This window comes from Molossus molossus, unplaced genomic scaffold (assembly GCF_014108415.1).
Source record: "Molossus molossus isolate mMolMol1 unplaced genomic scaffold, mMolMol1.p scaffold_m16_p_3, whole genome shotgun sequence".
Classification (NCBI taxonomy): Eukaryota; Metazoa; Chordata; class Mammalia; order Chiroptera; family Molossidae; genus Molossus; species Molossus molossus.
The window spans coordinates 118,258,325-118,494,964 of NW_023425366.1; the positions used below are offsets into that span (position 1 = coordinate 118,258,325).

At 44.2% G+C, this 236,640-nt stretch overlaps 5 protein-coding genes, 1 long non-coding RNA gene and 1 pseudogene across 14 annotated transcripts; 4 read left to right on the forward strand and 3 right to left on the reverse strand.

Annotated features, from left to right (window-relative positions):
- The first annotated feature begins 23,699 nt into the window (after positions 1-23,699).
- On the forward strand, positions 23,700-24,107 carry LOC118642730 (annotated as a pseudogene).
- Positions 24,108-48,333: 24,226 nt separating this feature from the next.
- On the forward strand, positions 48,334-71,630 carry SLX4 (SLX4 structure-specific endonuclease subunit). 2 transcript variants are annotated; one of them, XM_036280387.1, is made up of 15 exons: positions 48,334-48,394; positions 50,434-51,155; positions 52,514-52,735; positions 54,863-55,052; positions 55,969-56,187; positions 58,793-59,001; positions 59,134-59,453; positions 60,029-60,242; positions 60,698-60,786; positions 61,970-62,116; positions 63,437-63,606; positions 64,595-66,840; positions 69,016-69,115; positions 69,683-70,093; positions 70,560-71,630. In XM_036280387.1, exons 2-15 carry the CDS (start codon positions 50,810-50,812, stop codon positions 70,951-70,953), a joined length of 5,277 nt encoding a protein of 1,758 aa, XP_036136280.1. In that variant the 5' UTR covers positions 48,334-48,394; positions 50,434-50,809; the 3' UTR covers positions 70,954-71,630. The 2 variants fall into 2 exon arrangements, with proteins under 2 accessions (XP_036136280.1, XP_036136281.1); XM_036280388.1 differs by having other exon boundaries at positions 52,514-52,729.
- Positions 71,631-76,963: 5,333 nt separating this feature from the next.
- Positions 76,964-115,980, forward strand: NLRC3 (NLR family CARD domain containing 3). 3 transcript variants are annotated; one of them, XM_036280550.1, is made up of 21 exons: positions 76,964-77,202; positions 93,515-93,606; positions 93,770-93,832; positions 94,420-94,478; positions 94,759-94,960; positions 95,124-96,873; positions 97,899-97,985; positions 101,653-101,736; positions 102,106-102,189; positions 103,953-104,036; positions 106,131-106,214; positions 106,801-106,884; positions 107,605-107,688; positions 108,374-108,457; positions 109,316-109,399; positions 110,114-110,197; positions 112,243-112,326; positions 112,771-112,854; positions 113,521-113,604; positions 114,025-114,108; positions 114,409-115,980. In XM_036280550.1, the coding sequence occupies exons 5-21, from the start codon at positions 94,783-94,785 to the stop codon at positions 114,497-114,499; spliced, it is 3,198 nt and encodes a 1,065-aa protein (XP_036136443.1). In that variant the 5' UTR covers positions 76,964-77,202; positions 93,515-93,606; positions 93,770-93,832; positions 94,420-94,478; positions 94,759-94,782; the 3' UTR covers positions 114,500-115,980. The 3 variants fall into 3 exon arrangements, with proteins under 3 accessions (XP_036136443.1, XP_036136441.1, XP_036136444.1); XM_036280548.1 differs by having other exon boundaries at positions 93,773-93,832; XM_036280551.1 differs by lacking the exons at positions 112,243-112,326; positions 112,771-112,854; positions 113,521-113,604; positions 114,025-114,108; positions 114,409-115,980 and adding an exon at positions 112,051-112,164 and having other exon boundaries at positions 93,773-93,832.
- LOC118642648 lies at positions 98,034-104,143 on the reverse strand. Its single transcript, XR_004961774.1, has 3 exons — positions 103,945-104,143; positions 101,467-101,582; positions 98,034-98,178 (listed from the first exon to the last, which is right to left on the reverse strand). It is a non-coding gene; the product is annotated as an uncharacterized LOC118642648 (long non-coding RNA).
- Positions 115,981-123,716: 7,736 nt separating the features above from the next.
- CLUAP1 (clusterin associated protein 1) lies at positions 123,717-207,517 on the reverse strand. 5 transcript variants are annotated; one of them, XM_036278989.1, is made up of 13 exons: positions 186,948-186,996; positions 181,089-181,200; positions 179,375-179,459; positions 178,116-178,295; positions 177,052-177,147; positions 173,551-173,634; positions 154,148-154,281; positions 147,316-147,457; positions 143,011-143,083; positions 130,037-130,144; positions 127,777-127,832; positions 127,441-127,497; positions 123,717-124,189 (listed from the first exon to the last, which is right to left on the reverse strand). In XM_036278989.1, exons 1-13 carry the CDS (start codon positions 186,967-186,969, stop codon positions 124,043-124,045), a joined length of 1,296 nt encoding a protein of 431 aa, XP_036134882.1. In that variant the 5' UTR covers positions 186,970-186,996; the 3' UTR covers positions 123,717-124,042. The 5 variants fall into 5 exon arrangements, with proteins under 5 accessions (XP_036134882.1, XP_036134880.1, XP_036134879.1 ...); XM_036278987.1 differs by lacking the exons at positions 127,441-127,497; positions 186,948-186,996 and adding exons at positions 206,535-206,595; positions 207,414-207,517 and having other exon boundaries at positions 123,718-124,189; XM_036278986.1 differs by lacking the exon at positions 127,441-127,497 and adding an exon at positions 142,098-142,175 and having other exon boundaries at positions 123,718-124,189.
- Positions 200,858-202,253, forward strand: CUNH16orf90 (chromosome unknown C16orf90 homolog). Of its 2 annotated transcripts, none has more exons than XM_036278991.1 (3): positions 200,858-200,903; positions 201,366-201,719; positions 202,096-202,253. In XM_036278991.1, the coding sequence occupies exons 1-3, from the start codon at positions 200,858-200,860 to the stop codon at positions 202,251-202,253; spliced, it is 558 nt and encodes a 185-aa protein (XP_036134884.1). The 2 variants fall into 2 exon arrangements, with proteins under 2 accessions (XP_036134884.1, XP_036134885.1); XM_036278992.1 differs by having other exon boundaries at positions 200,858-200,873.
- NAA60 (N-alpha-acetyltransferase 60, NatF catalytic subunit) lies at positions 207,438-235,681 on the reverse strand. The gene is made up of 6 exons (XM_036278990.1): positions 235,544-235,681; positions 215,280-215,395; positions 213,306-213,435; positions 210,154-210,250; positions 208,866-209,100; positions 207,438-207,756 (listed from the first exon to the last, which is right to left on the reverse strand). Exons 2-6 carry the CDS (start codon positions 215,387-215,389, stop codon positions 207,600-207,602), a joined length of 729 nt encoding a protein of 242 aa, XP_036134883.1. The 5' UTR covers positions 215,390-215,395; positions 235,544-235,681; the 3' UTR covers positions 207,438-207,599.
- Between the last annotated feature and the right edge of the window lie 959 nt (positions 235,682-236,640).

Here is a 236,640-nt window from a genome sequence, read left to right on the forward strand (position 1 = left end):
CAAAGTTACAGTTCCTAACAGGAGGGGAGGAAGGCTCTCCATGGACTAAGGAGCCTTCAAAGCTATATTCAAGTAAGGCCTGCCCAGAAAGCAGAGCTCAGACACTCTGCTCTGTCATGGAGGTCCCAGGGGACCCCAGAGTGGAGTGGCATGGGCTTATCACTATGGAAAGAAAGGGAGTGCTCATGCCCAAGCACAGCAGAACCTTCATATGGGCAAACGGCTCTAGGAACTGATACAGTGCCACCCCACAACACAGTAGCCACCACAGCTCTCACCACAGAGCCTTGTGCCTGAGTCCCAAAAGTGGGCATTTTTCCAACTCTGCCCACTCCTTTCTGGATGAATCAGCTGGGGAGGGCTGGTCCCACTGTATTCCCCACATCCCTTGGTCACCATGTGCACTATTCCCCACTGTCTGCTCACTTTCCATGCTCTGAGTATCCTTGTACCTCTGCAGGACAGAGGTGATGTGACCTAGCAGTGGGGAGGGCATTACAATACTCAAGCTCTCCTGAATGCTTCTCCCTGAACCACCATGGGAAGCCATGAGCTGTAATATTCCTATAGCTAAATTCTTCTCTTGGGAGAAGGGACATGTGTAGTGAGAGTCTGTGGGAGGCTCGGGTATGTGAAGGGAAAGGCTCCTACTGAACCATCTCCCAGTGCCTCAGCCTTCCCCTTAACCGCCCTCAAGAACAGTCGCCTTGTCAGGCCTGCCATCAGCAAAGGATGTTGTCCTTGTCCTGCCCCAGCTGAGGGGGCTCCCCACAGTGTCTGCCTATGCTGGGCCCTTGGTGGGCAGACACAGGGCCCTGCTTCCAACCTCTACTCAGAGGTCTGGGCACTGCCCCAGGGAGGGGGCGTCGCAGCTGTGGAAACAAGAAAATGCCCCCAGGAGGAGACCAGGAAAGGCAGTTACAGACTTTGGCCTCCTTGGGAATTGTAGGCTCTGGGGAGCAGTATTGGTTCTCACCCCACCTCAACACTCTACTCACCTTGTAAGACTGACTTTCCAGATTCCAGGAAGCCCACATGGAAGCACAGCTGCCAGTCAGGGATCAGTGCCCCTCCCCAGGTGTGCAGGTATAGCAGGGCAGCACTGGCCACTACCAGCCGCTTCAACGCAGCTGCAGCTGTGGACAGAGCCTCAGACAGAAGCAGCAATGACCACAGGAGGCCAGGGATGAGTCCAGCACAGTGCCTTCCAACCTGGTCCTCTGGCCAAGGCCAGAATGGCTAGAGATAGGGGGCCTTGTTGGTCCAGCTCCCCATCATCCAAAGACTGCTGGAGTCATGGTGGGCCATGGAGGCAGGGGTGGGGGGTTCTGCCTGTGCCAGTTCATGGGTGACTGCTCCTTTCCTCATTTGGGCTCCTCACAGGTGCCTCCGCCCACTGATGATAGCCATCGAAGCTGGTAAAACATGAGCTTGCTGTGGGGTCCAACACCAAGCTGCCACCAAAGCTTTTGCCATCTTGCTGTCCCATTCATACGGTGACTGGTTAATAAAACAAAAAAGGGAGTGTTCATAATGTCAGTCATCTTAGCCAGAAGGCAATACCTGTTCTGAAACATCATCAAACTCCTGACAGACTGTTCTGTTTTTTTGGTCATTTGTTCATGAACTCATTTTAGAGAAAAAGGAGCCCATGGACAATGAGAAAACTGGACAATAAGTGGTGTGGTGGTTTTTAGTCCCTGGACACTAGTGCAGAACAGTGATTCACCAAGAAGGGATACCGAGAGACTGAGCCCTGAGACTGTATCAGCTGAGGTGGTTTCCAGGCTAGGGTGCAAGAAGGGGAAACTCAGAGAGACCCAGCCAACTCCTGGAAAGAGACAGAGTTAGGAGATCAGGGAGGCCTAGGCAGCTAGACTATATGGGTCAGAGTTTTGGGGGATAGGGCTGCACAGACAGCAGAGCTCCAGGATCTGCAGAGGATCCCTTGTCTTCAGCTGAGGACAGGTCTGTACCTGTGTGACAGAAACTATGTGAGGAGGCCAGGGCATGATCTCTAAATAATCTTGAGAGCTCACACAGGGATGGGACTACATCAAACTTAAAAGCTTCTGCACAGCAAAAGAAACAACCATCAAAATGGAAAGGCAACCCACTGTATGGGACAGTATCATTGCCAATCATACATCAGATAAGGGGTTAATTTACAAAATATATAGAGTACTCATACAACTCAACAAAAGGAAGGCAAAGAACCCAATTAAAAAATGGGCAGAGGAGCTGAATAGACACCTCTCCAAACAGGACATACAAATGGCCAAGAGACATATGAAGAAATGCTCAACATCACTAATCATCAGAAAGATGCAAATTAAAACAATTATGAGGTATCACCTCACACCTGTGAGAATGGCCGCCATCAACAAATCATCAAACAAGTGTTGGCGAGGGTGTGGAGAAAAGGGGACTCTAGTGCACTGCTGGTGGGAATGCAGACTGGTGCAGCCACTATGGAAAACACTATGGTGTTACCTCAAAAAATTAAAAATTGAATTGCCATTTGACCCAGTGATCCCACTTCTAGGAATATACCCTAAGAAGCCTGAAACACCAATCAGAAAGAATATATATACCCCCATGTTCGTAGCAGCACTATTTACAATAGCTAAGATCTGGAAACAGCCCAAGTGTCCATCAGCAGACGAATGGATAAAAAAGCAGTGGTACAGCCCTGGCCAGTTTGGCTCAGCGGTTAGAGCATCGGCCTGCGGTCCTGAATGGAGTACTATGCAGCTGTAAGAAAGAAAGATCTCTTATCCTTTGAGGCGACATGGAGGGACCTAGAAAGTATTATCCTAAGTGAAACAAGCCAAGCAGAAAAAGACAAATACCACATGATCTCACTTATATACAGAATATAATGAATGTAACAGTCTGAGGAATATGGTAGATCCAAAGACGTGGAAGTAGGGTACACACTGATAACCCTCAGAAGAGGGGGTGGTGGGGGTGGGAAGAGATAAACCACAGAACTTATATGCATGTACGCATAACCAATGGACATGGACAACAAAGCCGGGGACAGGGCGGGGGGTATGGGGAGGAGGGTGCCAATGGGGTAAAAAAAAGAGAAACATCTGTAACAAAAATAAAATTAAAAACAAACAAACAAACAAAAACAAAACAAAAACAAAACTCAACTGGGAAGAGTCAGAAAACCTGAACAGATCAATAACAACTAAGGAAATTGAAGCAGTAATCAAACTCCCAGTAAACAAATGCTTGGGTCCGGATGGCTTTATGGAATATTTTTAGGGAACACTCAAAGAACTAACACCTATTCTCCTCACATTATTCCAAAAAATACAAGAGGAAGGAAAATTTCCAAGCTCTTTTTATGAGGCCAGTATAATCCTAATTCCAAAACCAGATAAAGAAGAAAATTATAGGCCAATTCCCTGAGGAACATAGACGCCAAAATCCTCAACAAAATATTACCAAACCAGATCCAGCAATATATTAACAAAATTATTCACCACAACCAAGCAGGATTTATCCCAGAGATGCAAGGCTGGTACAATATTTACAAATCAATAAATGTGATACACCACGTAAACAAAATGAAAGATAAAAGTATGATCATATCCGTGTCTCTCTCATGTGGATGTTTCTGTCTTTATCTCTCTCTCTTCCTCCCTCTCTCCTTCCTGCTCTATGTGAAGATGGGTGCAAAAATGACCTTGGGTAAGGATATATATATATATTCCTATCAATAGATGCTGAAAAAGCATTTGACAAAATCCAGCACCTATTTCTGATAAAAACACTCAGCAGCCCTGGCCGGTTTGGCTCAGTGGTTAGAGCATCGGCCTGTGGTCCAGAGAGTCCCGGGTTCGGTTTCCGCTAAGGGCATGTACCTCGGTTGCAGTTTGTCCCCGGCCCTGGTTGGTCATGCGAGTGACAGCTACTCGATGTGTCCCTTTTGTGTTGATGTTTCTCTCTCTCTCTTCCTTTCTCTCTCCATCCCACTCTACATGGAAAAAAAAAAAACAAAAAACAGAAAAATGTCCTTGGGTGAGGATAAAAAAAAAAAACAAAACACTCAGCAAAGCGGGAATACAGGGATCATATTTCAACATAATAAAGGGCATATATGAAATACATACAGCCACCTGGTTGATGTGGCTCAGTGGTTGAGCATCAACCCATGCACCAAGAGGTTGCTGGTTCGATTCCTGTTCACAGCATATGCCCAGGTTGTAGGCCCATCCCCTGTGGGGGCATGCAGGAGGCAGCCAACTGATGTTCTCTCTCATTGATGTTTCTATCTTTCTCCCCCTCTCCTTTCCTCTCCCTCTAAAACCAATAAAGAAAAAATATTTTAAAAAAAAGAAAAACAACAACATACAGCCAATATCATACTCAATAGGCAAAAACTAAAAGCATTTCCCTTAACAACAGGAAAAAGACAGGCATGTTCACTTTCATCACTCTTATTCAACACAATAGTGGAAGTCTTAGCCACAGCTATCAGATGAGAGGAGAAAATAAAAGGCGTCCAGACTGGAAAGGAGGAAGTGAAACTGTCATTATTCACAGATGACTTGATATTATACATAGAAAACCCTAAAGACTCCATCAAAAACTACTAGATTTAATAAATGAAGTTGGCAAAATAGCAGGATACAAAATTAACATCCAGAAATCAATGGCATTCTTATACACCAATAACGAACACTAAGAGAAAACTAAAAAAAAAAAAAATCCCATTTACCATTGCAGCAAAAAAAAATTAAGATATCTAGGAATAAACTTAACCAAGGAAGTAAAAGAGCTGTACTCAGAAAATTACAGGACATTGAAAAAAAGAAATAGAACATAAAAAAGTGAAAACGAATACCATGTTCATGGATTGGAAGAATCAACATCATTAAAATGTCCATACTACTCAAAGCAAGCTATAGATTCAATATAATCCCTATTAAAGTACCAATGGCATATTTCTCAGATTTAGAATACTCCAAAAGTTTATATGGAACATCCCAAATAGCCACAGGAATTTTGAAAAAGAAGAACAGAGGATTCCAAAATGGCAGCAGAGTGAATGGAAGCTACACAGACCATCTCCCAGGACCAAACTGGAATTACAACTAAAATAAAGACAAATAGTCCGGGAAAAGCAACAGAAAAGCAGTTTGGAGGACCATCTAACCAGAAACACTGACTCGATCCCAGTAGGATTGTGGAGGCACAAGAGGTGTGCTGGAAGCCCATAGACAGCAGCGGTCTTATTGTGAGCAGCGCCCTCAGGTTAAACTCCCAAGCGGCTCTACAGCACAGAGGGCCAGGACAGAGTGCTGAAATAGCCACAGCCACTCACCTGGGGTCTGGCAGAGGAAGGGCAGACTGAACTGGAACTGTGTGAGGACACTTGGGATTTGGAGGGAGCGCAGAGCTTTTGCTGAGTTGCGGCCACAAAGGACGGTGGTCATCTTACTCCTTCCCAGGGCTCTGGGGAGAGGTGGTGGCCCTCCATCGGAGATTCAACTCTACCCCGTGGGCCACTGAAATGCAAATTGAGGTTCATTAACAACCAGCATCTGCCCCACCCTTGGGAAATCCCTTTATGCAGAACACCTGAGGGAGTTTTTCATTGAACTGAGAAACCAAGGTTCTTCAAGTAACCTCGACTTAATAGCCTGTAGGCAAAAAGCTAGAGAATAACTGAACCATTCCTGGGCTTGCAACTCTACCCAGGAAAGTAAGACTTGACAGTGGTGTTTAACGTGGGTCCTCCCACGCTCATCCAAACCCAGTAGAGGGAGCCACAAACAGCAGAACACCAACACCCACAGGGAAAATTTGGCAGGCTCCAAAGCCCACTGAGATAGCCAAAATGGTGAAACAAAGAAACAAATGCCAAATGAAAGAACAAGAGACCTCTACCGAAGAGGAGATAAATGAGGTGCAGTTAAGCAAGTTAACAGAGCTAGAATTCAGAGCCATGATCCTGAGGAAGCTCAACAGCATGAGTAAGGACACCAACACCATGAGTAAAGACATAGAAACATTGAAAATCAACCAATTGGAAATTAAAAACCACCAAGAAGTAATCAAGAATGACATAGCAGAAATGAAGAACACACTGGAAAGACTAAACATCAGAGTAGAGGAAGCTGAGGACCAGATCGGTGAATTAGAAGACAGAGTAGAAAAAATCAACCAATCAGAAAACCAAAAGAAAAAAACAATTAAAAAACAGGAAGACAGCTTAAGAGAACTGTGGGACAACTTGAAACATAATAACATTCGCATCATAGGAGTCCCCGAAGAGGAAGAAAATGGGCAAGGGTTAGAGAATATATTTGAAGAAATAGTGACAGAAAACTTTCCTAACTTGGTGAAGGAAGAAGGCATTCAAGTTCAAGAAGCACAGAGAGAACTTCTGGTCAAGATGGTGCCATAGGTAAATGCGGTATCAGGTCCTCCCACAACCACATCAAAGTTACAACTAAACTACAGAACAACCATCATTCAAAACAGCCTGAAATCAAGCTGAATGGAAGTCCTACAACTACGGAATTAAAGCAGCAGCCACATCCAGACTGGTAGGAAGGGCAGGGGCAGGGGCAGAGGCAGCGGCGAGATGGGCTAGTCCCACACCCCCGTGTGGCGGATAAAAATCAGGAGGATACCTCGGCTGGGAAGATCCTTCCTGAGGACTGAGGGGTCCCCGTCCCACACCAGGTGCCCGACTCAGGGTTCCAGTGCCAGGAAGAGAAGTCTCCATAACTTCAGGCTGGAAAAACCAGCAGGAACTGAGGCTCAGGGAAGCTGAAGCGGCTGGAGCCCCAGGCAGCTCCTTAAAGGGCCTGCGCATGAATTTATCGGACTCTCTCCCTCTAACCTTGGAGGGGAGGCAGCTCGAGGGGCACCAGAGACATACAGGGAAGAAGTGAGCTGTTTGGCACTGGAGCAAGGGCTGGAGAGGGGGCTTTCTCCAGGACAAACGTGCTGTCAGAGGCCTTTGTTCCTTTGGTGAGCCCTTCCCTGGGGCGGCAGACAGCTGCCATATCTGGGACTCCAGCAACCTGGCTCACACTGGTAACCCCGCCCCGGTGACTCCCTAAGGCCCCGCCCTGCCCCATCCAACTTTCAGGCCCACCCAAGCTGTTGCCACTTGCTTAACCATAGGATTGGCCTGTCTTGGATCCTGCCTCAGGTTTTTCCTAAATTCTTTCAAACAAGCAGCATCTGGTCTCAGCTAGCCCCATACTGCTCGTTAAGTAATACACAAAAACAAACACAGGGAGGCAGCCAAAAAGAGGAGACAAAGAAAGGTCCCAAATGAAAGAACAGAACAAAACCCCAAGAAAAGAACTAAGTGAAATGGAGATAAGCAACCTAACAGATGCTGAGTTCAAAATACTGCTTATAAGGATGCTCAATGAACTCAGTGAGAACCTCAGTGAACTTAGTGAGGGCCTCAAGAGCATAAAAAAGGACCAGTCAGAAATGATGGATGCACAGTCAGAATTGAAGGAGGCATTAACTGAAATAAAGAATAATTTACACAGATTCAATAGTAGAGTACGTAAATCCAAGAAGCAAACCATCGATTTGGAATATAAGGAAGCAAAAAACACCCAATCACAACAGCAAAAAGAGAAAAGAATCCAAAAAAATGAGGATAGTGTAAGGAGCCTCTGGGACAACTTCAAGAGTGCCAACATTTGCATCTTGGGGGTGACAGAAGGAGAAGAGCGAGAACAAGAAATCGAAAACCTGTTTGAAACAATAATGGCAGAAAACTTTCCTAACTTGGTGAAGGAAATAGACATACAAGTCCAGGAAGCACAGAGAGTCCCAAACAAGATGAACTCCAAGAGGCCCACACCAAGACACACCATCATCAAAATTCAAATGGTTCAAGACAAAGAGAGAATCTTAAAAGCAGCAAGAGAAAGGCAGCTAGTTACCTACAAGGGAGTTCCCATAAGGCTGTCAGCTGATTTCTTTTTTTTTTTTTTTTTAATCCTCACCCGAGGACATTTCTCCATTTTTTGTACAGATAGAGTGGGAGGGAGAGAGAGGAACAGAGAGAGAGAGAATCATCGATGTGAAAGGGACACATCGAGTGGCTGCCACCCGCACAACCAAACAGGGCCGGGGACAAACTGCAACCGAAGTACGTGCCCTTAGCGGGAACCGAACCCGGGTCTCTCCGGACCGCAGGCCGATGCTCTAACCGCTGAGCCAAACCGGCCAGGGCATGTCAGCTGATTTCTCAAAAGAAACTTTGCAGGCCAGAAGGGAGTGGCAAGAAATATTCAGAGTGATGAAAAGCAAGAACCTACAACCAAGATTACTGTTTCCTGCAAAGCTGCCATTTAGAATTGATGGCCATATAAAGAGTTTCCAAGACAAGAAAAAGTTAAAGAAGTTCATCACCACCAAACCGTTATTATATGAAATGATGAAGGGTCTTTCTGAAGAAAAAGATAAAATATATGAACAAACAAAATGGCAATGAATAAATATCTATCGAAAATGGAATCTGCAAATGAATAGGCAGAACAGAAACATTCTCATAGATACAGAGAACATTTTGTTGGTTGCCAGATGGGAGGGGCATTGAGGGAAGGGGTAAAAAAGGTGAAGGGATTAAGAAGTACAAATTCATTGCTAGACTGACAAACCTCAAAGGGAAAGGAGTTGGCGGGGTGGGGGGTGAGAAATAAACGAAAGAACTTATATACATAACCAATGGGCACAGACAATAGTGTGGGAAAAGGCAGGAGGGGGTCACGAGTGGGGAGGAGGGGGTCAATGGGGAAAAAATGTGGAACATCTGTAATACATTCTACATTCAACAATAAAGATTAAAAAAAAAAAAAAAAAGCAGCACAGAGAGCCCCAAGTAAGAAGAACCCAAACAGGCCCACACCAAGACACACAGTAATTAAAATATCAAAAATTAAAGACAGAGAATCCTAAAGGAATCAAGAGATAAGCAACAGGTTACCTACAAAGGCAAACCCATAAGGCTCTCAGCTGACTTCTCAACAGAAACACTATAGGCCAGAAGAGAAAGCATGAAGTAATCAAGGTCATGAAAAACAAAGATCTGAATCCAAGACTACTCTACCCAGCAAGCTTATCATTCAAAATAGAAGGTCAAATAAAGAGCTTCCCAGACAAAAAAAAAAAAGGCTAAGGGAATAAATTAGCACCAAACCAGCACTGCAAGAAATGTTAAAAGGACTGCTGTAATTAGAAGAAGCAGGAAGAAAAATATAACCACACTAAACAAAAATGGAAATAAATAAGTACATAACAATAATCACTTTAAATGTAAATGGACTGAATGCTCCGATAAAAAGACACAGAGTCACTAATTGGATAAGAAAGCATGACTCATTCATATGTTGCTTACAAGAGACCCACCTCAGAACAAAAGACTCACATAGGTTGAAAGTAAAGGGATTAAAAAAAAATCTTCCAAGCAAAAGGAAAAAAAAAAAAAGCTGGGGTACTAATACTCATATCTGATAAAATAGATTTCAAAATGAAGGCCATAACTAGAGACAAAGACGGCCACTACATAATATTTAAAGGATCTATCCAACAGGAAGATATAACCTTGATAAACATATATGCACCCAATATAGGAGCAGCAAAATATATTAAAAATCTTCTGGAGGACTTCCAAGGAGAAATCGACAGCAATACAATCATAGCAGGGGACTTCAACACCCCGCTGACATCACTGGATAGATCCTCTAGACAAAGATTTAGCAAGGAAACTGACTCTAAATGAAGCACTAGACCAAATGGATTTAATAGATATCTACAGAGAATCACACCACAAAACTACAGAATTCACATTCTTCTCAAGTGTACATGGAACATTTTCAAAGACAGACCACATGTTAGGACACAAACTAAGTCTCAACAAGTTCAAGAAGATTGAAATCCTATCAAGCAATTCTCAGATCACAATAGCATGAAACTAGAAATCAATTGCAACAAGAACATGCAAAAACATTTGAACACGTGGAGGCTTAATAGCATGTTATTAAACAATGAATGGGTTAACTGAGGAAATCAAGGAAGAGATTAAAAACTTCCTGGAAAGCAATGAAAATAAATACACAACAATACAAAATCTATGGGATGCAGTGAAAGCAGTTCTCAGAGGGAAATTCATAGCACTACAGGCCTACCTCAGGAAACAAGAAAAATTTCTAATAGACTATCTAACCTCACAACTTAAACTAGAAAGCAAACGAAAAGAAAATCCCAGAGCAAGTAGAAGGAAGGAAATAGTAAAGATCAGAGCATATATAAATGACATAGAGACCAAAAAAACAATTCAAAGGATCAAGGAAACAAAGAGCTGTTTTTTTGAAAAGATAAACAAGATTGATGGACACTTAGCTAGACCCACCAAGAAACAGAGAGAACCCAAATACACAAAATCAGAAATGAAAAAAGAGAAGTAACAACTGACAACACAGAAATACAGAAGATCGTTAACAACTACTATGAACAATTATATGGCAACAACTCTGACAATCTAAGCAAAATGGACAAATTTCTAGAAACACATAGTCTCCCAAAACTGGACTGGGAAAAGATAGGAAACTTGAACAGACCAATAACAACTAAGGAAATTAAAGAGGTAATCAAGACTCTCCTAGCAAACAAAAGCCCAGGCCCGGATGGCTTCACGGGGGAGTTTTACCGAACATTCAAAGAAGAACTAACACCCACTGTCCTCAAACTATTTCAAAACATTCAAGAACAAGGAAGACTTCCAAACTCATTTTATGAGGCCAGCATAATTCTAATTCCAAAACCAGAAAAAGACACTACAAAGAAAGAAAACTACAGGCCAATATCCCTGATGAACATAGATGCCAAAATCCTGAACAAAATACTAGCAAATCGGATCCAGCAATACATAAAAGAAATTATTCACCATGACCAAGTGGCATTCATCCCAGGGATGCAAGGCTGGTACAATATTCACAAATCATAAATGTGATACACCACATAAACAAAATAAAGAATAAAAACCACATATCATATCAATAGACGCTGAAAAAGCATTCAACAAAATCCAGCTCCCATTTCTGATAAAAACGCTCACCAATGTGGGAATAGAGGGATCATATCTCGACATAATAAAGGCCATATTTGATACAGCCAACATCATACTCAATGGGCAAAAACTAAAAGCATTTCCCTTAAGAACGGGAACAAGACAGGGATGCCCACTTTCGCCACTCTTATTTAACATAGTACTGGAAGTCTTAGCCACAGCAATCAGACATGAAGTAAAAATAAAAGCGATCAAAATTGGAAAGGAGCAAGTGAAACTGTCATTATCTGCAGATGACATGATATTATACATAGAAAACCCTAAAGACTCCATCAAAAATCTACTAGACTTAATAAATGAATTTGGCAAAGTAGCAGGATACAAAATTAACATCAAGAAATTAATGGCATTCCTATACACCAATGATGAACTCACAGAAAGAGAAACTGAAAAAACAATCCCATTTACCATCACCGCAAAAAAAATTAAGATACCTAGGAATAAACTTAACCAAAGAAGTAAAGGACCTATTTGCAGAAAACTACAGGACATTGAAAAAAGAAATAGAGGAAGATATAAAAAGTGGAAGCACATACCTTGTTCATGGATTGGAAAAATTAACATCATTAATATGTCCATATTACCCAAAGCAATCTATAGATTCAATGTAATCCCCATCAAAATACCAATGACATATTTCACATAACTAGAACAAATACTTCAAAAGTTGAAGTGGGACCGAAAAAGACCCGGAATAGTCACAGCAATCCTGAAAAAGAAGGACAAAGTAGGTGGGATCACAATACCAGATATCAGGTTAAAGCGACTGTAATGAAAACAGCCTGGTACTGGCACAAGAACAGGCATATAGACCAGTGGAACAGAATAGAGAACTCAGAAATGGACCCAAGACATTATGCTCTATTAATATTTGACAAAGGAGGCAAGAGCATACAATGGAGCAAAGACAGTCTCTTGAATAAAGGGTGTTGAGAAAATTAGAGAGCTACATGCAAAAAAATTTAAACTAGACCACCAACTTACACCATCCACAAGAATAAACTCAAAATGGACAAAAGACTTAAATGTGACCCATGAATCCATTAAAATCCTAGAAGAAAATGTAGGCAACAAAATTTCGGACATCGTACGTAGCAGAATTTTCACTGATACATCACCTAAGGCTACAGAAACAAAGGAAAAAATGAACACATGGGACTACATCAAACTAAAAACTTCTGCACAGCAAAGAAACAACCATCACAATAGAAAGGGAACCCACTGTATGGGAGAGCATCATTGCCAATGATACATTAGATAAGGGGCTAATTTCCAATATATATAGAGTGCTCATACAACTCAAGATAAGGAAGACAAAGAACCCAATTGAAAAATGGGCAGAGGGCCCTGGCCAGTTTGGCTCAGCAGTTAGAGCGTTGGCCTGCGGTCCCGAGAGACCCGGGTTCAGTTCCCGCTAAGGGCATGTACCTCGGTTGCAGTTTGTCCCCGGCCCTGGTTGGTCGTGCGGGTGGCAGCCACTCGATGTGTCCCTTTCACATCGTTGTTTCTCTCTCTCTTTCTCTCTCTTCTTCTCTCTCCCTCCCACTCTATCTGTACAAAAAAATGGAAAAATGTCCTCGGGTGAGGATAAAAAAAAAAAAATTAAAAAATGGGCAGAGGAACTAAATAGACACCTCTCCCAACAGGACATACAAATGGCCAAGAGACATATGAAGAAATGCTCAACATCACTAATCATCAGAGAGATGCAAATTAAAACAACTATGAGGTATCACCTCATACCTGTCAGAATGGCCGGCATCAACAAATCATCAAACAAGTGCTAGTGAGGGTGTGGAGAAAAGGTGACTCTAGTACACTGCTGGTGGGAATGTGGAATGCATACTGATGCAGCCACTATGGAAAACACTATGGTGTTACCTCAAAAAATTAAAAATTGAATTTCCATTTGACCCAGTGATCCCACTTCTAGGAATATACCCTAAGAAGCCTGAAACACCAATCAGAAAGAATATATGTACCCCCATGTTCATAGAAGCACTATTTACAATAGCTAAGATCTGGAAACAGCCCAAGTGTCCATCAGCAGACGAATGGATAAAAAAGCAGTGGTACATATACACAACGGAGTACTATGCAGCTGTAAGAAAGAAAGACCTCTTATCCTTTGAGACAACATGGAGGGATCTGGAAAGTATTATCCTAAGCGAAACAAGCCAAGCAGAAAAAGACAAATACCACATGAACTCACTTATTTGTGGAATATAATGAACATAACAGTCTGAGGAATAGGATAGACCCAGAGACGTGGAAGTAGGGTACAGACTGACAACCCTCAGAAGAGGAGGTGGTGGGGGGAGGGAAGAGATAAACCACAGAACTTATATGCATGTACGCATAACCAATGGACACGGACAACAAAGCTGGGGACGGGGTGGGGGGATGGGGAGGAGGGTGTCAATGGGGAAAAAAAGGAGAAACATCTGTAACAAAAATAATAAAAAATAATAAAAAGAAAAAGAAGAACAAAGGCCCTGGCTGGTTTTGCTCTGTGGTTAGAGCATAGGCCTGCAGACCAATGAGTCACGGGTTCAATTCTAGTCAAGGTCACGTACCTTGGTTGCGGTTTGTCCCTAGCCCTGGTCAGGGTCGTGTGGGAGGCAACCAGTCAATGTGTCTCTCTCACATCAATCTCTCTCTCTCTCTCCCCCTTCCTCTCACTCTATCTGAAGATATATAGAACAAAAAATATATCCTCAGGCGAGGATTTTAAAAAAAAGAAGCAGTCCTTGCCCATTTGGCTCAGCAGTTGGAGTTTGGCCCGTGGAACACATGGTCTTGGGTTTGATTCCAGTCAAGGGCACATACCTCAGTTGCAGTTTGTCCCCAGCCCTGGTCAGGGTCGTGCAGGAGGCAGCCAGTTGATGTGTCCATCTCACATCGATGTTTCTCTCTCTGTTCCCCTCTCCCTCCCTCCCTCACACTCTATGTGAAGATAAATAGACAAATACACTCACGTGAGGATTAAAAAAAAAAGTTGTGGTACACTTACAGAATGGAATACTATGCAGCTGTAAGAAAGATTTCTTACTCTTTGAGATGGCATGGAGGGACCTGGAGAGTATTATGCTAAGCGAAATAAGCCAGTCAGGGAAAGACAAGTACCACATGATCTCTTTTTTATGGAATATAATGAACAAAAATAAAGTTACGATCATAATAGATCCAGAGACATGGAAATAGGGAACATACTAACAAACCTCAGAGAGAAGGGGAATTGGGGAGTGGGGAAGAGATAAACCAAAGAACTTACATGCATATATGCGTAACCAATGGACACAGACAATAGTGTGGGGAAGGCACAAGGGGGATGGGAGAAGAGAGGAGGGGGTCAATGGGGAGAAAATGGGGGAACATCTTTAATACTTTCAATAAAGATAAAAAAATAAACAAACAAAATAAAATTGTTTTTATTGATGTAAATAAAAAAGAAAGACACATCACTGTGAGAGAGAAAAATCAATCGGCTGCCTCCTGCACACTTCCTACTGGGGATCAAGCCCACAGCCTGGGTATGTGCCCTTACTGAGAATTGAACCAGTGACCTTATGGTGCATGGGATGATGCACAACCAACTGAGCCACACCAGCCAGAGCAAATAAAGACTTTCTTAGACAAACAAAAATTAAGACAATTTGTCACTAGTAGACTTGCCTTGTAAAAAATGTTAAAAGCTCTTCAGAAAAAAGGAAAATATTATAGGTCAGAAACATAGACCTATACAAAGAAGAGTGTTGGAGAAGGAATAAATGAAGTAAAATATTTTTAAATACTTACTTGACCTAATAAGTTTGTTCAAAACAATAAGGGCAATGTGGGGCTGGGTGCAAAAGGTGAGGAGATTAAGCAAAAACAAACAAACAAAAAACAAAACAAAAAAACAATAATGGCAACAAAGTATGTGGTGACTGTAGCTTCTGTATAAGTGACATGAAGGACCGCAATGTTATAAGGGATGGGAAGGAAGAACTGGGAAGACTGTCATAAGGTACCTGCACCACCCATAAAGTGGTATAGTGTTCGTTGAAAGTGGACTTGGGAGTGAATTTTGGATAAGAATCAGAAAGAAAAAGGAACAAAAAGAACTAAACAGAGCCTAAGAGATTTGTGAGACACAATTAAGTACACCAATGTACAGCTTATGAAGTAAATGTAGATTGCAAATTCAAAGGCAAAACTTTCTAAGATTTTATTTTTGGGGGGTACGTGCCCCTAGTGGGAACCGAACCTGGGACTCTCTGGTACGCAGGCCAACACTCCAACCGCTGAGTCAAACCAGCCAGGGCTACGATTTTTTTTTTATAAGTATAATGATATGCTAAGAAAGTAGAAAAATGTTGTTATGAAAATGTTCAATTAAAGCCAAAAAAAGAGTGAAGGACAAGGCATGGACGATTTAGCTCAGTGGTTAGAACATCAGCCCACGGACCAAAGGGTCTCTGGTTCAATTCCCAGTCAAGGGCATGTACCTGGGTTGCAGGTTTGATCCGGCCTGGTCAGGGCATATGCGGTAGGTATCCAATCAATGTGTCTCTCTCACATCAATGTTCCTTTCACTATTTCTCTCTCTCTCTATCCCTCTCTCTCCCCCTCACTCCCTCCTTCCACTCATACAAGCAGAAACAGATCATCTGAGTAGGTCTTATCTACTGAAGAAACTGAATCAACTATAACCTTTCAACACAGAAAGCACTATGACCAGATGGGTTCACTGGTGAATTCTACCAAAAAAAACCCTTTTTCTTTTAATTTTTGTTTTTTCTTTATTGATTTTAGAGAGAGGGGGAGAGGAAGAGAGAGAGAGAGTGAAACATCAATGAGAGCCCAGCCAGTGCGGCTCAGTGGTTGAGCATTGACCCATGCACCAAGAGATTGCCAGTTCGATTCCTGGTCAGGGCACATGCCCAGGTTGTGGGCCAAACCTCCAAAGGTGGCCAAGGGGAAGGCGGCCAATCGATGTTCTCTCTCATCGATGTTTCTCTCTCTCTCTCTCTCCCTCTCTCTTCCTCTCTCTCTAAAAATCAATAAAAAAAACATTGATGAGAGAGAACATCAACTGGCTGCCTCCTGCATGCCCCCCACTGGGGATTGGGCCCACAAATTGGGCATGTGCCCTGACCGGGAACCAAACCAGTCACCTCTTTGTGCATGGGTCGATGCTCAACCACTGAGCCATACCAGCCAGGCTCTATCAAAAATTTAAGATGATGTTATACCAATTCTCTACATTCTCTTTCAGAAGAGAGAAGCAGAGAGAATACTTCCTAACTCATTCTGGTCTGCATTACCTTAATACCCAAACCAAACAAAGACATTACAAAAAGGAAAACAGATTAGTATCTTCCATTAGTATATATACAAAAATCTTCAACAAAATATAAACAATTTGAATCCAAACAATGTATAAAAAATAATAATATATCATGACCAAGTGGAATTTATCCCAGGCTGGTTCAAAATTAAAAAATCATAAAACAATTCACTACATTAACAAGCCAGAGAAGAAAAACCATATTATTTTAATAGATTACAGAAAAAGCACTTCACAAAATTTAACACCCATTTAATATTTTTTTAAAACATCAACTCAGTATACTAGGAATAGGGAGGAACTTCCTCAACATGATAATAGACCATCTACAGAAAACCTACAGTAAAGGAGTGACATCAGCAAACTGGATGACTAGGAGACAACAATAACAAGTAACCCAAACCAGCTGAATTAACCTTTCAGGAGATCTGAAAAACAGTCAAATGTCTATAGCAGCCAAGTGAATGCACAGTTAATGCCAACCTCCCTGGCATGGTACTGTCTTGGTCTAGAGAAGGCAGTAGCCTAGTTCCTTCCCTCAAACAAGAAGGAGTAGAGCAGACCTTATTCGCAATGTTCTAACCCATCTTGGGCTGTCTGAAGGACTGACCTCTGTCTTGCCTAACTTGGATCTCAGTCAGAGAAATGCAGCAGGCATTAATCATGAAAGCTATGGTAGAACAAAGACTCTCAGCCACCTGGAACAAAGTTTATAAGTGGAAACATATAATAGACAATGTAAGGCCATAAAAAGAAGCTGGAGAAGAGATTCTTTGGGAAGTTAAGACTTTCAAAAACAGCCATTGTAAAAGTCACATGTAGACCCAGGCAAACATATCCTCAGAAAAGACCAGAGAAGACCTTAACCTTTCTCCTAACACTAGTTTGTAGGCTCAGAGCACGTCCAGCAAATCAGTGACGGACTTTTCAGGCACAGCATCAGTTTGCAAGGACATGGAGAAGTAGCTGTATTTTCAAATACCTAATTTTCAACAACAACAAAAGAAATATAAAGAAACAAGAAAACATGACCCACTCAAAGGAACAATATAAATTGGCAAAAACCATCCCTGAGGAAGCACAAACATTGACAAAGCCTGATTACTAAACAAAGACTTTAAAACAGCTGTCTTAAATATGCTCAAAGAGCTAAAGAAAAACACGGACAAAGAATAAAAACAAATCAGGAAAATGACATATGAACAAAATGAGAATATTAACAAAAAGAAAAATTATAAAGAGGAACCAAACAGAACTCTTAAGCTAAAAAATACAATGATTGAATTGGAAAATTCATCAGAGAGGTTCAACAGCAGATTTGAGCAGGCAGAAGAAAAATATCAGGTAACTTGAAGACATCTGAAATCACCAAGTCTAAGGATCAGAAAGGAAAAGGAACAAAGAAAAGTGAACAGAGCCTAAGAGATTTGTGGGAGACCATTAAGTAAATCAAATGTATAGCTTATGATAGTCACAAAAAGAGAGAAAAAAATAGAGGAGAGTATTTGAAGAAATAATTGCTGAAATCTTCCCAAATATGAAAGACACAAATCTACAAATCCAAGAAGCTCAATAAACCATTAGTAGGATAAACTGAGACCCACACTAAGACAAAATGTTGAAAGATAAGGACAGAATCTTGAAAGCAACAATAGAGAAGTGACTCATCACATACAAGGGATCCTCAGCAAGATAATCAACAGAAAACCTCTGAGGCCAGAAGAGAGTGATGATAGATTTAAAGTGCTGAAAGAAAGAAAAAAGCCTGACAACTTAGAATTCTATATCAGGCAAAACTGTCCTTCAAAAATGAGGAAGAAATTAAGACATTCCCAAATAAGCAAAAGTTGAAAGAATCTGTTACACTAGACCTACCTTGAAAGAAATACCAAAGGAAGTCCTTCAGGTTGAAAGTACGTTAGACAATAACTTGCAGCTATATGAAGATAAAAGATAAAAGGCAACAGGAAAAGAGGAAGAACAAATATGAAATGGATTTCCTCCATAAAAGAAGTCATAGGCATAAGTCTACAGGAGCTGAGCAGGATTGCTGAGGAAAGGACATTGTGGACATCACTCATTCCTAGGGTCACCAGGAGTCAGAGCCAACTCAATGGCATTTTACACACACATATAAAGATACAGCTAAAAGTAAAGATAAATACATGGACAAACATAAACACCAATATTATTGCAGTTTTGGTTTGTAACTTGACTTCTTTTTTTCTACAGGATTTAATAGACAAATGCATAAAATAATTATAAATCTATGCTAATGGGTACACAATGTGTAAGTATGTAATTTTTGACATCAATAACATAAAGTGGGGAGGAGGACAGAGCTATATAGAAGCAGAATTTTTGCAGGCTATTGAAGTTGAGTTGATATCAATACAGTTTAGATTGTTAAGCTTTGGAAAGTTATCTGTAATTTCCCTGGTAACCACAAAGAAAGTATAGAGAATATACACAAAAGGAAGTGAGAAAGTAATCAGAATGTCACCACCAAAAATCAACTAGATACAAAAAAGGTAGTAATGGAGGAATTAAGAAACAAAAAAGTTATAAGACATCCAGAAAACAAATAACAAAATGAAAAAGTAAGTCCTTATTGATAATTATGTTAAATATAAGTATATTAATTTCCTCACTCAAAAGGCACAGACTGACAGAATGGATTAAAACCATATTCCAAGTATATGCTGTTAACAACAAACATACTTTATTTGTTTATTTTTTGTTAATCCTCACCTAAGGATATTTTTCCATTGATTTTTTTTAAGATAGACTGGAAGGGAAGGAGAGTAGGGGAGAGAGAAAGAAAGATCAATGTGAGAGAGACACAATGATTGGCTGCCTTCCCATGACCCTGACCAGAGCCAGGGATCGAACCTGCAGCCCAGGTATGTGCCCTTGACCAGGAATTGAACTCATTGGTCCAAGAGCCAATGCTCTAACCTCTGAGCCAAACCAGTCAGGGCAACAAACACACTTTAGATCTAAAGTCACAAATAGGTTGAAAGTGAAATGACAGAAAAAGATATTCCATGCAAAGAGTAACTAAAAAAGAGCTGGAGTGTTATATACTAGTATCAGACAGAATGGCTTTAAATAAAAAACTGTTACGAGTCTGGCTCAGTAGTTGAGTGTCGACCCATGTACCAAGAGGTTGCCAGTTAGATTCCCAGTCAGGACACAAGCCCAGGTTGTGGGCCCAATCCCCAGTGGGTCCACAGGAGGCGGCCAATCGATGTTCTCGCTCATTGATGTTTCTATCTCTTTCTCCCTCTCCCTTCCTAAAATCAATGAAGGAAGAAAAAAAAAAAAACTGTTACAAGACATGAAGAAGGACATGAAAAAAAGTGATGATAAATGGGGTCACTTTATCAAGAAGATATAACAATATTATAAATGTATATGTAGCAAATATCAGAGCTCCTAAATATATGAAGCCAACATTGAGAAAACTGAAAGCAAAACCACCCAGCTCTAGAATAATAGTAAAAGATTACCCTGCTTTTAATAATGGCCAGAACAACCAGAAAGAAGCTCAATAAGGAAACAGAGTACTAGAACTGGACCTAACAGGCATATACAGAACACTCCACCCAATGACAGTAGAATACACATTTTTCTCAAGTGCACATGGAACATTCTCCAGGACATACGGTATGTTTAGAACAGAGAAATCTTAATAAATATAAAAAAGATTGAAATACAGCTATGTGCTGTATAACAACATTTTGGTCAACAATAGTGGTCCCATGAGATTATAATGAAACTAAAAAATTCCTATTTCTTAGTGGCATCGTAGGCATCATAAGGTTGTAATGCAAGAGTATTCACCTATTTGTGGTGATGCTGATGTAAAACAAACCCACTGCACTGACAGTTGTATAAAAGTATAGCACATACAATTATGTACAGTACATAATACTTGATAATAAGTGACTATGTTATTGGTTTATGTATTTAATATACTGTACTTTTCATCATTATTTTAGAGTGTACTCTTTCTACTTATTTAAAAAAAAGTTCTGCAAAACAGCATGCCATGTTACGCCAGCAATGGCCTCATACATCTCAGTCTTACCATGTCTCTATCTTGCATCATTTTCTCTTGTGCTTGATTTAATCTCATACTGTTTTGTAACATGCTATACAGGTTTATAGCCAAGAAGGAATAGACTATATCACTAGATAGCCTAGGTGTGCAGCAGGCTACACCATCTAGGTTTGGGTAAGTACACTCTTTGAGGTTCACACTATGTTGAAATTGCCTAATGACACATTTCTCATAACACATCCCCACTGTTAAGTGGCAAATGACTAAAATAGAAAGTATCTTTTCTGATAACAATGGAATGAAACTAGAAATCAAAGACAGAAGAAAACTGGAAAACCCACAAATATAAAATTAAACAGCATGCACTCAAATAACCAATGGGTCAATGAAGAAATCAGGAAAGTAAGAAAATACCTTGAGGTAAATAAAAATGAAAACACAACATACCAAAACTTTGGAATGCAGCAAAAACAATGCTGAGAGAAATTTATAGCTGTAAATGTTTACATTAAAAAAGAAGAAAAAGCCTGGCCGGTGTGGTTCAGTGGTTGAGCATCAACCCATGTACCAAGAGGTCGCCGGTTCGATTCCCGGTTAGGGCACACGCCCAAGTTGTGGGCCAAATCCCTAGTGGGGGGCATGCAGGAGGTGGCCAATCGGTGTTCTCTCTCATTGATGTTTCTATCTTTCTCTCCCTCTCCTGTCCTCTCCCTCTAAAATCAATTTTTAAAAATTAAAAAAAAAAAAAAGATCTCAAATTGGTAGCCTAACTTTACACCTTAAGGGAAAAAAGGAAGAAAAGCAAACTAAACTAAAGCTAGCAGGGAAAAGGAAATAATAAAGAGTACAGATAAATAGAGGATAGAAAAACAATAGAGGACCAGTTGCCTTTCTATATACTAACAATGAATCCTAAAAGAAAATGAAAACCATTTCATTTACAACATCAGAAAGATTAAAATACTTGGGAATAAACTTAACCAAGAAGGTGAAAGACAAACACCGAACAGTATAAATCATTGCTGAAAGGTATTAAAGACATAAATAAACTGTAACACATCCTACATTCACTGGAAGAATATTATTAAAATGTTACTATTACCCAAAGCTATCTACAATTCATGTAATTCCTACCAAAATCTCAATAATCTTTTTACAGAAATAGAAAAACTTATCTTAAAATTCTTATGAAATCTCAAGGGAACCCCAAGTATCAAAAACAATCTTGAGCCCTGGCCGGTTTGGCTCAGCGGTTGGAGCGTCAGCCTGCGGTACAGAGAGACCCGGGTTCGGTTCCCGCTAAGGGCATGTACCTCGGTTGCAGTTTGTCCCCGGCCCTGGTTGGTCGTGCGGGAGGCAGCCACTCGATGTGTCCCTTCACATCGATGTTTCTTTCTCTCTCTCTTCCTCCCACTCTATCCGAACAAAAAATGGAAAAATGTCCTCGGGTGAGCATTAAAAAAAAAACAATCTTGAAAAAGGAGCACAAAGTTGGAGGTCTCACACTTCTTGATTTCAAAATGTAATACAGGCCTGGCTGGTTTGGCTCAGCAGTTAGAGCGTCAGCCTGCAGTCCAGAGAGACCTGGGTTCGGTTCCCGCTAAGGGCATGTATCTCAGTTGCAGTTTGTCCCTGGCCCTGGTTGGGTCGTGAGGGTGGCAGCCACTTGGTGTGTACCTTTCACGTTGATGTTTCTCTCTCTCTCTTCCTTTCTCTCCCTCCTACTCTATCTGAACAAAACATAAAAAAATGTCCTTGGGTGAGGATAAAAAAAAAGTAATACAAAGCTAGAGTAATCAAAACAGTGTGATACATAAAGACAGATATATAAATACAGTAAAAAATAATGTGATAACTTTGCTCGATAACAGATGGTTAATAGACTTAGTTTACTGACCACATCGTAAGATATATAAATGCTGAATCACTATATTGTACATCTGAAACTAATATTATATTGTATGCTAACTATACTTTAATAAAAATTAAAGAAAAACTGAGTTACTTAGATCATAAAATTTAAACTCTGGAAAGTACCCCAGAGCCTATTATCCAAATTTTATGAAAAAGATTATCACAAGCATTTTTATTACAAAAATAATACAATCATTGCATAAAACTGAAAAAACAAAACAGAGAAACAAGCAGACAACAACAAAAAAATCCTCATATTCCCAATTCCACAACTACTGAATGATAGCTATTGATTAACATGTTGCTGTGTATCTATTTCTTTTTCTTTTCTTCCTCCCTCTCTCCCTTTTCTCATATCTTTATGTGATTGTACATATATGTACATACATGTGAACTAGCCTTTTTTATTTTTTTATTTTTTGTTCAGGTAGAGTGGGAGGGAGGGAGAGGAACAGAGAGAGAGAGAGAAACATCGATGTGAAAGGAACACATCGAGTGGCTGCCACCCGCACAACCGACCAGAGCCGGGGACAAACTGCAACCGAGGTACATGCCCTTAGTGGGAACCGAACCCGGGTCTCTCAGGACCACAGGCCGACGCTCTAACCGCTGAGCCAAACCGGCCAGGGCTGAACTAGCCTTTTTTAAAAATAAAAATAACATAATACAATTCTGCAACCTCTCCCCCCCACAGATATATAGACCAATGGAATATGAACCCAGAAATAAACTCTTGCATATATGGTCAAATGATTTTCAACAATAGTGCCAAGGCTATCCAATGGGGAAAATACAGTCTTTTCAACAAATGGTATTGAGAAAACTAGATATCCACACGCAAAAGAATAAAGTTAAACCCTTGCCACGTTCTATAAAACTGAACATAAAAGATGAACTATAAAACTCTTAGAATCAAATATAGGGTAAAAGCTGCACAACATTGGATTTGTCAATGATTTCTGGGATATGAAATAAAAATAATAGAAAAAGAAAATATAGATAAATTGGACTTCAAAATGAAAAACTCTTGTGTATCAAAGAATACTGTCAAGAAAGTGAAAAGGAAACCCATACAGTGAGAGAAAATATTTGAAAATCATTTATCTGATTAGGGTCTGGTATTCAGAATATATAAAGAACTCCTACAACTCAACAACAACAAAAACAAACAGCCCAATTTAAAAACAGGGTTTAACTCTCAGGTGGAGTCTTCCACAGCTGGTGCTGCAGTCCTCAGGACCATTCTCCTGTCCTCAGTCATGGCTTATGGTCTGGTTGCCAGCAACCTGAATCTCAAACCTGGGGAGTGCCTCTAAGTGCAGGGCAAGTTAGCCCCCGACACCAAAAGCTTCACGCTGAACCTGGGCAAAGAGGACAACAATGTGTGCTTGCACTTCAACCCTCACTTCGATATACATGGAGACATCAACACCACTGTGTGTAACAGCAAGGATGGCGGGGTCTGGGGGGCCGAGCAGTGGGAGTCTGCCTTCACCTCCCAGCCTGGAAGTGTCACAGAGGTGTGCATATCCTTCGACCAGGCAGACCTGACCATCAAGCTGCCAGATGGATACACATTCAAGTTCCCCAACTGCCTTAACCCGGAGGCCGTCAACTACCTGTCAGCAGAAGGTGACTTCAAGATCAAGTGTATGGCCTTTGAGTGAAGCCAGCCAACCCATGGCCCCCAATGAAGGCAGCTGCCTCTGTTCTCATTTAAAAACAAACAAACAAAAAGGGTTTAAAAACAAAGAAAAACACCTTTTCTTTAAATTATTTGTTACAAAAAATGTCCTCAATGAACGAACAACTAAACACAACTGGCAAATACTCTAAATATTTTGATTGTTCAGTTACCCTCTGCCCTAATGGACAGCTTGAGACTACAAGCACAATTGGGATCCTTAGCCAAACCAAAGTGACAGCTCTGGTGAAAGAGCCTTCTTTGATCTACGAGCACTGTAATTAGCTTGCTGACAACTTCTCACCTGGTATATTCAGTTAAAGGGCATGTTTATCCTTATTGCCATTTAATGGAGCAAATGCATAGGTGTTTCAGATGAAGAGTAGCACATCCGGAATTGCTTTTTGTGACTCAGGTACCACCAAGGGATAGACAAAGCCACACTGATGGTGGCACTCAACTACTCCTAAATCACACCTCTTTGGGGGACTCCTTTGTTCCCTTCTCATCTGCTCTTTCCCTCTTTCTGTCTTCTGTATTTCACTTAATAGGGGCCCAATTTACCTAACTGGTGTCATAAAAATAACCACTACCACCTGCTGTACAGTCTTATAGGGGACACATAGCCATAGCCCCCAATGACAGATGACTCTATTCTATGACCACAGCTCCAGGCACCTTTGGGAGAATGTTGCACAAGACATCAGTGGTAAAAATCCAGAATACTGGGATACAGGGAGACACATTTCTTCTCGGCAGGACCAATTAACCAGGTGCTGGGGAGAAGGATGACAGAGGAGATTCTTGATCTCTACCTCTGGGTATCAGAAGGTATGAGGAGTTGACAACACTAAAATCTCTCCAAATTCAAGTAAACTGCATTGATAGGCCCTGACTTAGTTGTCACTAGGCTATCAGAGATAACCAATGCCTCAGAGGCAGGACAGTGCTCACATTCACACTTCCACATTTTTTTTTAATCAATATTTTTTATCAATGTTTTGGAGAGAAAGGAAAAAGAGAGAGATAGAAACATTGATGTGAGAGAGAAACATCGATCGGATGCCTACTGCATGCCCCCTACTGGGGATTGAGCCTGAAACCGGGCATGTGACCTGACTGGGAATCAAACAGGGACTTCTCAGTCCACGGGACAACACTCAGTCCACTGAGTCACACTGGCCGAGCTCACGCTTCCACTTTTGAATATATATCACTCACCACCAGGTCCCTTTCAAGAAGCAAGAAGAGAAGCCTCCTGAGTTCTCCAACTCTGCTCTCTGAGCAAGGGGTAATAGTGCATGCAGGGGTAACAATTCCACTGGCCCACATGAGCAAGGAGGCAGATGTAAGGATGTTCACTGTAGTGTTGTTCATAATTAAAGGAAAAATACATACTTAAGTGCACCTACACAGACTGAGTGTAGATCTGAGGCCTGGAACTACCTTGGGCCCATATCCAGGCAGCCCAGGCACACAGCTACTCATCACAATCACAGAGTGGTGCAGCAGGAGGCTCTGCTTGATGACTACAGTGCAGGTCGGTAGGTAACTATTCCCTCACCTGCTGCCACCCTCCCTCCCATCACTCCATATCATCACCCTGAGATATTTATGAAACAATAAACTGTGGATAATGCTACGCTCTGTACAAAGCAAGTTCTCTCCCACCAGACATAGTTAGGAAAATAAAAGCATTAAAAAGTAATTTCTATTACATAAGTCAAAGCTAAAATTATTTGGTGGTAAGGCAAAAACAGTTAAATGTGGTGAATGCAAAGGGAACTAATGATGAGAATCCTATGAGAAGATTGCATAGAGTAAAGAGAACCAGATTTCATTATGGAGGATGAGGGAGCATTATTAGAGAATCTGAATGTGGAGAGGGAGTCCAATTATTGGCAGGTGGAGGTGAATGCCAAATGCCTCAAGAAGATTTAGAAAGGCTAAACAGACCAATTACTATAAATGAAATGAAAAAAGTAGTTAAATATCTACCCTAAAGAGGCATCAAACTGGGATGGTTTTAATGAGAGAGTTCTATGAAATCTTCAAGGAACAAATACTTCTCACATTATATAATGACAATCCAGAGTATAGAAATGATAAAAAACATACAAATAATTCTACAAAGTTACTATAACACTGATATCAACTGTTAACAGCACAAAATAAAAAGTGATAGACCAAACTCAGTGAACATAATGCAAAACATATTTTAAACATAACCTGTGCAACTTGAATCAGCAGGGTATTTAAAGATCAATACATGGGCCTTGGCTACTGTGGCTCAGTTGATTGTCATTCTATGCACTGAAAGGTTGCCAGCTGAATTCCTGGTCAGGACACATACCCAGGTTGTGGATTTGATCCCCGTCGGGGTGAGCACAGGAAGCAACTGACTGATGTTTCTCTCTCACACCAATGTTTCTCTCTCTCCCTAAAATCAATAAAAACATATTTTAAAAAATAATTCAGCCCTGGCTGGTTTGGCTCAGTGGTTAGAGCGTCGGCCTGCGGTCCAGAGAAATCCGGGTTTGGTTCCCGCTAAGGGCACATACCTTGGTTGCGGTTTGTCCTTGGCCCTGGTTGGTCGTGCGGGTGGCAACCACCCGATGTGTCCCTTTCACATCGATGTTTCTCTCTCTCTCTTCCTCTCTCTCTCTCCCACTCTGTCTAAACAAAAAATGGAAAAATGTCCTCAGGTGAGGATAAAAAAAAAATTCAATATATGGGCTTTGAAGATGGTTGTAGTGGAAGCATAAATCTGGATCTCCCCAAATCCTCACATAAGAGCAACTAGATTTAAAAAAACAAATGCTCATGAAATAACATTTATAAAACTAGATGACAAAATATCTGTAAGACCCCAAAAGACCCAAGAATACAGGTACATTTATTTTGTATACCTACAATATGTGGACAATGTAGATTAAGTATATACCCATAACACTGGTGTGTTATCAGTGCCTATGTGAGAGAATGTAGAGGAAAGAACAGGGTGTCTTGATAACCTTCAGATGAAAATCTTAAATAATCAATGGGTATTCATTTGAAAGCACTTGAGCCATTTTTAGGACAGCTGCTGAAACTGAGAAGGGTTCTGTCTACCCCAATAGCAAGTATGTACAAGGGGCCAGGTGAAAGACCTAGAGGGATCTAGCCTCTATGGAACATCAAATTTGACCCAACAGAGCATCTGTACAAAAAGGGCCCACCACTGAGAAGAAACTGCTGGTAATAGAATAAAATTGAGCAGGAAACAACAAAGATGAAGAAAAAAGAGAGTCTAGATAAAAGTAGAAGAGGAAGAGCCAGAAAATTTCAGGAAGCAAGTCATCACATTTTTATAGTTTTCGTTTCAGGTGTACACTCCAGTGATTAGACATTATAAAACTTATTAAATGGTCATCACCCCAAAAATCTTATACCCATCTGACACCAAAACTAGTTATTAGAATATTATTGACTATATTTCCTATGCTGTGCTTTACACTTCCATGACTATACTCTAACTTCTAATTTATACTTCTAAATTCCTTCACCTTTTTCACCCATTCCCCAATTCCCTACCCATCTAGCAACCATTAAAATGTCCCCTGTATCTATGAGTCTGTTTTTGTTCTGCTTGTTCATTTTGATTTTTATATTCAATTGTTGACAGATATGTATTTATTGCCACTTTATTGTTCATGCTTTTTATCTTTTTCTTCAAGACTCTTTAACATTTTTTTTTTTAATACCGGTTTGGTAGTGATGAACTCAAGCTTTTTCTTGACCTGGAAACTCTTTCTATGTCCATAGATTCTAAATGATAGCTTTATTGGGTAAAGTAATCTTGATTGTAGGTCCCTGCTTTTCATCACTTTAAATATTTCTTACCATTCACTTCTGGCCTGCAAAGTTTCTGTTGAGAAATCAGCTGACAGTCATATGGGAGCTCCCCTGTAGGTGTCTGTTTTTCTCTTGCTGCTTTTAAGATTCTTTTTGTCTTATAACCTTTGTAATTTTAATTATGATGTGTCTTGGTGTGGGCCTCTTTGAATTCATCTTGTTTGAGACTCTATGCTTCCTGGACTTGTAGGTCTATTTCTTTAATCAGGTAAGGAAACTTTTCTGTCATTTTTTCAAATAGGTTTTCAATTCCTTGCTCCCTCTTTTCTCTTCTGGCACCCCCATGATGCAAATGTTGGTACACTTGAAATTGTCCCAAAGGCTTCTTATACTATCGTCATATTTCTGGATTCTTTGTTCTTTTTGCTGTTCTGATTATTATTTTTCTGCTTCCTCATATTCCAAATTGCTGATTTGATTCTCGGTGACCTCAACTCTACTGTTGATTCCCTGTAAGTTACTCTTTATTTTAATTAGTGTATCCTTCAATTCTGGTAGGTTCTTTTTTATGGTTCCTATGTCCTTTTTCATGCTGTTGAAGCTCTAAGTTTCTTGAAATTCTCATTAAGTTTCTTGAGCATCCTTATAACCATTGTTTTTGAATTCTGTTTCTGGTAATTTGCTTGCTTCCATTTCATTTAGTTCTTTTTCTGGAGATTTCTCCTGTTCCTTCATTTGCAACATGTTTTGTCTGCATTTTGGCTGCTTCTCTGTGGTTATTTCTATATACTGGGTAGAGATGCTATGTCTCCTGGACTTGGTAGAATGACCTTGTGTAGATATCCTGTAAGGCCCACTTGTGCAGCCTCCCAGTCATCTGAGCTGGGTGCTCCAGGTATGCCTATGTGGGTTGTATGCACTGTCCTGTTGTAATTGAGCCTTGATTGCTGTTGGTGTCACTGGGAAGGATTGATCTCAAGGCCAATCAGTTGTGAGGACCAGCTGAGACTACAGCAAAAGAGCTGCTGTGCAAGTGTCAACCCTACAGAGCAGGACTTGCTTCAGTGGGGGTTTTGGTGCTCACCAAGTCTGCCCCTTGAGTGTGTCACTCATGGAGGTGGTAGGGTTGTAATTTAGCATGGTCTGAAGCTGTCCACTGGGTGCACTGCTTCTAGGGCCTCCTCAGAGATGCAAATTCAGTCACTGCCCTGCCTGGGGCCTTCTGGCAGGAGCTACTGAGCAATCTGTCGACGACTGCTACTTGAGATGGGCTTGGAGGTGCCCAGGAGAAACCAAGCTGTGAACCAAGGCAGGCTGCTGCTAGTGCAGGTCTAGGGCCACTTAACGAGAGATACAGAGCAAACTAAGGTGAGCTGCCTCCTGTTTTGAGAGATTCTTGGAAAGTCCAAAGCATAAGGCAAGAGGCGAGCTCTATGGAAAAGCCACTGGAAACTGCTTGGATGAGCCCACAAGTTGGGTGCGGTGGGGTCTCAGGGAATCACCAGGGCAGGGCGAACAATGTGAGGCAGGTTGGTAGAGGCTCAGATATGGCACCCACCTGTCGGTGCTGTGGTGGGGAGGGCTCAGCAAAAACAATGGCCTCTGCCAGCACTTCTGTCTGGGAGAAAGCTGCCCTCCCCCCCACCCTCCAGCTCTTGCCCTGATGCCAGAGAAATTCTTACCCGTATGTCCCTGGTTCCTTGCAAGCTTCTGCCTCAACAATGGAGCTCAGAGAGAGCGAGTCCAAGTAAGTCTGTGCACAGGCCCTTCAGAAGGAACTGACTGGCACTCCAGTAGCCTCCATCTTTTTCATCCTCAATCTCCTAGTTTTTAGAGCCCAAAGTTATGGGGACTTCTCTTCTCACCATTGGTACCCTGGGCTGAATGGTGTGGTGTGGTGGTGGGACCCCTTGCTTCTCAGAGGGGAATTCCACAGCCTAGATATCCTTCCTGATTCAAAAACACCACACATGGGTGTGGGAACAGCCTGTCTGCACCTCCGCCCCTCCTACCAGTCTCGATGTGGCTTCTTCTTTAATTTCCTAGTTGTAGGACTTCCATTCAGCTAGATTTCAGGTCATTCTGAATGATTGTTGTTCTGAAGATTAGTTGTATTTCTGATGTGGTTGTGGGAGGATGAGAGTACCACATTTACCAATGCTGCCATCTAGACTGGAAGCCTCAGTCACCATATTTTTTTTTAACACTACATGAACACAAGAGGGAGCTCTGAAAAGAGAGGAAAGCTATCCGAACCAAGCTTCCTTCTAAGAGTTCAGGAAAACTAAATTTACATTAAAAAACGAGCAACAGAAATGTATCATTAGGTGAAATATCATATAATATTACTAAGAAAATAAAGAGCAAAATAACACTCCTACAAACAAAAGCACCCCAGGAAGACATGCTCAAAAAATAGATCAAAACTGCCTAGTCAGAAGAATTTCCCAAATGGTGGCAGAGTGAATGGAAGCTACACAGACCGTCTCCTAGGACCAAACTGGAATTACAACTAAAACACAGACAAATCAATGGGGAAAAGCAACAGAAAAGCAGCTTGCGAGGACCATAACCAGCGACACTGACTCGATCCTGGTAGGCTTGCAAAGGCGCAAGATGGGGGCTGGGAGCCCATGGTCGGCAGCGCAGCAGTGGCCTTAGCTGTGAGCAGCGCCCTCGGGTTACACTCCCAAGCGGCTCCGCTGTGCAGAGCCAGGACAGAGGCTAAAATAGCCACAGCCACTCACCTTGGGCTCCGGCACAGGGAGGGCAGACTGGACTGGAACTGTGTGGGGACACTCGGGATTTGGAGGGCACTCAGAGGTTTTGCTGAGTTGCAGTCACTCAGGACGGAGGCCATATTGCTCCTTCCCAGGGCTCTGGGGAGAGGCAAAAGCCCCTCCCTCGGAGATTCAACCCCACTCAGTGGGCCATTGAAATGCAAATTGAGACTCATTAACAACCAGCATCTGCCCCACTCTCGGGAAAACCCCTTATGCTGAGCACCTGAAGGAGTTTTTCAATCGACTCACAGCCTAAAACCTTTCAAGTAACCTGGACTGCTAGCCTCCAGGCAAAAAGCTAGAGGATAACAGTACCATTCCTGGGCGAGCAACTCTAACCAGGGAAGTAAGACTGGACAGTGGTGTTTAACGTGCGTCCTCCCTCGCTCATCTAAACCCAGGAGAGGGAGCCACAAACAGGAGAACACCAATATCCACAGGGAAAACTTAGCAGGCTCCAAAGCCCACTGTGATAGCCAAAATGGTGAAACACAGAAACAAAAGCCAAATAAAAGAACAAGAGACCTCCACCGAAGATGATATCAATGTGCAGCAGTTAGGCATGTTAACAGAGCTAGAATTCAGAGCCATGATCTTGAATCAACAGCATGAGTAAGGACATAGAGATGCTAAAAATAAACCAATTAGAAATTAAAAACCACCAGGAAGAGATCAAGAGTGACATATCACAAATAAAGAACACATTGGAAGGTCTAAACAGCAGAGTAGAGGAAGCTGAGGACCGGATCAGCGAATTAGTGGACAGGGTAAAAAAAAATCAACCAATCAGAAAATCAAAAGGAGAAAAACGATTAAAAAACAAGAAGACAGCTTAAGAGAACTGTGGGACAACTGGAAACGTAGTAATATTCACATCATAGGAGTCCCCGAAGAAGAAGAAAATGAGCAAGGGTTAGAGAATATATTCAAAGAAATAGTGAGAGAAAACTTCCCTAATTTGGTGAAGGAAGAAGTCATTCAAGTTCAAGAAACACAGAGAGCCCAAGTAAGAAGAACCTAAACAGGCCCACACCAAGACACACAGTAATTAAAAAGCCAAAAATTAAAGACAAAGAGAGAATCCTAAAAGCGGCAAGAGATAAGCAACAGGTAACCTACAAAGGAAACCCCATAAGGCTCTCAGCTGACTTCTCACAAGAAATACGATAGGCCAGAAGGGAAGGGCATGAAGTAATCAAGGTCATGAAAAACAAGGATCTGAATCCAGGACTACTCTACCCAGCAAGGCTGTCATTCCAAATAGAAGGTCAAATAAAGAGCTTCCCAGACAAAAAAAGGCTAGGGGAATACATTAGCACCAAACCAGCACTACAAGAAATGTTAAAAGGACTGCTGTAATTAGTAGAAGAAATAGGCAAAAAAATATAACCACACTAAACAAAAATGGCAATAAATAAGTACATATCAATAATCACCTTAAATGTAAATGGACTGAATGCTCCGATAAAAAGACACAGAGTAGCTGATTGGATAAGAAAGCATGACTCATCCATATGTTGCTTACAAGAGACCCACCTCACAACAAAAGACACATAGGTTGAAAGTAAAGGGATGGAAAAAAATTTTCCAAGCAAAAACAAACTGGGGTAGCAATACTTATATCTGATAAAATAGATTTCAAAATGGAGACCATAACTAGAGACAAAGTAGGCCACTACATAATATTTAAGGGATCTATCCAACAGGAAGATATAACCTTGATAAACATATATGCACCCATTAGAGGAGCACCAATATATATTAAAAATCTTTTGGAGGACTTCAAAGAAGAAATCGACAACAATACAATCATAGCAGGGGACTTCAACACCCGTTGACACCACTGGATAGATCCTCTAGACAAAAAATTAGCAAGGAAACAGAGACTCTAAATGAAGCACTAGACCAAATGGATTTAATAGATATCTACAGAGAATTGCACCCCAAAACTAAAGAATTCACATTCTTCTCAATTGCACATGGGACATTCTCAAAGATAGATCACAAGATAGGCCACAAACTAAATCTCTACAAGTTCAGGAAGACTGAAATCATATCAAGCATCTTCTCAGATCACAATGGTATGAAACTAGAAATCAATTGCAACAAAAACATGCGAAGACATTTCAACACATGGAGGCTAAATAGCATGTGATTAAACAATGAATGGGTTACCAAGGAGATCAAGGAAGAAATTAAAAACTTCCTGGAAACCAATGAAAATGAACACACAACAACACAAAATCTGTGGGATGCAGCAAAAGCAGTTCTGAGAGGGAAGTTCTTAGCACTACAGGCCTACCCCAGGAAACAAGAAAAATTTCTAATAGACTGTCTAACCTCACAACTTAAAGAATTAGAAAGCAAACAAAAAGAAAACCCCAGAAGAAGTAGAAGGAAGGAAATAGTAAAGATCAGAGCAGAAATAAATGACATAGAAATCAAAAAAACAATGCAAAGGATCAATGAAACAAAGAGCTGGTTTTTCGAAAAGATAAACAAGATTGATGGACCCTTAGCTAGACTCACCAAGAAACAAAGAGAGAGAACCCAAATGCACAAAATCAGAAATGAAAGAGGAGAAGTAACAACTGACACCACAGAAATACAAAAGATCGTTAACAGCTACTATGAACAATTATATGGCAACAAATTCCACAAATTTCTAGAAACACACAGTCTCCCAAAACTGGACCGGGAAGAGATAGAAAACTTGAACAGACCAATAACAACTAAGGAAATTGAAGAGGTAATCAAGATCCTCCCAGCAAACAAAAGCCCAGTCCCAGATGACTTCACGGGGGAGTTTTACCGAACATTCAAAGAAGAACTAACACCATTCTCCTCAAAATATTTCAAAAAATTCAAGAAGAAGGAAGACTTCCAAACTCGTTTTATGAGGCCAGCATAATTCTAATTCCAAACCCAGAAAAAGACACTACAAAGAAAGAAAACTACAGGCCAATATCCCTGATAAACATAGACACCAAAATTCTGAAGAAAATACTAGCAAATCGGATCCAGCAATACATCAAAAAAATTATTCACCATGACCAAGTGAAATTCATTCCAGGGATGCATGGCTGGTACAATATTTGCAAATCAATAAATGTGATACACCACATAAACAAAATGAAGAATAGAAACCACATGATCATATCAATAGACGCTGAAAAAGCATTCGACGAAATCCAGCATCCATTTCTGATAAAAATGCTCAGCAATGTGGGAATAGAGGGATTATATCTCGACATAATAAAGGCCATATATGAAAGACCTACAGCTAACATCATACTCAATGGGCAGAAACTATAAGCATTTCCCTTAAGAACAGGAACAAGATAGTGATGTCCACTTTCACCACTCTTATTTAACATTGTACTGGAAGTCTTAGCCACAGCAATCAGACAGGAAGAAAAAATAAAAGGGATCCAAATTGGAAAGGAGGAAGTGAAACTGTTATTATTTGCAGATGACATGATATTATATATAAAAACCCTAAAGACTCCATCAAAAATCTACTAGACTTAATAAATGAATTTGGCAAAGTCAAGAAATCGACGGCATTCTTTTTTTTTTTTTTTTTTTTTTTTTTTAATCCTCACCCGAGGATATTTTTCCATTTTTTGTACAGATAGAGTGGGAGGGAGGGAGAGGAAGGGAGGGACAGACAGAAACATCGACGTGAAGGGACACATCGAGTGGCTGCCACCCGCACGACCAACCAGGGCCGGGGACAAACTGCAACCGAAGTACGTGCCCTTAGCGGGAACCAAACCCGGGTCTCTCCAGACCGCAGGCCGACGCTCTAACCGCTGAGCCAAACTGGCCAGGGCTCGACGGCATTCTTATACACCAATAATGAACTCACAAAAAGAGAAACTGAAAAAACAATCCCATTTACCATCACGGCAAAAAATTAAGATACCTAGGAATAAAAGTAAAGAACCTATTTGCAGAAAACTACAGGACATTGAAAAAAGAAATAGAGGAAGATATAAAAAGTGAAAGCACAGCCCTGGCTGGTTTGGCTCAGCGGTTAAAGAGTCAGCCTTCGGTCCAGAGAGACCAGGGTTCGGTTCCCGCTAAGGGCATGTATCTCGGTTGCAGTTTGTCCCCGGCCCTGGTTGGTCGTGCGGGTGGCAGCCACTCGATGTGTTCCTTTCACGTTGATGTCTCTCTCTCTCTCTCTCTCCCTCTCCCTCTCTCCCGCTCTCCCTCCCACTCTATCTGAGCAAAAAATGAAAAAATGTCCTCGGTTGAGGATTAAAAAAAAAAAAAGTGGAAGCACATACCTTGTTCATGGACTGGAAAAGTTAACATCATTACAATGTCCATATTACCCATAGCAATCCATAGATTCAATGCAATCCCCATCAAAATACCAACAACATATTTCACAGAACTAGAATAAATATTTCAAAAGTTCATATGGAACCAAAAAAGACCCCGAATAGCCACAGCAATTTTGAAAAAGGACAAAGTAGGTGGGATCACAATACCAGATATCAGGTTATACTACAAATCGACTGTAATGAAAACAGCCTGGTACTGGCACAAGAACAGGCATATAGACCAGTGGAACAGAATAGAGAACCCAGAAATGGACCCAAGGCAATATGCTCAATTAATATTTGACAAAGGTGGCAAGAGCATACAGTGGAGTAAAGACAGCCTCTTTAATATGTGGCGTTGGGAAAATTGGACAGGTACATGCAAAAAAATGAAGCTAGACCATCAACTTACACCATATACAAAAATACACTCAAAATGGATAAAAGACTTAAATGTGACCCATGAATCCATAAAAATTCTAGAATAAAATGTAGGCAACAAAATATCGGACATCACACACAGCAGAATTTTCACTGCTGCGTCACCTAAGGCAACAGAAACAAAGGAAAAAATGAACACATGGGACCACATCAAACTAAAAAGCTTCTGCACAGCAAAAGAAACAACCATCAAAATGAAAAGACAACCCACTGTATGGGAGAACATCATTGCCAATGATACATCAGATAAGGGGCTAATTTCCAATATATATAGAGTACTCATACAACTCAACAAAAGGAAGACAAAGAACCCAATTAAAAAATGGGCAGAGGAGCTGAACAGACACCTCTCCAAACAAGACATACAAATGGCCAAGAGACATATGAAGAAATGCTCAACATCACTAATCATCAGAGAGATGCAAATTAAAACAACAATGAGGTATCACCTCACACCTGTCAGAATGGTCGCCATCAACAAATCATCAAACAAGTGTTGGCGAGGGTGTGGAGAAAAGGGGACTCTAGTGCACTGCTGGTGGGAATGCAGACTGGTGCAGCCACTATGGAAAACAATATGGTGTTACCTCAAAAAATTAAAAATTAAACTTCCATTTGACCCAGTGATCCCACTTCTAGGAATATACCCTAAGAAGCCTGAAACACCAATCAGAAAGAATATATGTACCCCCATGTTCATAGAAGCACTATTTACAATAGCTAAGATCTGGAAACAGCCCAAGTGTCCATCAGTAGACGAATGGATAAAAAAGCAGTGGTACATATACACAATGGAGTACTATGCAGCTCTAAGAAAGAAAGATCTCTTATCCTTTGAGACAACATGGAGGGACCTGGAAAGTATTATCCTAAGTGAAACAAGCCAAGCAGAAAAAGACAAATACCACATGATCTCACTTATAATGGAATATAATGAATATAACAGTATGAGGAATAGGGTAGACCCAGAAACACGGAAGTAGGGTACAGACTGACAACCCTCAGAACAGTGGGTGGTGGGGGGTGGGAAGAGATAAAGCACAGAACTTACATGCATGTATGCATAACCAATGGACATGGACAAGAAAGCTGGGGATGGGGTGAGGGTACATGGGGAGGAGAGTGTCAATGGCGTAAAAAAAGAGAAACATCTGTTAGAAAAATAAAATTAAATAAATAAATAAAAACAAACAAAAAAACTGCCTAGTTAGGTGGCTTGATTGGTTAGAGCATTATCCCATACACCAAAAAGGGCTGAGATTTCAATTCTCAGTTAGGACACATGCCTGGGTTGAGGTTTGATTCCCCAAACAAGGCACAAAGGGGAGGCAGCCGATCAATGTTTCTCTCTCATATGAATGCCGCCCCCCTTCCTCTCTCTCTAAAATCAATAAATATATCCGTGGGTAAGGATTTTTTTAAATTACAAAAAGTATCAAAACTGTAATGCACTATTTTAAAACAACTTTAAAAACATTCGGAACTATACAAGACATGAAAGAACATTGTAACTTAGAATTTTAAAAATGCAGAAATTTAACAATTAGAAATAAAACATTTCAGAAATGAACACTAAAGTAGAAGAACCACAAGAGCAAATAAATATTTAATAGTATAAGAGAACTATCAGGTAAAAATAGACTTTAATGAGCCGGGCTGGTGTGGCTCAGTTGGTTGAGCGTCCTTCTATGGACTAGAAGGATGTAGGTTTAATTCCTGGTCAGGGCACATACCCAGGTTGCGGCTCAATTCCCAGTGCGGGTATGCAGGAAGCAGCTGATCAATGTTTCTCTCTCATTGATGTTTCTACCTCTCTCTTCCTCTCCCTTCCTCTCTGAAATCAATAAAGATATTTTAAAAAACAGACTTTAATGAGAAGCAAAAATAATAAAGATGAAAGTGACCAATAATGAAGATAGACAAAAAAAATACAACATCAGAGATAATGGAGTACCTGGAGAAGAAAACCAAAGCTAGAACTAGAATAAATGCTAAAAAGTAAAAATGAGTATGTGATTCAAAAGGAAAAGAAAATTATATATGTATGTATATTTTTTTAAGTAATTAATTTTCAATACTTTTTTTTTTTTTTATCCTCACCCGAGGACATTTTTCCATTTTTTGTACAGATAGAGTGGGAGGGAGAGAGAGGAAGGGAGAGAGAGACAGAAACATCAATGTGAAGGGACACATCGAGTGGCTGCCACCCGCATGACCAACCAGGGCCGGGGACAAACTGCAACCGAGGTACGTGCCCTTAGCGGGAACCGAACCCGGGTCTCTCTGTACCACAGGCCGACGCTCTAACCGCTGAGCCAAACCGGCCAGGGCAATTTTCAATACTTTTTTTTTTAATCCTCACCCGAGGATATTTTCCCATTTATCTTTAGACAGATTAGGAGGGAGGGAGAGAGAGAAACATTGATGTGAGAGAGACAGTGACTGGTTGCCTCCCACGCGACCATAACCAGGGCCAGGGACGAACCACAACCAAGGTACATGCCCTTGGCCGGAATTGAACCCGGGTCTCACTGGTCAGGCTGATGCTCTAACCGCTGAGCCAAACCATCCAGGTCTCAACAGACTTTTTGACAGTGACACTTGTGCCAGAAGAAAATGGGAGTCATAGATTTAAAATATTCAAGAAAAAAATGTATTTCAAGAATTTTCTATCCAGCAATACTGATGACCTTCACGTATATATGGCACCAACTGTTACCAACATGCAAGAACTCAGGGAATATTGTTTTCATGAGTGCTAAATAATGTACTAGTCCTGGCCGGTTTCTCAGTGGTTAGAGCATCGGCCTGCAGTGCAGAGAGACCCGGATTCGGTTCCCACTAAGGGCACGTACCTCGGTTGCAGTTTGTCCCCAGCCCTGGTTGGGTTGTTCGGGTGGCAACCACTCTATGTGTCTCTTTCATGTCGATGTTTATCTCTCTCTCTTTCCCTCCCACTCTATCCGAACAAAAATGCAAGAATGTCTTCGGGTGAGGATAAAAAAAAAGAATGTACTAGAGAATGACCTAGAGTGACTAGAAGACATCAACATAAGAAACTGATGATGAGTTAAATATAGTTACTTGTAGAACTAAGACTAGATGAGGTTTAAAAGAGATATTATGTCATTGCTACATGATCTGACAATGTAGACACAGTACATTGTAAAAAAAAAGTGAAATTAGAAATAGCATATGCAAAAATTTTTTTTAATGTTTTTAATAACCATAACCAGTTGTGACAGCATTTTATATATAGACTGCTGTATGTAATATGGGATAAAATAAATGAGTAATTCTGGAATATTTTCTTTTATTTCTGTCCTCTTGTGTCCTTGAAAATCAGGATTCTTAATATGGAATAAAGGAGATACATATATCATATAAAAGTCATTAAGTAAAAACCCTGAACTTAAATAGAAACAGTATGAACTCACAAGGATATATATATATATATATATATATATATATATATATATAAGCTCTGATCACTGAAAAGGCCTGGAAACAATGTACAAACTGGTACCAATGAGTATTCCTAGCACCAAAATTGTGGTTTTTGTTCAAATCCTCACTCAAGGATATTTTTCCATTTTTCTTCAGCTAGAGTGGGAGGGAGGGAGGGAGAGGGAGAGGGAGAGGGAGAGGGAGAGAGAGAGAGAGAGAGAGAGAGAGAGAGAGAGAGAGAGAAACATTGACGTGACAGAGACACATCAACCAGTTGCCTCCCGCATGACCCCGACCAGGGCTGGGGACGAACAACAACCGAGGTATGTGCCTTCGACTGGAATTGAACCTGCAACTCTTTGGTCTGTGGGCCAATGCTCTGTTGAGCCAAATGGCCAGGGCTCCTGTTGATCTGGTCTTTCATCAATTTAATTCGCAGGCCCAGACAAAAATAACCCCAAGTGGGTAAAGGTAAAAAGTATGCCTCCTCTACTCCAGATATCAGGGAAGCAATCAATGACTATTAGGACTGTGTCAAAAAGACTCAGGAGTCAAGTTAAAGAGGCTCCTGCTGGCCAAAGATGGGGCAATGTGAGCTTCAATAATGATAGTAACTTCAATGAAATGAAATGACCAATTTAAACCCATGAATTGATAATGATGTGGGTTTTTTTTTTCCAATTATAAGAGGAAGTTTATTTAGAAAGTTACAGAGGTAGTGGAAGTGAGCCAGCTGGGCTGCGCAGGCACAGAAAACAAGTTACATAAGCAGAAGAAAGGCTTGTTGGAGCTTAGGAGAAAGGCAAAGGTAATGGGTCTGGAGGGAAGAAGGGGAAGAGAAACGTGCAGGCATGCTCCTGAGAAAGAGAGCATGACAATAATGACATTTTTTTTTTCTTTATTGATTTTAGAGGGAGAGAGACAGAAACATCGATGAGAGAGAACATTGATTGGCCGCCTCCTGCATGCCTCCTACTGGGGATCAGGCCCACAAGCTGGGTATGTACCAACCGGAAATCGAGCCAGTGAGTGACCTCTTGGTGCATAGGTCAACGCTCAACTACAAAGTTACATCGGCCGGGCGATAATGACATTTTAAGAAGAAAACTAACTGATCACCTGAGGATGGCAGAGAACCAATTCATTATTTTGAAAACTGGACAAAGGAGCCTTAGCCAATGTGGATCAGTGGTTGGAGCATCAGCACAGGTTTCATTGATTCCCAATCAAGGGCACCTACCTGGGTTGTAGGTTCGATCTTAGGCCTCAGTTGGGGCGCGTGCAGGAGGCAACCAATTGATATGCCTCTCTCACACTGATGTCTCTCGTTCTCTCTCTCCCCCTTCCCTTCCACTCTCTCTAAAAATCAACGGAAAAATGTCCTCAAGTGAGGATTAACAAAACAAAAACAAAAAAAGAACACTGGACAAAGGAAAGAATAAAAGATTTATCCGGCCTCTCCTATATGAACTATACAACAGAGTAACTTAATAGTAGATAAGGGGAAGATTGGCCTTATAAAATTATTCCAGCTAATATTTGGAAACAAAATTATAATTAGAATCTCACTATCATGCAATCTCCAATGAAGTAATTGATCTAGGCACTGAGTATCAATAATCAATGGCTATTATATAAAAAAAAAAGATTAAAAAAACAGATATCAGCCCTGGCCGGTTTGGCTTAGCATTTAGAGCATCGGCATGCAGACCAGAGAGTCCTGGGTTCAATTCCCACTAAGGGCACATACCTCAGTTGCAGTTTGTCCCCACCCTGGTTGGGGTTGTGTGGGTGGCAACCAGTCGATGTGTCTCTCTCACATCACTGTTTCTCTCTCTCTCTCTCCCCCTCTCTCCCTCCCGCTCTATCTGAAGATAAATGCAAAAATGTCCTTAGGTGAGGATTAAAAAAAACAAACAAAAAAAACCCAGACATCATATGCCTCCTGATAAATAAATACACCATTATCTATATAGTCTTGCCAAAGGAATTAAATCCTGGTCTGATAAATCCTCTGGGTTCAGCTGTAAATTTGCAGGAATTATAGAGGACAGAAGAACACATCAAATTGTACTACAAATATGGTAATGAACAAAATCCAAACTATGGAAAACTCTACAAATTAACCTGCTAATGTCCTTCAGCAGATACATTATAAGAAAAATAAAGAGATTGAGGGGAAGCATGTAGATTAAAAGACTTAAAAAAGGGCCCCAGTGCCCTGGCCGGTTTGGCTCAGCGGTTAGAGCGTCAGCCTGCGGTCCACAGAGACCCGGGTTCGGTTCCCGCTAAGGACATGTACCTTGGCTGCAGTTTGTCCCTGGCCCTGGTTGGGTCGTGTGGGTGGCGGCCACTCGATGTGTCCCTTTCACATCGATGTTTCTTTCTCTTCCTCTCTCTCCTTCCCGCTCTATCTGAGTAAAAAATGGAAAAATGTCCTCTGGTGAGGATTAAAAAAAAGGGCCCCAACTGATTTTTCTCAGTGGTTAGAGCATCGGCTCGTGGACCAGAGTCCTGGGTTCGATTCCCGCTAAGGGCACATACCTCAGTTGCAGTTTGTCCCTGGCCCCATGGTGTTGTATGGGTGGCAACTAGTCGATGTGTCTCTCTCACATCAATGTTTCTCTCTCTCTTCCTCCCTTTGTCCCTCCTGCTCTATCTGAAGATAAATGCAAAAATGTCCTCAGGTGAGGATAAAAATAAAAAAAGACTTAAAAAGGCATATTAATTTTTTTAATGGACAAGACTAAACATAGAAGGCTAAGATAGGGTACTGGTAAGAATATTACAGGCATGATGGCCCACAAGCTGCATAAGGATGTGGAGAAGAGAAGGCTAAAAGGTCAATAGACTAGAAGTGCCTATTAAGGTTAAAAAAAAGATGTAGTAGTAACCAATCCCCAAAATGTAAATGCCCGATTCCCTGGGATTTGGGGAAGGAAGATAATTTGGTGAGGCAATCAATTTGTATTTAGAGAGATCAGGGCTCTGCTTTATTAGTTTTGTGACCTTGCCAAATATTTACCCTGAGCCAATTTCCTCATTTATAAATGAGTACAATAATATTTATCTCATAAGGCTTTTCAGAGGATTAAAGGAGATAATGGATGGAAAAGGCCAAAGAAAGTGCCTAGGACACAACTCATAAATGTCCTTTTCTTTCTAGAGGTAAAAATCAGTATTTGGGGCCAGTTCAGTTTCAAAACTAAAATGTTCTTTTACTATCTATATGGAGCTTTTCAATCTCTGGAAATGTTTGTTACACAATCAAATGAATGTGACTAAATGATGTGATAAAAGATATGACTAAATGAATGTGACCTAAGTATGAAATGTGAAATTTTTGAAAGGAAAGCCATCACCATAAATTTTCCTTATATCACTCTGCTGACCCAATGAAATACTTAGGGAGACAGTAAATGGAACCTGGCAAACTTTAAAAAATAAAAGACCCATTAGTATAATCATTAAAAATAAGCAAACATATATTGCAACATGTTTTCCATTGTATATACCACGTTCTGTTTATCCATTCATCCACTGATAGGCATTTGGAATATTTTTCCTTCTGGCTATTGTGAGCAGGAGTACAAGTTTTTTTTGAACTCCTTTTTTTCCCCCAATTATTTTGGGCAAATACCTAGGAATAGAATTACTGCGTCATATAGTAATTCTATGTTGAAGAACCACCAAACTGTTTTCCATAGCCGCTACACTATTATGAACCTCTAGCAATGTATGAGGGTTCCAATTTTTCCACATCCTTGCCAACACTTATTTTCCGTTTCGTTTTTTTGTTTGTTTCTAATATATATATATATACACTAATATATATATATATATATATATATATATATATACTAATATATATATATATTTTTTTAAATCCTCACCCGAGGACATTTTTTCCATTTTTTATTCAGATAGAGTGGGAAGGAGGGAGAGAGAGAAAGAGAGAAAGATCAATGTGAAAGGGACACATCAAGTAGCTGCCACCCGCACGACCAACCAGGGCCAGGGACAAACTGCAACCGAGGTACGTGCCCTTAGCGGGAACCAAACCCGGGTCTCTCTGGACCACAGGCTGATGCTCTAACCGCTGAGCCAAACTGGCCAGGGCTCTAATATGTTTTTATTGATTTTTTTAGAGAGAGAAGAAGGGAGAGATAGAAACATGGATGTGAAAGAGAAACATCAAATGGCTGCCTTCTGCACAACCCCTACTGGGGATCCAGCCCACATGTGCCCTAACTGGGAATGGAACCTGGACCTCTCAGTCCATAGAAAGCAGCTCAATCCACCAAGCCACACCAGCCTGTGGATTTTTATATTTTATATTTTTATTTTTTGGTACGTGCTTCTAGTGGAAATCGAACCCAGGACTCTCTGGTCCTCAGGCCGACGTTCCAACTGCTGAGCCAAACTGGCCAGGGCTGGATTTTTATTTATTTATTTTTATTTTTTTAAAAGGCTGTCCTAGTGGGTGTGAAGTGGTATCTCATTGTGGTTTTGATTTGCATTTTTCTAATGACTAAAGATGTTGAGCATCTCTTTGGGGTCTTGTAAGCATTTGTGTACATTCTTTGGAGAAATGTCTTCAAGTACTTTGCCCATTTTCTAACTGGGTTGTTTGTCTTTTTGTTGTTGAATTGTAAGAGTTCTTTGTATGCTGTACATGCTAGCCCCTTATTAGATATATGACTTTCAAATATTTTCTCCCATCTTGTGGACTGTCTTTCCCCTCTTTTTTTTTTTTTAATCCTCACCTGAGGACACTTTTGCATTTATCTTCAGATAAAGCAGTAGGGAGAGAGGGAGGAAGAGAGAGAGAGAGAAACATTGACATGAGAGAGATACATCGAGTGACTGCCACTCACACAACCCCAACCCGGGCCGGGACAAACTGCAACTGAGGTACGTGCCTTAGGGGAACCGAACCCAGGACTCTCTGGTCCATGGGCCAACAATCTAACCTCTGAGCCAAACTGGCCTGAGCTCCTTCTCTTTCTTGATAGTATCCTTTGATGTACAAAAGTTTTAAATTCTGATGAAGTCCAATTTATCTATTTTGTTGTTGTTATTTTTCTGTGCTTTTGGTGTCACACCTAGAGTCCATTATCAAATCTAAGGTCACCCCAGCCCCATTCATTCAAAAGATTATTCTTTCCCCATTAAATGGTCTTGGCATTCTTGTCAAAAATCAATTGTCCATGAACGTATGGGTTTATTTCTGGACTCTGAATTCTATTCCATATCTATATGTCTAGTTTTATGTCAGTAACACAGTCTTAACTACTGTGGCTTTGTAGTAAGTTTTCAAATCAGAAGTGTGCATCCTCCAACCTTGTTCTTTTCTAAGACTGTTCTGGCTATTTACGGTACCTTGCAATTCCATATGAATTTTAAAATCAGTTTTTCCATTTCTGTAAAAAAAAAAAAAAAGGCTATTGGAATTTTGACAGGGATACTCAATCTAGAGATCACTTAGGGGAGTACTGCCATCTTAACAATATTAAGTGCAAGATGACTTAATTTTAACATCAAAATTATAAGCACCATTATTAACTTTATTAGGGAAAATGTTGCTTTGAAGTTGAGGCCAACATATCTGCATAGACTCTCCTCTTAAACATATCTAGCAATATTAACAGAATTATGTGACACAAAAGGTAGCAGTGGTAGACAGAGAAATGCGGCATAACCTAGAATGACTTCTGTCCACTTTGATATATAAAACAGTTATCTCTTCTCCTGATTTTAACAATTTTGCCAGTCTAGGGAACAGGATTATACAACAGTAAATTAAAGTTTATATGACCAAAACACTGGGAAGACAGACAACTCTTCCCTTGTTCAATCTGCCCTCTCCCCAACACTTGCCAAAATAAATGAGAGGAAGCTGGGCAGGTTTTGGTTTTGTGATTTATAACCAAACCACAGAACTGGGACAAGGGACTTTCACTTCTTCCACAGAACTGTTTAAAACATTAACTCAGTGGAAGGTGCCAAAAAGTTTCCAAAAAGGAAATATTCCAGGAGGGTAAGGAAGTGATAATCATAGAATATTCAACCTTTGCCTATTTCCACTGTACCCAAAAATAATCTACTCCTATTGGCTTGGAAAATAGAGCCTCTACTTAGAATACATGGTATCTTAATTTTTCCACACACTTTTGCACCCATTTTCTCTTTCTGATAAATCTTGAAAGGTTAATCAAACATAAAGGCAATCCTGACCTTTTAATATATTAAATATTCCTTCATGTTCCTGGCTTATGTGTTTTGGCAGTGCAGTTCTGCCACAAATGCTGGCAGGGAACATGTAGTATTCTCATTGAAATAATATGGACCTACTAACATTGTTTCTGGACACTGTCCTTCAACACAGTCACATTAGGTGACTTCTTCCTAATTCTAGTGGAAGAGTGTGAACCTCAGAGCTTAGGCTGGAGATAAATCACAATAGGATCCAGGTCAAGGGGGCCCTCATGATTCATCTTGGACAAAAGAGAAAGCTGCCCGAGAACCTTATTCCTTGAAGGGAGGAATCATGTATAACTCTAAATCACAATTACCCCTCACCCAGTTTTTTGGCATCTCCTTTACACTTAGCCTACTGAATTTGCTCAGTAGGTATTGGTTAAATGTAATGACCAATTGGTCTCTAATCTAGAGGCCATCAAAATCATCTGTAAAACTTTCAAAAGACACTGATTAGAAACTCTGCCCAAGATTTATTCAGCATGTATAAGGATGGTGTCCAAGCATTTCCAGTTTAAAATATTCCATAGGTGCCCTGGCCGGTTTGGCTCAGTGGTTAGAGCATTGGCCTGTGGTCTGGAGAGACCCGGGTTTGGTTCCCACTAGGGGCGTGTGCCTCGGTTGCGGTTTGTCCCAGGGCCTGGTTGCGTCATGTGGGTGGCAACCACTCGATGTGTCCCTTTCCCGTCGACGTTTCTCTCTCTCTCTCTCTTCCTCCCACTCTATCTGAACAAAAAATGGAAAAATGTCCTTGTGTGAGGATTAAAAAAAAAAGAAAAAACAAAATAAAATAAAATATTCCATAGGTAATTCAGTTGAGAATTTAAAGTTTAAGTAACACTCCCTTCTCTACACTTTAGCTAACTCATTTTGCTTAAAAGAATAATACTGTATGGCCAGATTGGGGGAGGGGAGAAGGTTTTCTTCCCTGGGTCTTTAAGAGATTTAAGTCCTAAATTAAACTCAGGCCCTTCATTTACAATTTGACTAGAAAAAAATAAGTGCCACCTTTACAACTGTTCTTCACACCAACCCAGGCATGTCCCTGTGCATTAATCATATTTAAATATTTTTTCTGTATCTTATGTTTTGTTATTTTAAAAATCTTGTTGGTGGGGAGACTGCCCCTTCCAGGGCTAGCTAATTCCTCAAGACATTAATCAACTTACTTGGCAGCAGCCTCTTATGTGCAAGGCAATCAACTCCTTTAACTCTCACAGACAAAACCAACATTGCCCCTGCCCTAAATCATCCCAGGGCTAGGTACCAAGCAACTAGAGGCCATTGCTACTGCCCAAAGCCTACCAAAATTATTCAAACTAGCCAGTCATTAAAGGCTTACCCTGTCCTGCCTTGCCTTTCTCATGGTACAAAGGTTCTGACCTAAGCTTTCCCTTCACTCCTGCTTCTGCCTCCAGGCCAAAATCTTCCTGCAGTGAGGCAATGCCTCTTCTCTCCAGAAATCTAATACATTTCTTCTTTCAACGGCGTTGGCCTCTCCATATTGTCACCCAATCACCTCTATAAATTAAAATCCCACCAGTACAAATGAGACACACCACCTCACCCATTCCTCTGTGCTGTCTACCACTCTTGTGCTGTCTGCTTAACTGATCCAATTGGAAATCATACTACAGACTAACATAGATTTCTAAAACCAAGTAACTCCTAAATTCCTTCATACAGAAAAGCTCTTGGAATTTCTATTAGCATTTGACACTCAGCACTCAGAACCAAAATGTAGTATGACCCAGCAGTTACTCTCCTAGATATATTTACAGCAGCATTATTTATAATAGCCAAAAAGCAGAAACAGCCCAAATGTCCATCAACTGGTAATAAACAAAATTTGATATATCCATACAAGGGAATATTATCCAGCCATTAAAAGAAATGAATCGATTCATGCTACAACATAAACCTTAAAAACAGTATGTTAAGTAAAAGCCAGAGAAAAGGCCACATGTTGTATGAATCCATTTGTATAAAATGTACAGAACAGGCAAATCCATAGAAACAGAAAGTACACAAGTGATTGCCAGGGGATGGAGAAAGGGGGAATGAGGAATGACTGCTAATGGTACAAAGATTTCTATTTGGGATTATAAAATGCTCTGGAATTAGACAGTGATGACAGTTGCAAAACCTCATGAATGTTCTAAAAACACTTTAAAGGGGTGAATTTAATATGTGATATATATATACACACACACATTTTAAACTTCTGTGTGTTATTCTCTTCCCTCCAAACCTACTCTTCCCTGTAGTCCATTATTTCAGTGCTCGAGCCAGAAACCTACAAATTGTTACAAAGAATCAGCTCATGACAATTCAAACGCCTCCATTCTCTCCACTCCAAATGCGAATTCAGGCAACCCTCATTTCTCATCTAGATTAGCAGCTTTCTAATGGGCCTCCAGTCTTGCCATTCCAAATCCATCTTTATGCTGCAACTAGAACGTCCGTTCAAAACAAAATCTTCAATGGCTTCCAATAACCCCAGGTTAAAGTTCAAACCCTTAATGTGATTTATAAACTCCCTCAAATTTCGGCCCGTGACAAACCGCTCCTGCCTGGCTGGGTGTGTCACCTCAGCCTCAGTTCGCACGGCGTGTCTCTCCAGCTAACGCCTCGCGACCTCCAGGCCTCCACCTGTTCGCTACCATCTCTGGGGAGGAAGCTCTCCCGCCCCATTAGGCCGCATTTAGCACGTCTCCAAATTCCCCGTCCTCCGTTTAATCGTTGGCTCCTCTGGCAGGTGCGCTCCGAGGGCCGCCATTCAATGGGCAAATAGTTCCTGTGTGAACAGTGGTAGGCCCAAACTTCAATTTAAAACTGCGGCGGTGTTCTAAACTCACCCCGACTTTTCCTCAACATTTAATAGACCTTGCCGGGTACCAATGTACCGGCAGCTACTGCCACCGTCCAGCCCTGCGGCGACAGGGCCCTGGGACACCACGCCCCACCGTGCGCCGCCGCGCCCTGCCTCACTACGCCTCACGCCCTCCGGAACCGCTCTTTGCTGCGCGCTCAGGCCGCAGAGGAAGATGGGAAGCAAGCCTCCCGGACCGCTCTGCGCCTGCGCATACGCAATTCTCCGCGGGGGAGGCGGGTGGCGCATGTGCAGGCTCCAGGCTTTACGTTGAGAGGTTGCCGCCGCGGCGCCGGAGGTAGGAGGGGCTGGGCTTTGGGGTTACGAGTCTGCACCGGGAGAAGGAGGTCCAGCTATCTCGGGCCTTTTTCGCTCTTCGGAGGGAGAAGACCCTTTCTCGCCCTCTTCCAGCCGCGGTGTAGAGGCAGGAGCCGCGCTTGGGTGGAGGAGGCCGGGCCTGCCAGAAGGGAGGAGGGGGGGGGATCTGGATACCCACGGAGTCACTGCCCGGGGGTCAGCCTGGCGATCATAATTTGCCGTCAGGGTCCGTGGCAGCACTTACCCAGGTTGAGTCCCCATTGCGTTTCCAGTGTGTTACCGGGTTGAAGGGAACGGGGTGGGGTAGGGGGTTCCGCCCCTCACCTGTCCATTCATTCCGTCCGCATCTGCTGTGAGTCCAGGCGCCGGCGCCGTGGTATGTACAACGCTGAGTAAGCAGCACAAGTTGCCGGCCCTCTGGAAACTTGTGGTCTAGGAACCGCTACTTCCTTCAGCATATACTGATTGAGTATATAGGAGATGGACAGTTTTAATAACAGACATGTGTACACAGAGCAGTGTGGAGGGTGGCATTTACTTTAGCTCTCCACATCTAACAGGATAAAATTCAATTTGGTTAGCCTGACGTTCCAAGCGCTAGGACACTGATCTCTGCTTCTCACTGAAGCCTTCTGTCCCACCCCACTATCTCTTCGCTCCAATTGTACCAAACTCTCTGCATTTAATTAATTCAACAAATAATTGTCGATCACTTTTTCCAAGTCAGGTGCCTATCAGCCAAAGAGAATACGAAGTGAAGTAGATGAATCTGTGCCCTCCTCAAGTTTTGAGCTTAGTGAGATGAAGATAATAATGAATAAAAATATAAGAGCTGATGCCTTGGACCCACTGCTTGGATTTGATCCCAGTCCTGCCACTTCAAAAGCTGTGTAAACTTGAGCCAGTTCGTCATTATTGTGCTTTGATTCCTTGCTGTAAAGAAGGGATGACAGCAGATTCTACCGAATAGGACTGTTGTAAGGATTAAATGAATTAGACTTGTAAAGCAATTGTACTGTTGCTTGGCATACAGTAAGCATTCAATAAATGTTATCTATTGCATGTGATTATAATTTGTGATAAATGCTATTGTGAAAATTGTGACAAAAGAAAATAATAGGAGTGGAGAGGGTATACTTAGATAAAGGATGAGGGGAAGCTTCTCTGAGGAGGTGTCATGGAAGATGTGAATGAACCAGCTATGCTAAATAGATTCTAGGTCTGTGTGTCTGCCCACCCCTGGAAAACTAGATGATTAGTCTTATTACTTGTACAATGGAGATTGATTGTATTATTGAATTTGAAATTAACTTTCTGCCACTGAGTCATTCAGTTTTGATTTTCGAACCCTACTAAACTGTGCTGATGTAAATAATCATGCCCATAAGGCCCAACCTGTGCATGCGGGCTGTATTCCAGTCATCTGAGTTGGGAGAGCTTTGCTAGGGTGAAAGGATGGAGAAAGTGGCCTTTTTTTTTTTTAACTTGAAAATTGGTTTTATCAATGAAGGATGAGTCTCCTGTGTTCCTGTCTCCTGAGTTTTCAAGAGCACATGTGCGCGCTCTCGTGTGCGCACGCGCGCTCTCTCTCTCTCTCTCTCTCTCCCTCTCCCTCTCCATCTCTCCATTGCCTGCTGATAGAGTCTCTGATAGCTGGAGGCCTTGGACCAGCATCAAACTAAGAGAATTTTTCTGGATTTGGGAATCATCATGTTTTGTGGTGACTGCCCTTCATGAAATTCCCTAGATTTCAACAAAAACAATACTCTTCTAAGATGCCCAAGTTTTTCTGTCTGTGAAAGAATAAGCTTTGGTAAATTTCTAGACACACACCCCTCCACCCTGGTTGTGCTGTGATGTCCTATAGGATGATGGTTCTTTGTTAAATAGGCTGTACCTGAGTATTGACAGGGGCATTGTTACTCCTGTACTCCACATGCTCTTATACTTTCTTGGAAGAAATGGCATAAAATTACATTATCTGTCTAATTACACTTAAATGCTTTTGGTTTTCCACAGATGTGATATTAAGTGAACCAAATGTGTTTTATCACCATGGAGATCTTGAAGAATCACCTGAGCACCAAGTTCATATGCATTCTATCTTAGGGGCATCTATTGGACAACAAAACCTCTCACATGTGGGCTCTAACAGAGGGAAGCTTTAAATATGCCATTTAACACAGGCTCAATTTGAAGAAAGACTTTTAAAATCATGGAGAGAAAAATAGTACTTTTTGCTCAATTGTGCAAACTCTTCAAGTATCTCTGAGAATTAGAGAGGAACCCTAATGAAGCCGTGATTCTGAATGAGGCCCAGCTAGGTTCATTCTTGGGCCCTCAGATTGACCCTCACATCTCTGAAAACAAGCTCGAAAGCCTTAAAACTGGTCAGATGATGGATGAGTCAGATGATGACTTTAAGGAACTCTGTGCCAGTTTTTTCCAAAGGGTGAAAAAGAATGGCACCAAGGAAGTGTCAGGGGAAAGGAAGACAAAAAAGGTCTCAAATATCACTCAGATAACAAGCAAACTGGAAAGGACCAAACCAACTGCTACCAAGAGCAAAACTTGTCAAGGCCCCAGGGAGAGAAAAACTCGATCTGGTAGCAAGGCCACAAGGACGAAAAAGCAAGGGGTACCCAAGTGGCAGAAGAGTGAACCAGCTCTCTCTGAGAATGGGGAGGGAAGTGTGCTTGCTTCTGCTGTGCTCATGGAGGATGCATGGCGCACCCAGACAGGTAACCTAGCCAGAAACATTGCCAGAACTTCCAGAGAGGAAACCAGAGGCGATTTGTACTATTTTAAACCAGGAGTCGGAAATTTTTCTGTAAAGAGCCACGTAGTAAATTTTTGGGGGCTTTGCAGGTCATACAGTCTCTGTTACAACTCTTCAACTCCTTAGACAATATGTAAGTGAATGAGCTATGTTCCAACAAAACTTTTTACTAAAACAGCCAGCCAGCCTGAGAACCATAGTTTGCCGACTCCTGTTTTAAATAATAGTCATAAAAAATATAACCCCTTTGTGAATTTTCCACATGATTATGTTTGGGGCCCTCTTTCAGTTTCCTATTAATGTTTACATTTAATAGTTGACATGAGTTACATGAACATGAAAATAATGCTGCTTCTCCCATTTTCTTGAATTCATTTCATAGTGGGTACCATATGGGTTTAAGTTCCAGGAGGATCTTCAAGTCCTTCCTTTCTCCTCCAAATAACTGCCCCCCCCTTTTTTGGGGGGGGGGTTGTTTGTTTAAAGCAGCTATCTTACTCTGCTGTCCTTGATGTACTAAACCATATTCTTAGCATATATTCTTCATGCAGAGCTGAAAACCAGCCTTGCATATATAATACAGCACAAGATCTTTGGGCACCTGAATAGTGTTTCTAAATTTTTTTCACCTTCACTTCCTGATCTTAATGTGTTTTTACCCACTGTGGTCAGCATAACCTCTCAGTGGAGTGGTGGTAAAGATTTAGCTCAAAGAGACTCTTGTAAGGCTTCAGTAATGTTGTTGAAATGTTGTTGGCACTTCATGCTCCCTTTGAGAGTCTAGTGAAAAGTATACATGATTTCCCCCAGAAAACTGCACCACCCCATACCTGCAAAATTGACATATAACTTCAGGGGCTTCATGAATTCCCACTGGAGGCCTCTGCAAATACCAAGTTAAAGAACAACTTCTGACCTAGAAAGGTATAAATGTTTGTCATTAATGTTTCTTTAATAATAGCTTTATAGAGATACTCATATTCTGTAAAATTCACTCTTTTAAAGTGTACAGTTCAATGGTTTTAGTATATTATAGAGTTTTGCAACCATCACTACCTAATTTTAGAACATTTTCATCACCCCAAAATAAACCCTGTGCTCATTAACAGTCATTCTCCATTCCCTCTCCTGTCATAGATCTTTATGACAGGTACATTTATATTACCACAATGAGGTTACCAAAAAACAATCAGTCCTAGTGACACTTGTTAGACCTAAACTAGTTGGTAAAGGACCCCTTTGAAACTTCGGTCTAACTTGTATTTGGAGGAAGTTTTTTTTCTCCAGCTGGAACAGACATGTGAATATTTTTCTCCTCAGAGGCTGCTCCTAATGGCGACTCCCAGGGCCCTTCCTCTCTGACTTTGAAGGCGCCAAGTCCCTCCAAACCCCGGGCAGCCGAGGTGGTCCTACAGCGAATGCAGCAGTTCAAGAGAGCAGACCCCAAGCGTTTGAATCATGCTTCAGAAGGGTGCTCCCTCCAGGATACACTTGAAGAAAATGTTCCAAAGGGCCCTCAAGAGGCGATGATGGCGGGTAATGGTATGACAGGAGTTTTCTATCTTCCCAGTAGGAATAAGTTCTAACTCTGGAGGAAGGGGAGCAGGAAGGAACCAACCTTCATTGTGCTTCTGCTGAGGGTGGGCTCTGCCTGGTATTCTACCTTTGCCACTTCATATGGTCTAGCCAGAGAATGAAGGGTTCCTTGGGTCAATTCTCACTTAGTTTCTTTGACAAGATCTCTTCCTCTTGTTTTAATTTTGAATTTTTATTTTGAATTTTTTTCCCATACAGAAAAGTAAAAAAATATATTACAACAAACCCTTTATACCCTTAGCCTAAATTTAACATTTGTTAACATTTTGTCGTATATTTTTTGTCTCTATAAATATACATGCTTCTGTTCTATATGAAAGTAAGTTAAAGACATCATGATGCTTTACCCCTCGATTCTCCTTCATAATCATAATACCGTTGTCACACCTAATTCCATAATATTGCCTGGTATCCAGTTCACATTCAGATTTCCCAAGTTGTCCCAAGGATAGCTTTTGTAGCTGGTTTCCGAGGATTTGTCAGAACTAGAAGCGCACACTACATATGGCTGTAGCCAGTAGTCCCTTAAGGTCTGAACAGTCCCTTTGTCTTGTTTGTTTTCTTTATTGCTTTTTATTTAATGATACATTTTTAAAAGTCCAGGATAATTGTCTTTTAAAATTTATCACTTTCTTGATTGTTTCTTCGTGATGTCATTTAACCCCTTCCTGCAGTCCCTGTGTTACATTACACTCAGTAAGCTTGAGGTATTAGCTCCAGGTTAAATAGTTTGGCAACAGTGCTGTGCAGGTGCTGTGCAATGCATATTACACCACCCCAAGAAGCACATAATGTTCAGTGGTTCCATTCTTTTTTTTTTTTTTCTTTCTTGATTTGACAGAGAGAGAGATAGAAACATCGATGAGAGAGAACATCAATTAGCCGCCTCCTGCATGCCCCCCACTGGGGATTGGGCCCACAGCCTGGGCATTCTGATCAAGAATCGAACCAGCGACCTCTTGGTGCATGGGTCGATGCTCAACCGAGCCACACTGGCCGGGCAGTGGTTCGATTCTTTATCACCTAAACAACATGAATCCTCATCTCTGATGAAAATATGCAAAAGGAAAGGAAATAGAAAGAAACTGTATTGACATACCTACTGCTAATGAGCATGTAGTCTCTTGGTATTGCATTTGTAGATTTCACCTTAGGAGCACTGAGGATTCTCAGGCTATCCCAAAGGTCCACACAGATAGCAAGGTGACATCTGCCATGGCATCAGTCCTCGAGCACCTATAGGGTGCAGAAGAGTTGCCCAGCCAGTGTGTGAGCCTAGTACCTCCCCTACATGTGACTCAGCTGCTTCCATATATCTTCACATCATACCCAATAATGCTCAGGAGAGAGAAACCACTGCTTTGCTTTTAAAAAAGGCACCAAAATAAACCATAATGCATTTCTGGCTTTGGTGAAAGGAGTGATAAGCCATTAGTAGTATTCAACAATTGTAGGTTTATGAAGTTTTCAGGGCATATCCCTCATGAACACCAAAGGTCTGCTTTGGCAATATCACATGTGACAGAGGACTGCAGAGGTGGGCACAGCTACCTTGGGAGCCATCTCTAGGCATTTCATTCAGACCTGGTTCTTCCAGGATGTGCAAGAAAGGTTATAGCAATAGGAAAGGTTGAAATTTGAAGAGAAAACTTAGATTTGTTGGAATAGGAGCCTTATAAAGCTGGCATGTTCAAAGCAGCTAATTTTAGCAGAAAAGGGAAAAATGAAAGGAAAGTTCTCCAGGACCTGATACTGAAAGAGTGGTCATAGACCACCTATATCAGTCTTGCCTGGAAGTTGTTAAAAATGCAAGACCTCAGGCTTCACCTAGACCTTTCATACTGTGAACCTTCAATTTAGCAAGGTCCCCAGGTGATTTTTATACACTTTAAAGTTTGAAAAGTACTGTTTTCGGAGCCCCATTTGTGCCGTTTCACTGGATGGTGCCTGGCATGAGGCAGAGTAGTGCAGGGTCTAGTTTCTACACCCAGTGTCCATGCTCTGCGAGATCTGACAGATGTGCAGAGGTCTGAGGATGAGCTCATCATCATGGATCTTTGTGCCTCTCCACAGAGCCTGGGCCCTGGCTCCCTGCCACAGAAAGCGACACTGCAGTGGCCTTGGCGCTGCAGCAGGAGTTTGGGCAGGAACAAGCTTCGGCACGTGACAATAGCCTGGAGGAGAAGGGGTTATTCTTCTGCCAGATCTGTCAAAAGAACCTCTCAGCTATGAATGTGACACGAAGGGAGCAGCATGTGAACCGGTAGGAGCAGCTCAGCTATCACCTTTCCTGTGTGTGTGACCAGTCAGGAGTCCCTGTGGCTGTAGTGGGAATCAGATGGTTTACTGTGACAATAGCCCCTCAGTGTTGGTGTCAACCTGCTCTTGCTTTTTATTTTTTAACAGCTTTATTGAGATAATTCACATACCATACAATTCACCCATTTAGAGTGAATAATTCAATGGCTTTTATTTAGTAATATTAACAGAGTTATGTAATCATCACCAAATCAATTTTAGAATATTTTCATCACCCCAAAAAGAAAACCTGTACCCGTTAGCACTTGCTCCCCATTCCTCCTCCCCCCAACCCCTGGCAACCACTAATCTGCTCTCTGTCTCTGTCAATTTGCCTATCCTGGACATAAGTGGAATCAAACACTTTGTGGCCTTCTGTGTCTGCCTTTCTTCACTCAGCATAGTGTTTTCAAGGTTCACCCATGTTAGAGCATGTATCAGCGCTTTATTCTTTTTTTTTTTTATAGCTGAATAACATTCCATTGTATGGATACACTACATCTTGTTTATCTACTCATTCATTGATGGACATTTGGGTTGTTTCCACCATTTGAGTATTGTGAATAGAGCTGCTATGAACATGCATTTCATGTGTTTGTTTAAGTATCTGTTTTCAGTTCTTTTGGGTATATGCTTAGGAGAGGAATTGCTGGATCGTATGGTGACTCTATGTTTATGTTTTATCTGTCCTTTCTTCGGTCACCTTTGTGAACAGATGCCTAAATTCTGTGTCTGGAAGCTGACTACAGACTGTGTGGAGGCACTGACTTTGGGGGAACAAGGTTTGGCCCACAGCATGTCCATGTGGATGTGGATCCATGTTTGCTTCGATCCACGTTACCAGGGGATGTTGTTCTCCTGTGTTTACTGTCTTCCTTCAGGTGCTTGGATGAGGCTGAAAAGGCACTGAGACCTTCCACACCTCAGATCCCTGAATGCCCAATTTGTGGCAAGCCATTTCTCACCCCAAAGAGCAGAATCAGTCACTTGAAACAGTGTGCAGTGAAGATGGAGGTTGGCCCCCAGCTCCTGCTCCAGGCTGTGCGGATGCAGACAACTCTGCCTGAGGGGACCTGCAGCACACTGGCACAGGCATCAAGGTGAGTCAAATGAAAAGGAAGAAAATCAAAGAAGTACTCTGATTTGTTTTAAAAATAAAATAAGGCCTTATACCAGTGGTTCTCAACCTTCCTAATGCCACAACCCTTTAATACAGTTCCTCATGTGGTGACCCCCAACCATAAAATTATTTTCGTTACTACTTCATAACTGTAATATTGCTATTGTTATGAATCGCCATCGTGTTTTCTAATGGTCTTAGGTGACCCCTGTGAAAGGGTTGTTCGACCCCCAAAGGGGTTATGACCCACAGGTTGAGAACCGCTGCCTTATATAGTGTTATAGGACAATAGAGCTGTCTTTGATTCTGGAAAGGAAACATAAGAGGAAGAAATCAGTCACGGTCTCCACGGGAATTGAGTAGGGGACAAATTCTGCATCCCGATGGCTTTTAAATGGTCTGTGTGGGTGTGAGTGTGGAATGTTCTGTGGAAATGACTGGTTGGACTGGTTTCCTTGAGGTCCTTTCTCCCGAGTTTTCCATTTCCAGGACCCTGCCATCAGTGCCCTCTGGAGCAGCTAAGAATTCGGTAATTCACATCTATTTCATGTGTGGTACAACCTTGCTTCTATCTCAATGTAGCCTGATTTTCATACTATTAATATAAGATTATTATATTATAAGATTACTCAGCATAGTTTAAAGAGTTAGTGAGAGAACCATAGGCCTTTTAAAAGTAATTGCATGGCCCTGGCCGGTTTGGCTCAGCGGTTAGAGTGTCGGCCTGCGGTCCTGAGAGACCCGGGTTCGGTTCCCGCTAAGGGCGCGTACCTCGGTTGCAGTTTGTCCCCGGCCCTGGTCGGTTGTGCGGGTGGCAGCCACTCGATGTGTTCCTTTCACATCAATGTTTCTCTCTCTCTCTCTGTTCCTCCCCCCCCCCCCCCACTCTACCTGAACAAAAAATGGAAAAATGTCCTCGGGTGAGGATAAAAAAAAAAAAAAAAGTAATTGCATGAATTAAATGCTTATGTGTTAAAATAGGAGTCCCTGCTGATGACACAAGTCTTCAGCGTGCAAACCACAGGCACACAAGTGGTGGATAGTCACCTTTGTGCTGCATTGCCTCTGCGGCGATGGATGCCAGAGTAGACCCTAATGTTATAGGGGACACAGTCAGCGTCGGCCCTGGACTGCTGTAGATTTAGGACTTCTTTCCTTGGACAGCTGTCAAGAGCAAAGGGAATGGCAAGGGCGGTTTGTTTGTCCTGGTCACCGCCTTGCACACAGGTTCTGGCCATGTGAGCTGGGTCAGTGCAGAGATAGGGAGGGCAGAGGCTGAGTGTTCGCTGATGAGTCTGTCTGCATTTGAGCACATCAGCACTAGCATCGTAGACTCAAAAGGCTCAAGACTGAGAATAGACACAACCTAAGCCATTGCTTGCCTTTTGTCAGGTCCACACTGAAACTACCTACTCAGATAAAATATATCTGCTTTTAAAATACCTCTGAGAAGCAACACAAGATGTGTAAGGGTCCTTCTAGAAGGTTGTTGGAGTAGAAAGCCACAAATGGACCCCCCTCACTGAGACTGTGAGCCTCCCCTGCCCTAAGACCAAGCCTGGGATGTTTGGAACTCTAGGGTAATCAGCATTCCCTGGCCCAGGGAACATATGCTGGTCAGAGAACTCCTCACCTGTTTTCATCCAGGCCCAGGCCATACCTGTTGGGTCCAGAGGTACAGCCTACATGGTGGCAGAGTCCTGGGATGTTAGAGTGACTCCTTTCCCTCTTGGAGGCTGTGGTTATTGTGCAGGGTTCCCAGGGAATTAGGACTGAATTAGGGCTCCTTTAGATCTTCTGAGATGATACCTGAGATTCTGTGGCGAGCACGAGTTTTTGTGAAAGCCAGAGGTGCTTCCAGAATGCTCTACAGCTGCAGGGAAGGTGACCTTGGGGTTGCCCTTAGTTTCTTTCTCACCTTTCCCTTTCTACTTCTTGCCCAGCCTGTTGAGAGGCAGCGGGCAGTCTAGATTCTCTCCAGCCAGAAAGTCTTTCAGTAAATCTCCTCTGAGCCAAATGAGTTACTGCACATTGGCCTCTGAGCCTGCTAACCACGTTGGTGGCCCAAACTGAGAGGCCTTTCCTTTAGACTTTGGGCAGAGGCACTGCCCTGCAGCCCCTGTGGGAGGGAAGGGATCCTTTCATGGCCTATGTATCCAGGACCCCCTAAGGGGCATCCGAAGTATCGATGGGCAGAGGTTAGTAGAATCCAGGATGCTGACTTGGAGCCAGCAAGTGCTGACTGCACCGGAAGGGTATGGCCACATCTAGGGTATGCAGGTACCGCTGCTGGCATATGTGTACCAAGAACCTGGTTAGGATCACACAGAAGGACCCAGATGTTCCTATCTGGACTGCACTGAACTTTTGGCCTAGGATTGTGTGAGCTTATGTGAGGCACAGAATGAGCACAATGAACTCCCAGAGCACTTGATGCTTCTGCCTGATGGGTCCACATTTTTCCTTTTTCTCTTCCCACTACAGAGGAGGTCCACCCCTCTTTGGTCCAGTGGGGACCACCTCAGAACAGGAAGTGCTCACAACCTCTGGCTATCACTAACCTTTCTGTTTGGCTGTCTTTTAAGTTTCAGCAATCACTTTGGAGGTCTGAAGCGGAAGGGAGCCCCCAGCAAGAAGGAGCCACAGAAGAGGCAGAAGGTCAATGAGCCTGAGGTGCTGTCTGAGGACCTCCTAGTGGCCATGGCTCTATCCCGGTCCGAGATGGAACAGAAGGCTGTGCCTGCGATGCTCACACTGGGAACTGCTTTTTCTGAGAGGACAAGACTGTCAACAGGTATGTGTGACCATGAGTGGTGGCTCCAGGGTGAGCCTCGCTGTCTTGCCTCTGCCTGAAGGTTACCACTGGGCCTAAGGCTGTATGGATGACTCTTAACTTCTGTTGACTGTTACTTCTGTTTCTCTCTAGAGAAGAAGAGTCGCAAGAAGAAAGCACCCCTTTCCCCACCCCAGTTATTAGTCCAGGACTCAGAGACCACAGGGAGACAGATTGAGGATCGCGTGGCCCAGCTCTTTGCAGAGGAGGAAGTAGAATTGTCCAGCACGCCACCACTTCCTGCAAGTAGACTTTTAAAGGAAGAGCTGGAAAAGGCCAGCAGGAGTCTGCAACCACCTGAAGGGAAGCAGAACTTTCTGTGGGAGGGCAGTTCCTTGACCAGGGCCTGGACTCTGGAGTCTTTCTATACAGCAAGCCTGGTGCCTCCCATGGTGCCCCAGCGGTCCACCAAGGTGCGCCCTCCCCTCCAAACACATGTGGGTGGGCTCTGGAGAGGGATTGGCATTTCCAGGATTATGGCACTGGGAATCAACAGCTAGGGGGCAGAAAGTTATAGAAGGAGCGGGGAGAGGAAGAGAAGGAGCCTAGAGGTGTCAGCCATAGCGTGTTTGCAGCAACTAGATGGCTCTCCTGGTAAGGACCACTGGTTCCCAAATGTATTGTGTTCCTGGAGAGTTTGTTTAAAATGCAGAGTCCTAGGCCCCGCCCTCAGGGGGCTGACAAAATCTGCCTGTGATGGGGCCCAGGAACCAGACAAGTCTAATGCAGGTGGTCCTAGAGTCAGCACTCACTCGCTTGAGGCCATTTAGATTACTTTAGGAAGATGGGGGTCCCCAGGGATCTTTCTGTAGATGTGGATGCCACAGCCATGGCCTTTGTTGTGCCAGAGAGACCTGCTGACAGATGGTATTGAAGAAAAGCTGCCCAAGGTTGCATTGGGCTGTGGCTGGCACCTGCAGGGACCTTCTGAGTGATCAGTAGCCACCTGATCACTCTGGCTTCCAACTTCTTTCATGTTCTCACACAGGAGCCTCCGTTGCCACCAGTGTTGCTTGACCAGCCACAGCAGGGTGTGTGCTTGCCACCTGCCCTCCACAGTGCCTGTCCCAGGAATCAGTCACCCTCTGCCAGCCAAAGGGAGTACCAGGCCCTGCAGGACCTCATGGACCTGGCAAGAGAGGGGCTGTGTGCTAGTCCATTGCCCTGCAGTGAGGCCCCTGCTGACTCAGGGGGGACCGCAGGTGAGACACAGGATGGGACACCTGGGCCAACCCCGTCCTCTGGGCCCTCGTCTCCCTGAGACCAAGACCATGAAAGCAGCTGAGATTTGATGTTCCCTGGCTCGTCCCTCTACAATGAGGAGAAAGGGCAGTCTCTGTAGGTGCTTTCATTTTTTTCTCAAAGGTGGTGACACAGGTAAGTCTATCACCATATCCTTAAACTTTAACCAAGGACAGAGCTGTTTGTCCAATGCGAGTAATCGGTGAACTAATTCTATTTCACTGCTCGTGTCTCTCTCTGTTGGAAGGGGGTAGTAGTAAAAGTGGTTTGTGGGCATCACTTTCACTGAAGAAGTCCCAGATAATAACTTTCAAGGCGCCTCTTGGGTTGGCTCAATCCACAGTTGATTCTCTTTCCCTGGAGGCTGACATTGCCAGGAGGTGATGTTCTTTTAACCTGCAAATCCTTCTCTCAGGGATGGATCTATGGCCCGGTGGCCTTCCACTGACTGGGTTTGTCCTGCCACCTGAGGAGCAGAACTTGGAAGTGGGCAGTCAGGCTTCGGTAAGGACCTCTCCATGGGGCCTGGCCCTGCTCTGGCTCTGTAGTCTTGGCTGCTGGTGCTCGTTACATGTTCAATATGATCAGCTCAGTGCCAGCCTTCAGACCCTTGCACAAGTCCCCTGGTCCCCTTGACAGTATTTGAGCTGAGCTAGGCAAAAGACCACAGGAGCCTCCTGCCCCTGTGTTGGGGCTCTGCCATGAGGCTTTGTCCCTTTTGCCACTGAACTACCAGGAGCAGTTCATTTGCCAAGCCCTGGGAGCCTGCTCTGACTGGGAGCCCCGAGGGACCATCATTACTCTGTGAGATCACCTCATTCAGCCGACTGCTCTGTGCACTCCTTTCTCAATGTTTCATTCATTCATTCATTCATTCAGGACTCACCATGTCCCTCTGATGTGCTGGTCTTGGGCTGGCCTCCCCCTAACAGTTCATGTTCTGTGTTGGTGATGAATTGGGTGAGAAGTTAGTTTCCCTTAGAGTGGATGTCACACCATTAGTATATCAGTATCACACCAAGTTCTCTTGGTGACCATGGAGCTCCTCTCAGCCAGGACCCTGAACCGTGTGGACTGCGGTCCTCATGTGTTACACTAGGCTGGTAAATTTCTTTTTTTCCTCACCTGAGGACATTTTTGCACTTGTCTTCAGATAGAGCCGGAGGGGGAGAGAGAGAAAACATTGATGTGAGAGAGACACATCGAGTGGTTGCCACCCACATGACCCCAACCAGGGCCAGGAACAAACTGCAACCGAGGTCCATGCCCTTACTGGGAACTGAACCCCGGTCTCTCTGGTCCATGGGCTAATGCTCTAACTGCTGAGCCAAACCGGCCAGGGCTGGGCTGGTAAATTTCTTTACAGGGCCACACAGCAGTGTTTGTGAAGCACTAGGTCTGCACACAGTGCTCAGCAGCTGCCACTGCTGCAGCTCCGTCTTGATTAGAACAGCCACGCTCTCCACTTGCTGGTTCCTCCCATTTTAGGCCAGGGAACTCAGTGTAATAGAGAATTTGAGGAAGAAATTAGTGTTTTGCTGTTCCACGTCACTGAGTGACTTAAGGTACTTTAAAGGTGGAACCCTATTGAGAGGAGTGCAAGGGTCCCGCCTGGCCACCCTACATCATCTCAGTTGGGGACCTTGCACAATTAGAGAGGCATGTGACAGCTCTCCTCCTGTTTCAGCTCTCCCTCGGTTTGCTGGTTGCTGACTTTAGTGCCATGGTAAATAACCCACACCTGAGTGATGTCCAGTTTCAGATGGACAGCGGGGAAGTGCTATATGCCCACAAGTTTGTGCTTTATGCCAGATGCCCACTTCTCATTCAGTATGTAAGTACGGGGTGAACAAGCTATTTCTCTGTGCAGCCCCCTCCATCCTGCTCAAACTTCTGTCTTTCTCTCCCTCCCTCTCCCTCTGCCTCTCCTCGCTCTCTGCCTCTCTGCTCCTTGTCCCTGTTTGCTCTGGCTCTCTCCATCTTCCTATCCCCCTACCTCCCCGCTGCTGAGCCACTTCCCTTCAGCTCCCTCCATGCTCTCCCCACCTCCCTGCTCTCCCCATACTATCCTAAACATTCTTTCCCTTTTTGTTGCCATAAGGTTACAGTTCTGTGGAGAAGACGTTTGAGGTTGGGAAGTGGTATGGGGAAATTACCTCAGGATTGGCAAAAATCAGATTTCTTGTCCCATTTAATAAAAATCCTTTCTCGCCCTGGCTGGTTTGGCTCAGCAGTTAGAGCATTGGCCCGTGGACCAGAGAGTCCTGGGTTTGGTTCCCACTATGGGCACATGCCTTGGTTGCAGTTTGTCCCCAGCCCTGGTTGGGGTTGTGTGGGCGGCAACCACTTGATGTCTCTCTCTCATGTTGATGTTTTCCTTTTCCTCTTCTTCCCTCTCTCCCTCCCGCTCTATCTGAAGATGAATGCAAAAATGTCCTCGGGTGAGGATTAAAAAAAAAATCCTTTCCCCTTCACCCAGAATTGTTTCTTTAGTCTCTATTTGCATAATTGTGAAGACTTATACTTGACCTCTTTAAAGATGAGCTGCTGACACATTTCTATGTTGACGTATTTGACTTGAATATTGTGTTGTTGGAATCCAAGAAACCGCTGTCAGTCACTCAGAAAGTTCTAGTGCCTTTGATATGTCTGTCAAGAGGGAACCAACTGGATTCTTGAGCATCTATCCCTGATTTGATTTTGAAAACAGAGAATTTTTTTTGTTTTTCTTTCTTTTTTTAATGATCTACTACCTTTCTTTTTTTTCTTTTAATGTTTTTATTGATTTTTTAGAGAGAGAGGAAGGGAAAAATAGAAACATCAATGTGAGAGAAAAACATCCATCAGCTGCCTCCTGCACAATTCCACTGGGAATCAAGCACCAGGCATGTGCCCTGACCGGGAATTGAACTGGAACCTCTCAGTCCAAGGAAGGACACTCAATCCACTGAGCCATACCAGCCGGGTGAAAACAGAAGTTTTATGGCTTAAACTGCAGAATTTCTGGTTAACAAAATGGAGCGACACTGGCTAACGTTTGTCCCCAGGCTGAGGCTGTAAAATTAGAGACTCACAGGATCCCCACAGACCATCTGCTTCGTCCCAAGTCATGACCGTCCAGTCAGTAAACCTTTATACTTTATTTCACCATCAGGTAAACAGAGAAGGATTCTTTGCTGTAGAAGATGGCGACCTAAGAACCCAGCGCGTCCTTCTGAGTGACGTGAGCACTGAGGCTACCCATGCATTCCTGCATTATCTCTATACTGCGGACACTAGCCTGCCTCCCCAGCTGGCCCCTGACCTGAGTTCTCTGGCCTGCAGGTCCGCATTGTTCTTTCCGTTTGCTTCATGGCTTTTGACATTAACTGACTAGGATTAGCAGGTTGATGGCTCATGGGAGGATCAGAGCTGAGTCCTTTCTATACTTTTTTATCCCAAGTTTATGCCTATTGGTGACCTTGAACAAGGTATATTGATTGGAAGTCTGGCCAGAAATGGTCTCTTGCAGGAGAGCCAAGGCTGCCTGAAGAGTCCTCTGCCTAGTCATGTGGCTTTTAGCTCCCTGGTGTGATGAGAGGGTGGTCCTCAGCCTTAGTTCTCCCCAAACACTGCCGTTCCTTGATTATTCTACCTCTAAGGTCGAACAACAGCAGTCCTTTTCCAAGTCCCAGAAAATAGAAACTGGATGGAAAGTTTAGTCCAGCTCTCATGAATTTGCATCTACCCAGTTTGTCCACACTGGTGTCTCAAGAGAGGTGGCAGGTAGCTCAGCAAAACAAGGTTTTCTACCTCCTGACAAGGTTGAGAGTGTCTGTGATAAAAAAATCTTGTTCGTCCAGGGCTATGTGATTCCCTCAGACGCATTCTTAGGAAAGGATTAGCTCAGCATCTAGGGTTTTAAATGTACTGATTAGACCACAGAACTTTCAAGCAGGTGGCAGGCTGATGCATATATTGGCCTGGGCTGACCCATGACAGGTTTAGTTTGCTTTGGTTTGCATCAGTCACAGTGCTCTGAGTGCCTTTCAAGGCAGCGCGTGCTCCCCAGTTTTGCAGCACCACCAATTGCTGTTATCTTCAGCTCAGCCTGATGTACTGCTTCATGTTTGTGTAGTAGAGTAGTGAGCTCTGCCTTGAAGTCTCATGAATCTCTGTTTCTAGAACTGAGTGGCCTGGGGTGTTGCACATGCCCCCTAGTCACAGAGCAGGGAGAAGGCCAGGACTTCACCTCTAATCCTTGCTTGTGCCGTGGCACCCAGCTGCAGCCTCTGTGCATGATGGTGATGATGCATGGCATTTCCTATTGCAGGTTTGGTGTTAGTGAACTTGTTCACCTGTGCAAACAAGCATCTGTTGTGATGGATGCGGAGGGCAGACAATGGAAGGAGAAGGAAGATGAGGATTGTGAAAGCAGAGCAGAGAATTTCCAAGAACTCTTGAGGTCAATGTGGGCAGGTGAAGAGGAGGAAGCAGAAGCCTTGTTGAAATCCGAGGGCCTTGAAGAAGACAGAGAAAAGGTCAATGAAGCAGAAATGGAAGAAATTTATGAATTTGCAGCTACTCAGCGAAAGCTACTCCAGGGGGAAGGAGCTCCAGAGATCAAGGAGGAAACTAACCAGCTTGGGGAGGATGGTCCAGGTTCTGGGCAAATCCTAGCAAGCATCCAGGTTAAAGAACAGTCAGAAAATGCAGAACAGATGGAGTCATCTGGGCAGGGAAGAGATGAAGCCCCAGCCAAAAGGAAAGATGTGAGTCAGTCCATGTTCCTGCCACTCGAGGGCCAGTGTTCAGATGGGAAGGAGGAAGCAGGGGCCCCAAAGGAAGCGCTGGATCATACCAGCTCCTCTAGCCCCTCTCCAGGCTGCTGGGCAAAGAAAAAGGAAGGACCTTTTTTGTACTCAGTTGATGATGATGACAATGAACAGCCCTTTCCATCAACTCCAGGAGGATACCCTGAACCATCCCAAATAACAAGTGGTCACGAGACAGGCAACGGCATTATCAGAGAAAGGGAAGGGCAGAGCTCCCATCCCTCCACTCCAAGGCAGGCACCTCCATCGCACCCATGTTTCTTCTCATCGCAGCCCCCTCTGGGCAGGAGTCCCCAACAATCACAGCCTCACCCTCATCTCACAAGTGACTCATCCCCACCAACGCCCCAATCGCAGGGCAGAGTTTCCAGGGTATCCTCCCAGGACCCACCATCAAAGCAGAAGAGGGGCCGGAGCCTTCTCACACTACTTAACCATTCAGACTGCCAGAAAGGTGAAGAACATGGTTCTGCGTTGGAATGCAGAAATAAAGGGATCCTGACCTCATCAGAAAAGTCTCCATCCATTGACCTAACTCAGGCAAAACCTGGCCATGGGAGCTCCAGATCTCAGAATTTTCCATCCAGCATGAACAGAGAAGATGAGATTATCCTTTTATTGGATTCAGATGAAGAGCTAGAGCTAGAACAAACAAAATTAAAGTCAGTTTTTAATGGTTCCCTGGAAGAAGGGAAAGTTCTAGAAGTTAGCCCCAAGTTGTCTGACCTGTTCTCCATAATTGATGTTGATGCAGATCAGGAAGCTTCGCAAAGCCCACCAAGGAGAGAGGCCACAGTGCAGCAGGAGGAGGGGCAGCCATCAAAGAACCATGGCAGTGTGAGTGGCAGAGGGACGCCCCAGCTGTTCTGTAACCCCGAGAGCAGCCCTGATGAGGACAGCACCACAGACACCTCGTGGCTGGTGCCTGCCACCCCACTTGGCAATAGAAGCCATGACTGCTCATCACAGACGCGAGTCATGGGCCTCAGGTCCAGGACTTCAGCATATGAAATGGCTCAGCTCAAGCCCAGGACCCCATTAGAAAGCAGGGATGGACCCAAAGCCTCTAGTAAGTTTTCAGTAATTGTGCCCCAGACATCATCATCCTGCCTGGTCCCTGTCAATCCTAGAAGCCCTTCCAGTCCCCATCCCAGGCGCCACAGGGACTTTTCTCTGCTGGCTCCCTGTCCACCCTCAGGAAGCATCACTGATTTCAGTGGGCAGTTCCAGAAGCGCTCACTGCCTAGGCCAAGCCTGCCGAATCAGACCACAGCGAGTGAAGTGGTTGAGGTGGAAGACAGTGAAGATGAACAGGAGGTAGCCCCCCATCAGTCGAGTAGCAGCCCCCTGCTGAACAGCGCCCCCCCCATTCCAACTGATGACTGCTGTTGGCATGTTGAGCCCCTCTCACCAATTCCGATTGATAATTTGAACCTTGAGCGGACTGGCCCCCTGAGCACCAGTAGCCCAGGCTGTAGGGCTGGGGAGGCCCCAAACAGTGGTGACTGCCACTCCCCTGCACCCCTGGGTATCACCCCTATTCGAGGAAGCTGCACTGGCCAAAGGAAGTCTCGAGAGAAATCCCCTCTGGCCAGCTCCCCTGGGAGCAGCAGGCTGAGCTTCTTGAATTCAGCTCTGTGGGACGATTGGAATGGAGAAGAACAGAAGTCTCCAGAGGATCTTTCTCTGGTCCAGACACCGAGTGCTGATCAAGCTCAAAAATCAGAAGGGTTAGAGAAGCCAAGTGAGTAGTGGAGAGAGTTGTTTATCTTTAACATTCTTTTACACTAAGGGCCCAGGAGGAAATCAGTAATGACAACATGGGTGGCAATACTGAAGGGCCTGCTGACCTGAGACAAGTCTCTTCCTTGCCTTCCACACCCCTGTCCACACTTGAGGGAGAATAGGCTTGCTATCAAACATACTTCTTAGCTACTAAGTCAGGGCTTTCTAAACGTGCCTGGACCCTACAGCTCACCTGGGCACTTGTGAAAAATCTCTGCCTGTGGACCCCAGTCCAGAATACTGAACCAGCACCTCTGAGAGTCCAAGGTGCTCGTGTCAGGTGTGCCTGGAAATTGGGCAAGTGCAGTTCCTCAAAACATTAAACATAGAATTGCCATTGTGATCCAGCAATTCCACTCCTACGAGTACATTCAGAAGAATTAAAATCAAGACTCAAACAGATCCATGTACACAAATGTTCACAGCAGCTGTATTCACATTAGCTAAAAGGTAGAAACAACCCAAAGTCCCTCAACTGATTGAGTAAGTATATAAAATATTGTCTACAAAAAATAAAATATTCATCCATAAAAAGGAATGAAGCACTGACACATGCCACAACACAGGTGAACCTTGAAAACATTGTTATGTAAAAGAAGCTAGTCACAAAAGACCACATATTGTATGATTCCATTTATATGAAATATCCAGAACAGTCAAATCCATAAAGAAAGAAAGCAGATTAGTGGTTGCCAAAAACAGAGGGGAGAATGGGTGACTGTTAGGTATGGAATTTTCTCTGGGGAGATTAAGACGTTTAGCAACTAGACAGAAGTGGTCATTGCACAATGCTGTGAACATACCAAATGCCTCTGAATTACTTAATTTTATTATGTGAATTTTATCTCAAAAACAACAGGTGGGGCTGTGAAAGAGGCCTGATATGGGGCCTCAGTGGAGAATGCCACTTCCCAGCTCTTTTCAGTCATAGAGGAGAATCAAAGCACCTAGTGTAGGCCTATCACGGTGCTGCCCCCTTTCCCAGCTGGGCACATCCAGGGAGAGTCAGGAAGGGCAGGGTGGCACTGAGCAGTGACTGGTAACAGGAAAGCAGAGCTTATGGACAGAGCATCTACCTGGAACCTGGTGTTTCATTTCCTCTTAAAATCCTAGACCAGCTGGGCATCATTGACCAGCACTTTCAGCCTTGAGTGGGCATCAGAATTGCCTGGAGAACTTAAAACACATGTGGCCAGGCCCCACCCCAGAGTTTCTGCTTCAAGAGATCTGGAGTGTGACCCAGAATTTGCATTTCTAACCAGTTCCCAGGTGATGCCATGAGAACCACTGCAGGAGATTTTAGACCAGGATCCTTAATCTGAATTGTGTGTGTGTGTGACTACTTTCCCAGGGACATTTTTCTATTGAATTTTAGAGAGAGGAAGAGAGGGAGGGAGGGAGGGAGAGAGACATTGATGTGAGAGAGAAAACATCGACCAGTTGCCTCTCACAGGATCCCGACCAGGGCCAGGGATTGAACCTGCAACCCAGGTACGTGCCCTTGACCTGAATTGAACCTGAGACCCTTCCATCAGAGGGCCAATGCTCTAACCGCTGAGCCAAAATGGCCAGGGCTAGTCTGAATTTGAGGTGGGCTTTAAGAGGTGACAAACTCTGAAGTTTATATATAAAGAATGTGCAGTTTTCAGTCTGTTTTCACTGGAGTCTCAAAGGCCCCATGCTTATAAAAAGGATAAAAGCCAAGTCCATCTTTTTCTAATTGTCCCATTTATCTTTAAAATACCCATTTCTTTTTTTAAATAACAGCTTTATTGAGACATTTCCACATACTCATTGTTCTGCAACCATCACCACTAATTTCAGAACATTTTTATCACCCCAGAAATAAATCCTGTACTTATTAGTAGTCACTGCCATTGCCCTGTCACTTCTGCCCCATTCACACAGCATCAGCATTGCCCAAGGCCACCGTGGCCCTCAGTGGGTGATGCTTTCTAATAGGAAGATGATGCTAGAGTCAGACAGTCAAGGGGTGGACATAACTGCTCTCCTGGAACAAACGGGACTGGGCTTCCTTCAAGTGCATTTTTCTCTTGGTTACACCAAACAGGGTCAGAAAAGGTAAACCCAGGTTCCTCTTACTGAAACATGTTTCTTTTGTTCTACCTGGAAGGTACTAATCGGAGGAAGAACTTGCCCCCAAAAGTGCCCATAACACCAATGCCACGGTATTCCATCATGGAGACCCCGGTACTAAAGAAGGAACTGGATAGGTTGGTGGTGTTCTTGAAAGCTTGCTTATTAGTGGTCCCCTCCCTCCTGTGAGTGACCAGGCTTAGTGAGGCTGGGAGGTAAAGGACCTGCCACCAGATCCACCCTGGGCTCTGGTGTGAGGTTGCTGTGGGGAGGGGACACGTGTGCCTGCCAGCTCTCCACATGCTGTTCCCCAAATTTCCCAGGCCCCAAGAAGCTAAGAAATGAGACTCCTCCAGGTTACCCATCAGGTGACAGGTCTCCATATGTCATGTGGGTGGAGATGGGACCCTGGCCTTAACACTGAGTAAGGAGATGTGATTTTGTAAAAGAACATCAAAATGACCATATCCTGAATGCTACTCTTCACATTGGGTCAGGGGATGTCATTGCCACCACCATTGCTCAGAACATGGGGAACAGCCCTTCTGGAATAGTCTTCAGAGTAAGCTCACCTGGCACACAGGGTAGACACTAACCTCTGAATGCTCATAAAAGTCAGACTTTTGAGATTTGAGTTACACAAAGCCATTAATTTGTTGATAATTGTTTGGTCTTTGCTGAAGTTCACCTGCTTCCCCATTCAGGTTTGGGGTACGCCCTCTGCCCAAACGCCAGATGGTCCTGAAACTGAAGGAGATATTCCAGTACACTCACCAGACGCTGGAGTCAGACTCCGAGGATGAGAACCAGTCCTCACAGGTGACCCTGAAGGCTCCTTGCAGCCAGACCCATTCCACCAAGACCTCCAAGGCTTCAAGGGCAGCTGGCTGTGTCAGGTTGGAGGCCACTTCTGACCCTGTTCCCCGAAGGTTCAAGGGACCTGCTAAGACCAAGGGTACCCGACATCGAAAGCAGCAGCCTGGTGGAAGCATCCCTCGCATGTCATCAGCCGAAGAGGTGCCTCTAGGCCCTGATGGTGATGCCCAGCTTCCGGCCTCCCAGGAATCGACGGCCACCTCTGTGGATGGCAGTGACAGCTCATTAAGCTCACAGAGGTAATCAGATTGAAGGACAGGGCCAGTTGTTTCACAGGTCCTCTGCCCAGTTGGTCTGAGAGTTGGCATAAGCGAAACCTAATGGCCAAGTTCAGAAGCCCCAGTTGCCTTCTGGATTTGAACCACAGGAAATCCAGGTGGGGCTCAAGGGCAGTCCCTGTGGACCTCCTGAACAATCCTTTGGAGCGCCCACATCCTCAACCCACAGGATGCTCCCTTGAGTGGGCCAGCCCAGTGTGCCTTCTTGGTGGGGGGCCTACCACTGTTGATGGAAGTTTCTGGTTAAGGACAAGATCCTACTCAGACCAGCAACTAGAGTGCCAGGGACACAGCACTGGGGAGTCATCCGTGCCATGTGCCAGGCTCCACAGGGCACATAGAAACACTCCTTTCTCAAATAGGCTCCTGGTCTTGGGGGGCTGGAGGGAAGGAGTACCACAAAATATTAATACCTGGTTCTTTTCAGTTCTTCCTGTGAGTTTGGAGCGGCCTTTGAGTCTGCAGGAGAAGATGAGGATGAGGAGGGGGTCAGTGCTTCGCAGGCGGCTGTGCAGGCAGTGGCCACAGAGGAGGCAGTGAGGCGCTACATCCGCTCCACACCGGCACTCTACCGCAAGGTCCTGCTGTACCAGCCCTTTGAGCTGGTGGAGCTGCAGGCTGAGCTGAAGCAGCAGGGCATCCGCATGGCCACAAGGAAGCTGCTGGATTTCCTGGATGCCCACTGTATCACCTTCACCACTGCCGCGGCCCGGAAGGAAAAGTTTGAGAGGAAGAGGCGGCAGCCCATGGGCAAGAAGAAAAGGGTCAGAACTGACCGGCCCGCCCCCCACTCTCCACCCATGGCCATCAGCAGCCTGTGATGTGACCTGTAGCCCCTTCAGCAAGCTAGGCCTCTACAAGCATTTCTGGGCCTTGGGACCATATCTGCTCCCCCTGTGAAAATGATGGTGGCACTGATGTGGATCAGCTTCCTTTCCACTCCCTTTCCTGGAGTGGTATTCAGAGCATGTCACCCACTGGATTTAGGGCTCCTGGCCTCCTCCCTCTATTGGTGCCCACTGTTTGTTTCCCTTTAACCCTGTTGGGCCAGTGTGTGTTTCTGAAGGGCAGAGGGCCTCCACCAGCTGGCAAGCGTGAGGCCTGACTTGACACATCTTTTGCTCTCTATATCCATCAGTTGCAGTATGTCCATTCTTGATGTGGATGCCCAGGTCCAGTCTGCCCTGTCCGTCTCCCTTTTCAGTACTTGTGCTGTAATCCTAGCCTCTACCAGCAGACCAGGCATCCACAGACCTTCCACACTGCCATGCCCCAGGTACTCTGCTGGCCCAACCATCCTGCCCAGACACCTTTCATTGTCACCAGCAGTCTCCAAACTGGCCAGTGCAGAAGAGCCCAGCATAGCTCTCCAGTCCCCGGAACAAGCATGCTCATTGTGACCTGGTTTGGTTGATGTGTGTTAAAGCTGCCTCCAGCCTCAGGAACAGTGTGGAACACAGGTAAGGCCTGGAAAAGAAGGAGAGTTTGAGTCTGCATCTTTGTGAATGTCTTGTCTGTTTTAAATACAGTGTAGTACATTTTATATGATATGCAATAAAAAGAAAAATGCTTTATGAAACACTTCTAAATTTTCGACTCTAAAAAAATACCAAGGGAAACTGGCTATGAGCTTCACCCACAGCTCCCTGCTGTCCTCAGAGTGTGTTTGCAGAAGGCCTTTGTGCCTGTTCTTTATCTCAAGGGGTAACCCAGGCCTGCTGGCCCCTCATTTCACTTCAGTTCTGAGATAATAGATGTTCGTTCCTCCACAGAAACACTTCTAAATTTTCGACTCTAAAAAAATACCAAGGGAAACTGGCTATGAGCTTCACCCACAGCTCCCTGCTGTCCTCAGAGTGTGTTTGCAGAAGGCCTTTGTGCCTGTTCTTTATCTCAAGGGGTAACCCAGGCCTGCTGGCCCCTCATTTCACTTCAGTTCTGAGATAATAGATGTTCGTTCCTCCACACGTTTGTCTGTTCATTTACCCACATTGAGTGAGCCCTTACTAGGTAATGAGCTCTAGCCCTTGATGCTCAAAGAAGGCCCAAGGCTCCACAGCCTTACCTGGACTTTGTTACAGATGCAGGCTCAGGCCGTCAGACCCACTGAATTAGAATCTGCATCTTTTTTTTTTGGTACATGCCTCTAGCGGGAACCGAACCTGGGACTTTCTGGTTTGCAGGCCGATGCTCCAACCGCTGAGCCAAATTGACTAGGGCAGAATCTGCATCTTAATAGGACGAGTTTGTGAGGCCTGCTCTGGCCTGGGTGCAGGATCCTGGGAGGGAGGGAAACAGGTGGAGAAGACAGACAGTGGCCTGTCCTGTGCCCAGCTTGAGGGTCAGTGCTCAGGTGGCCTGAAGGGACACCTTCCTGGAGAGGGGCTTTGTGAACACATTTCAGGGAGGTGTATGGGGTTCCTTGAACATGTGTCCTGGCGTGTGACCAGGTAGAGAGGACCTGGTCCTCCCTGTACATGCTGCCCAGGGGCAAATGATCAGAGGAACACCAGGGCTCAGATCATACAGCTAATGGCAGATGCTGCTTTGATCAGACTCAAGATGGAGTCTGGCCTGTTTCAGAAGATGCCACGTGTTTCTTAGAGAAAGGGCTTGGTCTCTAGTATGGACTGTTTTAGAGAAGTGAGATGGAGTCAGGAAGGTAGGAGGCAACGGAGTCTTTGCTCAGCTTCACTGCCCCATGGTGGAGACCATGGACCCAGATGCAGTGGAGACTGCAGACTCAGACGTGGTTGATACATGCAGCTTTGGATGTGGTCCCCTGAGAGAAGCCTAGAAGCCCTCACTCCTGGGAAGTGATTCCAGACTACAGAACATTACCAACTCCAGGTTGTTAAGGAGATGTTGGGGGAGAAGTTAAAAGAGGTAAAAAGCTTAAGGCCAGGAACAAAGGGAAGGCAAAGCCTTATGGCCCAATACGCTGGCTGGTCAGGTTTGCAATGGTGTGCCCTCCAGAAGCCATCAGGGAGTCAGCAGTGGGCCTGGCCAGGGCTCCAGTCCCAGGCTTGAACCCATGTGCAAAGCAGGAAATTGGGTTAAAAACCAGCCACTGCAGTCCCGCCAGTGTGGCTCAGTGGTTGAGCATCGACCCATGCACCAAGAGGTCGCCGGTTTAATTCCCTGTCAGGGCACATGTCCAGGTTGTGGGCCCGATCCCCAGTGGGGGGCATGCCGGAGGCGGCCAGTTGATGTTCTCTCTCATTGATGTTTCTCTCTCTCTCTCTCTCTGTCTCCTTTCCTCTCTAAAATCAATAAAGGAAAAAACACACAACACAAATGAAACCAAAAAAGACCTCGAATAGCCACAGCAATCTTGAAAAGGAAGAACAAAGTTGGAGGGATCACATTACCAGATTTCAGGTTATACTACAAAGCCACTGTAATCAAAACAGCCTGGTACTGGCACAAGAACAGGCATATAGACCAGTGGAACAGAACAGAGAACCCAGAAATGGACCCAAGGCAATACGCTCAATTAATATTTGACAAAGGTGACAAGAGCATACAGTGGAGTAAGGACAGCCTCTTTAATAAATGGTGCTGGGAAAATTGGACAGCTACATTCAGAAAAATGAAACTAGACCATCAACTTACACCCTACACAAGAATAAACTCAAAATGGATAAAAGACTTAAATGTGACTCATGAATCCATAAAAATCCTAGAAGAAACTGTAGGCAACAAAATTTCAGACATCATACGCAGCAGAATTTTCACTGACACATCACCTAAGGCAATAGAAACAAAGGAGAAAATGAACACATGGGACTACATCAAACTCAAAAGCTTCTGCACAGCGAAAGATACAATCATCAAAACAGAAAGGCTACCCACTGTATGGGAGATCATAATTGCCAATGATACATCAGATAAGGGGTTAATTTCCAATATATATATATAGAGTGCTCATACAACTCCACAAGAGGAAGACAAAGAACCCAATTAAAAAATGGGCAGAGGAACTAAATAGACACCTCTCCAAACAGGACATACAAATGGCTAAGAGACATATGAAGAAATGCTCATCATCACTAATCATCAGAGAGATGCAAATTAAAACAACAATGAGGTATCACCTCACACCTGTCAGAATGGTCGCCATCAACAAATCATCAAACAAGTGTTGGCGAGGGTGTGGAGAAAAGGGGACTCTAGTGCACTGCTGGTGGGAATGCAGACTGGTGCAGCCACTATGGAAAACAATATGGTGTTACCTCAAAAAATTAAAAATTGAACTTCCATTTGACCCAGTGCTCCCACTTCTAGGAATATACCCTAAGAAGCCTGAAACACCAATCAGAAAGAATATATGTACCCCCATGTTTGTAGCAGCACTATTTACAATAGCTAAGATCTGGAAACAGCCCAAGTGTCCATCAGTAGACGAATGGATAAAAAAGCAGTGGTACATATACACAATGGAGTACTACGCAGCTGTAAGAAAGAACATGGAGGGACCTGGAAAGTATCATCTTAAGTGAAACAAGCCAAACAGAGAAAAACAAGTTTCATATGATCTCACTTATTTGTGGAATATAATGAACATAACAGTCTGAGGAATGGGGTAGTCCCAGAGACGCGGAAGTGGGGTACAGACTGACAATCCCCAGAAGAGGGGGTGGTGGGGAGAGATAAACCACAGAACTTATATGCATGTATGCATGAACAGTGGACATGGACAACAAAATGGGGACAGGGCAGGGTGGTAGGGGGAGGGGGGAATCAGTGGGGGAAAAGGAGAAACATCTGTAACAAAAATTAATAAAAACAAAAACAAAAAACCAACTACTGCAATATAGAAACCTCCACAAGCAGAGTATCAGCAGTAACCAGGGAAAGAACCTTGACCCTTCCATAGAAATTAGACCTGACTCGGGCACTGGGAACTTAAGGCCAGTTGATGGTTGAAAAGAAAAGCAGTAGAGCTGCCCTCTCTCAGTGCTTGCAGCAAGGCTGGAGGAGCCAGACCTGCGATGGGCCTCGTGGTGGATAGTGGGTGCAGGAGTTCCCTTCCAGAAGCTCTGACCTGCCATGAAGGGGACATAGTACAAGAAGAAAGCAGACTGAGTCTGAAAGAGTGAAACATTCACTACTCAGCAAAACTGTGACACCCACACTTTGCTGTGATGTGACGATCTTCTGGGCCTGTCCCACTTCCTGTGGCCCAGACACCACATGGGCATCATCACTCAAGGCTATTAAAAGAGAACCACCACCCAGCTCTAGCAGGGCCCAAGCAAGGGAGTTCCAGGGGCCTGCACAACTCGGGCAAGGCCCCGCCCCTACAGGCAGGAAGCCTCAAGCTGTCGCTGAGTTGGCAAGGGCCCAGGCTACTGCCTGTCGTTGGGCTGACCACAGCTCTGGGTGGACAGAAAGCTCCAGAGTGAGAACAACCAGGGAGACACTGCCTCACACCTACAAACACCGTCAGGAGAGTCAGGAGAAAGACCCCTAACTTCTCACAGAGGAGCCAGCAGAGGGAGCCCATGGAAGTTGGGGAGGAAAGGTGTTGGCCTGGAAGCACTGACTCTTGAATGTTCCCTGAGTTCCCCATGGAGGAGGCTGTCTCCTCGTGTACTCAGGATCCATCCACTCTGAGTTGTGAAAGGAGGAACGGAGGGGGCCTCCTGGCCTCTTTCAGGTGACAGATACCCCAGGCCCCTGCGGTTTCCAACATCCTGTGGGTGGCCTGGTTTCTGCTGCCTTCGCTGCACCTCAAGACTGAGGCTGCAGCCACCGGTCTGTGTTCTGCCTTCCTGGAGCTTCAACAGGCATCCCCAGGGCAGCCACTGTGTGTCCCCCAGCACCTGGCAAGTTTCTGGGTGTTCAGAAATCACTGATGGGAGGGAAGGGAACATAGAGTATGCCATCATAAAGAGCACTTCTTATCTGCTGCCTCAGTGTCCTCCCCTGTCCTCTATCACCCCCACACAGCTTTTGAGAAACGGCCAATACAAGCTCATACCTCCTCCCACGTCCCCTTACACACGGGTTGCTGCATGCAGCCCAAAACACTACTCTCTTGCTCTACAATCATCACTGACTCCCACTTGCTTGCTGAGAAAGACTGTCACTTGGCTCCCACCTTGTCACCTGCTTCTCTCAGTGGCTTGCTCCCTGTCACTGGAGGATGTCTGGATGTCCTGTACTTTTCCTCTATTGTAACTTTTCTCATGTTTTTCACTCTGGGCCAATTCCTCCCCCTCACACCTACCAATCAATCGTACAGCCCACGTGCTAAGGTCCAGCTCTAGGAGCCTGAGTGAACTGCCACATTCTGCTGTTTCAGGGTGCAGGTGACCTGCCTTAATCACAGGAAGACATTGTGGGGTATAGGTGGGTTGAAGGAAAGCAAGGGGATTAGAAAGGGAGATGAGAGCCACAGCGTATCAGAGCATGCTGGCCTGGAAGTGAGGGGACACAGGTCTAGCCCCAGAGAGGTCAGCTTCCCTCTGCATGGTCTTGAGCAAGTCACTGAATATCCTCACCACTCACCTGCTTTCCCTACAAACCCCCCAAAAGCAAAGGTCTGCTGATAGTGAGTCTGTTTTCCTTTGTGGCTTTGACTGGACCACTGTCTCCTGTGCATCAAGTCTGAAGGGGTGCTGGGTCCTCAAATCAAGACCCTGGTGGCACCCTCTGCCTCTCTGACTTGTGGAGCAGTCAGTAACAAAGCTAGAGAACCAGCAAGGCAGCCGTGGTTCATTGATTTGTCTGAGAGGCTGTTGGCTTTTGAAATCAGACAGGAAGGAGGGTTGAGGTGGAGCCAACACAGGAAGAGGTGAAGAGTCTAGCTGCTGTGACAACCAGTTGGCTCAGGGACTGCAGGAGCTGGTGGGCTGTATCCCTGCTACCCTGAGTGGGCTTTATTCCTGCCCTGGACGGGTCCTGAGAGCTCAGGCACCAGCCAACTGGCCACAGAGAGAACCAGAACATCCCCACCACTGCCCAGCTGTCTCCACTGGAGCAGGGATAAGCCTGGGAGCACTGGGATGGAGCACCCTCTGGCCCCTTAGTATTGGCATCCCTGAGGCAACAAAACCCAGAAGGTAAGTAGAATCCAGGCTGCTTCAGTGCAAGATGATGGAGGAAGAGGAGGCAGCTAGCAGGAAGGACCGTGACTTTTGAGGCTGAGTTGTTCTGGGGAGGGGTGGCTGGGGAAACTCCAGAAAAGTGTCCCCATGGGTGCCAGGAGCTGCTGAACAGGACTAGTTTATGGTGTGGAATAAACAAATGTGCCCAAAGACAGCAAAAGGGACAAAACCTAGCTCCCCAGGTACCAATGATGGCACAGGAGGAGCAGGAAGTAGCTGGAAAGTGCTGCAGGCAGGCAAAAGGGATGCTGAGCAATGCAGCCCACTAGTTAAACTTGGAACCAGCAGACCTGGGTACCATTCCTGCACCGCCTTCCGCTGTAACATGGAGGTGACAGTATCAGACCTACCCCAGGGTCCTGAAGGCCCAGGGAGGCAGTGAGGGTGGGGTGGGGTCTGGTACTCAGTGCCTGCTCCATAAATGCTGCCCTCCTGCTGAGTGAGCAACCCCAGGGGTCTCTCCCAGCCCCACTCTTGGTGCAGATGAGGTTCATCATGCTGAGAGGAACAGTAACCATGGAGGCCTTCTCGGAAGAGGCACTGCTGAGCCAAGCCAGGGGTGGCTGTTTGTTGTGGGGTCCTCCCCTAAGGCCAGGCTAGTGGAGCCCCAGGGTTCCTCCCACTTCCCTCAGCGGAGGCACGTTTTCCCCAAGCCCAAGGGCTCACTCTTGACCTTCAGATTCCAGGTGGGGGTACACATTGGGTATCCCCTCCTCTGTCCCAGAGGCTCTGGGCTGCCCAGCATTGAGCCTGTCCCATCTTCCTACTGGGACTACTGGGACACCTAACCATGCCATTCCCTCCTCTGGGATAGGTTGTTTGGTCTCAAGTCCGGAGAGAGGAACATCCAAGAAACTGTGGCCTGAGATATGGGCACCCCAGGTAGGAGGTCATCGCCGCGGGCTCCCAACAGTCACCCAGTGCAGGTGGGCAAAGTGGAGGCCACAGTTCATACACAGGCCAAGCAGACAGCTAGGACTGAGGCCCCGGAGAGGGAAGCATAGGACAAGATGAGACATTGTCAGAGTCAAGGAGTAAATTGGGACCTGGGTCTTCTCAGGGGTGAAGCAGAAGCCCAAGGGACAGGGTCTAAGCAACATCAACAATAGGAACACAGGTCTTTAGCTCTGCCCTGCCCCACAGATGAAGCTCTGGGGAACTGTGTGGGAATTAGGGCGCCTGGCTCCATGGAAGCGGCACTGGTCCCGCAATTATCCATCTAGCCTTGCCCTTCACCCTCCAGCTCACCCTCTTGAGACTGAAAGCCTCCGGCATTTAAATCCCCAAAGGTGACCTGAGGCCCACTCGTCCTTAGTCCTCCTCTCTTGAAGCTGCTGCTCTCACTGGAAGCTGTGTGCACTGGACAGGGTCTACCTGTTGTCCCTGGTGACGAGTGTGGCCACTGGACCTCACCCACTCAAGGGCCTGTGGTAGGTTCTACCCTGCAGGAGTGGCATCTGGAGCCAGGTAGCCGCCCCATTGAGGGAGACCCCTTGTTAGCCCCTGATGCTGGCCTTTGGAGGTCTTGGGAGTGAAGTGCTTCCTGACCCACCTGCTGGAGTCTCCTCCTGTCCTCATTGAGACAAGGTGTCCAAAGGTAAAGGCTCAGTTGGGAAGAAGGGGTCTTATCTGATTGGGGGCCTAAGTAGGAGTGCCAGGTAAAACAATGAGGTTTTAAAAAAGCGTATAAGTGTATCCCAAGTATTAAATAGGATATACTTATACTAAAAGAATTATTTGTTGTTTATCTGAAATTCAAATTTCACTAGGTGTCTTGTATCTTTGCCAAATCTGGCAACGCTAAGCCCGAGGTCAGTGGGGTAAGAAAGATGGATGTCTGCTAAAGAGGGAGTGTTGAACCCCAACACTGGGAGGCTAATGGGACCACAGAAGAAGGAGAGCTTACTCCTCCCACCCTCCCAGGCACAGACCCTGTCTTTTCCTCATCCTTCACTCCTGCCTGCTGTTGTCCCTCCTTTGTCACTTTCCCAGACTCTCTGGTACAGTGGTTTGCAACTCGGGCTGCTTATTAGAATCACCTGGGTAGCTTTAAAATATATCCACAGACCAGTTAAATCTCTGGGTGGTTGGGCAATTAAAAGCAGTGGCGTTTAAAATAGCACTCTGGCCCTGGCCGGTTTGGCTCAGCAGTTAGAGCGTCGGCCTTCGGTCCAGAGAGACCCGGGTTCAGTTCCTGCTAAGGACATGTACCTCGGTTGCAGTTTGTCCCCGGCTCTGATTGGGTCATGTGGGTCTCTCTCCCTCCCACTCTATCTGAACAAAAAATAAAAAAATGTCCTCGGGTGAGGAAAGAAAGAAAGAGAGAGAGAAAGAGAGAAAGAGAGAGAAAGAAAGAAAAAGAAAGAAAGAAAGGAAGGAAGGAAGGAAGGAAGGAAGGAAGGAAGGAAGGAAGGAAGGAAGGAAGGAAGGAGGGAAGAAAGAAAGGAAGGAAGAAAGGAAGGAAGAAAGGAAGGAAGGAAGGGCACTCTGGCCCGGCCCATGTGGCTCAGTGGTTGAGCATCAACCCATGCACCAAGCTGGGTTGCCGGTTCAATTCCTGGTCAGGGCAGATGCCCAGGTTATGGGCAAAATCCCCAATGGGGGGCATGCAGGAGGCAGCCAGTCAATGTTCTCTCTCAGAGATGCTTCTATCTCTCTCTCCCTCTCCCTTTCTCTCTCTCTAAAATCAATAAAGAAAAAAAAATTTTAAAAAATGAAATAAAATAAAAATAGTACTCCAGCTTTGGCCAGTTTGGCTCAGTGGTTAGAGCACTGGCCTGCAGACTGAAGGGTTGTGGGTTCGATTCCCAGTCAAGGGCGTGAGCCTGGATTGAAGGTTCAATCCGCAGGCCTAGTCAGGGTCATGTGGAAGGCAACCGATCGATGTGTCTCTCTCACATCAATGTTTCTTTCTCTTTCTCTCCCCTTCCCTCCCTTCCACTCTGTCTAAAAATCAATGGAAAAATATCCTTGGGTGAGGATTAAAAAAAATAGCACTCCATTTTTAACAAACTATAGAAATGATCCCTGAAAGTATAGTCTCAGCACTCCATTTTTTAAAAAGAAGGCTCGCCCTGGCCGGTTTGGCTCAGTGGTTGGAGCATCGGTCTGTGGTCCAGAGAGACCCGGGTTCGGTTCCCGCTAAGGGCGCATACCTCTGTTGCAGTTTGTCCCTGGCCCTGGATGGGTCGTGTGGGTGGCAACCACTCCATGTGGCCCTTTCACGTCGATATTTCTCTCTCTCTCTCTCCCTCCCATTCTATCTGAACAAAAATGGAAAAATGTCCTCGGGTGAGGATAAAAAAAATTTTTTTTAGAGAAAAAAAAAAAAAAAGAAGGCTCATATTATCTAGCAAGTCCATTTCTGGGTATATTAATTAATAATAATTAAAAGAAGGGTCTTAAGCCTGGCCAGTGTGTCTCAGTGGTTGATCATTGACCCATGCACCAAGAGGTCGCCAGTATGATTCCCAGTCAGGGCACATGCCCAGGTTCTGGGCCCGATCCTCAGTGGGGGGCATGCAGGAAGCGGCCAATCGATGTTCTCTCTCATCAGTGTTTCTGTCTCTCTCTTCCTCTCTCTCTAAAGTCAACAAAGAAAAATAAATTTAAAAAAAAGAAGGGTCTTATACAGATATTTGTACACCCATGTTTCTAGCTGCATCATTCACAAAAGTAAAAAAAGTGGAAACAAAACAAGTATCCATAGACAGATGAATGAATAAACAAAATGTGGTCTTTCAGTAAATAGAATATTATTTAGCCGCAAAAAGGAATGAAATTCTGAAAGTGTTACAACACAGGCGAACCTGAAAAACATCAGGCTCAGTGAAAGAGGTCAGAAGCAAAAGGACAAATACTATATGATTTCAATTATATGAGGTACCTAGAGTTGTCAAATTCATGTTGAAAGTAGAATGGTGAACCATACACGTTTTCCTTCAGTTCAGGAGTCTCAGATTCACCGAAGTCCACCCAAATGTCCCCTCTATTGTTCTCAGGGTCCCACTTCTTCCAAATCAACACCTTAAATTTTATACGAAGGCGTGTTACTGCAGCCTGCAGGATCAAATTCTGGGTTATGTTTTCAGTTTCATTCTTATGGCTACAGGATATTAAAGATATCATTTCTGGCCATCAGAAAATAAAAATTATAATAATTTTTTAAAAAAGAAAGTAGAATGGTGGGTGCCAGGGTCTGGGAAAGGGGAAATGAATGGGGAGTTCGTGTTTAATGAGCACAGATTTTATATTTGGGAACATGAAAAACTTCTAGAGGTACATGTTGGTGATGGTTACACAACACTGCAAATGTAGTTAATACCACTGAATTGTACACTTAAAAAAGGTTAAAATGGCCCTGGCCGGTTTGGCTCAGTGGTTGGAGCTTCGGCCCGCGGACCAGAGAGTCCCAGGTTCGGTTCCCGCTAAGGGCACGTACCTCGGTTGCAGTTTGTCCTCGGCCCCGGTTGGGGTCATGTGGGTGGCAGCCACTCGATGTGTCTCTCTCACATCAATGTTTCTCTCTCTCTTCCTCCCTGTCTCCCTCCTTCTCTATCTGAAGATAAATGCAAAAATGTCCTCTGGTGAGGATAAAAAAAAAAAAAAAAAGGTTAAAATGATAAATTTTATGTTATACATATTTTACTATAATAAAAAATTAAATTAAACATATAGTTGTCCAGAAAATGTCCTGCCACAACTGAGAACCACTGAGCCTGGCCCTTCTTTAACATGATCCCCTCTTCCTTCTGGCCACTGCCTTGCCCTCAGCAGTAGCATAGTTTGTCACCTGATGGGTGTACCTGGCCATGGTCCACCTCTGGGCTATCCCTGATACCACCCAGTCCAACAGCAGGACAGAGATCCTAGTTGTGCTAAGAGACTGCAATAGCATTGCTTCACTTTGGTTTATATACATTTAAATTTTTAGGTACCTGCTAGCATAACTTTTTAAAAATTGAGGTATAACTTACAGAGAGTAAAGTGAGGTCAATGGATTTTTATATGTGTATACATCTGTGTCTACACCATCCAGATCAAAATTCAGAAGTTACCAACACTCTAGAAGGCTCCCTCATGCCCCTGTCCATTCAGAATCACCCCCAAGAGTAACCCCTAGCTTGGCTTCTGTTATGTCAGATTGGTTGGGCCTTACTTTAAACTCCCCGTAAACGGGATCACAGGGTGTGTTCTCTTTAGTGTCAGCCTTCTTTCACTCAACATGTCTGCGAGAATCAGCCATATTGTTGAGTGTGTCAGTAGTTTATTCTTTTTCATTACCATGTTGAATTTGATTGTATGAACATACTAAAAAAAAATCCCATTCTATTGTTGCTGGACATTGGTTGTTTCTACTTTTTTGGACATTATGAGTAAAGTTACTATGAACATTCTAGCACTGTGTTTGGTGGACACTCATTTCTGTTGGGTGTATATATATATACCCAGAAGGGGAATTGCTGGGTCATGGAAATATGCTTATTTATCTTTATTTCTACCTAACATTTTTCTAAAGTAATTTTTATTTGCATTTCTCTGGTGACTAGTGATATTCTCTTTTTTCTGTGTCTTCAATTTTTTGGCTCTTTTTTTTTTTAAATCCTCACCCAAAAATACTTTTTCCATTGAGTTTTAGAGAGAGTGGAAAGGAGGGAAGAAGAGGAGAGAAAGAGAGAAACATTGATGTGAGAGAGACACATCGATTGGCTACCTCCCACATGTGCCCTGACCAGGACTGGGGGCGCCCTTTACTGGGAATTGAACCCGAGACCCTTTGGTCCAAGGGCTGACACTCTAACCACTGAGCCACACTGGCCAGGGCTTGGCTCCTTTTTTAATTGCGTGGTCTGTTTCTTACTAATTTTCTGAAGGTGTTTGGGACATCTCCTAATCAGTGATTTGCTTTTTCATCCTATAAACACTTTCTTTCTTTCTTCTTTTAATCTTTACTGTTGAGAGTATTACAGATGTCCCCCCTTTTTTCCTCCATTGCCCCCCTCTTCCCAGTTTCCATTCCAACCCAGGCCTTCACCACCCTGTATTCAGGGTAATACCCATGTGTTCATGGGTAATACACATATGCATGTAAGTTAAAGGCTGTCTTCTAATGACAGATATTACCAATTTTAATGAATACCAATGTATCATTCTTTCCTTTCATAGTTATTACTTTTTGTATTCCATTTAGTCTTTACCTAGCCCAACTTTATACAGATATTCTCTTGTATTTTTTCTAAAGTCTTGATTGTATTAGTATTTACATTTAGATCTATGATCTAGCTTAAGTTAATGTTTGTGTATGGTGTGAGGTATGGATCAAAGTTTACTTTTCCAATATGAATATTTCAATAGCCAGCACAATTTAATGCAAAACCATCTCTCCACTGAATTGCACTGGTGCCTTGTTATAAATCAGGTGACCATATATGTGTGGGTCTATTTCTGGATCCTCTGTTTCATTGCAATGTCCTATCTTGATATTGTTTAGTGTAAGTTCTCCAGCTTTGTTCCTTTTCAAAATTATTTTGGCTATTCCAGGGTCTTTTGCATTTACTTATATGTTTTAGAATCAGCTTGCCAATTTCCCCTCTTCCCTTCAATCAAAAACAGCCTGCCTGGATTTTTATTGGGATGTCATTCAACCTCTAGGTCAATTTGGGAAGAATTAACATCTTAATAATATGGAGTTGTCCAATCCATGAACATGGTAAATCCCACCTTTAGCTCTTCTTTAATTTCTCTTAGTATTGTTTTATAGTTTTCAGTGTAGAAGTCATGCAAACTTTTTTGCTAATTTATTCCTATATATTTGATTTTTTTTTTTTATTCTCACCCGAGGATATTTTTCCATTTTTTGTACAGATAGAGTGGGAGGGAGAGAGAGGAAGGGAGAGAGAGAGAAACATCGACGTGAAGGGACACATTGAGTGGCTGCCACCCGCACGACCAACCAGGGCCGGGGACAAACTGCAACCGAGGTACGCGCCCTTAGCGGGAACCGAACCCGGGTCTCTCCGGACCGCAGGCCGATGCTCTAACCACTGAGCCAAACTGGCCAGGGCCCTATATATTTGATTTTTAAATAGTATTTAAAATGTTTACTTTCAATTTTATTATTGCTAGTAAGAAGAAGTATAACTGACATTTGTGTTCAGAAACCTTGCTATCTACAAGAGACTAGCTTGAGATTCAAAGACACAAATAAGTTGAAAGTAAAAGGATGGAAAAAGACATTCCATGAAAAGAGTAACCAAAAGAGAACAAGGGTGGCTACACTGACACCAGAAAAAATAGACTTTAAATCAAAAGAGAGACAAATAAGGACATTATATATTAATGAAAGGTACATAATGATGAACCATCAAAACTTATGAAGCAAAAACTGACATAATGGACAGTACAATAATAGTCAGTGATTTCAATACTTCACTTACAATAATAGAAAGAACAATCAGACAAGAGACAAATAAGAAAATAGAAGATAACACAATAAGCCAACTAGATCTAACAGACACATGCAGATCACTCTACCTAACAACAATAGAATACGCATTCTTCTCAAGTGCACATGGGACATTTTCTAAGTTAGAACATATATTAGGCCACAAATTAAGTCTTAACAAATTTTAAAAGATATATATATATATATATATATATATATATATATATATATATATATCAAGTATCCTCTCCAACCACACGTGATGAAGTTAGAAATCAATAACAAAAGGAAACCTGGAAAATTAGCGAAATTTGTGGAAACTAAACAACATACTTTAAAATAACTAATGTAGCCCTGGCCGGTTTGGCTCAGCTGTTGGAGCGTCGGCCTGTGGTCCAGAGAGACCCAGGTTCAGTTCCCGCTAAGGGCATGTACCTTGGTTGCAGTTTGTCCCCAGCCCTGGTTGGGTCGTGTGGGTGGCAGCCACTTGATGTGTCCCTTTCACGTCAATGTTTCTCTCTCTCTCTCTCTCTCTCTCTCTCTCTCCCCCCCCCCTCCCTCCCTCCCACTGTATCTGAACAAAGAATGGAAAAATGTCCTCGGGTGAGGATAAAAAAAAATAAATAATAAAATAAAATAACTAATGTATTAAAGAAGAAACCACAGAGGAAATTAGAAAATACTCAGAGATTAATGAAAATGAAAACACAACATACCAAACTTATGGGACACAGTGAAAGTGGTGCTAAGGGGGAAATCAATAGCTATAAACACTTATATTAAGAAACAATAGCCCTAGCCGGTTTGGCTCAGCGGTTGGAGCGTTGGCCTGTGGACCAGAGAGTCCCGGGTTCGGTTCCCACTAGGGGCATGTACCAAAAAAAAAAAAAACAGAAAAGAAAGAAACAATTAAGATCTCAAATTAACAACCTAACTTTACAACTTAAGAAACTAGAAAAATAAGAACAAACTAAACACAAAACTAGCAATAAAAGAGGAGACAGTAAAGATTAGAGTAGATGTAAATGACATATAGAATACATAAACAATAGAGAAAAGTCAATGACACCAAAAGCTGGTTCTTCAAAAAAATCAACAAATATGACGAACTTTACGCTAGATGAACTAAGAAAAAACAGAAAATACTCAAATTACTAAAATTAGAAACAAAAGCTAAAATTAGAAACGAAAGTGGGGAAATTACTACCCATTTAACAGAAATAAAAAAGATTATAAGACTTCCGGTCAAGATGGCAGCATAGGTAAACGAAGTAGGTATCACGTCCTCCCACAACCACATCAAAGTTACAACTAAACTACAGAACAACTATTATTCAAAACCACCTGAAATCGAGCTGAATGGAAGTCCTACAACTACGGAATTAATGCAGCAGCCACATCGAGACTGGTAGGAGGGGTGGAGGCGGACAGGCTGGTCCCACACCAGGATAAAAATCAGGAGGAGCCCTGGCCAGTTTGGCTCAGCGGTTAGAGCGTCAGCCTGCGGTCCGGAGAGACCCGGGTTCGGTTCCCGCTAAGGGCATGTACCTCGGTTGCAGTTTGTCCCCGGCCCTGGTTGGTCGTGCGGGTGGCAGCCACTCGATGTGTCCCTTCACGTCGATGTTTCTCGCTCTCTCTCCCTTCCTCTCTCTCCCTCCCACTCTATCTGTACAAAAAATGGAAAAATTTCCTCGGTTGAGGATTAAAAAAAAAAAAAAAAATCAGGAGGATACCTGGCTGGGAAGGTCCTCCCTGAGGACTAAGGGGTCCCCGTCCCACACCAGGCACCCCGCTCAGGGTTCCAGTGCCAGGAAGAGAAGTCCCCATAACTTCTGGCTGGAAAAATCAGTGGGAACTGAGGCTCAGGGAGGCTGAGGTGGCTGGAGCCCCAGGCAGCTCCTTAAAGAGCTTGTGCACGAACTTATCAGACTCACTCCCTCTATGCTTGGAGGGGAGGCTGCTTGAGGGGCGCCAGAGACATACAGGGAAGAACGGAGCTGTTTGGCTTTGGAGCGAGGGCTGGAGAGGGGGCTTTCTCTGGGACAAACGTGCTGTCAGAGGCCTTTGTTCCTTTGGTGAGCCCTTCCCTGGGGCGGCAGAGAGTCTCCATATCTGAGACTCCAGCAACCTGGCTCACACTGGTAGCCCCGCCCTGGTGATTTTCTGAGGCCCCACCCCATTCAACTTTCAGGCCTACCCAAGCTCTTGCCAGTTGCTTCACCATAGGATTGGCCTGTCTTGGATCCTGCTTCAGGTTTTACTAAATTCTTTCAAACAAGCAGCATCTGGTCTCAAATAATCCCATACCGCCCTGGCCGGTTTGGCTCAGCGGTTAGAGCGTCGGCCTGCGGTCCTGAGAGACCCGGGTTCGGTTCCCGCTAAGGGCACGTACCTCGGTTGCAGTTTGTCCCCGGCCCTGGTCGGTTGTGCGGGTGGCAGCCACTCGATGTGTCCCTTTCACATCGATGTTTCTCTCTCTCTCTCCCTTCCTCTCTCTCCCTCCCACTCTACCTGAACAAAAAATGGAAAAATGTCCTCAGGTGAGGATAAAAAAAAAAAAAAAAAAAAAAAAAAAAAAAAATCAAATAATCCCATACCTCTCGTTAATACACAGAAACAAACACAGGGAGGCAGCCAAAATGAGGAGACAAAGAAACAGGTCCCAAATGAAAGAACAGAACAAAACCTCAAGAAAAGAACTAAGCGAAATGGAGATAAGCAACCTAACAGATGCTGAGTTCAAAATACTGCTTATAAAGATGCTCAGTGAACTTAGTGAGGGCCTCAAGAGCATAAAAAAGGACCAGTTAGAAATGATAGCCCTGGCCGGTTTGGCTCAGCAGTTAGAGCATCGGCCTGCGGTCTGGAGGGACCCGGGTTCGGTTCCCGCTAAGGGCATGTACCTCGGTTGCAGTTTGTCCCTGGTCCTGGTTGGTCGTGCGGGTGGCAGCCACTCGATGTGTCCCTTTCACGTCGATGTTTCTCTCTCTCTCTCTTCCTCTCCCTCCCACTCTATCTGTACAAAAAATGGAAAAGTGTCCTCGGGTGAGGATAAAAAAAAGAAAAGAAATGATGGAGGCACAGATAGAAACAAAGGAGGCTTTAACTGAAATAAAGAATAATTTACACAGATACAATAGTAGAGTATGTAAATCCAAGAAGCAAACCATTGATTTGGAATATAAGAAAGCAAAAAAACACCCAATCAGAACAGCAAAAATAGAAAAGAATCCAAAAAATTGAGGATAGTGTAAGGAGCCTCTGGGACAACTTCAAGTGTGCCAACATTCACATCTTGGGGGTGCCGGAAGGAGAAGAGAGAGAACAAGAAATTGAAAACCTGTTTGAGCCCCGGCCAGTTTGGCTCAGCGGTTAGAGTGTCGGCCTGCTGTCCTGAGAGACCCGGGTTCGGTTCCCGCTAAGGGTGCGTACCTCGGTTGCAGTTTGTCCCCGGCCCTGGTCGGTTGTGCCGGTGGCAGCCACTCGATGTGTTCCTTTCACATCGATGTTTCTCTCTCTCTCTCTGTTCCTCTCTCTCCCTCCCACTCTACCTGAACAAAAAAATGGAAAAATGTCCTCGGGTGATGATAAAAAAACAGAAAACAAAAAACAAAAAAACCTGTTTGAAACAATAATGGCAGAAAACTTTCCTAACTTGGTGAAGAAAACAGACATACAAATCCAGTAAGCACAGAGAGTCCCAAACAAGATGAATCCCAAGAGGTCCACACCAAGACACATCATCATCAAAATGCAAAAGGTTCGAGACAGAGTATCTTAAAAGCAGCAAGAGAAAAGAAGTTAGTTACCTACAAGAGAGTTCCCATAAGGCTGTCAGCTGATTTCTCAAAAGAAACTTTGCAGGCCAGAAGGGAGTGGCAAGAAATATTCAGAGTGATGAAAAGCAAGAAACTACGACCAAGATTACTCTATCCTGCAAAGCTATCATTTAGAATCGATGGCCATATAAAGAGTTTCCCAGACAAGAAAAAGTTAGAGTTCATCACCACCAAACCGTTATTATATGAAATGATGAAGAGTCTTTTTGAAGAAAAAGATAAAATATATGAACAAACAAAATGGCAATGAATACATATCTATCGACAATGGAATCTACAAACAAAATGAAGAGTCAGAACAGAAACATTCTTATAGATACAGAGAACATTTTGTTGGTTGCCAGATGGGAGGGGCATTGGGGGAATGGGTGAAACAGGTGAAAGGATTAAGAAGTACAAATTTATTGCTAGACTGACAAACCTCAAAGGCAAAGGGGTTGGGGGGTGGAAAGAAATAAAGCAAAGAACTTATATGCATAACCAATGGATACAGACAATAGTATGGGAAAAGGTGGGAGGGGGGCGGGACAGGGGAGGAGGGGGTCAATGGGGGAAAAATGAGTAACATCTGTAATACATACAACGATAAAGATTTAAAATAAAACAAACAAAAAAAGGATTATAAGAGAATATGCCAACAAACTAGATAACCCTGTTAAAATAGACAAATCCTAGGAGGTGGGTCAAGATGGCGGGAAGGTAAACACAGTATTGCCTCCTTCCACAACCACATCAAAATTACAACTAAACTACAACACAACCATCATTCAGAACCGCCTGAAATCGAGCTGAATGGAAGTCCTACAACTACGAAATTAAAGAAGCCGCCACATGGAGACTGGAAGGAGGGGCGGAGGTGGATGCGCTGGTCCCACACCCACGTGTGGTGGATAAAAATCAGGGGGACACCTCAGCTGGGAAAGTCCTCCCTGAGGAGTGAGGGGTCCCTGTCCCACACCAGGTGCCCAGCTCAGGGTCCCAGTGCCAGGAAGAGAATCCCCATAACTTCTGGCTGTAAAACCAGTGGGAACTGAGGCAGAGGGAGGCTGTGGCTGTGGAAGCCCCAGCAGTTCCTGTTAAAGGACCAGCGCACAGACTTACTCAGACCCGCTCCCTCTGAGCTCTGAGGGGAGGCAGCTTGAGGGGCACCAGAGAACAGGGAGGAACTGAACTGTTTGGCCTCCAGACGAGGGCTGGAGAGGCAGCTTTCTCCTGGACAGACGTGCTGGTGGAGGCAGTTGTCCCTTTGGTGAGCCCTTCCCCCACAGAGCAGGCAGACAGCCGCCATATCTGGGACTCCAGCAACCTGGCTCACAGTTGGCCCTGCCCTGGTGATTCCCTGAGGCCCTGTTCCACCCAACTTTCAGGCCCACTCAAGTTGTTTCCAAAGGCTTTACCATAGGATTGGCCTATCTTGGATCCTGCTTCAGAGTTTCCTAAAATCTCTCAAACAAGCAGCATCTGGTACCTGAGCCTACCAGTGCACCTGGCACCTTGTGTCAACACAGACTAGTGACAGTAGTGGAGCTAACAGCCGGGAGCCCAGCACCATCCCCTGCAGTAGCAGCCCGATCAGAGTCAAGATATATCCCCAGCAACAGAGGCTGGGGAGCAGACATCCATCCCCAGGCAATAGAAGCACAGACCAGCAGCAGAGAACCATCCCCAAAAACTACAGCAAAGGCTGAGCAGGAGCTGAGCCCCACTGGGCAGCAGCACTCCACAGCCTCTAGGGGCAGGACCTGGGGCTCCATAGGGTCCTGTTCAACACAGCTGCCGACAAGAGCAGTGAGAAGCCAGGGATCCACAGGGGCCTGTGCGATCCAGCAGCCCACAAGAGCAGTGGGAAGCCGGGAATCCAGAGGGACAAGTGCGACCCAGCAGCCCACAAGAGTGGTGCGGAGCCAGGGCTCGAGAGGGTCCAGTCTCAGCGAGCCCTATATCTCTCGTTAAGTGGCCCTAGGCCTGGCAGCTAGCCTTGTACACAAGTTGGCTTTTCCTGTAAACCTCCAAGCCCAGCACGAGAAGCAGCCATCTGCAGTTCACTTTGTAGCTTATGCCGGGTGGCCCTGGATAGAGCATAGGCAATGGCTGACCTTGCTCCAAAGCCAGTACACCTGGTGGACAGCTTCAGACCACATCAAAACACCACTACCCAACCACCTTCACAAGTGACACGCTCAATGAGTGGACTTGGTGGGTACCAGAGCCCTGCTGAAGTAATTCTTGCTCTGTGTGGTGGGCCCATACACAGCTGATCCTCCAAGGTAGTGGCTAGCGAGCACAACCAGTCCTTGCAGCTGATCAGCCCGAGTAAACCCCTCCCATTGATGTGCCAACAGCAATCAAGACTCAATTAAAAGAGAAGGGTGTACAGTCCACACTAGGGGTGCACTGTGAGGGCCCGGTTGGGGTGATGAGGGAGACTGTGCCACTGGATCCTACAGGACACCTACAACAGTAGGCCACCCTACAAAACCTAGGAGGCATAGCAACTCTGCCTAATACATAGAAACAATCACAAGGAAGCAAAGTGAGGAGACAAAGAAACATGTCCCAAATGAAAGAAAAAAACAAAACTCCAGGAAAAGGACTAAACAAAATGGAGATAAGCAATAAGCAATCTAACTGATGCAGAGTTCAGAAATAGGTTACAAGGTTGCTCAGGGAACTTGGTGACACATCCAAGGGACTTAGTGAGACCTTCAAGGAACTTAAGGAGACCTCCGAGGAACTTAGTGAGAATATCAACAACATAAAAAAGGACCAGTCAGAAATTAAGGATGCACTAACTGAAATAAAGAATAAATTACAGGGAATCAATAGTAGAGTAGGTAAAGCCAAGAAGCAAACCATTGATTTGGAAGATAAAGAAGCAGAAAACACCCAACCAGAGCAACAAAAAGAAAAAAGAATCCAAAAAAATGAGGATAGTATAAGGAGCCTCTGGGACAACTTCAAGCATGCCAACATTCACATCATAGGGGTTCCTGAAGGGGAAGAGAGAGAGCAAGAAATTGAAAAACTATTTAAAACAATAATGACAGAAAACTTCCCTAACTTGGTGAAGGAAACAAACATACAAGTCCAGGAAGCACAGAGAGTCCCAAACAAGTTGAATCCAAAGAGGTCCACACCAAGACACATCATCATCAAAATGCCAAAGGTTCAAGACAAAGAGAGAATCTTAAAAGCAGTGAGAGAAGAGCAGTCCGTGACCTACAAAGGAGCTCCCATCAGACTGTCAGCTGATTTCTCAAAAGAAATTTTGCAGGCCAGAAAGGAGTGGCAAGAGATATTCAAGGTGATGAAAAGCAATGACCTACAACCAAGATTACTCTATTCTGCAAAGCTATCACTTAGAATCGATGGACATAACAAGAGTTTCCCAGACAAGAAAAAACTAAAGGAATTCATCACCACCAAACCAGTATTATATGAAATGTTGAAGGGTCTTCTTGAAGGTGAAGAACAAAAATATGAACAATAAAATGGCAATTAATACATATCCATCAACAATTGAATCCACAAACAAAATGAGCAAGCAGACTCATAGATACAGAGAACTTTTTGTTGCTTGCCAGATGGGTGGTGCTGGGGGGATGGGTGAAAAAGATGAAGGAATTAAGAAGTACAAATTGGTTGTTAGACTAATGAACCTCAAAAGGAAAGGGGGAGGGAGGGCAGGATAAGATAAACCAAAGAAATTCTATGCATATATGCATAACCAATGGACACCGACAATAGTGTGGGGAAGGCAGGAGGGGGCAGGAATAGGGAGGAGAGGATCAATGGGGAAAAAAGGGAGAAATATCTGTAATACATTCAACAATAAAGACGAGTTTAAAAAAAATAGACAAATCCTTAGAAACACAAAGCTATCAAAACTAAATTACAAAGAAATTGAAAGTCTGAATAGACCTATTATTAGTAAGGAGACCTATAAGTAAGGAGTAACCAGTAATCAAAAAAATGTCCCAACAAAGAAAAGCCCTGGACCTGATGGCTTTACTTGTGAATTCTACTAAACATTTAAGAATAAATAAATCCAATTGTTCTCAAACTTTTCAAAATAAGTGAAGAGGAGAGAATGCTTTCTAACTTATTCTACGAGGTCAGTTTTACCCTGATAGCAAAGCCAAACAGACACTACAAAAAAAGAAAGCTACAGTCCAATATCCCTTATAAACACTGATGCAAGCCTGGCCAGTGTGGCTCAGTGGATTGAGTTGTCATCCCATGGACTGAGAGGTCCTGGTTCTATTCCTGGTCAGAGCACATGCCCAGGTTGCAGGCTCAACCCCCAGTAGGGGGCATACAGGAGGCAGCCAATCAATGTTTTTCTTTCATATTAATGTTTCTATTTCTCCCTTCCTCTCTCTAAATATAATTAATTAATTAATTATTTAAAAAGACACATGCAAACATCCTCAACAAAAAAACAAGTGGAATTTATTCCTGGAATGCAAGGATACTTCAACAGGAACATCAATCAATGTAATGTATCCCATTAATGTAACTTAAATCAAAACCTCATCTCTTTTTTTCCCTTTTAGTTCTGACATTTAGAAGAATAGCCAGAAGGATTCTGAAGAAGTTTGATTGGCCTTGCCCTGGCCTATTTCTAATGTTCCCAGATTAGTTCATTTATCTGCCTCAAATTTGTTATACTCAACTCTTCAATACCATATGAACTAAATGGCTGGAAAATGTTAATTTACTTGTTGCTAAGATTCTTTTAGCATTTCCAAGTTTAAAGGTTCATCCTGAGTTAAAATACCTGCAACCCCAATGCAAATTCAAAGTCAGGGAGTGTGTTGAGTCCTTGGGGGTATAGCCAGCAAATCCTCCTTTTAAGTGAATAACACTGAGACCCAGACAACACAGGGCTGAAAGGCATAGTTGGACCTGGTTCAACGAGCTGCCACACCCAAAGAAGTAGGTGTGACTTCTGCCCAGGCCTAAGTTCCGTTTTCTCTTCTAGACCCATGAAGAGGGATGGCTGACTCCCACCCTCTGAGTTCCTAAGTCCCTGCTGGAGGAGCTGCCATGGGCTGGACATCCTGCCTGCTGCAGGTGAGAAGAAGGGCGAGGTGGAGGTGGTTCGGGATCCTCAAGTGTTTACCTTAGCTGAGGAAGGGATACAGAGAGGGGTGGTATACACAGAGGAAAAGGAATATAAGTGGGTGGGACTCAGATATGGCTTTGTCTCTTAGCACCTCTGCATCATTGTCCCCAGCAGAAAACAGTGCTGCCCATGAGTCAGGCGCCTCTGCTCTTCCAGGAGACTCCAGGAAACAGAGTAAGAAAAGTAGCTATGCACCTGCTCTGAGAACCAACTTTCCCCGCTCTTTCAACTGCTCCATTCTTTGTTTCTTTTTTAATCACTAGATTTTAGTTATTAGGGCAGTTTTAGCTTTGGATAAAATTAAGAAAAATTGAGTACAGAGATTCCCATATACCCCCTGCCCCATACATGAACCCGCGCCCACTATGGACATCCCCCCCAGAGTGACACATTTGTTACAACTTATGAACCTACACTGACGCATCATTATCACCTTGAGTCCATAGTTTACATTAGGGTTCACCCTTGCTGGTGGATACTCTGTGTACTTGGACAAACATATAATGACATGAATCCACCACGGTAGTATATCACACAGAGTAATTTCATGCCCTAAAATTCCTCTTTGCTCCACCAATTCATCCCTTCCTCCTCACCCCGATACCCTGGCAACCACTGATCTTTTTATTGTCTCCATAATTTTGCCTTTTCCAGAATAAGATAGAGTTGAAATCATACAGTGTGTAGCCTTCCCAGATTGGCTTCTTTTAGTCTTCCCTTCTTGTGAGTGGACCTGCTCGTAACCGCATCACCATTTCCAGGTTACAAATGACACCACGGCACAAAGATCTCAGGCAGCCTGCCCAGTGTCACACAACCAGTAAGTGGCAGAGCTCAGATTTGAGCTTGGGCCTGGGTTCTTATTCATTTGGCCTCCTGCATTTGAGCAATGCTTGTGGCATCAGAACTATTCTTGGCATCCAGGAACAAACAGCCCTTCCAACCCCTTCCTGGAATCAGACTGTGGGCCACTAGCTGGGGGAGGAGAAAGTGTGGGTCCCCAAAGGGTGAGTCCCCACACATCCCTGGAGGCTCCTTACCTGTCCCAGGCCACTTGGCAGGGAGACAGCAGGCAGCAGGTTCAGGCTCTCTCTTCACAGCTCCTGGCAGAAATCCTGGACTCCATGAGGAAGCAGGAGATGCGGATGGGTGGGGAGGCTGGCCAGGGCCACGGAGCTGGCTCCCCAGCCGAGCAGGTGAAAGCCCTCATGGACCTGCTGGCCGGGAAAGGCTGTCAGAGTTCCCAGGCCCCACAGCCCTCTGACAGGACACCCGACACTCCACAGGGGCCTCATGGGAATGGTAGGCAGATGGAGGGGTGTCCCCAGGCCCTCTCCCTTCTCCTTTCACACCCCCTCCCAAATTCTATTTCCTTCCCTTCCTTTTACCTGCCTCCACAGTCCTCCCCCTTTCCCTTCTTTTCACCTGCCCTACCCAACCCTCCCCTCTGTCCTCCATTCCACAGACTCAAGGCTTCAGAGACACCGAGAGGCCCTTCTGAGCAGGGCAGGAGGCAGCCTGGAGCTGGGTGGCCCTTCGCCCAGGCTAACCAACCTCCTGCTGGTGGAGGGCCTGATGGACTTGCAGCTGAGGGAACATGATTTCACCCAGGTGGAGGCCACACGTGGGGGCTGGCGCTCTGCCAGGACCATTGCCCTGAATAAGCTCTTCCTGCCTCTGTCTCGGGTGTCCATCCCACCCCGCATCTCCATCACCATTGGGGTGGCTGGTGTGGGCAAGACCACCCTGGTGAGGGACTTTGTCTGCCTCTGGGCCCGGGGTCAGGTGGGCAAGGACTTCTCACTGGTGCTGCCTTTGACATTCCGGGACCTCAACACCCATGAAAAGCTGTCTGCAGACAGACTCATTCGATCGGTCTTTCCACATGTTGGGGAGTCTGGCCTGGAAGTGGCAGCCCTGACCAAAGTTCTCCTTATCTTGGACGGCTTGGATGAGTGTAAGACTCCTCTGGACTTCTCCAACACCGTGGCCTGCACTGACCCCAAGAAGGAGATGCAGGTGGACCACTTAATCACCAACATCATCCGGGGCAACCTCTTCCCAGAAGTTTCTGTCTGGGTCACTTCCCGACCCAGCGCAGCTGGCCAGATCCCAGGGGGCCTGGTGGACCGGATGACTGAGATCCGGGGCTTTAATGAAGAGGAGATCAAAGCATGTTTGGAGCAGATGTTCCCTGAGGACCAGGTCCTCTTGGACTGGGTCCTGAGCCAGGTGCAGGCCAACAGGTCCCTGTACCTGATGTGCACCATCCCAGCCTTCTGCCAGCTTGCAGGGTTAGCACTGGGCCACTTGTGCCGCCATAGACGAGGGCCCCAGGATGCAGAGCTGTGGCCTCCAAGGACCCTGTGTGAGCTCTACTCTTGGTACTTCAGGATGGCTCTCAGTGGGGAGGGGCAAGAGAAAGGCAAGGCGAGCCCTCGCATTGAGCAGCTAGCCCACAGTGGCCGCAAGATGGTGGGGACACTGGGCCGACTGGCCTTCCATGGGCTAGTCAAGAAGAAGTATGTGTTCTATGAGCCAGACTTGAAGGCATTTGGTGTGGACCTTGTTCTGCTGCAGAGCACTCTGTGCAGCTACTTCCTGCAGCGGGAGGAGACCCTGGCCTCCTCGGCAGCCTACTTCTTCACCCACTTGTCCCTGCAGGAGTTCATGGGGGCTGCGTACTACTGCAGTGCATCCAAGAGAGCCATCTTCGACCTCTTCACTGAGGGTGGTGTGTCCTGGCCTCGGCTGGGCTTCCTCACGCATTTCAGGAGTGCGGCCCAGCGGGCCATGCAGTCTGAGGACGGACGACTGGATGTGTTCCTTCGCTTCCTCTCTGGCCTCTTGTCTCCAAGGGTCAATGCCCTGTTGGCTGGCTCCCTGCTAGCCCAGGGCGAGCACCAGGGCTCCCGGGTGCAGGTGGCCCAGCTCCTGCTGGGCTGCCTACACCCCGACACGGTGGTCTGTGCCCGGGCAGTCAACATTCTGTACTGCCTGCATGAGCTGCAGCAGACAGAGCTGGCCTGCAGTGTGGAGGAGGCCATGGAGAGTGGGGGCCTGGCCAGGCTGACCGGCCCCCCCCACCGAGCTGCCCTGGCCTACCTTCTGCAGGTGTCAGATGCCTGTACCCAGGAGGCCAACCTGTCCCTGTGCCTCAGTCAGGGCGTCCTACAGAGCCTGTTGCCCCAGCTGCTCTACTGCCGGAGTCTGAGGTGGGCACCAGATGGGTGTGCAGGATGTGCTGGCAGAGGAGAGAGTAGAGGACCTGGAAAATGCTTCCTCTCCACCTTGACTCTCTGTATCAGGGTCCTGGGCTGCTGTAACAAAGGACCAGAAACTGGGTGGCTTAAAACAATAGAAACATATTCTCTCACAGTTCTGGAGGCCGAAGTCTAAAATCAAGGTGTTGGCAGGGCTGTGCACCCTTTGACACTTTTAGGGCAGGATCTTTCCTGCTTCTCTAGATTGTGGTGTTGCTGGCATTCTTTGGCTTATAAATACATCACTTGAACCTCTGCCTCCGTGGTCACATGGCCACCTTCCCGGTGTCTCTGTCTTCACATAGACCTTTCCTGGCTTGCAAGAACACCAGTCATATGGGATGACAGGCCCACCTCAGTCCAGTATGACCTCATCTTACCTAATTACATCAGCAATAACCCAATTTCTAAATTAGGTCACATTCTTGAGGCACCAGGAGGTTAGAATACCAACAAATCTTTGGGGGGGGGGGCACAATTCAACCTATAGCACCCTGTGAACCGTCCCAGAGCTAACAGAAGCCACACCTACTCACTCCAACCTTGGCCCATCCTTTGTCCACTGCTCTGGACCTTAGTAGAGGTTGGGGGGAAGGCACCAGGGCCAAGGCCATTCAGGACCTGAGAGCATCTTCCATGTCCTCAGAAGGAGGAGAACTAGCAGCAAGTATCCCACAGATGCACATGGTCTGTGGGGCTGCTGGGAAGACAGCCCTCTGGACAGGAACCCCAGGGCTCATGCCTCTGAGCCTCCCAGTTCACCTTTGTAGGAAAGCTGAGCATGGTGGGTGTGCTGTCCTAACTCTCTGGGCCATAGGGTGGGGGCTACACTGGAATGGAGAGAGGGAGAAGGAGAGGATTCCAGCCTGGGTGTCTGAGCTTAGTGCCCCCTCTTGTTGCCCGATGCCAGCCAGGGACTTCATCCAACCTGCCTGTGGGTGGTGGTACCACTCACTCTTGCTGTTCCTCCCGACCAGGTTAGACACCAACCAGTTCCAGGACCCCGTGATGGAGCTGCTGGGCAGTGTGCTGAGTGGAAAGGACTGTCGTATTCAGAGAATCAGGTACCGCTGACCCAGGAGACTCCATCCAGGGTACCCACCTGTCTCTCAGGGTCTGAGGGCTACTTTCCCATCCTCCTCTCTGCTAAATTGGCTAGTGGTGCTTTCAAGGAGAGGTGTCTTTGAAGCATATGTCTCAGGATGCAGCCGCTTGTTTCTGCCCATTCTAGAAAGTTCCAGAGGCTCAGGCACTCATCTGTAAGAAGAGAGAAAGGATATGGTGAGGACCAGAGGCTACTGTGGACATGGAAGCATTTCTCCAAACACTACATGTGCTGACATAGTACCAGGCCCAATTTTCTCAAAGTTTGTCCTCAAATAGTAGTCTGGGCACAGGATTATATCTTTATTCTTTTTAAAAAAAATTTATTCCTCACCTGAGGATACTTTTCTATTTATCATCAGATAGAGTGGGAGGGAAGGAGAGAGAGAGAGACAGAGGGAAACATCAATGTGATAGAGCCACACTGACTGGTTGCTTCCTGCATGACCAGACCAGGGCCAGGGACAAACCATAACCAAGGTACGTGCCCTTGACCAGACTCGAACCCATGACTCATTGGTCTACGGGCCAATGCTCTAACTGCTGAGCCAAACCGGCCAGGGCCAGGATTATATCTTAAAATAAAGTTTAAATTTTCTTTAAAATTTTAAATTAAAAAAATTTAGGCCCTAGATGAGTAGCTCAGTTGGTTAGAACATCGTCCTGATGTGCCAAGGTTGTGGGTTCGATCCCCAATCAGGGCACATACAAAAATGAACCAATGAATGCATAGAGAAATGAAACAACAACTCTATGTCTCTCTCTCTCTCCCCACTTTTTCTCTATCTCTGAAATCAATAAAACATTTTTAAACATTGCATCCTTATGTAATTAAAGTTTATATGCTGACTATAGAACAGATCTATATGCTTATAAAATCTCTCCTGTAATAATTTCCAAGTTTGAGTAACACCCTTGTTTGTAGTTGAAAGATGCCATGTCCTGAGGGTGGCTTTTGGAGAATTAGGGGGGTGAGTTTGGAGAACGGGACCCAGAGCATAATTTTTCATTCTCATACAAGGCTTTGGGTACTGAAATAATCTTTATTTGAGAAAACAAAAGTATGGAACGAGTCAGAAGCAAAACAGTCATTGAAAACAGTGGTTAGAGTGGTAGGCTCCATGTGGTCTTTGTACAGACACCTCTGTGCCGAAGGAGGGTAAAAATGGGGTTACAACAGTATCTACCTGTGAGTTCTGGGGTCCCCATGACCACCCTCAGGTTCAGTGATTCACTAGAAAGACTCACAGGACTCAGAAAAGCTGTCATATTCACAGTTATGATTCATTATACAGAAATGATACAGATTAAAATGTGCAAAGGGGCCCACGACGGTTTTGCTCAGCAGTTAGAGTGCTGGCCCGTGGACCAGAGTCGAGTGTTTGATTCCAGTCAAGGGCATGTACCTCAGTTGCAGTTCTGTCTCTGGCCCTGGTCAGGGTAGTGTGGGAGGCAGCCAGTTGATGTATCTCTCTCGCATCAATGTTTCTCTCTCTCTCTCCCTCACACTCTATCTGAAGATAAATGAAAAAATATCCTCAGGTGAGGATTTAAAAAAAAAAAATCTGCAAAGGGAAATGGTGAATGGGGCAGGATCCCAGAGAGACCAGGCATAACTTCCAGTTGTCCCCTCCCATTGGAGTCCTAGCAATGACATATGACAACACACATGAAGCATTCAAGCTCACCCAAGCCTTGGTGTCCAGAGTTTTTATTGGGGGTCAGTCATGAAGACATAGCTGGCCACCATATGCTGACCTTATCCTCCAGCTCCTCCAGAGTTCAACTTGACACTGCATGGCCCGGGTCCCCAACATAAATTGTGAGATAAACTATTCAGCAAAACCTAAGACCCCCAGGTAAGCAGATCATTCTTATCAGGCAGGATATTCCAAGGGCTTAGAGGCCACCTCTCAGGAACCAGGAGCAAGGTTAGTCCTTTGCCAAACACACCTCCTAAAGTGGTCATGAAGCTCAAAGGAGTTAATTCAAGGCAAGTGCTTAGGACAGGACAAGTACTATATAAGGACCAGCTATTATTAGCAGGACTATCTTTGTCTTGTTAGCCAGAGATATAAATGCAATTCCTTTGAAAGAAACATAATGACTACTTCTCACTATTAATATTTTTTCCTTCATTAAAATAGTCAACTTTCAGTGTTTGGCTTAAAGGAGTCTAGAGAGTGCTCAGAAATTTTTCTGAACAACATCAAACATTTCCTCTACGGCCACATGCTCTTCTTTATCTCTCTGTGGTTGGTCCTCAGTGACACATCCCTGTTTGAAATGCCCAAGGGATCTTTCACAAAACACACATGGCTCATGAAATATTACTTATAAAATATCATAAAAATCTTGGGATGAGGAGGTACACAGAGGCTCTGTAGAACCTGAGAACATTTATATAGAAGATAATCTGGATGGTCTTCAAATGTTTTTAAAGCAGAAGAGCCCCTTTAAAAAAAAAAAAAGTGGCATATCAAGCAGAATCCTAATAAGTCAAACAGACAAAAGGGGAAGCTGCTGGGATTGAAAGAAGAGGGGATAGGAGTGCAGGCACTTGGCTCCTTGTCAGACTCCTGGTGGCTCCTGAAGCTTTTCTGTGGGAACCTTGGGGATCCTTCAAACATAACTTGAAAAGCACTGGGAAATCTAGTTGTATTCCATAGGGCTTCCCCACAGTTTTAAATGTCTAAGAAACATTAAACTTCTTCAGCTACCATTTCTGAAATTGGGTACATGAAGCAACATTAGACTGATCCACTAGCATATTCCTGGAATCGTCCTTTCAAGGCAGATACAGATGTACTTTTTTTCTTTTTATCCTCACCCGAGGACATTTTTCCATTTTTGTTGAGATAGAGTGGGAGGGAGAGAGAGGAAGGGAGAGAGAATCATCGACGTGAAAGGGACGCATCGAGTGGCTGCCTCCCGCATGACCCCAACCAGGACTGGGGACAAACTGCAACCAAACCCTTAGTGGGAACTGAACCCTGGTCTCTCTGGATCGCAGGCCGATGCTCTAACCGCTGAGCCAAACCAGCCAGGGCTGTATTATTTTTCTTTAAAGTTAGTTCTGTAATAACTCTACCATTTTCCTTTCTTGCATTACAGAAAGGGCTGGGACCAGTGGTGTGCTGGAACTATGAGTTCATGAGAGCTGATTGTTACATTTTCAAAAATTTTTGCAAGCTTCGAGTACTTGAAATTGACCATGGTGGGAGTATTTACACCATAGAAATTGGCCAATGATACAAATCAGGGTTTTTGTATTTTGGTTTTTCCCGAGAGCCCGTTTTCTAGCACAACTGGCTGGGGTGGACTTGTGTGACTTCCCGCCCTCTTTCCTGTATTGTATAGTAGCCGTTGTGCTTACTTCTGGCCAAACTTCCCTGGGACCCTTTGCCAGCATGCAGGTCTGTCTGCCCACTCTAGTCCTACCTTGCTCAGTTCAGAGGCTTTCCTGGGCCTCGCATTCTGTTCCAGGGCTCACTTGATCTCTGCCTGTGTCCAGGCCTTGATGATGCTGGTGAAGCTGAGGGACTTGGATCACGAACCTGGAGTTGAGGAAGAGGTGATGACATTTATAGACTTGCCATAACTAATCCTCTCCTTCTTCTTGGGCAGCTTGGCTGAGAACCAGATCAGTAACAAAGGGGCCAAAGCTCTGGCCAGATCCCTCCTTGTCAATAGAAGTCTGACTACTCTAGAGTAAGTACATCACCAAAGGCCAATCTTTCACCATTGGGGCAGGGAGCACTTGTGACACACCATCTTGTGACGTCCCCTTGACCACACTCTCCCATGGTGGATTGAAAGAATATTCTCCTCTCTATTTTTGGCCAAGCCTACTAGTGCATCAGATCCTATTTTCTTCTTCGCATCACATGGGGCATCTTCAGAAACTCTTTCCTTGCTTGCCTACATAAAAATCTCTGTCCTACTTGCACCAAACATGAAATACTAAACCCTGGTACATTCAGTTCAAGAAGATTTGAAGGTCAGTGTAATTTCTGTCTCTCCTTCCCTCCCTGGGAACTGGATGAAAGAGAGTGGTTCTTTCTCTCTTCCTTCCACCAGCCTCCGCAGTAACTCAATTGGACCTCAAGGGGCCAAGGCACTGGCAGATGCTCTGAAGATTAACCGCACTCTGACCTTTCTGAGGTATGTGTCACCTGCTTCCCCCTGGAGAGGGACCATAAAACCTCCTCAGGTGCCACTCATGGAGTGGGAGGTGATTCCAATGTGGCCATGAGATACCAGCTCCCACCCAGTGGATACCATAGGATATTGTATCCTAAACAAGTTTCCAGGTTCCAGCTCCTCCCTGGTTATTGTGCTTGTGTTTACAGCCTGAGCAGGGGATAGAGGAGAAGAGGTTAGAGCTATGCAGAGGTGGAGGGGCAAAATAATCTATGAGGAAAACCTCTTGTCCTCCACTGAGTGAGAAATCTCCAAGACCATGGTGTCAGAATGTTCCCCCGAGGAGTTTTCCAAGACATTGAAAGCCCATCCTCCAGGAGAGTCCTGTGGTTTGCTGTGTTGAATGTGTACCACGATTTTGTTTTGTTTTATGTGTATGTATGTCTGTATGTATTTACTTTCCTGCGATTATATATTTTAAAATTAAAAATGACAAAAACTTGATTTTATCATAGAAAACATTGCTTCTAAGTTGGTGCATCACAATATGGCACATTTTCTATAAGCAGGTCTTTCCTGGAGACCAATTTCAGTGTATTTTGGTCTGTGCGAATACCTGGTATAACAGATGTTCTGAGTAACAGTTCCACATCAGAACCTATTTTTATTAGCTTAAGTGAAGATAGCATTTTGGTGGGTGTCTGGGTTGATTCAGCTGCTCTTGTTTTGACCATGGCTACATCCATGTTCTTTTCACCAGGCAACTTGATGTCTATTAGGAGAAGCTTCATTTTTATAACTTTTGAATTCTTCATTTATCTTTATTCTGGCTGCTTGACCACCTGACCCAAGTCTCTTCTCACTGTAGCGGCTACTTCTCCCTGTTTTCATTTATTTATATTGAGGTGGAATTCACACAAAATTCACTGTTTTGAAGTGTGCAGTTCAGTGCAACTATCACCTCTATCTAGTTCCAAAATATTTTCAGCACCCTCAAAGGAGACCCTGTACCCACTGGCAGTCACTTCCCATTCACCCCTCCCTTCAGCAACCACCAATCTTCTTTCTGCTCAGTGGATTTGCCTATCCTGGATATTTCATATAAAAGCAAGTATACAGTAAGACCTGTTATGTCTCTTCTTTCACTTGACATGTTTTCAAGGTTCACCCACATTTTAGCATGTATCAGTAGTTCATTCTGTTTTATGGCCGAATAATATTCCATTCATCTGTTAATGGACATTTGGGATGTTTTCACCTTTTCGCAATGTGAATAATGTTGCTGTATACATTTGTGTCCAGTATTTGAGTACCTGGTTTTAATTCTTTTTGTTAGCTGCCTTAGAGTGGAATTTGCTTGTCACATGGTAACTCTCCATTTAACCTTTTGAGGAACCACCAGTTTGTTTTCTACAGTGGCCACACTAGTTTACATTCCCACCGGCAGTAGATGAGAGTTCCAATTTCTCTACATCCTCGCCAACACTTGGGTGCTGTGACTTTTAGCTATAATTAGGATTATGGATGACCTAGCTATTGTCATCCAGATACCATGGACACCTGTCCCCAGTCAGCAGGCAAGTCCTTAGAGACCCAGAGGGAAACGTAAGGTCAGAGCAGTGGAGGGAAGGGCCAGTTCCTGTGTGGTATGTATTGAGGGCATATACTCACTGAGATCAACTGTGCCCTCCCTTGCGCACTGGGGACACTGTGGTGGGGGTTCAGGCCACCATTGGGTGCCCTTGTGTGATCCACAGTGATGTGCCTCTTCCTTACCTTCACAGCCTCCAGAGCAACAGGATCAGGGATGATGGTGCCAAGTCCATGGCTGAGGCCTTGGCAGCCAACCGGACCCTCTCGGTGATTCAGTGAGTAGATATGTTGACCATCAGAGGGCCTCCTCTGTACTCTCTCATCTCCTCCTCCAAGGGCCTCTTTGGATGGGACAAGGTCCTGAGGCTTTCTGACCTGTCTGGATGGCCCCTGCAAAATTTGATGTCCATTGTTTTTCCAGAGAACAGGTGTTGGGGGAAAAAATTAAAGCCTCCTGCCAATCCAGAAAATCCTTTCCACAAATGTGAGAAAGAACATAACAGCTTTATTATTTGAATAAATATTCAACTAGACTCTAATGCGCATCATAGACAATCCACTGATGAGATTGCAAAGACAGAGGAAATCACACTCTTTTCCATAGCCAACAGATACAACCCATTACACACATTTCCAAGAAAAACAACAACTTGTCTTCAAGTAAGAGGACTGGACAGCACTGTTTGTCACACATAGTTTATCCTAAATTAGCCTGGTAGTTGGGTAGCCACCTGTGTTTGTTAATTGCCTTTAGCCAAAGAAAAGTTAAAATCTCTATCTTCATGACAAGGAGGCATTGACAACTTGAAGCCTGTGCTATCTTCTTTAATGTGTACAAAGACATGGCTCCAAGGTCCTTACAAAAGACATTCCAAGGCTGTAAACCTGGCAAAAAGTTTGTTTATTCCTCACCAGAGGATATTTTTCTATTTATCATCAGATAGAGTGGGAGGGAGGGAGAGAGAGAGAGAGACAGAGAGAAACATCTATGTGATAGAGCCACATCGACTGGTTGCCTCCTGCACTATCTGACCAGGGCCTGGGATGAACCTCAACTGAGGTACGTGCCCTTGACCGGAATTGAGCCGAGGACTCATCGGTCGGTGGGGCCGAAGCTCTAACTGCTGAGCCAAACGGACCAGGGCTGTTTGTTTGTTTGTTTTGTTAATCCTCACCCCAGGATATTTTTTCCATCGATTTTTAGAGAGTGTGGAAAGGAGTGAGGAGGAGGAGGAAAGAGAGAGAGAAAGATCCATGTGAGAGCCCAGCTGGTGTGGCTCAGTGGTTGAGCGTCGACCCACGCACCAAGAGGTCACCGGTTTGATTCCTGGTCAGGGCACATGCCCACATTGTGGGCCAACCCTCCAGTGGGGGGCATGCAGGTGGCGGCCAACTGATGTACTCTCTCATCGATGTTTCTGTCTCTCTCTCCCTCTCCCTTCCTTTCTCTCTAAAAATAAATAAATGGAAAAATTTTTTTTTTAAGATCCATATGAGAAAGACACATGGATTGGTTGCCCCTGTATGACCCTGACAGTGGCTGGGAATCAAACCTGCAACCCAGGTACATGCCCTTGACCAGAAATTGAACCTGCAACCCTTTGGTGCAATGGTCGACCCTCTAACCACTGAGCCACATTGGCCAGGGCTAGCAAGAAGTTTTTATTTAGCTTTTTAAGATTTATATACTTTTCAAAGGGACAGGGAAAGGATTTGCAATTGCCACAAGGAAATATACTAAGAAAAGGGAGGGAAGTGTCTCTTTACCTTTGGAACCAGGGGAAATTGCCTTTTGTTTAGATTGTATTCAGCCTTACACAGAAGAGGTCCTGCCCTGCCTGTCCTTCTGGCATGACTACATGGTTTGCCTGTACCATCCCCTCCTCCAGGTTTAATATAGGAGGAAGCAGCTTTTGGAGAAGAACTTAAGTGGAAGAGGGTCTGCCCCAGGGAAGACTATAGGGTTGGGAAGCAGGCTGCTGGTTGGTCTACATGGAGGTAGACTGCTGAGTGTTGAGAGGGTTGGACAGGTAAGGGGCCAGTGGGTTCTTGTATGCAGAAGCCCCCACTGAAGAGGTTGCTGGATAGTATCAGTGTCTACTGGTCACTGCTTTTCAGTTTCTGACAAGGGCGGGCCTGGCTGCCCTTGTCTCTTAGTCTCCACGTAATAATGTCAGTCTCTTGGTATCACTTTGGCAACAATGGCAAGACCTTTCTTGGAGACCCTTCCCCCCAGGCTTTGATACATGGCGATGGCACTCAGCATGGTAATCTCTGACCTCTCACCTTGGATCAGAGTATCCTTGGCCTGGAATGGCTGTGACCAGCAAAGACCAGCTTTGCTGAAGGAACCCTCTCCTCTCCCACAGCCTGCAGAAGAACACCATTGGGCCCCCGGGAGCCCAGCAGATGGCGGATGCACTGAAGCAGAACAGGAGTCTAAAGGAGCTCATGTGAGAAACAAGAAGGGCCAAGTTGGTGACTAACACAATGCCAGTACACCATAAATATTTGTGAGCATGGGGACAGACGGACGGACGGACGGACGGATGGATGGATGGACGGACGGACCGATGGATGGGTGTGAGAGTGTATGGCTGGATGAACATGTAGGTTCAGGATAGCTGACTTTGAACTCCAAAGCACTGAACCAGGAGAATGGAGACCCAGATTCCCAGGACCAAGTGAGCCACAACTGTCTCAGGCTCACATTTACTGCCTCCTCAACTGGTAGAAGAAAACAGTATTTCCTAACCACCTTCACATAAAGTATCACAAATGTCTATCCCTAAAGAGTTGGTCCTACCTCCTGGCCCCTATCCCCTTCCAGGGAGCCAAGACAGACTTTGCTACCTTGATCTTCTACAGGAAGCAGGAAGTCACTTACAGAGACCATTAGCCAACCAGCCTCAAGCAGGAGAAACTGTGTACTAGCACCTTGAGACAACAGAGACAGTCCTTCCCTAGACCCTGATCTCTGGGCCCTACCCTGTGGAGCTGTTCCAGGAGGCTGGCTCACCCGTGTTCCAACTCTTGCAGGTTGTCCAGTAATAGCATTGGTGATGGAGGTGCCAAGGCCCTGTCTGAGGCCCTGAAGGTGAACCAGGGCCTGGAGAGCCTGGAGTGAGTCTGCCTGACTATCTTCCAGGGGTGGCTGTGGACAGAGGGTGATGCCCCCCAACCTCCTGTCCCCCTCAGTTTCCCCATTCAGTAGGTGGGTGGATCTTGGAGGAAGGCTTTCAGTCAGGGCCCCACTTCCCTACCAGAACCCTACCAACCACCAACTCTGGGCATACTATGATCTCAGTGTCTCTCCCTCAATGCCCACCCCACCTGTTCCATCCTACCACACCAACTCCATTTCCCTGGACAGTAGTGGTTGGTGCTGGTTCTGGAGTTTTCAAAGTGACAATAAGCACTGAGAGCCCTTTAGAAGTTAGTGCAGGTAGCTGAAGAGGGGTCAGCTGCAGTGGCCTTGGTGCAGGGTTGGGGAGCTCGGTACTGTCACCACACTGGGGAGACTCAACTGCGCCACTTTCTCTGGGGGCTGCAGACACAGCACATGCCTTCCCCCCCCCCCCCCCGAGGCCATTCGGAGCCACCCAAACCAAGGCAGAGTCTAAACTCTGGGGTTGGTTGTGCTATACCCACCTGTCCTGACCTAGCAGGGGCTGGAATGTGGGGAAGGGAGAGGAAAGGGGGATTATGAAAAGAACAATGTGGTGTGGCACCTGCCTCAGGGATCCCCCAACTCCCTGTTGAACTCAGTGCTTCAGCTGGACTGATGGCTCCCTCCGGGTCCTGAGACAGCCACGCCAAATGTGCCCTCTCTTCTGTCTGCAGCCTGCAGAGCAATTCCATCAGTGACGCGGGAGTGGCAGCGCTGATGGGGGCCCTCTGCACCAACCAAACCCTCCTCAGCCTCAAGTAAGTCCCGGCCTCCCTCTCCAAACAGCTATCCCTTTGGTCAGGGGGGTCTGAAGGGACTTTGGGACTTGGAAGGAAAGGCTGGCACTGGGAAGCCCACACTACCCCTGTGGGCGGGTTATGGTGAAACCTAAGGTTGGGCAGCTGGGTTCTGGAGCTGGCACCCTGCACTCTTCCTGCTCTCGGGAGGGCAGGGGTAGCTATGGTCCTCGGCTGGCCAGTTCTACTGCTCCCTGCCCATTCTTTTTTTTTTTTTTTATTTTTTTTTATTTTTTTTATCCTCACCCGAGGACATTTTTTTTTCCATTTTTTGTACAGATAGAGTGGGAGGGAGAAAGGGGAAGAGAGAGAGAGAGAGAAACATCGACGTGAAAGGGACACATCGAGTGGCTGCCACCCGCACGACCAACCTCCCTGCCCATTCTTTAGGCACCCAAGCAGGCATGCCTGTCCCATTGTCATCCTCTTCCTCCTAGACTTCCTACTGTTAAATCCTAAAGGGGAGCACTTGGCTGCCTAGCCACCAGAACCTGGGCTCACTGGAGGCTCACACCGCATCCAGATCGCTCAGGAAGGCAGGTCCCAGCTGAGGTTCCTCTGGTTCTAAAAGCCTGAACGCCTGGGCTCGTCTCCCCCAGAGGCCTCATCTGCCCAGTCAGCAGCTCAGGGTCTTCTCTTTCCTCAGCCTGCGAGAAAACTCCATCAGCCCAGAGGGAGCCCAGGATCTGGCTCAAGCTCTCTGCACCAACAGCACCCTGAAGAACCTGGAGTATGTGGGGGTGGAGGGGTGGGCAGGCTGTGCTTTCTAAGGCTCCTTTATGCCAGGGCCTCACCCATGCAGAACACAGGGGCTGATGGGCCAGGCCCTTGTCACCTTTGCTGCTATATTATTTTTTAATAAATCCTCACCCGAGGATATTTTTCCACTTATCTTCAGAGAGAGTGGGAGGGGGAGAGAGAAACATCGATGTGAAAGAGACACATTGATTGGTTGCCTCCTGCATGACCCCCGACCAGGGCTGGGGACCAAACTGCAACCAAGGTACATGCCCTTAACCGGAATTGAACCCACGACTCTATGATCTGCGGGCCGATGGCTCCAAACCAGCCCGGGCACCTTTGCCATTATAAAAGGCTGAAGAAGGACCTGGCTGGGAGGAGGTAGCTAGGAGACCTGGTCCCTGGTGGCAACCCTAACACAAGTACCCCATTCTCATGTCATAAATTACATGAGAATGAAGTTAGCGACAACTCTCTGCCTGCCCCCTTGTTCCCTATCCTCTTGATATGGACGAGCATGTGGAAGGGGCCACATCATGAGGGACAGTACAGTACATGAATCAGGAGTGAGTCCCTGGGCACCTCTGCCACCTCCTGGTGGGTGACCTGTCATGGAACCTCACTGAGCTGAGCCTGGGCCCACTTGCCATGGGGTTGTCAGAAGTCGTCAGAACAGTCCAGGACACGTGCCTGGCTCATGCAAGTGCTCCATAAGCATGAATTAGGCTACCCTAGTGGGCCCCATGCAGTCCTTGGGTTGGAGAAGAGCAGTCTGGATTCCCTGGGGAGCAGGACAGGGAACATCATGGCCGGCTTCTACTCACTTGCCCCATTCCTCCCCTCCCAGCCTTACAGCCAACCTCCTCCACGACCAAGGTGCCCAGGCCATCGCAGTGGCAGTGAGAGAAAACCACACCCTCACGTCCCTCCAGTGAGTCCTTGGGGCCCCAACCCATCCCATCCCCTGCACAGAACTGTAGGACCACAGCCAAGCCAGCTACGCAGGAGACCAAGTCTAGCTTTGGGCATCCCCCACATGGTCTCTGAGGCCTCCAGCAGGCTGCCGGTGGTCATTTGCAGAGGCCATAATCCGTCCCCTGCTCTACTTCCTGAGGTTGATTCACGGAGAGGCCAACAGATGGGAGGTGGGTAGCTATGGCTGTGCCTCCGTGTCATGTGCTCTATGCAGGGGCCACCTGGAGTCTTTTTTTAAAATATGTTTTTATTGTATTGATTTTTTTAGAGAGAGAGAGAGAGAAACATCAATCGCTGCCTTCCGCACATCCCCCAGTGGGGATCGAGCCTGCAAGCTGGGCATGTGCCCTGACCGGGAATTGAACCCGGGACCTCTCAGTCCATGATGCTCAGTCCACTGAGCTACACTGTCTGGGCAGGGGCCATCTAGAATCTTTATTTGAGCCTGTCCCTATGCCCACCCCTAACCAGAGAGTACACGCTGACTACTTGGGACTAAGGCTGGGAGGGCTGTAGGAGTTCTGCCCATCAGCGATCCTTCTAGAACCCATCCTGCAGAACTTCATCCCCTGCTGTCAGAATCTCCTGGGAGAAGCCCCCTCTTTCTGGAACCCAGGACCTCCTGGACTCTGCATTGGGCCATGCAGTCATGTGATCCGTGCATGTTTAGCTTGCAGTGGAATTTCATCCAGGCTGGCGCCGCCAAGGCCCTAGGACAAGCACTACAGTTCAACAGGAGCCTGATCAGCCTCGAGTAAGTGGGGCCTCCCTGGGGACTGCGGGGGCAGGGGAATCTGAAACCTCAGTGCCCACCAGGCACAGGGCTCATGCCTTCAGCACACAGCCGCCTCTGCCCTAAGGCCAGCAGGCATGTTTCCATCCTCATCTGCTTTAAAAAATATGTAACAGCTTTATTAAGAAATAATCTACCCATTTAAGGTGTGCAATTCACTGGTTTCCAATATATTCACAGTTGTGCAACCATCACCACAATAAAATGTAGACCATTTCTACCACCCTTAAAGAAAACCCATCAGTCACTCACTCCCCATTCTCCCCTGTCCTGGGCAACCACTATTTTACTCTCTATGGATTTACCTATTCTTGACATTTCCTATAAATGAAATCATACAATATGTGGCCTTTTGTAACTGGCAACTTTCACTTAATATAATGTTTTCAAGGTTTATCTACATTGTACCATGTGTCAGTACTTTGTTTCTTTTTATGATTGAATAATATACCACTGTATGGATAAGACCACATTCTGTTTATCATTTCATCTGTTGTTGAACATTTGGGTTGTTTCCACTTTTTGGTTATTATGAATAATGCCGCTATTAATATCCATGTACAAGTTTGTGTGTGGACGTATGCTTTCAGTTCTCTTGTGTATACACCTGGGAATGGAATTGCTGAGTCAAATGGTAACTGTTTAACCTTTTAAGTTTCATCTACTTTTGACACTGACTACTTCTCTCAGCTTCCAGGATATCCCATCTCTGGCTAGTTCTGTTTGACTCTGAACTACTGGTGTTCCTCAGGGTTCTGTTCCAGGCCATCTTCTCCTGAATGACATCTCTTCTGGAAGCTCTCCTCCTCTCCCAGCCTTTCAAGTCCTGATTGCCCCACATCTGTATCCCAAATCTCTCTCCTGAGCTCCAGACCCATGTGTCCACTCCCCCTTCCATACCTCCCCTTGGGTGTCTCACCGGGACTTCAAATTGCCCGAATGATCTCCCTCAGAAGCCTGCTTCTGGGTTCCCCATCATATGAATAGAACCAGCCAACCAACCGTGAAAAGTAGAAACATCTTCGCTCCTTTCCAAGTCCTGTTGATTCTCTTTCCAATGTCCCATCTCCATGGCCACGGTCCAGGCCACCAGCATCACTCACCTGCGTCACTGCAGCAGCTTCCACATCCAGTCAATCCTTTGCAGGTCAAGATCTTTCCAAAACGCAAATCTGTCCCTGTCCTGGTGAGATGTTTCAATGGCTGCCCAGTGCCTGCCGAGTGAAGTCCAACCTTTAGCATGGCTTCTAGGGCCCCCAAACATCTGCTTCCTTTATGCCTCCTCAGCTTCGTCTCACACTCAAGACACTTGACTCAATTTCTTTGGGTTCCTTAGATGTGCTAGGCTCTCCCCCACCTCTTATCCTTTGGATTTTGGTTTAGACCTATTTCTCTGGGAAGCCTCTGGAACCACACTGCAGTCTGCACTTAGCCTATACTGGCTGTTCATTTATTTACATTTCCTCACCCGGGTTCCAAAAAGGCGGAATTGGCCTTGCTAGTACACAATACACACTCAACTGTCTGTTAATTATTATTGTTCCACTGGTTGCCTCCCGCATGACCCTGACCAAGGCCAGGGACGAACCGCAACTGAGGTACATGCTCTCTCAATGGTCCGCGGGCTGACGCTCTAACTGGAGCCAACCCGGCCAGAGCATCCGTTAAATTATTACTGCACATGAACAAAAATGGCCCAGACACAGAGGGCTTTCAATTTTCTAGTTGGTTTGAAAAGCATATCTTTTTTGTCCCATGCCTTTGTTGACAGTACTTCCATGTGTCCCCTTTCTTGTTTGTTTCTGATGGTCTAGACTTGTGCAGACCCCAGACCCCTCTGCATGTTAATTAGGAGGCCATGGGGCTACAGTGGCCACACAGGATGACTCTGGGAGTATAATCTATGGTATGTGTGGTCTGAATTAAATAGAAGGTCCAAGCTCAGCATGTCATGCTAGAGAGCTGGCCCTGTGCTCTGTGTGCCCAGGGTCACTCTCTGTGTTCAGTTTACAGGAGAACGCCATTGGGGACGAAGGTGCCTGTGCAGTGGCCAGTGCGCTGAAGGCAAACACAGCCCTTACTGCTCTCTAGTAAGTCCTGATGTGTGCTGCAGCCTTCACCATCCTTTCATATGAAAAACCACTTGTTTCCCAGTCAAGGAAGCTGTGTTTGATTTTCCTAATAGCAACCAGACAGAAAAAGGGATATCCAGCTCATCCCTGCTCCTGCAGTTCTAACAAGATTTAGGGGTACAGGAAGTGTTCTCCTCCAAACTCTCCAGACTACCTCTACTTCCTGTATCCCTAGTATCTATATATGTCCCAGGCAGCAGACAGTGAAGGTAAAATATGAAGCATCCTTTGGACAGATCACAGCCAACAATTTTTAGTGCTATTTCACCACTTTCAGCCCTAAGTCAAGGGTGGAGAAAACAAAGGGCGACTATGAATGGAAGCTGGGCCCAGGGCAGGTATGAGGGCTGGAGAGGCCTGGCCTGTCGAGCCTGTCTGTGTTGACAGCATCTCCTCTTACAGTCTCCAGGTGGCTTCCATTGGTGCATCGGGGGCCCAGGCACTGGGGGAGGCCCTGGCTGTGAATAGAACCTTGGAGATTCTCGAGTAAGTATTCCAGCCTCCAGCTAAAGGCTCTTGCTCAAAGAAACCAAGCTGTTGATTCGAGATGAATAGATACAGAGGAGAAAAAAAAAGTCAATTCATATAAAACTCAAAAATCAATTAAATATATTCACTTAGATCAAGCATGCCCCAGCTTCCCCATTCCTACTTAACCCCTTTCCCCTGAAGTCACTGTTGGCCCTCCTTTTCTTGAGTACCTGCTCTTCTTGGTCTTGCCCAGGCTGAACATGTCCCTCGGGGTGGTCTGTGTCCACTATCTGTCTTTGGGATCCAGGAGTTTAGGGCCTCAAGCTCTGGGGGGCTTCCAGGCATGTCCAGGTCACCCCTGCTCCTGTGGTTCTGTGATGCCAAGCATACAGGGACCACTGGATGGAGTGCCTCTCCTGTCTCAGCCCAGCTCTTTCTTTGGAATGTAAACAGAGAATGAAGTCTCCAACAAACCACCTAGGTTGGGTTGGCTCACCCCATCCTGTATCCTCCTTGCTCCCCAGGGTGGAACTCCATTCTGTGCCTGGGAGTAAGGAAAGAGCAACCTAACCCCCCACGGTGGCTGAGTCCATGCTGCCTCTAACCAGTAGCCCACACTCACCTGAAGAGGTATCATTTTCAACTCTCATTGTGCCTTACATTTCCTGTCTTTTCTTACAGTTTAAGAGGAAACACCATTGGGATGGCTGGAGCCAAAGCCCTGGCAAATGCTCTGAAGGTCAACTCAAGCCTCCGAAGACTAAAGTGAGTCGTTGTAGAGCCTTATCTGCACCCTAAAGCAGATGACTTCTCTGCTGGAACCACCCCCATGGGATAAGATGCTCTTGATTTTCTCTGTAGATGTTTCCTTCTAAATAGAAATAGTTCGGACTGTTCTGGTTATTGTAGTCTATATTGTGGATGAATTTGTGCATTTTGCCTAGCTTAAGTCAGAGGTAAATCACTCAACATCAGCATTTTTGGTCTTATAATCTTCATTGCACTTGGATGGTACAACCTGGCTCCTTGTAGACTCCAGTCTCAGGAGCCATCTCGCTGTTGCTATGGCACCTGTGGACACATAAGTTCCAGAAATGACCCCCAAGATAATGCAGTGCTGCTTCCTGGGTATGTTCTTCTGCCTTAAATGGCTCACTGTGGTGTCTCCATCTTTTCTGTGCCTAGTCTTCAAGAAAATTCCTTGGGGATGGATGGGGTGATATGCATTGCCACTGCGCTGTCTGGAAACCATGGGATCCAGCATATCAAGTGAGTGGGGTTCGGCAGGCTCTCCCCTTTCCTGCCATTCTTTAGAACTGCTCCCAGGTCAGGCCCTACCATCTGCCTGATTTTCAGAGCCAGTCGACTCCCAGGCCCCTCAGCAGCTTTGGAGAAAAACTCAGTTTAAGAGAAAGCCATTCAGAGCCGTGTCCGTGGGAGGGATCCTGGAAGCACAGCCACCCAGAGTTCTGCATTTTATGTAGTGACCAGCTGTTCTCCACTAAAGAGATCCTGTAGGCCTCTAGCCTTCAGCCAATTTCTCAATTTGTCCTAATCCTTCTCTTCTAGTCTCCAGGGAAATCATATTGGGGAATCTGGTGCCAGGATGATCTCAGAGACCATCAAGACAAATGCTCCCTCGTGTACTGTTGAAATGTGAGCAAAAAGTTCCTGGTGGACCGGGCAAAAGGATGGGCAGAGACACAGCTGGAAGCCTTCAAACAAAAAGACCATTTTCCAGGGTGACTTCCTGTGATCTGGGAATGCTGCTGACCCACACTCAAGCTGGTATCCTGCAAAGAGGAGGAAAGGTGCTGCCAAACGAGGTCACAAGTTCCTCCTAGACTGACAGGGTCAGTCTAGGCAGGGGTGAGATGGACACTCTGGTATGGCACACAGAGGAAAGGGTCTTCCACTGAGGGACCCAGGACTTAGGCCTTAAAACTCGGCAAGTAAGAAGCTGGCCTGATCTTATTCATATGACCCCCAATTTTTTATTACTGCCTTTTTTCTACTTACCTGGTTAAAATCATCCCTCTCCCTCTGAAAGGAGTAACCATATTCCAGCCCACTATCAACTAAGCAATGGTGACAGAGAGGACCTTTCTTTTCTCAAGAAGAAAAAATTTTAGGAATATGATCCTTAGAGATACATGGGGAAAAAAAGGGGGATTTTAAAAAGAGAAATAAAGGCTTTAATAATAGAATTCTGTAAATAGAGCAAAAATAATTTCCCCAAGGTTTTGGCCATTTTTTATACATTACAAAATCTCTCGCATGCATGGATTACATATGACATATGTTATTTGGAGCCTGGCACACTAGTTGTCAATAGCATGTTAAATGCTGATGCCTTAATAATAGTGTTCTGTATTGGGCTTCCAAAACCACTACTCACTACAGCCTCCCTCTGAAGGCAAGGCAAGCTGAGCTTCCATGTGGCACAAATCCCCTTAGATATCTCTCTGTGTTGAAAGGGAAAAGATCCCAAATGGACACCATAGCACTCATCAACTAAATAACCAAGGAAGATGCTTATAAAGGTTATAAAGTAATTAACATCTAAAAATTTGAACATGAAGCACTGTTGTTCCAAAAGTTCCTTTAAAAATGAGTATTCGGGCAAGAATCATCAATGGATACAAAACCACGAATGAAAGCCAATTGAGGAAGAAGATACCCACGTAGTCTCAAAACATCACCCCACAAAGATACCTCACAGAAATTTTACAAATGCTGCCTCAACAAAGTGATAAATTTAATGTCACCAACAATGGGACAAGTGGACATCAGGAGCCCTGATGTTATGTGCTGAGGGGGACATATCACTGATGTAGTATTTTTGCCAAAAAGGTTGATCTGAATCTAATCATGAAGGAACAATCTGACAAAATCAGAATTGAGGAGCATTCTGCAAAAAAAAAAAAACCAACAAAAAAACATAAAATAAAAACCACAAACTTAGCCTGACCTCTTCAAAAATGTCTATGTCATGAAAAATAAGAAAGACTGGGGACTGTTTTAAATCGAAGGAGATTAAAGAGACATAATGACCTAATGCAAGATCTTCAATTGCATCCTAGACTAGAGGGAAAACAATCAGCCATAAAGAACGTTATTTGGAAATTGGGTACATTTAAACATGGGTCATGTGTAGTATTTATTGGATTACTTTTAAAAAAATATATTTCTGCCTGGCCAGTGTGGCTCAGTGGTTAAGCAATGACCCATGCATCAAGAGGTCACCGATTCGATTCCCAGTCAGGGCACATGCCCAGGTTGTGGGCCCAATCCCCAGTGGGGGGGGGGGGGGGCATGCAGGAAACAGCCAACTGATGTTCTCTCTCATCAATGTTTCTATCTCTGCTCCTTCTTCCTTCCTTTCTAAAATCAATAAAGGGAAAAAAATTTTTTTTTAATAAATAAATAAGGCATTTCTGCTGGGTATTGACAGTTTTTCCTTTCAGTACTTTCAAGATGTTGATACATATACTGTCTTCTGGTTTGCACTGTTTCTGGCTGAATTGAGAGCTCAACAGAATAAGAGTTGCATAGCTAAATGTTGAAGAAAACTGTGCCGTGCAGGAACTTAGCCCTGGAGAAAACTCAGGGGCCAAAGCAGTGGAGAAAAAGTGTGCTCTTCAGGACTTCAACAGCAAGTCACACTAGCATGGAAGGAAAACCCAAACTTTCTCCAAAATCTCTCAAGCACCCTCTACTGACAAGGCATAACCTCTTGCTGGCTGATAAAGGACAGATACTACAAATGGTGAATTTGGAGCTCAGGCAATAAACTCATAAACCAGCACAGTGGGATTAGTCTTTTTTTTTTTCATTTTGGACAGATTTTATTGCTGTGTCTTCAGGATCAGTAATATTTTCTTCTGCAGTGTGATTGCTCTTAATCCCAGTTTGCATTTTTTTTACTCTCTAGATGTTTTGTTTGAGGCTTTCTTTATATTGTCCATGTCTCTCTTCAATATGCTCATGCCTTCCTCTACCATCCGAATATTTGAAATATAGTTATAACTGTCAGAATGTCCTTTTCTACTAATTTTATCACCTATCATTTCTGGGTAATTTCTTTTTTCATTGTTGTTGTTAATCCTCACCTGAGGATATTTTTTCCTTTGATTTTCAGATAGAGTGGAAGGAAGGGAGGAAAGGAGAGAGGGAGGGAGGGAGGGAGGGAGGGAGGGAAGGAGGGAGGGAGGGAGGGAGGGAGAGAGGAAAGGAGGGAGGGAGGGAGGGAGGAAATGGAAGAGAAACATTGATGCGAGAAAGATACATCGACTGGTTACCTCCCGCACAACCTGACCAGGCCGGGGATTGAACCTGCCACCCAGGTACATGCCTTTGACCAGGAATTGAACCCGTGGCCCTTTGGTCTGTGGGCCAATGCTCTAACTGCTGACCCTAATTGGCTAGGACTCTGGATTATTTCTTGATTTTTCTCATTATGCCTGATAGTTTTTTTTTAAAGTGAAAACTTTTTATATTTAGAATTAGCCAGCTGGACTCAGTTTACATGATCTCAGTTTTGTTGGCAACATCCAAAGCATCATAACCAGCATCCAGTCAAACACATGCCATCTTCTCTCCATCAGGCCCAATCAGGTGTTGACCTTGGCCTTGTCAATGTCACAGAACTTCTTCATAGCTTGTTGGATCTGGTGCTTGCTGGCCTTGATGTCTACAACAAATATAAGTGTACTTTTGTCTTCCATCTTCTTCATGACAGACTCAGTAGTCAGGGGGATCTTGAGGATGGCATAGTGGTCAAGCTTGTTTCTCCATGGGGCGCTCTTTTGAGATTTGGGCTGCTGTCAGAGCCACAATGTCTTCATGCCCGGTAATTTTTTTTTTAAATGTGTTTTTATTGATTTTTTAGAGATAAAGGGAGAGAGAGAGAGAAACATTGATTAGTAGCCTCTTGTACACCTCTAACTGGGGATTCAGCCTAAAACCCAGGCATGTGCCCTGACCAGAAATCGAACCAGGACCTCTCAGTCCATGGGACGATGCTCAGTCCACTGAGCCATACCGGCCAAGCATGAGGTAATGTTTTTTAAAACTTCTATTTAAAAAAAACACTTTTTTTCTTTATTGAGTTTTAGAGAGAAAGGGAGAGGGAGAGAGAGAGAGAAACATGGATGAGAGAGAACATCAATTGGCAGCCTCCTGCATGCCCCCCACTGGGGATTTGGCCCACAACCTGGGCATGTGCCCTGAATGGGAATCGAACCGGCAACCTTTTGGTGCATGGGTCGATGCTCAACCACTGAGGCACACCAGCCGGGCCATGATGTAATTTTTTATTGGACACCAGACACTGGGAATTTTATCTTTCTGGTGTTATTATTATTATTATTGCTGCATTTATCTTCAGATAGAGCAGGAGAGAGGGAAGAAAACAGAGAGAGAAACATCGATGTGAGAGACACATTGACTGGTTGCCACACACATGACCCCAACTGGGGCCAGGGACAAACTGCAACTGAGGTACGTGCCCTTAGCGGGAACCAAACCTGGGTCTCTCTGGTCCGTGGGCCGATGCTCTAACCGCTGAGCCAAACGGGCCAGGGACTTTCTGGTGTTATTTTTATAGTCCTTAAAATATTTTTGTGCTTTATTCTGGTACATAATTACTTAGAAACACTTGGATTCTTTCAAAACTTGCTTTTAAGCTTTGTTAGCCAGGATCAACCATCCTTTCCTCTAGGGCTACTTTGGCCCATCTTCTGAGGAAATGTCTCAATATTCTGGGTATTCCACCTGATGCCCAAGTCAAGAAAACTATTTTTGGCCTATCTACAATTGAAACTATAAAACCCCAGGTGTAAAAAATTGTGAAATCAACCTTAGCCCTTCTTACCCCAAGTAGTACCCAACTGGTTATCTGCTATGTATGTTTTCAATATAAAGTATGAATTTAAGCTGAATGGCTCCTAATGCAGATTTTGCTGCATCAATTCTCTCACTCATTCAACCCCTCCCATTCCAGTTCCTTTTATCTACAAAACATACATACATACATACATACATACATACATACATACAATAAAAAGCCCTCTGCCCCTCCAAAATGATCTCTGACCTTGCTTTTCCCAGTTCTGTCCTGTCTTTTCACTTGTGATCATCCCCTTTCAGAACAGTCATCAATACTCTCTGTGTTGGCTTCAAATTCCAACCCCTCTTCCACTCATCACTTGCTATCTCACTTCTCCTGGCTAACGTTCTCGATTTCCTAATTGCCAAAGTGCACGACCTCTCTGACTCAACCTTATTTACAATGAGGAGCTAGCACCTGTTCACCTCTCCTTTCTTTGGAAATTCTGCCCTGCTTTCGCTTCCATAACATTACAACCTTACAATCCTCCTTTCTTCTTACCACCCTTCTTCAACATTTTGAAAAATTAAGTATCTTTCCTAATTATTAAAGTAAAATATAGTCACTCTGGACGGCTAGGGCACGTGCAGGAGGCAACCGATCAATGTGTCCTTTCTCACACTGATGCTTCTCTTTCCCCTTCCCTCCTCCCTCTTACTCTCTCTTACAAAAAAGTCAATGAACGGAAAAAATATCCTTGGGTGAGGATTTAAAAAAAAGTAAAATGTAGTCACTTTGGAAAATACTTCCCCAGGCTTTTCTAGATCGGGTCCCCTTACACACACAGGTGTTTCTCAGAATTCCCCTTAGCTCTAGTCTCATCCCACATGTTCTCCCCTGAGGAATATGCAAATGATTCTCAAACTTAAAATTCTAACATTACCCTTTTCCTGTCTGTATCTTTTTATAAATTCTCTTTCAGCACCTGGCCAGTGTGGCTCAGTGGTTGAGCGTTGTCCCATGCACCAAGAGGTCACCAGTTCAATTGTTGGTAGGGGGTGTGCAGGAGGCAGCTGATAAATGTTTCTCTCTCTCCCTCTCCCTTCCTCTCTCTCCAAAAAAATCAATAAAAATATTTTTTTAAAGAACAATTCATTTTCATCAAAGTAATATACATAGTTTTAAAAGCCAAAGAATATTACTAGGCTTATAGTGGAAAACAAGAGTTTCCTGTCCAGTTCCTCACCTTTCTGAATACCCCTAATTCCCAAAACTAAATATGCTACATACACTGTTTATTGCTTTACCATTTAGAGAGTATCTATCAACTTTCTATTATGGGAAATGTTACCTGTATATACATCACCTTATGCTCCCATTTTTTGTTTCTCCCTCCTTCCAACATAGTTAAAGTATAAGTTTGGGTTGAATCATTATTTGGTGTTTATCTTATGACTTCATTAGTAGAGATCACTGCTGAACCATTTTCTTCCTATATAATTGTTCTTTATAGAATTAATGGTTATATTATTTTTAAAACGTAGTTTTCTATGTTACTATTTCTTAATTCTTTTCTAAACTGTCCAAGAGTATAAAATCTGAATACTACTGCTCACAGACACACTGGTAATTATATCAGTTCCATTTTTCCCTGACACACCTACTTGAACCCTTTGTTTTCCTGCTCCAGTCACATCCTTATTCAAAGGACTTCTGTTCTGGGTAGGAGGTAGAACCTTTAGGTCTCTTCCAATATACCCAGTCTTGAATTCCAGCACTCAAGAGTTCCCCTGGGCCAATATGACAGCTGTGATATTTATGTCGTCAAGTTGCTAATCTATATATTTATTTATTAATTTTTATCCTCACTCGAGGACATTCTTCCATTTTTTGTTCAGACAGAGAGGGAGGGTAAGAGGAAGAGAGAGAGAGAAAAACATCGATGTGAAAGGGACACATCGAGTAGCTGCTGCCCGCACGACCAACCAGGGCCGGGGACAAACTGCAACCAAAGTACGAGCCCTTAGCGGGAACCGAACCCAGGTCTCTCTGGACTGCAGGCTGACCGCTGAGCCAAACCAGCCAGGGCATAATGTTGCTAATCTAAAGAGACACATCTTCCCTTCAGATGTTTGACACTGATATTATAGTTTAAAATTCTAATAAAAGATATCTTGCATTTATTTCTTCTTCCTGTCCCCAGCTAAAAAGGAAACAGTTCTTGCCCTGGCCAGTTTGGCTCAGTGGTTAGAATGACGGCCCATGGACTGAAGGGTCACAGGTTTGATTCTAGTCAGGGGCACGTACCTCGTTTGGGATTTGATCCCCGGCCCTGGTTGGGGTCATTTGGGAGGCAGCCAATTGATGTGTCTCTCTCATATCCATGTTTCTCTCTCTCCCCCCCTCTCCACCCCCCACCCCCTCCTACTCTGTCTGAAAATCAATGGAAAAATATCCTTGGGTGAAGATTAAAATAAATAAATAAATTAATTAAATAAAAAAGGAAAACAGTTCTTCAGATTTCCTATAAGAAGTCATAGATTTTGTTCTTAATGGCTACCACCAATAAAAATTGAAGACTTAAAAAATTCCTTTATAGCCTAGCTAGTGTGGTTCAGTGGACTGAGCGTCGTCCCATGAACTGAGACGTCCCAGTGCAATTCCCGGTCAGGGCACATGCCTGGGTTGTGGGCTCGATCCCCAGTCGGGGGACATGCAAGAGGCAGCCAACTGATGTTTCTCTCTCACATCAATGTTCCCCCTTTTTTTTTAAATCCTCACCTGAGCATATGTTTCCATTTATTTTCAGACAGAGTTGAAGGAAGAGAGAGAGAGAAACATCAATGTGAGAGAGACACATCGATTGGTTGCCTCCTGCACAACCCCAACCAAGGCTGGGAACTGAACCGCAACTGAGGTATGTACCCTTGACCAGAATTGAACCTACAACTCTTTGGTCCACAGACTGATGCTCTAACTGCTGAACCAAACAGACCAGGCTCTCACATTGATGTTTCTATTTCTCTCTCCCTTCCTCTCTCTCTAAAAAATAAAAATTCAATAAAACATATTTTTTAAAATTTCTTTATATTTTCTGTCAATACACATATTTTAAAGCATTTTAAGAGATCCTTTAATTACACAGTAGAAAACACTGTCAGCAATGACCTAAATGCTAATTCTTAATAGACCTAATCACTCAATCTTTGGGGCCTGAGTCTGCTCTGCTGCTTGGCTAAAACCAAATGATACCAGGTCATAAGGCACTTGCACATATCTGACTCCTGGATCCATCACATTGACAGGAATACATTAATAACTATGATCTAGTACTTGCAGCTCCTTTGTTGACAGAAGCTACTAAAGTAAGAAAGTGCCATACCATGGTGAGACTCTACAAAGTCAGTTAACCAAGTGATGAAGGATGACCAAGAAGCAGGTGAAAGAATGAATCATCCATTACAGCTGTTGCCTCTGTGGACATTTATCTGTAGCTTGGGTTGGACTCCCATGCTAATGCCTATTAGAAGAAAGCATTACATACAAAACACAGAAACACATTTTTATTTTTTTTTATTTTTTCCAAAATATAAGTCAGGTCAGACTCAGGGGAACCAAAGCTATAACATCCAAGAAGATGCAGTGCCTCTTTTGCACCTTAGAAGCCATGGCATCTGAGGGGGTTAGCATGGCTCCCAAAACACCTATTTCCCATTTAGCTTATTGTTTCAAAGATGGCACATCTCAATTTACTGATGAATTAACTGGTTCCTGAATGTTTAAAAGAAGGGGTAATCTTATACATAAAATTTAGGAAAAGACAGGTAAAAAATCAAAGGTGATAGCAATAATTGTCACATAGTCTCCTAAAGTTTGTATATGCCATATTAAAATGTGAATTTTTGTTGAGTATTTGTTATCGGTGCAAATAAACAAAATACTTATACTTTCAAGTAAAACTTATTTAATAATATAAAAATATGATATTAAAAACATTAAGAGAAGTAACTTCAGAAGTTTTCTGCACTTATAACTGAGAAACAAATGAAAACTGTTCTGTGCTTTCCTAAAAACAAAACAAAACAAAAAATGCTGCCCTTTTCACAACAGGGAAAAATACTTCTCTTTTCACAATTAGGAAATTCTAGTGTTACTCTACCTATATCAATTCTGTTTTTTGTGTGTTTTTTTTTATACTCACTCGAGGACTTTTTCCATTTTTTGTTCAGATAGAGTGGGAGGGAGAGAGAGGAAGAGAGAGAGAGAGAGAGAAACATTGACAGGAAAGGGACACATCAAGTGGCTGCCACCCGCACGACCAACCAGGGCCGGGAACAAACTGCAACTGAGGTACGCACCCTTAGCGGGAACCAAACCCAGGTCTCTCTGGACTGCAGGCCAATGCTCTAACCGCTGAGCCAAACCGGCCAGGGCAATTCTGGTTTATTTTTTAAGTCAGAAACACAAATGTGTACTAACAGTTTTTCCTTAATTTGCTTTCCTAAGAAGGAATGCTGCTGGCCTTCTGAGAGAAAATGGAGTATTTATAATCTGGAGCATCTCCTGTTGTCTGATTTTCAAAGAAGGTTGGTTTTCATCTTACTTAGCTAACTTTCATTCAGAAAATTTTAGTAAAATACATTTAAAGCTTGGTATTGTGAATATGCCGAAGAAAAAAAACAAGACTACAAAATGAAATAAAGGCTAGAATTAAAAACCTCTAAATTGTACAAGTGACTCAATAGTCCAACACTGATTCCTAAAATGAGTCCTTGTGCACAGTCCCAGCCTCAGGTCTGCCCCACTGACTCTTCGAGGATATATGTGACAACAACAATAATCAAAACTTACAGAAAGCCCTGGCCAGTGTGGCTCAGCAGTTAGAGCATCAGCCCACAAACCAAAGGGTTTCATGTTTGATCCCCAGCCCCAGCCGGGTCACATGCAGAAGACAACCAATCTATGTGTCTCTCTCACATCGATGTGTCTTTCTGTCTCTCTCCTCCTCCCTCCTTCCCTTCCACTCTCTAAAAATATCAATGGAAAGAATACCCTGAGGTGAGGATTAACAACAACAAAACTTACATAGAAACTTATTTCTCCTAAAGTTTTTTTCCTGTGGATGTGAATCACTAAGCACACAAGTATTTCCCACTTTTTAGGAGCTAAGGCAAAAAAATCATCTTTGGGGTTTGCTCTGGTTCTTATTTAAGCTTCATGGAGTAACCATAGGAGGCTAAAGCAAAAACAGGTAATAATTAACAATGAGTCCAACTGGCTTAGTGAACAAAATGTTTCCTTCCTAACCTTCTAAATTCCCATTTACCTACAAATCTGAGGGTTTTAATCTGCACAGGTCCCTTGGCAAGAAAGTCAGAAGTCATTGTCACTCTCTTCCAGGGGCTCTGGTTTCCGGACCCTTCGACTGGGTTTAGCTGGAGACAGAGCAATGCTCTCATCTTCCAAATCGTCATCTTCTTCGTCATCTTCCATGTCAATTTCACTGTCCTCTGAGTCTTCCTATAAGAAAAATACAGTAAATACAAGTGAGGGTCCCACCTCATCCCTAACACCTTGTCAGTAAGACCCTACCTCGTTTTTTTACTTGCAGCTCAATAACTAGCAACATCCCTAAGTGAAGGAAGAGCCGGGCAGAGCAGCAGTCAGGCTGTGGGGGCATAAAAATGGACCAACATCTAGATATTGCTGGTTGGAATACAGAGATCAATGTATCATCTAAGCAGTAACCTTCAAATACCAATATGCAATAATCCAAGGTTGGTGCTTTCCCACTGATGTCCCAGGAACACCAGACCTGCACCAAGGCTCACTGGATGCTGTTTTGCTCCTGATGACTCAGAGACCCACCAGTGGGTAGCAAGGAGGGCGGGGACTTGGAGAGAGAGAAGGAGGGTCTATTTTGGCTTTTGACAGATTGAGGATGGAAAGCCACAAAGAAAATGGGTATAAGGAGCAAAACAAAAGAAACACTGCTCCAGTTTGTCCCCGGCCCTGGTTGGTCGTGCGGATGGCAGCCACTCGATGTGTCCCTTTCACATCGATATTTCTCTCTCTCTCTCCCTCCCACTCTATCTGTACAAAAAATGGAAAAATGTCCTCGGGTGAGGATAAAAAAAAAAAAAAAAAAAAAAAAAAAAGAAACACTGCTCCACCATCTAGGTCTAGGTTGACCAAGGGAGCCAGGTCTTAAAACTGCAAGTCCTGCATCCAAGGTAAACCAGGATGATTGGTCACTCTATCTAAATCATTCCCACCACCATACACACACACTGTAATTTCCTTCTTCTTAAAAAAACAAACAAAACCTCCCCCCTCAAAACTAAATCCTACCTTCCTCTCCAGCTACTCTGCCCTGTTTCTCTATTCCCCTCATATCAAAACTCCTTGAATAAGTTTTGAACTCACTTCCTCGCTTGTTCCCTTCTCACTACCTCTTAAGCACACTCTAGTCAGGCTCCCACCCCACCAATCCCCCAAACTGCTCTTGTCAAGACTGACACATTCAGTGGGTTCAAATCCAATGGGACAACTCTCTGTCCTCCTGTTTGACCTATGAGCTCCTTCTTCCCTGGCATCCACTACTCTGTCCTTCAAGGCACCCTCTGGGCTCTCACCCCACCTCACTCCTGTGTCTTATCTTGCTTACCCAACCCTCTTCATCCCCGTGACCTCCACAATGTGGGGTTGGCTCAGGGCCTTGGGCTTCCTCTCTTGTCTTTCTTCTCTATCTCCCCAAGTAATCACATGTATCCTCATGCTTAAAGACCACCTAAATATGGATGTCTCCTCAGTTCAATCTCTAGCCCAGATCTGACTTCGAACTCCAGACCTGAATTTCAACTCAGCATCAGCATGTGGACATCTAACAGGAAACACACACTTAGAACGTCCAAAAAGCAAACTCTCAATCTGCTCTCCAAGCCTCTTCCTCAGGTCCATTCCAGCTCAAGAAATGAAAACTGTACCTTTGGCCGATTATGCCACAACCAAGGCATCCTTCATTGTCTTTAACTCTCCATGTCCAATTAACAAAACCTGATGGTTCTTACCTTAGAAACATGTTCAGAACCTGACCAATTCTCAACATCTCCACTGCTATGACCCAAGGCTAAGCCACCATCACCTCTGAACTAGACTACTGCAAACGCCTCCTCACTGGGCTCTCTTAAATGTGAGTCAGTTCTTGGCACTCCTGGGCTCAGGATTCTCTAGTACCTTCCTGTTGTACTCAGAAAAAATGCCAAGTCCTTGTCACATCCTGTAAAACTCTGCATGGCCTCTGCTGCCTCTCCTGCTGCTCCTTCCCCCAGTTCGCTCCATTCCAGTCACACCATAGCCTCTGGTCCTTGAATGCAAAAACCATATTTCCTGTGACCAGGATGCCCCTTCCCAGCACCATGTCCCTCCTTCCATTCAGGCCTCTGCCCAAATGTCACCTTATCAGAGAGACAGATCTTCCCTGATCAATCAAAGGGCATTCCTCATCCCTGTCACTCTGCTGCTGAACCTACTTTATTTTTCTTACCACTATGAACCCTGATGGATCTGCTTCACTACTATTAGACTGTAAGCTTCATAAAGGCAGGGACCTTGTTTCTCTTCACTGCTGTATTCCCCACAATCCATAATAGTGCCAGGCACAGAACAGGCACTCAAAAAATATCTGTCTAGTGACTGAGTGAACACATGAAGGAGAAACTCTCATGCCTAGGGGGTGGTGCCTGGAAACAGCCTCCCTGAAATAAACAAGCGACAACAGGCACAGAAGAGATTTAAGCTACAATAATGCATTTATTCTGAAAAGTAGAAAGCCATATAAATGATCAAGCAAATCACAAGAAAAGAGGCCAGGCAGCGCTCTCCAGGTATCACCAGCTCCCATGCCACTCTCCTTACTTCTGTCTTGGATGAGTTAGATGGAATGGATAGTAAGCTGTTTAACCATCCATCCCCTACCTTGTTAAAATTTTTGAGGTAGTTTCTCTGCTTCGCTGAAGACCATCTTCTATGTATTTAAGGCTCTATCCCTATGCATCTTGCCCAGTACACCTGAGTGACCTCTCCCACCTGTGAATTTCTGTGATAGTACACACTCCTGGTGCTAATAAATGGACCTTTTATACAAGAACATAAGGCTCATGCTGTGTCTCTGTGTAGCCAACTGGTGCCACACTCTAGTCTAGATACATGTGGCATTCAACCTGATAGGGAGATCTGTGACTGGTGTCAATCTAGTCACCCTTTGCTTCTTGGGACTCACAGTATTGCTAGGGACTGCAACAAAGAAGGCAGACCCAGAGTGATGAATGGAAGAGCTCCAATTTCCCCATTCTGGTTCATTTCTCATTCAGTTATTCACTTAATAATGTTAAAGGTGCTGCAGCCATTTGCCCAGCCTCTCTAAGGCTCTGGTCTCAGGAGAGCCTCCTTTTCATGTTCCCCCAGAATGGAGTTGGAGAGAGAGTTGGTCTTAACTACAGGCCCTCAACAGCATCCCTTCTTTTCTAGGTTATGGTTCAAGGGCCAGATGACTTCCTAACCACAACCTTTCTTGTCCTTGGCTCAGTGCTACTCCTCCTCAGCATAGGTACCTTTAGGTAATTTCACCATTCACTGTGGGATCCATTTTGAGTGGCTTTTGCCCAGGAGACAGAGGCATCACTCTTGGGGAAGGCTCTCTGCTGGCCCTGAGTGAGCACACACACACACGCGCACACACACAAATGGATGAGGTGAAAAAGAAAACCAACCTGCTTCTTGGAGCTGGAAGTCTTGCATTTACCTAACAGAGCTGGTGCTCCTTCCATCTTTGGAAAGTGAGAGCAGACAGAACATGAGAAGGAAAAAAAAAGTAGGGGAAGCAGGTTCATTCGAAAAGAAAAGAAATGAGCCATCAACAAGCAAAGGAGTGAGGCCATCTCCTTGGGAGGCTAAACTCTGCCACAAATCCAATGATGAGCTGGGCTGAGAAGCCACACCTCATGCTAAGCTGGTCAGATGTGCTTAGTTCCTGGCTAATCTAGTCACTGAGGACAGCCCGAGACCAGAAAGAACACAATTGTTAAAGGGGGCTGGTCAGGACTCACATCGTCATCGGAGTCTCCACCTTGCATTGTGCCCACGATGCGTTTGTTAGGTCTTCCTGGGGAGAACAAAAACATGAAGAAATTGCAAAAACCTTGCAAAATAAGGCATAAAATGGCATTCAAGATTTACTTTCCTTTAGAAAATTGGGGGAAAGAAAAGTCAGAAAATTTACTCCAGTAGCATCCAACTAATCAGAACTGTCAACAAATGGCAATGGATTTCCTGCATTTCTATACTGAAACAAGGAAAAGGGTAGTAAAATGTAAGCATGAATCATAAATCAGAAAAATAAAGATGCATCCTATAAGTATGTTAGGGGAAAATCACTTAATCCCATTATTAGTTTATACACAGTGGGACAGGTATGCTATCTGTTGAAAAAAGAAATATATTCTCTCTTTATGGACCCACATCACTTCTACTTGGATCTGTCTGCGTGTCAAAAAGAAAAAAGTTTAAGTATCATAATTAGTTTATCTTCCAAAACATCAACATTATTTGAGTGATTCTCCATTTCTCCTTTGGAAGTCAATGTTGTCTAGACTTCCGCAAAAACTTAGGAGGCATCCTTCACTGGGTGGAGATAGAGAGCTGCTCTCATAGCTGAAGGCTGAGAAACAAGCACCCATGACCCCAGGTCCAAGTCTTGGGAGAAAGGCAGTGAGGGCAGCTTAGAGGGGAGCTCACTCAGGATAGGCCTGGATGTGACCACCAAGAACTTTTCCTTGGGACAGATAAAATACAGCTCTTGTGTTGTTTCACTTCTGCAGTGAGTGGTCAGCAGCAGAATTTAGGAGCACCAATACTTTTACTACTATGTTCTACAGAACTAATCACATACCTCTTCAGAGCCTTGGCTCCCATATGTAGAATGGGAGTCATAACCTCTAACTTCTATTGATGTCATGAAGCTATTAAAAAATAAAAGGAAGAAAAAGGAAATCAGAGCATCTAACTATCCTATGAAAAAAGCAAAATGTAGTGAGTAAAGACAGGTGGACCTAGAATAACAGTTAACAACAAAAGTTAATATGAAATGATGCCATGAAGATGATTTACCACTTAAATTTATTATGTATATAAAAATGCAATTGTGGCCTGGCTGGTGTGGCTCAGTGGATTGAGCGTCGTCCCAGGGACTGTGAGGTCCTGGTTTGATTCCTGGTCAGGACACACGCCTGGGTTGCAGGCTTGATCCCCATAGGAGGCATGCAGGAGGCAGCTGACTGATGTTTCTCTCTCATATTGATGTTTCTATCTCTCTCTCCCTTCCTAAAAAAAATAAAACATATTTAAAAAACAGAAATGCAATTGTGCTCCAAATTTCAAGAAATGGTAGATAAGAAATGTTATTAAAAGCAGATATGATAATTTAGTAGTATCTATCAGAATTTAAACTTACATAACCCTTGACCTAAGAATTCCACTTTTAATGATACTGCCTAAATAAACACTTGTGATATGCAGAAAAAATGTATCTACAAGGAAAAGAATAGAATATGGAAATGCCCAAGTAAATTAAAGGTACAGTCATACTATGCAGCTATCAAAAAGAAAGAAACAGATCTACATTTTACCAACATAGGAAGAGTTCAATATATTTAAAATTTTTAAAAAGCAGATTGCAGAACCATACACAAAGTCTTCTGGTTCCATTCAGGTTAAAAGCATTTCAGATGATCTTTGTGTCCATGCTTCAGTATGTGTGTGTGTGTAAAGGCAATTTGGAAGGACACACCCTTCAGTTACTGGCTTAAGGTGGGGAGTGAAACATGAGGAAGACCCCACACCCAGATTTGCTCCACAATTTTATTGCTTGAATTTGTTGCAGTGAGCAAGTAGAAATGAGAAGAACATTTTTAAAAGGCAGAGATGCTTGTGTAAGTCCCTTCTTTATAAATTGATTCTCTGACCATAAGGTATGTATGTAATTGCACTGAGAGCAGTTTGGACCCAAAAAGGACAGAATATAGCTCAGTGGCAGAAGCCGTGTGTTCCTGCGAACTCTGTGAGAAACATCAGGCCACAAATAAGAATCGGCCATTCTTTGGACTACAGGTAAGAGCATTAGTGGCAAAGATGACCACTGAACAGTTCAAGAGCCAAATCCTGATAAACTACAGGGCAGGATAAACCCTGGAGCAGGGCCGCTCACAGTGTTGCTTACGGGTCTTAATACCAAACAGCTCTGACCCAGTTCTGGCTGTGCTGTTCTGTGACAGGCACCAGGAGGAGGCAAGTTGAAAGAAGTCATGGTACCTTGCATGAGCACCTCAATGGCTGTCCGTGGCTTGGATAGCCGTCTCTCTTCCAGTTCACTGTCGGATTCATCATCCTCCTGGATATCAATGTCTGAGTCATCATTACCTGGCAGGAACACAAGTAAGGCAAAAAAAAGAAGGGGGGGGGTGTCCCATCATTACTTCTAAAACAGCCTCTTGTCCAGTAAGGCTCTTGTGCAGGTCATCTGCACTTCTCAGTCTTACTTTTGATGCATTATATTTTATGAGACTCTCAGGATTTTCTGGTTGATACTTACTGAAGAGTTAATGCAGACAATAGGCTAGTTTATGTTTTTTTTAAACAATTTTCCAAAGTAGAAAAATGTGGGTCAGATATATTAGAAGCACTATTTCAGTATGTGAAACTAAACAACTGAACAGCCAGTTGTCAAGGTAGCTGGGAGTTGCTGGTTAGTTGGAGGTGAAAAAAAATTCTTTGTTCAATCTTAGACTGTGTTACCAAAACTCAAACTCCTTGAGGATAACAAAGATGAAGAACACCCCACTGAAAAGGCCAGCAACTGTACCAAACAAGGTGGGAGGCAAGAAGGATACCAGGCTAGGAATGGCCTGAGTAGGGCTGGTATAAGAAAAATGGTGACCTAGTGAGTAGCAATGAAGACTGATGCTCACTGATAGTCTTTACTGGAGAAAATTCCATGATAAAGATATAGAAAGAAAGGTCATGCTAGCCCTGGTCAGTTTGGCTCAATGGTTAGAGTGTCAGGCCGTGGACCGAAGGGTCACAGGTTTGATTGATGGTCAAGGGCACGTACCTTGGTTGTAGGTTTGATCCCTGACCCCCATGTGTCTCTCTCACATTAATGTTTCTCTCTCTCTCCCTCCCTCCCTTCCTTCTACTCTCTCTCAAAAAAAAAAAAAAAAAAATCAATAGAAAAATATCCTTGGGTAAAGATTAACCAAAAAAAAAAAAAAAAGAAGGAAGGTCATTCGTAATACCAAGGCTTTTTACATTAATTTCTTAATACTCTTCTAGAGTTTTATATATGTTGAATATTTCCTAATGGAAATCTATAGAACAAGAGTTTCCACAGTGGAAAGAAAAAGCTTTCACTGCCCAGCACCTGATTATTCTGCACCCAGGGAGAGACACAGGTCTTAAGGACGTAACTGGAGAAGTTTGCAATTGCTGCTCTGATCATTGACTTATAAGTCAATTTGGAAGTATAGTAAGTGTTCATCTACAAAAAGGTTTTGCTTAGGCCCTGATCTAAGAAGGTAATAAAATGGTGGTTGTGTCTAGCTGGGCACTGAGTGAAAGTTTTCTGCTTTCTTTAGCCATGGGCAGAAGAGCTGTGCTATAGAGCACAGAGGTGCAAACCAGAGAGGGTCAATAATAGCTTCCTGCAAGACTTCAACATAATCAATCTGAAAACTAACATCTTACAAAAGCCCTTACAGAGAATATAACTGAATATTAACACAATTGACTATAAAATTAAATCACTGTTCAGCTTAGTTTACTTTTTACTTCATCTAGGAAAATTATGACATTAAACTAGTACTCAATGCAACATAAATCAAATGATATCATGAATTTTAAAACATTAATACAGATATGTCAGGCTCAACATGATTTCTTCTAACAACTCAAAGCAAAACCCTGAGGACTAAGCAGGTAAAAACTAAAGCTAATACATGCTGACACTGAAATTACCGAGTTGTCAGTGACTTTTAAAATTAAGTACAGCACACAATGGTACTGGTATAATCTAACAGGGAAAGAATAGTCTTCCCAACAAATGGTGCTAGGACAACTGGATAGCCACATACAAAAGAAATAATTTCATATCATACACAAAAATGAACTAAAACGGGATCAGAGACCTAATATAAGAGTTAAAACTATAAAAATCCTAGAAGAAAATACAAGAGTCAATCTTGGTGACCTTGAATTAGACCGGGATTTCTTAGATATGACACTAAAAGCACAAGCAACAAAAGAAGAAATTAACAAATTGGACTTCATTAGAACTTTGTACAGCAAAGGACTTAACCAAAAAAGTGAAAATGAGAAATTATTTGCAAATCACAAATCACTAAAATCATTTATAAAATACTTTATATATTCCAGAGTATATAAAGAGCTTTAGTAACTCAATAATAAAAAGATAAAAATAGCCCTGGCCTATTTGGCTCAGCGGTTAGAGTATCAGCCTGCGGTCTAGAGAGACCCAGGCTCAGTTCCTGCTAGGGGCACGTACCTTGGTTGCAGTTTGTCCCCAGCCCTGGTTGGGTCCCGCGGGAGGAAGCCACTCAATGTGTCCCTTTCACGTCAATGTTTCTCTTTCTCTCTCTCTCCCTCCCACTCTATCTGAACAAAAAAAAGGAAAAATGCCCTCGGGTAAGAAAAAAAAAAGATAAATAAGCCAATTAAAAATGTGCAAAGAACTTGGATATCTCTCCAGAGAAGATATACAAACAACCAATAAGCACATGAAAAGATGCTTGCTCCATTTCATTAGCTATAAAAGGAATTCAAATCAAAACCACAATGAGATACCACTTCATACCCACTTAAACTATAAGCAGTTTCTTTGTAAGTTTCTCCTTTTAGATCAGCACTGTCCAATAGAAATATAATGCCAGCCACAGAGGTAAGTTTAAATTTTCTAGTAACTACATTAAAGTAAAAAGAAACTAGTAAGCCCTGGCCGGGTTGCTAAGTGGTTAGTGCGTCAGCCTGCGGACCAAAGAGTCGCAGGTTCAATTCTGGTCAAGGGCATGTACCTCGGTTGTGGTTGGGTCCCCGGCCCTGGTTGGGGTTGTGCGGGAGGCAACCAATGGATGTGTCTCTCTCACATCGATGTTTCTCTCTCTCTCTCCTTCCCACTCTGTCTGAAAAAAACATATAAAAATAACCTCACGTGAGGATTAAAAAAAAGAAAAGAAACTGATGAGTTAATTTTAATATTTTACTTAACTCAATATACCTAAAATGTCATTTCAATAAGTAACCAATGTAAAATATTATTAATGAGTAATTTTACTTTTCTTTCATACTAAGTCTTCAAAATCGGGTATATATATTCTCTATAAACAGCACACTTCGTTTTGGACTAGCCACATCTCAAGTGCTTAAGACCCCACGTGGCTCGTGGCTAGGTAGTGGATAGTGCAGTTGTAGAGTTGGAGATCTCTGAGGGCCTCATCCATCACTGTAGGCTGGCACAATGCTTGATACACAGTAGTCATGCAGTAAACACAGGACAGGGCAAAAAGTTTACAGTTGTGAGTACTCAAAACACATTTATTCTTGTATTATAATTTATTATTGTATTATTTTCCATACAAACTGTAAACCTACTTTTGCCCCACCCTGTATGTGTTAAATGCATAAACATTTGCTCTCCACTACACCATAAAAACAGAATCACAGCAAGGTTACTGTGACTTATAATAAGAAATATATATTTGGTCTTCCTCCCTGTTTCTGGCAGAGAGCTACCAAATCCCAAGGACTTTTTTAAATGATGAGAGTAACAATGGTGTCTCTTATTACGTAACTGAGGTGACTTGGATCTCACTCAAGGATAGGGCCTGGTTGCCAGGAGGAGTCAACCACGTGATTAGAGAACTGGAACTGTGTCCTGATTTCTGGAGAAGGGAGAGGGGCTTGAAGTTGAATCAATCACCAGTGCCAATGCCTTCTTAGTCAATCATGACTATGTAATGAAGCCTCTATAAAAACCCAAAAGGGATTATCTTGTTGGCCTTTTTCAGAGAGCTTTCATGTGCCACCCAAGCTCCACAAGGACAGAACCTCCTGTTCGAAACTTTGCCCTGTGTATCTGTTCAACTGGCTGTTGATTTGTATCCTTTATAATGCATCAATAATTTAGTGAATAAATAGATTTTTCCTGTAACAGGGTTGTAGGAACTTCTGATTTATAGTCAGTCAGAAGTACAGCTAACAACCTGGCACCTGAAGTGGAGGGCAATCTTGTGGGACTAAGCCCTTTATATGCGGAATCTGATTCCATCTCCAGGTAGCTAGCATCAGAATTGAGTTGAATACTTGGATACCTTGATGGCATCCAAAAATTGCTTGGTGTGTGTAAGCCTAAACACACACACACACACACACACACACACACACACACTGTGTGCGCACGTACTGGAAGTGGGTCCGTAAACCCCATTCAGTTATTCAAATGCTTTCCAGAAATTTCTGGGTAATTTTATAATTCAGAAGACTCTTTAAGTTCCTAATGCTACAGTGAAGAATCCTACTGAGGATACAATTATAAATTTACCACCAGCAATGAGGTATGGTGGGAAAATGAAAAGCTGGAAAAAAAATGTTTAAAAAAATATCCTCATGTGAGGTTTATAAAAAATAAAAAAATAAGTGAAAAGCTGCCCTTGACTTCTATTACAGGGTATCTAAACAAAATACTTTGCCCTTTTAATTTCTGGGGCTCCTATGGCATTTTCCCATCTCGAATCACTCAAAATTTCTTTTCCTAAAGTCCCTTACTCTACACCACCAAAACCAAATCCAAGATGACTTCAGAGCAGTAGCACCAGCTTGGGAGTCCAACGCATTTCCCCACAGCAGCAGTGACTGAGCAGGATTGGAGTCCCACCCCCAATAGCAGCTGAGGCTCAGAACCGAGACACACCCATAGCAGGAGAGACTCATGAGCGGACATCTATGCCCAGGCAGCAGCAGCACAGATCGGCAGCTGAGACCCATCAGGAGCGGTGCCCCAGCCCAACCAGCAGCAAGGCTCAAGAAGCTGAGACCTGCCCCTGACAACTGCAGCAGCTGATTTGGAGTGGAGCCCCTCTCCCAGCAGCAGCAAAGTCCCAGGAGCTGGGCATCCTCAGCCCCCAACAGCAGCAGAGGATTGGGAACTGAGAGTACCCCCTGGTAACAGCAACAGCACTAGCAGCGCATACTGGAAGCTGACACTTGCCTCCAGCAGCATTAGCAGCAACTGGTCATGAACTGAGCCCCACCAGGCATCAGCACACCCCAGCAGGGCACCAGCTAAACCCACACACCCCAGAAGAGTACCAGCTGGACCCACGCACTCCAGAAGCACACCAGCAGGACCCATGCACCCCAGCAATGCCTACCATGAAAGACCAATACCAGCTGCTAGTCGTCAATCCTCCAGAAACCACAGCAGGCAAGAAGCACCACACACCAAAACAGCCTAGGAGGCACAGCAGCCTTATTTGATACACACCAACCTGACTACACATCCCAACATCCCTCACCAGGCCTAGAATTACCAGACTGCTAAGATGGTGAGACAAAGAAATAACACCCAATTGAAAGAAAAGGAGGAATCACCAGAAAAGGAACTACATGAAACGAAAGCAAGCACTTTGTCAGATAAAGAATTCAAAGCAATTTTTTAAGTGTGCTAACAATTTAGTGAAAACTACAAGCAACTTAATGAAAATTATAAAGAGCTCAGTGGGAACTACATCAGCATAAAAAAAAAGGTAGAAGCTGTGAATAAAAATCAAGTAAAACTAAATAATGACACAGCTGATATGAAAAATACCTTAGAAGGTCTTAATAGTAGATCAGAAGAAGCTGCAGACCGAATCAGTGAGTTAGAAGACAAGGTAGAAAAAAAACACCTAAACAGAGCAACATATGGGGAAAAAAATTAAAAAGCAGGAGAGTTTAAGGAGCTTTGGGACAACACGAAACATAATAATATTCGCATCATAGGGGTACCAGAAAGTGAAGGATCAGAGAAAGGAATAGAGAACCTGTTTGAAGAAATAATGACAGAAAACTTCCCTATTCTGGTGAAGGAAAAAGTCACGCAAGTCCAGGAAACACAGAGTGCACCAAGCAAGATGAACCCCAAAAGATCCATAGATAGACACATTATAATTAAAATGGCAAACATTAAAGACAAAGAAAGAATCTTAAAGGAAGCAAGAGAAAGACAGTTACCTTCAAGGGAGCTCCCATTAGACTGTCAGCTAATTTCTCAATAGAAACACTGCAGGCCAGAAGGGAATGGCATGAAGTATACAAAGTAATGCAAAGCAAGGGTCTGAATCCAAGACTACTCTATCCAGCAAAGCTATCATTCAAAATTAAAGGTGAAATAAAGAGCTTCACCGACCAAAAAAAGCTAAAGGAATTTACCACCACCAGACCAGCATTGCAAGAAATGCTAAAGGAACTGTTATAAGAAGAAGGGGGGGGGGGGGGACACAGGGGGGAGACACAGGCATAAAATAAAAATGGCAACTAGTAAGTATCTATCAATAATAATCATAAATGTAAATGGCTTAAATGCTCTAATCAAAAGACACAGGGCAGCTGATTGGATAAGAAAACACGACCCATATATATGCTGTCTACAAGAGACCTGCCTCGCAACAAAAGACTCACACAGGATGAAAATGAAGGGATGGAAAAAAATTTTCCAGGCAAATGGAAATGAAAACAAAAGCTGATGTAGCAATACTCATATCTGATAAGACAGACTTCAAATTGAGGGCCAAATAAGAGGCAAGGAAGGTCACTACATAATATTAAAAGGATCAATCCAACAAGAGGACATAACTCTGGTAAACATTTATGTACCAACTATAGGAGCACCAAAATATATTTAAAAAACTTTTGGAGAACTTCAAGGGAGAGATCAATAGCAATACAATCATAGTGGATGACACCCCACTGACACCACTGGAGAGATCTTCTGGACAAAAAATTAACAGGAAACAGAGTCCTTAAATGATGAACAAGATCAGTTGGAGTTAACTGATATTTACAGAACATTTCACCCCAAAGCTGCAGAATATCCACTCTTCTCAAGTGCACATAGGACATTCTTGAAGATAGACCACATGTTAGGACACAAAGTAAACCTCTACAAATTCAAGAAGATTGAAATCACATTAAGCATCTTCTCAGATCACAATGGCATGAAACTAGAAATCAATTACAATAAAAACACTCAAAAACATTCAAACACATGGAGGCTAAATAGCATGTTATTAAAAAATTAATGGGTTACCAATGTGATCAAGAAAGAAATAAAAAATTTCCTGGAAACTAATGAAAATGAACACACCACAATACAAAATCTATGGGACAGAGCAAAAGCAGTCCTGAGAGGGAAGCTCAGAGCAATACAGTCCTACCTCAAGAAAGAAGAAAAACTTCTGATAAACTATCTAACCCAACAACTTAAAGATTTAGAAAGAGAACCAAAATAAAAACCCAGAGTTAGTAGAAGGAAGCAAATAATAAAAATCAGAGGAAATGTAAATTATATAGAGACTAAAAAAGCAATACAAAAGATCAATGAAACCAAGAGCTGGTTCTTTGAAAAAATAAACAAGATTGATCAACCTTTAGCCAGACTCACCAAGAAACAAAGAGAGAGAACACAAATTAATAAAATCAGAAAGGAAAGAGGTGAAGTAACAACAGACACCATAGAAATACAAAGGATTGTAAGAAACTACTATGAACAACTATATGCCAACAAATTTGACAACCTAGGTGAAATCATATACATACTATTCCAAAACTCAACTGGGAAGAGTCAGAAAATCTAAACAGACCAATAACAATTAAGAAATTAGAAGAAGTAACCAATAAAATCCCAGCAAACAAAGCCCTGGTCCAGATGGCTACACAGGGGATATTTACCAAACATTCAAAGAAGAACTATCACCTATTCTCCTCAAACTATTCCAAAAAATTCAAGAGGAAGGAAGACTTCCAAGCTCTTTTTATGAAGCCAGCATAATCCTAATCCCAAAACCAGCTAAAGACACTACAAAGAAAGAAAATTACAGGCCAATATCCCTGATGAACATAGATGTCAAAATCCTCAACAAAGTCTTAGCAAATAAAATCCAGCAATATATTTTAAAAATTATACACTACTACCAAGTGGGATTTATCCCAGGGATGCAAGGCTGGTACAATATTTATAAATTGATAAATGTGATACACCACATAAAAAAAAAAGATAAAAATCATGTGATCATATCACTAGACACTGAAAAAGCACTTGATAAAATCCAACAACCATTTGTGATAAAAACTCAGCAAAGTGGGAATAGAAGGATCAAATATCAACATAATAAAGGCCATTTATGACAAACCTACAGCCAACATCATAATCAATAGGCAAAAAGAAAAGCATTTCCCTTAAGAACAGGAAAAAGACAGGGATGTCACTCTTATTTAACATAGTACAGGAAGTCTCAGCCACAGCAATCAGACAAGAAGAAAAATTTAAAGGGATACAAACTGGGAAGGAAAAAGTGAAACTGTCATTATTCGTAGATGATATGATATTGTACATAGAAAACCCTAAAGACTCCATCAAAAAACTACTAGATTTGCCCTGGCCGGTTTGGCTCAGCGGTTAGAGCGTTGGCCTGTGGTCTGGAGAGACCGGGGTTCAGTTCCCGCTGGGGGCGCGTACCTTGGTTGCAGTTTGTCCCCGGCCCTGATTGGGTCGTGTGGGTGGCAGCCGCTCGATGTGTCACTTTCATGTCGGTGTTTCTCTCTCTCTCTCTCCCTCCCACTCTATCTGAACAAAATGCTGAAAGGTGTCCTTGGGTGAGGATAAAAAACAACAACAAACTACTAGACTTCATAAATGAATTTGGCAAAGTAGCAGGAAACAAAATCAACATCCAGAAATCATTAGCATTTTAATACACCAATAATGAATACAGAAAGATAAACTAAAAAAAAATCCCATTTAGTATTGCAACAAAAAAATTAAGATACCTAGGAATAAACTTAACTAAAGAAGTAAAGGACCTGTTCACAGAACACTGAAAAAAGAAATAGAGGAAGATATAAAAAAGTGGAAGCATACACCTTGTTCATGGATTGGAAGAATTATTATCATTAAAATATCCATACTACTCAAAGCAAACTATAGATTCAATGCAATCCCCATTAAAATACCAACAACATATTTCACAGAGCTAGAACAAACACTCCAAAAGTTTATATGAAACCATAAAAGACCCCGACTAGCCACAGTAGTTTTGAAACAGAAGAACAAAGTAGGAGGGATCTCGATATCAGATATCAGGTTATATTACAAAGCCACTATAATCAAAACAGCCTGGTACTGACACAAGAACAGGCATATAGATCAATGGAACAGAACAGAGAACCCAGAAATTACCCAAGACATTATGCTCAATTAATATTTGACAAAAGTGGCAAGAGCATACAATAAAGACAGCCTCTTTAATAAATGGTGCTGGGAAAATTGGACAGCTACATGCACAAAAAATTAAACTAGACCGCCAACTTATACCATACACAAGAATAAACTCAAAATGGATAAAAGACTTAAATGTGACTTGTGAATAAAAATCCTAGAAGAAAATGTAGGCAACAAAATTTCAGACATCACATGCAGCAGAATTTTCACTGATACAATGCCTAAGGCAAGAGAAACAAAAGAAAAAATTAATACATGGAACTACATCAAACTAAAAAGCTTCCGCACAGCAAAAGAAACAACCATCAAAATGGAAAGGGAACCCACTATATGGGAGAGCATTATTGCCAATGATACATCAGATAAGGGGTTAATTTCCAAAATATATAGAGTACTCATACAACTCAATAAAAAAAAGACAAAGAACCCAGTTAAAAAGTGAGCAGCTCTGGCCAGTTTGGCTCAGCGATTACAGCGTCGGCCTGCAGACCAGAGAGTTCCAAGTTCGGTTCCCGCTAAGGGCATGTATCTCGGTTACGATATGTCCCCAGCCCCAGCTGGGGTGGTGCAGGTGGCAGCCACTCTATGTGTCTGTTTCACATTGATGTTTCTCTCTCTCTCTTCCACCCTCTTTCCTTCCCACTCTGTCTGAAGATAAATGCAAAGGGGTCCTCAGATGAGGATAAATAAATAATTAATTAATTAATTTAAAAAATGGGCAGAGGACCTAAATAGACACCTCTCCATAAAGGACATACAAATGGCCAAGAGACATGAAAAAATGCTCAACATCACTAATCATCAGAGAGATGCAAATTAAAGCAACTATGAGGTATCACCTTATACCTGCCAGAATGGCCGCCATCAACAAATCATCAAATAACAAGTGCTGGCGAGGGTGTGGAGAAAAGGGTACCCTAGTATACCGCTGGTGGGAATGCAGACTGGTGCAGCCACTGTGGAAAACAATATGGTGTTTCCTCAAAAAATTAAAAATTGTACTGCCATTTGACCCAGTGATCCCACTTCTTGGAATATATCCTAAGAAGCCTGAAACACCAATCAGAAAGAATATATGTACCCCTATTTCATAGCAGCACTATTTACAATTGCTAAGATCTGGAAACAGCCCAGTGTCCATCAATAGATGAGTGGGTAAAAAAGCTGTGGTACATATACACAATGGAATACTATGCAGCTGTAAGAAAGAAAGCTCTCTTATTCTTTGAGACAACATGTAGGGACCTGGAGAGTATTATCCTAAGCGAAACAAGCCAGTTAGAGAAAGACAAGTATCACATGATCTCACTTATTTGTGGAATATAATGGACAAATAAGATGATGAACAAAATAGACCCAGAGACATGGAAGTAGGGTTCAGACTGACAAACTTCAGAGGAGGGGGGGATAAACCAAAGAACTTATGCATATAAGTATAACCAATGGGGGGCAGGAGGAGGGTAAAACCAATGAACTTATGCATATAAGTATAACCAATGGGGGGCAGGAGGAGGGGGAGAAAAGGAAAAATATCTGTAACAAAAATTTTAAAAAAAGATAACTTCACTTCCTGCTTAACAAAGATGGTATCAATCAGATATGAGCCTCTCAAGCACGTTACACCTTCTAGCTCATCTAACCTACCTTAACTTAAGACCTGCTGGTTCACACATTTCCTCACTCAATGAAACTGGGCACTAGCTTCCAGTCTTTCTTGGACTCTCCTCATCTGTTATCTCCTTTTTTCCCAGCTCTACTGATTTAGTCTTTGCTGAAATAGCACCTCCTCAGTGAGGCCTACCCTAACCACCTATTTTAAAAAAGCAATTCTGTCATACTTTCCTTATTCCTCTTACCTGCTCTGCATTTCCTCCATAACAGTTTTCACCTTCCACATATAGCTTGCTTATTATTTGTCTCCTAGCATACTAGCATGTGCGATCAGTTAGGGCAAGGACCCTGTCTTTTGTCCTTAGCATCTAGACAAATACTTAATAATGCTTTGCTAGGTTGAAACAGCTGCCTCAAGAGTGGCTGGACAAGAGGATCTCTTCCAGCTGTTAGGTTTTACTAATTCTTGCTCCTGATTCATGTCTGTGTACTATTAGATTGTTCTGTTTGGAGAAATCTTTCACAGATGGAGAAAAACTCAGAGAGTCTTCCTATATGTATCTCCTCCCTGATCCCAACACTCTGGGCAATGTTCCCACACATACTGTATGCAAAAAAGCAAAGACAGAGATCATCTTAACCTTAGGATGAGTAGAAATGAGTATAGTCCTTCATAAATATTTTCTTAACTTTGTCTACTCCACACTCATTAAGTGCTATCCTTCATTAAGCTGGTTTAAACTGAAAAATTTTCTGAAATAATTAAATCACACATGCTTCTAAGAATCTTTGTCCTTTAAGAAATCCCAAACCGCCCTGGCCAGTTTGGTTCAGCGGTTAGAGCGTCGGCCTGCGGTCCTGAGAGACCCGGGTTCGGTTCCCGCTAGGGGCGCGTACCTCGGTTGCAGTTTGTCCCCGGCCCTGGTCGGTTGTGCGGGTGGCAGCCACTCGATGTGTTCCTTTCACGTCGATGTTTCTCTCTCTCTCTCTGTTCCTCTCTCTCCCTCCCACTCTACCTGAACAAAAAAATGGAAAACTGTCCTCGGGGGAGGATAAAAAAAAAAAAAAAAAAAAAAAAGAAATCCCAAACCTATGGATCACAAAATGAAAGTCTGAGTTCAGAAGAACAAAGCAAGATCAGTGAGAAAGGTCTTAATGTGCTGGCCTGGGGCAGAGCGTGATGCAGTCAAGCAACCAACCAGCCAGAGCTCTTACCTGTGCCAATCCTCCCAGGAGGGGATAAATTCCATGCAGTCTTATCACTTGGGGCAGCTTCGGGCTCTCCTGGCTGACCTGGAACCATAAAGGCGAGGGGCTGCTTTGGCTAGAGAGACCCTTGGAATTCCCTAACTTTACCCCAAGAGGATTTCCCAGCAGTCCCTATTCTCCTTCCAGAGTTTCCTGAGATTCTGGAGAGGCAGTACAAAGTACAGGGGCAGACCAAGTACAAAAGAAGAGAGGTACAAAGAGAAAAGACACGCAGAGGAAGAATATGCCTGATGTCCCAGGCATACTATCTCAAGCATGGGATAATAAAATGTATCATCATGAAAAAAGAGCAAGAAGAGAAAGCTCTATGAGACAAAGCCATCAATTCAGCAGGAAGATCACGTTCTGCTACAGCTCACGAGGCTGACCTGACACCTTGGTGAAGTTCATGGATGAAGGGTGCTAACTAGGCATGGAGAGCATATAGGTAACTCCCATTTCTCTATAGGTGAGTGCTGAAGATGGGTGTGTGTAGTGGGGGGGTCTATATTTACACAAGTGACCTATTCCCTTGTACTTCATTATGTTGCTTGTTTTCCATCAATCTGCCCTAAAATAAGGAACCCTACAGACCTCCAAAACAATTTTTTCTTTCAAATTACACACATATATATATATATATATATATATATATAATTCAAACTATCATTTAAACAGAGGAAAACACTATTGTAGTTGGCATAAAAACCAAATATGCTTTAAATACTATTTAAACCAGTTTCTCGAGCTCTTGACTAAAACAAAATGGTACCAGATATAAGAGTTGTGAGAAAATTGCCTTTTGAAAATAAATGAAATATACATATAAATTTTTCAATGCTAAAAATGCAACTTCCGAATTTGAAAAGTATAAACTTACTTCCACTCTTTAGCAGTCGCTTTTCTTCTTCCTTTAGCTTGTTCTGCATCAGACGGAGAGTATTTTCAGCTTCCTTTGGAACAGTAAAACAAGATAAAGAAGAGATTACCCTTTTGTGAACATTTTATTATTCTTTACCATTTGGGTAAGTACTGCTCTTTGTAACATAGAACCAGAAAAAAATCCAAACTAAAAGAAGGGGAAGAAAACTAACACTGCCTAAGATACTACTGCAGTTGGGAAACCTGACACCCTTTCTTTCTATAATCACCCAGCAGCGCTGTGGAAAGGGAGGCTCCCAGAAGGGACACAACTGACCTAAAATGGGCCTGGCTGGCTCCCAAACCCATGCTCTTCCCACTACACCTCAGTAACTCTGAAGAAAACTGAATGACACAATGAAATACCCATCATGTGTGCCTGCACAGATGCATCAACTATGGGCACTACAGGCCTCTTACTCTAAAAAGAATAAAGCATAAAATTTATTGTTTCTCTGCCCTGCACAATTCCAGCCCTGGAAGATGCTAAATGGTGGAGCTGATCAGGATGGGAAAAGAAATAAATACTAGTTTTAATTCCTAGAGAATTAAAGAAAAAGTTAATATTTCAGTTAGTTCACAAAATGTGGTCCTGATTACTGTCAAAATAAAGAATGGAATAGGCTTCTCCAAACAGGACATATATAAGGCCAGGAGACATATGAAAAAATGCTCATCATGTCTAATCATCAGAGAGATGCAAATTAAAACGACTATGAGATATCACCTCACACCTGCCAGAATGGTGGCCATCAACAAATCATCTAACGAGAGGAGAAAAGGGTACTCTAGCCCACTGCTGGTGGGAATGCAGACTGGTGCAGCCACTATGGAAAACAATATGGTATTTTCTCAAAAAATTAAAAACTGAACTGCCATTTGACCCAGTGATCCCACTTCTTGGAATATAGCCTAAGAAGCCTGAAACACCAATCAGGAAGAATATATGCACCCCTATGTTCTTAGCAGCACTATTTACAATAGCTAAGATCTGGAAACAGCCCAAGTGCCCATCAGGAGATGAATGGGTAAAAAAACTGTGGTACATATACACAATGGAGTACTATGCAGCTGTAAGAAAGAGAGATCTCTTAACTCTTTGAGATGACATGGAGACACCTGGAGAGTATTATCCTAAGCAAAACAAGCCCGTCAGAGAAAGACAAGTACCACATGATCTCACTTATTTGTGGAACATAATGAACAAAATAAGCTGTCGACCAAAAGAGATCCAGAATCATGGAAGTAGGGAACAGAATGACAAACCTCAGAGGGATGGGACATGGGAGGGGAGGGATGAGATAAACCAAAGAACTTATACGCATATATGCACAACCAACTGACATGGACACTAGGCTGGGGAAGGCAGGAGGGGGGTGGGAGCGGGAAGGAGGGGGTCAATGGGGAAAAAAGGGGGACATCTGTAATATTTTCAACAATAATTTTTTAAAAAGATGGGAGAAGAAATTAGTCTTTAGATTTTTGTTGTTGCTATAAACATTAAAAAGAAAGCACTACATTCCATACATTCGATATTTTGAGGGACTAGGTATTAAAAGCACAGAGAGTAGATGTGACCATAGGAGAAAAAGAAGGTAAGTATTTGTTGAAGGAAGAACGTGCAGCCTGAGATTCGTTCTTCAGTACATTCTCTGAACCCAGAGGTGGCCCCAGACAATAGTACAAAATGGTCAGTTCATTTTCACTGGTCTTTTATTGTTCTTTCCCAGACACCCAATGTTTAAAGTGTCCTGGATGCCCTGGCCGGTTTTGCTCAGCAGTTAGAGCGTCGGCCTGCGGTCTAGAGAGACCCGGGTTCGGTTCCCGCTAAGGGCGCGTACCTCGGTTGCAGTTTGTCCCTGGTCCTGGTCAGTCGTGCGGGCGGCAGCCACTTGATGTGTCCCTTTCACATCGATGTTTCTCTCTCTCTCTTCCTCTCTCTCCCTCCCACTCTACCTGAACAAAAAAAAAAAAATGGAAAATGTCCTCGAGTGAGGATAAATACATACATACATACATACATACATACATACATACATAAATAAATAAAGTGTCCTGGACTCCAGGCTCTTTCCACTGCCCTCAAAATGTGCCTTTCCTATACTCTGTTCCTTCATGGCCTGCCTTTGCCATACAATAATGTTGGCAACAGGGTTCTCGTCAAGATAAACGTGTCCATATGAATGTGGTAGTTACTCCCAGCCAGCCCTCCTGGACAGCAAAATAATTTACCCAGGTTTGTAAGATGGCTATCATAAGCTTTATACTAAAAGCTGTCAGGGACCGTGTAAGAAAGGGAGACTGTAGACCAATTTCACCATGAATACAGATTCCAAATGACTATTCTTGGGTTAAACAGAAATATTCCTAAGGGAGAAGGGCAATTCAAAAAGTGAGAGCAACTTGGTCCAACTTCCTTTGCTCTGAATTCCATATTTATTGAGTCATGTTGGGATTTGAAATACTCCTTCCTAAGTGGTCTTAAACACTGGGATGAAAGGTACTTGTAAGAGAGCTGGTTAGGTTATGAGTCATACATATTTCACAGAATAATCGATAAACTGCAATTCCTCTTTATAAAACAGTCTCCAATAAGCTGGTTAGGATGATTCAATTAACCAGCGCTTGAAAATCTTTAAGTGAATTGATCAAGTATTTTTTTCTTTTTTATCATCCTCACCCAAGGACATTTTTCCATTTTTTTTTTTTTTTGTTCCAGTAGACTGGGAGGGAGAGAGAGGAACAGAGAGAGAGAGAAACATCGATGTGAAAGGGACACATCGAGTGGTCACCACCTGCACAACCAACCAGGGCCGGGGACAAACTGCAACCGAGGTACATGCCCTTAGCGGGAACTGAACCCGGGTCTCTCCGGACCGCAGGCCGATGCTCTAACCGCTGAGCCAAACCGGCCAGGGCGATCAAGTATTTTTTTAAATTTAAGAGCAGTTATAAAATTTATGGAACTCAGTGCAAAATAAAAAGCACCTAAGCCCTGGCTGGTTTGGCTCAGTGGTTAGAGAGTTGGCCTGCGGTCCTGAGAGACCCGGGTTCGGTTCCCGCTAAGGGCATGTACCTCGGTTGCAGTTCATCCCCGGCCCTGGTTGGTTGTGCTGGTGGCAGCCACTCGATGTGTCCCTTTCACAACGATGTTTCTCTCTCTCTGTTCCTCTCTCTCTCTCCCACTCTACCTGAATAAAAAAATGGAAAAAATGTCCTTGAGTGAGGATAAAAAAAAGAAAAAGCACTTAAGTCTAGCCAGTATGGCTCAGTGGTTGAGCATCGTCCCATGCACTAAGAGGTCGCCAGTTCGATTCCTGGTGAGGACATATGCCCAGGTTGTGGGCCCAATCCCCAGTGGGGGCCGTGCAGGAGGTGGCCAATAGATGTCCTCTCTCATTGATGTTTCTATCTCTCTTTCACTTCCTCTCTCTCCAAAATCAATAAAAAAGGGGGGAAAATTTTTTTTTAAAAAAGGCATTTAACAATTATTTTGGATTTCATCCTGGCCGGTGTGGCTCAGTGGTTAAAGTGTCAGCCCAAGAACTGAAGGGTCACAGGTTCAATTCCCAGACAAGGGTACATACCTGGGTTGCAAGTTTGACCCCCAGCTCCAATGGGGCTTGTGCAGGAGGCAACCAATCAATGTGTCTCTCACATCAATCTTTCCCTCTTTCTCCCTTCCACTCTGTCTTTTTTTTGTTTTTTTTTATCCTCACCCGAGGACATTTTTCCATTTTTTGTTCATATAGAGCGAGGGGGAGAGAGAGAGGAACAGAGAGAGAGAGAGAGAGAGAGAGAGAAACATCGATGTGAAAGGAACACATCGAGTGGCTGCCACCCACACGACCGACCAGGGCCGGGGACAAACTGCAACCGAGGTACGTGCCCTTAGTGGGAACCGAACCCGGGTCTCTCAGGACCGCAGGCTGACGCTCTAACCGCTGAGCCAAACCGGCCAGGGCCCTTCCACTCTGTCTTAAAAAAAAAAAATCAATAGAAAAAAATATCCTCAGGTGAGAATTAACAACAAAAAAAGCAGAACAGCAAAGCAAGCACAGGCTCTTGTCTTGCGTAACTACATAGGTCACATGTTAACCTTGTCTGTATTCCTAATTTTCTAATATCAAAGATTAGTTTGATAAACTAATATTAAACATTCACTGCTATTTTTTTCACAAGGGTATTTACAAAGTGACTTGTCAACAAGTACAAAGTGACACATCAGAAAGAAGAGTCTGTGTAGAACAGGATAAGCACTGACCTCAAACCTCTCTTGCTCCATCCTATGATGATCCTCGAGTTGTTGTTCCAGATAAGCCAGATTTCGAAATTTCTCCAGATAAATGTCATACTGCTTTTGCAATTCTTCCTCAATCTTCTCATATTCGTCCATAAATGCCGGCCTAGAATGATCAAATAAAATAAAAAGTGAAATAGAAATCAATACATAATAGTTTGAAATTGGTATTCAGTTTCATATTCTGTCATGGTTTTTTTTGAAAAGCCTTGAATTAATTGGAGAAAATGCTTTAAAGCTCTCTAACTGCTTGAGGCTAACTTTCCCTTTTCTCTTCCCTCCCCCAAAATGAACATACTTTTTAAAATAAAAAAGATGTAATTTTTGTAAAAACTTGAAATAATGCTGAAACTAGAATAAAGTAAAAATTAATCATAATCCCATCACCAGGTATAAGCACTTAATATTTGACGTACATCCTTCCAGACTTTTCTATACACAGATACATATAGGAATGCATTTTTAAACAAACATAACTACATTACCTTAAAATCAGTGGTTTTCAACCAGTGTGCTGACAAGAATTTTTCTTTTAATTTTTTTAGTTGATTTTAGAGAGAGAGGAAGGGAGAGGGAGAGAGAGAGAGAAACATCAATGAGAGAGAACATCAACTGACCATCTCCTGCACGCCCCCCACTGGGGATCAGGCCCATAACCCGGGCATGTGCCCTGACCAGGAATCGAACCGGCAACCTCTTAGTACATGGGTTGATGCTCAACCACTGAGCCACACCAGCCACGCTGCCACAAGGATTTTTAAAACATGCAATACCTGCCTATTAAGTCAGGGGCACTGACCTCTTTTCCCTTAGACTGTCAAATACAAAATGATAGCCAACACAATAATAGCCATCTGGTGTGAATGAATAAAAATTATACCCTTTTTTGTCAGACTGGCAAAAATACACTACTTTTTGGTGTGCCACAAAATTTTAGTAATTAGTTTGTGCCATGAGATTTAAAAAGTTGAAAATCAGCCCGGCCATTGTGGCTCAGTGGTTGCGCATCAACCCATGCAATAAGAGCACTGGTTTGATTCCCAGTCAGGGCATATGCCCAGATTTTGGGCTTAATCCCCAGTTGGTGATGTGCAGGAGGCAGTCGATCAATGTTTTTCTCTCATTGATGTTTCTGTCTCTCTCTTCCTCTCCATTTCTCTCTAAAAATCAATAAAAACATATTTTTTAAAAAGTTGAAAATCACTGTCTAAATGAAGCTCTGCAGTCTTTTTTCTCACTCAATTCGCCACAGATTTCAATAGTTTAAAAATCAGCATATACCATACACATCTCTTAAAATCAATAAATAAAATATATGCATTATCTTAGCTGGGCATAATACCCTGCAGTCTGAATGTTCCAAAATTTAACCAGTTACCTAAAAAGGGAAATTTAGGTTGTCAGAAATTAAAGCTAAGTTTATAAACAATATAAAACTGCAAACCAAAACCATAACATAAAAAGCTATTTCAACTGGTTTGCTGAATTACTTTGTCCTTATTAAAAGGAAACTGTTCTTTTTTTAAAAAAAAAAAAAAAAAAACCTAAAAAAACAATTTTTTAACCTTTTTTACTAAAGCAAAACAGAAACTTTTCTATTAAAAGGATATGAGGTTTAACAAAAACAAATTTATACTTGAAAGGCAGAACTTTTGTTGAAAGTATTACAGATGTGCCTTGGCTAGTTTGGCTCAGCAGTTAGAACATCAGCCTGTAGACCAGAGTCTGGGTTTTGTTCCCACTAAAGGTATGTACCTCAACTGCAGTTTGTCCCTGGCCCCAGTTGGGGTCTTGTCAGTGGCAACCACTCCATGTGTCTCTCTCACATCGATGTTTCTCTCTCTTTCTCCCTCTCTCCCTCCTGCTCTGTCTGAAGATAAATGCAAAAATGTCCTCGGGTGAGGATAAAAAAAATGAAAGTATTACAGATGTTCCCCCTTTTTTCCCCATTAACCCTCTCCTCCCCTCTCCTACCCCCCTCCTGCCTTCCCCACACTGTGTCCATTGGTTATGCATATATGCATATTAAGTTCTTTGGTTTATCTCTTCACACTGCACCTCCCCCCTTCCCTTTGAAATTCATCAGTCTAACAACCAATTTGCACTTCTTAATCCCATCACCTTTTTCACACATTCCCCCAACCCCTCTCCCATCTGGTAACCAACAAAAAGTTCTCTGCATCTATGAGTCTGTTTCTGTTCTGCTTGTTCATTTTGTTTGTAGATTCAATTGTTTATATATGTGCATTTTATTGCCATTTTACTATTCATATTTTTTATCTTCTTCAGGAAGACCCTTCAACATTTTATATAATATTGGTTTGGTGGTGATAAATTCCGTTAGCTTTTTCTTGTCTGGGAAACTATATGTCTACTGATTCTAAATGACAGCTTTGTAGGAGAGAGTAATCGTGGTTGTAGGTTCTTGCTTTTCATTACCTTGAATATTTCTTGCCACTTCCTTCTGGACTGCAGTTTCTTTTGAGAAATCAGCCGACAGTCTTACCAGAGCTCCTTTGTATGTAACTAACTGCTTTTCTCTTGCTGCTTTTAAGATTCGCTCTTTGTCTTTAACCACTCACATTTTGATGATGTGTCTTGGTGTAGGCCTCTTGGGGTTCATCTTGTTTCGAACTCTCTGTGCTTCCTGGACTTGTATGTCTGTTTCCTTCACCAAGTTAGGGAAGTTTTCTGTCATTATTTTTTCAAATAGGTTTTCAATTTCTTGCTCTGTCTCTTCTTCTGGCACCCCCATATGCAAATATTGGCATGCTTGAAGTTGTCCCAGAGACTCCTTACACTATTCTCATTTTTTTTTTTGGATTCTTTTTCCTTTTGGTGTTTTGATTGGGTGGGGTTGTTTTGCTTCCTTATATCCCAAATTGATGGTTTGCCTCTCAGTTTCACCTACTATTGAATCCCTGTAAATTACTTTTTTCAATTAGTGCATCCTTTATTTCTGACAGGTCCTTTTTTATGCTCTTGAGGTCCTAAGTTTCTTGAGCATCCTTATAACCATTGTTTTGAAGTCAGCATCTGTTAGATTGCTTATTGCCATTTAGTTCTTTTCCTGGAGTTTTGCTATGTACTTTATTTTGGGCCAAGTTTCTTTGTCTCCTTTTGGCTGCCTCCCTGTGCTTTTTCTACATATTAGGTAGAGTTGCTATGTCTCCTAAACGTCATAGGGTGGCCTATTATAGTAGGTGTCCTGTAGGGTCCAGTGGTACAGCCTCCCTGATCACCTCAGCTGGGCCCTTGAGGTACATCCCTCATGTGGACTGTATACCCTTCTGTTGTAATTGAGGCTTTACTGCTTCTGGCACATCAATGGGAGGGATTTACTCAGGCTGACCAGCTACACAGACTGGCTGTGCCCACTGACCACTGACCTCTGACTACCTTGGGGGATCAGCTGTGCAGGGGCCCACCACACAGAGCAAGACTTATTTCACTCAGGGTACCCAGTGAGTCCACTCCTTGAGTGTATCAATTGAGGTGGTTAGGTAGTGGTGCTTTGATGTCGTCTGAAGCTGTCCACGGGGCATGCTGGCTCTGAGGCAGTCAGTCACTACCTGTGTTCTACCTGGGGTCACCAGGTATACGTTATAAAGCTATCTGCTGATGGCTGCTTCTTGTGCTGGGCTTGGTGGTGCCCAGGCAAAGCCAAACTGAACCAAGGCTGGCTGCCTCTAGTGCCTGACCTGGGGCTACTTAGCAAGAGGTATGGGGATAACTGAGGCCAGATGCTGCTTCTTTGAAAGAATTTAGGAAAATCTAATGCAGCAAGACAGACCAATCCTATGGTAAAGTCACTGGAAACAGCCTGGGTCAGCCTGAAAATTAGGTGGGGCAGGGTCTCAAGGAATCACCAGGGTGGGGCAAACAGTGTGAGCCAGGTTGCTGGAGTTTCGGATATGGTGCCTGTCTGCTGGCCCCATGGGGAAAAACAACCTATACCAGCACATCTGCCCCTCCAGTTCTCGCTCCAATGTCAAACAGCTCAGTGTATCTCTGGTGCCTTTCAGGTGGCTTCCCCTACACTGAAGCATGGAGGAAGCAAGTATGAGTAAGTCCATTCATGGGCCTTTTAAGAGGAACTGCCTGGGACTCTAGAAGCCTCAGTCTCAATTCCTGCTGGTTATTTATTTATTTTTATTAATTAATTTTTGTTACAAATGTTTCTTTTTCCATTGACCCCCTCCTCCCAATCCTGCCCCTGCACTGGTCCCCAGCATCATTGTCTATGTCCATGGTTATGCATACATGCATATAAATTCTGTGGTTTATCTCTTCCCTCCCCTCCCCACCCCAATCTCCTTTCTGAGGTTTGTCAGTCTGTACCCTACTACTATGTCTCTGAGTTTGTTTTGTTTACCAGTTTGTTTTGTTCATTATATACCACAAATAAGTGAGATCATGTGATATTTGTCTTTCTCTGACTGGCTTGTTTTGCTTAGGATAATACTCTCCAGGTCCCTCCATGTTGTCTCAAAGGATAAGAGATCATTCTTTCTTACAGCTGCATAGTATCCCATTGGGTATACGTACCGCAGCTATTTTATCCACTCATCTATTGATGGATACTTGGGCTGCTTTCAGATCTTAGCAATTGTATACAATGCTGCTATGAACATAGGGGTACGTATATTCTTTCTGATTGGTGTTTCAGGCTTCTTAGGATATATTCTTAGAAGTAGGATCACTGGGTCAAATGACAATTCAATTTTTAACTTTTTGAGGCAACAACATATTGTCTTCCATAGTGGCTGCACCAGTCTGCCTTCCTACCAGCAATGTACTAGAGTCCCCTTTCTCCACACCCTCGCCAGCACTTGTTTGATGATTTCTTGATGGCAGCCATTCTGACAGGTATGAGGCGATACCTCATTGTTTTAATTTGCATCTCTCTGATGATTAGTGACATTGAGCATTTTTTCATATTTCTCTTGGCCATTTGTATGTTATTTTTGGAGAGATGTCTATTTAGGTCCTTTGCCCATTTTTTAATCGGGTTCTTTGTCTTCCTTTTGTTGAGTTGTATAAGTACTTTATATATTTTGGAAAATAATCCCTTATCTGATGTATCATTGGTAATTATGCTCTCCCATATAGTGGGTTCCCTTTCCATTTTGATGGTTGTTTCTTTTGCTGTGCAGAAGCTTTTTAGTTTGATGTAGTTCTATGTGTTCATTTTTTCCTTTGTTTCTCTTGCCTTAGGCATTATATCAGTGAAAATTCTGCTGCGTATGAAGTCTACATTTTCTTCTAGGATTTTTATGGATTCTCCTGCTGGTTTTTACGCCCAGATTATTTGGGGACTTTTCTTCCTGGCACTGGAACCCTGAGCTGGGGAGCCTGGTATGGGACAGGGACCCCTCACTTCTCAGGGAGTACCTTCACAGCCGAGGTATCCCTCCTGATTTTTTATTCGCCACATGTGGATGTAGGATGAGCCCTTCTGGCACCTCCACCCCTCCTACTAGTCTCGATGTGGCTTCTTCTTTAATTTTGTAATTGTAAGACTTCCATTCAGCTCGATCTCAGGTGGTTCTGAATGATGGTTGTTCTGTAGTTTAGTTGTAATTTTGATATGGTTGTGGGACAAGGCAAGTACCATGTTTATCTATGCCACCATCTTGACTGGTGGTCACAGTGAAAGGCAGGACTTTTAATGAGACAAATTGATCTATTGGCCCTAATTCTAGAGGCAGAATGGGTGTGGTCCCTTGGCTAGGAGGAAGCCTTTGATGCTCCCTGAGTAACTGGCTGCTGTCCCCAGGTGCTGCCTCCCCACAGATCTCAGGATAGAAGACAGACTGTGGGCCAGTCTCTAATATTCAAAGCAGATACTGCTGGACAGGGGAAGGAGTAAAAAGAGAAAACTAAAAGAAGATTAAAAAGGGAGAAAGAGTAGTGAGTGACATGGGAGAAAGAACAACAATAAAAAAAGCAATGAAGGAGGATACAAGACAAGAGGAAAGAGGAAAGGAGATGAGATATGAGAGACAGAGAGGGCGTGATAAAAAAAATGAGGAACATGTTTGAAAGGCCCCAGTGACCTGGAAGGTGTTATGTACCACTATTATCTATCCACGTTCCCTGGAAAACATACTTTCAGTGAGAGAAAGTCAGAAGAAAGATGAATTACTGGTGAGGAAAGAAAAGTCTAAGATCTATTTAAACCAAGAAATGGAAGTATGTTTCTATTTTCACCTAACCAAGTCTTGTATAACTTTTATCATCTGGATTTGCTTATTTTGCCTTGACTTCCAAGAAGCTATAAAACCTGAATGGAGCCCTGGCCGGTTTGGCTCAGCGGTTAGAGCGTCCGCCTGCGGTCTGGAGAGATCCGGGTTCGGTTCCCGCTAAGGGCAGATACCTCGGTTGCAGTTTGTCCCCGGCCCTGGTTGGTCGTGCGGGTGGCAGCCACTCGATGTGTCCCTTCCACATCGATGTTTCCCTCTCTCTCTCTTCCTCTCTCTCCCTCCCACTCTATCTGTACAAAAAAATGGAAAAATGTCCTCGGGTGAGGATAAAAAAAAAAAACAACAAAAAAAAAACCTGAATGGATGTTCAAGAATTAAGCAGTTTTCCAGACATATTGAAAGCAGTAAAGAGAATGAGTTTAGCAGTATGCTTGTTTGAACAAGCAACACATACATTCTGAAGGAGAAATCGCCTTATTCAAGGCATCTTCCACTGCTTGAAGGGTTAATATCACTGACAATACATTCTCTCAATGTGTTTGAACTTTCAAAGACAGCTTTCTACTCATTCTTTGGGTGTTCATATCTACCTGACACTCTGTAGAGTCTGGAGGCGCTTCCTGTTTCTTTCCAGTTCTAATTTCCTCTTTTCAATTTTGGCTTCTAAATTAACTTCGTCAGAGGCCACGTTATTGAGCAGGTCTTTAGTCTTCTGAACCTGCGCCTACATTAAATAGAAAATGAATGAAATAATGTCCCAATAAGTATCTCCAACCTGACTCTTGGAAGAGTGGAATTTCTCAATTCCTCAGGCACAGCAACATCATGAAAAAAAAAAAACAAACAAAAGTAAGCAAACAGAGCAAATCCTCCTTCAAGCCATCACTCATTTAACCAACTGTTCCCATGGGGAACATCACATGGGCCCAGATAAAATTATCATCCTTTTTTTCCCCATGAGAAGAGGGTGTTCCTGCCCAGGGAAACAAATAAAGAGAGAAAGAACAGTGTCCTAAGTGGAGTGGAGAGAGGTTTGATATCTGTCCTGCTTACTTGTTTAGACTGGTTACGTATCACTCTGAATTATTAGTCTGCCTTTATTTTCATCTTGCTCAGGCTACTCCTGTAGTTAAAAATATCCTGACTTCTAGAATATACAGAGGTAGGCAAACGTAGGTCTACTGTTGTTCATGTGGGGAAAAATATGCAGGTTATAATTACTATAATAGCTTTAATTTGAAAGAATGTCACAACGGCACAGTGCACTTAGGTACTATCTCATGAGTGCTCAAATTGTGGGCCTTCATTATTTACACATTCTTTTTTTTTTTTTTTTTTTTTTTTGGTACATGCCCCTAGCGGGAACCGAACCCAGACTCTCTGGTCCACAGGACGGCGCTCCAACCACTGAACCAAATCGGCCAGGGCTATTTACACATTCTTAAAGTCTACTTGCTATACTCAAGTACACTGGCACAGAGTTCTTCCTTATTTCTGCCTACCCCTGCAGGCACATATAAGTATGACTTTATATAGGAGAGAACAAAAAGAAACAGCTGGTCCCAGTCCTAACCCACTGCCTGCTGGGACTGAGAGAGAAGGTTCCCTTTCTCTCTCACTGGACACTGAACCTTGACTGTGGACTACAAGAAACAAAGAAGCCACTCTCTGAAGTCAGACAGAAAGTGGCTGCCTCATGCAGTATAAACCAGCCTCTGCGAGGGATCCTAGGCAATAGCAGGACAGAGACCCTGGGGCAAAGGAGGCTAAGAAAGTGAAGGGAATGACAGGTCACTGATGAAAACCACAGGCCTCCCTGTACTCTTGTAAGAGCAAGTTCATTTGAAGCAGTGGTAGTCCAAGTAAACACAGTGTGTCTTCACACTTGTGTTGCCTGGGAAGCTGGCCAGGTTTGGGCCTGTGTATTACAACAATCTGCTGTATCAGAAATAATGTCTGGAACACAACCAGCTGAGTGTGAAACTGCCTCCCCAAGTTCGGGCTCTTCCATTCTGCTTTATATTCCTGATGGCCAAGATGGGGTTCTCTCCTCCAATACTTTGCACATGTGTAGTATACCATAATGGTTTATTGGCTGTTTACCTGCAGGTCTCTGAAATGCTATGGGGTACACAAAGAAATCACCTAAGGGGCCCAGGCATTTTCCACGACTCTCAAAGACATTGTGTATTTGGAAGCAACTACTTTTATTGATAATAAATTTATGGTTAAATTATTTTTGTCTAAGACAACAAACCATTTCCAATATGCTTTCATGAAAATAATACCACTAATCATCCATTTGCTGCAAGTACTTCAAAAACACCAGCAGAGAGCTTCTGGTCAAGATGGCAGCATAAGTAAATATGGTACTCAAATCCTTCCACAACCACATCAAAATTACAACTAAACTATAGAACAACCATCATTCGGAAATGTCTGAAATCTAGCTCAACAAAACTCTGATAATTAAGAATATAAAGAAGCCACATTAAGACTAGGAGGGGGAACAGAGAGGTGGAATGGGCTGGTCCCACAATCACATGCTGCAGTTAAAAACTGGGAGGGGTATCTCGGTTGCCCAGGTACCTCTTGAAGAGTGAGGGGTCTCAGCCCAGGATTCCAGTGCCGGGAAGAGAAGTCCTCATAACTTCTGGCTGTAAAAACCAGCAGGGATTGAGGCTGAGGGAAACAGAGGGCAGCTGGAGTTGCAGGCATTTCTCTTAAAGGAACCGTGCACTGACTTACTTGGACTCACTCATTCTAAGCTCCAACACAGGGGCAGCAGCTCAAAAAAACACCAGGGACGCCGGGCCAGTTTGGCTCAGCGGTTAGAGCGTCGGCCTGCGGTCCAGGGAGACCCGGGTTCGGTTCCCACTAAGGGCATGTACCTCGGTTGCAGTCTGTCCCCAGCCCTGGTTGGTTGTGTGGGTGGCAACCACTCGATGTGTCCCTTTCACATCGATGTTTCTCTCTCTCTCCCCCTCCCATTCTATCTGAAGAAAAAAATGGAAAAATGGCCTCGGGTGAGGATTAAAAAAACAAACAAACAAACAAACAAACAAACAAACACCAGGGACATACAGAAAGGAATTGAATTGTCTGGCATCAGGGCCAGAGCCAGAGGGGTAGCTTTCTTCCAGAGGGAAGTGCTGGCAGAGGCCATGTTCCTTTGCTGAGCCCTCCCCGAACAAAGCTGGCAGGTGGGTACCATATCTGAGTCTCCATCAACCTGGCTACCCCTGCCCTGGTGATTCTGTGAGACCGCACCCAGTGTACCCAAACCATTTCCAGTAGCTTTTCCATACAAATGGCCTGTCTTGTCTTAAGCTGTAGACTTTCCTAAAATCTCTCCAACAAGCAGCATCAGGCCTCAGTGTGCCCCATACCTCTTGCTAAGTGGCCCGAGGTTTGTCACTAGTGGCAGCCAGCCTTGGTTCATAGCTCAGCCCCCTCCAAGGCACCTCCAAGGCCAGCACAACTATTAGCCATCTGGAGATCACTCTGTAGCTCATGCCAGGTGGCCCTAGGCAGCGCACAGGCATCAGGTGACCTTGGCCTGCACCTCTTGGGAGACCCCAGAGCTACCACACCTGGTGCCCATGCTGATGTACGACACAACCACCCACATGAGCAACACACTCATGGGGCAAGTTCAGCACGCACTAGTACCCAGCTGAAATGAGTCCTGCTCCGTAGGGTCAGCCCCCGCACAGCAGATCTTCCACAGTGGTTGCAGCCAGTACTAGCTGGACAGCCTGTAAATCCCTTACACTGACATGCCAACAGCAATCAAGGCTCAACTACAACAGGAGGATGGACACAGTCCACACTGGGGATGCACCCAAAGCACCCAACTTGGGTGACTGGGAAGGCTGTACCACTGGGCCCTACAGGACACCTACTATACAATCTCACTCTACCAAGACTGGGAGACACAGCAGCTCTACCAAATACATAAAAACAAACACTGAGAGGCAGTCAAAATGAGGAGACAAAGATATGTGTCCCAAATGAAAGAACAGTACAAAACTCCAGAAAGAGAACTAAACAAAATGGAGACAATCTACCAGATGCAGAGTTCCAAACACTGGTTATAAGAATACTCAATGAGCTTAGGGGAAGAGTAGATACACTTAGTGAGAACTTCAACAAAGAGACAAGAAACAGATAGAAGACATAAAAGATCCAGTCAGAAATAAACTGAAAAAATATATATTAGGAAATTGACAGTGGAGTAGATGAAGCAGAAGATCAAATCATCAATTTGTAAGGTAAGGAATCAGAAAATACCTAATCAAAAAAGCAAAAAGAATCCCCCCAAAATGAGGCTAGTATAAGGAGCCTCAGGGACAACTTCCTGTGTACCAACATTTGTATCATGGGAGTGCCAGAGGAAGAAACAGAGCAAGAAATTGAAAACCTATGTGAAAAAATAATAACAAAAAACTTCCCTAACCTGGTGAAGGAAACAGACATACAAGTACAGGAAGTGCAGAGTCCCAAACAAGATGAATACAAAGAAGTCAATACCAAGACACACAATAATTAAAATGTCAAAGGTTAAAGACAAAGAGAGATTCTTTTTTTTTTAATCCTCACCCAAGGACATTTTTCTATTTATCTTCAGATATAGTGGAAGGGAGGGGTAGAAAGGGAGAGAGAGAGAAACATCTATGTGAGAGGTACACATCGACTGGTTGCCTCCCACACAATCCTGACCAGGGCAGTGGACGAACTGAGGCACATGCCCCTGATCAAAATCGCTCTAACCACTGAGCCAAAAACGGCCAAGGCCAAAGAGAGATTGTTAAAAGCAGCATTAGAAAAGCAATTAGTTACTCACAAGGGAGTTCCCATAAGACTATCAGCTGATTTCTCAACAGAAACTTTGCAGGCGAGCCCAGCTGGTGTGGCTCAGTGAATTCAGCATCATCCTATGCACCAAGAGATAGCAGGTTCAATTCCCAGTCAGGACACCTGCCAGGTTGCAGGCTCAATCCCCATGGTCGGGGGGGACAGGAGGCAGCCAATCGATGTTTCTCTCTCTCCCTTCTTCTCTTTCTAAAATCAATAAAAACATATTTTGTAAAAAAGAAAGAAAAACTGTCCAGGTCAGAAAGGATTGGCAAGAAATAGTTAAAAGTGATGAAAAGCAAGGACCTACAACCAAGATTACTTTACCCAAAAAGTTGTCATTTAGAATAGAAAAATAAAGAGCTTCCAAGACAAGAAAAGCTGAAAGAGCCATGCCCAGGTGGCATAGCTGGTTGGAGTGTCATCCTGTACACCAGAATATTGCAAGTTTGATTCCCGATCAGGGCACAGATCGAGATTGTAGTTTTGATCCCTGGTCGAGAAATGTACAGGAAGCAACTGATAGATGTTTCTCTCTCACATCAATGTTTCTCTCTCTCTCTCTCTCCCTCCCTCTCTCTCTAAAAAAACATATCCTCACATGAGGATCAAAAATAAACAAACAACTAACTAAATAAATAAATAAATAAGTGAAGCTAAAGGAGTTCATCACCACCAAACCAGTATTATAAGAAATATTAGGAAGAAAAAAAAATGGCGGCAGAGTGAATGTAAGCTACACAGATCATCTCCCAAGACCAAACTGGAATTACAATGAAAATAAAGACAAATTGTCAGGAAGGGGCAACCAAAAGACAGCTTGGAGGACCACATAACAAGGGACACTCGACTCAATCCTGGTAGGCTTGTGAGGACATGAGAGGGGGCCGGGAGCCCACGGTCCGCAGCGGCCTGGGCTGGGACCTGCAGTGGCCTCGGCTGGGACCTGCGCCCTTGGCTGGGACCTGCGACCCCGGCCAGGACCTGCTGGGGCCTCGGCTGGGCCCTGCGGTGGCCTCGGCTGCGGCCTGCAGCCTTGGCTTGGTCCTATGACCACCGTTGGGTGCTACGCCAATGGGAGCTGCCACAGCCTTGGCCGCCCTTAGCGGGGAGCGGTGCCCTCAGGTTAAAGTCCCAGGCAGCTCCATAGTGCAGAGCCCGGACAGAGGCTAAATTGGCAGCAGCCACTCACCTTGGGCTTCAGCAGAGGGAGGGCAGACTGGACTGGAACTGTGTGGGACACTCAGGATTTGAAGGGTGCTCAGAGTTTTTGCTGAGTGCAGCCACACAGGACTGTGGTCACCTTCCTCCTTCGCAGGGCCCTGGGGAGAGGCGGAGGCCACTCCCTCGGAGAGTCAACACCACCAGGTGACCATTGAAATGCTAATTGAGGCCCATTATCTCGGGAAATCCTCTTACACAGAGCACCTGAGGGAGTTTTTCATTCAACTCAGAAACCAAGGTTCTTCAGGTGACCCCTACTAATAGCCTCCAGGCAAAAAAGCCAGAGGATAACTACCATTCCCTGGGCTAGCAACTCTAATCAGGAAAGTTAAGGCTTGACAGTGGTGTTTAAAGTGGGTCCTCCCTGCTCATCCAAACCCAGGAGAGGGAGCCACAAACAGCAAAACACCAACACCCACACGGAAAATTTGGCAGGCTCCAAAGCCAACAGTCATAGCCAAAATGATGAAAAACAGAAACAAAAGCCAAATGAAAGAACAAGAGACCTCTACCGAAATTGAGATAAATGAGGTACAGTTAAGCAAGTTAACAGAACTAGAATTCAGAGCCATGTTCTTGAGGAAGCTCAACAGCATGTGTAAGGACACGAGCACCATGAGTAAAGACATAGAAATGTTGCAAATAAACCAGCTGGAAATTAAAAATCACCAAGAAGAAATGAAGAATGACATATCAGAAATAAAAAACACATTGGAAAGTCTAAATAGCAGAGTAGAGGAAGCTGAGGACCAGATCAGTGAATTAGAAGATAGGGTATAAAAATCAACCAATCAGAAAACCAAAAGGAAAAAATAATTAAAAAACAAGAAAACAGCATAAGAGTACTGTGGGACAACTAAAAACGTAATAACATTCGCATCATAGGAGTCCCCGAAGAAGAAAATGAGCAAGGGATAGAGAATATATTTGAAGAAATAGTGACAGAAAACTTCCCTAATCTGGTGAAGGAAGAAGGCATTCAAGTTCAAAAAGCACAGAGAGCCCCAAGTAAGAAGAACCCAAACAGGCCCACACCAAGACACATAGTAATCAAAGTGCCAAAAATTCAAGACAAAGAGAGAGAATCCTAAAGCAGCAGGAGAGAAGCAACAGGTTACCTACAAAGGAAACCCCATAAGTCTCTCAGCTGACTTCCCAACAAAAACACTACAGGCCAGAAGGGAATGGCATGAAGTAATCAAGGTCAGGAAAAACAAGGATCTGAATCCAAGACTACTCTACCCAGCAAGGCTATCATTCGAAATAGAAGGTCAAATAAAGAGCTCAGAAAAAAAAAGGCTAAGGGAATACATTAGCACCAAACCAGCACTACGAGAAATGTTAAAAGGACTGCTGTAATGAGCAGGAGAAATAGAAAGAAAAATATAATCACACTAAACAAAAATGGCAATAAATAAGTACATATCAATAATCACCTTAAATGTAAATGGATTGAATGCTCCCACAGAAAGAGTAGCTGATTGGATAAGAAAGCATGACTCATCTATATGTTATTTATAAGAGACGCACCTCACAACAAAAGACTCACATAGGTTGAATGTGAAGGGATGGAAAAAAATCTTCCAAGCAAACGGAAAGAAAAAAAAGCTGGGGTAGCAATATTCATATCTGATAAATTAGATTTCAAAATGAAGGCCATAACTAGAGACAAAGAGGCCACTACATAATATTGAAAGAATCTATCCAACAGGAAGATATAACCTTGATAAACATATATGCATCCAATATAGGGCCACCAATATATATTAAAAATCTTTTGGAGGACTTTCAAGGAGAAATCGACAGCAATACAATCATAGCAGGGAACCTCAACACCCCGCTGACATCACTGGATAGATCCTCTAGATAAAAAATTAGCAAGGAAACAGAGACTCTAAATGAGGCACTAGACCAAATGGATTTAATAGATATCTACAGAGAATTACACCCCAAAACTACAGAATTCACATTCTTCTCAAGTGCACATGGGACATTCTCAAAGATAGACCACATATTAGGACACAAACTAAGTCTCTACAAGTTCAAGAAGACTGAAATCATATCAAGCAACTTCTCAGATCACAATGGCATAAAACTAGAAATCAACTGCAACAAGAACATGCAAAGACATTTGAACACATGGAAGCTAAACAGCATGTTATTAAACAATGAATGGGTTACCGAAGAGATCAAGGAAGAAATTAAAAACTTCCTGGAAACCAATGAAAATGAACATACAACACCACAAAATCTATGGGATGCAGTGAAAGCAGTTCTGAGAGGGAAGTTCATAGCACTACAGGCCTACCTCAAAAAAACAAGAAAAATCTCTAATAGACTCACAACTTAAAGAACTAGAGAGCAAACAAAAAGAAAACCCCAGTGCAAGTAGAAGGAAGGAAATAGTAAAGATCAGAGCAGAAATAAATGACATAGAATAAAAAAAAAAACAATTCAAAAAGCTGGTTTTTCGAAAAGATAAACAAGATTGATGGACCCTTAGCTAGACTTACCAAGAAACAAAGAGAGAGAACCCAAATACACAAAATCAAAAATGAAAGAGAAGAAGTAACAAGTGACACCACAGAAATACAAAAGATTGTTAACAACTACTATGAACAATTATACGGCAACAAATTCGACAATCTAAGTAAAATGGACAAATTTCTGGAAACACATGGTCTCCCAAAACTGGACCAGGAAGAGATAGAAAGCTTGAACAGACCAATAACAACAGAAGAAATTGAAGATGTAATCAAGACTCTCCCAGCAAACAAAAGCCCAGGCCAAGATGGCTTCACCGGGGAGTTTTACCGAACATTCAAAGAAGAACTAACACCCATTCTCATCAAACTATTTCAAAAAATTCAAGAAGAAGGAAGACTTCCAAACTCATTTTATGAAGCCAGCATAATTCTAATTCCAAAACCAGAAAAAGACACTACAAAGAAAGAAAACTACAGGCCAATACCCCTGATGAACATAGATGCCAAAATCCTGAACAAAATACTAGCAAATCAGATCCAGCAATACACCAAAAAAATTACCCATGACCAAGTGGGATTCATCCCAGGGATGCAAGCTGCTACAATTTTCGGAAATCAATAAATGTGATACACCACATAAATAAAATGAAGAATCAAAACCACATGATCATGTCAATAGATTCCGAAAAAGCCTTCGACAAAATCCAACATCCATTTCTGATAAAAACACTCAGCAATGTGGGAATACAGGGATCATATCTAGATATAATAAAGGCCATATATGAAAGACCTACAGCCAACATCATACTCAATGGGCAGAAACTATAAGAATTTCCCTTAAGAATAGGAACAAGGCAAAGATGCCCACTTTCACCACTCTTATTTAACATAGTACTGGAGGTCTTAGCCACAGCAATCATACATGAAGAAAAAATAAAAGGGATCCAAATTTGAAAGGAGGAAGTGAAACTTCATTATTTGCAGATGACATGATACTATACGTAGAAAACTCCAAAGACTCCATCAAAAATTTACTAGACTTAATAAATGATTTTGGAAAAGTAGCAGGATACAAAATTAACATCAAGAAATCGATGGCATTTTTTTTTTTATACCCCCCCCCATCGATGGCATTCTTATACACCAATGATGAACTCACAGAAAGAGAAACTAAGAAAACAATCCCATTTACCATCGCCGCAAAAAAATTAAGATACCTAGGAATAAACTTAACCAAAGAAATAAAGGACCTATTTGCAGATACCTACAGGTCATTGAAAAAGAAATAGAGGAAGATGTAAAAAAGTGGAAGCACATACCTTGTTCATGGATTGGGAGAATTAACATCATTAAAATGTCCATACTATCAAAGCAATCTATAGATTCAATGCAATCCCCATCAAAATACCAACGGCATACTTCACAGAATTAGAACAAGTACTTCAAAAGTTCATATGGAACCAAAAAAGACCTTGAATAGCCACAGCAATCTTGAAAACGAAGAACAACGTTGGAGGGATCACATTACCAGATTTCAGGTTATACTACAAAGCCACTATAATCAAAACAGCCTCGTACTGGCACAAGAACAGGCATATAGACGAGTGGAACAGAACAGAGAACCCAGAAATGGACCCAAGGCAATATGCTCAATTAATATTTGACAAAGGTGGCAAGAGCATACAGTGGAGTAAGGACAGCCTCTTTAATAAATGGTGTTGGAAAAATTGGACCGCTACATGCAGAAAAATGAAACTAGACCATCAACTTACACCCTACACAAGAATAAACTCAAAATGGATAAAAGACTTAAATGTGACTCATGAATCCATAAAAATCCTAGAAGAAACTATAGGCAACAAAATTTCAGACATCATACGCAGCAGAATTTTCACTGATACATCACCTAAGGCAATAGAAACAAAGGAGAAAATGAACACATGGTACTACATCAAAGTCAAAAGCTTCTGCACAGCAAAAGATACAATCATCAAAACGGAAAGGCTACCCACTGTATGGGGGAGCATAATTGCCAATGATATATCAGATAAGGGGTTAATTTCCAATATATATAGAGTGCTCATACAACTCCACAAAAGGAAGACAAAAAATCCAATTAAAAAATGGGCAGAGGAACTAAATAGACAGGACATACAAATGGTTAAGAGACATATGAAGAAATGCTCATCATCACTAATCATCAGAGAGATGCAAATTAAAACAACAATGAGGTATCACCTCACACCTGTCAGAATGGCCACCATCAACAAATCATCAAACAACAAGTGTTGGCGAGGGTGTGGAGAAAAGGGGACTCTAGTGCACTGCTGGTGGGAATGCAGACTGGTGCAGCCACTATGGAAAACAATATGGTGTTACCTCAAAAAATTAAAAATTGAACTTCCATTTGACCCAGTGCTCCCACTTCTAGGAATATACCCTAAGAAGCCTGAAACACCAATCAGAAAGAATATATGTTTGTAGCAGCACTATTTACAATAGCTAAGATCTGGAAACAGCCCAAGTGTCCATCAGTAGACGAATGGATAAAAAAGCAGTGGTACATATACACAATGGAGTACTAGGCAGCTGTAAGAAAGAAAGATCTCTTATCCTTTGAGACTACATGGAGGGACCTGGAAAGTATTATCCTAAGCGAAAGAAGCCAAGCAGGGAAAGACAAGTATCATGTGATCTCACTTATTTGTGGAATATAATGAACATAACAGTCTGAGGAATGGGGTAGTCCCAGAGACACGTAAGTGGGGTACAGACTGACAATCCCCAGAAGAGGGGGTGGTGGGGAGAGATAAACCATAGAACTTATATGCATGTATGCATGAACAATGGACATGGATAACAAAGCTGGGGACAGGGCAGGGAGGGAAGGGGGAGGGAGGAATCAGTGGGGGAAAAAGGAGAAATATCTGTAACAAAAATTAATTAATTAATTAATAAAAAAAAGAGGAAAGAAATATTAGCCGTGGCTGGTTTGGCGCAGCAGTTGGAGCATCGGCCCACGGACCAGAGAGTCCCGGGTTTGGTTCTTGCTAAGGGCACATACCTCCGTTGCAGTTTGTCCCCAGCACGGTTGGGGTCGTGTGGGTGGCAACCAGTTGATGTGTCTCTCTCACATCGATGTTTCTCTCTTTCTTACTCCTTCATTCCCTCCCCTCTATCTGAAGATAAATGCCAAAATGTCCTTAGGTGATGATTTAAAAAAAGAAATATTAAAGGGTCTTTTGTAAGATGAAAAAGAAAAAAGATCAGAAATATAAATAATAAAATGGCAATAAATACATATCATTAATTACTTTATTATTATTTTTTTAATCCTCACCTGAGGATATTTTGACATTTATCCTCAGACAGAGTGGGAGGGAGAGAAAGAGAGAGAGAAACATCGATGTGAGAGTGACATATCGACTGGCTTGCCACCTGCAAAACCCCAATGGGGCTGGGGATGAACAGCAACCGAGGTATGTGCCCGTGGCTGGAATTGAACCCGAGACTCTGGTCCGCAGGCTGATGCTCTAAACACTGAGCCAAACCGGCCAGATCCCAATAATTACTTTTAATGCAAATGGCTTAAATGCTCCAATCAAAAGATATATAGTGACTTCCGGTCAAGATGGTGGCGTAGGTAAACGTGGTATTGCGTCTTCCCACAACCACATCAAAGTTACAACTATACTATAGAACAACCATCATTCAAAACCGCCTGAAATCCAGCTGAATGGAAGTCCTACAACTACGGAATTAAAGAAGCTGCATCAAGACTGGTAGGAGGGGCGGAGACGGACGGGCTGGTCCCACACCCACATGTGGCGGATAAAAGTCAAGAGGATACCTCGGCTGGGAAGGTTCTCCCTGAGAACTGAGAGGTCCCCGTCCCACACCAGACGCCCGGCTCAGGGTTCCAGTGCCAGGAAGAGAAGTCCCCTTAACTTCTGGCTGGAAAAACCAGCAGGAACTGAGGCTCAGGGAAGCTGACGTGGCTGGAGCCCTAGGCAGCTCCTCTTAAAGGGCCCGCACATGGACTTATCAGACTCACTCCCTCTAAGCTCGGACGGGAGGCTGCTCGAGGGGTGCCAGAGACATACAGGGATGAGCTGTTTGGCATCGGAGCGAGGGCTGGAGAGGGGACTTTCTCCGAGACAAATGTGCGGTCAGAGGCCTTTGTTCCTTTGGTGAGCCCTTCCCTGGGACAGCAGACAGTTGCCATATCTGGGACTCCAGCAACCTTGCTCACACTGGTAGCCCCGCCCTGGTGATTCCCTGAGGACCCGCCCCACCCAACTTTCAGGCCCACCCAAGCTGTTGCCACTTGCTTAACCATAGGATTGGCCTGTCTTGGATCCTGCTTCAGGTTTTCCTAAATTCTTTCAAACAAGCAGCATCTGGTCTCAGATAGCCCCATACCTCTCATTAAGTAATACACAGAAACAAACACAGGGAGGCAGCCAAAATGAGACGAAGAAACAGGTCCCAAATGAAAGAACAGAACAAAACCCCAAGAAAAGAACTAAGTGAAATGGAGATAAGCAACCTAACAGATGCTGAGTTCAAAATATTGCTTATAAGGATGCTCAGTGGCCCTGGCCGGTTTGGTTCAGTGGTTAAAGCGTCGGCCTGCGGTCCTGAGATACCCGGGTTCGGTTCCCACTAAGGGCGCGTACCTCGGTTGCAGTTTGTCACCAGCCCTGGTCAGTTGTGTGGGTGGCAGCCACTCGATGTGTTCCTTTCACATTGATGTTCCTCTCTCTCCCTCCCACTCTACCTGAACAAAAAATGGAAAAGTGTCCTCTGGTGAGGATAAAAAAAAAAAAAAAAAAAAAAGGATGCTCAGTGAACTGAGTGAGAACCTCAATGAACTTAGTGAAGGCCTCAAGAGCATAGAAAAGGACCAGTCAGAAATGATGGATGCACAGTCAGAAATGAAAGAGGCATTAACTGAAATAAAGAATAATTTACACAGATTTAATAGTAGAGTACGTAAATCCAAGAAGCAAACCATTGATTTGGAATATAAGGAAGCAAAAAATGCCCAATCAGAACAGCAAAAACAAAAAAGTATCCAAAAAAAATGAGGATAGTGTAAGGAGCTTCTGGGACAACTTCAAGCGTGCCAACATTCGCATCTTGGGGGTGTGCCAGAAGGAGAAGAGCGAGAACAAGAAATCGAAAACCTGTTTGAAACAATAATATCAGAAAACTTTCCTAACTTGGTGAAGGAAACAGACATACAAGTCCAGGAAGCACAGAGAGTCCCAAACAAGATGAACCCCAAGAGGCCCACACCAAGACACATCATCATCAAAATGCAAAAGGTTCGAGACAAAGAGAGAATCTTAAAAGCAGCAAGAGAAAGGCAGCTAGTTACCTACAAGGGAGTTCCCATAAGACTGTCAGCTGATTTCTCAAAAGAAACTGTGCAGGCCAGAAGGGAATGGCAAGAAATATTCAGAGTGATGAAAAGCAAGAACCTACAACCAAGATTACTCTATCCTGCAAAGCTGTCATTTAGAATCGATGGCCATATAAAGAGTTTCCCAACAAGAAAAAGTTAAAGGAGTTCATCACCACCAAACCGTTATTGTATGAAATGTTGAAGGGTCTTTTTGAAGAAAAAGATAAAATATATGAACAAACAAACTGGCAATGAATACATATCTATCAACAGTGGAATCTACAGACAAAATGAACAGGCAGAACAGAAACATTCTCATAAATATAGAGAACATTTTGTTGGTTGCCAGATGGGAGGGGGGTTGGGGAAATGGGTGAAAAAGGTGAAGGGATTAAGAAGTACAAATTGGTGCCCTGGCCGGTTTGGCTCAGTGGTTGGATGGTCGGCCTGCGGTCCAGGGAGACCCGGGTTCGGTTCCCGCTAAGGGCACGTACCTCGGTTGCGGTTTGTCCCCGGCCCTGGCTGGTCGTGCCACTCGATGTGTCCCTTTCACATCGATGTTTCTCTCTCTCTCTCTCTGTCTCTCTCTCTCTCTCTTCCTCTTTCTCCCTCCCACTCTATCTTAATAAAAAAGTGGAAAAATGTCCTCGGGTAAGAATAAAAAAAAAGTACAAATTGGTTACTAGACTGACAAACCTCAAAGGGAAAGGGGTTGGGGGGTGGGAAGGAATAAACCAAAGAACTTATATGCATAACCAATGGACACAGACAATAGTATGGGTAAAGGTGGAAGGGGGTGGGAGTGGATAGGAGGGGGTCAATGGGGGAAAAATGAGGAACATCTGTAATACATACAACAATAAAGATTTTAAAAAAGAGAGAGAGACATATAGTGGCTGAAGGGATAACAAAACAAGACCCTTACATGTGCTGTCTACAAGAGACTCACTGCAAATCAAAAGACACACACAGACTGAAAGTAAAAGGATGGAAAGGGATATTTCAAGAATATGGAAACAAACAAACAATCTGGAGTAGCAATACTTTTACCAGAAAAAATAGACTTTAAAACAAAGGTTATAATAAAAGTCAAAATAAAAGGACCCAGAAATTTCATTTCTGGGTATTTATCCAAAGAAACCCAAAACACTAAATCAAAAAGATATATACATCCATATATTTAATGCAGCATTATTTATAATGGCCAAGATATGGAAGCAACCTAAATGTATATCAACAGATGAACGGATAAAGAAATGGTGTATATATACAATGGAATATGACTCAGCCATAGAAAAATGAAATCTTGACATCTGCAACAACATGGATGGACTTAGAGAGTATTGTGCTGTGTAAAATAAATCAGACAGAAAGACAAATGCCCTATGATTTCACTTATATGTGAAACCTGAAAAACAAATATAAGCTCTGGCCAGTTTGGCTCAGCAGTAGGGCATCCAGACCAAAGAGTCACGGGTTCGATGCTGGTCAAGGATATGTACCTTGGTTGTGGTTTAATCCCTGGTCAGGGTCATATGGAAGGCAGCCAGTCAATGTGTCTCTCTCACACCGATATTTCTCTCTCTATCTCCCTCCCTCCCTCCTACTCTGTCTAGAAATAAATGGAAAAATATCCTTGGGTGAGGATTTAAAAAAAAAAAAAAAGACAGCCCTGGCCAATTTGCCTCAGCGATTAGAGACATCAGCCCGCACATCAATGAGTCGCAAGTTCTATTCTGATCAAGGGCACATACCTTGGTTGCAGTTTGTCCCCAGCCCTAGTCAGGGTCCTGAGGGAGGCAGCTGGTTGATGTGTCTCTCTCACATCGATGTTTCTCTCTCTCTCTCTCCTCTTCCTTCCCCCTCTATCTGAAAATAAATGGAAAAATATCTGCAGGTAAGGATTAAAAAAAACAAAACAAAACAGCCCTGGCCAGTTTGGTTCAGTGGTTAGAGCATCGGCCCACAGACCAGAGAGTCCCAGGTTCAGTTCCTGCTAAGGGCATGTACCTCAGTTGCAGTCTGTCCCCGGCCCCAGTTGGGGATGTGTGGGTGGCAACCAGTCAATGTGTCTCTTTCACATGATGTTTCTCTCTCTCTTCCTCCCTCCCTCCCTCCTGTTCTATCTGAAGATAAATGCAAAAAATGTCCTCGGGTGAGGATAAAAACAAAACAAAACAAAAAAACAAAAAAACAGAACTCATATCTAGATACAGAGAACATTTTGACAGTTACCAGATGGGAGGTGGGTTGGAGGGATGTGTGAAGGGGTTAAGAAGTAAAAACTCACCCTGGCCGGTTTTGCTCAGCAGTTAGAGCATCAGCCCATGAACCAGATAGTCCTGGGTTCAGTTCCCACTAAGGGCACCTACCTCAGCTGCAGTTTGTCCCCAGTCCTGGCTGGGGTTGTGTGGGTGGCAACCACTCAATGTGTCTCTCTCACATCAATGTTTCTCTCTCTCTCTTCACCCCTCTCTCCCTCCCTCTCTATCTAAAGATAAATGCAAAAAAGGTTCTCTGGTGAGAATAAAAAAAAAGTAAAAACTCACGCTGGCCGATGTGACTCAACGGTTACAGCACTGACCCATGCACCAAAGGGTCAAAAGTATGATTCTCAGGCAAGGGCATGTACCTGGGTTGCAGATTTGATCCTTGGCACCAGTCAGGGTACATGCAGGAGGCAAACAATAGATGTGTATCTCTCACACATCAATGTTTCTCTCTCCCTCCCACCTCTCTCTCTCCTTTCCTCTCTTTCTAAAAAAAATTAAAGGGAAAAATATCCTCAGGTGCAGATTAAACAACAACAACAAAAAGTACAAATTGGTAGTTAAAGAATGGTCATGGGGATGTAAAGTACAGCATAGGGAATACAGTCAATAATATTGTAATAACTGCCCAGCCAGTGTGGCTCCCTTACCTGATGAAAGAGATAGACATGCAAGTCCAGGAAGCACAAAGAGTCCCGAACAATATGAACCCAAAGAGGCCCATACCAAGACACATCATAATTAAAATCACAAAGCTTAAAGACACAGAATGAATCTTAAAAGCAGCAAGAGAAAAGCAGTTAGTTACCAACAAGGGAGCTCCCATAAGAATGTCAGCTGATTTCTCAACAGAAACTTTGCAGGCCGGAATGGAGTAGCAAGAAATATTCAAAGTGATGAAAAGCTAGGACCTTCGGCCAAGATTACTCTCCCCAATAAACCTATCATTTAGAATTAAAGGTCAGATAAAGAGCTTCCCAGATAAGGAAAAGCTAAAACAGTTCATCACTAAACCATGGAATGTTCAAGGGCCTCCTTTAAGTAAAAGAAGAAGTAAAAAGATCAACGACATGAATAATAAAATGGCAATAAATGCATATCTATCAACAATTGAATCTAAAAATCAAAATAAACAAATAAGCAGAACAGAAACAGACTCATAGATACAGGAAACATTTTGATGGTTGCCAGTTGGGAGGGGGTTGGGAGAATGGGTGAAAAAGGTGAAGGGATTTAGAAGTACAAATTAGTAACTATAGTATAGTCACAAGGATATGAAGCATAATATAGGGAATACAGTCAATAATATTCTAATAATTAGGTATAGTGTCAGATGGCTTTAAGCTTTTTTGGAATGATCATTTAGTTTTATAATATCTAATCACTGGGGTATACACTTGAAACTAATATAATATTTATGTCAATTATAATCGAAAAATAAAAAATAAGCCCTGGCCGGTTTGATCAGTGTTCAGGACATTTGGCCTGTGGACCGAAGAGTCCTGGGTTGCATTCTGGTCAAGGGCATGTACCTGGGTTACAGATCTGATCCACAGACCCGCTCAGGATTGTATAACTGATGTGTCTCTCAAATCAATGTTCCTCCCTCTCTCCCTCTCTAAAAATCAATGGAAAAATATCCTCTGGTGAGAATCAACAAACAAAAACAATCCCGCTGTCAATATATTCACTTATTTTTTTGTATCAGTGAGAAACACATGGTCTCTTATTTCACTCAATGGTCTATAATCCATTACTAGTATTTATTTATTTTGGTGTTTAAACTGACCTGGTTTGGCCAGGGGAAGCCCACTCAAACTGGCTTCTACGTCCTTTCATTCTCAGAGCACTTCCTTGCTTTCTGGCTCAAGACCTTGCACTTTCCTGTCCCAGCTTTGAAATCAGCCATTTCTCAACAAGAGCCCTGGCTCCTCTTAGTGGAGAATGGCATTTAGAAGCCAAGATTTGGGTGCTAGGTGTACTCAATGCTAAGAAATGTATGCATGTATATGTGGGTATATAAATACTGAACACATACATCAAAATTTATTCCCATATCTCTACATATATTGCAAACCATGCATTTAACCCACACCTCCAATTTCAGGATTCATTCTACTTTTCTCCCTTTTCATAGTATCTGTAAACCCCTACTCCAACAGTGAGAAACTTGGCTTCTATTATCTTTTTTTGTTGTTGCTAATCCTCACCCAAGGATATTTTTATCATTGATTTTAGAGAGTGGAAGAGAGGGATGGAAGGAAGGGGACAGAGAGAAAGAAAGAGAGAGAAACATCAATGTGACAGAAACACATTGATTGGTTGCCCCCTTACATGTGCCCTGACCAGGGCCGAGGATTGAATCTGCAACCCAGGTATGTGCCCTTGACTGGGAATCAAACCCACGACCTTTGGTGTGCTGGCCGACCACTGAGCCACACATGCCACACCAGCCAGGGCCCATTATCTGTAATATACAGGCTAGGCCAATAGTGGGTTTATAGTACTTTGTGTGGGAAATAATACAATAATAAATAGTAGTACAATAACAAACTGTTTCTTATACTCACATCTACTTTGGCCCCACCCTGTATTTATTTATTTGAATCAATCTATCTGTATGTAATCAATCTCCCATTTCAGCTGCCCTGCCCTTCTTACCCTGCTGAGCCTCTGGTTCCCCTGTGCTGTGTCTCCCAGGGAATATTATCATTTTATAACAGGGTCTTATAAAAACCTATCAATCTGAGAATTTTGTACAACTCTCAGGAAATTGTTTTATGCCTACTCCTAATTTACATGACCTCCCCCCCTCACCTGTGTCTACTGAATAAAATGAATCCTAATAGTGACTGAATACCTGCTATATGCCAGACTATGTATGACACACTGTTATAATGAATGCTCAAAGGACCCCATCTGGCAGGCACTGCCATTCTCTCCATTTTACAGATGAGGAAAGTGAGGCACAGAGAGGTTAAGTAACTTGTCTAAGATCAAATGGTGGGATTCAAACTCAAATAATCTGAGTATAGAGTGCCCCTCACTATCTGCCTTCCAAATGAATGAGCAAATAATAATTCATTGGTGATCATGCTATTTAATACAGTGCTTTATAGAAGTAAGAAAACCGCCCTGGCCAGTTTGGCTCAGCAGTTGGAGCATCAGCCTGCGGTCCAGAGAGACCCGGGTTCGGTTCCCGCTAAGGGCACGTACCTCGGTTGCAGTTTGTCCCCGGCCCTGGTTGGTCGTGCAGGTGGCAGCCACTCGATGTGTCCCTTTCACGTCGATGTTTCTCTCTCTCTCTCTCTTCCTCTCTCTCCCTCCCACTCCATCTGAACAAAAAATGGAAAAGTGTCCTCGGGTGAGGATTAAAAAAAAAAAAAAGAAGTAAGAAAACCTAGAAATCATTTGAATGCCCAGCAATTAGGACTTGGTTAAATAAATATGATGAGTCCACAAAATAGAGCATAATTTAATAATACAAATGAAAATTTTAATAGAATTATTGAACTATTAAAATTGACAAATTTTTAATAACATGAGAAGCTATTCATATTTATAACAAGGGGGAAAATAGTAGTAAGTGACCTAAGTATTCTAGAATGTTCTCTAAATTTTTCATTTCCCTACTAACATATCCTTCTTTGTTAGTAGGCGTAGCTTGTTCTGTCTTATGGAGGCAAGAAATCAGTATTTTTGAGGCCCAGGCACAAAAACATTAAATAAAAGCAAAGTAATCTCACCAAAATATCCTTTATTGCAATTCTCATCACTTTTTCAGTCTCATTTATTTCCAGAGGTCTGGCAATTGCTTCTGTTCTCAGTTCCTATGAGAAACAATGAAATAAAATTATATATATTTTCAGAAGAGGAATTCTCAAAATCAATTTCCAAATCTAGATATGGCTTACAGGCTGGTTCCTAAAAATCTCATTAAAACATGGATCTCTGATGCAAAAACACTTCCACCATCACCTTCTCCAAATGTCTTCTGTAATTCTACTGCCAACCTGGCCTCTCTCTAACATGCCTTTTCAGCTACAGCCCCAGGTCCCCATAGCACCAAGGGCAACTTACCATCCCTCAGCTTTTCTCCTAAATTTGCTTCTTTACCTGCATTCTGTTCAGGGGACTCCCAAACCAAACTCAGCTAAACTTGCTGTCTGAATCCCCTGTCAGCCTCTACAATCTTTATGATTAAGTCCCTCTAAGTTGTCTTTCACTGACAATTGCAACTAATTAGAAGAGTAGCTTTGGCCCTGCATTAATTATGGACCAATCAAGGGAGGCATTTGTGCCTATTATATCAGTACTGGGAACTTCTGAGACATGGGATTTAAGGTTGATGCAGTTATGAGATTCCTGAATCACTTTATAAAACTCTAGCTTGTGCTTTCTTTACTCCACAGTGTACCTTATCTCCCTCACTGGTAAAAAAAAACTATGAAGGGAAGGGATTAAAACTTAACGCAAGGCTCAGTGCCTTGCCTGTGGTTGGTGTTCCTCAATGAGTGTTGGTTGAGTGTATGAAAAACAAATACTGGCTAGGGGATCATCCTCAGATCATGACTGCACACAGAATTTGAGAAGGGTCTCATGGCTTCCATGGCAACAGTTCAGCCACTGACTGTTTCATCAGTTCATTATAGGATGGTGTTAAAAGGGTCCCCCAGTGGAATGCTGGTGAAATCTCACAATGAGGCCACAGCTCCAATGACAAATAACAAGTCACCAGCTCCTGTCTCTAGGTCTGTTAGGAACATGTACAGACATGTGCACTACTGTACTATAAAGAGAAAACATTAAAAACCTAAAGTTGCCTCACTGGTTACCTAACTTAGCTATTAGACATTACTGGCAGTTTTGTTCTGCCAACTACTCTTCAGCAGGTGGCAACTACTATATCAAGAGCAGGGATGGCGCCTTGGCCGGTATGGCTCAGTGCTTATGGGTGTCAGCCCATGAACTGAAGGGTCGCGGGTACATACCTGGGTTATGGGTTCGATCCCTGGCCCCAGTCAGGGGCATATGGAAAGCAACCAGTTGGTGTGTCTCTTTCATATCAATGTTTCTCTCTCTCTCTCCCCTTTCCTCCCTCTCTTCCACTCTCTCCAAAAAAAAAAAAATCAATGGAAAAATTATCCTCAGGTGAGGATTAAAAAAAATAAAGAGCAGAGATGGTAACCTGGCACCCAAGTCTCCCACTTCCAGTGTTCTTCTAGGGCTGAAATAAAAAACAAGAGGAGCTCTGGATGATTTTGCTCAGTGGTTAGAGCACTGGCCCGCAGACCATAGAGTTGCGGGTTCGATTCCGATCAAGGACACGTACCTCAGTTGAGGTTCGGTCCCCAGCCCTGGTCGATGTCATGTGGGAGGCAACCAATCGATGTTTCTGTTTCTCTCTCTCTCCCTCCCTCCCTCCCTCTTACTCTGTCTGAAAATAAATGCAAAAATATCCTCAGGTGAGGATTAAAAAAAGAAAAAAACAACAAGATGAAAAAAAAAATATTACACTATAGCAGCAATGCCAGAACATAGAACACAAGCAAGAAAGTGAGAAAGTGGTCATGGCTGGCATATCTGATGGGAACAGAATGAATGAAATGTATTTAATTTAAAAACATCAGATAAGCCTGACCGGTGGCTCAGTGGCTGAGCGTTGACCCATGTACCAAGAGGTCACCGGTTCAATTCTCAGTCAGGGCACATGCCCAGGTTGTGGGCCCGATCCCCAGTGGGGCACATGCAGGAGGTAGCCAATCATGGTCTCTCTCATCAATGTTTCCATCTCTCTCTTCCTCTCTCTCTAAAAGTCAATGAAGAAAAAAATTGTTTTTAATTATTAAAAAATAAAATAAAAACATTAAATATGAACATGTATGCTTCAAGTACCATAAATCCCTACAGGTAAATAATATTCTATTTCCTCTTAAACCAGTCGGTCCCAAATTCTGCTGCCCACTGAAATCACCTGGAGATCTTTAAAAACTGGATGCCTGGTTCTCTACCCCAGGCATTCTGATTTATTGATTTTGGGGAACATCCTGGACATCAGGTGATTTAAAAGCTCTACAGGAGCTCTATGGGAGTCCTCCAGAAGCACACCCTTGAACAGCTCCTTAAACATAATGGATGGAGCATACTCCTTGAATGACATTAACTAGAACAGGATTGCAAATAAATATAAACTATTAACATTAACTTCAACTAATTGATAGTGACTGTCTAGATTATTGGTTCCCAAACATTGCGTTTAAATCACACAGAAGACTTTTAAAATCCCAAGAGCCCAAGTCACATTTCATACCAATGATATAAAAATGGAAAGCCAGGCATCAGTAGTTTTTTAAAATACCCAGGTGATTGCATTGCACAGCAAGGTTTGGGAACCATCATGGCTCAGAAGAGGATTTTGTTGAGAAGAATGTTGAGGCTGAGTTCACCAAGAAAAGCCTCATGATCAATAACGTCTGCCATGGACACAGGAGAAAAGTTTCAGCAACATGCCACATATTTGCCATTCCTGAACAAAAGTCAAAGATATTAAAAACAGACCAACATACCTGGCTGATGTGGCTCAGTGGATTGAGCGTCATCCCATGGACTGAGAGGTCCCAGTTTCATCCCAGTCATGGCACATGCCCAGGTTGTGGGCTCAATCCCCAGTAGCAGGAAGGTAGGAGGCAACTGATCGATGTTTCTCTCTAACATGTTTCTCTCTCTCTCTCTCTCTCTCCCTTCCTCTCTCTCTAAAAAAATAAATAAAAACATATTAAAAAAAACAAAAAAAGCCCTGGCCAGTTTGGCTCAGTAGTTAGAGTATCGGCCCACGGACCAGAGAGACCCAGGTTTGGGTCCTGCTAAGGGTGCATATCTCGGTTCCAGTTTGTCCCCAGCCCCGGTTGGGGTTGTGTGGGTGGCAGACAGTCGGTGTCTCTCTCTCTCACATCAATGTTTCTCTCTCTCTCTCCCTTGCTCTCTCCCTCCCGCTCTATCTGAAGGTAAATGCAAAAATGTCCTCGGGTGAGGATAAAAAACAAAACAGAAAAACAAAAACAACAGACCAGTGCCCACTAGAAGCAGGAATAACAGCTAACACTACACATTACTTTCTCACATAGTATATCATTTGATCAGGTACAGTTTAATAAAATCACAACAGTGAAAAAAAAAATAATTGGAAAAGAAAACCTTGAAAATCTGCTTAGCTGAGAAAGTAATTAAGTTATCTCAGCACTGCTTACCCTCAATTCTACCTCCTTGCCCAGCAAGTCATACAGAGATGCTCCTTTGGAGGTGATTTCAGAAGCAAGCTGCCTGGCTGCTTTCAAATCTGCAATCTGGAAGGAAAATATCAAAAACAGGAACCTCAGTGACAGGTTTTTAATAGGCATTCAGAAATAACCAGTTTGTTAATACAAATCCCTACCTCCATTTGGGTTACTTGACTATAGAACACATTTTCCATAAGACATGTACTTACATCCTGTGGAAGAGAGCCCACAGGATGATAGTTTAGAAAACACTGACTTAAGTACAAATTAGACCAACTTAGGATCTCTTTAAAAGCCCAAATGTCAAGTCAAATCCAATCTGACTTGCTTCCTAGGTCACAATAGGGGACCCCTACAGTGGTGGGGTGTCTAAAGGAGAGGTAATGAAGGACACATTTCCTAGAGCAGCATCCTGATGCCCTCTGTTTAACGCTTCTGTCCCCTCATTCTCTGCCTTTAGACTGAATTTCACAGGGCTGCTGTGAAGCTCAAATGAGTTAATATACACAGTACCCAGCTCCCACAAGGGAGGCAGCCACTATGAAGATGATGATGATGATGATGATGATGACGACGACGTTTTAGCACCTTGCTCTGTGCAAAACTTCTTTTTTAGGATTTACATGTCACCCTTTCTTCCTTGAATATTCTAAATTTTCAGAGCCCAAACAAACATCTCCCTGCTCTGCTCACACTCCCTCTTCTCCTAAACAGCAAATCCCCAATGTCTCTCTTTTATTATCAGACCATCAGCAACAATTCTCAATATTCATTCACAGCTGACGACTTTCTTTCTATTTCCTTAGTACTCTAGGATTCTGTTTCTGCTAGCTCTAGTTTCTCCTACCTTACTAGCATCAGGCTTTCAGTAAATAGTTGAATTAATGTATTGTGACTTCTGTTTTTATCCAAATACTGACAAATTGCCCTCAGTCAAGGAGTAAAAAAGTAGTTCTGTGAGTATATGACATGTTCCATTTCAGAGTGAGAAATATACATTCCATCCCTCACTACAAGCCTTTAATTGTCCTTACCTTTGAGCCAAGATCAAACTTGAATTTGCTGATATCGTCCTCTTCTATTTTAGAGCCCTCCATCCCTTTGGTCTTCATAGCGTTATAAAGGACAGAGGTGATCTTCAATAGTTCCTTCACTGCATAGCCATCTGCTTGATAAAGCTTCTTAGTATTGAGTTTTATATGTGCCTTGGTGGCCTATTTTCAGACCAAAAAAAAAAAAAGTTTATGGACCTTTCCATGTAAAATCTAAACCAAATCTCATGTAAGTAATTTGAAAATGTCTCTGCCAATAATTGGGATATAACCAGATTGTATTAAGAGTCAAACATTCAGCCCTGGTCAGTTTGCTCAGTGGTTAGAGCATTGGCATGAAGACCAAAGGTTTGCGGGTTCAATTCCTGATCAAGGGCATGTACCTGGGTTGTAGGTTCAATCCTTGGCCCCGGCTGGGGTTGTGTGGGAGACTACCAATTGATGAGTCTATCTCACATTGATGTTTCTCTCTGTCTCCCTCTCTTTCTCTCTCCGTACTACTCTATCTAAAAATCAATGGAAAAATATTCTCAGGTGAGGATTAACAAACAAACCAAAAAAAGATACAATCTTGATGGACAGCAACTGATAAAAGACAATGAAATTACAAATACACATATCTTTTGACCTAGCAATTCCAATCCTAAAAACTTATCCTACAGATGAATATATCAAAAACGAAAGGAGATACGTATAGATTGTTATAGCATTGCTTCAAAGAGCAAAGGTTACAAACACCTAAATGCCTATCTATATAAATTACATAAACTGTGATTTATCCAGGCAAGCAATATACCCAGATGTTAAAGAGAGAATACGAAGTTCTATATGTATTTGCAAAGCTCTTCAAAATGTACCACTAAGTGAAGATTCTAAACAGTATGCCACCATTTGTGTAAAAAGAAGGAAAAGAATGTATATTCTATTTGCTTATATATGCATAAACTCTGGAAAATATTAATAGTGATTGCTGGAAATGGAACTGGCTAATGGCAGACAGGATAAGAAGTCACTTTTCATCATCTAAAAAAATGTTCAGAACCATGAAATATATAATCTACTAAAAAATAAATAAAAATCTTAACAAATAATGAATTAAAAACTAAAAACTTTGCTGGCAAAATGGCTCTACAGAAACCTGGTGAGAGAATGGGTTTAGAAACTTGAAAGAAGCTCTAAGTAAGACCATACTTTTCTACTGTATTTAATTTTAGAACTATATCAAATAAGCCTGAACTAACCATGAATTGGGCAACTGCCTTAATGAAGAAAACTCGGTCTTGTTCTGTCTCAACATCAGAAGGGATGTCAGTCTGAGGTTCATACCTATCAGAGAGAGAGAGAAAGAGAGAAGATACCATTTAAAGTCCACAAAAGAGAAACTGGGCAACTGAGAGGTCAGGGGATCTGTAACAGGAAGCTTTCTGAGTCCCCTGCTTAGTTAGCAAGATTAAGAAAAATATAAAATACCAAACATCCAAGGGAGCAAATCCTCACCGTAAGAATAGGTTTAACTGATTTAAAAAAAACAAAATTTGGTCTGGCTGGTGTGGCTCAGTGGTTGAGCATCAACCCATGCACCAAGAGGTCGCCAGTTCGATTCCTGGTCAGAACACATGCCCAGGTTGTGGGCCCAGTCCCCAGTGGCCAATCAGTGTTCTCTCTCATCAATATTTCTGTCTCTCTCTCCTTCTCCCTTCCTCTCTCTCTCAAATCAATAAAGGGAAAAAAAACACTTTTTTTAAAAATCAAATTTGGGCCCTGGCCGGTTTGGCTCAGCTGTTAGAGTGTCGGCCCATGGACCAGAGAGGCCTGGGTTTTGTTCCCGCTAAGGGCACGTACCTTGGTTGTAGTTTGTTCCCAGCCCCGGTTGGGGTCGTGTGGGTGGCAACCCCTCGATGTGTCTCTCTCACGTCGATGTTTCTCTCTCTCTCCCCCCACCTCCCTCCTGCTCTATCTGAAGATAAATGCAAAAATGTCCTCGGGTGAGGATAAAAAATAATAATAATAAAAAATAAAAATCAGCCCTGGCCTGTTTGGCTCAGAGGTTAGAGTGTCGGCCTGCAGTCCAGAGTGACCCAGGTTCGGTTCCCGCTAAGGGCATGTACCTCGGTTGCAGTTTGTCCCCAGCCCTGGTTGGGTCGTGCGGGTGGCAACCACTCAATGTGTCCCTTTCGCGTTGATGTTTCTCTCTCTCTCTTCCTCTCCCTCTATCTGAACAAAAAATGGAAAAATGTCCTCGGGTAAGGATAAATAAATAAATATCAAATTTGGGGCTCAGCTTACAAAATTAAATCTTTCTCAGACCTCAAAGTTAATTAAAATAGTCAAAATGATTACTTTGCCTGAAAGCCCTTGACCCAGAACTAACTAGTTAGCTCTAAGAAGCAACAGAATTGTTGGAGTTATTTTCTTCGTGTTATTGATGACCCGCCAGGAGTCAGCAGCCCCTGGTGTACAGCTTGTGAGCTAAGAAGGATTTTTACATTTTTAAAGGATTATAAAAAACAAAACACAAGGCAGAGATCTAATGTAGCCTGTAACACCTAAGGTCTTTAACTATATTCTTAATAAAAACTTTGCCAACCCCAAATGTTAGACACTAGATTTTACACACAAAATGAAATTGAAATTATTTCTAATCCAGTGTACTCCTTAAAGTGTGTAGGAAGGTCCTCTGTCACTCCCAGATTAAGGTGAGGGGACAGAGAGGAATTTAGACCCTAGTGTCCACTTCCCACTGAGAAATAGTCTCCCTTTACCACTGACTGGTATATTCCTTCTCCCATAGTGTTCTTTAAAACTCAATTGATTTTTACCAGGTCACAACTAAATCTGTAAAACTCAAATTTTAATGAACTCTTCCTTTAGTTTCACAAGAATGTCCTATTTCTAGGTGGCTAATAAATAAAATCGAGTATTCATTCTTAGACCTCAATAAAGTGCAATTCTAACCTTTTCACAAGCCAGAGAAGAACTTCAGATACAAGTTCAAAATTTGGTGTGCGGAAATTTTCCATAGAAATATGTCGAGGGTATCCCAAGGCTCTCATCATCTCTGTAAAATCTGTCCAAGGTAAAATACAACTCAGTCAATTCATCATCAAACAGCAACTACTTATTAACTTATTTTCTCTGCTTTCCTTTCTTATTCCCAATCTATTGACAGTTTTAGGAACTATTTATCAACTCCCTAAGAGGGAACAAAAAAAATAGATAAAACTTAAAATAATCTGCTTCCTGAAAAACATTTATTTAAGTTCCCTGGGAGAAGTGGAAGCTGTACATCAAAATGGGGTTTAGGAGTTAGCCGTGAATTTAATTTCTCTTTGATATCTCATTTCTCTCTTGGATATCTTCTTACTATTCATAATGAAAAATAACTGGCCTTATAAAGTATCATAAATAAAGACATTTTTAAATGTTAACAGTGGTGCCTGGCTGGTGTGGCTCAGTGGTTAAGCGTCAACCCATGCACAAAGAGGTTCGATTCCTGGTCAGGGCACATGCCCAGGTTGTGGGCCCGATCCCCAGTGGGGGACATGCAGAAGGCGGCCAATCGATGTTCTCTCTTATCAATGTCTCTATCTCCCTCTCTCTCTCTCTCTAAAATTAATAAAGAAAAAAAATGTTAACAGTGGTTATTATGGGGGGAGTGATGGTGGTAGGGTCAAGTTCATGTTTCCGAGTTGTCTTTTTTTTTTTCTTTTAGTAAGTACACAGGACTTTACTAACACAAATTTTATTTCTTATTTTATTTTTATTCTTTAAAATGTTTTTATTGATTTTTTTTTTTTGGCGAGAGAGACAGAAACATCAATGTGAGAGAGAAACTGCCTCTTACACTCCCCCTACAGGGGATAGAGCCTGCAACTGGAGCATATGCCCTGACCGGGAATGAAACCGGCAACCTCTTGATGCATGGGTCCATGCTCAAACAGTGAGCCACACTGGCTGGACTAACACAAATTTTAAAGATTAGTTGCACTGTATCTACAGAAACATTAAAGAGAATGTTTGAACTATAGAGCATTATTTAGATTTATTATAAAACAGATTAAGAAACAGTAATACTGCCCAGCCAGTATGGCTCAGTGGTTGAGCGTCGACCCATGCACCAAGAGGTTGCCAGTTCGATTCCTGATCAGGGCACATGCCCAGGTTGTGGGCTGCAATCCCCAGTGGGGGGCATTGCAGGAGGTAGCCGACTGATGTTCTCTCTCATCAGTGTTTCTATTTCTCTCTCCCTCTCTAAAAATCAATAAAGAAAAAAAAAATTTTTTTTTAAAGTAATACTAACACTTGTTGATACTGGAGGTTGCTGTCACTAAGCTTTAAGTAGAACTTAGAAATAAACAAAACAAACATGTTTTGAGTTCCCACAATGTACCAAGATCTATATTCAGTATGCTCATGGCTATTTTATTTTATTTTATTTTTTTATCCTCACCCGAGGATATTTTTCCATTTCTTGTACAGATAGAGTGGGAGGGAGAGAGAGGAAGGGAGAGAGAGAGAGAAACATCGACGTGAAGGGACACATCGAGTGGCTGCCACCCGCACGACCAACCAGGGCCGGGGACAAACTGCAACCGAAGTACATGCCCTTAGCGGGAACCGAACCCGGGTCTCTCCGGACCGCAGGCCGACGCTCTAACCGCTGAGCCAAACCGGCCAGGGCATGGCTATTTTATTTTTATTGTTAATCCTCACCTAAGGATATTTTTTTCCATTGATTTTTATTATTATTTTTTTATCCTCACCTGAAAACATTTTTCCATTTTTTTATTCAGATAGAGTGGGAGGGAGAAAGAGGAAGAGACAGAGAGAAACATCGACGTGAAAGGGGACACATCGAGTGGTTGCCACCCGCACAACCAACCAGGGCCAGGGACAAACTGCAACCTAGGCACGCACCCTTAGTGGGAACCGAACCCAGGTCTCTCTGGATCGCAGGCCGATGCTCTAACCGCTAAGCCAAACTGGCCAGGGCTCCATTGATTTTTATTTTATTTTCTTTATTTATTTAATTTTTTTTTTTTTATCCTCACCGGAGGACACTCTTCCATTTTTTTGTTCAGATAGAGTGGGAGGGAGAGGACGAGAGAGAGAGAGAGAAACATTGACATGAAGGGACACATCGAGTAGCTGTCACCCGCACAACCCAACCAGGGCTGGGGAAAAACTGCAACCGAGGTACGTGCCCTCAGCAGGAACCAGGAATTGAACCCGGGTCTCATGGGACTGCAGGCTGACACCCAACCGCTGAGCCAAACCAGCCAGGGCTCCACTGATTTTTAGAGAGAGTGGAAAGGAGGGAGAAAGGGGAAGAGAGAGAGAGAGAGAGAGAGAAACATCGATGTAAGAGACACACATCCACTGGTTGCCTCAGGTACATACCCTTGACCGAGAATCGAACCTGAGACCCTCTGGTGTGCCGCCTGATGCTCTATCAACTAAGCCACACTGACCAGGGCATGTGCTCTTGGCTGTTTAATGTCTGTCCTCACTCTTCCTGAAGGTAGATGTTTAAAATGTCCTAGCAACACTCACAAAGAAGCTACCCAGGCATAAGAGGTTGGGTTGGATTTCATCAGACAACAGAAGAGATGGCATGGGCAGAGAAAAGAACATCTGCACCGAGGCCTTCTGTCACTGTTATTTGGGAAATCTGAATAGAGTGATGGAAAATAAAACAGCAGCCTCCCCATCACAGAGTCAGGCATTGCCTAAATATTTCTTCCCGCTAAGCAGTCAATTTCTGTTCATTCTGCAGTATTATTGCCAAAATGGAAACAATTTCAGGAAGATTCTTACCATAAATTGCACAATTGTCCAGCATTCATTTAATGTAAAAATGTTCAGAAATCCATTCTTGTACACTCTTCCCAATACAACTCCATTCAATGTCCCCTAGCAGAGTGCTCTCTCTAAACTACCAGGAAAGAGCAACTTGTCTCTACAACACAATCACCAAAAACCTTTAAATCCCAGAGCGCATAATTCACACTATGGTGCTAGTAGGTGTATTAACAAAATGTGATGCATCTTCCTGTATAGTATTTACATTGTAGAAAAACAGCAATTCATAACTGAAAGGAGTAATCTTTAATGGTGAAATTTCAGGCGCCACAAATTTAGTTAGAAAACTGGCCTTACAGAGGCCTCTCAACACCAAATTGTAATAACCTGCTACATCTACGAAGGTGAAGCCAGTTAAATAAAAAAAATCCAAAAAAATGAGGATAGTGTAAGGAGTCTCTGGGACAACTTCAAGCATGCCAACATTCGCGTCTTGGGGGTGTGCCAGAAGGAGAAGAGCGAGAACAAGAAATTGAAAACCTGTTTGAAACAGTAATGGCAGAAAACTTTCCTAACTTGGTGAAGGTAACAGACATACAAGTCCAGGAAGCACAGAGAGTCCCAAACAAGATGAACCCCAAGAGGCCCACACCAAGACACATCATCATCAAAATGCAAAAGGTTCAAGCCCTGGCCGGTTTGGCTCAGCGGTTAGAGCGTCGGCCTGCAGTCCGGAGAGACCCGGGTTCGGTTCCCGCTAAGGGCACGTACTTCAGTTGCAGTTTGTCCCCGGCCCTGGTTGGTCGTGCGGGTGGCAGCCACTCGATGTGTCCCTTCACATCGATGTTTCTCTCTCTCTCTCCCTCCCACTCTATCTGTACAAAAAATGGGAAAAAAAAAATATCCTCGGGTGAGGATAAAAAAAAATTTAAAAAAAAAATGCAAAAGGTTCGAGACAAAGAGAGAATCTTAAAAGCAGCAAGAGAAAGGCAGCTAGTTACCTACAAGGGAGTTCCCATAAGGCTGTCAGCTGATTTCTCAAAAGAAACTGTGCAGGCCAGAAGGGAATGGCAAGAAATATTCAGAGTGATGAAAAGCAAGAACCTACAGCCAAGATTACTCTATCCTGCAAAGCTGTCATTTAGCATCGATGGCCATATAAAGAGTTTCCCAACAAGAAAAAGTTAAAGGAGTTCATCACCACCAAACCATTATTGTATAAAATGTTGAAGGGTCTTTTTGAAGAAAAAGATAAAATATATGAACAAACAAAATGGCAATGAATACATATCAATCAACAGTGGAATCTACAGACAAAATGAACAGGCAGAACGGAAACATTCTCATAGATACAGAGAACATTTTGTTGTTTGCCAGATGGGAGGGGGGTTGGGGGAATGGGTGAAAAAGGTGAAGGGATTAAGAAGTACAAATTCATTGCTAGACTGACAAACCTCAAACGGAAAGGGGTTGGGGGGGTGGGAAGAAATAAACCAAAGAACTTATATGCATAACTAATGGACACAGACAATAGTGTGGGAAAATGAGGGATGGGGGCGGGAGTGGGGAGGAGGGGGTCAATGGGGGAAAAATGAGGAACATCTGTAATACATTCTACATTCAACAATAAAGATTTAAAAAATAAATAAATAAACTTTCAGATTCAGAAAATGACATTGTATAAAAGGCAAAAGATTTTTTTTATCCTCACCCAAGAATATTCTTTATGCCCTGGCCGGTTTGGCTCAGCAGTTAGAGCGTCGGCCTGTGGTTTAGAGACCCAGATTCAGTTCCCGCTAAGGGCACATACCTCGGTTGCAGTTTGTTCCCGGCCCTGGTTGGTTGTGCGGGTGGCAGCCACTCGATGTGTCCCTTTCACGTTGATGTTTCTCTTTCTCTGTCTCCCTCCCACTCTATCTGAACAAAAAATGGAAAAGAGTCCTTGGGTGAGGGAAAAAAAAGAATATTCTTCACTGTTTTGCGAGAGGGAGGGAGGAGGAGAGAGAGAAATATCCACAAGCTGCCTCCAATAGATGGCTGCCTGGGATGGAGCCCACAACCATTTGGTGCACTAGACTGCGCTGCAACCAACTGAGCACCGGGCCAAGACAAAAGACAAAAGATTTTGATTCATACAGTACTATGTCTTGACCTTTGGTTCCATCCAGTTCTGGCTGTGTGACCTAATGCAAATTACTTTACCTATCTGTGCCTCAAATATTTCATCCAGGAATTATACCACCTACCTTACTGTTAAAGTGAGGACTAAAATAAGACAGGGAATGTGGACTGGTGCGTAACAAGGTGTCCCCAAAGTACTAACAACTAATTTCTTTATACCCATTCTTCCACTTCTCCAATCTTCTAACAAAGGCATTTGGGTTCCCTTCTCCTCATCAGTCCCTTCAGAAAGGATGTAGGCTTTGGAAGTTAAATAACCTGAATTCAAACCGCAACGTCAGCTCTTACCACCCCTGTCCCTTGACCTCTCTGAACCCGTTTCCTCGTCTCTAAATACAGAAGCGTAGTTATTGAAAGGAGTAAATAAAATGATGCCTACACACAACAGTTATCACCTGGCAGATCGTAAAAATTCAAAACACGTTAACCGCAATTATTATTCAGCTGTCCCCTCCTCGGTTTTGTTGTCGTTTCTCTGAGCTCTAACCGAACCCAACCCCAAAACGGTCTCTGCGTTTTCCGATACGGTAGCGAAGTGGCTACACAAATCAATTAAAATGAGATAAAATTAAAACTTCGGTTCCTCAGCCGCACTAGCCACAGCCAGGCAGATACAAAACTTCCCACGATCCGCAGAAAGTGCTGAGGTAGGGCTGGGTCGCTCAGCTTGGTGGTCGGGAATAGAGGGGGGAGGGGACCAGAGAACTAGGAACGTCCCCAAGGCGCCGAGGCCCGGGAGGGGTTTGGCGGGGCTCAGACAAGACGACGCGGCGGGGCCGGGACCCCGAGTCTCTCGGGAGGACCGCAGGTCACAAGGGGATGGTGCCTTACTGCGGAGGTCGCGGAAGGACATGGCGCTCTGGTCCCCACTAGCTCGGAGTCTCCGCCGCTCCCTACTCAGGGCTCTTGTGTCTCTATAGCAACGCACGGAGCTCTCGACGGCGCGCAGCAGGGGCCAAACAGCACAGGAGGCGAAGCGGCCGGACTGCGCGCGCTTGCACAGGGAAGGGGCGGTCGGCATAGGGATGTCTCAGAATCTAAAAGGAAGGTGTGGGATTACCGCCCCACGGGGAGCTCCGAGCCACAGGTCATCCAAACCCCCAACATTTTGCAGAGACATTTGGCACTGGCTGACAGGTTCCGAGCACCTATTATATGCCTGAAACTTTGCTAGGCGCTCTGTATGCTGCTTCCCATTTCCTAAAGAACATACGATAATGTCACTAAGCTGGGTCTCCCTAACCCAGTACGCTTCTCTGGCACGTGTAAACTGCTAGCTGCACAGGCATCAGAAGCTCCAGAGAACAGACCGCAGCGTTAAAGAGCAGAACCCCCAAACTGCAAATGTAAGGCCGCGGCTGACCGAGGTACCGCGAGAGGTTGTCAGGCCTGGAACCGCGCACGCGCACCCTGCTTGTTCTCACAACCGGCCGGAAATCGACCCGGGTCCTTGCGCGCGGGTGGTTGTCCTGGTAATCGTGTCCTCCCAGGGGGAGTGTTTGTGCGCCCTGTTGAAGGACGGGAAGACTCCAGGGAGAGGACCACGCACAACACGCGGCCAGATTAGCTGGGGGCCCACTTGGGAGCCTTACCTAGGGTTGCTGTGGTAGAGGACGGCGACAGAGAGAGCTGGGAGATGAAGTTAGCTGAGCTTAGAAGGGTGGGACTGCCAACCGCTGGGATGTCCTCAGCCCCTGTATTGGTGTTGGCGAAGTAACAGACACTTAAATGCGCGGATCGTAAAGAGAGTCCCCAAAGATATCTACACATCTATGGTCAGCACGAGAAAGGTGTCATAGCACTTAAGTGAAGAAAGAATAGTCTTTCAATAAATGGTTTGAAACAGTTGGAAATCCAAATAAATGAACCCCCATACTTACCTAAATATAAAGCCTAAAACTGTCACCTCACGGGAAACTGCTGTTTATATTAAGCGCCCAATAAAGTATCTTTAAGTTAACAACAACAACAAAAAACTAAAACCGTAACTTCTCTAGAAGGAAATTAGAAAACTTAAGGGAAAAGCTTTATGACTGAGTTATGCAAGATTTCTTAGATACACCAAAAGCATAATCCTTAAATAATGCTTTTTAAATAAATTGGACATCATCAAAAATTGAAACATCTCTTCAAGACACTGTTTTTTTTAAATCCTCACCCCAGGATATTTTTTCATTTATTTTCAGATAGAGCAGGAGGGAGGGAGAGAGGAAGAGAGTGAGAGAAACATGGATAGGAGAGGGACACATCAACTGGTCGCCTCCCGCATGACCCAACAAGGGCCAGTGACAAACCACAACCTAGGTAACATGCCCTTGGCTGCAATCGAACCCGGGACTCATTGGTCCACAGGCTGATGCTCTATGGCTGAGCCAAACGGGCCAGGGCTCAAGACACTTTTAAGAAAATAAAGGGATAATCTACAGCTTATTGATTTTTTTTTTTTTTTTTTTTAGAGAGGAGAGAGAGAGAGGAAGGGAGGAGAGAGAAATAGAAACATCCATGGGGGAAAACATCCATTGCTTCCTGCATGGCTCCTACTGAGGACTGGGCCCACAACTTGGGCATGTGCCCGGACTGAGAATCGAACCAGCGACCTCTTGGTGCATAGATCAGTGGCTCAACCACTGAGCCAACTGGCTGGGCCTAATCTACAGTTTAGAAGAAAGTATTCATAAAACATCCGATGAAAAGTTTTATTTAGAATATATAATAAACTTTCAAGACTCAATCCAATGAGAAAGTGGGCAAAATATTTAAACAGATATTTTAAAGAAAATATATAGCACATAACAAGCAAAGAAAAAGATGCTCAAGGTTATTAGTCATTAGGAAAAAGCATATTAAAACACGATGACACCACTAGGCAATTAGGATGGCTAAAACAACAAATAAACAACAACAAAAAGCCTGACAGTGCAAAGAACTCCAAAGGATGTGTACCAACTTAATTTTCATACATTATTTGCCCCATCATTTTCCATTCCCACCAGCAGTGTAGGAGGGTCCAGTTTCTTCACATCATCATAAATATTTATCCATTTTTAAAATTTAATTATGTCCATCCTCATGGGTGTAAGTAGTATCACATTGTGGTTTAAAGTTGCATTTCCCTAATGACTAATCTTTTCTTCTGCTTGTTGACAGTCTGTGTATCTCCTTTGGAATAATGTCTATTCAACTTTTTTTTTTTTTTTTTTTGCCACTTTTAAATTGTTTTTGTTGTTATTAAGTTGTATTCTTTATATATGCTGCATACTACACTCTTATCAGATAAATGATTTGCAAGTATTTTTTTTTCTTTATCAATTTTAGAGAAAGAGGAAGAGAGAGGGAGAGAGAGATAGAAATATGGATGAGAGAGAACATCAGTTGGCCTCTTCCTGCATGCCCCCCACTGGGGATTGGGCCCACAACCTGGGCATGTGCCCTGACTGGGAATCAAACCAGCGACCTCTTGGGTTGACGCTCAACCACTGAGCCACACTGGCCAGGCTGATTTGCAAGTATTTTATCACATTCTGTAGGCTGTCTTTTACTACTTCGTTGTTTTTTTTTAAATCCTCACGTGAGGATATTTTTATCTTCAGATAGAGAGGGAGGGAGAGAGAACCATTGACGTGACAGGGACACATTGATTGGTTCCCTCCCTCATGACCCCCAACAAGGACCCCCAACCAGGACCAGGGAAGAACCGCAATTGAGGTACATGCCCTTGGCCGGAATCGAACCCGCAACTCATTGGTCCGTAAGCTGATGTTCTACTGCTGAGTCAAACCAGCCAGGACTATGTTTTACTTCTTTGTTTTTGTTTTTTTAATGTTTTTTTTTTCTTTATTGATTTTTGAGAGAGGAAGGGAAAAGGAGAGAGAGATAGAAACATCGATGACAAAGAACATAGATTGGCCACCTCCTGCATGCCCCCCACTGGGGATTTGGCCCACAACCTGGGCATGTGCCCTGACTAGGAATCGAACTGGCGATCTCTTGGTGCATGGGCTGACGTTCAACCACTGAGTCATACTGGCTGGGCAATCTTTTACTTCTTGATACAGTCGTCCCTCGCCATTTCATGCTTCGACATTCAACATTCGCAGCTTCACTCCATCACGTGTTTGTTTTGTTTTTTCTTCTTAAAAAAAAAACCACAATAGAGTGAAGCCACGGGGGGAAAAAAAGTGATGGAGTGAAGCCCCAAACGTCGAAGCATGAAGTGGCGAGGGACGACTGTGTATAAATAAAGAATCCTACTTTGGTCCTGGCCAGTTTGGCTCAGGGGTTAGAGCGTCAGTCTGCAGTCCAGAGAGACTCCGGTTCAGTTCCCTCTAAGGGTGCGTACCTCGGTTGCAGTTTGTCCCCGGCCCTGGTTGGGTGGTGTGGGAGGCAGCCACTCGATGTGTCCCTTTCACGTCGATGTTTTTTCTCTCTCTCTCTTTCTCTTCCTCTCTCTCCCTCCCACTCTATCTGAACAAAAATATGGAAAAATGTCCTCAGGTGAGGATAAAAAAAAGAATCCTACTTCGCGGAAATTCATTTATTGCGGTAGAGTCTGGAACTGATTAACCATGATAAACAAAGGCTGACTATAGAGCCTTTTTTGCAGCAGAAAACTTTTAAATTTTGATGAAGTCCAATTTATTTTTTCTCTTACTTGTGGTTTTGTTGTCCTATCTAATAATTCATTGCCAAACCCAAGATCATAGGATTGAGTTTTGAAAGTTTGTTATGTATTTTTCTAAGAGTTTTATAGTTTTAGCTCTTACATTTAGGTCTTTGATGCATTTTGAGTTACTTTTTGTATATGGTATGAGGTAGGGGTAAAACTTCATTTTCTTGCATGTGGGTATCCCATTGCCCCAGCACCATTTGTTGAAGAAATTAGTTCCCCCATTGAATAGTCTTGGCACTCTTGTTGAAAATCAACTGACCATAGATATATTGGTTTATTTCTGGTCTCTTCTATTCCATTGGCTGAGATGTCTATCAATTAGCTAGTTCCACTATTGTTTTGGTAAAATTTAAATGTTTCTTTTTAAAAATTGTTTTTGAATATTTGGACTCCATATGAATTTTAGGATCAGCTTTCCTATTTCTGTGTAAAAGGCCATTGGGATTTTCAAAGTATCTGTAGATCACTTTAGGGAGTACTGCTGTCTTAGCAAATTAAGTCTTTATCTCGTGAACAGGAATATTTTTCCATTTCTTTAAGTCTTCATTTTGTTCAGCAATGTTCTGTAGTTTTCAGTGTTGTCTTGCAACTCTTTAGTGAAAGGGTTAATAATGTTTTGAAGGATAAGGCAAAAGCTTGCAAAAGTAGGAAACTGAAAAATGGGTTGCTTGCATGACCTTTGTTCAGTCTTCAATTGAGTATAGATTATCCAGATTATCCAAAAGACGATGAATCACCCAGCAGATGCAGGACGAGATACCAGACCAGTCCAACTGCAAAGTGGACAATGGGCCATACAGAGTATGTCAGCAGGAACTGCCAGAAGCTAGAAGCAGAGTATATAATCTACACCCCAACTGTTATTTGAGGCTGACTCCTTTTTCAGGTTCAGCCTGCCAGCATCCAGGCACATGAAATAAAATCATTTTGCTTTACATTGGTCTTGTGTTGTGGATGTAATCTCCCACCTGCTCACACCTTTTATTTGGTCCTGAAACCCAGGAGGTCTGTGAGGATCCCACATAGGGGGCAACCTTGGGCCCTCAGAGTCCTCTGGACCTCCTTTTGGACCGGGATCAATCATATCCTCAGCCAGATACCAGACCTCCAACCTTTCCTGCCAATTGAGCATCAATACCAGACATTAATTCACTGGTGAGTGTTTCTGCCTACCAGTCCGATTCTCCAGGCTGTTCTGTTATCCCCGGTCTGGGACATAAGTGAGCCAGATCTCTCAGTCACATCTGTGGTGATCGTCCCTCCTCAATCCAGCACTGGTTGGGACACGCTCTTCAGGAACCAGGTTCCCTCGGCTTACCATATATCTAGGGACGCCTGATATAGGTGAGTTGCACATCTCTTCACCCTAGAAGAGAAGGGGGAATGCCTTCTTCTTCCACTAGTGTATCCATCAGACCACTAGGCCATGACATGTCACACCACAACATGGAAAATGCTCAATCTTCCATCCCTCATACAGCCCTAGGATGTCTCCTGAAAAATCTATAGACTCTAGGACTCACTCAGGACTTATGTCGCAAGTGACTCATGTTTTACTGCAACACTGTGTGGACTCAGTACAAATTAGACAATGGGTCACAATAGTCTAAGAATGGCCCTTTAGACATTGTCACTGACCTAGACGATTTCTGTCAAAGGCAAGGAAAATGGTCTGAGGTTCCTTACATCTAGGCCCCTTTGCACTCAGATCACACCCCTCTGTATGTGATTCTTGTTCCCTCTCCCAAATCTTCCTACTCCACTATAATCCTCCCAAAGCTCCCTCTGAAGATGACTCACTAACTTCTCCTGTTTCCTCCTTTGACACAGTTGATCTTGCCCCACCACCTTCTCCCTCAGCCCCTTCAGGAGAGCCTCCTACTCCAGCCCCTTCTGTGGGCCCCCAACCCTATCCTGAACCTCCTACTCCAGCTCTGACTCTTCTGCTGCAAACAACTCCCTCACACACGATTGGGAACCATCTTTGGTCCCTATCCATCCCCTCCCTCAGCCTCCATTTTAGAATGCCCGCTGAGGGAAGTAGCGGGGGCTGACGGGATTGAGGGATTGTCAAAGTTCATGCCCCTCCCTTCAGATTTTTCCCAAATAAATAAAAGACTAGGATCCTGTACTGAGGATCCCACCAATTATACTCAGGAATTCAAGTACCTTACCCAGTCCTATGATCTAACTTGGAATGATATTCAAGTTATTCTCTCTTCCACTCTAATCTGGAAGATAAAAATCGAGTCTGGGTTAACACCCATGGCCATGCCGATAATCTGAAACGACAGCCCCCACCAACCCAGTAGGAGCTGAAGCAGTCCCTACTAAGACCCCAGGTGGAATTATCAAGGCAATGGGATGGGTAGGAAAGCCAGGGACCATATGATAATATATCGCATTGAGGGATCTAAAAAAGCCTCACACAAGGCCATTAACTATGAAAAACTGTCTGAAATAATCCAGGAAAGGAATGAAAACTCTGCAACCCTTTATCCCGCCTTACACAGGCTATAAGAAGATATACTAACTTAGATCCTACTAGCCCAGAAGGGACTGGCATGTTTTATCTCTCAGTTGGCTCCAGACATTAGGAGAAAGTTACAAAAACTGGAAGATGGCCCTCAAACCCTTCAATGGGAACTTCTAAATCTAGCCTTTAAGGTTTTTAATAATCGTGATGAAGAGACTAAACAGCAAAGAATAGCAGAATTCCAAATGCTTGCCTCTGCCATCAGAGGCCCCACTAATCAAAGGGGTCAGCAAACCCTCTTCAGGAGACAGAAGAAGGGCACCCACCAGAGTCAGCAGAGCAGAACCTTGGGTCTCTGCTTTAAATGCAGTCAGACTGGCCATTGGGTGAGGCAATGCCCCAATCCCTGATCACCGCCTAAGCCATGTTCTCAATGTGGAGTACCTCACTGACAGTCAGACTGCAGACAGTCTGAGTAGAGTCAGTGCTCATCCCTTCCTTGGGCTGGCAGAATGGTCAGTCCAGGCCTTGATCTTATTGGATTTGCGACTGAAGGTGCCCAGGAACGGATGCCCTGTCATCTTGAACTTCAAACCTCGGGTAACTCTGATGGTAGCAGGCAGGCCAATTTTATTTTTAATTGATACCAGGGCAATCTACTCTGCCCTCCCCAAATTCAGGGGACCTCTTCGATGCTCTGGGGTTTCAATTGTGGGATTTGATGGCCAAATATCGCAACCCAGGGCAACCAGACACTCACTTGTTCTTTAGGCTCCTATATCTTTCTCCACTCTTTTTTAGTGTTACTGGTCTGGCACACTCCCTTGTTAGGGTGGGACATTCTACATAAACTCCATGCTACTTTAACCTTTACTCCTACCCTCCCCACCAACCACTTTCATTCTTTACTTTGCCTCCTCCAAGAATCTGTTTCCTCTCCTAACATAACAACCCCCTCCCCCTCATGCCCATCTGTCCAAGAAAGGAGGCAGATGCGGTCCACCGGCCCTGCAGGCTGCCGGTGAAATACCACTACGCTTATCGTGTTTTCACTAACCCAGTGAGGTGGGGGTTGGGGGGCAAGCCCTGAGGGGCTCTCGCTTCTGGCATCCCAGCTCCAGGGACAATGCCAGGTGGGGAGTTTGACTGGGGCACCTTCAGTTTTCAGCCGCAAACGCCTGTCAAACGGTAACGTAGGTGTCCTAAAGTGAGTTCAGGGAGGACAGAAACCTCCCATGGAGCAGAAGGGCAAAAGCTTGCTTGACCTTGATTTTCAGTATGAATACAGACCGTGAAGGCGGGCACCACGTATATCTCTCACTATAACCTTACAACGGGTACCTGTAATCTAACTATTCTTGATGTGTCTAGCCTCTGCAATAGGAGTTTATATGTGCAAGCTCAGAGGGGCTTGCTGCAATACCAAAAAAAAAGAGTCATACCAGAGAAATTAGTCACTATACAGGGTGTAGTTCTGCCGGTGGCACTAGCCCTCCCCTCCCTCTATCGTGGTTTAATCATTAGAGCTTTTTTTTTTTTTTTTTTTTAATTTTATTTTTTATCCTCACCCGAGGACATTTTTTCCATTTTTTGTTCAGATAGAGTGGGAGGGAGAGGAAGAGAGAGAGAGAGAAACGACGTGAAAGGGACACATCGAGTGGCTGCCACCCGCACGACCAACCAGGGCCGGGGACAAACTGCAACCGAGGTACGTGCCCTCAGCGGGAACCGAACCCAGGTCTCTCCGGACAGCAGGCCGATGCTCTAACCGCTGAGCCAAACCGGCCAGGGCTAATCATTAGAGCCTTACTGTGTGTCTATCAAACACCTCCCTAGGCCCAAATATGACTGGATTACTTTGCTTACCAGTGGGAATGATGTTTTTAGGTGCACTAAACATTTCTACTCCCAGGAGAGGAATTGCTATTCAATGCCTAAATCCAGAAAAACAGGGTGGCTTATGGGCAGTAGGATATGTCACCCCAGCCAATACCTTAATCCATTCCTTCATCCCTAATTCAACCTCATCAAGCCCTGAGCCCAGAAACCATCATAGGGCAAAAAGCGGAGTCGGACTTCTCATAGCAGGAATCATAGCTGCAATTACCATTTCAGGCCTCATGGGAGGAATTACTATCATGCCACAACAGCAAAAAACATAACTGCCACCATGGTAAATATAGGTAGATACAGGTGAAAATTTCAAAACTTCTTTCAAAATTTCTAGACTCTCTTGCCTGCATGGTAATAGATAACCACATTGCACTAGACTATTTACTAGCCAGAGAAGGAGGTGTATGCATGATAGCAAATACATCTTGTTGCTTCTATGTTAACTCAGCCGGCCAGGTCAAGGAGAGGACACAATGAATTCTACATAATGCCCAGTGGCTGAAAGAATTCAGTCAGGATCACCTAGCTCAATCTGTCTGTACAAATATAGAAGCAGTCTTGCCTAAACTAACCTGGCTACTCCCTTTTATAAGGCCCCTCATATTAGCCTTGTTCTTCTTTTTTCTTCTTTGTGGTACGTGTCCCTAGCAGGAACCGAACCTGGGACTCCCTGGTCCGCAGGCCGACGCTCAACTGCTGAGCCAAACTGGCCAGGGCATATTAGCCTTCTTATTATTGCTTTTTGAACCCTGCCTCTTGCGCCTGATTACTAGGTTTGTACAAAATCAACTGCAAATTTTAGTCAACCAGAGAGTTGGACAATTTGTTCTAGCACAGGTAAAAGGACCCTATCGCCCCATTCCCCAAGAAGTTATCTAACAAATTCTTTTTAGGAGTCCACAATGACCCCACACCTGCATGAAGTAGACAAAGAGAAACTTTGCCCCTTTTTCCTTTTGATCATCATTATAAGATGGGAATGAAAGGGTTAATAACATTTTAAAGGGTAAAGGCAAAAGCTTGCAAAAGGCGGAAACTGAAAAATGCATTGCTTACATGACCTTTGCTCAGTCTTCTGTTAAGTACAGATTTGACCTTTGCTCAGCTTTCTGTTGAGTATGGATTATTCGGATTATCCAAAAGATGATGAATTTCCAGCAGATGCAGAACAAGATACCAGACCAGTCCAACTGCAAAGTGGACAATGGGCCATGCAGAATACGTCAGCAGGAACTGCCAGAAGCTAGAAGCAGAGTATATAACCTACACCCCAACTGTTATTTGAGGCTGACTACTTCTTTGGGTTCAGCCCACCTGCACCCAGGTGTATGCAATAAAATATTTTGCTCTACATTGGCCTTGCATCATGGATGTGATTTCCCGCTGGCTCAGACCTTTTACTTAGTGAAATTTATTCCTGTTTTATTTGTTTGCCAGTGTATAGGAATTTTTTAGCTCCAACAGTTTCATTAGCTCAAACAATTTTGAGTGTGAACTAATTTTTTCTTTATATAAGATCATGTCATCTGTGAATAGAGAGAATTGAAAGTTTAACATTTTTATTTTTTCAATTACAATTGACACTTAATATTGTTTCAGGTGTACAGCATAATGATTAGACATTTATATAACTTATAAGTGATCCCCCTAATAAGTCTAATACCCACCTGACACCATACATAGATATTACGATATTATTTACTATACTACCTATGATGTATGTTACATCCCCATAACTTTTTTTTTTTTTTTTTAGAGAGAGACAGAGAAACATTGATTTGTTGTTCCACTTATTTATGCATTCATTGGTTGATTCTTGTATGTGCCATGACCGAGGATCCAACTGGCAACCTTGGAGTATCAGGACGATGTCTTCATCATTTTTGCTTTTTAGGGAAAGGGATAGAGAGAAACATGGATGTGAGAGTGAAACATCGATCAGCTGCCTCCTGCACACTCCCTATTGGGGATCAAGACCAAAACTGAGGCCCTGACCAGGAATCAAACCAGCAACCCTTCAGTGTATGGAATGATGCCCAACCAACTGAGCCACACAGGCTAGAGCAAGCCCTTCACCTTTTTTTTTTTTTTACCAAGTCTCCCAACTCCCCATCTGGGAATTATTGGTGTGTTCTCTGTATCTATTAGTTTCTGTTTTGTTCATTTGTGTTTTAGATTCCACATATCAGTGAAATCATATGGTATTTGTCTTTCTCTGTCTGACTTATTTCACTTAGCATAATGCCCTCTAGGTCCATCCATATTTTCACAATGGTAAGATTTTATTATTTTTTATGGCCAAGTAATATTCCATTACACACACACACACACACACACACACACATACGATCACATCTTATCCAATTGTCTATCAATAGACACTTAGGTTGCTTCCATATCTTAACTATTGAACATAATGCTGCAACGAATATAGGGATGCACATATCTTTTCAAATTAGTGTTTTGAATGTCTTTAAATAAATCTCTAGAAGTGGAATTGCTGGGTATATAGTTCTATTTTTAATTATTTCAATGTTAAGCATCTTATGTCTATTGGTCATCTGTATGTCCTCTTTGGAGAAGTGTCTATTCGGATCCTCTGCCCGTTTTTTTTTTTTTTCTCATCCAAGGACATTTTTCCATTTCTTGTACAGACAGTGGGAGGGAGAGAGAGGAAGAGAGAGAGAGGGAAACATCGATGCAAAAGGGACACATCGAATGGCTGCCACCCGCACGACCAACCAGGGCCGGGGACAAACCACAACCGAGGTACATGCCCTTAGCGGGAACCGAACCCGGGTCTCTCCGGACCACAGGCAGACGCTCTAACCGCTGAGCCAAACCGGCCAGGGCTCCTCTGCCTATTTTTAAATCAGATTTTCTTCTTTGGTGCTAAGTTGTATGAGTTCCTTATATATTTTGGATATGAATCCCCTATCAATGTATCATTGGTGAATATCTCCTCCCACTCAGTAGGTTGTCTTTTTGTTGATGGTTTCTTTTGCTGTGCAAAACCTTTTTAGTTTGATGTAAACCCATTTGTTTATTTTTTCTCGTTTCTCTTGCCCCAGGAGAGACACACACACACACACACACACACACACACACACGCACGCGCACGCACACACATTACTAAGAGCAATGTCAGAAAGTTTACTCCTTATGTTTCCCTCTAGGAGTTTTATGGTTTGGGGTCTTACATTTAAATCTTTAATCCATTTTAGTTTAGGTTTGTAAGAAAGTGGTCTAAGTTTTCTTTTTCTTTTTTAGCATGTATCTGTCCAGTTTTCCCAGCTAATTTATTGAAGATACTGTCTTTACCCCATTGTATATGTTTGCCTCCTTTGTCGTAGATTAATTGCCCATATAGGTGTGGGTTTATTTCTGGGCTCTCTATTCTGTTCCATTGACCTATGTGTTTGTTTTTATGCTAGTGCCATGTTGTTTTGATTACTATAGTCTTGTAGTTTGATATTAGGTAGCACAATACCTCCAACTTTGCTCTTCTTTTTTTTACAGGCAAGTTTATTTAGTCACAGCGGTAGAAAAAGTGAGCCAGCTGGGCTGTGTAGGCCCAGGAAACAAGTAAAAGAGTCAAAAGAAAGGTCCTTGGAACTTAGGAGAAAGGCAAAGGTAACGTGCCTGGCAGAAGAAAGGGGAAAGGCACAGGCATGCTCTGGAGAGAGAGAGCGCACTGCCCAACTTTGTTCTTCTTAAGGTTGCTTTGGCTATTTGGGGTCTTTTGTGGTTCCATATACATTTTAGGATTATTTGTCTAGTTCTGTGAAAAATGCCATTGGTGTTTTGATAGGGATTGCTTTGAAACTATAGATTTGAATAGTATGGACATTTTAAATATGTTAAATTCTTCCTATCCATGAGCATGGTATATGCTTCCATTTATTTGTATCTTCTTCAATGTCTTATACTATTTCTCGTACAGTTCTTTTACCTCCTCAGTTAAATTTCTTCCTACGTATTTTATAATTTTTCTTTTAATCCTCACCTTAGGATATTTTTCCCATTGATTTTCATTTATTTATTTTAATCCTCATCTGAGGATATTTTTTCCACTGAATTTTTTAAAGGTAGAGTGGGGGGGGGGGGAACATCTATATGACAGACACATCAATTTGTTGCCTCCTGCATGGCCCCAACCAGGGCTGGGGATAGAACCTGCAACCAAGGTACATCCCCTTGACCAGGAATCGGACCCAAAACTCTTTGGTTTGTGGGCCAGTGCTCCTACCACTGAGCCAAACTGGCTCCAGTGATTTTTAGAGAGAATGGAAGGGAGGGGAGGGGGAGAGAGAGAAACAAAAATGTGAGAAAGACACATCAATTGGTTGCCTCCCACATGCACCCCAACCAGGGCCAGTGAGCAAACCTGCAACCCCAGGTATGTGCCCTTGACTGGGCTGATGTTCTAACCATTGAGTCACACCTGTCGGGACTATTTTGCATTTTTTGATGCAATTGTAAATGGTACTGTTTCCTTAATTCCTTTTTTATTGATTTTGAGAGAGAGAGGAATGGAAAGGGAGAGAGCGAGGGAAACACCAATGGTGGCCTCCTGCATGCCCTTTATCTGGGATAAAGCCTGAAACCTAGGCATGTGCCCTGAGAATCAAACCAGCAACCTTTCGGTTCATGGGACAATGCCCAACCAACTGAGCCACGTTATTGATATATAAAAATGTAATTGATTTCTGAGTGTTAACTTTGTATACTGCTTCTTTATTGAATTCATGTATCACTTCTAATATATTTTTCACGGACTCTTTAGGGTTCTCTCTCTATGGTTATGTCATCTGAAAATAAAGTTTTACTTCTTCCTTTTATTTGATAAGTCTAACTTTTAAAGAAAGTTTCCCAAAGTGGTGGTGCCATGTAACATTCTCACCAACAGTATATGAGAGCTACAGTTCCTCCATATAATCTCTCCTCACACTTGTTATGAGTCATGTAATACCATCATTTACTTATGGTAAAATGGACAGTTAAAAAACTTGTGACTGCCCTGGCCGGTTTGGCTCAGCAGTTAAGAGTGTTGGCCTGTGGTCCAGAGAGACCCAGGTTCGGTTCTCGCTAAGGGCACGTATCTCGGTTGCAGTTTGTCCCCGGCCCTGGTTGGGTCGTGTGGGTGGCAGCTACTCAATGTGTACCTTTCACATCGATGTTTCTCTCTCTCTCCCTCTCACTCCCTCCCACTCTATCTGAACAAAAAATGGAAGAAATGTCCTCGGGTGATAAAAAAAAAAAAATTGTGACTTACCCAGTCACTCAGAACCACCTTATCAGCATGCTCAACGCATACTGACCCAAGCAGGTTTCACTAAGTCTGTACTCCCCAACCTCATTTTCTGACCATAGATGAGGAGACTGAGATCCCATGAGGTCACCTCTGGAAGTGACTCCTCAGCCTACAAGAGGTGAGTCTGTTTTGTGTAGCCTGTCCCAAGCCAAGAGGGACCAGGGACCTCCTCTAGGGTTCTTTCCCCTTCCCTTGTGGGAAACCCTGCCCCTGTCATGGGCATAATCCTACCCCAAACTCAGAGGGTCCAAGAAGGCTGGAAGTCTTCCCTGTGACATCACATAGCTGGTTGCCGAGGGAGACCTGCAGACCCACCTCCTAGGCAGGGGAGAGCTGAGCCCTGCTGCTCAGGAGGCTGGGCCACTCCTCCCCCATCAAACTGGCCCTCAATGGAAGCCTTGGTCTGTGCGTTCTCTGAGCTGCGCATAAGAGAAGGTGCGGGGCTGTGGGGAGGAGTGGCAGGAAGAGAGATGTCCTCCAGTCCTAACCTGGGCCCAAAGCCACTAGGGACATGAATACTTGGGAAAGAGGAATGGCCCCTGGTCCAGGATGTGTGGACTATGTGATTCTGGACCCACTGTAAAATTTCTATACTGGCACCAGAATAGTCTGTCCAGGGTAGAGGGCAAAAATGGGTGGCAAAAAGGGCTCAAAGTCCTGAAAGAGAATTTAGTGCCAAGGCTCAGGCTCCTCAGACCCCTTTGTTGGCTGGGAAAGGAAAGGCAATATGTTGGGTCAGAGGAGGCCGAAGGCAAGGTATTTAGCCCATTTGACAGAAAGGTAAGCTGAAGTTTGGCAGGCCCATGTGGAGCCCATCACCTGAGCATGTGACTGCGTTCTCCCACCGTGGCTGGCTGTGGCCTCCTGGCAACCCCGCTCCTACTTTCTCCTCCACAGATTCAGTGAGCTGGGCCCAAGGACTCCCCAGTCACCCTGACACACCATCCAACATCTATGAGGGAGGGCTGGGGGCCCAGCAGCAGCAGTGCCCCGGTGCCCAGGGAAGCAAGCCCAAGAACTTCCGGCTACGCCACCTCCGAGGTCTGGCACTCTACCTGCCAGGCCACATGCAGCCCGCTGGCCAGTGTGAGAGCCACTGGCTGGGCCGGCTCATGACAGGGGGGTGCCTTCCATGGACCGAGGGCATGGCCTGGCCCCTGGCTCTGCCACAAGAGACTCTGAACCCAGGTAACAGCCACTGCTCAACCCTTCCGGATGCTCAACTGCCCAGGGACAGCCCGGGAAATACAGGTGAGCACTTGCCCAGGTGATGCTGGAGGGGAAGACCCAGGGAAGGGCTGGGTTGGAGATTCAAATGGACCCTTCTCCACTCTCAAGCCTCCTGGATTTCTGTCCCATCTCTGCAATTGATGAGCTCCCCCACTTCTGGGCTGGGCCTCAATTTCCCCATTTGTAAAATGAAGGGTTTGGGTTAGATGAGGGTCCTTCCAACTTAAACCATGTTTCCCTCCTCCTCTCTCCCTCATGGATTATCTTGAAAGAGACCCCCCCCCCAATACTCCTTTTTCAAGGAAGCCAGATTCTGTAGGAGGGGGGAGTCACAGGATAAGATAGGCTGGCAGCCTCCCCTGGGGCCAAGTGACTCCTCTCTCCCCTCTTTCCTCAGCATCCAGTTCCAGCATGGATCCAGCTAAGGATGCCCCCTCCCAGCCTGGTACCCCTGAAGTCTTGGGGTTCAGGCCCAAGAGGTCCTGTGAGGTCTCAGAGGAGTACACCTGTCCACTGTGCAAGAGAATCCGCTCTGGAGCTCTGGAGAGGCCATAGGGATCTGAGTGCCAGGGCTGGTTCTCATAGCTCAGGACAGGAAGGGAAAGATGACCCAGGAGGTGCCGGAGGAGGCAGGCCCAGAGAGGAAGGGCTCAGCCCCACTAGTATCACCTCCAGACTGAGAAACCTATGGCTGCCCAGCACCAGAGCCTGAGCCAGCCTCGGGAAAACTTAAGGGGACGGAGGAGGAGGTCTTGAGGGAGGGAGAGAAAAAAATAGAAGCCTGGGCATGCCCTTGCAGCCTGCTCCAACTCAAGTAAACCACTTGTACCTGGGAGGCCAGGCTGAGTGGAGAGTGGGGCTCCCAAGAGGCTGGGGAGCCTGCAGGTCTAATATTAATAAAAGCCAAAACCTGCATGCACTTGTCCCTCGGTCTGTCATCAGGCTAGTTCAGTTAGAGAACAGCCCCTTGGCACCTGTGTTTCTGAAAGCAGATTTTGTGTCCTTGGCCCTGTTGATATTTGGGACCAGATCACTCTTTGTTGTGGGGGCCATCAGGTATGTTGCAGGATGTTCAGCAATGTCAGCAGCCTCTACCCACTAGATTCAGCTAGCTCCCTCTCCCCAACTGTGACAACCAAGTGTCTCCAGATAGTGTCATCAATGTCCCCTGGTGGCAAAATCATTCCTAGTCTATGTCACTGGGCCTCAGCCTTGTGGGGACAGGATGGAAGGACTGAGGTTGACCTCAGTGACCCTCACTATCTGGTTGACTTCCAATCCTGGCAACCCAGGTCAGGGTAGGGCTGAGCTGCCCCTTTGGGGGCTCCTGCCAGATCCACATGATAGTGTCAATGACCCTCTGGATACCAGGACAGCTGGGTTCCTTCCAGAGACAAGGGAATGCACCCTTAGTCCCCTTCCCTGCTCCTATACTCTGGTTCCACCTTGGACATTTGATAGGTCCCTGAGACTTCATTCAGTCCCTGGGCTGTTTTCAGGTTGTTGTAAGTATGGGCGTGGCCCTGGGTGGTGGGAGTCTTAAGGCTGCAGTAGCTAGACAGCAGCCCCAGGAGGAGAAAACAATGAGAGAGCAGGTGTTTGAATACTCCAGCTGTGGGGGAGGGATGTAGCCACCAACTGGTAGATGAGGTAAGCCCCAAGGGGTGTCAGAAAGGGCAGCTGCCTTCTCCCATTGCCACATTCACTCCCCCAGAGGCTGAGGGTGGTGGGACCTGAGGGACCACTGCTTCAGACAGACATTAGGGGGCTGCTCCTGGTCCAGGCAGGCACTGGGCAGAAGTGAGACCATGTCAGAAGCTATAATACTCGGTCCTTGAAGACTGTCACAACCTCCTCTGAACTGAGGCTCAGAGAAGAGCACAGACTGCCCCCAGGGTTCAGATTTTCAGGCTGCGGCGGTGGCTTCCACTGGACCACATCCCAGTAGTCTGGCCTTGTGTAGAACCCCCTGCCTTGACTTGGGACTGCTCTGGATCTTGCTTTACAAATTGAATGTGGTAGAAGTGACATGGTATCACTTCTGGCATGAGGGAGGCCTGGTAGCTTCTAGTGTGTGTGTGTGGGAGGGGGAGTCAGTGTCCACAGAAACCAACCTACCTCCGGGGAGGCCACCACTGACCTACTGGCCACCTCAGGAGTGCATCCTTCAGCCCTAGATGAAGCATGTAGGGCAAATGAACCACAGCACAGGTCTTTCCCCAGGAAAAGATATCTGCTGCAACATGTGAGTCCCAAACAAAACTGGCTAAGTTGGCCTCTAAACGGTTCTTCTCTAAACCTCTCAGAGCTTTCTTGAAAAGTACTCCAAGGAGGCTGAGAAGCAGAAAAGCCATGGCCATGGCATGCTGGGGACAGGGAGCTGATGTAAAGGAGCACCTAAAGCTTCAAACAAGCAGTCGTTTGCAGAAATGCACACTGACCAACATGGGGCACTCTCACCCTATTCCCTGAATGTCCAGTGTGTTTGGAACTGGCCACCTGGAGTCAGTCTCAGCCCTTGGGAGCCTGTCCTCGAAGCCTGGTGGGCTGGAAGGGCACAGTTGCCTTCAGGGCAATGGTCACCAGAACTCCTGCCCCTACCCATCCCAAGTTGACACATGGCTACACAACTGACCAAGGGCCCCAGGAGTTGCCCCTTAACCCTAAAGCTGACCCATTAAAGGAAGTGTATTTATCTCAATAAGTAAGGGTGTAACTCACAGCACCAGGACACCACTAGGACTCAGAGTCCAGGCCAGCTCACTGAGCTCACTCCATTCAATGCCTCTAGCCCCAACACAACCCCTTGGGCTCCCTCACATCCAGTGCCACAGGCCCTGTCCTGGAGAGGGCTGTTTGGGCGGTGCTCTACCCTCAGGGAGAAGTACACACATAGGTTTTAGAGGGGCCATTCAAGAGCTGTGTGGCTCCTGTGTAACTTCTGGCCCCGAACCAGTTTTCCTCATCTGTCCAAAGAAGTGACAAACATGACCCTTTGACCCCAGGGTGGCCAGAAGCTCCAAGGAGAGGTTGGTGGAAGCACATGGTGCCAGGCTTGGCCCAGCCTCAGGCCCCCATGAAGTGCCCTGGCCCACAGGTCCCCCAGGCTCCTGTGGCAAGGTGCACTGGTCCAGGGTCCCTACTTGACCACTGCATTGAGTTACCTATCCAGCCTTCTCTAAGCCAGGAAGTTCCCCCCAGAGGACCAGGCCCGAGCTCTAGGCCTAGAGCTGGCCAAGGAGATTCGAAAAAATGGGGGCAGCTGCTTGAGGACCTGAGTTTAGAAAAAGAGCCCAGTTCAGCTCTAGAACTTCTTCCCCAGGACCACATTATTTGGCAGGATAAACTATAAAAAAACAATTGATCCTTTTAGCTGGAAGCCATCCTCAGGATTTGACAGCAACAAACAGCTCCTGGGCCACCCAAAGCTACCACCCCAGCAATGGGGCAAATCCCCACAGCAATGGCCCAAAGTGCAAGACAGGATGTGACCAATTAAAGTCTATTTATTTCTTTGTAATGAGACAGAACACTATAATCTGTTCAACACTGGGCTAGACACTGCTGTGATTAGGGGCAAGGAGGAAGGGGCAGGGCAAGGCCTCGGCTCACTTATGAATGTCCAAGGCAGAACCTTCTGGAAGACTCTTCCCTTACCCCAAAGGGCAGAAATAAAAACCACATGATAACCGTTGATTCAGATTCGAGAGGACACTGAGCTGGGACTCAGCTCAAAGCCAATGTCAGCACTGAGTGGAGACCAGTCAGCAAGAGTGTGAAGTGGCTGAGGAAGGAGGAATGCTTTTCGGGCCCAGGCTTGCCTTCATCTTGAGAAACTCGTTTCCCCCACCACAAGACCAGAGGAGCCCCTGGGCTGGGAGTTCCAACGAAGGGAAGGATGTCAGTCCGATGCCCTCTTGCCTGGTTTTTCCCCTTTCTCCTCCCACTCAGGCTGGTGCACTGTGGCGATGGCTCCATGACACTGCAGCAATGCTGGGCATGATTCCGCCAACCTCCTTTACTCTGGAGGGCAGGGCAGAGAGCAAGCAGCTTTGGGGGAATGGGGTGGAGGGGACGCCAGAAGCAAGTGATGTCCACATGCACACTTCCTGGCACTGACGGCCTCTCATGTCTCTGCCCCCAGAGGCTGAGGGACCACAAGGCACGTGACTGCCCCCAGCCTCATAGGCCAGGTCCTACTTGATCAAACACCACACTCAGCTTCTTCTTGTCTGCATCTGGTCAGGCCTCATAACTATAGCTCATGGAACTGAGGGACTAAGGGGAGGACCCCCGGGACCCTCACCAGCACCTGTCCTCAGCCTGGCTCCCTACGGCAGTTCAACTGAATGGCACATCTAGCATGTGATAGGTAGTTCCTCACTCTCTGAGACAGCAGGACTGCGGCAGAGGAATGGGAAACCTTCCCATCATCTGACCACCTGTCAGGGAACTAAGCCCCAAAGCTCTGTGCTTGAAATGAAAAGCCTCTCACCACTTGCCAGCCCCTCATGGGGAGGTAGAGGTTGCTCCCCATCCCCCAGGCTTCTGCGGGCTGGTTCTGGACAGGGTCTGGCATTCCCTTTAATTTCACCCCTTCATTGTTCTGAGGCTCCTATGTCTTTAGGGTCAAGTCTATCCATAACACTTAAGTTCCTCCTTCCCAGAAGTTCATTCTGGCTTTGGAAGGAGCTGGAAGAAACGGGCAGTGCAGGGAAAGAGGTTGGTGAGGAGGTGCAGAGAAGGAAGCGCCTTCCTGCCCCCTTACTCCCAGGGCAGCAGAAGAAACTGACCACAATAAACATTGCGGCCAGCCTGTGGGGCTGGTGCACTCACATGGGGGCCAGACCAGGGCATGGGCAGAGGTTTCCATAGCAGGAAGGAGGACTGGAAGAATCTGCAGGAAAGAGAAGAGGGGAGCACGGGTGAAGGCCTCTGCAAAAACACTATGCCCCACCCTATGTCTGGCCTAGGAAGCCACAGCTAGCCCTGGGTGCCCTTGGAACATGAGCCCTTCTCTAGGTTGAGTCTCTTCTGGTGACCCCTGGGCTCCTCAGTCCCAGCACTAATCAAGGCACTGGGTGTGCCAGCCCACGTAGCCACGGAGCACTCTGTGAGCTTAGTTCAAGTCACCAACCTGCTTTAGGCCGTGTCCATGCACAAGTGGGTGAACTGTGGGGTCGAGCTCTGATGTTCTCTGAGGTCTGAGAGAGACTGGCTCACCACTGCACTCATGGTGTTCAGAAATAGCCTTGTCTGAACAGATCCCTCATCTACAAAGTGCCCACCTCAGGGAGCTTCACTGTGAGCTGATGTTGCCACTGGTGTTAGAGCTGACAACTAAGCAGGACCTATGAAAGCATGTCTGAAACATAGCAGCTCTGGGCACCCTTTGAAAGGGTAATGAGTGGCTATGGATGGGGAGAAGGGGCTTGATCTTTTGGTACCTTTTCCATTTCTCAACCATATAAATGCATTATATATTTTTAAAGTTGTTCAGGAAGTTAAAAGATAAAGTTCTGGCCAAGGGCTCAAGGACTCTGCTTTCCTCCTTTAAATTTCTGAGTTGGTCAGGAACGACCTCAGCCTTTAGTGCAGCAGGTGCACATCCAGAGTCTTGTTTTTATTGTTGAAAGCACCAGGCCCTACCATTAGGACCATCATCCCACTCAGTTCTGCTCCCCTCTTCCCCACCACCTGTTCAAGCAGGCATACCTGTTGGAGACCGGGCACACCCGCCCCACAACGCTCTGCTCCTGAGCCCACGTAGCACCGGGCCTGCAAGCTGGAGCAGGCAACGGGCCAGCTCCTCTGCAGAGCACAGCTGAGGTCAGATGGCTAGGAAGGTGGGCTCCGCAGGGCGCCGAGGGGTGGGACCTGTTCGAGGCTGCCCGGCTGACATCACATGGTCCGGCTGTATTCAATGCCGCCCTTGGTGGAGATGCTTGACCATGGCAGAAAGCTGCAGAGCAAGCTGTGGGCCTGGCGGTAAATCCTATGTGGGATGGAGCAGGGACTCAGGTTTGCTAAAGCAGAGCCCAGGTGCTGGATGTAGTCCGTGGGGCTCTGTTAAGGAAGACTCCCACTCTCCTTGTCCGCCCACATATCCCTGGAGTGGCAATCAGCAGGGGCCCAAACAGCAATCTGCAGGACTGTGCAGACAGCATGCCATTCTCAAGGGAGGCCAAGAGACTGCTTAGCCTCTGCAGAGTGCTAGAAAACCTCCTTGGAGAGGCCTCCAATATGCAAAATAACAAAGGGCAGCACATGGGCACAAAAGGACCTTCCAGGTGAGGTCTCCCAGACTAAGGCTGACAGGCAGGAAACAGGTACTTCTGGGAGGGGTATGGCAAAAGAGCAAGTGTTTCCGGTCCTGCCCCTACACAGTCCTGGGGGGCGGGGGGCTCATCCCTGTGACACAGAGGGGTCAACAGTGCTAAACCCTTAGACAGCACAGAGGCCCATCTCCACATGAGCATGGAGGCCTGTGGGCTTTGTACCACCTTTCTATTTCCTGCTTATTTCCCTATGAAATGGAAAAATCCTAGACTCATTTATTTAATTACACACACATACACGCACACACAGTTATTTTCTGGGCCACACCCTATGATTATTAAGAAGTCTTATAGCCTCCCTCCTACTTGTCAAGGGCCAGAGAGAGTTAAAGAGCCAGGAGCAGGGAAGGGACACACCACTGGCTCATGTACCCCACACTTTGGTAAGAAAGATTCGAACCTGTGTTCAAAACAGCAAACAACTTTCACCTCACTTGTTTGCTTTCTCCTCTGCCAGCGCAAAGGCCCCTATTTTATTCATTGTTGTAGCTCCCACATACCAGAAACAGAAGACTCTCAACCAATACTTATTGGATGAATAGATGGACAAATGGATGGGTAGATCTTGGACCAAGGGGATTAAAAATCCACCCCACATACTGGGCTAAAGTCCAGGGAACACTGAGTGCCAGAACACGTTTGCTTTCCCAATACGTGCAACCAGACCATCATTTCCCAATACATGCTAACTGGATCTATCCACACCACCATCTCATCAGGGAAAAAAATGCATCCTATGAGCTTAGCCTTGTGAACATCATCTGAAAGTGACCACATCTCCATCTGGTACTAGGAAGCCAGTCCCTCACCCCTGATAAGAAAAGGATATAGAATGGTCCAGGGAGGGTGGCCACCATTGATGTAGAGGACATAGGTGAAGCCATCTTTGAGGACCCCACGAATGGAGTAGTAATAGGGGAGATAGTGGTGCTGCTTAAAATCTCTGTTTTCGTAGAAGTTTATTGCTGTGTTGTTGGTGGTGAGGACGTGTAGGTAGATGGCTTTGCAGTGGTCCTGGGCGGTGGTAGATATGTGATCCTTTAAACTCTCAAGTAAAAGAGAACCTGTAGGCAAAGAGGCAACAGTCACAGTAGGCAGGGCAGGTGAGGAGGAAGCATGAGGCAGACAAGGAAGTGACCTTCACAGAGATCTCTACAGATCTCTCTGCCACTGCATCAAGGACTGACTTCCCATAACCACCCACTGTCAAAGTCCCTAAAATCCCATAGCCATACAGGGCCTATTAGCTGCAGACCACTGGGTGTTCAGCACCATGGATCCTGGCTGTGTAGCTCCCTCCCAGGGGCTGGAAATTCAATAACCTTTCAGACAGCAAGAAATGTAAACCATAGCCCAGGAAAATGTGGAATGGCAGAAAAGGATTATAGTGAAGACTGCTGTGGCTGAGTGGGATGGGAATTTGGAGACATAGGGATGGCACAGCACCCTGGATATGACAGGCATCTGATACATGGCAGCTGGGACTATTTCATCAATTATGTTTTCTACTCTTTTATTTTTTTAAATCCTCACCCTAGGATATTTTTTCCATTGATTTTTAGATAGAGTGGGAAGGAGGAAGGGGGGAGGGAGAGAGAAACATCGAAGTGCCTGACGGGCCAGGGACTGAACTTGCAACTGAGGTACATGTCCCTGGCCATAAATCGAACCCGAGACTTTTTGGTCCATAAGCTGACACTCTAACTGCTGAGCCAAACCGGCCAGAACATGCTTTCTACTCTTAATCAAGCATAACTTGTGACCAGACATAAGATGTGTGTGTGGTAGCAGGTGAGGTTAAGAGGTGCCCATTCTGTAATAAGGACCTTTGGAAGCTGTTAGTAATCTAATCTTGTCAGATCTGGAAACAAGGCCACAGCAGAAAGACTTGGTAATGAGCAGAAAGAGCATGGGCTGAACTGAAGGTCAATGGGGGTGGGGGTGCAGGCACAGGAAATGTGTTGGGAGGAGAAGATAAAGGTCTGACTTGAGGGAGGAAGAGTAGAGGAAGAGACAGAGGGATATTGATGAGCAAGAATAATCAGAATTCGGGAAGTGATTAGATGTGGGTGGGTTGGGTGTATGTGCTAAAATTCATGATCTCAGTCACCCCTTACCTATGCCGTGCTTTCTGAATTCCTTCACTACTCCCAGACTTAGAATGTATGCAACTTGTGTATCAACAGAGAAGTTGGAGGCTAGAATATCTCCATCCTAAAGAAAAAGTCAGAAATAAAGTTAGATTCACAGTCGAGGCATGCAGTCCCACTATAGAACACATCTCATGCTGAGTCTCCTAGCCACAATACCTGGGGGGGGGACACTGGGGCAGGAAGGGACAGAACAGAGGATAATGGAGTCACCCCCACCCCCAAGAAACAAAAGGGTGTGGACCTTTCTGCTAAAATAAGAACACTCACAAAAAGTCGCTTCTCTTTGGAATGGGTAGTAGACCATACAAGGAGGGACACTGATGCCAGACAAGTGAAGCTATGATGGTAAAAAGGAAACGACTATGCTACATGGGCACTAAATGATACTCACACGTGTTAACAGACACACCAAGTGACCAAACAACCAAACACAGAGCTTTAGAAGTTTAATGAAAGGATCTTGCACTGCCCCCAGGTCAGGGAGGGGAGTTTGGGTGGCCTCTCTGCTGTCCACACCAGGCAGAGCGACATGCATGGCCTGCCACCCGAGGTGTGCTCTTGGTTCCAGAGATAAAATTCTGGACTGACAAAGAGTTGTGAATTTGACCACCATGAAGTTCTGATGTTCCTCTACTTTGTAAATCTACTCAGCTGATTCTCACCCATAGAAAGAAAGTTTGGTGACTGGGCTTCTCGATCCCCATCCACTATTCACTGAGTGGCTCCCATATGCCAGATATGGGTTGGCCTATCCCTGTTCCTACGGCCCACACTCCTGGCCCCAGCCCTGGCCACAATAATGCACAACATAGTTAAGCAGGACATAGGCAAACTCAGTTTCAGGGAGGTGAGCATCCTTACTGCTCTTGTTACTTGAAGCCCATGGAAGGGTCAGGGAGGTAAGGCAGGCATTTCATTCCCCAGCTGATGTCTTCTAACAGCTCCTGCTTTCTTTCCCCAGTGTTGAATGAATTCAGCCTCTCAGCAGGGCCTGAGAAAGTGCCAGAGTGCAAAGGCTCTCTCTCCTGATACCCAGGGTATAGAAGAAAAGGGTCCCAATCTCCACCCTCAAGGGAAAACCCACACATTCAAAGCAGCACAGAGATCTAGTCACCATTCATATGGGAATGGACAGTTGCTGAGGGCACACAGGAAGAGCTTTATAGAGTGGGTTTTGGGGAACAAGTCAGAGGAGGTGAAGATGGGACAGTTTGTCCTGAGAAAGAGGAAAGATAAAAAAGATACTGATGCTGCTGCCCGGCCAGTGCGGCTCAGTGGTTGAGCGTTGACCCATGCACCAAGAGGTTGCCAGTTCCATTCCCGGTAAGAGCACATGCCCAGGTTGTGGGCCTGATCCCCAGTGGGGGGCATGTAGAGGTGGCCAATTGATATTCTCTCTCATCGATGCTTCTATCATCTTTCTCCCTCTTCCTTCCTCTCTCTCTAAAATCAATAAAGGAAAAAAAATTTTTATTTTATGCCCTGGCTGGTTTGGCTCAGCGGTTAGAGTGTTGGCCCGTGGACCAGAGAGTCCTGGGTTCGGTTCCTGCTAGGGGCACGTACGTCAGTTGCAGTTTGTCCCCGGCCCTGGTTGGGGTCGTGTGGGTGGCAGCCAGTCGATGTGTCTCTCTCACATTGATGTTTCTCTCTTTCTCTTCCTCCCTCCCTCCCTCCCTCCTGCTCTATCTGAAGATAAATGCAAAAATGTCCTTAGGTGAGGATAAAAAAAAATTTTTTTTATTTTAAATAAAATAATAAAAAAGATACTGATGCTTGCTTAAAACACCAATGTTTCTTTTTCTTTTTTTCCTGTATCTTAGCACTGAAAAATAGAAGAAAAAAACTCAGAGAATAGCTAAAATAGAAAAGTTACTCTTAAAAGAAACCAACTTTGCTCTGGCAAGTTTTGCTCAACGGTTGGAGCATCGGCTTGCAGTCCAGAGAGAACCGGGTTTGGTTCCTACTGAGGGCACGTGCCTCGGTTACAGTTTGTCTGCAGCCTGGTTGGGTTGTGCATGTGGGTGGCAGCCGCTTGATGTGTCCCTTTCATGTCGATGTTTCTCTCTCTCTCTCTCTCTCTCTCTCTTCTTCTCCTCTCTCCCTCTCACTCTATCTAAACAAAAAATGAAAAAATGTCCTCGGGTGAGGATAAAAAAAAAAAAAAAAAAAGAAAGCAACTTTGCCAGAATCTAATTAGAGGCAAATTAGACTTGAGTGGTTTGGGTCTTTAAAAGGGAGAGAGATCTTTGATCTTTCTTGCATTTTTAAAGAAATAGACTCAAGCCAAACAGATAGAAGCAGTTGCCAGTTGTTGGTGGGTTTTTTCCTCCTCCTTGAAGTAAATAACCCACACAGTAAATGGTACTCAGTCACGAAGACCAAAATCATATGGTAGAATCTTTTTTTTTTTTTTTTTGTACAGATAGAGTGGGAGGGAGAGAGAGGAAGGGAGAGAGAGAGAGAAACATCGACGTGAAGGGACACATCGAGTGGCCGCCACCCGCACGACCAACCAGGGCCAAACTGCAACCGAAGTACGTGCCCTTAGCGGGAACCGAACCCGGGTCTCTCCAGACTGCAGGCCGACGCTCTAACCGCTGAGCCAAACTGGCCAGGGCATATGGTAGAATCTGGACCCAAGTCAACCACATGGAACAATGTGTTTGTGACCATGACCTCACATTTTACATGTAGTGCAGGACTTGCTAACTCTTGGTCCAAAGACTCTCCAGGGTTCTTAGATAGATCTTAGAGGGGTCTATGAAATTGAATGGAAAAAATCTTTATTTTTACTAACCTGTAACTGAAACTTAGCATTTCCTTCAACAAACCACAGCAGTAATAGTAGTTTCTGACACTGCCACCAATACAAATCACAGTCCCTTACAACTCTGCAGATTCTCAGTGGACCATTTACACCCCTTTCAACTTCGAAATGACAGTCATTAGAAAGAAGCCTGTGGTTAGGACTTGTTACTTAACTCACGTATGACTGTATCATGTACACACAGAATACGCATCTGGGTATGAGACTCATATGCAGCCTAGGCCATAGAGCAGGCAGCATGATTCTGTCCTAAGGCCCTGGTGGCCCCAACATCATTGCACGTACTTACCTCCTTGTGTATCTTGGTCCTACTTTTTATTTCGGCTACTATCATTCCTACAATGGTACCCCTGTAGGTTGCAGCAAGAGAAAAGAACTTCGTGTTGGAGGTGATGTCACGATACCATGAGTCTGGGTACCTGAGGAGAACAAACTCAGGTGAAATTGCCAAAGGCCAAGTCCAACTAACGTGGTGCTTCAGAGAGTGAACCCACAGGGGACTCGAAGCTACTCTGCCCACTGCGCCAGGGTTGACAAGAAGCCTGCCCACCACTCAGTCTCCACCAAAGAGTATCATACTCAGTGAAGCATCTTCTTAAAGCAGCAATCTATCCAGACAGGATGGGGAATTTCTGATGGAAAAATGATTTTGTAAGATGTAGAGATAAGAAGGAGAAAATATCCTTCCATGACATTGTCTCCAAGAGAGCAGTGCCTGGAGGGGCCAGCTGGAAGAGTTCAGATTCAAGACCCTTGGTAGTCCAAGGGGAGCAGAGAAAAGATCATTTCATGCAAAATCCTATGACACAGTAAGGAAAGACAGATGACTCAGCCCCAGGTAAGGAGACTCAGTGACAGAGACAGGACACTCGGGGCTTTATGGGTCTGTGGGTTTGTTTCTTAACGTGGGACATAACAAGTTAGCCCAGATACCTTTCTTGAGACCAAGAGCTGGAAGAAGGTGTCAGACCCTCCACTGTGTAGAGACACAGTGGAGAGGTGCTCTGCCTGGATCCACCCACCAGAAGGCTCTATGGGACCTGAGCATCACCCAAGCTCCTCTCCTGATTGCAGTGGGTAAAACCTGAGGTTAAGACTCATAGAAACAACCCTAGCCGGTTTTGCTCAGTGGTTAGAGCATTGGCCTGTGGACTAAAGAGTTGCAGGTTCGATTCCGACCAAGAGCACGTACTTTGGTTGCATTTTATCCCCGGCTCTGGTTGGGGTCGTGCAAGTGGCAAACAATCAATGTGTCTCTCTCACATCTCTCCCTCCCTCCCTCCCTCCTTCCCTCCCTCCCTCCCTCCCTCTCACTCTGTCTGAAGATAAATGTAAAAATATCTTCAGGTGAGGATTATTTAAAAAAAGACTCACAGAAACATAGCCCTGGCCAGTGTGGCTCAGTTGGTTGAGCGTCATCCTGTGAACCAATAGGTTGCTGGTTCAATTCCCAGCCAAGGCACATGCCCAGATTGTGGATTTAATCAGGGTATATGCGGGAGGCAACCAATTAATGTTTCTCACATCGATGTTCCTCTCTCTAAAATCAATAAAAAAATATTAAAAAAAAAAAAAAGACATAGAAACATAATGTTTAGCAGGAGCTTGAAAAGTTTGCACCTATTTTTCTCACAACAAAAGTTCTATGTGCACATTACAGAAAAATGGAGAAAATACAGACAAGCAAAATGAGACAAACTTGTAGCTACCAATAATCTCCCTACCCCAAACTACCAAAAACACTTTGCTAGATGGTACATATTTTCATAGGCTTTTACCTTGTGCATATTTTCAAATAAAAGTGGAATTGTGGTACATACTATTTTCTAGACTGCTTTTCTCATTTAATACCTCATTAAAAAAAAACAAAAAAAAACTCTCCTTGTCAAATGATAGATCCCCCCATCCCCGACTGAACTATTGCCATTCCCTACTGTTAAGATACTTAAGTTGATTCTCAATTTTCTAACTTCTAAATAGCACTGCATTGAACATTTTTGTATTTAAAGTTTCTTAGCAAAGCCCTTTTGGGGAACTCTTCCTATAAGGAACACAGTGAGACGGAAGGAATCTGATGGCCATCAGAGAGCAGGGCCTGGGCTCCTCTGACAGGCAAGGTGACTGTGGGCCACCATGGCACCTCCACATCATCCTCACCTTTGCATAAGCCTGCCTGCTTCAGCGGATCCATGGGCATTACCCCCACTTATTCCCCCACCCCTCCAATCTGCAGCTGCAGGGCAGTGTGTGCCACTTAGCTTACTCGATGGGGAACCAGTCACCACAAAGATGCTTCACAGTGTCTATGTCATCGTGGCAGAGGAGGCGTAGGCTGACCTCGCTGAGGGCGCTGGACGGCACCACCTCTGTCATTCACACCTGCAGGGAGGGAGGCAAGGTCAGGAGAGCAGCCAACCTCCCCTAAACCCCCCACCAACCCACAGACCTCATCATGGCACATTCACTTCCTCTTCCTCCTAATCTGTGAGGCAGGAAAGATGGGAAGACTAATGCATCCCCCAGGGATGGTAGTCTCCTCAGTAACTGCATGGAGCATTTCTGTCCCTCACAATAATTCCTTGTATCAGGTGTCACAGTCGCTTCCACATTGCAGACAAAGAAACCAAGACTTGGGAAGGGCTGGCAAGATGGGGATCTAGGGTCCCCTTGCTGCTCATGTAGGACACTCCTGGGCCCCAAGAAGAGCAGCCTGCCTTTGGTCAGTTTTCTCTCTCATCACAGTCGCCTCCACATTGCAGACAAAGAAACCAAGACTTGGGAAGGGCTGGCAAGATGGGGATCTAGGGTCCCCTTGCTGCTCATGTAGGACACTCCTGAGCCCCAGGAAGAGCAGCCTGCCTTTGGTCAGTTTTCTCTCTCATCTCCATCCCTCTGGCATCACTGCTCCCTGGCCAGTGTCCTGTCTCCCTCATGTCATTATTTCTCCATTGCACAAAGCACAAGGCCCCGTCAGCCCTTCTTCTGACCTGGGCCAGTGGCCACCAACCCCTTCAGAGCAGCTTAGGCAGGGGCCGATGGCCTGCTGGACTTCCAGGAGAAGTGGTGCTTCTTGGGTGGGTCATTTCTCCTCCCTTATCCAGTAGACAAAGACCCATGAGCAAACAAAACAAAACAAAACAAAAAACCTGAGAGAGACTTTGCAAGACACCAGAGGTTCAAATCAGGGGTCAGGAGTTGCTGACAACAATTTTAAATCAGGAAACTACATTCAAGGCAGCAGGAAGAGAAGGCCAAATATTGGACTTTGACAAAGGGATCACAAAAGTCTTCTTTATGTTGAAAGCTGATAATAAAAGGCAAAGGATCATGCATTTACCACATCTTTTTAGAAGGAACTGTGCAGTTCATCCTTAATGGCTGAGGAAAAATTCTCTCTTTAGAAGAACAGCTAATAAAAGAATAAATAGCCAAGCAGTGTGGTTCAGTGAATTGAGTGTCATCCCATGAATTGAGAGGTCCCAGTTAGATTCCCACTCAGGGCACATGCCCGGTTGTGGGCTCAATCCCCAGTAGGGGGCGGGCAGGAGGCAGTCAATCAAAGTTTCTCTCTCACATCGATGTTTCTATTTCTCCCTTCTTTTCTCTTTAAAAAATTAATTTAGAAAATAGCAGAAATAATGAATTAGAATGTCATCACTTTGGGACTGTTGACGAAAATAAATGAGACAAGCAAGAATCATCAAAGGCTTTTAACCACCTAGTGGAGGGTGTTGGGAAGCAGGTGTGAGGTATGGAGGCAAAGTTACCTGTGCTCCCAGTTACCAATCACCAAGGAAAAGCTGTTCAACCTCAAGATCCTACAGTCACAATTCCCCCAGCGATGGAGCCCAGCTTCTCTGACCAGTGCTATGCATGTGAAATCCACAAAGCCCTCAGGTTCCTGCCTAAAATACTAGGCCTGAAGCCAGTCGTGCCTCCCGAGCTAACATCACAACTACAGACAATACTCAGCACACAGACATACATTCAACAGCATCACAATATCCAATAAACACAGATCGGTGATATTCTATAAGATGAGTGGTGCCCTGGCCTATTTGGCTCAGCGGTGGAATGTTGGCCTACAGACCAGTGAGTCGCAGGTTTGATTCCGGCCAGGGGTACCTACCTCAGTTGCAGTTCGTCCCCAGGCTTGGTCAGGGTCCTGTGGCAGGCAACCAGTCAATGTGTCCCTCTCACCTCGATGTTTCTCTCTCTCTTCCTTTCTCTCCCTCTCTCTCCCTCCCACTCTATCTGAAGATAAATAGAAAAATATTCTCAGGTGAGGATTAACAACAACAACAAAAAGTGAGTGGCCTGGTTTCTTCAAAAAGTCAATGTCATTAAAAAAACAAACATAGACTAAAAGAGACAAGAAGACCTATAACCAAATATAATGTGTAAAACCTCTACTGAAAAAAACAAAAGTCAAAACATTTTGTAGAAATTTAATTGCGCTAGATAGCAGATGAAATTGTTCTGAACAGTCTTAGATGTGAAAGGGTATAAGTGGTTATGCAGAAAGCCTTAGGAGATGCATGCTGAAACACTTTGGAGTGAAGCATCATGAGCTTCTAAAACTAAATTTAAATGATTCCCCCAAAATCTCAGCTACTTAGAAAGCAAATATGACAAAATTTTATTAACTATTGAATCTAGGTGGCAGGTTAAGATATAATACAGGAACTTATTGTCCATACATTCAATTTTTCTAATATGTGTTTAAAATTTTTAATAATAAACATTGGGGTTAGGGTAGCCCTGAAAGGAACTCTATAAATAACTTGCTTAAACCTACTCTAGAAACCAGAGTTCTGCAAGTAGGCACCATGATAGTCCTATTGATGCCTAAAGGTCAAAAAGATCAAATGTTCTGCTCTTACTGCTCAGCAAGCCCAAGTGAAGTACCCTTGGCGACTCTTCAAGGTCACCTGCTCCCCTGACCTCCGCTTGTACCTGGTTCTCACAAGACTTCAAGCATTCCTGTGAGGGTCCCCAACAAGGCTGTGTCCTAACCTGCCACCTGCCAGCAGCCAAAATCCTGGGGCTTGACCACAAGGCCAGCAGGGCAGCTGTTCAGCCTCTGAGCCTGGACACAATCCCAACTTACTGTGCCCAGCAAGAATGGCTCCTTTGATGGCTAGCCATGGGCTAGCAGCAGGCTACAGCCCCCTAATGGCCAGGTGCTGCTGGGCAGTCAGGCTGAGGACAGAAGCCCCTCAGTCTGGGTAATGAGAGGTCCAATGCTGTGCCCCCTTCACAGTACCAGCCAGCCTGAGGAAGACCATCTAGGATGGGGCCTTAAAAGATGTGTCCTTGGGGCTGGAAACATCACAGTGACTTTGATGACCCTGAAGCAGAGATATGGGGTAGGTAAGGAGGGAGGGAGGAAGGGAGGAGGAGGTACAGCGGGAGATCTGTGGCTCTGGAGCTACATTAGGTTTGGTCATTCTAGAATACACTGGACTCCAAGGCATGGGGAATGCACTGCCCTGACATGTCCCTCTACACAGCATGACTCAAGAGTTGAAATGAGGAGACCAGCTTTCTTCTCCTTTCTCAGTTTTCAGCCAGCACCTAGACAATGCCTATGTGATATCTGCAAGGCAGGGTGCCCTTCCTGTGACCCTGTAGGCAGCAGCGGGTGCCCTCACCTGGCCTGCATGCTGAGGGGCTCTAAGGAGTATGAAATGAAAGCTCTTCAGAAATGAAAGCTCTTCAGGACAAGAGCCAGGAGTATTCCTGCCTGAGGCCTGGTGGATTCCAACACATGTTAGGTTAGGAAGAGGCTGAGGTACCTACCAACTGCACCTTAGAAAGGAGCAATGTTCCCAGCAGGTGCCCTGCTAGAGAAGACTAGTCACTTAGAAGGGGATAGAGCTGGCCTCTGGATACATGATCTTGATGGAACCTCTGAGAGCTGAGCTGACCCATACAAGTCTCTCAAGGTAGGGATGACAAAACAAAGGGACAGAGCCATCACAAAAGTTAATGTGAGAGGCCTGTTAAGAAAGGGCAGGCCACAGCTGCTGGGCTATGCTTATTTTAGTTCTTAGTTCCAAACACAAAACAAAACCAAAACACCAGCCAAAAAATAAAATATCCCCAGACTTGGCAAATCTGAACTTCCTATGTCGCCTGTTTTTTTTCCCACTGGGATGCGCATTCAGAAACCAAGCACGACCTGGCCTGATGTCTCGTAAACAGCTTGTCTATCTAGTTCCTACATTGCAGGGCCTTTCCAGTGCTCCACGCCTCCCTTCCATGGCCACCGTTCTAGGCCACCCTCCCAGATGGCACCTAGGACATTCTGGTGATTGTGACCTCAGGGACCTCATGCTGCCTAAGTGGCTAGCTACCTCTTGGGAAATGGACTTTTTGGCCAAAAGTGGCAAGTTCTCAGTTTTTTTGTTTTGTTTTGTTTTGTTTTATCCTCACCCAAGGACATTTTTCCATTTTTTGTTCAGGTAGAGTGGGAGAGAGAGAGAGAGAGAAACCTTGACGTGAAAGGGACACATCGAGTGGCTGCCACCCGCACGACCAACCAGGGTTGGGGACAAACTGCAACCGAGGTACGCGCCCTTAGCGGGAACCGAACCCAAGTCTCTCTGGACTGCAGGCCAACGCTCTAACCGTTGAGCCAAACCAGCCAAGGCGCAAGTCCTCAGTTTTTACGAGTCATCCCTGTCCAAAATATATACTAGTGGTCACTGGCTAGGAGGTGACTCCCCAGTCATCCTGGGTAAAGAGCTGTTTTGCTCCATGGAACATGATGGTATGGATTCAAGGGGTCCACCTCAGAAATTAAGGATGCACTGACTAAAATAAAGAATAATTTACAGGGAATCAATAGTAGAGTAGGTGAAGCCAAGAAGGAAACTATTTATTTGGAATATAAGGAAGCAAAAAACACCCAATCAGAACAGCAAAAAGAAAAAAGAATTTTCTAAAAATGAGAATGTGTAAGAAGCCTCTGGGACAACTTCAAGCGTACCAACATTCACATCATCGGGGTGTTGGAAGAAGAGCGATAAGAAATTGAAAACCTATTTGAAAAAATAATGACAGAAAACTTCCCTAACTTGGTAAAGGAAACAGACACACAAGTCCAGGTAGCACAGGGAATCCCAAAGAAGATAAATCCCAAGAGGCTCAACCAAGACACATCATAATTATGTTCTGTGTGTGTGTGTGTGTGTGTTTTATTGATTTTTTTAGAGAGAGACAAAGGGAGAGAGATAGAAACATCAATGTGAGAAACATCAATCGACTGCCTCCTGCACACCCCCTACTGGGGGGATTGAGCCTGCAACCTGGGCATGTGCCCTGACCAGAAATCGAACCAGAACCTCTCAGTCCATGGGACAACACTCAATCCTCTGAGCCACATTGTCTGGGCAAGACACATCATAAGTAAAATGCAAAAGGTTAAAGACAAAGAGAGAATCTTAAAAGCAGCAAGAGAAAAGCAGTTAGTTACCTACAAGGGAGCTCCCATAAGACTGTCAGCTGATTTCTCAAAAGAAACTTTGCAGGCCAGATGAGAGAGGCAAGAAATAGTCAAAGTGATGAAAAGCAAGAATCTACAACCAAGATTACTCTATCCTACAAAGCTATCATTTAGAATCGATGTACATATGAAGAGTTTCCCAGACAAGAAAAGCTAAAGGAGTTAGTCACCACCAAACCAGTAGTATATGAAATGTTGATAGGTCTTGATGAAGAAGTAGAAAAATATGAACAATAAAATGGCAATAAATACATATCTATCAAAAACTGAATTTACAAAAAAAAAAAAAGCAAGCAGAACAGAAACAGACTCATAGATACAGAGAACTTTTTGATGGTTGCCAGATGGAAAGAGGCTGGGGAGATAGGTGAAAAAGTGAATGAATTAATAAGTACAAATTGAAAAGGGGGAGGGAAAGTGCGAAGAGATAACCCAAAGAATTTATATGCATATATGCATAACCAATGAACACAGACAATAGTGTGGGGAAAGTCAGGAAGGGGCCGGGAACAGGGAGGAAGGGGTCAATGGGAGAAAAAAGGGTGAACATCTGTAATACATTCAACAATAAAGATAAGTTTAAAAAGAAAAAATTAAATTAAATTAACCAACTAAACTTCTTCATGTAGACTGAATTCCAGATATGGATAGCAGGTTTTCCAGGGGACTGATTTAAATGCCTTTGGTGTTGCCCTGGCCAGCAGTTTGGCTCAGTGATTAGAGCTTCTGCCTGCAGACCAAAGAGTCTCGGGTTCCGTTCCAGTCAGGGACACATGCTTTGGTTTCGGTTCAGTCCCTGCCTGTGTAAGGTGGCTGGTCGATGAGTCTCCATTGCATGGATGTCCCCCCCCCCCCACGTCCCTTCCACTCTATCTCAAGATAAATGAAAAAATGTCCTTGGGTGAGGATTTTTAAAAAAATGCCTTTGGTGCTTTGGGAAGCAGTACTACAGTCTCTGCACATCTCCTCACTGGGACCAGTGAATTCTCAGCAAACTATGGCTGGCTCACTGCCAAGCACTCTGGATCCCAGATGAGTCAGACACCTGGTTCAGAGTGTTATGGGGGCAGGGACTATTGCTTGGGATTCATGTTAATGAACTCTCAAATCCCACTGAGTTTCAAAGAGTGACAGTGTAGACACTGTGTAGTCCAAGGACACAGGGCATTATTTTAAGAGCTGTGCTTGAAGCTGCCCAAGATGCTAGGTATCAACCACAGGGTCGCTCTAGGAAAACACCCTTCCCTTTCCCTCAGGACCAAGAAAAATGAGAAAGGCAGAAAGTCTCTGTCAAAACTTCAAACCTTTGGCACAAAGTCAACAACCCTACATCATTCCAGGTCAAGACCAAGTCCTGTCCATCAATGCAGTTGTTCCAGAGAAGGCTCCTGAGATGAGGGTCTTTCTCCTCCTATTGCAACCATCTCTAGGGAAAATCCTGGCGGACAAGCCCAAATACCTCACCACCTGCCTAATCCATGCGGCCAAACAGTATGATCTATAAAAATTCTGCTCAGCACCCTAGTGAGAACACAACCCTGCTCTAAATTGAGCAAGTAAGTGTGAGTACCAGTCCACTAAGGCTCACCAAAAATCAGCCCTCAAGCCCTGGTTGGTGTGGTTCAGTGGTTACAGTGTTGGCCCATGAACTGAAGGATTGCAGGCTCAATTCTTGGTCAAGGGCACATACCTGGGTTGCAGGTTCAATCCCCTGCCCTGGTTGGGGTATGTGTGGAAGGCAACTAATCCATGTGTCTCCCTCACATCAATTTCTCTCTCTCTCTCTCTCCCTCCCTTCCACTCTCTTTAAAAATCAATGGAGCCCTGGCTGGTCTGGCTCAGCGGTTAGAGCATAGGCCTGCGGTCCAGAGAGACCTGGGTTTGGTTCCCGCTAAGAGTGCGTACCTCGGTTGCAGTTTGCCCCCAGCCCTGGTTGGGTCGTGTGGGAGGCAGCCATTCGATGTGTCCCTTTCACATTGATGTTTCTCTCTCTCTCTCTTCCTCTCTCTCCCTTCCACTCTATCTGAACAAAAAATGGAAAAATGTCCTCAGGTGAGGAGGAAAAAAAAAATCACTGGAGAAAAAAAAAAATCACTGGAAAAAATATCCTCGAGTGAAAAATAACAACAACAAACCAGCCCTCAAGTGGAATCAACCCAAATGTCCGTCAATAGATGACTAGAACCATAAAATGTGGTCTATCTATGTAGTGGATATTTAGTATTGACACCTGCTACAATGTGGATCAACACTTCAAACATAATTTTGAGCCCTGGCTAGTTTTGCTCAGCGGTTAGAGCACTGGCCTGCAGACAGGAGAGTTCCCGCTAAGGGCATGTACCTCGGTTGCAGTTTGTCCCCAGCCCTGGTTGGGGTCATGTGGGTGGCAGCCACTCGATGTGTCCCTTTCACATCAATGTTTCTCTCTCTCTCTTCCTCCCTTTCTCCTTCCTACTCTATCTGAAGATAAATGCAAAAGTGTCCACGGGTGAGGATAAAGAAAACAAAAGCAAAAAAACATAATGCTGAGTGAGAGAAGCCAGTCACAAAAGGCCACATAATTTATGATTCCATTTATTTATTTATTTAATCCTTACCTGAGGATATAATTTTTTTGTTTATCTTCAGATACAGTGGAAGGGGAGGGGGAGGAGAAAGAGAGAAAGAGAAGAATCAATGTGAGAGAGACACATTGACCAGTTGCCTCCCACAAGACCCCGACCAGGGCCAGGGATGAACTGGAACTGAGGTACGTGCCCTTAACCAGAACTGAACCTGAGACTCATTGGTCCACGGGCTGATGCTCTAACCACTGAGCAAACCAGCAAGGGCACTTATGATTCCATTTATATGAAATGTCCAGAATAGTCAAATCCATAGGGACAGACAATACATTAGTGGTTGCCTATAGTTGGGAGGATTGGAGGGTGCTGGCTAAGGGTGTGGGGTTTCTTTTGAAGTGGTGAAAGTGTTCTGAAATAAAATGTGGTGAAGGATGCACAGCTCTGTGAACAGACTAAAAACAGTAAATGGACACTTTGAATGGGTGAACTCTATGGCATGTGGATTATATCCTCAATAAAGCTGTTAAAAAACAAACAATAAAACAATCCTAATTCTGACAGTGAATGATTCTTTTGTGAGCAAATATATAAAAAAGAATCTTTTTAAAGGAAGTCGTGGTAAATTCCAGAAACAATCACAAGCTTTCTAGCCTGCAAGTCAAACTGCACTGATTCATGGTGTTGCCCCATGAGGGGGCTCCTTTAATGGGGCTGGCCCAGACTGGGCCCGCCACTGTGCCAGGTTTGCTAGGGTAGAGTTGGGGTGCTCTGGGAAAGATGAGGCTGAAGATCAGGGAAGCTGGTAGAAGGTACAGACTCACAGCGATAAGGAGGAGCCACCAGTCCACCAAGGCTAACCTGGTAACTTACTTTGGATGTGGGCAAATTTTAATATTTCAATTCAATGAAAAAAAAAATCTTTCATTGGCTTGAGTGTGTAATAAGTGACCAAAGTTATTAAGTCTCAGCTAAACACATGTGTGTTTTCCACGAGTTTTCATGGGGTAGCTGCTTAGATGATTTTGGGAAAGATCACTCAGATTTCCCCCAACTAGGAAATCAATACAAACCACAAATCACAGGATAAATCTCAAATCAACTTTCAGCCCCAATGAGTGACCTATGCCAGGAAACTCCATATTGTCCTCTTCCCTGGAAAACCAGCTCCAGTGGTATTTGTCTGGGGCTTAACAGGCTCAACCAGCCCAAGAAACAGGGTGAACTGACTGCCCCCCATCATCATCCTTAGCAGAGCTCTAGATGTCTCATAGACTGTGCCCCACAGTTTTCTCAACCAACAGCAAATGTGTTATGAGCTCCTCCTACAAAAAGGAGCTGCAGGACAGGATGCTGTCAGCTCCCTCTCACCAGTCCCTCCACTAGAGCTGGCAGGACAAGCGCAAGCAACTGGCAAAACTAGCTGGCACAGCCCTGGCCAGTTTGGCTCAGCGGTTAGAGCTTCGGCCTGCGGTCCGGAGAGGCCCGCGTTCGGTTCCCACTAAGGGCACGTACTTCGGTTGCGGTTTGTCCCCGGCCCTGGTCGATGTGTCCCTTCACGTCGATGTGTCCCTTCACGTCGATGTTTCTCACTCTCTCTCCCTTCCTCTCTCTCCCTCCCACTCTATCTGTACAAAAAATGGAAAAATATCCTCGGGTGAGGATAAAAAAAATAAAAAAACTAGCTGGCACAGCCACGGTCTGGATGGCCACAGGTAGACCTGGAGCACCTGAAGGGCTGGAGCTCCGCCCAGTCAGTAAGTGCTAAGATGCAAGGCCTTGACCTCTATGCTTGCCTGCAGCAGAGGACTGACTGCAAAGAGGCTGGGGGTGGGGCACTTCTTGAGGGGATGGAAATGTTCTGTATCTTGGTGGTGGTTACACACACATATATGCACACATGTTAAAACTCATTAGGTACATTTTCTTGTATGTATGTTGAACTTCAATAAAATTGATTTTAAAAGATTAAAAAACCATTCTACATTGAGGTTTAATAGCAAAGGGAGAGATTCATAATAAATGAGCATCTCTTATGCCCTGGGATTTATAACTTTTCCCCTAGTACCCTTGGGACAAGGCTCTTGTTCCCTGTTCAATTTTCAAGAAAAACACTGGCTCCAAGACACACAGCTATTTGTGGATTCTCACATCCCTATTAAAAGCACTTCTATGTTTTCAAAGGCCAGTTCTTTATATGTCTTGATTTAAAAATAGAAACATGTCATATTTAACTAAGGGGAAAAGCAGGATATTACAGTGCCTAATATGTCCCAGCCCAACTGACAAGGGTTGGAGAACGGGGAAGGAAGGCACAGGAGAAGAATCTGGCACCCTTGTGCCAGTGAAAGGAAGAAATGGAGTCAGAGAGGGCAAGTTTAGAGATGGTGGCTGTGGAGGTGGAATCTGGTGTAACAAGTGGCTACTTTACTGCAGGAGGAGCAAGTTGGGGAACCCTTATGTGGCACCTGTGGGGATCCCACTTGTCCATCCAGAACCTTCCACAAAATAATGATCTCTTATTGCTACGGGCTACCATTAGGGCTCAGGGGACAAGGATTCTGAGATCTGCTAGAGAATAGGTGACAGTAGGCAAAGCCAGAGCAGAGGGCTGGTGTCAGGCCCTCTGTTCAGTAGGGACATACTGTATGGGAGAACTCTTAAGTTCACTTGAGGCTTTTTTGTTGTTGTTTTAAAAATATGTCTTTATTAATTATTTGAAAGATATGAAGGGAGAGGGAGAAAGAGATAGAAACATAAATGAGAGAGAAACACTGATTAGCTGCCTCCTGCACACCCCTCTGGTGACCTCTTGGTGCATGGGACGATGCTCAATCCACTGAGCCACACTGGCTGGGCCACTTGAGGTTTGTTGGTTTTTTTTTAATATTCACCCGAGGATATTTTTCCATTGATTTTCAGCTACAGTGGGAGGGAAGGAGGGAAAAAGGGAGGGAGAGAGAAACATTGATGTGAGAGAGACACGCTGACTGGTTGCCTCCACACAACCCCAACCAGGGCTGGGGATTGAACTGCAACTGTGGTACACGCCCTTGACCAGAATCGAACCCTCGACTCTTCGGTCCATGGGCTGATGGCTCCAACCACTGAGACAAACTGGCCAGGGCACCACTTGAGATTTTTAAAAAATGAATTGAGAGAGAGAGAGAAACATTGATTTGTTGTTCTACTATTTATGCATTCATTGGTTTATTCTTTAAAAAAAAAAACTATTTTAATCCTCACCCAAGGATATGTTTTTTATTGATATTTGTAGAGAGAGGAAGGGAGAGATCAGATGCCTCCCATACACATCCGACCCCTAAGTATGTCCTGACTGGGAATCATCAAATTTGCAACCTTGGCATATGTATTCAGATGACACTCTAACCAACTGAGCAACCTGGCAAGGGTCACTTGAGTTTTTAAGTGAAAACATGAAGCTGCAAAGGTTAGGCTTGCAATGAAAATTCTTCCCAGGGTTTCCTGGGTCTACAAATCATGTGCTTGACCTTTAGGGGATGGATGAGTGGAGCAATTCAAGGAGGAGCAGAAACTAGATTCTCCAACACCCCTCAGTCCATCCTGGCTCACCCCTCACTCCATCCTCTCTTCTTCCCCAAACCTTGTCCTCCTGAGACTGTCTACGAGCCTTGTCTTCCTTCTGTACTAAAATGACCTTTCTGGTCCCTGTACCCAAGGTCGCTTTTTCCTAAGGACTCAGTGGTGGCTGTTAAGGGAGTGGTGTCTGGACATCTAGGCATTCCCTCATCCACAATATTTCCTGACTACCTCTGTGTGCTCTGCCAGAGTAAAAGTGAAGGAGTGGCTGCCAAGATGTCCCTAATGTCCACAGGAGCATTTTCCATCTCCCTGCCAAGTGCTGAGGATTCAGAATCTGGGGGGCTTAGAACGGAATTGTTCCAGGTTCTGGAGGGGTTTCCAGGAATTGTCAGACTACTAACAGGGCCCCCTACTCCCACCCCAAGTAATAAAGCCAGAAACAACCTTATTTGCTGGAGACTCTTCCCCTTTGTAGACTTTGTCTACAAAGTGTCCACAGGGCCTCTCCCTTGTTCAAAAGCAATGCTTCTGGGTCCCAGACAAGCTACACTTAACTTTTAAAAAAAAGTTTGGCCAGTTTGACTCAGTGGTTGAGCATCAGCCCATGGACCGAAGAATCGTGGGTTCAATTCCCAGTTAAGGGCGCGTACCTCAGTTTCAGGTTCGATCCCTGGCCCCAGGTGGGGGGGTAAGGGGTCAGGGGGTAGTGCAGGAGGCAACCAATCAATGTGTCTCTCTCACATCAATGTTTCTTTCTTTCTCTCTCCCTCCTTCCCACTCTATCTGAAAAAAATCAATGGAAAAATATCTTCAATTAAGGATTAAAAAAATAATAAATAAATAAATAAAATGAAATAAAAACCAACCTTTCCTCTTAGTAGCTTAAGAAGTGCTCTGGACTCTATCCTTGACCTTAGCAGTCTTAAAGTATTCAGGCCAGCCACGACCACACTGCACCCTCCATCTCCCTTAAAACCTTCCCTTCCTTCTCTTCTTTCACTTCCATTGGTTCCAAAGTGTCCTTTCTCCTTGTCAAGACTAAGCCAACCTCCATTTATGGTCTGGGTGCTGTGCCCTCCATGTGCTTCCAGCCCCTGCAGAGATGCTGGAGTCACAATGATCTGGGTTCAAATCCCAACTCTGATGTCCACTGAGACATTTCTGTCCTGCTCCATGCTTCTGCTTTCTTATCTGTCTCTGGGAAGACAAATAAGATGGCCATTTCCAACGGGCCACCCCAATCCTTGGCCCAGTTCCATCTCCTACCACCCTGGCTTAAGCACCCCTTTTCTCCAACATTTTCAACCTTCTCTTTTGCACAAACTCCCCTCAAATGAGCTGTAAACACATCACTATGTACCCTCTTTTGGACAAATCTCCTGCCACCTTCTTTCCCTTCAATGTAGCCACCTACAATACCACATTTGCTGCCACCTTCTTGCTTTATTCCTGCCCCCACCTTCTGCTCCAGCACACCAACAGCTTCACCTCTCTGAAACCCAGCAACCCTCCTTCGGGAATTGCCTCCCCAGACTCTCTACAGCTCATACCTCAGTCGACCCCTTTCTCGAGCCCCCGAATCCCCTTACCCTGTGAAAAGCACAGCCTGGTCCTTCCCTGGCACTCCAGGCTTCTTCTCAAGTGAAGCACAGAGGAAGATTAGCACTCTTCCATGGCACAAGTATTAAAAACTCCCAGGCTCCTGGGAATGCGAAATTCTGTAGACGCCAGGTTTATTGGCTTGGAAAATCCAACAATAAACTCCAAGCTCTTGCATTTTGGATAGAGGGGAGAGAAAAGGAAAACTAAACTAGTGATGGGCACAGGACTTGGTCTTGCTCATCAGTAAAATGGATCAAGGGCTAAAATGAGAGTGTAAGGGAAACAGTGAGCACTCTTCATAGCTGGTCTGCTCAAAGGAATAGCTGCCAGTAGAGGTGGTGAGCTGTCTCCAGGGAAGCCTGAGTTCCTTCCAAAATGTCAGTGTAGGAGGAACATGATTAATTTACAGGGTGATAAGAAACAAACACCCAGCACTATAGTTTCGAACAGCCTCTCTCTTAAAAACCCAAACCACTGTGCTCAGAGGGAGCCCATATGTGACAAACAATTTAAGATACACTCTTCAAGCATGAATTGATGACATTGGAGGATTCCATTTGCATGAAATTCTAAAAATGGCCAAGGAAACTGATGGTGACAGAAATCAGAAAGTGGTTAAGAGGGGGACAATGAGAAGGGGCATAAGGCAACTTGCTGGGGCAATGACAATGTTCCATGTCTCCTTCAATGGTTGTCAAACATATGGATCTGTTCACTTAAGATCTGAACACTTGGCTGCATGTTAACCATACATCAACTTTAAAAAGATGACAACAGGTAGGTCAAGTGTAGTCCCAGCTCAACCATTCTTTCCTTTGGGCCAAAGATTCTATCATCCCTTAAATTTCATACTGAGAATCCATGTAGCCTTTAATTTACCAAAATTGTACTGCAAATCCAGGCCCTGCTCTAGGTACTGTGATTGCAGCAATAAGCATGACATAGTCAGAAATCTCTGACTATACGGGGATGGAGTAGGGGGATCAGTGTGTGTACTTCCTTGCACCTTTACCAAAATACTCCCAGAAATCACTTCTTTTGCTCAAGGAATTCATGGCAAACAGCACAATAGTGAACACAAAAAGTGCTTTCAACTGGGCTGTGCAAGGAGGGGTTAGTACAACTGTGTGGAAGGGATGCTCTCCTCTTTAAGCCACGAGGGAAAAGGCAGGGGATCAACCCCTTACATTTTCCCCAAATTGCACCTAAGACCCAAGCAATCCTACTAAAAAAAGAAAAATGTTTAAATGTTGCAACATTCTTTATCTTTTTCTATTTTTCAAAGAGGGAGAGAGAAACATTGATTGGCTGCCTCTTGCTCGCCCCCTACTGGGGATCTAGCCCACAACCAGGGCATGTGCACTGACTGGAAATTGAACCAGCAACCTTTCAGTGCACAGGATGATGCCCAACCAACTGAGCCACAATGGCCTGGGTTTATTATCTTTTTTTTAAAGTGTGGTAAAATATATGTAAATTATATCATTTTTAAGTGTACAGGCCAGTGGCATTCACATGGTTGTACAACCATCACTAATGATGGTCACCAATGACCATCATCTCCAGAACTTTTTCGTCTTCCCAAACTAAACTCTAATTCCTTGCTCCTTCTATTCCAGCTTCTAACAACCACCATTCCACTTTCTGTCGCTACAAATGACACTGGCAACTTTTTATGCTTAGGGGCACCTCTTCCTGAAAAATGTCAACTTGGAAGGAAGCCTTCAATTTCACTTAACTGGAGACTTCTATCAAAGTCTCCCACAGAGGTGGCTCCAATCAACATGGCTTCTTTGACTTCCCAGGAGGGGAGGTTACCAGACCTGAGCATAGTTTCAGCATGACAGAGACCTCCATGCAGTTCAGGGCATCATGCATTTTGGAGCTGTGCTCACTGGCTTTCTACTGTGTCCAGGATGAGATAGACCGTATTTTGTTTAACCTTTTATTTTACCATTTTGCTTTTTAACTTCATGTCCACAGTAAAATCACCCAATGCAAAGGGCAGGTTCTCGGGTCACTGTGCATGTGCGCCATTCGCAAACCCCAGTGCTCCTTCAGAAGGCGTTTGGGCTAACCTTGGTCATGGCAGTCTGAGAGAATTCTCTCATGTTCTAAGGACATATACCAAAGCAGCTGACAAGTTTCTTCAGGAAGGAGGACCTGGATTGTGATACACAGCCCAAGGACTGTTTGCCTTTTGTGGCCTCATTAGGTCAGTGTCAGAATAGGAGGACAACCCAGGTTTAGAGAGAGACAAGGACAAAAAGATAAGAACAGGACCCAGGAGAGTCTGAACTAGGGGCCAGAGACATGAAGCCACGATCAGACAGACCCCATGGTCCCCTCGCCTGTAAGCTAGGAAGAATCATCTTCCTGGAATAGAAAATGAGTGTGCAGATGAGCCTGGGCTGCCAGCTCACACAGTCACATGGAAAGATGCAGCCAGAGCTCAAAGCAGGAGACAGGTGGGGCATGGAATGGATGGGCCATAAGGATGGCCTGATCAAGAAGTGCCTTTGTATCTGGCCAGTGTGGCTCAGTGATTGAGCATCGACCCATGTACCAAGAGGTCGCCAGTTCGATTCCCAGTCAGGACACATGCCCAGGTTGTGGGCCTGATCCCCAGTGGGGGGCATGCAGGAGGTGGCCAGTCAATGTTCTCTCTCATCAATGTTTCTCTCTCTCTCTCCCTCTCACTTCCTCTCTCTCTAAAAACAATAAAAGAAAAAAAAAGTGTCTTTGCTTGGTGGCTTTTTAAGCTGGGATCCTGATAGGAGGCCGTCTGACAGGGCATATAATTCCCAGTTCAGATGGAGTGAGCCAACTGGTTTGGTTTAAAAACAAAACGAATCAGCCCGGCCAGTGTGGCTTAGTGGGTAAGCATTGACCCATGCACTCAGAGGTTGCCAGTTTGATTCCCGGTCAGGGCACATGTCCAGCTTGTGGGCCCAATCCCCAGTGGGGGACATGCAGGAGGTGGCCAATCGATGCTTTCTCTCATCGACGTTTCTCTCTCTCCCCCTCTCCCTTCCTCTCTCTCTCAAATCAATAAAGAAAAAAATATTTTTAAAATCAAACAACAACAAAATCACCTGTAATGACTACATTTTTGTGGGGTGAGAATCAAAGGGTAGTAAAATACTCAAGACTGGACCCTGCTGGGACTCAAAATCAAGAGCAAATTGGTTCTTCCACAGACAGAGAACATCAATGGCTTACAAGCAACTCTAACACTGCTGGGGGTGGGGTGCGGGGAGTGGGTGAAATGGACTAGCAGCTACTCAGTTTGAAAGGAAAAAGTGCAGCAACAGGGGAATTAGGTTTCAGAAACTCTGTCCATCCCCTGGCTGCTCCCCTCCAGCAAACCAGCCCTCCTTTCTCTCTACCTCTCTTCACTTTTTCCATTTCATTCTTCTGGGTTTTGTTATGATTTTTAATCTCTGCTTCTGTGGGTTTACATTTAGGATCCTTCAGAGTTAAACAGAAGTTAAACATTAAAAAATGGGTCAAATTTGGTATAAATTAACACATGATCATGAGGTAAACTTTTATACCAAAACTGATTTTTGAAAACTAATTCAACCTGCTGTCAGCATTTGCCGCTAGAATATGGCAGTTTTCTGTGTACTATGCCAGTTAACTTCTGTTTTTCTTAAAATGAGCTTGGGTTTTTATTATCAGGGGGGAAAAAAGACTTTTAGGTGGTAAAAATTATGAACACATTTTTTATATTAAAATAATCTCATGGGCTGTTTTTAATTAGTAATAACTTGGAAGTTTTACAGTTTCTTCAAATTATAAGTAGAAAAATTACCCATTTTGCCCCAAAATAGACTCTTAGTGCCAACTTTTAAACTCCATACCATTGGGATAACATGGCACTTTGTGCACTAATGCCAGAAATAAAGATTCAAAGCTGTAATGAAGCAAAGAAGACGTGGTTGTGAATAAAGGTGCCAAACAGATGTGTAAAAATATTTTAAAGGGTTCCTGTGCAATCAGTAAAAAGCAATTTTAGTGGCTACATAAAATCCAATTCTATGTTTTTTGTTAATTCTCACCCAAGGATATTTTTCCATTTATTTTTAGATAGAATGGGAGGGAGGGAGAAACATCGATGTGAGAGAGAGATATCAATTGGATGCCTCCCACATGACCCCAACCGGGGCTGGGGATCAAACCTGCAACCCAGGTACATGCCCCTGACAGGGAATTGAACCCAGGACCCTTCAGTCCATGGGCCAACGCTCAAACCATTGAGCCAAACCAGCCAAGGCTAAAACCCAAATTTAAAAAATATTTATAAGTTTTAAGACAACCAGTTTAAAAGGGTTTAAAAAGAACAGTCCCCCTTTTTGAGGGAAGGGAATGTTTTTAAAAATCTTTTTGTTTTACTATGAACACATGTTCATAGTAAACTAAGAATTCACATGCAGTATAAAGCAAAAACTAAGAATCCCCTACTCACCTCATTCTGCCCAAATGACTGCTAATGGTTTCTGGTGTTTCATACAAGAAAATCGGTGTTTTAAATAGAGACAGCCTGAGGTAAGGGTCCTGAGGGTCTTTTGGAGTGGTGATTGTATAAGTAGTTAATGTCATGACCATTCATCAAGCAGGGTACTTTTCTGTATGTGTATTCTTTTTTTTTTTTTAATTGATTTGAGAGAGAGAGAGAGAGAGAGAGGAAGGTGGAGGAAGGAGAGATAAACATCGATTTGTTGTTCCTTATTTATGCATTCATTGGATGATTCTTGTTATGTGCCCTGACTAGGGATCCAACTCGAAACTTTGGCATATCTGGACTATGCTCAACCAACTGAGCTAACAGGCCCAGGAGTGTATGTATATCTCAATGAAAAGGTTAAAATTAGGAGGCCAGAGAGGGAAGTAATTTGAAACTAAGTATAAAGAGCAGCAAATATATGACCAGCAAGACCTTCTGAATAGTTTGCAACTACAGTCAGAAGGAATCATGTCTAAAAAGAAACAAGGTTGAGTCCTGGCCGGTTTGGTTTGGCTCAGCGGTTAGAGCATCAGCCTGCGGTCCAAAAAGACCCTGGTTTGTTTCCCGCTAAGGGTACGTACCTCAAATGCAGTTTGTCCCCGGCCCTGGTCGGGTTGTGCAGGTGGCAGCCACTTGATGTGTCCCTTTTACATCAATGTTTCTCTCTCTCTCTCTCTCCCACTCTGTCTGAACAAAAAATGGAAAAATGCCTCGGGTGAGGATAAAAACAAAAACAAAAACAAAAAACAAGTTTGAAAAAGGTATCCAGCATCATTCCCATGAACTGCAGAAATTATGGAAATATTGTTACATTAACATATTCCAGATAAGAATTTTTTCCATTACCTAAGGGACAGTTACTCACAGACTGTTTTATAAAATGAAATTACTTTCTTGTGCTATTTTCATGATGGGCTCTTGGAGATGAGATGTAGAAATAGAGAAGTCACCAAGGGAAGATACTACCTGATAAGCAGTCAGCTTTCTAGTCAGTGAGACCTCTGGGCTATTTCAGCAGACACAAGACATCCACTGCCCTGAACTGAGAGCTCTGAGGATTCTTTGCTACACTGTGTTCCCTGTGGCTGCTTCAATGTAAGGATGCCAAGTCCACCTGGTCTAAATACACCTCTGTGGCTGTGAGACACCAAACTGTTGCTAATAGGTACACTGCAGCGCAGAGATGGGGCAAAGCAGCCAGGACAGCATCACCCTTCTTAGTTCAGGTGTATCTTTTATCTCTCAAATCTCCTACCATCCAGGAATTTTCTTCCATCCAGGGCAGAGCATTCTGTTGCTTAGCAACTTCAACAAGTCATATCCCAAATCTGGAATAGGTGTGGTTAAAATAAACACAATGACAAAATCACTGCAAGTTACAACTGAGAGAGGCTAAAGATAGGAAACACAGAGACTTTTTTAAAAAGTTCCTAAATTTTTTATTCTGACCTGTTTACACCACATTATGCCCTAATTTTGTTTCTTATAGGATTTAACTATCATCATAGAAACCCAGAGAAAGAATATGAATCTATTTGTTTTTGCTTTCAGTCCCTTTCATTTGGTAATGCTCAAGACTCCCCTTCTTCCCTGGTACTATTGGCCAAAGAATTTCTATCACTTATCTCTATATCACTAACTGCTAGGATTGTGGTATTTCTGTAGATGACCTGGAGCAATTGTCCTGCTTCAGTCAATTAAACATTAACGTGGGTGGGATTTTCTGTCTTTAGTTTTCTGGTAAAATATATGCAACCCGCAATGTTCTCTACAGTTCTGACAGTCCAATTAACAACCACTCCAGGTACCATAGGGAACTACTGTCAGGGGCTGTCATCTTTTCCTTCAGGACAAATGAGTAACACAATGGTATGGCTCAAGGACTTGGCAGAGTGAAAACAGAGCAATGAAGCAGCCAATGTCCTTGTTTACTGCAAAGTAACTCCTTGCCTCATCTCTCGTCCTGGGCTCCATCACCCGCTGGACAGGCACACAGATATTTGTTGTTAGTAGTCCAGAGAAGGCCCACAGCCTCCCTCAAAATTTTTCTAGAGGGACAAACCCCAGAAACCCCAGACTTCCTCTACTCCTTAGGAAGTGCTCAATTCGGAAGGAGGTCAGAGTAGGGTCGGGATGGCCAGTCTGTATGTAAACTACCACAAACACAAATTTGTCTTACTACGAAAAAGTACAGCTGAGGGAGTAAGACATGGAGACGACTAAGACAGAGCCCCAGGCTTTCGGGAGTTCACAGGACGGCAGACAAGTTGGCAAAATAGCTACAAACCGTGCAACAAGTACCAAAGCCAAGCGAGGAGGCGGCAAATCGTTCAACTGCGAAGAGGCCAGGCGCTTCATCTCGAGTGGGACTCAGCGGGCAGCGAGGGGCAGGCTACACTCTGGTTCCAAATTTCCCCAACAACTCGTCTAGAAGCACCGCTCCAAGGCGCCCGAGGCAAAAGGGCCGGCTCCCACCTAATGCTGGGAACCGCGCCCCTCGGCACCCCTTGGATATGAGGCGCTGCCCCTCGGCACCCCGCGGCCCTTCCTCAACCCTGCCGGGCGCGACCTCCGTGGCGGCCGCGAAACACCGCCGAGTTCTGAGCACCGACTGGCGTGAGCTGCACCCCGGCCTTCCTCCAGCGGCCCAGTTGTCCCGCTCCCCACCAGGGCCCCCTGAGCTCCCGCCCGTCCCAACCCGAGCTTCTCTTCCTCACTCACGACCCACGCCCCGAGCCGGCCCGGCGCCTCCACCACAAGCCCCAACCGGAGGACCTCACCTTGGGCGGGAGCCGGTGGCAGCGGACGGCGCCGTGGGCTTCAGCGCATCCTGGGGTCGCAGGGAGCCGGAAGTGGGGCCGCGCGGAGACCGCAACGAGTTATGTAACCGGCAGGGGCCGCAGCCGGGACCGAGGCGGCGGCCCGCGGCACTTCCTCCTCCCGCACAGGGCCGGCGGCTCAGGCCGGAAGCCCATTGGCCACTGGAGCCCACGTAGGGCGCCGCCTCCCTGAGGCCGACGCCGCCATCTTAGGAGTGGGCAGGCCTCGCCTGGAAACGAGGGGAGAAGCTGGGTCGCTAGTTGGGGAACATCTACAGGGGGCCGGTGAGGTTCTGAGAGTCGAGGAGGACACCCAGAAGAGACGGGTCGGAGCCAGAGCATTTCACGCGCAGACCGGGAGATTGCTCACAACCCGCCAGTTCTCCGCTGACATTTTCCTTGTTTGGATTTGGGGTTTGGGTTTGTCCATCCCTAACCCATGCGGGGTATCGAACCAGGGAGGCGTGATTGAGTGACCCACCCCGGCTGGCGGGCAGCACCACCCCGCCTACCGCCGCAGGTCAGGCCAACAGCCAGAGGTTCGATTCCAAGGAAAGACAGTTTAGAACTGTCGCTATGTAAATAGGCAGGTGTCACAAGATCCAGGGAACCGTGTTGAGCAAAATGTGATGTTAACTTTAAAGCAGGAATTTATTCTTTGCCTTTCAATAACTTAAACAATGGTCCACGTAGCCAAAGAATGGAATATAAAGGACCTGCTTATTGCCAAGTGCTACAATGATCAATTCTTAAAGGATTTAATTCAGCCCTGGCCGGTTTGGCTCAGCGGTTAGAACATCGGCCTGCGGTACGGAGAGACCCGGGTTCGGTTCCCGCTAAGGGCACGTACTTCGGTTGCAGTTTGTCCCCGGCCCTGGTTGGTCGTGCGGGTGGCAGCCACTCGATGTGTCCCTTTCACGTCGATGTTTCTCTCTCTCTCTCTCTCTCTCTCTCTCCCTCCCACTCTATCTATACAAAAGGTGGAAAAATGTCCTCAGGTGAGGATAAAAAAAAAAAAAAAAAAAAAAAAGGATTTAATTCATATTCAGGAGAATAAA

Excerpts from the sequence above, each read along its gene's own strand:
- CUNH16orf90 (XM_036278991.1), top strand. The coding sequence starts at position 200,858 with ATGGAAGCCTTGGTCTGTGCGTTCTCTGAGCTGCGCATAAGAGAAG. Across the intron at positions 200,904-201,365 it reads TGAGCTGCGCATAAGAGAAG|ATTCAGTGAGCTGGGCCCAA; the intron begins GTGCGGGGCTGT and ends TCTCCTCCACAG. Across the intron at positions 201,720-202,095 it reads GGACAGCCCGGGAAATACAG|CATCCAGTTCCAGCATGGAT; the intron begins GTGAGCACTTGC and ends CTCTTTCCTCAG.
- NAA60 (XM_036278990.1), bottom strand. The coding sequence starts at position 215,389 with ATGACAGAGGTGGTGCCGTCCAGCGCCCTCAGCGAGGTCAGCCTACGC. Across the intron at positions 210,251-213,305 it reads GGACCAAGATACACAAGGAG|GATGGAGATATTCTAGCCTC; the intron begins GTAAGTACGTGC and ends CTTTTTCTTTAG. Across the intron at positions 209,101-210,153 it reads ATTCAGAAAGCACGGCATAG|GTTCTCTTTTACTTGAGAGT; the intron begins GTAAGGGGTGAC and ends CTTTGCCTACAG.
- SLX4 (XM_036280387.1), top strand. The coding sequence starts at position 50,810 with ATGATGGATGAGTCAGATGATGACTTTAAGGAACTCTGTGCCAGTTTT. Across the intron at positions 60,787-61,969 it reads AAGTGGGCAGTCAGGCTTCG|CTCTCCCTCGGTTTGCTGGT; the intron begins GTAAGGACCTCT and ends CTCCTGTTTCAG. Across the intron at positions 63,607-64,594 it reads CTGAGTTCTCTGGCCTGCAG|GTTTGGTGTTAGTGAACTTG; the intron begins GTCCGCATTGTT and ends TTCCTATTGCAG.
- NLRC3 (XM_036280550.1), top strand. The coding sequence starts at position 94,783 with ATGAGGAAGCAGGAGATGCGGATGGGTGGGGAGGCTGGCCAGGGCCAC. Across the intron at positions 102,190-103,952 it reads CGCACTCTGACCTTTCTGAG|CCTCCAGAGCAACAGGATCA; the intron begins GTATGTGTCACC and ends TTACCTTCACAG. Across the intron at positions 108,458-109,315 it reads AGCACCCTGAAGAACCTGGA|CCTTACAGCCAACCTCCTCC; the intron begins GTATGTGGGGGT and ends CTCCCCTCCCAG.
- CLUAP1 (XM_036278985.1), bottom strand. The coding sequence starts at position 183,975 with ATGCTGGACAATTGTGCAATTTATG. Across the intron at positions 181,201-183,950 it reads GGACAATTGTGCAATTTATG|ATTTTACAGAGATGATGAGA; the intron begins GTAAGAATCTTC and ends TACCTTGGACAG. Across the intron at positions 179,460-181,088 it reads CTTCTCTGGCTTGTGAAAAG|GTATGAACCTCAGACTGACA; the intron begins GTTAGAATTGCA and ends TCTCTCTGATAG.